The sequence below is a fragment of the Theropithecus gelada genome, chromosome 3 (genome assembly GCF_003255815.1).
Source record: "Theropithecus gelada isolate Dixy chromosome 3, Tgel_1.0, whole genome shotgun sequence".
Taxonomy (NCBI): Eukaryota; Metazoa; Chordata; class Mammalia; order Primates; family Cercopithecidae; genus Theropithecus; species Theropithecus gelada.
This window is the reverse complement of record NC_037670.1, coordinates 110,585,460-110,860,481: the sequence shown is the minus strand read 5'-3', so window position 1 is coordinate 110,860,481 and position 275,022 is coordinate 110,585,460. Positions and strand designations below refer to the sequence as shown.

Below are 275,022 nucleotides of genomic sequence, written 5' to 3'. Positions count from 1 at the left end.
CTGAATTTCCAGGAAAATAATTCAGAAGGTTGATTATTAAGCTAATCAAAAAGGCACTAGAGAAAGGTGAATTCCAACTTAAAGAAACAACAAACATGATACAGGATGTGAAAGGAAAATTCCTCAGTGAAATAGATAGCATACATAAAAAACAATCACAACTTCTGGAAATGAAGGACACAATTAGAGAAATAAAAAATGCACTGGAGGTGGTTGGCAAGATGGCTAAATAGGAACAGCTCCAATCTGCACCTCCCAGTGGGATCAATGCAAAAGGCAGGTGATTTCTGCATTTCCAACTGAGGTACCCAGCTCATCTCATTGGGACTGGTTAGACAGTGGGTGCAGCCCACGGAGGGTGAGGTGAAGCAGGGTGGGGCATCTCCTCACCCAGGAAGTGCAAGAGGTTGGGGAACTCCCTCCTGTAGCCAAGAGAAGTTGTGAGGGACTGTGCCACAAGGAATGGTACGTTCTGGCCCAGATACTACACATTTCCCATGGTCTTCACAAGCTGCAGACCAGGAGATTCCCTTGGAGGCCTATACCACAAAAGCCCAGGGTTTCAAGCACAAAACTGGGTGGCCATTTGGGCAGACACCGAGCTAGCTACAGGAGTTTTTTTTTATACCCCAGTGGTGCCTAGAACACCAGCAAGACAGAACCGTTCACTCCCATGAAAAGGAGGCTGAAGCCAGGGAGCCAAGTGGTCTAACTCAGCGGATCCCACCCCCACATGCCAGGTCTGTCCTGCAGACCCTGGCCGAGCAATGGATGAAAGAGGTACTCAGACACAGGTATGCAGTGTAAGAGCAGCTAGGGGTCTGCCTGGCTGTAGTGGCCAAAGTGCAGCAGCCCTGAGAAGCTGGAGCTGCTTGCTTTTATTCAATGCAGGCACAATGCCGAAAACCTGGAGCAAACAACCTGTAGGTGATTAACATTTATTGTTCCCCTTTCAGAGAACGTCATACACATGGATAATAAAAGGTCAGTTACTGGTCAATATAAGTAAACAAGCCTCTTTAAGATAAATTCCCCTACACTCACTTGTACCTACTCCTTGCCCTCTGCCTCAGGATTATAGAACAGCTGCCTTCAGCTATTCTCCCCTGGAGCTTTGCAGAGCCTTCTGACCTTTCAGAAGGCCTGCTCCTTTCCCTGTCATTTCTCCCACCACTCTGACGGATCTCCTACACCTGTGGAGTCCAGCAAGCTAAGATCCACTGGCTTGAAATTCTTGCTGCAAGCACAGTAGTCTGAAGTCGATCTGTGATGCTAGTGCGTGGTGGGGAGAGGGGTGTCCACCATTACTGAGGCTTGAGTAAGCTGTTTTCCCCTCATGTTGTAAACAAAGCCGCCAAGAAATTCAAATTGGATGGAGTCCACCACAGCTCGACAAAGCCACTGTAGCCACACTGCCTCTCTAGATTTCTCCTTTCTGGGCAGGGCATCTCTGAAAGAAAGATAGCAGCCCCAGCCAGGGTCTTATAGATAAAACTCCCATCTCCCTGGGACAGAGCACCTGTGGGAATGAGTGGCTGGGGGCACAGCTTCAGCAGACTTAAGCGTTCCTGCCTGCCGTCTCTGAAGAGAGCAGCGGATCTCTCAGAACAGCACTAGAGCTCTGTTAAGGGACAGATTGCAGACTGCCTCTTCAAGTGGGTCCCTGACTCCTGTGCTTCTTGACTGGGAGACACCTCCCAGCAGTGGCTGACAGATACCTCATACAGGAGAGCTCCAGCTGGCATCTGGCAGGTGCCCCTCTGGGGCAAAGCTTCCAGAGGAAGGAACAGCCAACAGTCTTTGCTGTTCTGTAGCCTCCACTGGTGATATCCAGGCAAACATAGTCTGGAGTGGATCTTCAGCAAACTCCAGCAGACCTACAGCAGAGGGGCCTGACTGTCAGTAGGAAAACTAACAAGCAGATAGGAATAGCATCAACATCAACAAAAAGGACTTCCACACAAAAACCCTATCCAAAAGTCACCAACGTCAAAGATCAAAGGTAGATAAATGCATGAAGATGGGGAGAAACCAGCACAAAAATGCTGAAAATTACAAAAACCAGAATGCCTCTTCTCTGCCAAAGGATCACAAGTCCTTAACAGCAAGGGAAGAAAATGGGAGGGAGAATGAGTTTGATGAATTGACAGAAGTAGGTTTCAGAAGGTGAATAATAACAAACTCCTCTGAGCTAAAGGAACATGTTCTAATCCAATGCAAGGAAGCTAAGAACCTTGAAAAAAGGTTAGAGGAATTGCTAACTAGAATAAGCAGTGTAGAGAAGAACACAAGTGACCTGATGGAGCTGAAAAAGACACCATGAGAGCTTTGTGAAGCACACACAAGTATTAATAGCTGAATCAACCAAGTGGAAGAAAGGATATCAGAGATTGAAGATCAACTTAATGAAATAAAGCATGAAGACAAGATTAGAGAAAAAAGAATGAAAAGGAAGGAACAAAGCCTCCAAGAAATATGGGATTATGTGAAAGCACCAAACCTACATTTTATTGGTGTACCTAAAAGTCACAGGGAGAATGGAACCAAGTTGGAAAACACTCTTCAGGCTATTATCCAAACTTCCCCAAACTAGCAAGACAAGCCAACATTCAAATTCAGGAAATACAGAGAACATCACAAAGATACTCCTTGAGAAGAGCAACCCCAAGACACATACATCAAATTCACCAGGTTGAAATGAAGGAAAAAATGTTAAGGGCAGCCAGAGAGAAAGGTCAGGTTACCCACAAAGGGAAGCCAATCAGATTAAAAGCAGAACTCTCTGCAGAATCCCTACAAGCCAGAAAAGAGTAGGGGCCAATATTCAACATTCTTAAAGAAAAGAATTTTCAACCCAGAATTTCATATCCAGCCAAACTAAGCTTCATAAGCGAAGGAGAAATACAATCCTTTACATACAAGCAAATGCTGAGAGATTTTATCAACACCAGGCCTGCCTTACAATAGCTCCTGAAGGAAACACTAAATATAGAAAGGAAAAACCAGTACCAGTCACTGCAAAAACATACCAAATTGTAAAGACCATCGACAGTAAGAAGAAACTGTATCAACTAAAAGGCAAAATAACCATCTAGCATCATAATTACAGTATCAAATTCCCACATAATGATATTAGCCTTAAATGTAAATGGACTAAAAGCCCCAATTAGAAGACACAGATGGGCAAATTGGATAAAGAGTCAAGATATATAGGTGTGCTGCATTGAGGAGACCCATCTCACATGCAAAGACACACATGGGCCCAAAATAAAGGATTGGAGGAATATTTACCAAGCATATAGATAGAAAAAAAAGTGGGGGTTGCAATCCCAGTCTCTGATAAAACAGACTTTAAACTAACAAAGATCAAAAAAGACAAAGAAGGGCATTACATAATGGGAAAGGGATCAATGCAACAAGAAGAGCTAACTATCCTAACTATATATGCACCCAGTGCAGGAGTACCCAGATTCATAAAGCAAGTTCTTAGAGACCTACAAATAGACTAAGACTCCCACACAATAATAATGGGAGACTTTAACACCACTCTCAGTATTAGATAGATAAATGAGACAGAAAATTAATAAGGATATTCAGGGCTTGAACTCAGCTCTGGGCCAAGTAGACCTAATAGACATCTATAGAACTCTCCAACCCAAATCAACAGCCATTCTTCTCAGCACCACATCACACTTATTCTAAAATTGACCACATAATCGGAAGTAAAACACTCCTCAGCAAATGCAAAAGAACAGAGATCATAACAAACACTCTGTCAGACCAGAGTGTAATTAAATTAGAACTCAAGATTAAGAAACTGACTCAAAACCACACAACTACATGGAAATTAACCAACCTGCTTCTCAATGACTACTGGGTAAACAACAAAATAGAGGCCAAAATAAATAACTTCTCTGAAACCAATGAGAACAAAGACACAACACACCAGAAACTCTGAGACACAGCTAAAGCAGTGTTTAAAAGGAAATTTATAGCACTAAATGTCCACAGGGGAAAGTGGGAAAATCTAAAATTGACACCCAACATCACAATTAAAGAACTAGAGAAGCAAGAGCAACAAATTCAAGAGCTAGCAGAAGACAAGAAATAATTAAGATGAGAGCAGAACTGAAGGAGATAGAGACATAAAAACCCTTTAAAGAATCAATGAATCCAGGAGCTGGTTTTTTGAAAAGTTTAACAAAATAGACCACTAGCCAGACTAAAGAGAATAAAAGAGAGAATAATCAAATAGACACAATAAAAAAGAGATAAAGGGGATACCACCACTGATCCCACAGAAATGCAAACTACCATCAGAGAATACTATAAACACCTCTATGCAAATAAACTAGAAAATCTAGAAGAAATGGATAAATTCCTGGACACATACACCCTCCCAAGACTAAACCAGGAAGAAGTTGAATCCCTGAATAGACCAATAACAATTTCTGAAATTGAGGCAGTAATTAATAGCCTACAAACCAAAAAAAAGCCCAGGACTAGACAGATTCACAGCCAAATTCTATCAGAGGTACAAAGAAGAGCTGGTACCATTCCTTCTGAAACTATTCCAATCAATAGAAAAAGAGGGACTCCTCCCTAATTCATTTTATGAGGTCAGCATCATCCTGATACCAAAACCTGGCAGAGACAGAACAAAAAAAGAAAACTTCAGGCCAATATCCCTGATGAACATTGATGGGAAAATCCTCAATAAAATGCAAACCAAATCCAGCAGCACATCAAAAAGCTTATCCACCACGATCGAGTTAGCTTCATCCCTGGGATGCAAGGCTAGTTCAATATATGCAAATAAATAAGTGTAATCCATCACATAAACAGAAGCAATGACAAAAACCACGTGATTATCTCAATAGATACAGAAAAGGCCTTTGATAAAATTCAACATCCCTTCATGCTAAAAACTTCCAATAAGCTAGGTATTGATGGAATGTATCTGAAAATAATAAGAGCTATTTGTGACAAACCCACAGCCAGTATTATACTGAATAGGCCAAAGCTGGAAGCATTTGCTTTGAAAACTAGCATAAGACAAGGATGCCCTCTCTCACCACTCCTATTCAACGTAGTATTGGAAGTTCTGGTCAGGGCAATCAGGCAAGAGAAAGAAATAAAGGGTATTCAGTTAGGAAAAGAGGAAGTCGAATTGTCTTTGTTTGCAGATGACATGATTGTATATTTAGACAACCCCATCATTTCAGCCCCAAATCTCCTTAAACTGATAAGCAACTTCAGCAAAGTCTCAGTATACAAAATTAATGTGCAAAAATCACAAGCATTCCTATACACCAGTAACAGAGAGCCAAATCATGAGTGAACTCCCATTCACAATTGCTACAAAAAGAATAAAATACCTGGAATACAACTTATAAGGGATGTGAAGGACCTCTTCAAGGAGAACTACAAACCACTGCTCAAGGAAATAAGAGAGGACACAAACAAATGGAAAAAACATTCCATGCTCATGGATAGGATGGATAGGAAGAGTCAGTATTGTGAATATGGCCATACTGCCCAAAGTAATGTATAGATTCAATGATATCCCCATCAAGCTACTGTTGACTTTCTTCACAGAATTACTAAAAACTACATTAAATTTCATATGAAACCAAAAAAGGGCCCATATAGCCAAGAGAATCCTGAGCAAAAAGGACAAACCTGGAGGCATCACACTACCTGACTTCAAACTATACTACAGTATAGGCTATAGTAACCAAAACAGCATGGTACTGGTACCAGAACAGATATATAGATCAATGGAACAGAACAGAGGACTCAGAAATAACACCACACATCTACAACCATCTGATCTTTGACAAACCTGACACAAACAAAAACAAGCAATGAGGAAAGGATTCCCTATGTAATAAATGGTGTTGGGAAAACTTGCCAGCCATATGCAGAAAACTGAAACTGGATCCCTTCCTTACACCTTATACAAAAATTAACTGAAGATGGACTAAAGACTTAAACATAAGACCTAAAATCATAAAAACCCTAGAAGACAACCTAGGGAATACCATTCAGGACATAGGCATGGGCAAAGATTTCATGTCTTAAACAGCAAAAGCAATGGCAACAAAAGCCAAAATTGACAAATGGGATCTAATTAAAGAGTTTCTGCACAGAAAAAGAAACTATCATCAGAGTGAACAGGCAACCTATAGAATGGGAGAAAAGTTTTGCAATCTATCCATCTGACAAAGGGCTAATATCCAGAATCTACAAGGAACTTAAACAAATTTACAAGAAAAAAAAAAAAAACCAGCCCAGTCAAAAAGTGGGTGAAATATATGAACAGACATTTCTCAAAAGAAGACATTTATGTGGCCAACGAACATGAATAAAAGCTCATCATCAGTGATCATCAAAGAAATGCAAATCAAAACCACAATGAGATACCATCTCACAGGAGTTAGAATGGCAATCATTAAAAAGACAGGAAACAACAGATGCTGGAGAGGATGTGGATAAATAGGAACACTTTTACAATATTGGTGGAGTGTAAATTAGTTTGACCATTGTGGAAGACAGTGTGGTGATTCCTCAAGGATCTAGAACCAGAAATACAATTTGACCCCGCAATCCTATTACTGGGTATATACCCAAAGGATTATAAATCATTCTACTATAAAGACACATGCACACATACGTTTATTGCAGCACTGTTCACAATTACAAAGACTTGGAATCAACCCAAATGCCCATCAATGATAGACTGGAGTAAAAAATGTGGCACATATACACCATGGAATACTATGGAGTCATAAAAAGGATGAGTTCATGTCCTTTGCAGGGACATGGATGAAGCTGGAAACCATCATTCTCAGCAAACTAACACAGGAACAGAAGACCAAATACTGCATATTCTCACTCATAAGTAGGAGCCAAACAATAAGAACTTATGGACACAGGGAAGGAAACACCACACATCAGGGCCTGTTGAGGTATGGAGGGCTAGGGGAGGTATAGCATGGGAGAAATACCTAATGTAGATGACGGGTTGATGAGTGCAGCAAACCATCATGGCATGTGTATACCTATACAACAAACCTGCACATTCTACACATGTATCCAGAACTTAAAGTATTATAAAGAAAAAAAGAAAAAATTTTAAAGATGTTGCTGATCCTTTGTTTTGTTTTTCAGAGGCAAGAAAACTTTTTCTTTTGAGCTATTGACAGCTTTTTACAAATAAGTATACTCCCATGAACAAAATTTGGAGCCTATTTGTTTCTCTCTAACTTATTTCTCCAGAATTTGGAAACTATTTGTGAGTATTCTTAATTTATGGAAATACAGTTATTTATATAAGTGCAATAAGAATTTGTTTTCATTTGTAACAGGACACAATCGGAGAAACTGGTTATTTTACCAAGGCTTTGACTGGAATGACGTGCTTTGCTTTAAAGAATCAAACTTGCCCTATAGAGCCAGTAAAAGATTTTTGGGAAAACTGGCCTTATACCTTGTCTACACAGTCCCTGTACAGGGTTCCTGAACTGTGGTAAATAAAGAATGTCACTTTATGACAGGCCCAGGGCCCCAAGTTATCTTGGGACTGCAAGGGGAGAAGAATTCACCCAACTCATAGGTATTTGATGGTACAAAACATGGCTGGGTAGCTTGAGGCAGGAGAATCACTTGAATCTAGAAGGCAGAGGTTGCAGTGAGCCGAGACTGCACCACTTGACTCCAGCCTGGGTGACAGAGTGAGACTGTCTCAAAACACACCCAAAAAACAAAAAACAAAGGCTGGTCTGAGATGCCTTCTATGGAATATAGTTCCATCAAAGTCAATTTAAAAAGCCTATGTGAAAAATAATTGTTCTTGCTGCACTTTATATAAATAATCTGGCTAAGTACAATAAAGCAAATCAGTTCTACCATGATGTGTCTGTAGCAAAAACGGGAAACTGGAGAGAGAAAAATTATGTTTCAAAAACTATTGTTGGATTCTAGTCTTGCCTAACGTTTTTCAATTTTTATTATTTTCTACAATTTGGACTGCATTATAATGTTTTTTGGCTAAAAGTCTTCAAAATAATGTTTTCATTTTTTTCCCCTTCTTTTTCTCTCATTTTTCCTCATTTGGAGTCACTGAAAACTAAGCTGTGTTTTTGTAAAGCCCTGTGAACTGATGCTAGATAACTTAAACTTCAGAAGAAAATAACAGCAACCTGTTTACATAAGTAAGTCACTTTCAAACCTGCCTACTGATGTATGGGCTTCAGAGTAATGTGGACTATATCGATTTACCAGGATTGTTCTTTTATTTCTTGCTGTTTTTCTCTCCCCCCCTGTTTTCTCTGCATAGGATGTGAGACTTCCCAACTTGCTAAAAATGAGCTTTCCTAATAACTTGGGACCTAACTGTCTAGGAATAAACCATATTAGCCATGAGAGGCCAGATGAAACCTGAGACCAGAGACTCATTTTCTTCTAAAATGCTTTCTCCAAAGATTTTAAAAAAGAAAAGGGGGGAAATGTGAAAGGAAAGTAAATCTTGAAAATCTTGGGGCCCCCAAAATCACTAACCCAAAAGGAAAAGTCAAGCTGGGAACTGCTTAGGGCAAACCTGCTTTCCATTCTATTCAAAGTCATCCCTCTGCTCACTGAGGAAAATGCATATCTGATTGCCTTCTTTGGAAAGGTTAATCAGAAACTGAAAAGAATGCAACTGTTTGTCTCTCACCTACCTGTGACCTGGAAGCCCCCTCCCTTCTTGAGTTGTCCCTCCTTTCTGGATGGAACCAATGTACCTCTTACATATATTGATTGATGTCTCATGTCTCCCTAAAATATATAAAAACCAAGCTGTGTGCCTTGGGAAAATGTTATCAGGACCTTCTGAGGCTGTGTAACAGGTGCACATCCTCCACCTTGGCAAAATAAACTTTCTAAATTAACTGAGACCTGTCTCAGATTTTTGAGGTTCATAAACTTCTCTGCAGAGTAATGTAAGACCTTCTCCTCATTGAGGGTAGGGTGACATTCTGCATATTACATTACATTTCTTTTCAGGAAGAATGAATTTTTTTCTGGGGGTGTCAAAGGGTTTGCATCCTACTCTCTGAGTCAAGCATTCACGTTTAGGGATTGTTTCATTCAAGAGAATGAGAAAAGATCACTCTATAGCATGGATGTTGAAATGGGGGCTAAGGAGAAAGAAGCTCTCTAAGATACCTCACCGTGGGGCCAGAATTATTAACTGTAAAGATAGTTATGGTTAGCAGGAATATTTAGTAGTTTTTTCTCCTTTCATTATAACTTTTTTCTCTACATCAAGCCTTTAGTTATGTCTTACTAAATGTTATAGTACAGTAGGGAAGTTTAAAAGAAATAAGGGTCAGGCCTATGTTCACAGGCCGATGAACACCTTGGGGAGTATAGCCACTTGGGAGATCCTGTTACTGTATGGACTGGTGGACTGCAGAAGAAGGAGGCAACTGTTTGGAGCAGGACCAGCAGCAGACACAGCTTTCAGAAAGAGGGACATGTTCTGGACCGTGTGAGCATTGCCCAGATTCATAGAAATATAGGCCAGAAGAACCCTGATGGAGCATAGACTTCTTGATGATAAGAAGAATTGGGTTTGGAGTCCAGAATATCTAAGTTACATTACAAAGAGTACAAATATGTGGATAAGTAAACATATTTGTTATTTCAATATTCAATTTAATCTATATTAGCCTATGTTTCACTTTATAGGCAATGTATAGCTCTTAAATTCCAAGCTATTGAATGCTGCTTGAGACTCTTCTGGCTATTGTGCATCTGAGAATGAGTGTCTGGAATGGCATTCCTTGACACTGAAAACTTGAGAACACATATTACCATGAGGAAGCCCTCTAATCAGTCAGGAATGATGGTGGTCTTGGAAGACTTCCTGGTGGACATGACTCTTGAACTCAGTTGTGAATGACAAATCAGAATAGCAGGAGAGAGAATGTTAAATGGAAATAAGGCAATCTCAACAGAGATAACAGCACGTGTATAGCACAGGTTGAGAAGTAAAGGGAACAAAGAGGGTAATGAATGGAAAAAAGAAGCCAGGAGAGATGGGATCTAAGGAAGAGGTGGAGATAAGGCGGTATTCACAGGAGACAAAAATGGCTTAAAGGAAGAGATTCTCCTGTAAATGGAAAGAAGAGAATGGAGAGAGTTCAAGTTTATGATTGCTTTATTTTTTGAACTCTTCTCTCTCCTGAAGCCATGAGCTAGGAGAAGGGCAAGGGGTACAAGGAGTGTGTGTGTGTGTGTGTTGGAGAAAGTGTTATATGGAGGATGGGGAGCAACATATTTACCTTCCACATGAGTTTTTATTGATACCAAGATGAGGTAAGTGGAACTCTGGTGTCCATCTGTGGGTTTGAGTCCAATAAGCTTTCTCTTTTACATTCATCTTATTTAAATCTTTGCTGTCACAGTGAAGAAATAATTCAGAAAACGTATAAAGGCAATTGAATTTAACACATATTTTATTGCCCTATAACCAGTTATGATGTGACCAGTGGATACCAATGAAACTTCTTCATTATTTGAGTCTGAAAATGCATATTTAAAACATTAAACGATTGACTGTGTGCCAAGCTCTGTGTGCAGGCATATTTCATATCTCAAAAAGGCTTACAATTCTTTCAGGGAAGCAAAAGCAAAATCTATGATTAGAGGTTAGCCAATAATGTCATGAAAATGCCATGAGAATAGAGAGAGGGAATAAAATAATAAAGATATAAATAAACGTATTTGAACTACAGTTGATGTATTTTCTTAAATTACTTCTATATCATATGCCAGAGGGCCTTCAATGGAAAATCCTAGGTAGAAAGACACTCTTTCTATGTTCCTACCACTTCTGAGTGGACCTGAATAAACAGATATTACTGGTATTTTAATTTTTTCCTCTGTTCCGTATTCTATAGAGATTAGCTTGCCTTCAGCCTGACCATTTAGACGACACAGGAGGTGTTTGACTTCATTTTTTTTCCACACATCCCCACTGTGCCAGAGGGAATTTGTATTTTGTACTTTATCAAAGTACTGCTCTATTTCGGCCTTGTGAACAATACTGTTGAGACCCCTCCTTTCGCCCAGATAGAAAAGTGTGCTTGCCTGCTTGGACCTGCACATGCGCTTGTACTGTCCCCTGAAGGATCTATTTAAGGATGAAACATACTTTTCTATTAGTTTGGAATCTTGATCTAGCTCTTGATTTTGTGGCCAGAACAGGAGGCAGGCCAAGAAATAAGGGTCTGGATATTGATGACTTAGTCCTACAAATTGCAAGACCTCTCGGAGTTGCTTTTTTAGTATGGTAAGTGGTTGAATGAATCTGGAGCTGGGCTTTAGACAATTGAGAATAATGTTGGCCAAAATGGAATTTTGTTTCTCATTTGTCATGCGCTTATTTGAGTTTTGCTTCAGTAGGAAGGCATATTCATCCACTATAATTTCCATGGTGGTTGCAGCATTTTTGAAATTTGGATTAAGATATTCCAAGAGTCCAGCAAACCTATCTGCTCTCAGAGCTTCTAGCTTTTTCCTGCAATTCTCCTCCTGGAGTAATTGACTCTCTTTACTTTGTAATAGACATGGATCCAAATGACAGAAAAGTTCTGTGTATTTCCTGAAACAACGACTGACTTTCTTGCTTAACGTGATTTCTACGATTTCTTTTTGGGTATACCTCATTTTCAGAAGAACCATATAATCAATAAAAAAGTCAAAGCACCTTTTCAGATCTGATTGTAAAGTTTTTAGGTGGGATGTGAACTTGCTAAGAGCCAAATAATATTCGTTTCTGGGATCAGGAGGAATGGTCCATTTTCCTGATAAAAATTGCACCATAGTTTTTATGGATAATTCATTTTCTTTGTGGAAAAAGGGAGTGAGCTGAAGAATCTGGATAGTGTAAAGACCAACTTCTATTTCACCCAAGAAACAAGCTGTATTATACATGTCATATCGTCTCTGGGACTTCTGTGGTGACCATTCCTCGGTTTCATAGTTTTTACTATCAGTTTGCCTTTGGGATTCTTTGAAAGCTCTTGAGGCTTTTTCGGCAGCTTCTAGGAGATGTGTTAGGTCATTAACAGTAATGCTCCTACAGTTTTTGTTCCCATCCAACCACCATTTGATTTCGCTTTTGTAGACTTGACCAAGGGTATCTGAAATATAGGAATTTTTAGGTGCTTTCATTTTGGCCTGACGTGCCCAGTCCAGAGCCGTGTTAAAGTCCTTCTCTTTGATGTAGAAATGTCTTGCTAAGGCTTGACAAATGAATGCATTTTGTGGGAATCGTCTGCTTCCTGCACTCAAGACCTTTTCAATGTCTTTATTCTGTAAAGCTTCCATTAATGGGGAAAACAGAGTGTCTGTTTCATCTCCATACTCCTTGCGCTGTCTTACAAGCAGAAGAGTTTGAACATCATGTTGAAATTTGTCTCTTCCTATTCCAGAATCATAGAATAAATTCTCGTCTAATATATTCAATGCAATTTGACATTTATCCAAGTGATAGCTTCTTTCCAGTTCTTTTAGACAGTACAGGGCAATCAGAGGGTGAATGACACGCACACCTGTGTATCTCCCATATTCTGCAACTTCTGTTTTTATTAGAAGTGTAGAATAAGTTCCCATCTTGTCTTCTAAGCTCTCAGGTTCCCAGGGTGTACTAGTGTATATGATTCCCAAAAATATTTCACACTGTGAAACTGAAATTGTAGAATCAGTGACATAAGAATTGAGTAAAGCCAGGAAGGAAATGAGTTGTGCTTCCTTGCTGTCAACATCCTGTCCTTTTAGGATATTCCTGACTACATTTTCTATATATGTTTCATCAAAATTGCTTTTCATGATCATGAAGGAATAAAAGTTTTCACAGTTCTTGTGCTGCTTTTCAATTTCCTTCAGTTTGGCCCCAAAAGCTCTTTGTTCCTTGGAAGAAAGTTGGTAATTTAGTGCAATACTGTCTGCCAATTTTGCACTTTCATCTGGATTCTGGGATCTCATGCAGTTTAAGATGATTACCAATGTTTTTTCATATCGCAAATCCTTCTCTGCTAAAACAGAATGGATGGCATTTTGTAGAAAGTAGACATTTTCTTGTTCTTCAAAATCATCCACAAGGAGGAGCACAGGAATGTAATCCTGATGGCTCTTTGCCTCATAGGTGACCAGATCGATCACTTGCTCTCCAATTTCTGCAAAACCAGTTGTTTTGTTTTTTAACACAGCACATCTGAAGTTTTTCTTTAAGTCCCAGAGAACATGCATAGCCAGTGTGGTACCCCCACAGCCTGGATGATGATAAAGATTGATGATTTTTGCAAATATTGGTTTAGGAGACTCTGCCCAGCACTGTATTAAATCTTTAAGCTTTTCATAACTGTCCCTTTTAACAAAATCTGAAGAATAGTTTTCAGAAGAAAAATAGAAGTTCCACCAGGATACTTTGCCACCTCGATAAAAGTGTTCTTCTTTTGATTTCTTAAACTCCAGGAATTTAGATTCGTCTTTCTCGATGTCTGTGTCTCCACACTCATTTTCACAGAGGATTTCTAGTGCAGTCAAGACATCCTCTTTCTTTTTCTCTAGGATAACTGAAGAAGATCCACGGGCGGGCAAAAACCTTCTTGATGACTGAGTCACCGATTTTAGTTTAAGGATAGTGCTGTTTACCAGTTCTATATTTAATGTGGAAATACTGTGGTTTGTTAATTCATCTTCCATCTTCATTCTTGTTTGTAGTAGATCTTTCCATCGTTGATAAATATGTGAATTCACAGAGATACACAACATATTTTCCATTCCTTTGAGAGCTTGATAGAAAGCCCAGAAAGTTTCAATGAGTGGATCTCCTGGGCTTTCCACTGAAGAGAGTAATAGAAACACTACCAAAAATTTTCCTCTTGTCATTATATTTTCATCTGTGAGAAATAAAATTAGTTTCCTGACTTCTGAAGCTCTTTCTCTCTGCCATAAATGTGGTTCTAGAGGTTTATATATCTCGCTTTTCAGGTCTGATCTGCCATTGCAGAAAATCCAGCTGGGCTGTTGGTAAAGATTAAGAGCAGAAATCTTCTCCCTCATGTTAGTTGTCTTGTCTTCATACTGATTTGGAAAGTGAAGGTTTGCCACTCGGCTTTCTTTGTAAGCTTTGACCACTCCATTGGTCGCAGATTCAGGATCAAACTCCAACACAGCAAACCATTTAATTTCCTTTAAAAAATCTAAGTGCTTTATTTGGTTCGGATGGCATTTATTTGTTACAAGAATGTACCAGTCATAGTATGAATTATCCAGTGAGTCTCGGTTTCCTATGAGAAGTTTAACCAGCTTTAGTCCTTCACTCTCCTTCTTCATTGCCTTCATTCCATACTCTTCTTCAGCCTCTTTTCTAGATGCCACCAGTGACTTTAAATTTTGTAAAAATTCTTTGAAATCTATATCCCGTTGCCTGGAATTGGCCAGGATATCCCTAGAGCTAGCCCCTTCTCTTACAAACAGTGAAGGATTTTGATTTTGTTTCCATATTTTATCTTTACAAATTTGCATCTGAATGTAGAAATACTTATCTTTACATATAGAGTGTTTTGGAATAATATCGACTTCAATGACAAATCTGTCAGATGGCATATTGTTCTGCAGAAGGACTTCCACAAACCTTGGCTCCCGAATACACTTCTTGGCTTGATTGATCTCACTTTCTTCAAAATACTTTTTGATCATTAGATTGAAGTGGTCAATGAAGGCATCCTTACTGGTGATTTTCACACCAACAATTTCTCCATGGGGTTTGTCCTTGACTCCAAAATGGATGGTGCCATTGGTGCGTGAATTCATACAAGCTGATGCAAATCGGAAGACTTCATTGCTGAATTTCATCTTAATGTCCGCTTCTGTGGCTGTTTCTGTGTTTGTGAGAGCTTTGAACTCATGTATTGGATCAATGAGATTGAGTGCTCCTGTTTCAGGTTGTAGAGTATAATGTTCTATGTAGCGATGGCTGTCATGGAACTGATCAAAAGGATATGGCATACAAGTCAATTGTTCAGGTTTTAGCTCACCCTTTTTCTTGTCTTTAGCATTTGCTACTTCTTCTAACACATTTTCTTTCACAAGAATTGATTCTCGTTCTTTGATATCTCTGACCTCTCTGGGATCATAATCAATATTGGATGACGTTGAATTTTCTTCTTCCTTTTTGGTCTGTTTTGGATCTTTTTGGTGTTCTCTTTTGGACGGTTTTGAATGATCTAATTGTCCAGGATCATGATTGTCACTTTCAGGGGACTTACTATTCAATTTGTTATATGAACGTTTTATCAAAAGTGCTGGACCCCGTGGTAGCCCCATTTCTATAAGGTCCTTCTCAGTTAATTCCTGCAGGACTAATCCTGTCACTTCTTCACTGAGCAGAATTTGTCCATATTGCTCATTAATCTTAAGGTCATCAGTTACCCATTTTTTCACATGCTCTTTGGTCCAGTCTTTAATAATTTCAGGTAGAGATACTTGTTTACTCATATCAAAGCTTCAACTTCTTCCTGAGAAAAAGCAATATAATAGTATTTTAGAATTATACTGTATTAAGATCATACAGTCAATTATGTATACATTATCATATAGAAGATACATATGTATATGTATAATATTGCTCAAGGCTGACTCTTAAAACTGCTTGATACTTACTTTAGCTGTTTTACCACCCTAATTCATACCCTTGTTTCTTAGGTGACTCTAATTGTAATTATGAAATAAGCTGTAGCTGCTAACTAGGTGACACGCCTTTTAGCCTTATAATAATTCTCCCTTTTAGCTTAACTTGGTGAAAGTTGGGTTTTTGTAACTTAAAACCAGAATCTTAAGTAACATAGAAATTGGTTCCCATAGCATATAGGAATATTGCAAATATACTTTAAAATAATGAAACTGGATAGGTAGAGGTGGGTTAAGGAACAGAAACCCACAGCTGACTATCTTTGTTACATAGTAACGGAGCAGTTGGTAAAATAATCATCTGTTTTCTTTTGGAACTCAAGCTATTAGGCCACAAGGTTAGGGTTTGGAGGAACTTGGTAGCAAAATGTCAGGATAATTGATTTGATTGGCTAATTCTTGTGCTCTGGGGAGGTACCAGAAGAGACTAGCTGTAATTCAAGCTGGGCTCCCTGAAACTAAATACGGAACATAGTATGAATTTTTAATTTTGTTAGAGCCATTTTCTCCCAAAATATTGATAGGAGGCTAATGAAGGTCCTATAATTATGTACTTTGATGAATGGCAAGACCTGCCTATTTTGGACTCCTAGAACAGGGGTTCTCAACCTCAGTTAAACATTAGAATCACTTGGCGTTCCACACCTCAGACTGCATTAGTTGGTTGAGGGAGTGAGGGTGGTGTTTTCAGGCATTAGTACTTTTAAAAATTTGCCTTGGTGCATCTATTGTGCAGATAAGACCAACAGCAGTGGTTCTCAAGGTGTGGTCTCCAGACCAGCAGCATCAGCATCACTTAGAAGCTGGCTAGAAATGTAAATTCTCAGGCCCCTACTTAGACCTACTGAATCAGAATTTAAAAGGTAAATCAATTAATTAGTTTAAGTAAACAGAAAACCCAGAAAGTGAGACTATTTTAAGGATAGACAAAACAACATTAAAAGATCAAATGAAACAAAAGTACTAGACTAAACTATAAAAAGAGAAAATACAAGCATTTTAAACCAGGGGTCCCCAAATCTGGTGACCTGGACCAGTATCAGTCTCTAACCTGTTAGAAACTGGGCTGCACAGCAAGAGGTGACTGGCTGGCGGGTGAGCTGGCAAAGCTTCATCTGTATTTACAGCTTCTCCCCATAGCTTGCATTACTGCCTGAGCTCCACATCCCATCAGATCAGTGGTGGCATTAGTTTCTTATAGGAGTGAAAACCCTGTTGTGAACTGTGCATGTGAGGGATCCAGGCTGCACCCTCCTTATGAGAATCTAGTGCCTGATGATCAGTCACTCTCTCCCATCACCCCAGATGGGACCATCTAGTTGCAGGAAAACAAGCTCAGGGCTCCCACTGAGTCTACATTATGGTGAGTTGTATAATAATTTCATTATGTGTTACAGTGTAATAATAATAGAAATAAAATGCACACAAAATGTAATGCCCTTGAATCAACTCAAAACCATTCCTCACTACCCCGTGGAAAAATTGTCTCCCATGAAGCCAGTTCCTGGTTCCGAAAAGGTTGGGGACTGCTGTTTTAAACGCTTTGTAAGTTTTAGGTTCCTTAGCTTTAAGGAACCTAAGTTTTTTTAAAAAATTTAATGTACAGCCAGTGACAAAGTCTAGCCAAACTGCAAATTTGAACCATCTGTACTTGGAGCTTCTTAGAAAAGTTCACCAGAAAGTCCCCTTGAAATTATGCATGGAGAATAAGCTAAACTGGGGCTTCAACTTGCAGCCCTGTGATTGGCCACAGAGGAAACTTGCACTACACATTTGTGGTGTGAATACTGTATTTGCACCAGGATGATTTACCCCAACTACAGGCATGCAACCACTGAGCCTAGCAGCTTCCACTTGCCTTGATAAAACTGTTCCTGGTTGTCTTAGTGCCTTGAATTCTCTTGCTTACTCTGGCTTCAGTCTGTGGATCACAACTAGTCCTGGGCCAATTAGCAGAACCATGAGCAACTGGCACAATGAACACTATAAACATATTTTAGGTAATCAATTCAGTTCATCTGCAGTGTAGACAGAAGTCACTTGTGGGTCTTAGGAGGTCCCACAAAAATTAGCCCATATATTGTAACTAGACATAAGTGTTATTTATCTTAAATAGTGTAATCCGTTCATTCATTCAACACATATTTAATGAGCACCTATTATGTACCAGGCATCATGCTCAGTAAAAACAGTGATAATCAAAACAGATGTGAAGCTCTTTCATGATATTTATTGTCCATTGGAGAAGATAAAAAAATGAAATAAGTCACACACATACACACACACGCACTCACACTCAAAAGTTTATACTGACAGTGTGGTAGTGCTTTTTGTCAGACACAAGAAGGAGTCTAGCCCTGGGATATGTGAGGAGGAAGAAGGTGGGAACACTGGGCAGGTGAAGTTAAGGGAACTGCTGGAGTCATGTGAGAGGCAAGTGAGGGAGAAAGCCTGGAGGACAGAGTTAGGAAATAAGAAATATCTACCTGGTGGACCTGCCAAAGGCTCCTTTACTGGGTCTAAGGGCTATGACATAGTGCTGTTCCAGCAGTGGGCAGTTCCTACTCCTGTACCCAGAGCCAGAGCACTGGGCCTGCCATAGAGTACTCCTGGGCAGATGGAGCCTGGGAGCCTGGTAAGCTCATCCCTGATCTTCCCATCTGCCCTGCAGAGGCCCTAAGTGTCATCTCAGGTAAGACTGACAGAGGGGCCCTGCCTCACCTGTTTACAAGCATTATATAAAACCAATAGTATAAGCAGTTATTAATAAACATCCTTAATGAAAATTTTTTTGAAGTCATTACATATGAGATAACTACCATAGTATTCTAAACCTTAGTCTTAAGATATTTCATACTTTGAAAATTTGCTGAATACTTACTTTTTATGTATTTTATACATTTTTAGACATTTTAATACATTTTGTATTAAAATGTAGGAAGCTGAAGGGAAGAGGACACTTGTGTCCTCAGATACCATTTCTGTCATAATTATTGGTGGCTCAATAGACATGTCACTGATTCTTCCAATACAGTGGCCTCTCACCCGATTGACTTTTATCTTGACATCAACTCACCTCTATTCCCATGGTCATATCCTTGACCTTACCATTACTATTATGGATTGAATTATATCATGCCAAAATTCGTGCGCTGAAGTCCTAACCTCCAGCACCTTAGAATGTGACTTTATTTGGAGACAGGATTGTTGTAAATGTAATTAACTGACATGAAGTTATTATAGTGGACCCTAATCCAATATGACTGAGGTTTTTGTAAAAAGGGGAAACTTGGGCACAGAGGCTTGCTTACACACAGGGAGAACAGTATATGAAGACGAAGGCAGAGGTCAGTGTGATGTTTCTACAAGCCAAGAATCACCAAAGATTGCCAGCATGCTACTGTGAGAGGCATGGAAGAAATTCTCCCTGGTAGCCCTCAGAAGGAACCCACCCTGCCAATACCTTGATCTTGGACTTCTAGTCGCAAGGATTCTGAGATAATACATCTCTGTTGTTGAAGTGACTCTGTGCTACTTTGTTATGGCAGCTCTAGCCAACAAATACAGTTACTGAGAACTACAAGCCCTCCATCCTCTCTGTTTCAAACACTTCCCTGTCCCTACCGTCTCTTGCCCCTCAGGCCCACTGCCTTTAGTGCTCAAACACTAGTAAGTATTTCTTTAACACCAACACCTTTGATCTATGGATTCTACTACCATCTCACTTTTCCTCACTCCGTTCATGCTTCACTTTTCCTCTTTTACTGGCTTAATATTTTTTGATTATTCATCATCATCACTTATTTTTCTCCTCTCTGGTACACTCTCACAGTTAAACTACAATGCTAGTTACATCCACCACTCAGTCGCCAACAGCTTGTCAGAGCATGGCTGGAGGTGGCCCTCCATACCCTGACTGGAACATGGCTGGACAATGGCCCTCCACACCCTGACTGGAACATGGCTGGACAATGGGCCTCCACACTGACTGGAGCATGCTGAACTGTGGCCCTCCACACCCTGACTGGAACATGGCTGGACAATGGCCCTCCACACCCTGACTGGAACATGACTGGACAATGGCCCTCCACACCCTGACTGGAGCATGGTTGGACAATGGGCCTCCACACTGACTGTAGCATGTTGAACAGTGGCCCTTCACACTCTGACTTGAGCATGCTGGAGAGTGGTCCTTCACACCCTAACTGGAGCATGCTGGAAAATGGCCCTCCACACCCTGACTGGAATATGGCTGTACAATGGCCCTCCATACCATGACTGGTCTCACCTTAATGCTCTCAGCTACCACGCTTTATTTTTTTCTCTGCTTTAGTCAACCTCTCCACTTGCAGTAGTCACTCTCTTATTCTCTTAAATGATCATTTCATCGTTTCTCCTCTCTCATGAAACCTACAACACCTCCTCACCACGGTCACCTTGCTTCCTGTTTAAACTGGCAGAATTGAAGGAATCCAAAGAGAGCTTCTCCAAACTCCTGAAACCACATCTATCCATCAACCTGCTTCTTCACTTTTCTTCTGTTACTACATCATATGTTAGTTTCTGTTCTCTGCCTAGTGAGAGAATGTATGCCTAGTGAGGTCAAGCTCTCCACTTGCAGTAGCCCTTGTATCCCTCTCACCTATTCAGGAAGTTGCTCCAGAAAGTATCCCCTCTCTATTTGGCTTCTTCAGTCTTTCCTCATCTACTAGATCTCCTTCAGCAATCAAGCATGTTTATGTTTTTCATGTTAAGCAAGACTCTTTGGAAACTACTCTTACCCACATTTCTGCTTTTCATCACAGTAGATCTGTCTACGCTTTCCGTTTCCTGTTTCTCTTCTCCCACTCACTTTAGAAGTCACTCCAATCAGGCTTTGCCCTCACTCCTCCACTGAAATTGCACTTGGCATTGCTACAGACAGTTCTTGACAGAGCAACAGCACTTGAAACAAGTGATTGCTCTCTTTTCCTTGGATCACTCTCCTTGCAGGCTTTTGGGACACTACCTTTCCTGATTTTTCCTCCTCCTTTTCTGGCTAGTCCTTCTCAGTTTCCTCTGCTGGTTCTTCCTTAACTCTCTACCTCTAAATGTTGAAGTGCCTCTCAGACCTAGCCTCTTTTCTATCTAGAGTTCTATCTAGAGTTTCTCCTTATAAATCTCATCTATCTTGCATTTAAATGCAATCTATATGCCTGTGACTTCCAAATTAACATGATCAGGCCTGGCTTCTGCCATGATGTCCATGTATCTGCTTTCTCTATGTTCACCTAGATATATGACAGTCCTTCTAAAACTAACATAACCAAAATCGGTCTCCTGATATCTGCCCCTCCCACTCCAAACTTGCTCCTCCCACAGTCTGATAAGTTAATGGGACTTGTCAGTTGTTCAAGGCAAAAACCTTGGCAGCATTTTTGACTGCTTTTTTTTTTTTCACTCATTGTATTAGCAAATACTTTCAACCACACCTTCACAGTATATCCAGAATTCCACCCTTTCCCACTATCCCTACTGCTACCACTCTGTTCTAGGCCATTATCTCTTTCCTGGATTGTTTTTGTTACCTGGTCTGACTCTGGCTTTGCCCCACCCCCATGCCATTCACTCTATTTTCAACACAACAGCCAACCTGATCCTGTTCAAACATGCAAGTGTGATCATGTCACTGACTCTTAGTGTCCTCTGCTCAAAACTTTTATCTGACTTCTCATCTCACAGGGAGTAAAAGCCAAAGTCCTTAAATAAAGTCTGACATGATATGTCCACCCCTCTGTCTTTTTGACCTCATTACTTCTGCTCACTTCCCTCCAGCTGCCCAGTTGTCTTGCTGTTCCTCAAACATGCCAGCCATGCAGCTGCACGAGGCCTTTACACTACCTGTTCCCTCTGCTTGGAATGCTGTTCCTCCAGATGCCAACATAGCTCACACCCTCACCTTTTTAGCTCTTTACTCAAATTCAATAAGTCCTTTCTTGCTCATCTTTCTTAAAATTTCAGTCCTTACTCTAGCACTTTCCATTGCTCTTCCCTGCTTCAAGTTTTCACTTTAGATTTATGTACTATACATTTTACTTAATTATATTTCTCATTCTGTGTCAGCAACTGGAATATAACCTCCATGAGAAGAGGCATTTTTGCCTGTCATTCATGCATGAATCACCAGGGCCTGACATAAAATAAGCACTCAATAAATATTTGTTGAATGAGGAAATTAACGTTTTTAGATTAGTGAAACAATTGAATTGCATTTGGGAAATATCTTCATGTTGTCATCGATGAGACCAAAACCAACTCCAGCATCTGGGTTAGCTGGTCATAATTAGTAAGAAAAGAGTTTACTTTTCAAAAAGAAAAGTCAGTAAGCATTTTATTCTTCATCTAACGGGCAAATTAGAGAGACTTGATGTCCTATTATAAGCTCCAGTTTCCTAACACTTCTCCTCAGGTTTTGATGTCTCACTTATAGTCCCTGAGTGAGCATTTTTCTCAGATAGGGTTTTCCCCGGAGGAGATCTCTTTCTACCCTAGGTCCTCAGTGAGCCGGAATCCCAGGGCTTCAGGGTCACCCTCCACTGTTTTAACTGCTGTTGCTGCTCTGGGCAACAAACCCTCCTCTGGAGATGCTCTTACCATGCACCATAGACTGGCTCTGTTTAGGTGTGAGGCAGTATCTTCTCCTAGCCAGTGTCCTCTCTCAGTAATTCAAGCTACCCATCCTTTCTTTGGGTCACCCCAAATACTGTAAGGAAGAACTTTAGATTTTTCTCTTCTGTGACTACAGCAATTCTGATAGACCCCAGCACTCTACAAGAAGCAGCATTTTAAGAATTTCCTGCTTAGCAACCATTACATGCCCAGAGACACTGTGTGTGCCCGGTGGTGGCATGGGGGATAGCAGAGGGCTTGTCTTTGTGTCTTTGTGTTACCTGATAGTATGACAGCTTCCCCTCACTTTCTTCTTTATTGATTGACTTCTGTCAGGAACTACCAGGGAGATAGAAACACCCTTCTTAAACAGGGTGACTGGCATCTGTGCTTCTTAAGCCTTGAGTCTTTTTGTCTTTACCTTGTCTTAGAGGTTTCCCAGTGGTTCAAAGATAAAAACTCCACACCCTGACTGGAACACGGCTGGACAATGGCCCTTCACACACTGACTGGAGCATGACTGGATAATGGCCTCCATACCATAACTGGTCTCACCTTAAATGCTCTCATTTACCATACTCTATTTCTCTGCCTTAGTCGCTCTCTTATTCTCCTAAATGATCATTTCATTGTTTCTCCTCTCTCATCAAACCTACAACACCTCCTCACCGTGGTCACCTTGCTTCCTGTTTAAACCAGCAGAATTGAAGGAATCCAAAGAGAGCTTCTCCAAACTCCTGAAACCACACCTACCCATCAACCTGCTTCTTCACTTTTCTTCTGTTACTACATCATATGTTAGTATGATAACATATAACATAAAAATATTTCTCAGCCAGAATTCCACAATTTCCCACCCCTATGTTGGTAGCTGAGAAGATATATAATAACTTGAAGATATTATGTATTCAATATTACTTTCATGTGAATTTTGCCCTCTGTCAATTATAAGCATCTTATATGGTCTATAATCCATATGTAGTTGGAGCTGTTATTTAATTCAGGTGAAGATGATTTGGGCAACAGATTTTCATAATGCTTTGACATAACTCTTTGGCTCTTTCTGTGACTTCAACCTTACACCCTAGACTGCAGGCATAGTTTTAAACATGACGGCTTTCATGTTTAGCAAAAAGCTACATAGTATGTAGAAAGGTGGAGGAGTTGTGATCAGAAAAATGATATCATGATTAAATTATGTCTCCTCTCAGTGAGCCTGTTTTCCCACTTATAATATATGAAAATCGGACCAGAACTAATGTTGTCTTAGTTGTTGCTTGTTTTTGTTCTGCTTCTTCGAAAGAAATGCACCTGAAAACGCTGTATCTAACATGGGTAAAGGTGTAGCTGCTCTGGTTGGAGCTGGGGAGAAGACCTTCACTTTAAATCTATTCTGTTCTGGGATAATTTTGAAACACAGAGTTCTCTTTATTTGTACACTGGGCCCTCCCTATCAGTGGGTACCACATCGTGGATTCAACCAACCACAGATTGAAAATATTTGAAAAAAAAATTGCATCTGTACTGAAAATGTACAGACTTGTTTTTGTTGTCACTATTCCCTAAATAATACAGTATAACAACCATATAATATGACATTGTACTAGGTATTATAAATAATCTAGAGATGACTCAAAGTACACAGGAGGATGTATAGGTTATACGCAAACACCTTGCTATTTTACATTAGGGATTTGAGCATGTATAGGTTTTGGTATCTGCACAGGTCCTGGAATGGATCCCCTACAGACAATAAATTTCAGGATCTACTGCCTAAGGACTATTATTTTTCTCTCTTTAGAGACTAAGCAGGAAGGATCAAACTGGCCTGCCCTTGGCAAGCTCTGGTGCTCACCCTCATGTTTAGGAGGCTGGGCCTCACTGGGCTCACTCACCTCACTGGACTCACTCACTCACTCACTCACTTTCCGTACCTCCAGGAAAGGATGCTCAGAATCCCAGCTGCAGCCCAGCAGGCCCACCTCTGCTCTGATGCTCTGTATAACTGAAACTGCAAAGTAAAAGTTAGTTTTATTTTCTTGAAGTGCATGTTCAAATTACGTATTTCTTCCCATAGTCTCTATACAAGCTATTGTGCATAAAAGTCTAAACCTTGGAGGGTTTTATTCTTTAATTAAATGTAATTTATAGGACAGAGTATGGCATAGCTGCACATGGCTACAATTTTCGACACGGTTTTGCATGCTCGGATTCCTGATCTTCTGGTCTACGTTTTACTCAGGTTTTTTAGCCTCACCCCCAGAGCTTTCCACCTGTAGAAATATGCTGCACCCTCGCCATGCTTGCTGGAAAGTTTCTTTTTTAAAAATTCTGCAATCAGCACAAGTTACATCTATTGATTCTTATATAAAAGTAGTGATATTTCTCATTCCTTTTATAAGAAATAGCTTATGCTCACTTGCAAATATGTTCATTTTCAAAGTTCTGTTTTAGTTTTTAGAATTAGTTTTAAAAGACAGCTTTTAAGGAGAGTTGATTAAACAAACCTTTAATGATTAGAAACTTAGCAGGGCTTTTCTGAAAACTTCTCTCTTTATATTAGAAACATGAAATAAGTCTTCATGAGGCTGTTTGATCCGGATTCCTTAGATTAGTTCCCCTTTCTTGATGATTTGCCAAAGTCACGTTCTGGAAAGCAGCTATGAGGAAGCAGAGCTGTAGGCAGAACAGACTTGGTCTCTGTTCAGTTTGCCGGAGGATATACTTGTTGAGAACGTATTGCATAAAACAATGATATCACAACCAATTAAAATGCAATAGACTGGACTGCTGCTTAGGAAATGTTTGTGAAACAGATTCCCCCCCCCCAACTTTCTACTATGAAAATGTTCAAACACACAGAAAATTTGAAAGAATAGTGAAAAGAATACCCTTCTAGGTAGCATCTCTTTGTATACTTAAATACTTCTAAGAAAACAAATAAACCTCAAAAAGTATGTGGCAGGCACACTTTATCTCTCTTCCAGCATTCCACATTCAATGTAGAGCAAACCCTATGGGGTGTATCTTCAAAATATACCCAGAATTTGACTACCTATCACCACTACCACCTGGTCCAAACTCTCCTCTTCTCTCTCTTGGATTACAGGAATAGCTTCCTTGCCATGTTCCCTCTTGCTGTTATTGATCCCTTCAGGGACTTCTCAAAAAAGCAGCCAGAGTGACCTTGTTAAAATGTAAATAACATCATATCAATGTTGTGTCCAACCCTGTCTGTGGCTTTCCATCTGACAAGGCCTCACACAGCCTGGTACCCTGTTAACCCTTTGATATTAGGTCTTTTATTTTTCCCTCTAAATCTGGCCCAGTCACCTGACTTCATTGTTGCTTCCTGAAGGAAGCACCTGCCCCTGTTTCCAGCCACTACAATTGTTTTCCCTTCCTGGAATGTCCTTGGATACCAGCAGGGTTCACTCTCTCACTTTGTTGCCATCTTTTGTCAAATGTCACCTTGTCAGCAAGGCACTATTTGGCCAGCCTACTGAAAACTTTATCCCATCTCCCAACATTTCCTATCCCTTTTCTGGCTTCATTTTTTTATCTACTTAAGACTTACAAGCAGCAAATATTTTATATATTTTAACCTATTTACTTTGTTTCTTTTCTGTCCCACCCATTATTCTATGCACTCCGTAAGGACAAATTTCTTTATATTTTGTTCATTATCTGGCATTGCCTAGCACATAATAGCTTCTTAACAAAAATCTGTTAAATGAGTAACACATTTTCTTAAAGTAGTTAAAAGTAATGAATATTTGAAAGGCCTTGAGCTACCAATGTCTGTGGGTCGAAGGACTTCCTCATTTTCCTAGGGAAATTATTTCACTTCGCTGAAACTCCAGATAGAAATCTGGGGAAATCGCTTTACTGTGCTACCCGTTAGGCCAGAACTAACTCCAGCTTCTATCATCTGGTCACAAAGAATGAAAAGGAAGTTTTTTCCAAAAGGAAAGCAAAATGAATGAATATATCTTCTCCTGCAGTTTTTGTAGATACCCTAGTTACTGAATATACCTTACCAACTTTCTGCTGTCACTTACAGTCACCGAATGAGGCCATTTCTCACACTGCGTTTTACCTGGAGGAGGTCCCTTTTGACTCCAGGTCCCCAGTGTCTTAAGACCTCTGCTGTTTTCACCCGCTGCCTTTGCTGGGAAGCTGCTCTTCTGGCAAGGGGCTTACGTTTTCCACAGACACAATCCGCTCGGGTGAGATGCAATACCTTCTTTTAGCCAGTGTCCTCTTTCAGAAATTTAACCGGTCTCTCTCTCTCTCTGGAAATCCTAAAGATGGAAAAAACAGACTCCAGAATTTTTCTTTTGTTTTAGCTAGGACAATTTTAAGAGCATCTGGATATATGCTGTTGGAACTAAGTAACAATCAAAATTACCATGATTAGTGTGGACAAATTTTGTGATTGCCTTGACATAAGTCTTGGCTTTCTAGGGGCCCTCAGTGTCTGTTTTGAAACAATTGTGAGCACAAATCTTATCTTTTGCAACGTTGGTTATTGACAAAGGAGTTGCAGGTTGCCATCCTCAACACTCCAGTTTTGTCTCTTTGATGTTCAGCAAGAAGTACCAAGTCAGCAAATTCTCAGGAACGAGCACAGCTGCCCACCCCACCTTTGAGAGACCCTCATGCCCTGGGGAGGTGTTCTGCTCTGTAGGATTCTTAGAACTGATATAGGGAAAAACACTTCAGAATCTGGCTGTAGCCCAGGGGGCTACCCACACCCTCCTCGCATAGTCTGGCAGTCAGAAGCCACACAAGCAAGTTAGTTTCATTTTCCTGAAGAACACTTTGCATTTTTTTTTTCTTAGTTTTCAACCAGATTGCTGTATAAGACATATGTGAATGAAGTACTTTAACAGAATAATATTTAGCCTCTGCAGAATATTACCTTTGATAAAATGTAAAATTTTTAACGTCTTACATTATGAAGACGGAATTTTGTGTAATTACACAAGATCACAGGTTTTCCTTTAGAATCTTCAGTGCTTAAATTCCTGACCCTGTTTGCTTCGTTTCTGTGTCCTCTTTTCCAAAGCCTGCCTGCCACAATCAGAAACCCTCCCACCGTCCTAATTACACTTAATGGTACATTTCTTTTTAGAAGAGCACTTATAAAGTTATTATCAGTTAAATATACTGACATGTATTTAATCCATTGATTTTTCTAATTACTTTAGTATTTTTATAAGTAATGGTTTATGGACGAACATATAGCTATATAAAAAGTACAGCTGAAGTTTAAAAAAATAGCTGTCTCCTCAAAGGCATAACAAATAAAGGTTTAATGATTCAGTTTACTTACCAGGATTTTCTGAAAAAGTCATTGTTTTATATCAGAAACTTGAAACAGGCCATTTGAACTTTTGCTGTCTCATTCCTCATCTGATGGCTAGGAGAGATGAGTGTAAGGATTCTTTTTTAAAAATCAAGGCATTAAATTGTGAGGTCTTCTGTTCTCCCAGTGCTCTTTCTGAGGGTGTGTCAGAGTGCCAGTACAGAAGCAGGAGGAAGTTGAAGTACAGAGAGTTTCAGTTTCGCTTTAGAATGTTCTTTTTTCTTGGGTTTAGAAGGATCTAAAATATTTTTTAATCAATAACATTACCAAAAATATCAATAAATTTGCACCACTGCTTAGAAACTATTTACCAGGCAGGTTTTTAAGTCATAAGAGTTAAGAAATAAGGAAACAATAAACAAACAAACAAAAAAACCTAACTATTCAAAAAACTACCTACAGGACAAAGAGAATGGAAATACCAGGGAGAAAATCAATATGTCAATGCAATCTAAGTTCCTGTTACTGGTTGAATTGTGTCCCCCAAACATTCATATGTTAAAGTCCTAATCCTCAGTACCTCTGAATGTTACTGTATTTGGAGATAAGGTCTTTCAGGAAGTAATTAAATTAAAATGAGGTCATTAGAGTGACTGTAATTGTATCTGACTGTGTCCTTATAAGAAGAGGAGATTGGGACACAGACACATATAGAGGGAAGATCATGTGAAGACACAAAGAAAAGATGGCCATCTACAAACCAAGGAGAGAGATATCAGAAGAAACCAACCCTGATGGTGTCAGAGATGTTCTAACCAGAGCAACTCCATTTTGAATGAGGGCTACGAAAATGAGGCTGAGACTTGTTGGGCTGCATTCTCAGAAAGGTAGGCATTCCTAGCCTCTAGATGTTTATTATTAAGGGCACAAATTAATAATATTTACTAAACAGACCCTGACTTGGGAGTGTCCAGATATCCTGATATCTGGAGAACAAAGGCATTCCTAATTTTGCTTTAAAGAAAATAATATCGATTCTTGCAAAATATATTAATTAAGAAAATTAATTCTTTATCAGAAACCCTTGTAGCAAAACACATCTCTCCATATATATAAGCATTGTATGGGTGGATGTGTTCCTCCTCTTACTTTTGGGAATGTCCTACTCTGTAGCCAGACAACTAGCTATTATCTCTGGAGAAGCCTTGGGTAACCCTTGACATGGCAGGTAAGAACATTAATTCCTTCTGGATTGCTTATTCTGTTCTGACCCATTATGATGGGTCTCTGTCACCCCAGAACTGTATGGTCATGGGGATAGATGGACAAGCCCATAGATGCCATTTTACCTATCCTTTAAGCTGCTCTTCAGGGACCTTGATTTTCTCCTGAATGCCCCACCCCTTGTTGGGGAGGGATTTGTTGACTCAGCTTTGAAGAGTAGTAGCTTTAGGAAATCACAAGGCAGACTAAAATTGCTCCTTCTTCTTTCCCGTGAATAACTATCAGGCTTTGTTGCTAAACATCCTGATATAACACTTAAAGTACGCCATATGTTGAATCCAACTACCTATTTGCCTGAAGCCACAGGCATCCTACGTTATTCTTTTACCACTGTACTTTCTTAATAAACTTGCTTTTACTTTGCACTGTGGACTCGCCTTGAATTCTTTCTTGGGCAAGATCCAAGAACCCTCTCTAGGGGTCTGAATTGGGACCCCGGTCCTGTAACATTTCTGGCAACCATGAGGGACCGATACTGAAGAACCTCCCCACCAAACCAAAGGAAATAGACTACAGCACTGATTGGATGACTTTGGGTAAGTGGTGTCGTACCTGGGTAAAGAATGGGATTGGGTTAGAGGCTTAACTTAAGGGAATTAGAGTCTCTCTGAAGACAGGGTGGGTTAGAGGCCCCTCTTAATAGAAAGCAAAGACGCTTGACTGACCTCGGGTTAGAGGACCAATTTAAAAGGATTAGAGTTCCTTCTAAGATTTAGGGGGTTAGAGGCCTCTCTCAGTAAAGTCCCTCTCTGCTAAAAACGGGTTTGGCACCGCAGGCTATGCTCTTTGTATTAATCTGCCTTGTCCTCCTTGCTGCATAAATCAATTTCTTGGTTGCTGTCTGTGTTTCACTGTCTTTTTCAGAAGACTTTATCTAAATGGTCTTAGGGATCTTAACTTACTCTTTTCCTAGGTGCTTCCTGATTTCCATGTGTCTGCTCGCGAAACATTGGGAACAAAAAGCATTGAAGGCTCCATCTTTAAAATTGCTGATTGAGATTTGGTATTCACCAGCTATGAGCAATAAAATTAGGCAGATGTGGTTATGTTTTGTTGCTGCTATGCTGACTAGGTGTGATCGAGAAGCACTAGGATGGAAATCAGGGGACTCTTCTCCTTGCTGTTTTGTTTCATTTTGCACACTAAAAACACTTCTTTCCTTTCTTGCATTCAGGCAAACTGGCTTTGCTTGTTCATTCCACACTGTCACTATTGCCCAGGACCTGCTTGCTCTGGTCATTCTCATCTAAATCCACTTCATTTCCTTTGCCTTATTCAACATTTTTGTCAAAGTCCATGTTGTGTTTTATCTGAGATTCATGACTCAGCTCACTTACGTTATCTGGATAATGTGAATCATGTTTGATGAGAGGAAAAGAGGAAAAAGAGCTAGACATACTAGATGATCCTTTAATGCAAGCAGCCTTGGTTTAGCAGGCAGTTTTGCATGGAGCAGAACCTCTTTCTGTCAGCTCTGAAGGTTCAGATGTGTCTGTCCTTTCTCCCTCTAATCCCCCTTGAGAACCCTTCCTCCCCTCCTCCTTACCCGTCTAGCCCCACTCTATACCCACCACTCCCTGAGGAACTTAGCCTGGTGAGTACTACCCCTAGTGGAGCCTCCTGTCAACCTCTAAAGGGAAACCTTTGTCCACTTAGAGAGGTGGTAAATAGGGAAGGAGGCACTGTGAGAGTACATGTTCCCTTTTTTATGTCTGATTTGGCTCTGTGTAAAGAGAAGTTTGGTGATTTCTCTGAAGACCCAGGAAGATTCATAGATGAGTTTGAGAAATTAATTCTGACCTATAGTTAACTTGGCAGGATCTGCATGTTTTGTTGTCTCTGTGTTGTACAGTGGAAGAGAAACAATGCATTTTGGGGACAGCTAGGGCCCATGCAGATGAGGCATTGGCTCACAACCCAAACCATAATACATATCAGGCAGGCGGTAGAGCAGTTCCAGATCAAGATCCAGAGTGGAACTATCAAAGGGGCAGTGACAACTTGGGGAGAAGAGATCATATGGTCATTTGTTTGTTGGAAGGGATGAAGAAATGTATGAAAAAGCCTCTTAACTATGAAAAGGTTAAGGAAGTTTCCAGAACAAAGACAAGAATCCAGCTTTGTTTCAAGGGCATTTAGTTGAGGCACTTAGGAAATATACTAACACTGATCCTGCATCAAGGGACAGACAAACCCTTTTGGGAGTGCATTTTATAAGCCAGTTTGCCCCTGATATCCATAGGAAACTAGAAAAAGCAGCTATGGGTCCCCAGACTCCCATATGGGACAGCTTTTGTATATGGTATTTTTAGTTTTTAATAACAGGGACAAAGCAGAGGAAGCAGAAAGAGTAGGAAGGACCTCCCACAAGGTGCAGCTCTTGGCTGCAGCCTTAAGCTTACCTCCCACATGGGGTTGCCCTCCTGGTTCTTGGCCTGAACAAGGGAAGCTGAAAGGTGAGAAGTCAGAGGCACTGTGCCTTGGGCATGAATCAGTGTGCACACTGTAAGAAAGCTGGCCTTTGGAAGAGGGATTGCCAGCACGCTGAAGGGAGCCATTGGCACCCGAACCAGTGATGGCCAAAATAGCCAGGCAAGCCCAAGAGTGACTGGGTCTGAGACCTCCCAGCACAGCTCCCATCAGACAACTAGCTATTATCTCTGGAGAAGCCTTGGGTAGCCCTTGACATGGCAGGTAAGAACATCAATTCCTTCTGGATTGCTTATTCTGTTCTGACCCATTATGATGGGCCTCTGTCACTCCAGAACTGTATGGTCATGGGGATAGATGGACAAGCCCATAGAAGCCATTTTACCTATCCTTTAAGCTGCTCTTCAAGGACCTTGATTTTCTCCTGAATGCCCCACCCCTTGTTGGGGAGGGATTTGTTAACTCAACGGCGAAGAGTAGTATCTTTTGGAAATCACAAGGCAGACTAAAATTGCTCCTTCTTCTTTACTGTGAATAACTATCAGGCTTTGTTGCTAAATATCCTGATATAACACTTAAAGTACGCCATATGTTGAATCCAACTACCTATTTGCCTGAAGCCACAGGCATCCTACATTATTCTTATATACAAGTTACAGGGCAAGTTTATTCCAGCTGTCCAGATTTAAAGGATGAGCCTTTAGATAATCTTGAGGTAGAATGGCTTACAGATGGAAGTAGCTTTGTGCACCATGGAAATGGAAAGCTGAGTATGCCGTTGTCAGTCAACAGGAGGTAATTGAATCTCAGGCCTTTCCAGCTTCTACCTCAGCTCAAAAGGCAGAATTAATAGCTCTTATTAGAGCCCTGCAATTGGGAACGGACTTAAGAATTAACATTTACACTGATTCTGAGTATGCCTTTCTGATACTTCATGCTCATGCTGCTAACTGGAAGGAATAGGGACTCCTAACTGCTAAGGGTTCCCCTATAAAACATCACTTAGAAATTCTGGGTCAGGCACGGTGGCTCATGCCTGTAATCCCAGCACTTTGGGAGGCTTAGGGGGGTCGATCACCTGAGGTCAGGAGTTCAAGACCAGCCTAGCCAACATGGTGAAATCCTGTCTCTACTAAAAAATACAAAAAAATTAGCCGGGCATGGTGGCAGGCGCCTGTAATCCCAGCTCCTCAGGAGGCTGAGGCAGAAGAATTGCTTAAGCTTGGGAGGTGGAGGTTGCAGCGAGCTGCAAAAAGAGGCTCTTCCCTTACTGTGACTAAGAGAAACTCCTTTGCAGATACAGCTGCTAAGGCCGCAGCATTAAAGGAGCCCCCAGCCATGATAATAATAGAACCAAGATATACTAAAGAGGAACAAGAATGGACTGAAGGTCCATTGAAGGTCAGAGTCTAATTGAAGATCCTTCTGGCTGGCTTATCAATGACAACAAACTGTTGATACCAGGTGCTAATCACTGGAAAAGAAGCATTTGCATGACTCTACTCATTTGGGAGGAGATTCCCTGTTTCAATCAATGTTGCAGCTTTTTGTAGGAAAAGACTTACTGAAAACAGCAAAGCAGGTAACTCAGGCCTGTGAACTATGTGCCCAGAATAACCCAAATAACCAATCTTTACCTCCTCCTCTAGTAAGGCCTGTTCAGCATACGGGAATGTACCTTGGTAAAGATTGGCAACTAGACTGTACTCAGATACTCACATGTAAAGGGTTTAAATATTTATTAATATTCGTTGACACCTTTACTGGTTGGATTGAGGCTTTTTCTACCTGGTCTGAAAAGGCAATTGAGGTTTCTAAGTTCCTACTAAAGGAAATAATTCCCAGATTTGTGCTGCCTGAGAGCTTACAGAGTGATAATGGCCCATCTTTCACAGCAACAATTACCCAAAACATATCTTCAGCTCTATGAATTCCTTAGTACCCCAACTACAGCTAAACTCCTGGGAATAAACAGCTGGGTCCACTTACCTCCAATTAAACCTGTCTCTTACGAAGTCCCACAGACCTACGGAACACAAGAGACTGATCCTGTTTCTTCCTGTGAGTGAATCAGTGACCTCTGACTCCTGTTTGGAAGAAATGAAAGGGATGGGTTACATAAAAATATAGATTGACAATCTGCTTTTGGGTATAAGTTGGAATCATGCAGAAAGTAACTTATTTACTCAGTGGGCACAGACTTTAGCCTCTACATAATCAGACAAACTGTTGGGTATGTGGAGAATTGCCACTTTCCTTCACTTCTGGGTTGTTCTGACATATTCAATCTGCCAACTTAAGTCTGTGGGGGACTTTATTGTGTTTCAGACTATTACCTAGACTATGAAAGCTTTAGACACTTATATCTCTGCTACTGATGTACTATCAGTCGACCCTATATCGACTTGGTTCCAACAACTTCCCAGTTCTTGGAAAGCCTTTCTGTTTAGTTTGCTTGGAATGATTTTACTTATGTTGCTTTGCTGTTGTGGAATATATTGCAGTTGTACTTTCTGTATAGGAATGCAAGACAAGCTCACTCAGTGCTTTTTTGAATTGAACACTTCCTAATCGCCACTTAATCTTCTGTGGCTTAAGCTACTCAGTCTGTGGTACTTTTTTATGGGAGCCTTGGCAAATTAATACAGTGCCATTAAATTTCTGCTTGCTTATTCACCACTGATTTCATTTTCTTTGGAAAACTAAAACTTTTTTTTTTTTTTTGGAGGTTTTAGGGTTTTTTTTTTTTTTTTTTTTTGGGAGGTTATTATCACCTTTTGTCAGAACTCGGAGTTATGAACGACCTTCACCATACCAACACTCTCTGACTGAGTTTCTCTCTACCCTGAATGTGAGAGACCCTAATAGTCAGGAATATCATTGCTCCATTCAGGCTGAAGAAGTTACAGAAGATGGATTTTCATCCCTCTGCAACCCTTAGGATTAAGGGTCCTCTTGTAAAGAGAGCCGGGAGATATGTCAGAAATGTTTGAACCAAAGCAACTCCATTTTGAATGAGGGCTAGGAAAATGAGGCTGGGACTTGCTAGGCTGCATCCTCAGAAAGGTAGGCATTCCTAGCCTTTAGATGTTTACAGTTAAGGGAACAAATTAATAATGTTTACTAAGCAGACCCAGACTTGGGAGTGTCCAGATATCCCAATATCTGGAGAACAAAGTCATTCCTAATTTTGCTTTAAAGATAATAATATCAATCCTTGCAAAATAAACTAATTAAGAAAATTAATTCTTTATCAGAAACCTTTGTAGCAAAACACATCTTCCCATATATACAAGCCTTGTACTCATGGTGGATGAGTTTCTCTTATTTTTGAGAACGTCCTACATTTGTCTATGGAGTAGCTATCCTTTTACCACTGTACTTTCTTAATAAACTTGCTTTTACTTTGCACTGTAGACTCACCCCGAATTCTTTCTTGCACAAGATCCAAGAACTCTCTCTTGGGGTCTAGATCCGGATCCGTGTCCTGTAACAATGACACTTTGATCTTTGATTTCTAGCATCCAGAATTGTGAGAAAACAAATTTCTGTGGCTTAAGCTACTCAATCTGTGGTACTTTGTTATGGCAGTCCTGGCAAACTAATACAGTGCCATCGAATTTCTGCTTGCTGATTCACCATTGATTTCATTTTCTTTTGAAAACTGAAACTTTTTTTTTGGAGGTTATAGATATCAGGGTTATAGATATCAGGGTGTATATATTAAATGTGTACAATGTTTTTCTGAATCAATTATACCTCAGTAAAGCTAAAAATCAGTAAAGCTAAAAATCAGTAAAGCTAAAAAGTAAAGAAAAGAATTTTCTTCAATTGTGAAGAAATAATTTTCTTCTTTACAATTGTGAAGAAATAATTTTCTTTCTTTACTAAAAAGTAAAGAAATAATTTTCTTCAATTGTGACTATAATACAAGTTTATTTTCAAACTTAAAAAATACAGAATATACAAAGAAGGGAGAAAACCTATGTTATCCAAATACAATATCTATTTCCCATTGTTTACTGCCTTTCTTTTTTTCTATATGTATTTTAGAATATGTAAATTTAATATCTAAGAAACTTTACCAGGCCCGAAAGCATATAACTTCAAATAGGCAATGTACAATGCCCAGTAATCTAGGTTTTATTTAGCTTTGTCTTTCTCTCTCAATAAGCATATTTTGGAGATTCTCAACTGTGCATCCCCTGTCAGTTTTGACCTCCATCACTCTCAATGTGATGACATGTCTTCCTATGTAATGGACAAAATTGAAGCCATCAGATGGGTTTTCTCACATGCTCCAGTCTCAGGATCCTCAAACTCATTTTTTCCCACAATAGAGCAGTGATTCTTAAACCACATTGCACATTGACCCCTGGGGAGCTCTCAAAAAAGCAGGTGCTCAGGAACTCTATTGGACAATCAATTATCTCTAGGGATAGGGGCAAGCATCAATAATCTTTAAAAGCTCCTCGAGTAGTTCTAGTGTACAACCAGGGCAAGAATGTCTGGAATAAAATGAATGACTTTTTCTCTTTCTTTTCCAAACTTCTCTTCCATTTTCACACAATTCAGTCCTAAAAGCCAAGAACCAATTCAGAAAACTTATCCTTAAAATTCTATTCCTCTAGAACTGTTCTCAGTACCAAAATCTTTATTACTTCAGGTTCTCCAGAGAAACAGAACCAATAGGATGTATCTATATCTGTATCTCTATCTCTATCTAGCTATATTGTATATATCTATATATGAAATCTTATATATATATTTTTTCTCTTATCTCTCTCTCTATCTATAAGGAGATTTATTATATTGGCTCATGTGATTATGAAGGCTGAGAAATCCCACAGTCTGCTGTCTGTAAGCTGGAGACCCAGGAAAGCTAGTGGTGTAATTCAGTGCAAGTCTGAAGGCCTGAGAACCAGAGACCCACAGTGAGGAAGGAAAAAAGGTGTGAATTCCTCTTTCTGCTCCTTTTAGTTCTATTCATTATCTCAACAGGCTGGATGATATCCAGCCCTTTTGGGGAGGGCAATCAACTTTACTTAGTCCACCAATTCTGGATGCTAAAATACCATCACAGATACATCTAGAAATAAAGTTTAATGTGGACACTGTATGGCCCACTCAAATGGACACAAAAAATTTAAGAATCACACAGTTACATATATAGCAGTGCAGCTAAATATTTTATGACTATATATCGTAGGAGAACAGAAACTGGGAGACAATTAGCCATTTCTTCTACAGATGTCTATTTGCAATTCGAAGACTCCTAAAAAGCATAGGTTCTCTTAAGTGAAATTGGAATCTGTGAAAATTAACTTCTTAATGTCTTAAAGTTTTCTGGCTCAATACACTTTTCTGGCATAGTAAAAACAAGAAGAGAAAGGAGGAAAAAGTGACACTGAAGAAATTGATGCTTATACAATGAAACTTCTTAAAATATGGGAAAATGTAGGAAAGTAAATATGCTGATGACTTCTGGGGAAAGGGAAGTTTAGACAGAATATCTTTAAGTCTGATATTATCATGGACCAAACTCGCACCAAATAATACAGTAACACTAGGAAATTGTATTATTTTATTTTATTTTTTGAGGCAGAGTCTTGTTCTCTTGCCCAGGCTGGAGTGCAATGGCACGATCTGGGCTCACTGCAACCTCTGCTTCCTGGGTTCAAGCAATTCTCTTGTCTCAGCCTTCTGAGTAGCTGGGATTGCAGGTGCATGCCACCATGCCCTGCTAATTTTTGTATTTTTAGTAGAGATGGAGTTTTACCATGTTGGTCAGGCTGGTATGGTGCTGACCTCAGGTGATCTGCCCACCTCGGCCTCCCAAAGTGCTGGGATTACAGGTGTGAGCCACAGTGCCTGGCCAGAAATTTTAAAAATATGTCATTAGCTAGCTGAATAAGCAAAAGTATAGATTTTCTAGAGCTTCCAATGCAACCGTCCAATTTATTGTCTTGGGACCATGTTAGAAATATGGGTTGTGTGTGGTAGAAATCAGCGATTATAATATAAACCACAGTCAGAAAGATATTGAATATTCAGATGAAGGACCAGGTATGGAAAAACTTTTCTCAATATTCACACTATATGTATCAGAGACATTTCATGCCCCACTTTACCTTCGTTTGGTCTATCTTTTATCATAAACATTGCTGTGACATCCAGTTTTGTGCAAATGTGACCTGACAGTACCTTACTTTAGTGACCGTGTACATCTCACTTTATGTTCCAGGCTTCTCGGGCACCGGGAATGATAGGTGACAACTGCTGGAACCCTGTGGTATTCATGTATGAGCATTTGGGAAATATGAGGAGCATAAAAAGTCACAGGGGTAACCAACAGTTGACTAATAGAGGACAGAAGCTGGTGGAAAATTTTTCTCCTTTTCAGAGCTCAGAAAAATTCTTAGTTGCATTCTGTCCACCTCCTGAGTAGGTCCTGGCAAGATTGAGCCCAGAGCAATAACACATTTCTTGTATTGGTTTTCCAACCTTCCCTGTTTCACTTTCCCCAGGGCCCTACTACTTTTCCTTGGGCTCAAATCCAGAATAAACTATCTGCATACAAGCTCTGTTTCCTGGAGTATAGGGAGGGGATGGGGAGGAAACTGAGGCTAATACAGTTGGCACCAAAATGGGCCCAGAAAGTAGATTCACAGCATGGGATTCTGGAACTGGTCAGGAAGTGATAAGGACTCTATTAGTGATGGTAGGTTTGTTGGTGAAAATTCCTGACATGCAATCAGGATGAGGCACAGAAAGAAAGTGAAACATTGGCTTATGCTGTAGTTTCAGCACTTAGATGGTGTTGAGAAAGCAGTGTAAGAATTCTAAATTGGACTGGATTATAGCAGCCTTGAAAAAGCAAATGACAGGTTTATATTAGCTAACTATAAACTCAAGACTGTCTCTGAAATCAGAAGGCCTACATGGTAGTATTAAAAAAAAAAAAAAATCTGAAGCTCCTGGACAAGACTGTACTGAAAATCAGGCACAGAATCTAATTTTAATGGTAGAAGGGCTACATAGTCAACTTTATATGAGTGTACTACCTCTATAAGTATTTGATGTCAATCAGGGCTCTGACAGGAAAACAGTGGAACCCTAGAACCTGGGTGGAGATATATGAGTAGAAAGGTCTGAATCTGGAATACCTGTACTCCCCTGAATCCTATGGACTGGTAGAATAAGCTTCTTCCCATATCAGAAGATGGCGGCCTCTCCTTGCAAAGAGAACTGGTACAGATTTCACTTGGAACAAGACAATACTTATTTTTTGTGAGATTTGCCTCAATCTTCTCTCGTTGCCTTCAGACCAATAAGACTGGGGCCAGCTTTCAGTATAGATTCAGCAGGAAAATAGAGTTTGAGAAAACATACCCCACAAAGTGCAAGACCTGTCTTATATTTACCATCAGAAACCAGGGTAAAAAATGTGATATTGGATAGTGATGTAAAAATGGGCAGAATATATGAATAGGGAAATTTATTGCTAAGTGGAGACTTTTTCATGACTCTGGATTTAATATCCTGGCCCTGATATAATATCTTAAAATAAAATAAATGCTTGAACTGCCTTGGAAGAATGTCACAGAGTTCAGGAAAGAGAGTAATTTAGAATAAATTTATTACATGATCCCAGATAACCCACTATTTCCATATTTTTCCCAGAAATAAGACCCTCCTTATTTTAAGGATCAGAGGGCAATCCTTTCTTTAAGGCTGTATGGAATGTACTGATGCAGAGGGTCCTGGACTCTTTGACAAGCTCAGTGCTGGCTATCTGCTAAAGGCCAAGCTTGAGAGTAGGAAGTATGGCTGGATGCAGTAGCTCATGCCTGTAATCCCAGCATTTTGGGAGGCTGAGGCAGGAGGATTGCTTTAGGCCAAGAGTTTGAGATAAGCCTGGACAACATAGCAAGACCACATCTCTAAAAAAGTTAGAAATAATAAAATAAAAAAGAGAGTAGGAGATACACCCAAGAACTGTGCTCCATACAAATGGATATTTGCATTAGAGAATGCATTCTGGAAATGCAATGTCCCAAGGGAAGCATTTAAATAAAGAAGCAAGATGGAAACAATAATAGTGAGCAGCAAGACCAGAATGGTGACCAGGGGTCTGTGGTTATGTTTAAGAGGTCACAGTTCATTTCTAGGAATACGATGCATAGGCAGCCAAAACAGTATGACAAGTAGAGCCAAACTGGCATAATCAAAAAGACAAAGAGCTGGAGAGCAGACTTCAGCCAACATATTAGAAAATTATGATACTGCAGTCAGTTTGAAGATCTCAGCCAGTTTATAGATCTAGAGTCCATTGGTTGAAGAGAGCTTTCTCTTGAGGAAGGCCTCTGCAATGTCACAGCAAGTAAATATAATAAATAATTTCCCAATCTTTCCCCACAGGGACATGCACTCTGCCTCAGTGTGCAAAAGTATAGGATTACCTATACCTTTTGAGGGCTGTTATATATAGGTCACAAGCTGACTCTGATGCCTAAGATCTAAAACACCACTGCAGTCCTCTGGTTAGAGTAGTAGGGTAGTAGGTAGTAGTAGTAGTAGGAGGAAGATAAATAGAATTCTAACACAAGTCTATCTCACAAGTGGGTCCAACGCATTTGCAAACTCACAATGGTTATTTCTGTAGTCCTCGAGTACATAATTGTGAAATTCTTATCAGCTTGCCAACTCTCACATTGATTCCACAATGTATAGAATGAGAGCCATTACACTAGAAAGGGCCAAGTAGAGGTTCCTGAATTGCCCCCATATCCTCCTGTCAAGACAGTAAATCAGATGCAATGCTTCATCCTGAGAATTTCAGAAATGAGAATTACTATCAAAAAGTTAAAGAAGGAAAAAGTCCTTGTAATAAATCTCCATTCAAATCATCTGTATTCCCCCACCAAAACTAGATGAATCAAGCATATTGACAGTGGGCTACCATATACTTAACCAAGTGGTAGTCCCAATCATAGATGCTCTGCTAGATTCGGTGTCTTCACTGCAAAAGATCAACACAATCACTTAATTATGTAGCTATTGATGTAGTTAATGGACTTATTTTAATCTCTATGAGTAATGACAATCAAAAACAGTTTGCATCTACATTGGAAGGAGAGCAGTCTACATTCATACAGACACTCCATGGCTACATTAAGTCTGTTAATATAGTCTTCAAGGACCTTGATCATGTTGATATTCCACTGAACATCCTATCTGTCCTCTATGTTGATGACATCATGCTAATTAGACTAGAGGACAGGAAGTGGCAAGTACTTGGAATTCTTTAGTAAAATAAACACATGAGAAGGGGTTAGAAGATATACCAAACAAGTCTGGGAATTTATCACAGCAATGAAGTTTTTAGGGATCTTATGGTCTGTGGAGTCCAGAAAAATAAAGAGGTTTGTAGAAGATTCAAATTGTGATGTAAGCTGCTCTGCTATTCAGACCATGTGGCCCAGCAGATCCCATGATGCTCAAAGTATTTATTGTGGATTAAAATGCTGTTCAGAGTCCCTAGGAAGGCCTAATATGAGAAATACATTGCAGATTCTCCAGGATTCTCTGGAGCAATAGCAGGGTTTTTGTGCAGAAAACAAGTTGGTGTTTGAAAAAGAGCTGTAAAAGAGACTGAGTACCTGACCATGAGATAACAAGTGATATGGTTTGGCTGTGTCCCCATCCAAATCTCAGCTTGGATTGTAGTTCTCATAATCCCCATGTGTTGTGCGAGGGACCCAGTGGAAGGTAATTTAATCATGGGGCCAGTTACCCTCATGCTGTTCTTGTGATAGTGAATGAGTTCTCATGAGAGCTGATGGTTTTATGAGGGGCTTTTTCCCCTTTTGTTCAGCACTTCACCTTCCTGCCACCATGAGAAGAAGGACATGTTTGCTCCCCCTCCCACCATGATTGTAAGTTTTCTGATTGTGAGTTTCTCAGCCATGCTGAACTTTGAGTCAATTAAACCTCTTTCCTTTATAAATTACCCGGTCTCTGGTATGTCTTTATTAGCAGTGTGAGAACAAACTAACACAAATAATTATGTGACTAGAGTTTTCCAACATGAGTTGGATATTATCAGATCTTAGGAGCCATGATGTCAAGCAAATGCAACAGCCATCTGTCAAATGGTGGAATGACACATTCAGATCATATCTGAGCAGGTCCAGGGGCCACAAGTAATACAAAAAGATGTGACACAGAACTCCACATCACCCATCTCAGTTGTACTATTGCCTCTCCTTCAAATTATATTTATGGTGTAATAGAAATTCCTCATGACTAACTGAGAGAAGTAGAAATTAAAGGCTTGGTTCACAGATAGGTCAGTTTGATATGTTGGTGCTAACAAAAAATGAACAGTTGTCACGTCACAATCACACTCATTAGATACCCTGACAACAAATGGTGAGGGGCAATCCTTCCAGCAGGCAGAGCTACAAGCAGTGTAGCTGGTCATTGATTTTTATGGAAGGGAAAATAATCTGAAGTATGGATATAAATAAAACCTTGAGCAGAGGAGACATGGAGGGAGTAAATGTAATATTGGAAACAAATAAGTCTGGGGAAGAGGCATATGAATGGACCTCTGGAAGTGACTGCACACTTTGTGTATCCTTTTGCCTTATGTTATGTGCATCAGAGAGCATCTACTGAAGAGAAGACACTAGACGACCACAGAGAGAAACTCATCACACAGATGTTAACAGCTTCTCTCTTTAGCTACTGCAGTGTCTGCACAATGAGCCTTGGAATGGATGGCCATGGTAATAGATTTGGAGGTTATTTATGTGACCAATATCAGCGACTCTCTCTCACAAAATTGGCTTATTGGCCCTGCCACTGTCACTGTTAATTGGCCCACCTGCATAGCACAGACCGGAGCTGAGCCTCCACATGACACCATCCTTTAGGGATAATAGCCAGGCACTTAATGGTAGGTTGATTATATCAGACCTCTTCCACCCTGGACTAATTTATCTTTACTAGAACTGACACTCTCTCTGCATATGTGTTTGTCTTCCCTGCCTTGAATACCTCCAGAGCTCATACCATCTGAGTGATTATAGAATGTGTGATTTACTGATATGGCATTGCACACAAAAATGCATCAGATCCATTTCAAGATAAAGGAAGATTTATTATCCTGGAAGTGAAGCAAGATATCTCACTGATTCCTTTGCTGGCAGGAATGAGAGTACACAGGCACTGTCGAGGGCAAACTCCACTCACTAGCTGCTTCACCCCTTGTGGGAGGGGGAGAGCAGGTGAGCAGGTCCTGGAGCCGGGGAGAGCAGGTGAGCAGGTGCTGGATCCAGCAAGAGCAAACTCCATACTGGCCCCAAAGCAGCATCTAGGGCAGGGTGTCCAAAACCCCCGAAGCCACAGAGGAAATGTTACAGTGCCCTTTTAGCTTTGCCATTCACAGATGGCTCAGGTGTTAACAGCTCGGTGGAAAGTCAGTGTGACAGCCTTTTGCATCCACATTCGAGTCCTTGTCCAGCATCCAAGAGGAATGAGGTGGCACAAATGACTTGAAGATAGTAAATGCAGGGGATTTTATTGCCAATGAAAGTGGCTTTCAGAGGGAAAGGAAGCTGAAAAGTGAACAGAGCGGGAAGGTAATCTTTCCCTGAAGTCTAACCATCCCCAGTCAGAATCCTCTCTGAAGCTATGCCATCAAGCTGTCCTTCTGAAGTCAAGCTGCTTCTCTCTGACATCCCATCATAGTTTCTGATGTCCAACTGCATCTCTTCCTCCTGCTGACTGAGCCTGGGGTTTTTATGGGCACTGGATGGGGGCAGAGAAGGCCATGGGTAGTTTTAGAAAAGGCAACATTTGAGTGGGAAAACAGGAATGCAAGTTCTCACTTTGGGCCACAGTTCCAGGCTTGAGGGTGGGGCCCTTGCTGGGGACTCATCCTCTTCTGCCCAAAATTTCTCTACCTCCTTTCCCAATGAGAAGGACTGGAAAGTCCTGAGTCATCAGTATAAATCCTAGTCTTGTGATCTTGGCCAAGTCATTTAACTACTCTTTTACTCAGTTTCTCCATCTACTCAGATGAGGATGACAGGGGTCCTATTAAGATCATATAAGACAAGGCTATGTGTAAAAAAGTCCTTTAAAAACCACCAGGCATAATGTTAGGGATGCATTTGGTATGTAGAGCTGTGGTTTTTAGGCATATCTTGTGAGAGAAGAGGTATTACATGTCACAGGATTTCACATCAGGTAAGGGAGGGGAATACACCTATCACAGCTCCTATAACCCCGAGACCTGTGGTTTACTCTCAGTGTCTGGGAGCAGATTTTAGCTAGAAGAAGCTTTTTGCTTTCATTTATCAGGTAACTAATATATGTAGTAATCATTCCAAGTTGGTGTGCCCCTTTTGTGTTCTCTGAGTATCTGGATTGTGTCCAGTTTTCCATAAAATAACTTTCTTGGAAATGATTTCTCTTTCTGTTATAGATACAAACTTCCTCAGGAAATCAAAGCATTTTGGAACTTGAAGTTGATTGACTAAGTCAGGAGCCTGTAATCCATGTTCATATTGAAGCTCTGCCTCATTCAGGGTACACTGCTCAGTGGGACCCCTGGGAGATCTGACCCATGTGTTCCAAAGAACAGAGTCTGTGAGCACCAGAGGCTCCTGAAGAGCCACACCCTTTAGTTCTTCAGCTCTTTAAGTATTCATACTTTGCCTCATTCTTCTTGAACTATCCTGAACATGTTGAGCAGAAAAGTGCTTGGTTAGGCATATATTAAACTTTTTTTCTCATGTGGGCATCTGTGCATATTTTATTTATATGGGAGAGAACAGATATACAGAAATAAATGACTAGAAAATAAAATGGTCTGTTTTATTTTTCTTCCTTGCATCATCCCAGCCAAATCATCATCTGTGGAGTAAAGGAAACCCATGGTCATCATTTTTCCCTGGCTGTATGTTGGGGATCAGTGTGGTTATCAGGACCCAGCAATAAAAATGTGTAGTTTACTTTAGCTTCAATATTCAAAGAGGCTTAATTTTCCTGTGCCAGACCTTGAAGGATAGTGCAGACCACTGAGAAATTTGCAATGAGATGGGATCAGGTCAAACCACTTAAAAAGTTACTATGCCCTGGGATCAAGGATGCCTAGGAGCTGGGTGGGAGAAGATAGCAAAAGAGTGAGAGGAAAGAGCCTGAGATACTCAGAAGAGAGAGTGAGGGGCAGTGGGAAGCTCTCTCCCATTCTCTGGGTTAATAGAAATGGAACACAGACTTGGGGGCTGATAGCCAGGCAGGGATTGGCCCTGGCCCCCAATGAATAATGATTTCAACAGTCATGGAAGTGAGTTGGCCAAGAGTTCCACCATGCCAGTACCAAGAGGTGACTTTGTAAACAAGAAATGGTACTGGGTGATGGGCTTATACTACCCACTGAGAGCAAGGAAGGTATTGCTGTTACACTTCAGGACCATGCTCATCAGGGAGCTTGGAAGGATTGCAAAGGCAACATAGAGATTTATCCGCACAGAGACAACAGGCCACAAGGTAATTGCCGGGCAGCCACAGCACAGTAGGTAGGGATAGCATCAGTCTTTATGTGAAGTTGGGAGTCTTCAGGAAGTCGGGAGAACACAGACATCATTCCACAATCAGGAATCAACCAGGAACTGAACCAACACACCAGAGACTCCATCAGTGATGACTTCAGTATCACCACAATGGACATCTTGGATGCCAGGTAGAGGCAACTGCAAATCTACCAAATTGGGACTGGTAAACTGGCCAAGAAAGAAAGAGAGATTGAAAAAAAAAAAAAAGAGTTCACAAACAAAATTCAAAAACACACAAAGCAACTAAGATCAAAAAGGATAGACAAAATTAACTATCAATGCATTCCAAATAAAAATAAATTTACATTTTAATAAACATGTTTAGGATTGTCAAAGAAATATATGTAGGGATATTAATAAAAATAGAATAAAATTATTTTAAAAAGTTGAAATTAAATAAAGAGAAGAAAAAGTTAATTGAAAATCTGGGAAATTATATGTATAAATTGTGTATCTACATTACACATGTATTATATATAATATATGCATAATGTTGTATATGTACTTTATGATATACACATTCATACCTCATATATGTAGTTTATGCATATGTGTGTATATTCAATACGTTTGATAAATTCCAGTTATAGTAAAAAAAATAAAATTTGTGTATTGAAAGATGCTTCTGAGGAATTTACCCAAATGAAGCACACAGAAAAAAAGAAATAAAAATATGTGAAAGGACGATTAAAATATATGGTGAAGAGTTTGAGAGACTTCAACAAACGTCTGGTTGTCGTTTCAGAAAAAGTGAAGAAGGAAAATAATGGCAAAGTAACATACGTTACTTCTGATATTTCCCAGAATTGAAGAGAGACATGAACTTTTAGGCTGGAGATTTTAAAAATTAGAAATAAAATAAAAATAAATAGAAAAATCCATAGCTTGACATTGCATAACGCAACTGAAAAACATTTAGTATAAAAATGAAAAATTTTAAACTCTCAAAGGAAAAATTTCCCAAATAATCTATGCAAGACGGACTACAGAACTTTCATCAGAAACAACTGATGAAAAAAGACAATGAAGTAATACATTCAATATTTTGAGAGAAAATATTCATCAGCCTGGAAACCTAAACTCAGGTAAACCACAATCCCAAGGTCAAAATTAAGACATTTCAGACATACACATTTCTTTAGAATTTACCACTAATTGATTTTCAATGGGAACTGATTACTTGATATACTTTAATAGGAAGAGAAGTAGACTTAGAGGGATGACATATGACTTGAAAAATTGGAGTCACACACAACATTAAGAAAAATAGAGACACACAAGTTAATTAAACGGTTGAATGTGTGTGCTTTGATAAAGGGATGTTAAAGCATTATAGTGTTCAAGGAGGACTATAAAGATATGGATTAATTCCAGATTTTAAAATAAAACCATATATGTATTAAGAATATAGGATGCTAACTAAGGGGAGAAAAATATAATCTAGAGTTTCCATGAGAGTAGGAGATAAAAAAAAAAGTAGAAAACTTTATTAATCTACCAGAAGGGAGGAACAGAAATAAAAAAGAAATAGGGAAGAAAGATGGTAAACAGAAAACAAGAAGTACGAAGGAAAAAGAATATAAATATATAGTTATTGCAGTGAATGTAAATAAGTTAAATTCACTTACTGAAGTACAGTCTATCATGTTGACTATATGTTGCTTATAAAAGGTATGTTGTTTATAAAAGATCCAACTAAAACAAAAACTACACAGAGATTTGAAAGAAAGTATTGAAAAATACACTAGGCAAATAATAACCAGACAAAGGATATATCAATATTAAGATAAAATAAAATGTAAGATTTAAACTTTGATAGGGATAAAAAACTTCTACCAAGAGAATATAATAGTAATGAATTTGTGAGTGTGTAACAACATAGCCTTGAAATACATGAAGTGAAAACTGTATTACATGGTGAAATTGACAAAACAAAATTTAGTTGAATTAAAAACCTAAATATGAAATGAAAAAATTTCAGAAGAAAACATTTAAAACATGAGAATTGAAAAATAATTTTGCCACAAGACACAAAAATACAAACCATAAAGGAAAATACCAATACATTTTTATACATTAAAAACACTTTTTGTATCAGAAGATACCATATAAGGGAGAAAAAGTAAGTCACATAATCAACACAGGATTATAAAATCAACAAAGAATTAATAGTTAGCATAGAAAGAATTCCTACAAATCAATACAAAATGACAGCCTGATAGAAAAATGGTCAAAATATATAAAAAATCAATTTATAGAGGAGAGAAACTGAATGGCCAATAAATATAAGAAAATATCTCAGCCTCGCTAGTAATCAGGGGGATACTTGTCAAAATTACAAAAAGGTAATATTTCACATTCATTATGTAGGAAAAAGTAGATAAAACAGAACTCTCAGATTCTTGTTGGAAATTCAAGTTGTTAAAGTAGAGTAATTAGTATTTAGAGAAATTGATATTCCTGTCTCTAATCTAGATTTTCGGTTTCTACGTTTATGCCACAAAGAAACTCACACAAGTTCATAGAAAAGAATATTTATTGTTCTAATGAAGAACAAGAAAAAGGTCAAATCCAACAGTTGAAGGAAAGATAAATATGTATGTACATATATACATATAATATGTACATATGTGTAACATAGATATTTTGAATTTAAAAACTTGCGTTAGAAAATTAATGAGAGGCCATTCGGCTGAGAAGGCTTTAGACCTTAGGTCCTACATAAGCAAACTGAAACCCAACTCATTGTAAATAATGAAATGAAACTTTTAGCTTAACCAATCAGAAACTTCCAACTATATGAGCAAACTGAAACCCAACTCATTGTAAATAATGAAATGAAACTTTTAGCTTAACTGATCAGATACTGCCAATTAATCCCTAACTAGGAACTTCCCACTTTAATGAATCAAATATTTTCTTTATTTTGCTTTCAAGAGCACCTTACAAAAGTTTGCCCTGACACCCTCTTTCTAAAGTGCTAAACTGCTTGCAATTCATGAATTGTTAAATGTTCAAAAAACTCATTAAAATTTTAATATGTCTAAGTTTTGGTTACAATTACATAAACATATGGCATAGAAAGAATTTTAGATGCTAAGTTGTGTTTTTAAAAAAATTCTCCTGGTAGTATGGGAGCAGAAAAGAAAATAAATAATAAAATAAAAAAATAAATTTGACTTCTGCTTTCAGCTCTGACACATAGAGGGCTTGGAAATAGTCACTCCCATCTTTACAAGAAAAATCTTGAACAATGAAAATCAATTACTTTGCTTCAACCCTTCAGAAAATTGAGGTCAGAAAATAAACTGTCATCCTGAAATCTGGAGACACCGGCAAATACAGAGAATCATAGCTGAGATCAGCTTACCTGGACCAGAAGCCATATGAACAATAAACTGATAATGACACTTAAATGGTAATTTTGACATGCTGACCCAAAGGAAGAAGCTGAGGAACAAAGTACAATTTTAAAGAGTTTACTTAAGCCAAGATGAGGACAGCTGCCCAGAAAACTCAGACCTCAGTAAATTTGGATATGAGCTCCCCATTTGGCCTTTGTTACAAGCAGGTTTTTAAAGGCAAAAACAGGGAGAGGAATGGGATTATACAAAGTTACTCATCAGGAATTCTCATTGGTTTACAGAAAAAAAACATTGATGATTAGTGGTTGGCTGTACATTGTTCTTTGTATCACAAATTCCAGGACCATGAAGATAATGGGTGAAGGTCACATTGTGCAACTTGTGGTAACTTATTTTGAGATATGTTTCATCAGTTTATTGAGAGTTTTTAGCATGAAGGCTATTGAATTTGTTAAAGGCCTTTTCTGCATCTATTGAGATAATCATGTGGTTTTTGTCATTGTTTCTGTTTATGTGATGGATTTTCTTTATTGATTTGCATATATATATATTTTTTAATCATACTTTAAGTTCTAGGGTACATGTGCATAATGTGGAGGTTTGTTACATATGTATACTTGTGCCATGTTGCTGTGCTGCACCCATCAACTCGTCAGCACCCATCAACTGGTCATTTACATCAGGTATAACTCCCAATGCAATCCCTCCCTCCTCCCCCATCCCCGTGATAGGCCCCGGTGTGTGATGTTCCCCTTCCCGAGTCCAGGTGATCTCATTGTTCAGTTCCCACCTATGAGTGAGAACATGCGGTGTTTGGTTTTCTGTTCTTGTGATAGTTTGCTGAGAATGATGGTTTCCAGCTGCATCCATGTCCCTACAAAGGACACAAACTCATCCTTTTTTATGGCTGCATAGTATTCCATGGTGTATATGTGCCACATTTTCTGAATCCAGTCTGTCACTGATGGACATTTGGGTTGATTCCAAGTCTTTGCTATTGTGAATAGTGCCGCCATAAACATACGTGTGCATGTGTCTTTATAGTAGCATGATTTATAATCCTTTGGGTATATACCCAGTAATGGGATGGCTGGGTCATATGGTATTTCTAGTTCTAGATCCTGGAGGAATCGCCATACTGTTTTCCATAATGGTTGAACTAGTTTACAATCCCACCAACAGTGTAAAAGTGTTCCTATTTCTCCACATCCTCTCCAGCACCTGTTGTTTCCTGACTTTTTAACGATTGCCATTCTAATTGGTGTGAGATGGTATCTCATTGTGGTTTTGATTTGCATTTCTCTGATGGCCAGTGATGACGAGCATTTTTTCATGTGTCTGTTGGCTGTATAAATGTCTTCTTTTGAGAACTGTCTGTTCATATCCTTTGTCCACTTTCGGATGGGGTTGTTTGTTTTTTTCTTGTAAATTTTTTGTTTGACTTCTTTGTAGGTTCTGGATATTAGCCCTTTGTCAGATGAGTAGATTGCAAAAATTTTCTCCCATTCTGTAGGTTGCCTGTTCACTCTGATGGTAGTTTCTTTTGCTGTGCAGAAGCTCTTTAGTTTAATGAGATCCCATTTGTCAATTTTGGCTTTTGTTGCCATTGCTTTTGGTGTTTTAGACATGAAGTCCTTGCCCATGCCTATGTCCTGAATGGTATTACCTAGGTTTTCTTCTAGGGTTTTTATGGTATTAGGTCTAACATTTAAGTCTCTAATGCATCTTGAATTAATTTTTGTATAAGGAGTAGGAAAGGATCCAGTTTTAGCTTTCTACTTATGGCTAGCCAATTTTCCCAGCACCATTTATTAAATAGGGAATCCTTTCCCCATTTCTTGTTTTTCTCAGGTTTATCAAAGGTCAGATGGCTGTAGATGTGTGGTGTTATTTCTGAGGACTCTGTTCTGTTCCATTGGTCTATATCTCTGTTTTGGTACCAGTACCGTGCTGTTTTGGTTACTGTAGCCTTGTAGTATAGTTTGAAGTCAGGTAGCGTAATGCCTCCGGCTTTGTTCTTTTGACTTAGGATTGTCTTGGAGATGCGGGCTCTTTTTTGGTTCCATATGAACTTTAAAGCAGTTTTTTCCAATTCTGTGAAGAAACTCATTGGTAGCTTGATGGGGATGGCACTGAATCTATAAATTACCTTGGGCAGTATGGCCATTTTCACAATATTGATTCTTCCTATCCATGAGCATGGTATGTTCTTCCATTTGTTCATGTCCTGTTTTATTTCACTGAGCAGTGGTTTGTAGTTCTCCTTGAAGAGGTCCTTTACATCCCTTGTAAGTTGGATTCCTAGGTATTTTATTCTCTTTGAAGCAATTGTGAATGGAAGTTCATTCATGATTTGGCTCTCTGTTTGTCTGTTACTGGTGTATAAGAATGCTTGTGATTTTTGCACATTAATTTTGTATCCTGAGACTTTGCTGAAGTTTCTTATCAGCTTAAGGAGATTTTGGGTTGAGACAATGGGGTTTTCTAAATATACAATCATGTCATCTGCAAACAGGGACAATTTGACTTCTTCTTTTCCTAACTGAATACCCTTGATTTCTTTCTCTTGCCTGATTGCCCTAGCCAGAACTTCCAACACTATGTTGAATAGGAGTAGTGAGAGAGGGCATCCCTGTCTTGTGCCAGTTTTCAAAGGGAATTTTTCCAGTTTTTGCCCATTCTGTATGATATTGGCTGTGGGTTTGTCATAAATAGCTCTTATTATTTTGAGATACGTTCCATCAATACCGAATTTATTGAGAGTTTTTAGCATGAAGGGCTGTTGACTTTTGTCAAAGGCCTTTTCTGCATCTATTGAGATAATCATGTGGTTTTTGTCTTTGGTTCTGTTTATATGCTGGATTACGTTTATTGATTTGCATATGTTGAACCAGCTTTGCATCCCAGGGATGAAGCCCACTTGATCATGGTGGATAAGCTTTTTGATGTGCTGCTGGATCCGGTTTGCCAGTATTTTATTGAGGATTTTTGCATCGATGTTCATCAGGGATATTGGTCTAAAATTCTCTTTTTTTGTTGTGTCTCTGCCAGGCTTTGGTATTAGGATGATGTTGGCCTCATAGAATGAGTTAGGGAGGATTCCCTCTTTTTCTATTGATTGGAATAATTTCAGAAGGAATGGTACCAGCTCCTCTTTGTACCTCTGGTAGAATTCAGCTGTGAATCCATCTGGTCCTGGACTTTTTTTGGTTGGTAGGCTATTAATTAGTGCCTCAATATCAGAGCCTGCTATTGGTCTATTCAGGGATTTAGCTTCTTCCTGGTTTAGTCTTGGGAGAGGGTAAGTGTCCAGGAAATTATCCATATCTTCTAGATTTTCTAGTTTATTTGCGTAGAGGTGTTTATAGTATTCTCTGATGGTAGTTTGTATTTCTGTGGGGTCGGTGGTGATATCTCCTTTATCATTTTTTATTGCGTCTATTTGATTCTTCTCTCTTTTCTTCTTTATTAGTCTTGCTAGCAGTCTATCAATTTTGTTGATCTCTTCAAAAAACCAACTCCTGGATTCATTGATTTTTTGGAGGTTTTTTTGTGTCTCTATCTCCTTCAGTTCTGCTCTGATCTTAGTTATTTCTTGCCTTCTGCTAGCTTTTGAATGTGTTTGTTCTTGTTTCTCTAGTTCTTTTAACTGTGATGTTAGAGTGTCAATTTTACATCTTTCCAGCTTTCTCTTGTGGGCATTTAGTGCTATAAATTTCCCTCTACACACTGCTTTAAATGTGTCCCAAAGATTCTGGTATGTTGTATCTTTGTTCTCATTGGTTTCAAAGAACATCTTTATTTCTGCCTTCATTTCGTTGTGTACCCAATAGTCATTCCAGAGCAGGTTATTCAGTTTCCATGTAGTTGAGCAGTTTTGATTGAGTTTCTTAGTCCTGAGTTCTAGTTTGATTGCACTGTGGTCTGAGAGACAGTTTGTTATAATTTCTGTTCTTTTACATTTGCTGAGGAGTGCTTTACTTCCAATTATGTGGTCAATTTTAGAGTAATTGCCATGAGGTACTGAGAAGAATGTGTATTCTATTGATTTTGGACGGAGAGTTCTGTAGATGTCTATTAGGTCTGCTTGCTGCAGAGATGAGTTCAATTCCTGGATATCCTTGTTAACTTTCTGTCTCGTTGATCTGTCTAATGTTGACAGTGGGGTGTTGAAGTCTCCCATTATTATTGTATGGGAGTCTAAGTCTCTTTGTAGGTCTCTAAGGACTTGCTTTATGAATCTGGGTGCTCCTGTGTTGGGTGCATATATACTCAGGATAGTTAGCTCTTCCTGTTGAATTGATCCCTTTACCATTATGTAATGGCCTTCTTTGTCTCTTTTGATCTTTGATGGTTTAAAGTCTGTTTTATCAGAGACTAATATTGCAACCTCTGCTTTTTTTTGTTCTCCATTTGCTTGGTAGATCTTCCTCCATCCCTTTATTTTGAGCCTATGTATGTCTCTGCATGTGAGATGGGTCTCCTGAATACAGCAGACTGATGGGTCTTGACTCTTTATCCAGTTTGTCAGTCTGTGTCTTTTAATTGGAGCATTTAGTCCATTTACATTTAAGTTTAATATTGTTATGTGTGAACTTGATCCTTCCATTATGATATTAACTGGTTATTTTGCTTGTTAGTTGACGCAGTTTCTTCCTAGCCTCGATGGTCTTTACATTTTGGCATGTTTTTGCAATGGCTGGTACCGGTTGTTCCTTTCCATGTTTAGTGCTTCCTTCAGGGTCTCTTGTAAGGCAGGGCTGGTGGTGACAAAATCTGTAAGCATTTGCTTATCTGTAAAGGATTTTATTTCTCCTTCACTTATGAATCTTAGTTTGGCCGGATATGAAATTCTGGGTTGAAAATTCTTTTCTTTAAGAATGTTGAATATTGGCTCCCACTCTCTTCTGGCTTGTAGAGTTTCTGCTGAGAGATCTGCTGTTAGTCTGATGGGCTTCCCTTTGTGGGTAACCCAACCTTTCTCTCTGGCTGCCCTTAAGATTTTTTCCTTCATTTCAACTTTGGTGAATCTGGCAATTATGTGTCTTGGAGTTGCTCTTCTCGAGGAGTATGTTTGTGGCGTTCTCTGTATTTCCTGAATTTGAATGTTGGCCTGCCCTACTAGGTTGGGGAAGTTCTCCTGGATGATATCCTGAAGAGTGTTTTCCAACTTGGTTCCATTTTCCCCCTCACTTTCAGGCACCCCAATCAGACGTAGATTTGGTCTTTTTACATAATCCCATACTTCTTGCAGGCTTTGTTCATTTCTTTTTCTTCTTTTTTCTTTAGATTTCTCTTCTCACTTCATTTCATTCATTTGATCCTCAATCGCTGATACTCTTTCTTCCAGTTGATCGAGTCGGTTACTGAAGCTTGTGCATTTGTCACGTATTTCTCGTGTCATGGTTTTCAGCTCTGTCCGTTCGTTTATGGCCTTCTCTGCATTAATTATTCTGGTTATCAATTCTTCCACTCTTTTTTCAAGATTTTTAGTTTCCTTGCACTGGGTACGTAATTCCTCCTTTAGCTCTGAGAAGTTTGATGGACTGAAGCCTTCTTCTCTCATCTCGTCAAAATCATTCTCCGTCCAGCTTTGATCCGTTGCTGGCAATGAGCTGCGTTCCTGTCTTCTGTGTCGCTTGCGCTGGGAGCTGGAGACTGGAGCTGTTCCTATTCGGCCATCTTGCTCCACTCCCCCCGATTTGCATATGTTAAACCAGCATTGAATCCCAGGTATGAAGCCGGCTTGATAGTGGTGGATAAGCTTTTTGATGCACTGCTGGATTTGGTTTGCCAGTATTTTATTGAGGATTTTGGCATGGATGTTCATCAGGGATATTGGCCTGAAATTTTCTTTTTCTGTTGTGTTTTGATATCAGGATGATGCTGGCCTCATAAAATAAGTTAGGGAGGATTCCCTCTTTTTCTAATGTTTGGAATAGTTTCAGAAAGAATGGTACCAGCTCCTCTTTGTACCTCTGGTAGAATTCGGCAGTGAATTCATCTGGTCTTGGACTTTTTTTTGGTTGGTAGGCTACTAATTACTGCCTCAATTCCAGAAATTGTTATTGGTCTATTCAGGGTTTCGACTTCTTCCTGGTTTAGTCTTGGGAGGATTTATGTGTCCAGGAATTTATCCATTTCTTCTTGATTTTTTAGTTTATTTGCGTAGAGGTGTTTATAGTATTCTCTGATGGTAGTTTGTATTTCTGTGTGATCAGTGGTGATATCCCTTTTATCATTTTTTATTGCATCTGTTTGATTCTTCTCTCTTTTCTTATTTATTAGTCTGGCCAGCGGTCTGTCTATTTTATTGATCTTTTTTAGAAAGCTAGCTACTGGATTCATTGATTTTTTGAAGAGTTTTTCGTGTCTCCATCTCCTTCAGTTTTGCTCTGATCTTAGTTATTTCTTGTCTTCTGCTAGCTTTTTGAATTTGTTTGCTATTGCTTCTCTAGTTCTTTTCATTTTGATGTTAGGGTGTCGATTTTAGATCTTCCTTGCTTTCTTTTGTGGGCATTTAGTACTATAAATTTCCCTCTATACTCTGCTTTAAATGTGTCCCAGAGATTCTGGTACACTGTGTCTTTGTTCTCATTGGTTTCAGAGAACATCTTTATTTCTGCCTTAATTTTGTCATTTACCCAGTAGTCTTTCAGGAGCAGATTGTTTAGTTTCCATGTAGTTGAGCGGTTTTGAGTGAGTTTCTTAATCCTGAGTTCTAATTTGAATGCACTGTGGTCTGAGAGACTGTTTGCTATGATTTTGCATTTTCTGAGGAGTGCTTTACTTCCAATTATGTGGTAAATTTTAGAGTAATTGCCATGAGGTACTGAGAAGAATGTGTATTCTGTTGATTTTGGACGGAGAGTTCTGTAGATGTCTATTAGGTCTGCTTGCTGCAGAGCTGAGTTCAAGTCCTGGATATCCTTGCTAACTTTCTGTCTCGTTGATCTGTCTGATGTTGACAGTGGGGTGTTAAAGTCTCCCATTATTACCGTGTGGGAGTCTAAGTCTCTTTGTAGGTCTCTAAGGACTTACTTTATGAATCTGGGGGCGCTCCTGTATTGGGTGCATATATTATTAGAATAGTAGCTCTTCTTGTTGAATTGATCCCTTTACAGTTATGTAATGGCCTTCTTTGTCTCTTTTGACCTTTGTTGGTTTATTTTTATTTTGTGTGTGTGTGTGTGTGAGCAATAAAGCTTTTTAATCACCTGGGTGCAGGTGGGCTGAGTCTGAAAAGAGAGTCAGCGAAGGGAGATACGTGTGGGGCCGTTTTATAGGATTTGGGTAGGTAAAGGAAAATTCCAGTCAAAGGTGGGTTGTTCTCTGGCAGCCTGCCTTCTTATATTAATAAGAAAAATAAAACAAAATAGTGTTGAAGTGTTGGGGCAGCAAAAATTTTTGGGGGGCGGTATGGAGAGAGAATGGGCGATGTTTCTCAGGGCTGCTTCAAGTGGGATTAGGGGCAATGTGGGAACCTAGAGTGGGAGAGATTAAGCTGAAGGGAGATCTTGTGGTAAGAGGCGATATTATGGGGTTGTTAGAAGGAGCATTTGTCACATAGAATAACTGGTAATGGCCCGGATGCAGTTTTGTATGAATTGAAAAACTAAATGGAAGATACAAGGTCTGAATAAGAGAAAGAGAGAAGACAGGTATTAAAGGACTAAGAATTGGGAGGACCTAGGACATCTATTTAGAGAGTGCTTAAGGAGGCTCAGCATAGCCTTGCTAGCAAAGATTATTTATTTACTTTAAGAGGGAATTTAGAGTGGTGGTTTGGGGTAGCACTAGGAGATATCAGCTGTGATGGCTTGGAGAAACAGTGTAAACCGGCAGTGTAAACACGAGCAGGGCATTTATGAGTAGTTGAGAACGGTGAATAGGAGTATGACTAGACAGAAGATAGTAGGGATGACAAGTTTTTTGGGGTGCAGTCCAAGTTGTTCTGGTGTCTGGAATGAGACTGGGACTTAATAAAAAGGAGTGTCCACACAGGAGCTCAAATGGGCTGGAACCTGTAGCATTCCGAGTACAGGCCTGAATTCTGAGAAGGTAAAGTGGTAAAAGTATTGTCTAGTCCTTTTTAAGTTGGTGACTGAGCTTGGTGAGATGTGTTTTTAAAAAGACCATTAGTCCGTCTACCTTTCCTGAAGTTTGAGGACGGTAAAGGATATAAAGGTTTCACTGAATACCGAGAGCCTGAGAAACTGCTTGGGTGACTTGACTAATAAAGGCTGGTACGTTATCAGACTGTATGGAGTTAGGAAGTCCAAACCGAGGAATTATGTCTGACAGAAGGGAAGAAATGACCACGGTGGCCTTCACAGAGCCTGTGGGAAAGGCCTCTACCCATCCAGTGAAAGTGTCTACCTAGACCAAGAGGTATTTTAGTTTTCTGACATGTGAGTAAAGTCAATTTGCCCGTCCTGGGCAGGGGCAAATCCCCAAGCTTGATGTGTAGGGAAGGGAGGGGGCCTGCACAATCCCTGAGGGGTAGGAGAATAGTAGATGGAACACTGAGAAGTGATCTCCTTGAGGATAGATTTCTAGGATGGGAAGGAAATGAGAGGTTCTAAGAGATAGGCCAGTGGTTTGTAACCTACATGGAAGAGGTTATGAAATGACAACAGAATAGAATGGGCCTGTGAGGCTGGAAGGAGATATTTTCCTTGGTCTAAGAACCATTTGCCTTGTGTGGGAAGAGATTGATAGGTAGAAGTTTCAGCAGGGGAGGTGGGAGTGGCCGATGTGAAGGAGGAAAACTGCGGTGAGGGATAGAAGTTGGAACACTAGCTGCTTTTTTAGCTAACTTATCAGCATAAGCATTGTCCTGAGCGACGGAAGAAAATAGATTTTGGAAGTTATGAGAACTGTAGAGAGTTGGGCATAGTTTGTGATTTTTAGGGCCTTTAACAGTATTAAAGCAGTGGCAGCTGCTGCATGCAGATATGAGGGCTAGGCTAAAATAGTAAGGTCATTTGGACAGAAAGGCTACAGGACCCAGTCCTGGCTCTTGTCTAAAAATTCTGTCTGCACTATCCATGCCTAGGAAGGAAAGGAGTTGTTGTTTTGTAGAAGGGATTGGGGTTTGGGAGATTAGCCAGACACAGTCAGCAGGGAGAGTAAGTGTGTATTTATGAGAATTATGCCGAGATAGGTAATAGATGAGGAAGAAATTTGGGCTTGACTGAAGTAATGGGGGCTGTCCGTGAGGCCTTGCAGCAGTACAGCCTACGTAATTTGCTGAGCCTGATGGGTGTCAGGGTCAGTCCAAGTGAAAGTGAAGAGAGGCTGGGATGAAGGGTGTAAAGGAATAGTAAAGAAAGTATATTTGAGATCCAGAACAGAATAATGGGTTGTGGGGGGAGATATTGAGAATAGGAGAGTATATGGATTTGGCACTACGGGGTGGATAGGCAAGACAATTTGGTTAATAAGGTGTGGATCTTGAATTAACCTGTAAGCCTTGTCTGGTTTCAGGACAGGTAAAATGGGGGAATTGTAAGGGGAGTTTACAGGCTTTAAAAGGCCACGCTGTAGCAGGCGAGTGATAACAGGCTTTAATCCTTTTAAAGTGTGCTGTGGGATAGGATATTGGCATTGAGTGGGGTAAGGGTGATCAGGTTTAATGAGATGGTAAGGGGTACATGATGTGGGTTAAGGTTGGGGGATACTAGGGGAGGATGTGAAGGAGATTTTGAACTGGAGGAAAAGGCAGCAATGAGGTGTGGCTGTAGCCTAGGAATAGTCAGGGAAGCAGATAATTTAGTTAAAATGTCTTGGCCTAATAAGGGAACTGGGCAGGTGGGGATAACTAAAAAGGAATGCATAAAAGACTGTTGTCCAAGTTGGCACCAGAGTTGGGGAGTTTTCAGAGGTTTAGAAGCCTGGCCGTCCATACCCACAACAGTTATGGAGGCAAGGGAAACAGGCCCTTGAAAAGAAGGTAATGTGGAGTGGGTAGCCTCCATATTGATTAAGAAGTTACCCTCCACTGTAAGAGTTACTCAAAGCGTCTGTGATGGTCCAGGAGGCTTCTGAGGCGATGGGGCAGTGTCAATCTTCAGCTGCTAAGCCGAGAAGGTGTGGGAAGAAGTCAGTCTGAAATGAAGGTGAATCAAGGTTGGTCCCTTGTGTAAAGGAGACTGTTGGGAATCATCTGACAGATTCCTCTTTCCCACTGCACAGATACAACCAGTTCACTGAGACAGTGGTATTCCAGTAAAGAAATTGTTTAATTAATTTGGGGTAGTCAAATTAAAGACAATAATTTATTACTCAAATCAGCCTCCCTGAGAACTCAGAGGCTAGGGTTTTTATGGATAAATTGGCAGGCAGGGGACTAGGGAATGGGTGCTGTTAATTGGTTGGGGATATACAATTACAGGGGTGAGAAAAATTAGCGTAATGCTGAGTCAGCCTCTGGGTGGGGCCACAGGACTGGTTGAGTCATCAGTCATGGGTCTGGGTAGAGTCAGTCAATTGCCAGAATGCAAAAGGCTGAAAATCATCTCAAAAGACCAATCTTAGGTATGTTATCTATAGGAACAATTGGGGAAGCCACAAATCTTGTGATCTGGCCACATGACTCCAGAGCAGTAAGAAAAAAGCTAGGAAAAAATAGCTGGTTGTTTTTTAACTATGCCTACATCTTAGCAGAATTCAGGCTCTTCTCATAATCCTAATCTTATGGTCTTTCATTAGTCTTACAAAGGGGGTTTCAGTCTCTGAACAAGGAGGGGGTCAGTTTAAGGGAGGAACTGTCACCATCCTTGCTTCAAAGTTAAGATATAAACAAAATTACTCCCATGGTTAGCTTGGCCAATGTTCAGGAATGAGTGAGGACAGCCAGCCTGGGAGGCTAGAAGCAAGATGGAGTCAGCCATGCTAGTCTTCTCTTGTTGTTATATCTTTGCAAAGGCAGTTTCATGTTCCTTGCCTCCCACCTAGCTTCTGGTAGCATTCTTTGACTTGTACATGGTGTTTGTCTGGTATTTTCACTTCACTGTACGTGTCTCTGTCTCCTAGTCACGTTGGATTGGGGCCCACCCTATGCTAGTATGGCTTTAATTTAACTTAACTAATTTTATCTGCAATGACTCTATTTCCAAATAAGGTAACTTTCTTAGTTACTGTGGGTTAGTACTTCAACATATGAGTTTGGTAGGGGAGACACACAATTCAACATACAACACATAATAACAAAAACAAAAAAGAAGATACAAACTGATAAAATCAGTAATGAAAGCAAAATCATCACTACTGTTCCCACTGACACTAAAAATAAATAAATAAATAAATAAATACCATGAACAGCTCTATGTCCACAAATTTGAGCTCTTAGATGAAATTAATCAATTTCTTCAAAACCACAAACTACCCAAGTAGAAATAGATGATCTGAATACACCTATGTCTATTAAAGATATTAAATAAATAGTTAATAACCTTTCAAAAAATAAAGCACCAGGCTCAGTTGGTTATACTACTGAATTCTACCAAACATTTAAAGCAAAAAAAACCCCAAAAAAACCAAAACCGATTACATATAATCTCCTACCAAAAATAGAAGCTGAAGGAACACATTCTGACCTAGTCTATGAGGGCAATGTCACCCTAATACCAAAACAAGAAAAATGTTTAATAAAAAAAGGAAAACTGTAGACTAATATCTCTCATGAATATAGATGGAAAAATCCCAACAAGGTATTGGTAAATGGAATACAAAAATATTTAAGAAGAGTTATATATCATGACTGGTATGGTTAGGTTTGTGTCCCCACCCAAATCTCACTTTGAATTGTAATCCTCAGGTGTTTAGGAAGAGACCTGGTGGGAAGTGACTGGATTATGGAAGTAGTTTCCTTCATTCTATTCTCATGATAGAGAGTTAATTTTCATGAGATCTGATGGTTTTATAAGCAGTTTTCCCTGCTCTTGCTAGAACTTCTCTCTCCTGCCACCATGTGAAGAAGGTCCTTGCTTCCCCTTTGCCTTCTGTCATGATTGCAAGTTTCCTGAAGCTTCCTCAGCCATACGAAACTGTGAGTCAATTAAGCATCTTTCATTTATAAATTACCCAGTCTTGGGTATTTCCTTAGAGCAGTGTGAGAATGGACTAATATAGTGAATTGGTATTGGGAATGGGGCACTGTTATGAAGATACCCCAAAATGTGGAAGCAACTTTGGAACTGGGTAATGGACAGAGGTTGGAGCAGTGTGGAGGGCTCAGAAGAAGACAGGAAGATGTGGGAACATATGAAGCTTCCTAGAGACTTGTTGAATGGTTTCGACCAAAATGCTGAGTGTGATGTGAGCAATTAAGTCCAGGTTGAGGTGCTCTCAGATAGACATGAGGAACAAAGTGTACTCTTGCTATGCTTTAGCAAAGAGACTGGCAGCATTTTATCCCTGCCCTAGAGATTTGTGAAACTTTGAACTTGAGAGAGATGATCTGAAATTGGAACTTATACTTAAAAGGGAAGCAGAGCATAACAATTTGGACAATTTTTCTGTGCATGGTGGCTTACTCCTGTGATTCCAGCACTTTGGGAGGCAGAAGCAGGCGGATTACCTGAGGTCGGGAGTTCGAGACCAACCTGACCAATATAGAGAAACCCTATCTCTACTAAAAATACAAAATTAGCCAGACGTGGTGGTGCATGCCTATAATCCCAACTACTTGGGAGGCTGAGGCATGAGAATCGCTTGAACCTGGGAGGCGGAGGTTGTGGTGAGCCGAGATGGCACCATTGCACTCCAGCCTGGCAATGAGAGTAAAACTCTGTCTTAAAAAAGAAAAAAAAAGTTTGGATAATTTGCAGCCTGATGATGTAATAGAAAAGAAAAACCCACTTGGTGCGGTGGTTCGTGCCTATAATCCCAGCACTTTGGGAGACCGCAGTGGATGGATCACTTAAGGTCAGGAGTTTGAGACCAGCCTGGCCAACAAGGTGAAACCCTATCTCTACTAAAAATACAAAAATTAGCCTGGAGTGGTGGCAGGCACCTGTAGTCTCAGCTACTTAGGAGGCTGAGGCAGGAGAATTGCTTGAATCCAGGAGGCAGAGGTTGCAGTGAGCCGAGATCATGCCATTGCACTCCAGCCTGGGTGACAGAGACTCCATCTCAAAAAAAAAAAAAAAAAAAAGAAAAGAAAAGAAAAGAAAAGAAAAACTCGTTTCCTCAGGAGACATTCAAGCTTGCTGCAGAAATTTGCATAAGTAATGAGGAGTTAATCACCAAGACAATGGAGAAAATGTCTCCAGGGCATGTCAAAGATTTTCATGGCAACCTCTCCCATCATAGACCTGGAGGTCTAGGAGAGAAAAATAGTTCCCTAGGTTGGGCCCAGGGCCCTGCTGCTGCTCTGGGCAGCCTCAGGATATGGTATCCTGCATCCCAACCATGGCTAAAAGGGACCAATGTACAGCCCAGGCCATTGTTTCAGGGGGTGCAAGCCCCACGCCTTGGCAGCTTCCATGTGGTGTTGGACCCATGGGGGTGCAGAACACAAGAATTAAGGTTTGAGAACCACTGCTTAGATGTCAGAGAATGTATGGAAACATCTGGATGTATAAGCAGAAATCTTCTGCAGGGGTGGGGACCTCATGGGGAACCTCTGCTAAGGCAGTGTGGGGGAGAAATGTGCGGTTGGAGCTCCCATGCAGAGTTCCCACTGGGGCACTGCCTAGTGGAGCTGTAGGAAGAGGGCCACTGCCATCCAGACCCTAGAATGGTAGGTCCACCAACAATTTGCACCACGTGCCTGAAAAAGCAACCAGGAGGGATGCTATACCATGCAAAACCACAAGGGTAGAGCTGCCCAAGGTTGTGGGATCCTACCTCTTGTATCAACATGACCTGGATATGAGATATGAAGTCAAAGGAGATCATTTTGGAGCTTTAAGATTTAATGACTGCCTTGTTGGATTTCTGACTTACATGGGACCTGTAACCCCTTTGTTTTGGTCCGTTTCTTCCATTTGGAATGACAGCATTTATCCAATGCCTGTACCTTCATTGTATCTTGGAAGTAACTAACTTGCTTTTGATTTTACAGGATCCCAGGCAGAAGGGATTTGCTTTGTCTCAGATGAGACTTTGGTCTTGGACTTTTGAGTTAATGCTGAAATGAGTTAAGACTTTAGGGGACTGCTAGGAAGGCATGACTGGTTTTGAAATGTAAGGACATAAGATTTGGGAGGAGCTGGAGGTGGAATTATATGGTTAGGTTTTGTGTCCCCACCCAAATCTCACCTTGAATTGTAATCCCCAGGTGTTTAGGGAGAGACCTGGTGGCAAGTGATTGGATCATGGGGGTGATTTCCCTTGTGCTATTCTTATGATAGTGAGTGAATTCTCATGAGATCTGATGGTTTTATAAAGCAGTTTTCCCTGCTCTTGTTAGCACTTCTCTCTCCTGCCACCAAGTGAAGAAGGTCCTTGCTTCCTCTTTGCCTTCTGCCATGATTGTAAGTTGCTTGAGGCCTCCTCAGCCATGTGGAACTGTGAGTTAATTAAACCTCTTCCCTTTATAAATTATCCAGTCTTCGGTATTTCTTTATAGCAGTGTGAGAACAGACTAACACAATAACCAACTGGGATTTATTCTAAATATGAAAGGCAGTTTCAGCATTTGAAAATTAATTATTGCAATCCATTCCATCAACAGGCTAAAGAAGAAACATTATATAATCCTATTGATTGATACAGTAAAAGCATTTGGCAGACTCCTACACCCATTTATAATAAAAAGCTTTTAGCAAACTAGGAAAAGAGGAGAAATTTCTCTGTTTGATGAAGAGCACCTACAAAAAAAACTACAGCTAACATCATATTTAATGGTGAGAAAATGAAGCTTTCACCTTAAGATAAAGAACAAGTCAAAGATGTTCTCTTTCTTCACTCCTACTCAAAATTGTACTAGAAGTTCTAGGTAGTATATTTAGAAAAGAAAGCAAATAAATAAGATTGGGGAAGAAGAAATAAAAGCATTAACACTATTAAAACTAATAAGACTGTTGCACCAGACAAGAGATAATGGTGACCTGGATCAATATAGTGGTGGGGATGGAGAGAAGATGGATTGAAGAGGTAAGAAATAAAATCCACAGAGCCTGGGAATGGATTACATATGCATGGTAGAGAGGGGGGTACCCAGGATGACTTTTGGTATTTGATTTGCATAACTAGAAAGGTTGTAGGGCCATTTATAGAACTTAAAGAGAGCACTGCAAGAGAGTAAATTTGGAAGAAAAAACTATAAATTATGCTTTGGTCAAGTAGAGATTGAGATGCCTTAGAGAAGTGATGTCACTCGGCCACTTTATGCTTGTGTGCGTGCGTGTGTGCGTGTGTGTGCGTGTGTGCGTGTGTGTGTGTGTGTGTTCCTGGAATTCAGAGAAAAGCATAGGGCTAGAAATTAGTTTGTAAATTATTGGCATGTAAGTGGTGATTGAAACCATAACTATGAAGAAATTGCCTAAGGGGAGATTATGGAGTGAGAAGGATGCCAAAAACTGTGCTGTGGCATTTAATGGCCAAGAAGAGGAGAATGAGCAACAAAGGAGACTGAGAAGTAGCTGAAGAAAAGGGGAAGACCAAGGGTAGTGAGTGCTTCAGGAAGGAGGCATTGGTCAAGAATGTTGACTACTGCTGAGACAGTATAATGACTACTGAAAAAAAATCCATGAATTTAGCAACAGAGAAGTCATTAGTGACTTTACAGAGGGCTAATTTCACTAGAGTGATGCGGTCATAGGCCAGGCTGAAGTGGGTTTAGGATTGAGCAGGAGGTGTGAACATTGTAATAGCACAAAAAGAAAATTAAGAATGACTGTGAAGTAAGTGATAGAAACAGTACTACAGTTGCTAGAAGTGAGGAGGTGGAGGACATGGATTTGAGTGAGAAATTCTTTTCATTTTTTGTTTTAAATTACATTCGCTTGAGTGTGTTTTAAAGTTGGTGTAAAACATTCAATTGAGAGAAAAGGTTGGATAAACATGGAGAAGAAAAGAGATGATGAATGGTGTAAAGTTCTTGAAGTGAGTAATGGGGTAAAATCCAGAGCAGAGGTGGAGAGATTGTTCCCCTCTCTGGTAGTCAGAGAGATGCAGACCGGGATAGAAGCACAGGGAGGCAAGTATGTTTTATTTCAAAATGATGAGGGAGTTTCAATCAGGTAACTTCTGTTTTCTCCGCAAAGTAAAGATTTTATATCATTTATCTTGAACGGTGTATATGTAAAATTTAACACTCTCTTCTAGCATATTTGTGAATTCTATTTGCTAGCCACATAGCTGTTTAGTTTTGTGGGTTATGGATTGTATTTTGGTGTGATGTTGCATGCTGTAGCATTATAGATCTCTTCAGATTTTTGATAGTTTATGAAAGACTTGAAATCTTTCTACAGGGAGAAAAATTACAGAGATTGCAACTGAAGGTGATTTTTTTTCTTTTGACACATTTTGAAAAATGGATGCATCATATTCCATCATATAGATGTATTATAACCATTTGCACATTGAGTTTTTTAAACAATACTGTAATGAATATACTTATACCTGTATGTTTCTCCCTTGATATTTCCTAGACATGGAGTCATGGAGTTAAGGAGTTTAAACATTTTTAAATCTCATAATACATATTGCCAAATTGCCCTTCAGAAAGATACCAGTTCATTTAGTCAAACCCAAAAAGGCAAAATATAATTGAGAGATAAATATGCTAATTTTAAACTAGAATTTGTTTTAAACTGACACTTTCTAAATTTGGACCATAGATGGCACTAAAGGATTAAGGAATGTAACCATGTTTGTAATTCTCTGTTGGAAGGGATCTTGAATGGACATCCCAGCCACCGTCTTTCATAGCAGATAAACTATAAACAGTTCTAGAAAAACAGTCCTTTCTGTCTTTAACATATATAAATCATCTTGGTCACCCATTCTAAACTTATACTTTTAGTTTTAATGGACTGTTGTACTCGTAATTCTGTAACAATGTAAGCTTATTGGAATTTATCTCGTCTTCTATGCCAGTGGTCCCCAACCTTTATGGCACCAGGGACCAGTTTCATGGAAGACAATTTTTCCACTAACCAGGGAGTGGGATGCGGGGTTGGGTGGCGGGGGTAATTTCAGAATGATTCAAGCTCATTACATTTATTGTGCATTTTATTTCTATTATTATTATGTTGTAACATATAATGAAATTATTATACAAGCCATAATGTAGAATCAGTCGGAGCCCCGAGCTTGCTTTCCTGCAACTACACGGTCCCATCTGTGAGTGATGAGAGACAGTGATAGGTAATCAGGCATTAGATTCTCATAAGGCACGTGCAACCTAGATCCCTTGCATGTGCAGTTCACAATAGGGTTCCTGCTCCTATGAGAAGCTAATGCTGCCACTGATCTGACAGGAGGGAGAGCTCAGGTGGTAATGCCAGTGATGGGGAGCAGCCGTAAATACAGATGAAGCTTTACTCACTGGCCTGCTGCTCACCTCCCGCTGTGCAGCCCAGTTCCTAACACACTGGTCCGTGGCCCAGGGTTTGGGAACCCCTGTTCTAGGCTGTGGAGTATACTTCACTAAGTCATTTGAAATTTCCTTACAATACCAGTTGTCTTACACTAAACCTTGCCACATTTCATTCTTCTGCTTCTAAAACTTTCTCTTTTTAAAGAAGGAAACATATAGGTCATAAGTCAGAAAGGCAAAGAACTCTCATGATCTGATTATAATAAACTTAGCACTGTAAAACTCTGGATATGAATTTACGTGACATACTTAACTTGCTAAGTTGTACAGTGACTTTCTAGCTTTGCAGTGTGAAAATTGCATTTTAAACAAACTATATAGATATCAGGCTGATGTGTCCTGGTAGTCATGGTTTTGAATGTCACCACTGTCCACTGTTTTTACCATCAGTCCTTAGGAGTTGCTTTGGTGACTTCTTACCCAACATTTCTAGATTTCAATAGTCTAACGACTGAGAAGTAAACAGGCTGGCAGGGAGTCAACTTTTCTTGGAAGACCAAATGGCCCCTGCTGGTGTAGATGTAACTAGATTAAGAACTACCTGTCTTAACTTAGCTTTCCCTCTGTAACCTCCTTCAGAGATGACAGTAGAACATGTGTTCACTTATTATCTATTTATGGCTGAGAGACAGGAAAGGGAGGGAAGAAATGGGAGCATTCATGTTTGTGTCTTTTCAAAGATAGATTTAAAATGCTAATGTTTACAGCTTGCCACTTACAATAAAAATGCATTAGATGCAGAGGACATGAGAATTGAATCTACCTGTTAAAACCGGTTTACTGGCCGGGCACGGTGGCTCAAGCCTGTAATCCCAGCACTTCGGGAGGCCGAGGTGGGCGGATCACGAGGTCAGGAGATTGAGACCATCCTGGCTAACACGATGAAACCCCGTCTCTACTAAAAGTACAAAAAATTAGCCGGGCGTGATGGCGGGCACCTGTAGTCCCAGCTACTCGGGAGGCTGAGGCAGGAGAATGGCATAAACCCGGGGGGCGGAGCTTGAAGTAAGCCGAGATCGCCCCACTGCACTCCAGCCTGGGCGACAGAGCAAGACTCTGTCTCAAAAAAAAAAAAAAAAAAAAAGAAACCAAAAAACAAAACAAAACAAAAAACGGTTTACTTTAGTTAAAACAAGTAGCCATTGCTTCAGAAACCTTTCAGAACCACAACACACACACACACACGCGCGCACACACACCCCTCCTTGATCTAGGCCTTTTTGTTTCTGTATAAATAAAGGTCTCACTTCTGTGGAGCAGCATGGTATTAGAGATAGGAAGTGAAATTATAGGTACCCCGTTCTAGAAATGTAAAGAATACCACCTCATCTTTCTCTCTCTGCAGATAAAAGAAGTTTGCAGTCGACCTTACTGCAATGGAAACATTGCCTGATAATATATAAATATGTATGTAGATGTTTCTACATATAAATAAATATATATATGAATATACATTAAATAAGTATTAAGAGAGACATACTCATTTTGATTCTAGCTTATTAATTCTGAAAAAAATGGAATTGTTTTCCTAGCATTCTTATGCAAAGTGGAAGCCACCTGAACACTGAACAAATGAAATAGCTGATGTTCTGCAACGTTTAACTCCAGAGAGCTTGGAAGCTTTAGCTGGGAACTTTATATGTAAACACACAGCTTCATGAAGCCTCCAGTGTGATTCCACAAAGCAGCCCTTGCTGAAGTTGTCTGGGAGAGAGCAGAGAGTGATACAGACATTTACTCATTAGTTGATGACATTGGAGGGGATTCCTAATGTCTCTCAACATCAGTTTCTTCATCTACAAAGTAGGGATAATGCATCATAGCATTATTCTGAAAGCTAAGGTAGAATATATTTTAGGCATCTGGCAGAGTTTGACATATATTGCACACCAAATTACAACAATAAATTAATTAAGTGCATCCTTGAAAAACCTCTGCCTCAGGTTAGTCTTTTGCTTTCCAATTTAATGTGTTTCAATTTCAATTCAATCCAATCACATAGACTTTTAGCCATAAGAAGCAAGACCCACCAAATACTTCATATCTTTCACCAACCGTTCTGATTAACCTGGCAGTTGCCATGGTAACATTAGCCCAGTCCTCTCTTTGTTATGGAGGCTCCTTTATTCTAGGATTCACTCTTTTTCCTGCTGGACTGCAGGTGAAATAGCCACAACATTAAAGCCAAATCATTATACATTTTCATGAAAAAGTAAATTCTGGATTTTAGTGATAGAATTTTGTTTTAAATCTCTACAGTCGGTCTCTGAATCTTGATGTCCTTCCGTCTTGGCCACAGTTCCTCTCAGGTGGTCAGACCACACAGTTCAGATTCCTGTATTTGGAGAGCCGTGGGCCATGATCAGAGTCACTACCCAACATGAAAATCACCTATTTACACTTCCAGATTTTCACCTTTCAGGGATTCAGTTTAGGGGAAAGGAGAAAGGAAATTAAAGGCAGGAAAATATGGAATACAACAAGGAGAAATGAAATCAGAACAAAAAAAGGAAAATCAGGAAGAAAGGGCCAAGAAAAATTGAAAGAAAGAAAATGAGAGTAAATGAAAGGGAAGAGATAAGTGGTCTACATACTTGAGTAATTACAGAACAGTTTTACACAAATGGAATTTCAATTAAGATGTGTGATTTAGAATGTTAAGTTCTCCTTAAGCAGCTTTTTGTGCTTTATTATTGTAAAAAAATCTATGAAGCAGTACAAATATCTGTAAAGCAAAAAAGAAAAAAATATTAAGCCTCTGCACCCACTATTCCTTTCTTCTTCTCAGAGATTGCTACTAAATATTTTCTCTATATACACAAATACATAGAATTAGTATTGATTCATATGATTATATCACATGTGAATCATACCAAAAAATGGACTGTGACATATTGTTTTTCAATTAATAAGATATGCAGAACTTTTCTCCGTGTTATTATATTTAGATTTATCTCATTCTTTTTAATGCTACAATGTCCTGTTAGTTTTACTAGTATTTAACTCACCCCCTGCTGATAGGTACTTAGATTTCTTGTTCCTTTTCTTTAAACAGATCATTTGAAAACAAGAAAACCTGAAAACACTACTGGAAAAAGTTTGGACATTTTATTGACATTGTAGGTATTTGCAACTATTACACTGTGTGTAATTACTTGATAGTGCCTACACTAAGTGGTGCTGCATAAAGATGATAAGAGTACACAAGTGAGATGCCATGCTGAGTACTCAAATGAGGAAACAAATTTTCTTTTATGTCTACTTATTAGTTCAGTTATTTAAGCAAAGGCAACAGCTTGGTGAAAAGATTTGGACTTTATAATATCTGTCTGCCAAGGAGTTATAGATATTTATGGTAAATTAATAAAAGCATGGGCCATAAAACTGAAAGGAATCCTAGAGTTTATTTGGTCCTTCTCTCTCACATTACAGATTAGACAACTGGGACTGGGCACAAATAGTGTTTGGTTTTACCTCAACACAACTGCATCAGCACTACATACACAGTACTAGTTTGCTAATATCATTTCTATTTGTGTAACCTAGTTACTAAATGGTATCTCATTTATTTTAAATTGTTTGATCTTTCCCATCTAATAGGGGAAAGTAGATGTGTGTCCAGGGCTCCAGCTGGGTTTTGTAGGCAGCATTATAGGATCATGAAAGAATCTTGGGCACTTCTGGGGAGGCTGCACAGTAGATATGACATCAGCACGGTTAGCCTTGAAGAGCAAACAAGAATATTCCAGATGGACAAGGAGGCAAATGAGAGCTTTCCATGTATGGTCCTGATATAATCTATTGGGACGCTTTTGAAAGCAGAAGGTTTGAAATAGATGTATTTTAAGTGTGTGTGTTGGAACAGTGGGGATTTTCCTTGATGGCATGAGAAACGAGGTCAAGGTCAGAAGTTGTTAGACACAAATGAAATCAACAAATGTATGTATCTATTAACATCTAATTATGACTGCCTGGCCTCTAAGACTAAGGGCTTGTTTGAAAGTAAGAATCAGGATTTGCAGTTGGTAGATTTCTTAATGTGCAAAATCATATAGTTAAAAATTAAATTTCATTGAAATATTTCAGTAAATATATGTTAATTAACCTAATACAATTTCACTAAAATAGAACTGTCTAAGAAAATGGTTTTAGGTGGTCATTGTAGACATGAGAATCTTCCTGATCTGAAACCAGAATATATAGGGTCACCCACCCTTCTTAAAAGATATTTATGGACATACAACAATAAAATTCATATTCAATTTTTCTCTTTAAAGTTTATTTCCAAGTTCACCTTTTGCTTCTTTAACTGCTGTTTCTTAACCTTCCCTGGCATCTCCATAATGGTGATGGCATCTCCTGAAGTTGGTGTTTCCAAGGGCATTTCCCCCTTTATTTGCTTTCTATCTCACTTCTGACGTCCACTTCCACCTGTTCCTCATTCCATACAAAATTCAATTTTAATCAGATATTCATTGTTTTTCCAACTACTCACATGCTTCAGAAGGTGTTGTCTTCCCTACCATATCCAGGGAAGTAAATTCTGAGTATTGTTTCAATCAAGGTAATCCCACTCCTCTTGCCAATAATTCCTTTAGGGAAGGGCATGTAGCATGTATGGTCAAGGAAACACTACTGGAATTCTAGTAGAGGCTTCTGGGAAAGTTTTCCTCACACCCAAGGAAGTAGCACACGAAGTGGCTTTTTCCATTTTCTGGATGGTGCGGCATGTTTATATCACTTCTGGAATTGCTACATCCATCCTGTAACCATGAGAGAAGAGTAGAAGATGAAAAAGAACTTGGGTTCTTGATGACATTGTTGAGTCATTAAATTAACCAATCCTGGGAATTTACCTGACCTTTGAACTTCTGTCATTTGAGACAATAAATTATTCATTCAGTCCTTTTAATCTGAGTTTTTTGTTATTCTCTGTCAAAGGCATTGTGATATGTGGTCCAAATTTATTTGTTAAACCCAAACCTCTCCCTGAATGTCCCTCTTGGATATACAACTGTCTATCGGACATTTCTATTTGTAATCCTAAACTAATCCTAACCTTACCTAGTTCTGAACCCATCACTTCCCCCCTTTTAAACCTATTGTTTCACAAGCACTTCCCATCTTGTGTGATGGCATCATCAAGCTCTCAAGACAGAAACACAAGTGTTCTTTATGACTCTTACCTGTGTTTGATGTCCCATATCCAATAACTGGGTCTCTACAAGTTTTATCTCTAAGACTTCCACCCTATAGTCCATCCAGCGCTACATCCTCATCTTGATGATAGTAATATCTTCCCTAATTATTTATCTAGTCTCAGCTTCATCCTATAAAATCCATTTCCAAGTTTATGTAGAGTGATCTATTCGAAACAGAAATCTGGTATGATTGCTCACCTGCTCTGATGTCTCATTACTTAGAGAATAAATCCAAGTTTCTTAACTGAACACTCAGGTTCATGCATGATCTGACCTTTGTCCATGTACTCTTATTCATTCATTTTATCCTCAAATATTTCTTGATTGCTGAGATATGATAATCATTGGGAATATAGGCAGATGTTATTCCCTGCCTTCCCTGACTTTGGGAGCTTACAGTCTAGCGAGGAAGATAGACACTAGGCAAATGATCACCCTCGTGATGAGTGTAATGGGGAAGTACAGTATACTAGCTTCTTCTCTAATCAGTACTTGCCTTGACCATTCCCTGTCTTATTCTCTCATTATTACTGCACTGCTTACAGTTCTTCACATAGACCAGGCTGTTTCTTGCCTCTATGCCTTTGCCCAAGCAGTTATCTCTGCCTGAAATGCTTTCCTCACATTTCTTCACTTGGCTAACTCCTTCTCGTCCTTTGAGATTCAGCTCAGCTTCTTCCGGGAAGCCTTCTTTGAATACCCTAGACTCAATTTGATGCCCTCATCTAAGCTTCCATAGTATGCTTTTTGTTCTTCTTTCTTAATGGTGTATCATGTTGCATTTAGTATCTACTAGTATTATTATTAAATTTATTGTATCTCCTTCTTTGACAAGACTGCAAGCTCTTAGAAGATAAAGACTGAGTTATATTTATTTATTCTCTATCTTATGGCACATGAAATATAGTTAACAAGAGTTTATTAAACATAACAGAAATTTCTAATGAGATTTCAACTTCTCAAGGACTGGGCATGTTTTATAATTTTACTAAGTATACCCTCTTGGGTCATTCACGTTTTTTGTTTTGCATGACTATACTTGTCATACTCATTCCTCATATATTACAAATCTTACTCAATGTTAGCTCCTGGAATGCCCTTTCCTCTAAAGTTGGTGTGTTCCTTTCACCCACCAAAACCCAATATGCTGTAAGAATGCTTATTGGATGCTGCCAAAAGGAATTAATCACTCCTTCTTCTGTGGTGTCTCTGCATTTTTACACACTTCTACTATTGCATTTAGAACACAGTATTATAATTAGCTCTTTACATGCTTAGTTCACAGTATAATTATAGTAGCATGGTAAGGGTTTCAATACAGGTGTAATGAGAGAATTGCAGAGGACCTGACCTGCTTGGAGAATGTCACTTTTGGGAAAATCAAAGCAGGGTGGAGGTTGCCTATTTCAGCCTCTTCATGTTTTGATGGGGAAACCGAGGGCCTGAAAGTCTGAGTCAGTTTCCTCCTCTGTAAAATGTCTAGTTATCTGTGAACTGTGAATCAGAAAATATGAATTATTTTACATATAATGAGAATCAAATTTTATATAATCCCACTCTGTGACTCTCTGGTTTCTGAAGGACAAACATTTTGGTAGAGTCTCAGTGAACTGCAAGGAAAAATAGCTCCCAAAGTTAAATTTAAGTTTCTCTGGGAGGCAAATTCAAAGAAACTTGGTTATTGAAAATACAGTAATGTATTTGCCTTCTATAGATGGTGTCTTTATTAAATACAAAGAGGGCAGGCAATTCAGCTCAGTACAATTTAAAAAACTGTGCATTGTCTGTGTTCTAAAGTGTGTGTGCTGGGATGAATGTGATGAGACTCATTGATTGATCTCCAAAGACTCAGAGGCTCAGAGAGCTTCTGTCATAAACCTAAGGTGGGATTCTGCTGGGGATTTTCACAAGTGTGAAAACATTCTCCCAGTTTATGCCCTATTGATGGCAAGCAATTGAGCTGTCATCTTCCCTAGGAGCATATACAAATGAGAAAATTCTTGGCCAAGAATCAACAAACAAGTAAATAAACTCTGCTGGGAGCTCAATAATACTTGAAACTAATGAAGTTCCCAAGGTAAGGCTGACAAGACACATTTGTGTTTGCTCCATTCCAGGGTGCCATGCCCAGAGAAATCACTGGTGCATTGGAATAGACCTTGGACTTGGAGCCAGAGATGTAGTTCGGAAATCAGCTCTGCCATTCATTGGTTTAGTGACTTTAGGAAAGTCGTTCAACTCCCAGAGTTTTGGTTTCTCCATCTGTAAAGTGGCTATACTGGTTCTAGCTCACAGGGTTCTTGTGAAGATCAAAATAAGTCATGGATGTGAAAGTTGAATAAACTTCAAGCTTAATACGGTAATCACAGTAAACAGTGTATCTAGGAGATGAGAAAGAAGGAAAGTAACACTGTTAAATCCAAATGCTGTGTCTGATTTCTGTGTCAATGAGGAAGATAGTTTTGCTTTCCTATTTCTTTGTGAAACTAAAACATCTATATTAATGTATATTTGAACACGAACTTTAGCGGACTATGTAGGAATGATATAGGAATATACATGGTTATATATAGCAAGGAAGAAGCAGAAAATAACTTTTAAAAAATAAATTTTAAGTAAAATATAGGGAAATAGCCACCTATATGCTAAGTAATGTGTTATCACTCAATTTTTATTATTTTAAGAACACTTTTTCATGTACGTGCTCTAGTGGAACTGAAGGATCATATGAACCTTGATGTCTGAGACTATATTGCAGTTTAACTGAAATTGTTTTATTAACATGGAAGGACACGTCAGAAAACCAAGGAAAACTATATTTTAGTAGTAGGTATTTTAATTTTTTGTATAAAAGTCTATCAGTAGGATATACTCTTTAAAAATAATAAGCATCAGGAATTTGATTCTATTCCAAGTTAGAAGTGGTAATATAAAGTTAAAAACTAACACTAGCTACGATTCTGTTTAGTAATGAGGAAAGAACTTTAGGCTGGCTTTTAAAGATTAATTTGTTAATTAGGTGAACATCTGGGTTTTGGTTCATCACTTCCCTTGGAACCCTTGATTAATTTATGAAACTTTCATCCTCATTTACTAAAAAAGCAGTGAGTCATCCGGTGTTACACACCAATGACAGCAAAAGTTAATTGGATTCTAGATCCTTTCACATTTCTGCTTTCAGCAATTCCTTGCCACTTTGAGTGGAACCATGCGCTAAGGGAGTCCGTGTATTTTTGTGTGTGAGAGAGAGATAGAGAAATGAGAGGAATTACAAGTAATTGAAAAGTGAGTTTGAAAAAATGAGAATATATGTTTGTATTTTCCTTGGTTTGTGGCGAGAAACTCTGGAGGTATACACAAAATAGCCAAACCAAACCCCAAAACTAACAAACACAGTTACCTCAGTGCATGGTTTTGTTTTGTTTTTTTCTAAATAGAGTTTTGATTTGTGAATCGTGTGAATGTACTATTATCTTTTCAGAAAGGGCTGTTGAAGATTGTCTGTGGATTAAAGTGTTTCAGAATTGGGTTTAGGAAGGGGAAGACAGAGACATAGCTGCAGTTCATTGTAGTTAGTGTCTGGCCTCCAAATAAGAGATGCATCAGCAAAGAGAACACCCCCAAGGAAGGAGCAGGGGCACAAGACTGAGAAAGAAAGGGAGAGATGGAGGGAGCTGTGGCGGATGGCTGACTTACTTTCTTCTGGCCCTGCAATAGGATTGCAACCTTTTTTTTGGCTCTGCTACTTACAAATTGCATTCAGCTTAGAAATCCCTCTTTAGATATATACCTGTATATGGCACATGATCTTGGTTGTGGGAAACAATACTCACAGATGAAGGGGACCTCATCACACTGGTTCTTAATCTCTTACTGCTTTTGCTTTGCCTCTCGTTGTTCCTTCATCCTGTTTTCCTTATCAACTTTACTTTTTGGGCATATTTTATCTTGTGATTTTATGCATTTATATGAGCTACCATGAATCTTTTCTGGAAATGGAAGGAGCATGAATGAATATGTACATAACTAATCTGGGGGAAATGCTAACAGAGGAGTAAGAATACAAGTGATTTTAATTGTTTTATGGTGAGTCTTCTGCATTTCCAAGTATACATATATTTTTACAAGGGGCATGAATTTCTTTTCTAATCAGATATAGTAGTTTTTTTTTGTTTTTTTTTGTTTTTTGTTTTTTTTTTTTACTAAATGTAGACAATAGTTGTGGTAGACCTGATGGACTTTTCCAACAGAACAATATATAAGGGTAGTAGAGAGAGAGGACCAGAAAGGAGTCGTGGGACTAAAGTCTTAATTTTCTTTTCAGCATGTGCTTCTATGAAAATGCAGGAGGGGTAATGTACCCACAGTGGCTTGCTTAAAACTTTTAAAAAACAAATTCTATTTTTAGGACTTCTTTTCTTCTATTTAAAATGATAGGCCATTAGAGAGCAAGATGTTTATTTTTATAATTCCCTATAATCTAGACTTGATTGCACATTGGGAAGTAAGGATTAAAAAAACCAATATCTACAATTCAATTTTTGTGTAATATTTTTACTCTATAAGACAAAGAATTAAGACCACATAAAAGCAAAAACAGAATAATTTATTTGAATCCATCTTTCCTTGAAAAAAATAAAAATAAGACTTTAATAGTCATTTCCTTAAGTGTGTACAAATCTTCTCAAAAATACTACTGGTGATTGAAAAAAAAGAGAAAGCATAGTTTTGTTTTTGTGACAACCATCCTTATTACTTTGTTGTACAAATAACAAGATAGAAATTTGGAAATAAAATTGAAACATAAATTTAGGATTCCTAACACTAATAAAAATTTAATAAAACAAAGTCTGCTGAAAAATCTAACAATGTAAAGTTTCCACATTTGTAGGTGAGACAGGATAGTCTCAGTGTTGATGACAGTGGAAGTATAGAGTGGAACTAATTGAGCTTTGCAGAGATATTTCGTACAAAACGAAAGAGGAAACCCCTGTCATTTTCATTCTCCTCATCGGCATGAGAAAGACTGCCCACTGAGGAATATTTCCCCAACATGTTTTTCTGTTGCACAAGACAATGTGTATATGCTGAAAAACCTGCAGTTCAATTTGCATAAATGCCTCTATTCTGCATGTAAAGGAGTAATGAGTAAGATGTGTTGGTCTCGGTTTCTTCACTGATTCCAGATTAATATACTTTTCCACTGTTTTTCCTTAAAATATTTCTTCAGAATTTCACTCTAATGTGCTGTTTAGCCCATGAGAGTTCACCTAGTGAAGAGATATACAAAATATGTAAACAGTTCTATAGATTTTTCAGGTCTGCAGGTAAAAGAACCTTAAATTCTTTTATTCCTTTCCAAGGCTACAAGTTAGATCAATATTTTGAGCTAGCTCAAGAAAATTACATTTATCAACAAATAAATATAAGAGAAGGCAATTACTAAATTTTGTAGGTAATTTACTTTTGAAACTAAAGGTTTACTTAACTTGAATGTCCTGTTTTCAATATACTAACATTAGTCTTGGGTTCAATATAAACCCTACCAAGAGCATTTAATGAGGTCAATAGACAATATTGAAATACATCCAGCCGTAAGTTCAATAAATAAATAATTGGGCTGAGTACTAGAATATGAACACAAACCGGTTTACCAATTTGTTAAACAGCAGTCCAATTAGTTAATAGACACATGAAGTGAAGAAAATAACATTGTTAGAACAGTCTAAGAGCCAAAGAATAAAATTGTTTGGCTATCTTTCCTGTTCAGAAGTGACTGCCAAATAAAAGAAAGCAGTGAAGTTAAGATTCTTTCCCCAGAGCTGGCACATTCACATTGGGAATAAGAGATGGGAGAGTTTCACCAACCACCTATAATAATGCATTTCTCATGAAGTTGATCTTTGAATTTAATTGGACCTAGAGGAGAATAAACCATAGGTAATCAGGAAAGAAAAATGCTCTCTGCATCTATAGGTGGCATTTATGCTACTGAGAATTATTTATTTTACTAAGAATCACTCATCTTTAGTTAAAATAAGTAAACAGCAGCCCACTAAACTATGAAATCTTTAAAAAATTGTCTTATTTAATGTCTTGCTCTAGCACATAGTAAACGTCCTGGAAATGTTTGTGAATTGATTATAAGTAAAATAAGTACAAACTAGTTTCTGATAAGGAAAAAGGAAGCATTTCGTTTATTTATTTAAAAAATTAGAGTAAGTAACACAAATCTGAATTCGAATAAAATAACACTTTAAAAAATATTGGCTCCCCATTTAGATAAAGTTAGAAGACAGAGTAGGAAAATTTTAAGAAGGATATTACGGATAAGGGAGACAGTTATGGAGAAAGAGAAGAAAAGAGAAGGGTAGACTCAGAAAAGGAGGGATTCAAAGGATGAAGGTAAAGGAAGAGAGAGCCACTGGAAGACAAAGACGTACGCAGATAAACTAACAAACACACAAAAAAAGACTGAGAAGACAAGAAGAAGGTGAGACGAGAGAGTCTGTGGGAGGCGGAGATGTCACTCAGATTGGGCTGGTAGCATGAACTGGGGTCTTGAGGGTGACTGCCTTTTGGAGGAGCATGTCCTAATAGCAGTTTTGAATACCTTTTGAATAGCAGTTTTGAATGCCTGAAAAAGAACATTTCTGCTTTGTTTTCAGTTCTCAAATCTTATTTATGAAATAAACTTTTATGTTCTTAAGAAAGTCAAAAGATTTTGCTAGTGTCTAAAAGTCATCTAATTTCAAAGGGTGTTTTTTTTTTGAGAATCAGTTTTTTTGACATGGAAAACAACCCAATCACTATTTTGTGTTCTGAAATTGTAGCTGCCATGTTCACAATTTTGACTTCAAATTTATTTCGTTCTTGAGAACCTTAAAAGATAAACCCCAAGTTGTCATTTGGTTTGTTTACATTCTAATGTGAAAAACTGATGGTTAGAAGAAAGGATATATAGAAAAACAAATGAATTTAAATAGGATACAAATTTTAATTAGATTAAATCTTAGAAAGGAGACATAATCTCAAAATTCTTTCAATGCCTTATATTTAACAGCAAACAAACTTCCCCTAGTTTTCTATTATAGACAGTAAAGAGAATTAGGTATCATTTTAGAGAGTTTTTATTCTTAAAATATCATGTAATAATATCCTACTCTTGTGTCCTACTAGATTAATAATGCAATGCTTTACAACATTTTTTTCAAACTAGAAGTTTCTAGCTCCATCAGAGTCTGTTCCTTATTCATGTGACTCTAGGTAAATTTTCTCTGATGAGGTTCTCTGAAGTATGTTGTCACTTATTTAGACCTTAAATGATGCACAGTCCCCCCAGGACTAGGTTTCCTCCCCATAAGATAATTTCCCATGGATTTGTTCACTCCTAGCTGCTATTTTTGGTATTTACCCAGAAGTGTGCATGAATTACTTTGCTGGAACTGTTTCTTTTGCCAGAGGGGAAGTTTCTGTATGTGGTTATTGATGTTCTTTTCAAAGTCAATAAATGACAAAGAAATGATGGAAGATGATCTGTGGCAGTTATGCCTGCAGGCAGCTACAGCCCACAAAAAAAGAGTTCATCTTATTATTTCAAAAGGTTGTAGGCTTTATTTCTCCATGGCAGGGAGGAAAGAGAAACTTCTTAGTGACAGCCTTGAGCTTAACTGGATAAATAGGTTCCCAGCTTTGTCCTCAGCACAGGTTTTGTCCTCTATGGGTGAGAGGCCAGTCCTCAATGGGGTTCCACTCACTTGGGAATAGGCTACTTTGAATAAGAGGATGGGCATTGGTGCTGACTGTGCTGTGGATCCTCTGTAGGCTTTTATTTTACTGGTCCTATTTTTAGTGACAAATCATCATGGCTCTAAAACTACCATAGCCACTGGAAAATCATTAAGTAATCATTAAGATGGCTACAGAATTGGCATGAATATTCCTTTCATACCCAGATGTGGATTCCTTGGGGAAATATTGTGAGAAAGAAATGTACACAAGAAAAAGTTGATTCTAGAGTTTTGTATCTAGTCCACTGGCCCAAGTGCATGGCCCTAGAAGATACTTGTGTGCTTGCCTGTTTTGTTTCTCAAAATTATGTTCAGGTGGGGAAGTATGCTTAAATGTACAGATGCTGTAATTTCTTGTTTTGGTATTTTTCTTCTGTGCCTTTTAATCAATTCTGGGGAAAGCAAAAGCTAAATGCTTAGCCTCTCCGTAGCACCATCAAATGCAGATTCATACTTACTCCGGCTGGTCTTGCTGCTGGGCAGGGATGTGCTGAATAACTTCATATATTGTACTGTGCAAATCTTGTCCCGATATACCATCAGAGACTGGAACAGATCTGCTTGGGATCTAGAAAATGTGGCACATTAAAAATAAAATATCTCAATACTAGTAAATAGTTTTTCCACTATGCTGCATAGTTGAAAACAACTGGCAGTAGTGATGATTAGAGAATTAGAACTATTTATCTTCCCTAGAAGGCTGACATCCTCCTTGCTACACTTTACTGCACTTACCCTATGGCAGTTTATGCAGCAGCATAGCTATAAGGTCAGAAGAAGGATAGCTTGACAAAGCTATGGCTTTTTTCTTCATTTAAGAAGAAAGGTGGCAGTGCTGGAAAGGAAATATTATAGAAAGAAAAGAAATAGCAAAAGAGAAGATGTCAGGACATCTTAGAATCAGCACATATTATTATCTTTTCTATACCGCAGTTACCCTTTTGACACTATTTGCCAATTATGTGCACAAGGGTGGCTTAAAAGCAAGAACAATATACAGCCCAATTGAGGTTCTCCCAGTAAAACTCCAAAATTGAGTAGTGATTAATCACATGGTAAGACTTAAAATTTCTTATATAAATCTCACTCCTTTCCAGTGAATTCCTAGGAATAAAAAGTGTGTATTATTTTACATAAAAAAACTGAAACTCCTTATTCAAAAATTCAATTATAAATTTTAGCTGTTCAGTTTCCTGCTTTCCAATTCGAAGCCACACCTCAGAGTGGTGCTTTCTGCCATCGTGAGAAGCTGTTTGAAATAACTGATCCATCAAATATTTGTTTTTGTCTTTCGGTTGTGGAAGTGAAGGTGAGCCAATCCTGCCTGAGATTGAATAGGGTATTGCAAAGCCTTTGCAGGGCAGTTCTTCCCTTCATCTGTGACTGTTACCGACTCACCCTTAGGGAGGATGAAATCCAATCAGTCCCTCTCCATTACTCACATGACATTTCTCAAATAAAGTCTGTGGTCAGGAGGCTTACTGGATGAACCTTATACATTGACAGAATCCTCTGAACAAGAGAAGTCACCATTCCCTAATGGCAAATAGTCCTTTTAACAAACGGAAATGAGAATGACTGGAAGCAAGTAATCTGTTTTTATGGTGCCCTTCCTTAAATGGACTCTCATAGCAGAATAAGGAAGCAGAGGAAAATTTGGTTCTATACAAATCTGTAAAAGTGTTAATAATCTGATTTGCTCAGAGAAACATTCTGCATGTCTTAAGCAAAACTGATTGCTTTAAAAAACTTTTTTTTTTTTTCCCCCCGGACTGAAATGACTTCAACTATAAGAAAGCTCCCTTGCCATCTCATGCACCTTTAGGGCAATAATAAAGATGTATACTTATATACTTTGGGCCTATATGGTAACTTCCTTCTGAAGCATGAGGTATCTTTAAGAGTGTGATCAACTGTCTTTCAAAGTTGTCAAAAGATATGAGGGGGCAATAAAGGGAAAACTGAGGAACAGAGATAGTTCAGTAAAGTGATGGGTTACAGTCACCCAAGTGATGCAGAATGACTTAAATCAGGGTCTCCTGATCCTCTGTTTATTCAGTATTTATTTATTTGAGACAGGGTCTCACTCTGTTGTCCAGGCTAGAGTGTGGTAGTGTGATCACAGCTCACTGTAGCCTTGAACTCCTGGGCTCAGTGATCCTCCTGCTTTGGTCTCCCGAGAAGCTGGGATCAGAGGCATGTGCAACCATGCTTGGCTAATTTTAAAGTATTTGTTGGGATGGGGTCTCTGCCCAGGCCAATGTCAAACTCCTGGGCTCAAGTGATCCTTCCATCTCGGCCTCCCAAAGCCCTAGGATTACAGATGTGAGCCACCGTGCCCAGCCTATTTATTCAGTTCTCCTGACTTTCAACCTAGTTAGTTCTCTCTTCACTGAGATTACCAGGTAAAGACTATTTATGAATTAGCATAACTTCCTTATTTGTGTTAGCTTTACTTATAAAGGTGAAGTAAGATGCTTTAGCTCCCCAAATCTGGCAATGCCATTCATTATGGAGTAAGTCAACACTGCTTAATGCAGTAATGGGTAACGCAGCCATTTGACCACACTGCCCAGTGCTTAAACGAATGCTGCTTACACCTCTGGTGAAGCAGAATTCTACTTCTTGGTTAATCAGCCACTAGGAAAACCAACCCGGGAAACACCAGAAGCATCTGGAAAAGCAACAAATTCATATATTCCGAAGTCATCCAGAGCATCTTCATGGCCTGAAATGTAAAACAAATACTACTTACAAACCAAATGCCTTAATTTGCTGTTGTTTTTGTAAAACTTTGTAAAACTTATCGTTATTGTCTGCTTTAAATGGTATAGGTACAAAATGAATTTAACATTTCCTAATCCCTATAGTTGTATTGCCATTAAGCAGTGTTGGAAATCACTCTTTCTGAAGCTGAGAATCGAAACTGAATTGGAACAATTATTCTTAAGGCCAGATGTGAGAATAGCCTGTTGTATCTTTAAATACACATAGGTGGGCAAGCTTGGCCTTTGTAACTCTCAGTTACCAGAGACTCATGGTCACCAGGACTTTAGCCTGAAGGTCACAGCAGCTCTTGATCCACCCATAGTATCTACTGCACCCCGTTAGATCTAACAGAGACCATCAGAACTAAACAGAGCAAATAACTAACTGAAGCTTCCCATACATAAAAGGCAAAATACATTACAATATCAATCCACATAAACTATCGTCTACAGAATGATGGGGGTAGCGGTGGTTAGGAGGAACGAGACAGCCTCTGGGGCCCTTGTCAGCTCTGACATTCTGTCATTTATAAGTCAGGAAGGGCTAGAAAAGAGGAAGAAGGCCCACATTTATTACACATCCAGGCATCATATCAGGCACTCCACCTCATTTTATTTAATTCTCATAGCAACTTTAAGGGGGAAGTTTTTATCCCTATTATTTAGAAGAGGAAGTTGTGGTCAAGAAAAATAATTTTCCTAAGGTGATATGAGGGGAAAGTGGCACATATAAAACTGCAAATTGGCTCCCTGTGACTCTGTGGCCTGAGCAAAAACTCCATTGTTAACTTATAATAACTCAGTACAGTCAATATTGATGGTAATGAGGGTTACAATGGGGACAAAGAAGCAACCCTGGCCCCTGCCAAACCTTCTTTTCCTCTTCCCTTTGGGATGGAGCTGCCAGCATGAAACCTACCTTAGGAATGAACAAAGTGATAGAACGCTTTGGCATTTTCAAAATAATGATAATAGAATCAATGAAGTAGCAGAACTAACTTCATTGATCCTACTGACTGTGGGCAAGTGACTTAATCCCCTTCATGAGTAGTTCTCTTGACTGTAAAATGGAGTTAAGAGTGCCTTCCAGGCTGATAATACAGACTTGTGTGACTTATATAAAACCAAAACAGAAGACAGCACTTTGTAAAGTGAAGGCACTAACTCAAAGGTAAGAGACTGTTATGTTAATTTTAGCTCATATTAATTATATTACATTAATAATATATAATAATATTAACACAACTAATTAACATACATTAAAACTGATAATAGCCCTTTTCAGCCTGGCCATTACCTGAAAATGTTTGAGCTTTCCTGTATTCTGTTTCTGGCCTGAAAAGACAAAATAGGTATTTTTGTCAGGGATAATAATTGAGGAAAAAGCATCTAAGGAAAGAACTATTTTCATAGAAACAGATGCATTACCTGCCTTCTAGTTTCTGTTTTATAACTAAAATCAAGAGAGAAGAAAAATGGTAAGGTTCCTTTTAGTACACATATACAGCTTCAATTTTTTTTTTTTTTTGTAATTTTAACCTACCTTTGTAGGGTTGATATTTTTTCCATAGGAAGAGAAGACACATGGATATAATCAAAAATAGTGATATTCCAGTTATACTTGCTAAAGGTGACAATGATTTTCCTTTTTGTGCAAGCTTCTCCAGTCCTAAATAAAAAGATAAATATATTTTTAGCAATAAATTGCTACAGTTTATAACTTGACTTTTTAAATGCCTTATTTTAAATGAGACGCTATTTTAAAAAACCATACAAACATGTATATTAGAGACACAGAGAGGGAGAGACCAGATGGAAGGAATATACTTATTTTACAACACACACTAAACTCCTTAGGGATACCTGTGATTGGAAATGTGGTGCACTGCCCAAGTTAAAGCTGATTGTGTTGTATTAGATGTAGCAAATATCTCATGTCGTACTTCTCAGTTATGTTTGCCACCTTAACTTAGATCTGTTTCATCTCATCATCTCTACAACCCTAAATGCTAAGTTGTTCTCTCATTTTCCTTCCATTTTGCTTTTTTAGCATAATTCAAGTATGTGAATTTTCTAGGGAGATGGCATGTGAATAAAGGTGCGAGAGGGGAGGTGTTCATTTCAAACACACTTTAGTAATTTTTGGCCAATAAAGAAATGTCTCTTACCATAAATGATGAAAAAAATTAAAAAGAAAAAAAAGAAACATCAATTCTTAAAATAGGATGTATGTGATTTTTAAAAAAATATTTAAAGTCCCACCTTTTGACTAGAATTCACTTTGTTTCATAAGTCATTCCCTTTATTAATATCACTATATAAAATATGGTGCTAATAGCATCTGCTGGGTGCTTACAATATGTCAGGCTCTGTTCTAAGGGTGGATGATACATATTAACTCACTGAATCTTTACAACAATCCTATAAAGGAGAGATTATTTTATCATCCCTTCCAATAGATGAGGAAGCTGAGTCTTGCCCAAAGTCAATTGGGTTATAAGTGGTAGAGTCCAGAAGTTACCCCAGACTCTTAACACTAAATGATGCCTCCCTTTAATATAATTTCAACACAACTTATTAACTGTGGCTATGTTAACACCAGCTTCAGGCTATAATATGTTTAGTTAATCTATCTATCTATCTATCTATATAATCTATATATATAGTTAATCTATATAACAAGAAGTAGTTTTAACCGCCAACAAATGAAAGTAACAGATGTCTTCCATATTAGCATGTGACTCAGATATGGGTGTGGAAATAAATCATGGCAGTTGCCTGTCTCTGTCTAGATTAATATGGCAGTGAAAGTCATGTGATGCCCTTTCTTTGGAGAACAGCCTGGAAAATCTGGGTGTGGTGAAGACCATGGTGGCTACACAGCTCTGCAATAAATATCCAACCTGCACTGTGTCATCTTTCACCATAAAATCTCTGCTGAGATCTCCAACAGCCAAAATAAGGGGGGAAGCCTTAATCTTTTCTTTCTCTCAGTATAAACCTACATTAACTCTCTTGGCTTTTCCACCTAGAATACTTCCATTTCTTAATTTTACGGGAATCTTTTAATAATGTAGTATAGATCATATGTGCAAAAATCTAGTAAACACATCATGGAAATCGGTTATCTCTTCTAATTTCCCCATACAACACCATTCCCATATTCCCCTTAAGTCCTAAAAGAGTTTGACAAGGTTGTTTTTCATTATCAAAAATCTTCACAATTTCTGATGGGGAGTTTATAAATTTCTGACATGCATTCAGAGAATTGCATTCTTAAAATGGTCTTCTATGGGATTATAATAGCTGTGTCCTGCTTATTGCCTTTAAACAGATTTTAAATTAAACTCTTTCAAACCTTAGCTAGAAGAAATAAATGAAAGGCAGCTTCAAATGAACTAGAATAGCAATTTATTGATCCTAGATATAGACTAGGACATCATGAAGCTTATTAGATTACTTTTGCCTCATAATAAGTTGTAGAATAATTTATATTCTCCCACTGTTAGGTTGACCTTTAGATTGGAACCACTTTGCACTTGGGTAGTCTCTTTGTGAGATCTTAGTCTTTTCTCAGATATTATTCTCTTGTGGGATTGTTCTCTCTAAAGAGCTGTGTAACTTTGGGTGAGCCCCTTGACTCTCAGGGTTTTGATTTTCACATTAGTATAATGAGGAGGCAAGAGTGACTGGCATTTAAGTTTTCTTCTTGCTCTGATACTCTATGACTTGGAGGAGCCAGAGAAGTTTACATAAAGTTATGTAAATAGGACTCTATATCCGTGGCGTGCTAGTAACAAAGTCTTCAAAAAATTGCACATATATATGTTATTTTAACACGACATATAAACACACACAATAGACTTTTAACTTTAATTTCCATTATTTTCCCCTCATTTCCTGAAGTGTAGGCAATGTAATTACAGAGCAACATTTTTCTGAGTTTTAAAACATAGTAATTTCATTATCATTAAGTCCAAAATATTTTTTAATTTTCACTGCAATTTCCTATTTGACTTATGGGTTATTTAGAAGTCTGTTGCTTAATTTTCTTAAGTTTGAGAATTTTCTAGTGTTGTTTCTATTATCGATTTTTAGTTTAATTTCATTCTTGTTAGAGGGCAATCTTTTGAAGTTTGTTAATTTTTTTAAATGACTATACAAATAGTCATATGAAGAGGGTGTATTCTGCAGTTGTTGCATGTAGTATTTATATTATTTCAACTAGGTGAGGCAGGTTTTCTCTATTCCTACTGAGTTTTTGTCTGTTTCATTAGTTACTGAAATAAATATGTTAAAATCTCTCACTTTGTGATGTTTTGGGTCAATTTTTGCTATTTATTAGGTATACTTCCTAATGCTTCTTGTCTTAAAGAATTTATCTAATTCATCTAATTTTTATATACTTTATCTTATACCTGTACAATAAGTCCTCACTTAACATCAGCTGATTCTTAGAAACTGTGACTGAGTAAAACAACATATAATGAAACCAATTTTACCGTTGGCTAATTGATACAAACAAGAGCTAAGTCTCTACAACATATTTCTGGTCAGAAAAATATCAGAGGTCTACATAAAGATGCCAAACATTTCTAATATCAAACACTGAAATAAATGTGAGCTATACATACATTTAATAAAGATTAATAAAAACAAGTAAGATCATTATTTACTCCATTTTTGGTGAATCCGTGAATGATGGCAGTGGTAGTGGTAATAGGTTAAATCAAGGAATAAATGTTTACAAAGTGAAAATTGTAAAAAGCACCTCCTAGCATCATGCAGTTCAAAAACTAACATCACAAATCTGGTAGTCTTGTGGAGCACTTTCATATCACATCATTTATTGTCATGCATTGATATAATTATCCTAGATTTTATAAATTTTTATTTGACAATCATTCGTATTCATTCATTCATTCTCCAACCTGCTTATTCTAGTTCAGGCTTGCAGGTGGCTAGAAGCCTATCCCGGAAACCCAGGGCACAAGGCCGGAACTAGCCCCAGACAGGGTACCATCCCATTTCAGGGCACACTCACACACATACCCACACTAACTCAGTGACCATGTAGATATGACAGTTCATTGAATGTGCACATCTTTGGGATGTGGGAGGAAGCTGGAATACCTGGAGAAAACCCGTGTAGGTATGGGAAGAATGTGCAGACTGCACACACACAGTGGCCCCAGTGGGAATTGATATTTTTTCTCATCAATATTATAAGGAAATGATGTTGAAATGAAATAACATTATTAGAAGACCTGCTATATAGCTACGCTGGCTTTCTTTTTTGTATGATTTATCTGTTCATTTACTTAATTTCAACCTTTCAGTATCTTCATACATAAGGTGTGTATCCAGTTTGACATGTTTTTTAGTTGGAATATTTAGCGCACTAAGACCTAGTATGATTAGTAATATATTTCAGTGTAGATCTACAATCTTATTATTTTTTTCTATATTTCCTACCTTTTTATTTCTTTTTTCTCTCCTTTCTTGTCCTAATTTAAATTAATCAGAATTTTATTTATCTTTTCTTCTCTATTTCCTTGTTAGTTATACATTTTTATTTGTCTTTTAGACTTTAGGGATTAAGAATTCTAATCAAAATTAATAGTTTTACCACTTACTGCTTCTACAATACAATAATTAGTTTCATATTACAGTTGGGAAATCTAAGACTCCAGTACTCAAATTTGAATTTAGCAAGGTCTAACAATAATTCCATGCTCTTTCCACCACTCTTGCCTAATCATTATGGAAGAAACAGAAATCCTTCCCCCAAATGAAGCCCAAATCTACTCAGTTCTACTAATTGAAGCAACAACAAATAAATCAAATCCTCTCTGTATATGAGGTCATCTTAATTGTTTGATGAAACTCTCACATCTCCCCCGAGAATCCTCTTCTTCAGATTCAACATCCCCAGATCATTTTGTTGTTCTTTACATAATAGAATTCCAGATTCTCTACCACCCTAGAGGTGCACTTTTGGAAGCCCAACAAAATTTAGTCAATTTCATTTCTAAGATACACATTTAGAAGGACCCATACTTCACTGTGGTTGTCAATAAGATAAAGGCAAATAGAATGCTCTCTGAGACAGTGACCGTGATAAAAAAGCAAAAAAAAAAAAAAAAAAAAAAACCCAGAAAAATTGATAAGAAATAATAAAAAAGAAAGAATTCATAAAAAATACCAAATAATAGAGTGGCAAGATTTAACATATATCATATGATTTGGGCACCACTTTTAGCAAGTGAATTCTCTATTTCATCATTTTAGATCTGACAATAAAGTCAAAACTAGCTAAGGGAATTTTCAGATAATGCACAATTAAATATATATTAAATATTTTATATATATAATCAAATGTACATTTGTTTTCCATTTACAAAAGAAAATTCATAACACCATTTACAGTTACAGATAAAGAAAGAGTCTCAGAGAAGCTAAAATATTTGCCATAGTCAGTAAGTCCTAGAATTGAGAGTAGACAGGTTTTTTTCTGACTTCAAGTTCAACTTTTTCTGTTAATCTGTGGTCAAAGATTGGTTTTTCCATTTAGTAGGTAGGCTCTTGTATATCAGTTTTTCCTCTAACTTTTTCTGACATCAGACTTCATGTGCTTGAAATCTTTCACTTCTTAAATAGCCAGACTGCCATCACCAAAATTCTATAAGCCCTGAAGACTCCTCAAAAAAGAATTCAATGCTAATTTATTCTATTCAAGTTTTTGTAATGTGCTTTACCATGAGCAAAACTGCACAAAAACACTTGAGTAGTCTCGGCTGTTTTTCTCTCTTAGAACATATCCTAATAATTGCTATTTCCAAGCAGTTCTCATTTTAATAGTGAAGCTTCACTCTGGCTGGCATCCGCTCTCTGCCAGACACTTCTGTGATTCTGCAGTCGGGCAGAAGGCTTAATATACAATGATCGCATGTCTTAGACTAGATAAGATACATATGCTCCCTTCTCCTTCGTTTTTAACTTTTTGTCCCTTTTAATATGTATTTAGTAAAATGACTTAATTTGCACACATTCTGTCCTACAGAGGATCCCACTCTTTCCCTCCTCCATTACTTCCTTATTTCTTTAGGCTCCTTCCTTATTGCCCTCTTGCCTCTTGCCTTGGCCTGTGTTTGCCTTACATCAGAGAGCTTTCCTGTAATGACCAGTGCCTGTCAGCCCAAAACCACGGCTGGGGCAAAGGCCAAGAGTCTTCCCCATGGAGAATGAGGGATAGGGACAATCCTTTTGTCAGAAGAAATGATCTTTCCTGTTAGGCCTCTTCTCTAGAGCATCCTGGCTCTCTGCTCTCAACACTGCTCCTCTATCCGGGAACACACAAGATTTACTAGGTCCAGCATTTGAAATTTGTTGCCTTTCACGCACACAAAAAGCGCCAAATATGTCAAGGATCAAATCAAAGGGCACAGTTGTTGTGGTCTCAGCCATAGGCAAGTGTTTTTGCAAAGATGAACTTCCAGAACCTGAACTTGAAAATAAGACAGCAGGAAATTCTGACCCTATTGCCATAGAGAATGTATAGGGATCGCTTCTGCAGTTCTAGACACTTGCAGGAGCTTCCTTCTTTCTCCTTTCAGAGAGTTTATACTATTCTTTAGCACACAGCATGCCATTCTCCCCATTATTTAAACATGATGGACTCATGTGCCAAAACCATAGTGCAAATGCTATTTGCCTCCTCCTTAGGCAAACAAATAAAATGGAATAACATGTTAAGTGCAAATATGGGCAAGAGGTGTGGTATCCATGGTATTGCAACCCTGCTGTTTGAGACTGCACTCAATGCAGGACAGCCATATGCTACCAGTCTGTGTATCTATTTCTAGATCAAAATGAAGTCTTGAGATCTCTCTCATCCAATCTGTTCACTGATTATGGTAGCTGACTCATGTCCCTCTGGAGATGAGGGTGCCACGTTGAGGAGTGTGCCATTTCCACACTCCATCATAAGCCCACCTGACAGATAAAGTTGTTCAATGCTGGATGCTCATGGAGACATCACCTTAGGTCTCAGGGTCTGAATGTCAGATTTGTAGTTCCATCTTAATTGTCATTTCCAAAGGCCCAAAGTAAAATACATTTCCTAGAGGCCTTGACTTGAGAAATTTCCAGATAGAAAAAATCAGTAAATTCATTTTCCTGCCTTGAGTCTTTTTCCTGTTCTCTTCTTTAAGAAAAGATGGGGAATATAAATAAATGTAAAAAATGGTAGCTTTCTCAGGATCACGTACAAATTGAAAACATTTCCATTATGGCTAAATCTCAAACTACACCCACATGGCCTTAGGGAATTCTATTTATACAACTGAATGCCTTCATTAAATGTGAACATTTGAATTCTGATCAGATGGTTGCATTTCCATAAACATTCTCTATCTATCATCTATCATCCATCCATCTATCTATCTATCTATCTATCTATCTATCTATCCATCCATCTGTCTGTCTATACATTGCATGTCACAATAGCAATTTAAGCTCAGTTAAAACTTTAAAGTAGGGACATCTGCATTCAAGGAAGTCCTTAATTAAGGTAATAAAATATTGTTTTTCAAAACACAAAGTTAATTTATTATTTTAATAATTATTCTTTTCTTGAAACATATCATAGACATTATTTTCAGTTACATGTATTTCCTAACTTTGCATTAATATGAAATTATACACATTGTAGACAAACCAGAATATCTCTACATACATAGCATTAAATTAGATAGGTGATGAGAAAGTACACACTATACTTTATGTGTGACCCTATACCTATCTTTTAGAAAGACCATATGGTTTCATCAACATTCTCAGTTATATCAAAGGAGACAGTTTTTATAGTGGTTAAAAACAAGGGCTTTGGGCCAGGTACAGTGGCTCATGCCTGTAATCCCTGCACTTTGGGAGGCCAAGATGGGTGGATCACCTGAGGTCAGGAGTTTGAGACTAGCCTGGCCAACATGGTGAAACCCCGTCTTTTCTAAAAATACAAAAATTAGCCAGGCATGGTGGCACGTGCCTTTAATACCAGCTACTTGGGGGACTGAGGCAAGAGGATCGCTTGAACCCAGGAGGCAGAGGCTGCAGTGAGCCGAGATCATGCCACTGCACTTTGACCTGAGCAACCAGAGTGAAACTCCATCTCAAAAACAAAAACAAAAACAAAAATAAAAAACAAGGGCTTTGAATTAGGATATTATTTTATCACTAGCAGTGTGAACTTGCCTATTGTCTCTGTTTTCTTTAGGATATTTCCATGAAGATATGAAAAGGTCAATTAATATCTCAAATTAGATGTGAATCATAGTCCAAAGAGGTAAAAGTCACCGTTTGCTGCAGTCTTAGAAAGGCAGAAAAACACAGAACTAATTGTTCTCTCCAGCCTTCCTCTCCCCACTGAAAATCCCTAATAAAACTTGATTATTTCCTGACTTTGTTATTTTCTTTCCACATCTGTGACCTTGGAGTCATCTCTGACTCCTTTTTCCTTTGGCTTCCACATTCTATTGCTAAAACTTTTTGGTCAGCCAAATGTTTTGCCTTATTAAGAAGTAAGAGGTTAATCTATTTCTTACAACTTCACTGGCTATACCAAACACCAGTTCGGTTCTGGAAACATCTCAAAAGCAGGTACTTTGACCTTTTAAATGATTTCAAATTCTTCACAGATCTCAAGAGTTTATTCATTAGAGTAGATGGTCAGTAGGCTCAATTGATAGTTGCAAGTGATGGTCATTTATAACTGTAGGTTGGTGTATGCTTATTGTACACTGCAGAGGTTCACTGACTTTGAAATTTAGAAAAAACAAATATTTAACAAAACACATCAATACTATTCATTTTCTTTGCCATTTTGTTGCTGTTTGAGTTAAAGCTCTGTGGACATTTGGGGGTTAGAAAATAACTCTAAAAGCCACAAAGAGGTCACTAATATTGACAGCTCTGAATCCCTCTGAAAAATAAGCACCTGCTCTTCTTATTTACTGTAATAACAAATGCTTGGTCTTTGTACAGGTCAAACAGGTTTTTTAGATTTTGCAAAAGGTAATTATCTGACGTTAAGACTATAGCTGTCTTTAGACCTTGGTAATAAGATCTTAATCAAATATTGGGGGCTTCTGATATTATGAGAATACCTTGGCTAAATATTAATGTAGAAAGTTTAGGCCGTGGGAAAGCCTTACTGTAGTACACTTTTATACATTACAGCCATGTTTTCACTTGCAGTGAGCATGAGAAACAAGCTGAAGATGACACCTGGATTGCTACTATTTTACATGCTTAATTATGGCTTGCTGTACAATTATGTCTTGGTTTGCTACTGGGGTGAAAAGCTGGTTAAGCCTATAAAAAATTTAGTAAAACAGAAAGCAAAGGATGTACCTCAGCTGTTTATGTGTTTGCCGCTCATATTAGATTGTGAGCAGGAATTCTTGTTAGAAGGAATTACCTTTCTCATATGGTATTCTTAGTGCCTACTCTGATATTTGGCCCATAATGGGTGCTAACAAATGAATGCATGGGTGCATGGTGCTTATAACACCCTAAAACACATATGCTTTTTGGCTCTACAAGAAATATATATTATTATCTACTGCCCAAATGAAGCAACTCCGGTAAAAATTCTAGAGCTGCATTGTCTGACATGGTAAACACTAAACACGTAGTTATTTACATGCAAATTAAAATTAATAAAAATGAAATAAAATTAAAAATTCAGTTTCTCAGTTGCATAGCAATGTGTTAAGTGCTCAAAAGCCAAATAAGGTTAGCGGCTATCATAACAAACAGTGCATTGTATTCAGATTCAAAAAACCCCACCATGACAGTATATACATTCCAATATACCTAGGTGATTTTTCCTCCTGGTACCTTAAGGAGTCCCTAGGAGGAACCTATCCACTAAACATTTCTTCATCGACCTGTAGGTTTGCAATAGTCTTATAATTCTTCATGGCTCTTCAGGCACTTTTTAATAAATTCAAAACTCTCCGGAGATAAAATGTACTAAACAAGTGGTTGTCACACTTGTGAGTCCTGAATATTCAGATTCTCAGGTGCTACCTAAAAGATCCTGATCCAATAGGTCTGAGGTGTCTTAATGAAGCTACATTTTTAGCAACTTCCCTAGGTGATCTTGATGCAGAGGGCCCAAGGGCAACATACTGAAAAATTGAGCCTATGGATTACAAAAAATTATATTGTTGCATCACTTATTCAACAAAATATATTGAGTTTCTCTGTGTTATGGGTCTTTTTCTAGGTACTAGTGCTATAAAGGTGAAGAAAGAGAAGGCATCAATAGAAAAGATATCAATGAGTAGTAGCTTTTATAAACTTGTTCTTCCACCAGTCATAGGTACCTTAACCACCATGTCCTGTCCAAACCTGCACCCAGATTTTGCCCAAGTGGCATTTGACGTGTGTGCAAAGGAGAGTCTGAGAGGGACTTAGTAGTAGTAGAAGTAGTCATAGAAGAGGAAGAAGAAAAAGGAAAAGGAAGAGGAGGAGTAGGGAGGGAAAAGGCAGGAGAGAGGGAGAAGGAGAAGAGAATACAAAGAAATAAGTAAAGAAAGACAAAAGAAGGAAGAAGGAGAGAAGAAAATGTATCTGAGAAATAGGAAGGAAGGAAATGGACACAACTTGGTGACTGAATGTGGGACCAGGCAATAGGCAAGAGGAATGAGTCTGAGACGACATTTAGCTTTCTGTCTTAGGTTGGTAGTAGGGCCATTCACTTAAATAGGCAATACAGGCAGAATAGCAATTTAGGGGAAAAGAAGATGGTTCAGTTTTGATATGTTGGACCTGTATGGTGCTTCTGGCACTTCCAAGCAGAGACATCCAGAGGAAGCTGGGTGTACGGTTTTAAAGCTTTAAAGATATAGATTTGGGATGTACCAGTGTTACATGAAGCCTTGGAAATGAATGAAATCATACAGAAAATCATACAGGAGAATAAAACCATTATGTAGAGAGAGAGAAAAGAAGGTGTAGAAGGATGAGAATTTGGTGGGCATCAATATTTTGGGCAGTAATTCTTAACCTTTGCAGGTTGATGATATTTCTGATAATCAGAGGATTTCTAGAGAAAGCCAAATTTCACAGACTTACAGAATTTTGTAATTTCCAAGGTGTTGAGACTCCCCTTGTGAACTTCCATAGCTTTCAGGTGTTTAAATGGTGAAAGAGGAAGGGGAGCCCATGAAAGACAGTGAGAAGGGGAATCAAATAGAAGTGGGAAAACCAGATTCCCAACTCATGGAGATTTATTCATCTGACCTAATGCAATGGTAGATACAAACTCTCTAAATGAGCAGGCTGTTTCTCTTATATTTTTGTTCATAAAACTAGGAAAGCAAGAGTGCACATTTAGAAGTAATTTATGGAATTCACTTTTTCTTCATAGCCCTTCACAATTGAATTGAATTTCTCCCCTATTTCATTTTGAGTTTTCTTTCTTTGAGTCCTAGAAACCACAGCTTTGTTAACTTTGGAAAGAGAGATTTTTAGAGTATATGAATAATCCCACAATGATTTTCTTTTCCACATAGGTATAAGATAGGGGAAGGGCAAGGCCAGCATGCATTCGTGTTTTATTAGGATCCCTTCCTTGTATGTCACACATACCTACAGAAGTGATGATAACTGTGAAATGAGTTTCATCTTGCCTGCCGGTTATGTTGTTGTAAGCACAGCACACATAGTCAGTTGTCTTCTGCGCTACGTTCTCAGATGCAACTTCTAAGCGAGGCCCATGCTTAATGATATATGTTGTATTGTCAGTCCTCCTAATCCAGGAGTAGGTGTTGGGGGGATAAGAATCAGCAGAACAGTCAAATAGGATGGCCTCTCCAAGGTCAACAGTAAACACTTCCCCTACTTTTAGCCCTTTATCAGAATTCACTTGAAGTCCATAAGGTCCATCTGCATCAATATAAAAAAAGAAATAGATAAGTAGCATAAGTAATCACAACATAGGTCTTGAGTTTGGGAGAGCTTAGTAGCATTTTACTGTTTTTGAAAGTCTTCATCTTAGAATTGGATGAGCAGGTCCTTGCTTAGACTCCCAATAAATGATGAGGACCTAAATATATTTTATTTTGATATCCATGAAAGTGAAAATTATTTGAGATTTGATTTGAAATAGTGATTTGAACTAATCTGAAATAGTAAAAGCCTGACATTTCACATTTAATTTTACAAATACTGTCATCATAATTGTGATGCTAAGGTTTTGAGTAATGTATTGATAAATTTGCAATCTTGTAGACAAACTCAATCTTTCTGTTCTATGACTAGCTTATTTTTATATGCTGATTTATTTTGTTTTATTATTATTTTTAATTGAGACATGATAATTGTACATATTTATGAGGTACAGTGTGATGTTTTGATCGCATGTTTTGATACACATATACAATGTGTAATGATTAAATCAGTCTAATTAGTACCTCCATCACCTCAAACATTTATTATTTCCTTTTGTCAGGAACATTCAAAGTCTACTGTTGTTGCTGTTTGAAAATACACCATAAATTGCCATTAATTATAGTCACCCTATAGTGCTATAGAACACAAGAACTTATTCCTCGTATCTAGCTATCCATTAACTATTTTTGTGTCTATTAACCAACTTTTGGCTACCCTCTACCACTCCACCCTTCCCGATCTCTAGTAACTACTATTCTACTCTCTATGTCTATTAGATTAACTTTTTAGCTTCTACACATTAATATTTCTGAAATAGTCATTGTACTTGAAAATATTTTTACAACAGATTATGGCCACTATTTTCTCTTTAACAACCATATTTTCGGTACTATCTATTTTTCTTCTCAGTGCTAGGGTAGGCCATATAAATATTTATAGAAGACATTGTTTCACATGGAACACTGTGCAAATAGACATAGGGGTGTTTGGTATTTTTACAACATTTTAACAGCTAAAGAATTTTTTAAATCCTCCCACCCACGCCCCAGCTAAGCTTAGGATTCCATTTGAAAAAAAAATTACATCTTCCTTATCGTTAACTAATATGCATTGATTATCAATAAACTACTTAATCCCCTGGTGTTTTTTTCCACATTGCAGTACTCCTGTAGCATTTTACCATTTCTATGGTGTTAGGTTGCCAGTAGGTGAAGACACATTTCCCATTGCTTTCTTCAGAGAATAAGGAAAATTTTAAAAATAATCTTCACCTAGATAGGTTTTCTCATTCATTCTAAATCCTGGCTTATAGTCTAAAAATCTTTGAGTTTTAGGTATGCTTATGTACACCTTTCAGCTGCTCATTACCAACATTTATTGGATATCTGCCATGAGAAGACACTTTAAGTGCTTATGCAGATAATAATATTTAATATTTAAAGCAACCACCAGGAGGTAGATGTCATTATTCTAATTTTAAGATGAGGAAAGTAATATTTAAACAATTTATTTGCCCATGGTCATATAGCTATTAAATAGCAGAGCTGGGACTCTAAAATATATGCACTTAATCATTCATATTACTTCTCTAGAAAGAAATAAAGTGGTATAACTTTCTATATCATAATAGTTTATTGTTGTCTAACTATAGTACTAGTTCTACAATCAATTACTAATTATATATTAATATTAATTCTGTAATCATCCAATCAAGTAATGAATCAAATATTTATTTGAGAGCTGCTAAGTATGAGATAATATATTTAGAATATGGGAGATGGAAGTATAAGACATTCATATTCTCAGGGAATTTACAAACTGGATATGGCTATGGATGGTTTGCTCAGTGATGACCTCATCTTAAAGGCCCTGATTTTTCTTAAAGTATGAGCTATTTATCTCTCCACATGCAGAATAATAGAATGTAGTAACTAAACATTAGGGTAACTGATTTTTTTCAATCATTAGCTAGGCATTCTTCAGAAGTCATTTGAATTTTTTCGGTCTCATTTTCCTCACCTTTTAATATGAAAAGATTGGTTAGAGGACTGATTGCCAAGATTCTTTCTAACCCCTTTGAAACACCAGGATTCTTGCCATGCCATTAAAAGTATGGCCAAAACTGCAATTACTTTTGCACCAACCTAGTAAAACCATTTCGGATATTGGCAAACCAATCTCAAGTTCGCAGATTCCCAGAGTGGTTCTCTATCAGCATTTTCTGAACAATCTGCCACTGAGGAGACAAATTTTCTAAGCTATAACAGAAAACGAATATACAAAACAATAGATTATCTTTAGCTAGAAAGCATAGACTAATCTATGTTTTCTTTCTAGAGTAAAAGGCATATGGAGAAATGTGAAGGAACCCTACAGGTTTTTATTAATATACCTGCATGAGGTAAGCCTGCTTTCAGAAAGCAAACAGAAGTTAGTACTTTCAATTTAAAGTAATCAGGAACTGAAGGTACAGGATTAAAATAAGGAGAGATTTCTGCCCCTTTCCTGTCACTGTATAAGAAGCCTGTTCCCTCATTTCAGGCTGTGACACAGTCTCAGGTGAAACCACTGTGATAAAAGCTTTAGAACAGTGTGCTGTAAAATGGAACTCTTTTATTCTGAATTCCACTAAACAGTAAGTAGGGTAATGGGAACAAAAATTTGTTTTTGCTCACTCAACCAAAATCAATATTGAGATTACTTTGCACATGGTATGATTCTAGGCATAGTGAGGACATCTGAGATGTTGATCACATGCTGTGTATGGCTATTATCTCAGGCCTTGTGGTTCAGAAGGAATCCTTCATGTTGTCAGCATTGATAGAACATTAGGAAAGGAAAGATCACCAAGCAATGGGCACGGTTATGGTTCACATCGAAGGAAACCAGCAGGAGGAATTTACTATAGTTTGGAAGAGCAAGAGACCTGAGTCTATGTACAAAAACTAAAGTCTGAGGGTCTAAGAGTAGAGCGAGGCAGACTTGATAAAGAAGAAAAATGTGGTCACAAAAACACAGCCATTCAATTTAGGTCTTCATCTTCCCCCTGGTTTTTGGGGTATAGAGAATGGGGCTATGAAAACAAATTGTCTAGTAATTTAATACACACAAAAATGAGTGTTACTCCTTTTCAAGCATGCTGATATTACTCAAAACTTTTTGGGGAACTCCTCATTTGGAGTTGCCTTAGGACCCTGCCACACAATGGAGTATTCTCACAAGCAGTAATTCTTCAATTTCAATTTCAGAGGGTGGGTTTAATTTGTAGAGGAAGCCCATACTCATTTAGAGCTAAGGCTGGTAAATAAGGTCAATTATCTAATTTAATAAGATCATTCTGGTTTAAAATAAAAATACCTTTAAAGAAAGTAATCTGATTATCTTAGCTTATCTTCCTTAATCATGTTTATTTTGATTTTGTTACTTCCTCATTTATTGAGTTTCATGATTGGCGTAATTTTTTCTCTTCTGTCTGTTTTATTTATATGCTATATCTGACTCTTCAGAAGCAGCCTCAAATCCCTCAAACTTCCTTGCCCCCACCTCAACACCTCTTCCAACTCTTGAACCTAACACTTTGAAGCATTTCAGTTCCTTGCTTCTGATATGTTTCTTAAAAGGTAACATAGTTTATCTATTTACTTAAGAAATGCAAGGTGTTTTTTTTGTTTTTTGTTTTTTGTTTTTTTTGGTGCAGAAAATCCTAAAATTCAGAGAAGCATAAAGATGAAAAGAAAGTCATTTGTAATTTTATTGCTCAGAGAACGAATATCCACATTTCATGGATGATTTTCAAGTCCTTCTTTAATGCATCTTTTTCTCTCTCTCTTTATCACACATGCACACAAATCTAACTACATCTCATACTCTACATGTTGCTTACAATCTACTTTCTTCTGACTCTACTATGATGTTATTTCCTTTATCATTAGAACTCCAGGCTGACTATCCCTCTACTTGGAGGGGCAGCCTAGTACCTCATTCAAGTGAATGGACCATCCGATTGGAGATATTTGGAGTGATTCAACTAGAGTGACCTCTGATACTGAAGATGAAAGCAGAAGGATAATTCCATTTTGACTTTGGATTATGGTTTACTTTCTTGCCTTTGGCAGAGAGCTCCCAATAGAAATGAACCCTTTGCCTTGGGGATGGCTGTTTACTAAATGACTTGTAAAATCACATATCATCTGTTCTCTTTAACAATTTATGACTGTGTGGGAACAGTACCTAAATTTACATCATGATGCTGTTTGCCGCCCTGTTTGGGAACAGATGGTAAGTATTTACTGTGAATGACCTTTTATTTTCCCTTTAATTTTTATCACTTAGAGCTCTCCACTGCAGCATTGCCATATGTTGCACACAAAATGCAGTGGTTACTGGGTTATTATTTACAACTGGAGCTTGAAGGCGTATCATGAACTGCAAGTAGATACTTGTCTGAGTTATTGGTTTGACATTGTAGTCCACCAAGGCCAATACCAGATTATAACATCACAACCTCATAAGTATATAGTCGTCTTAATAGATTTTGTTAAACTTTTTCTGCCAAAATAAAAATTAGTTCCTACTTTCATGAAAAAACCCTTCATGGAAACAGTGCCTTTAGAAAACAGAACAGTTGATTTTGCTAAAGGTCAGGGAAAAAAAGTGCCAAAGCACTATAATGAAGAAGCTGTCATCTTATAATGGGAATTTAGCCTTTTTACAGCATCGTCAAGTAACACTGGAATCTAAAAGGGATATGAAGAAAGATAATCTGTTCCATTTTAGTCCAGTTCAAGAAACTTTATTGATTTCTTAATCTCTGTCAGCTATTGCCCTATGGATACAAAGATGAGGAATGCAGAACTCTGGTTTGGGTTTGTGGTGTTCATGAGAGTCAGGGAAAATAGAATGCAGAGAGGACCAGGAATGAGAGTGCCTAGGATGCTGAAGGAGCACAATGAACCTATTAGTGACACTGAGGTGGTGAGACAAGTGGAGGCAGGCAAACCTTTCTGGAAAGGATAATGTCGTGAAGGAAGAAGAAGGTAACCAGATGAAGAAAGGGAAGTGTGAATAACACCAACCAAGGCACATATTCCCAGCTTGCAGGGAATGATAAAGATTGTAAACATCTGGATGCCACATCAACAGATAGGATATACAACCAATCTTCAGATTACAGTATACATTTTATTTAATTTTTGTTACTCAAAAGCAACAAAACCAACCAACCAAAACAAAAACAGGGCCAAAATAGTGACAGCAAGAAAAATTATTAAATTAATGGGTCTGGGTTGTGTTTGTACATATTGTATGGTAGGTAGTAACTGTTTAGCACAAATAAGAACCTGATGTTTGATTTTTAAAATCAAATAATCTATAAAGGAATGAGTCCATAAATGAATAAATAAGTGAATGAATGAGTATCAATAAGATAAGATGTTGACCAAGTGAAGGATTCTGCATTTGAATGTAAAAATAGTGAAGACAAAAATTAGTAATGCAATGTTCACAATTAGCAATTAATAAGAGTCAAAATCTTTCTTAAGGCATGTAGATAATTCATCTTTACAATGTGTAAATTGAACCCACATTTGTAAATTTTCTAAATGTTCTATTATCTGTCATTACTCTTTGCATGTGATAGATGTTTCTCTGTGAGATTTTTCATACATAATGTTTAAAATAATGTAAAGAAGAGAGTTCAATCTGTCAGCAAATGACAGATTCTGTGAAGTGTGAACGTACTCAAATTGGGGTATTCTCATTCTTTTAACTAACATCGTGAAGGAAAGAAGTCTTAGGAGCCTAAAGCATAATGTTTAACATTTGCAGGTTTGATTATGGTTTTCCTTCCCGTTTTTATATTTTCCACACTATGTATCACAGCATATTCTGTGATAATAATGAAATTGGTGCATAGACTTGCACATGTTGAAAGAAAGATCTTATTTTCATTTTTCCAGATTAATATGAACTGTATAGCAAAACAAAAGTATATTTCAAAAATGATATTTGCATGTGCCTGAAATTGCTTAAGCAATTTTCCACAGGACTTTTTCATTTAAATCTATGGCTAGAGTTTAAAGATAGGCAGGTAGGGATGGAAAGACATACAGATAAAGAGCTAGAAGAAATGATTGATGTAAAGAAAATATTTTACTAGAGAAAAATAAAGTATGTTAAATTCAGGAATGGTAATATTTGGAGAGGAAAAAAGTTCTTCTCAAGGTATTTTTCAGTTTCTTCATTGCAGCCTCTGCATTGTTCTGGGTACTTGAAATTGAGATTCTTGCATTCCACTGGGAATGAGGTCACACAATGGACTGAATCACGAAATACAACCTGAATGGCCCCTGGCCAGTATTTCAACTTGATCTTTAAGAAATAGGGTTGTGCTAGTAGACATGTTTCATACAAGACAGTGCCTAGGAGGTATGATTAGAACTACTGGACTACAATAAAGGTAAAAGCCAAATGACATCTGGTACTTATATTCTCTGTGACTATCCTGGGAGATATTCTCAGAAAACAACAACAACAAAAAACTCATGAGTTAAAAAAAAATAAACTTACAATATATGATGGGCATAATGATATCACTTTCCATTTCACTGACAGGGTTCCTCACCAGGCAGCTGTAATTCCCAATGTCTTCCTTGGTCACTGGAGCAATATGAAGGGTATTGTTTTGGGGAGAAAAGGAGTAGGTAGAGCTGGTGTGGGCAGGTCTCCCATTTTTTAGCCATTGGTAAACTAGCCGAGTGCCCCCTTCCACCTGGCATGTCAGGGTCATGTTCCCCACATACTCCACGGACCCAGAGGGAGGATGAATCTGCACCACTGGCTTTGTGACAGGATCTGCAATATTAAGAGAGATAGCAATGATTTTTTCTTCTCATTGAATTATAATAAAACCTTATGAGGTCTTTCCAATATGAAGTCCTGGAGAAATTATTCTAGCATTTTACACTGTAAATGTAGACAGCTCAGGTAATAACTAAAGAAGAGAAGAGGATAAAAAGCCAGGGAAAATGCAAAATGTCAAAATACGAGAATATCCTTTATAGTCAGAGATAATCAAATTCCAGAACTTACTTTTCAAGGATGATCTAATGAAGCCCTTTACTTTATAGGTGGCTGAGAATGGAATGCCAGCTTTCTTATTCCTGTTCATTGTGCTTTCACCAACACCATAAAGGTACACTTTCCCAGGCAAAATTTATATGGCTATTTCCCTCTATTGACTTGTCCTAATGTCCCAATAGCAGCTGGTTGGGATAGATGTGGTGAACTCAAATTTCTATCATCTGCAAAATATACAGCTAATATATACTATACTTTTGGGAAACTGAGGGATAGTTTTAGCGAATCACATATGTACAATTATTCTTTCTATGTATGTCATGAAGCAATTATAAACTTTAATTGCTTTGCATTTGTGTTGTAACATTACGTTAGTCACTTTAACAAATTAGAGCCTGCATTTCAACACTGACTCAGTCTGAAAATAGGATAAAATATATTCTTGGGCTTTTATCAAATTAGAGAAAAAAATACAAATCCAATAGAAATTCCTGTTGGAAAGTCAAGTCATAGGAAAATAGTCTTAGTTCATCATCTGCCACACAGTAGGCTCTTAATATTTGTCAAAGTAAATTTCCAAAAATGAGTAAATATTTTCTCTCTGAATTTTAACTGTAAAGTTGATGGATTATATAATCATGGTAGAATTATATAAGAATCTGCAACCATTTTTGGCAATTTTCTTTAATCATTGAAGTTCTTGACTTAATTGATAAAAACACTGGCTTGCCCAGAGTTACACAGCAGTCAGTGGCAAAATGAAGAGGGCTTCACATCTGGTAATGTTTCTCTTCTGCATTTTGGAGTGGGGTGTATTTAGTAATCCCCTTCTATGTATGACTACAGGACACAGAGAGAGTAGGATGATACATAAGTGAGAGATGATTGTGTCCAATGTTTAGACTTCAATTTCCTGTCAAGCTTTTAATTAGGGTCGATGCATCTTCCTCAGGTAGATTTATTTTGACTTGCGCTTATATTTTTGTACACTAGAAAATGTGCATTAGAGAACAAACTGACCAATTCTCCATCCCAGAGAAGATAGAATAAAGTGAAAGGGAAAGGAGGTCGAAAGGTAACTTATAGGGGAACTGAGTAGTTCTGAAGCCTCTAGCACTTTTCAAGGAGGGTGTAATCAACTGGCTCACCTATTTAATTTAATCCTTCATCTTCCCTGGCAAGAACAAAAGATTGGGAAAAGCTTTATGTTCATGATATTATGATTTAAAAAGAAAAACAAATTGTGTACATTTAATATGCAGAAAAATCTTTTATTTCAAATGCACCTGTGTGTGGAACTGTAAGTGGTATGAGATAAATAGGTAACATATCAACAGTCTTGTATGAGAAGAACCAATCATTAGAATAGTCACTGGTATTGTGATCATACCTTTGCTTAAAACAGTATAACTCAGATGAAGAAGTTTTTCTTCTGAGAACAATTTTGGCACAGGCCCTAAAACCCTATTGAAGCTTTACTAAGTTTTTGGTTGCATTTTCCTAAGCAGATTTAACTTTACTACTAATTAACAAGAAAGGATATTGTATTAGGAGGGAGACAGGACACCATATAGGAAATCTTCATGGAAATTCCCTTTAGATCTCTCTTGTCTTTTTCCCCACAATTGCTCTATAGGCATTTGCTTTTACCTTCTGCGTCTTTACTCCCCTGAAGTCTCCCCGGTCTCCTCTGTGGCCACTCATTTACTCCACAGATAGTTGCTGAATCTACTAGCGATCAGCAAAGGTTTTACGCACTGAGGACAAAGCAGCAAATAATACAAAGTCCCTGCTCCCAGGGACCTCATATTCTAGGTGGGGAAGAGAAACAATAAACAAATAAAAATCTATAATATGCCCGGGTAGTAATAAATGCTATGAAAGAGAGAGAAGCAGAATTGGAGAAAGAGAGTGACTCTCTCTCTCTCTCTCTTTCTCTCTGTCTCTCTCTCTCTTTTCTCGGAGTGTGTGTGTGTGTGTGTGTGTTTGGGGAAGTGCGATTATGTTTTATATAGCGTGGTCAGTAAAGAATTCACAGACAAAGTGACATTTGAGCTGAGACCTAAAGGAAATGAGGGGAGCATGCTAGTATCTTGGAGAAAAGCTGTCTAGGTAGAGCAAACAGCAAGTACAAAGGCCCTGAGGAATGAGTGTGTTTTGGCCTGTTCCAGAAAGAGCATGGAGGCCAGCATGACCAGAACCAAGTGAGTGAGGGGGATACAGATAGGAAAATGGGGTCAGATAGGCACTGGGTATGTGGGGAATTGCAAATTGTTAATACTTTGACTTATACTCTGAGTGAGATAGAAGCAATGGGAGGATTTTAAGCTGAAGGAGGCAGGAATAGAAGCAGGGAGAGTAGGTGGCAAAGCTATTAGGATAGTTCAGGCCATGGCTGATTGTGGTATTGAGTGGGGCAGTACTGGGGGGTGGTAAGTGGTTGGATTTTGTCTATATTTTCAAGGTAAAGCCAATAGGCTTTCCTGTGGACTGGATGTGGGATGTGAGAAAAAGAGGTCAACAGTGACTGCAAGGTTTTGGCTGGAGTAATTGATAGAATGGAATTCGTATTTATTAAAATGGGGAATACTGTTATAAATAAACAGGTGTAGAGAGAAAAAGTCAGAAGTTGGGCTTTGGGCACAATATATTTTGCGTATGTCACTTACTTCAATAAGGAAAACAAGTGTCTGAAAGTTAGCTGACCCCACTGCCCCTCAGAGGACATTTTCAGGCATGTCCATTGTCCCTAAGTATCATTCCTGCACAAGTCTCATCCTCTTCCAAACAGTGTACTGAAACAAAAATCTTCATGACAAAAATAGGGCTCTTCCCAGGGTATAGTCTATTGTTGAGAAAATAAGATTTTTCTCCATCTCATCAAATTAGCAACACTATACTTGATAGTTCCCAGGCAAACAAACAATAAGTTATATGTAGTGCTTGATTACCTATTGGTAGGCACTAGGTATATCTCTTACATGCATGTCTTATTTAATCTTCAGAAAGCCTTGTGAGGTAGATAATGTCATTAGTGCCATGAGACATTGAGGCTTTGAGGATTAATTGATTTGTGCAAAGTTGTGAAGCCAGGATCTAAAGCCGAGGTATTTTAGTCTCCTGAGCCTTTGCTAACTACCATACTAGACTGCTACCCACATACACTCACAGGGGACTCACCATCAACCGTGACTTGTATCTTCTGACTGGAGGATAGAGTTCCATTTCCCTGAATGTTGACCTTCACGATGTAATTGCCTTCATCAGAGAACTGCAGTGGGTTGATAAGCAGAGAGGCATTGGGTGGCATCATGGTGAACTTGTGTTGGTATTCCAAGTCAGGAACCACAGACTTATTCACAGAGCCCAGTAAGTATTTGGGCATCGTGTGGGGTCTCTCAAATAGCCATATGATCTGGATGTCTGATGCTGGAGTGTGGAAGCCATAGTGGACGGGTAGGTAGAGGGCCTGACCTCTGATGCCATGGACAGTGTGTGATGGCACTGTCACCTTCAGCCCCGAGCAAGCACCTGTTGCAAAGGAAAGGAAAGTTGTGAAGAACTTGAGCCACATTTCACACTCTAAAGGGGCAACTGCAGAGAGAACCTGATCAGGCGATAATCCTTTTCAAAGAAGAGTGGCTTCTAGGTACTGACTATTCTAGTACGGGTTACATATAGAGGTAAATATTTGTCTCTGAAACTTTCTGCACTTTAAAAACTCCACCCAAAGACTGTGCTGATTGCACAAGATAAAAAGGAAAAGCAGAAGTTATTTTCTATGATTGCTACAGAATAATGGGAAAAGGAGAACTAAGAAAGTTTACTACTTCTAAAGTCCAATGAAACCATTACAACATTTGGAATTATGACTATATTAATGTCTGCCATAGCATATCATAATCTAACCATGTGATTTGAGAAATACTAGGGGCTATTTCCTCCTAACATTTTCCCTCAAAGCCGTCTGAAATGACTGAATATTCCATTATTGGAAGTTCTTCCCTTTAGCCAAATGCTTGCCAAACACAAATATCCCAAGGAGAGTGGTATTAAACCATTGTCAGTCATGACCAGTTATTTCCACCCAGAACAGGCATCTGGTTGGTGTATTTGAGAAACAGCAAGAGGCAGGTACAGATGGAGCACAGTGGAGGAGGAGGAGCATGATAAGATATGAGGTCAGTGAGGTGGCTGTGACAGACTGGCAGGACCTTAGGATCATGGGAAAAACTCTGGCAATTTTACTCTAAGATGGGGATGCAATAGGAGTTTCATGAACAGAAAAGGGCTATGATTTTTCTTATGTTTTATTAGACCTAGTTTAGCTGCTGTGAGAATACACTGGAATAGAGCTAGAGCAGGAACAGGGAGAACACTTAGGAGATGACTGCAATGTAATAGGCCAGAGACAACTGTGCTGGAGACTAGGGTGTTAATAAAAGATGTCTTGGAAAAAGACTGATTGTGACAGAAGGATTTGCTGACACTTTGAGGGTGTCAGAAACAAAGAGGATGCCAAGCTTCTTGACTTAGACCAACTGGAAGAAAGGAATTGCAGTAAATAAATTAATCATGGGGAAGACTGTGGGGAGAATAGTTTTTTGTGGGGAAGACGAGGATTCAGTTTTGGGCATGTTCATTTTGAGATGCCCATTAGACATCCAAGAGGCAAAGTTGTGAAATCCTGGTTAATGAGAATTTAAGAGAGAATAAGGGACCTGGAGGGCCCTGGGGCATGGAGCTCTGCCCAGTGGAGAGCTCTGGGCAGTGCTGGGGATTTTGGGGCCTATGCATTCACCGCTGTATCTTCAGGTTTCTTCCCAGTTTCTGGCAACTGGAGATTTCCTCATCTTACCTTAAGCCATGATATATTATTTTATGTTATTTAGCATTTCTATGTATTTGCGGGGGGAAGAGAGTCTTCCTTAGCTCGGGTTACCATGTTGCTGGAAGCTCTTTGCTTCAAAATCCTCATATTAAAAGGGGCAATATGATACCCACAACATAGGAACATTTGACATAGTAGAGAGTGAGAGAAATTTAAATGTGGAATATTTTGAATAATGAGAGAAAAAATAGACAACAGAAAAGAAACTATAGACAATGAGTATAGACAACAGTTTTTGGGGAGTTTTGCTGTGAAGAGGAGCAGAGAGATGGGGCAGAGGCTGGAGAAAGATCAAAAATGAAATCAAGAGAGTTTTCTGCTACTGGGAATGTTCCACTGGAAAGAGAAATGTTGATGAGTCAGAATAGAGAAGGGTGAAAGTGGAATAAAATCCTTAAGCGGGTGAGAAGAGATGGAAATTAGATATAAATATAAGTACTTTACAATTTTAAATTTCTCAAATGCAAAATGTTTATCCTCTTTGATCGCTTCCCCTTTTTCTTTTTTCTACATTTTTTTCATTTCATTCTAGTAGAAAGGGAGTGTTTAAGCTTCATCCAAGTCATGTCATGAAAGGTCATCAATATTAAAAAGGGAAAGGTATTAAAATAAATATTAAAAATATTAAATAAAATATTTAAAAGGTCTGTTTGCCTTTTGTGATTTTTTTTCTTGGAAAAACTCAAAGACGTAGGCCTGCTCCTATGAGGAATCCAGTTCTACCAACAGTAAATTTATCTCATTCCTTCCCAGAGTGGAGGTAGGAGCAAAGATTCCCACAGTTTGGGCCTTTGGCTAGCTATTAGTAGAGAGTGAAACTCGGGGGTTGGCGCGAAGTTAGAGCAAAGAATCCAAGAGGAGAAAACACCAAAGAGGAAGATAGTTGGTTAGAGGGAGAAGAGACTCCTAGACTCTCAACTGAAACTTACCGTATGGACTGAAAAGCAGATAACTGTAAGAGAAACATAAAGACATGTCTTATTGTCTCCTTTGCCTCTGTGTGTTTTTGTGATTAACTTCTAAGATTTTTTTTTCTTCTGATAATGGACCTACTTGCACACTTTGGTGATTAGTCCAGAACAAAGGAGTTACAAAGATGAGAATTCCCTTCTGTATTCTTTTCTGCCAAGTGTAATACTATTAAATCTGGAATTTTTCCTAATTTAAGTGATTAGAAGAAGAGAAAACTGGGTGCTGGGAATTCTAAAGAGGAGATAAAGTGGATTGCAGAAAGGAAGCAGTGGTTTTCGCAACAAAACAGTAGGAGAGAGAAAGAAGGATGGGAGAGTAAATCTATGTCTCAAAATTACTAATGTCTATGATATGTGAAGTAGAGGCTGACAGTGGTGGTGAAACTCTTAAAGTCATAGATTTAGTAAGACATTTGGCATTTGGATGGGAGATCAGCACGGGAAAAGATTCCTCTTTGTCTATCTGTTTTCTGCACAAAACAAAATGCATTTATATGCCTTTCATTGAAGTTGAAGATAGGCGGTTCCTGACAAGTTCCTGGTAAGCAACAGTTGAAAAAAATAGGTTTAGTACCTGTTATTACTAACTTAAGATATGTAAATTGGAACTTTCACTGATTGTGTTGTTCCCTCCTTTTTTTATTTTTTATTTTTTTTACACTTGGGTAAATATGAAAATATTTACAAGGGTTTCATGGCTCACTACTGATCTTGGACTCCCATGTTCTATGTCCGCCACTTGCAAATAGCCCTAAAATAATGATTTTCAAGCACCTATTTTCTTAACTTGAAGATTACTGTGTTTGTTTTTTAATAACGTTAAAGATCTACTGAAATATGAAGTCCTAGTAAAGGACACATACTTGGGGTAAAATGGTGATTGGTCAGTTATGTGACCTTAAATAAGTCATTTTAATTCTCAGACTCAGTTTTCTCATATGTGCATAGGAGGTAATACTGGATAAGGTGTAAGGCCTTTCTCAACTCTCTTAATTTTATGTTCTTGACATCCTGAGGTGCTTTTCCAAGGGTAGCAGCTACCTATATTTGAAGGTGAAGGGCCCAGAGGGTTTTGACAGGATCCAAATTGAGAGAGGGCCTAACGAATTTTGAAGAATTGAGTCTCAGTTTTTGGTCCATTTACTAAGTCGTCAATACTTGGAAATCCTTTAATAAAACAGCAATTCTGTGTTTTTTTACAAAGAAATCAAGGGGAATGATGGAAGTCCATATAATTGCCTTGGGAATGCACTGGAAAAAGCTGTACCACTGCTAATAGGGAGCAGTTTTGTCATGGATATACTGGTTCACTTAGGACATTTCACAACACAGCCTAGAAACCACCACTAGGCTGAGAAGGTCTGAATGGACTCTGACCAATTTGTGCTTGTCATTTGGGAAAGCCATTGCCAAAGTCCTTCTCTGCTTTTTTTGTAATCAACTTCCTTTGTAGTTATATTTGAAAAGATTGACTGAGATGTATTTAATACTCTGGAAATGGTTGGGAGGCACTATATGACTATGGGGTGACAATATCGCTAGAATAGAAATGTTGATGACTTTTGGATCTTGACCCAGAATGTTGAATCTTACATATGAAAAGACTGGTTAGAGAGTCCATGACTAAAATTATGGGAGGAAAATTTTATTTAATGAAATATTAAATACAATAGAAATATTGAAGCTCTGAGAAAAATAAAACTACATTAGTAGAAGACATTTTATATAGCATTTATGATCATTATTTAGGGGGAAAAATTAGTTTTGGGGGCTATTTTAGACTGCATCATGTAACAATACCTTAAATAATATATTGCCATCAGTATCTCTGAATAGGTTCAGTGCTTTCTTATTAAATGAAACGTTTTTTTTCAAATATGTATGCTTTTTCAAATGTTTGTATGACAGTGAGAAATAGCACAGCTGTTACAGTAACTATTTGCTTAGAGATTGCCTATACAATTTTTTATCAGATAAATTATAGGTAGCAAGTTATAAGAATGTCAGCAGGGAATGAAATTTTCTTTATACAGTATCTTATCTCAGTTACGTAAAATCTCTTCATTTTGCAGGAAAGACATGAACCTATCAATATGATACAATCTTTGCTTGTAGTGAAATTTGGGAATAAATAGATAATTGAATGCTTCCTCCACATTCTAGGAACACATACTCTCTTGCCATCGTTGTGTTACCCGCTACAGATGTGATGAATTCATGCTGTCAAACACAGTAGTTTACTAATGTTAGAAAACTTAGCTTCATTTTGAGAAATTTTCAAGTGCTCTTTTCTAGTTGTATGAGAAAACCCAAAGGACTAAAACTATTGATTTTAGAAAATCAACCTCTGCATGAACAGATAAACTTCAAGAAAATAAATAATATAAAAAGGCCGATTGTGGTGGCTCATGTCTGTAATCCGAGCACTTTGGGAGACTGAGGTGGCAGATTGCTTGAGCCCAGGAGTTTAAGACCAGCTTGGGCAACACGGCCAGACCCCATCTCTATTTTATTTGAAAAAATACAAAAACAAAAATAATAAACAACATAAAAATTGATGAAATTTAAATTTATTTTTAATATTCCAAATACTTGGACTTAAATGGAAATTTAGAGTCAATTTTATTATTACATTCACTATTACTTTCAGGGTATAAGAAACAAAAACTCTTATAAATTATAGCTCTGTTTAAAAAATCTTGACTTTTTGCATATAAGGCATTACACAAATCTGGAGAAACATTTATAATACTAACCATAATCTGACATACAAAATTGCAGCAATAATCCCTCCTTTTACGGACCCTCTTACATTGTATAACAATAGCACTATAAAAAAGTGTCCAGTGTTAAGGTACACTTGAAGTCCTACTGTAGAATTTATCTATATTCCAGCAACAAAGGACTCCCTAGACCGGTTTCATTGTATTGAATATAAACATCAGATTTCACAAAGTGAACTCTGCTGTAGCTCAAAATAGCTGGCATTTACTTCCCTGTTATCATGCGTGGTATTAACAAGCATAACACAAGTATTGTTGACTGAAAATAAAATCTTGCATCTTTAGAGAAAATAGAAATTATGATGTATTTTGAATAAACTGCACAAACTGTATATTTTAGGCTTCAAATTTTTAAAAATTTTTTAAAAAGAAGAAACAAACAAAAATTCAATATTCCTAAGAGCAAAAAGATTGCCAAATCACCTGTGGTCTTTACAACACACTACCTATGGAGAAAAGCAAATTTGCAGGAGAGAGAAGGTCCTAAGGTATAAAAACTGCTTTAGCTATTTATGAACATGCTATTTTCCTAATGTACATTTGTTTTATTTTAGTTGAATTCCTTAACTAAATTGTCTCGAAGTTCTTCTCAACGCCAGCTTCAAAAACAACACTTATAAAATGATAGCAGTCCTACTGTTTTAAAAATAAAAATAAGTGGGACGATGACCCAGGATACCTTCAAAGGCAAGAAAAATGCACAAAGATAGAGACAGTTATAGTAATTATTTACTTTTTCAAAAATTTTAGCAAACAAAATTCTATTATAGGCTTAAATTTGATAACATAAATACTGTAATAACTGGAACAATCACAACTCTGGGAAACTCAAAGGCTTAAAAAAATTTACAAACTGTACATTTCAAATGTGTGAGATAGGTACAACATTAGGTATGAATTTGAATAATAACATTTACAATGCAAACTTTAACAAAATATAGGAGTGAAAGTAAGGCTCTAAATAACTGAAGAAGCCTAAAAGTTAAATTGCTTAGTTTGCTAAGCTGTTCTTAAATTTTTTTAAATGTAGCCTTTTTTGAACTCCTATCTGTTGAATATAAACAAAACAAGAAATTGATTTGACTTTTAAAACTGATAAATAGGAAGAATGGAAAAGAGAACATCTGGTGAAAACAATGTTGACAGACAAGCATTCAGAATGTTGGAAAGAGACTCCTTTAAACTTTAAGGATAAAGAGGAGAATGAGGGAAAATATTAAGGTACAGAAAAAAATTTTTAATAGGACTAGCCATTGGGCAAAGAGAAAAGCTAAAGGCATTTTGGAGTAACAGTCTTTTCAAACACGTTCTCCCTTTTGTGTAGGAAATTTTCTTGTTAGTTTGGAATCTGATCTTCTTCCATATTTCATAAGATGAAACAGATAAAATGAAGCAGTAAACAGTTTGCAACAATATCTTTAATTAAAAAGAAAACAATTTTCATAAATTATTTGGAGTTTCACTCTAAGTGGTCACAATTTCATGGCCTATTAGAATATTTGCTGAAACAAATACATCAGACTATTGAACCGATATGTATACTCTAAAAAGAAAAAAATCATTACATTTTAAAAATATCTTAATTCTCTTAATGGGTGCTATGACAATAGTTGTTGTTCCAAGAAAACAATAACAATCTATTTATTGAAACTCTTTTATCTTAAATGCTACTGCTTCTTTGCTGAAAACAGTGTATTATTGTTAAAAGGTTCTGACCTGCTCTTCAATTATCTGAATGCATCTACAGCCTAAAGCAAATATTTACCTTATGTCCACACTTAAAAAAAAAAAAAAACAAAACAACAACAACCTAAGAAACAGCTAAAACAATTCACGCAGGGCCTTACCGAAAAGGAGGAGGTATAGTTTGCACTGAAAGACCCCAAGTGTGTCACCGAAGGGCTCCATGAAAGCATCCTGTCCCATGCATGCAGTGACCTGTTCTCAGTGGTAACTTGGACCAGCAGCTGCTGGTTTATTTGCTAGGGAAATTAGCAATGAGGTAACAGACCCTATCTTGCCTCTTGCTTCTGTGATTTGAATACAGAATGAATGTGTATACAAAGGACACAGGGAGTGGGAACACCTGTTATGTGCTTTGCAAGAATACAGGCTTATGGCTTTCAGAAGAGTTTCTTAGCAACTACCAGTAATTGTCTATATATTTCATAAATTATACTTAGTTATTAAAAATCACATGAAGGAAAACATCCTTTTAAGTGACTTTACTGAAAAATGGCATGTTTTCATAATGAAAGAATATTGTGAGATTTCCTTAAAAACAAAAGCTGGTTTTCTATCATGCAAAACTATGCCATTATTATTTAAAAATTAAAAAAAATAAGAAAATAGAAGTAGCTCATGTATCTGCTAAACAGTCACAAATCTTTGTGAAGTCACCAACATGTAAAAATTCTACCGACGAATCAAAAGAGAGCTCCACCATATATTCAAAACATATTTTTTCTATGCAGTGTTTCCTATTACAGTGACTGATTTCACTGAATCTTTGAATTCATCTTAGTTTTAAAAGCAAATCACAGGTGTGTTTCCGAGTGGGGCTGAGGCATGGACCATGCATAATTATAATGAAAAGCTCACGTCAAGAGATAGTGTCTGAGGCAACATTCTCACAGCAGATACATAGAGGAAGTGAACCAATGATCTAGAAAAGATCTTACCTCTACTGTAATGTCCACGTTACAGTTTCTCAACCTGGTCTCTTCATTGTCATGGCAGCAGATAGTCTGAGCATGTCTGCTTAATTTACGAAGTTATTAGTTAACCCCTATTTGTAAGAAGGCTCTGGTTCTAGCTTTGCTATATAAAATGTTAATTATATATCCAAATCTGCATCAAATCATCAAATCAAGTAAAATTCCTTGCATACATCAGTTTTAACAGTAAAGGCCCACTGAAGAAGTTCAATGACAAGAGGGGAAGGAAGAATATATCTCAAGCATAATTAAAGTGAAAAAGGAATGATAGTAATTTTGGAATGCAAGTTTGGAAACCCTCTTTGCATTAAGGCTCTGAACTCTTCTAGAAGGACTTCTATAAGCCAAGAAAATAAGTGACTATTGGGAAAACTAAGTCCTCTTCAGAGATCAGTCACTTTCAGATCCCTCCATGCTTCAGAAAAATGGCAAGAGCTCCTCACACTTCCACCACCTCCCTGCAAAATAACAACAATGCCACAACTTGCTCTGTGCTATCTCTAAATCTGGTACATACATCTATTGCAGCACTTATCTCCTTAATCTTAATTTATTTTATTGGATGTTTATTTTCCCTCTGAGCTCTAGAATACAGAGAATAATCTTATTCATTCATGGATCTTGGGCTTAACCAGTAGCATAATGCTTAACTAGTATTTTTGTTAAGTTGCTCCTCCAGAAAACAAAACTCTAAGTGCTCCTTGGTCCCTGTCTTATGATTCTCAGTTGATGCGTAAGATATACAAATAAATTTGAATATTGGATTGCACAAAATACAATCTGGAAAGTAATAGGGAAGTTCTACAGATATCACGTAGGCTCCCCCAACATCTTTTAGATTGATGTTAATCACCAATTGCCTTTATTAAATTACCTCTTTCCAGTGTTTTTAAATCTAGTGCTGGATTATAACAAAGTTTGTTGGGTCCTTGGCAAAAAGAGAAATAAAGACAAGGTACTGTGTTTTTTCCTTAGTGTTAAACATACTCATTATAAAGGAGTTTTTTATTCTGGGATTTTCTTTGTTGTATTTGAAAATATTCTCTCTTTCATGACATAAGGTGATAGTAGATGCTACATTAACAAATAAATGCCAATATGAAGCTTACTTGTAATCTTTTTATTTCATGGCACACATTGAAATATACGGCACATCTAGGGAAAGGGCTACTGGGATAATCATGGCAAAGCGCCCTCTAGTGGTAAACTGTAGATATAAACTCATACCTGCTGGAGTCGCTTCTGATTTCAACATGTTTATACAGGAAGTGAGAAAAAGAGTGCTCAAGCTTAACTTCAACTGTTGTTAATTTTTACATGAGTCTTAAAAATAGTTTGAAGTGTTTTATAATTATAAGATTTTCCTACCATCCATATCTCACATCACACATGTAACCCACTGGGAAGTTCTGCTGTATCATTCCAGTCAGGAAAAAAGGTCTTGTAGTGTTACTGTTTACCAATCTTAGTTACATTTGCATTTAAAATGAGAAGGCTGATTAACCTAAAGCAATCTATATTCATGGTGATTAAACTGCAAGCAATGCTAGGAGCCACTGGGATAGAGTGTGCGTGTGTGTGTGTTTGTGTGTGCGCGCACACATGCATTTGCAATGGGATATGGACACATATACACCTGTGCAGGGGTGTGTGTGTGTGTGTGTGTGTGTGTGTGTGTGTGTTGGAGGCAGGGCTTTTTATTACCTCTCAAATCACAGTACACAGTTTACAGTCTAGTTTATTTAAATTGTAGACTGGTAATACTTCATACAGTAAATGTCTGCTGCATAAATTTCAAACATCCACATTTTTAATCACAAGTAGCAAGCATGTGCATGTTTGGCAGTGGCAGAAACAATTAAGAAGGAGAGGTGGTGAAATGCCAAGGTCAATGTAGATGTAGAACAGTGGGGAATAAGAACTGGGGAGAGAAAATGTTTCTTATTGTTGTAATTAGTAGATTCTCTCCAGTTTACAGGGAGAGTTAGCTGCCAGAGGAGGCTATCACATATGCCTATGCCTGTGCTAGTGTTCACTTCTGTAAAGTCCACAAAGCTACCTCACGGAAGCCTTTATCTATCTTATATGGCTGCTAAATACTATGCAGTACTGTCTTTCTTCCTGGGCACCTCTTTAGGTCACTACTTTACCTTTGACAAGTGATCTGTTTTCTGTTATGGCCTGCTCAAGAAATGTAGTCATATCGTCTTGGAGGGGCTGCATCTCTCCACTGCTTTGGTATTTGTGCAGTGGTAAGTAACTTTATCTTTCTAATCAAACCAGGATCTCAGCTTTTATTTAAGCTTCCAGATATTCCTCCTGTTTGGGCCATTAGAAATATGCCCTTATCCTACTTTACTACTAATCCTATTGCCCTGAATCAGATCAATTTACTTAACTCTCGGCTCTGATGTTCCAGTATGCAAAAATGGGGTTAGCACTTCTCTACCAAGGAATTGGTATCCAGCAAACCTTCCCTCAAGATTTGTTGGCAGATCATCTAAACTTTCCATTACTTTGCACTCGCCTATCACTAACAACAGCTCTCAGGTAAATATGAAAATCCTGAATAAATCTTACAAATAAATACCTTTTTGAAAATTGGAAAGGAAATAGCATGCCAAACCTTTTACAAAGTGCTTTTTAGGATGCCAAGTTTTTTGTTTTTTGAGCGTAGACAGGTAGAAATGAATAATGTAAGGTTCAATTATTTCATATAGTGTTAAGGTATGCTGAATTTGGAAATATAGTTTACTTAGACACCAGTGCTGACTTACTTTACAAACTTTCAATATTATAGTTACAGCCTTCAAACTTTTAGAAGACTGTAACCATCTTTATCCATTTCTTCAGTTTATAGGAAATAAAACAAAATGTAGAGTTTTGGAGTAAAACAAAGTTTTAATACTTTCTTGCTTTTTCGGTGTCAAATAGATAGGGATAACACTCATTTTTTTCTGAATTTGGCCAATAGAAATACACACATTAGATTAAAAAAAAAACTTTTTTGGGGGATCATCTTTAACTTTGTGTATCTGAGTGTGTGAGGGAGAAAATTCTGGGGTTGAATCTGGGTTCTAGTCCTAGATCAAGCTCTCATGAAATATGTGGCCTTGAACCCTTATATAGATATGTTTTCTCATCTTTACAGCATGGATTTGACATGCTAGAGCTGGACTGCTTTTAAGAATCACAGAAGATTTTAAACACACAAACATCCCCAAATAAAATAACAATAATAACAGCACACACCTCAGGTGAATCTGAACAGTCAGGTTTGAGAACTACTGAACTCGGATCACCCCTCAGATACGCTTTTAAACTAAATTGTGAACTCCCTGTGACCACAATCATACATTATCAATCTAAAGTGCTTACTATAGTGTTGCCTTGAGCTCAATAATCAAGAAATGTTTATTGACTTGGGTTTTATTTTTATATGCTAATATGGCTGGCAGTTTTTGTTTCTTTTGATGCTCTCAGGGACTTCTAAATATTGAAGATTTTCACATACAAATAACAGTCTGACAACTAAGATTAGAGAAGGTAAAGAATAAACTAAACTAGACTTGCCCTAAATGTGACCAGAATTTCTTTAAGGGGTTAGAAATAACAAAGTCAGAGAAGCATATAGGCAAACATAATTTCAAAGAAATTGCTGAATGCAGTGATGCAAGAATGCACAAGGTGGGGCCTATCATGGGGAGGGGGGAGGAGGGAGGGATTGCATTGGGAGTTATACCTGATGTAAATGACGAGTTGATGGGTGCTGACAAGTTGATGGGTGCAGCACAGCAACATGGCACAAGTATACATATGTAACAAACCTGCACGTTATGCACATGTACCCTAGAACTTAAAGTATAAGAATAACAATAAAAGAAAGAAAGAAAAAAAAAAAGAATGCACAAGGTGTTTCTGTTGGAGTGGAGAACCGGGCAGAATCAAACTATACCTCATAATTGTATAGTGCTTTACAATTTATACATTTCATTCACCTACATCATCTCATTTATCTTTACAAAGCCCTATATAAAATATTGCAACCTCATTTGTAAAAATTAACAAAACGAGGCTCTAAGGGGTGAGAAAATAGAATTTCAGAATCAGAAATAACCTCTGTTAGTGTCCCCCAAACTTCGGTCATTTGCAAATCACCTTTATTAGTTTTGCCATATCTGACTACCACCCATACTATTGTTTACCCAGTATTTTTTATTAGGTTGACATACTAATTTTTTTTATTCTAAGAAATATTTTTGAAATTATAGGTTTATAAAAGTTTATGTTAACTTTTAAAAAGTTAGCATTACAATAAAATAAACTTAAAAAAATTGGTGCCATGCTTTAGAACTTTCTTCAGCACAATACATGAAAATCTTAACACACCTGATGACCAATCCTTCAGTTTCTGCTTGCACATCTTTAGTAATCCTAGGCAAGTTCCTTAATTTCGCCATACCTGCTTCGTCATCTTTAAAATGGGAACCCACAGGATTCTTGTGTGGATAAATAAAGCCATATATTTAAAGCTATTAGCAGTTTCTGACAGGTACTCAGCTTTCGATAAGTGTTAGCTATTATTGTTAGCTTTAGGGCCGCTTTCTTTTTCTTCTTCTAATATTCTCATAATTGTAAAGTCCTTTTAAAACTGTGTCCCCAAAGACACCCCTGTTCCTTTCCCCAATTTAACTAAACTGCCAAAAGTTGAAAAGAGGACTTTAAAGTGACACCTATACTCATTATTGTTGTCGTATTTCCCGTCATCACTTGCCTTAGAGTACAGAGGTAAAATAATAGGCGGGCGTCAAAATCCCTCGATTTTAGAGCTTTTGCAGGGGATGCCAAGACTGAGGTAGAACAGCCCTAACCCTGGCGGGCCGCCCATTGGGCAATCTAGAGCACACCTTTCCTCAGGCCAAACCCAGCGCGCCCGGGGTAGTCTCGAGTTCTCAGGTCACCTCTCAGTGACAGCCCTTTCTTGAGTTCCTTCTCCTTTGCGTCAGTCTCTCGTTCCCTCACCCCGCCCCTCTATACCAGGTGAGGTTTCCTCCCTCACACTCCTAGGGGGCATCGCGTCAGTCTGGCTTATATATTGTCTCCTCTGAGTTTGATCTTTCGCTCAACTCCTAGTCACCTATGACTTAGGTTTCCGTCTCCCCAAAGAGTAGCTACCACCTAGTGCAAGCACTTTCCGTAAGACCGGCGATCGCAGTGGTCTCTCTGAGCAGTAAGATTTACCCGCTTAACTGGCGCACCCGCTCCTTTGTTTGCTGGGAGATGTAGTCCCTGGACTGGCCGCTTTAGTTCATTGTTACTACCGCCGGCGGCCAGAAGACTACAGTTCCCAGAATACCCAGGGCAAGACAGGATGACCTGGGTCGGCGCCTCCACGTGACCATCCACTATGGCTTCCCTGTGTCAGGGCCAGCTGTGTAGTGGCTCGGTGTGATTTGTTAGCTATTCGAGGCAGGGTACCCTCCTCAGGACTGAGACATGCAAAAAATTAAATCTCTCATGACCCGACAGGTAAGTCGCGGTGGCTGAAGCAAAGGCTTCCTTCATCTCGGAAGTGAGAGGAGCCGAGATGTTCTGTCCCTAACCAGTGGCGGGCGGAGACCTAAGTTATGGGTGGTGGCAGGTGTCAGGGGGACTGGGAAGCCGGGGCACACCCTGGAAAACTCACCTGGGCCGCCTGGATTGGAGCCCTGCTCCAGCAGGTACCCGCCTCCCAGAATCATTCGCATAAAAAGAAATCATTGAAGGAATCAGGATATCTTTGTCTCCCTTCCTCCTCTTTTTGCCATCTTTCCAGAACAGCCCTAGCTTCCTTGCAAGGTCTTCCGCATCCAGGTTGTCTGTCATATGTGAGCTGATAGCCTGGGTAGGGTGGTGTGGTCTGTGCAGTAGAGGTGACCTGGAAAGAGTGGAAACGGATGATTTGAAGACAGCATTTGTAGCTTTTGGATTTTGGGCAAGTCCCCAAACTTTGTAGCTTACTTGTCTGGATGTGAAAATAATTATTTTTGTTCATTTTATTTCACAGTTCTGTTATGAGGGTCATCAATAAGCTAATATATGTGAAAACTCTTTGTGAAATTCCACTTTAAAAAATTTATTTTTGTCATGGCAAAATACTGATCTTTTCTTTTTTTCCCAGAATGAAAATTCATGAATAAGAGCCTTGGCTATTTTGTAATCTGTCTCATAAATGTTAGGGACCTTGTAATAATGCCTCAGCTTCGTTTAAGGAGTGCAGAAATTTTCTTTTATGTACTTATTGATTATGACTTTATTTTAGCTACCTTTATTTACTTCAACTTTAATATTTCACTAGAATTGGTCATTTTATTATTTTAATATATTTAATATAAAAGATAATTAAGATTAGAGTTTTAAATCAACATGGCTTTTACAAATTGTATATTTCTCTTGCATAATACACAAATGACCCTTACATGATTATTTTAGTAATGTCAGATTATTTTGTTAATGGTATGAAAATATATATCAAAATGTTCTGTGAATCATAAAAATATTTAAATAAGTGGCTAGTAACATTTATCAGTTCCTCACGTGTGGAGTACTGGTATTATGCATCCTGCTACGTCTTACTTGACAGTGAGTTTGGGTCCTGCTGTAGCCTGTGGTAGCTGTGTGACTTTCGGCAAGTTACAAAACGTTTTTAAGCATCTGTTTCCACATCTTTAAAATAGGAATAATGTGTACCTTACATCTTTAAAATAGGAATAATGTGTACCTTATGGAGTTAGCCTGATAGTGGTATTTATATGATACAATGAAGTTAAAGAGATTAAGGTGTTAACAGAGTTCCTGGGCATTATCAAGGAAGTGCTTGAACATGGAGACCATTAGTTACATTGGCTACATTGATGGTGGGAAAGCAGGAAAACTGGAAGCAGGCTGTTGCAGTAATTCAAGCAATGGATAAGTTCATGCTGACTTTGGTACCTGTTTGATTTTTAAATCAATATATACTTTTGTATATTATACCACTAATACCTCTGAACTGCCTTTGGGAGGCTGAATTTGGACTTTTGTGTACCAGCTAAGTTTGATGCTCTCAAGTTTGTTGCCTGCTATACAGTTCAATGTGGTTAACGTTGTCGTAATTGTATGGTAGCTGTGGTTGGTTTAGGTTTTTTGACCTCATTTTGTAAAACTGAGGAGAGAAAAAAATTTCAGATAGGAGTGATAAGTGTATGTCTCCTAAATGTAATGCAATTTGCTGAAAAAGGTAACACTTAAGCCTTAGTTGTTTATTGAATTTCAGCACGTCAAACCTGTGTTTAATTGGAATGGAAAAAAATACATTAAAGAACACATACAAAAAGCTGGAACCATACTGTGTACAAAGTGAGGTAAAATTAGCAGTTTTGCACACATATTTAAAGTTTACCCTAATTATATATGTTATGGCTTGACTTTCACATATTTGATACTGATGCACAGTTCCTGAATCCATGAGGTATGAAATTAGTGTGCCTCCTATTTACATCGAGGGTTTGAATTAGTACAGTTTGTTATTGGGTTAAATTTAATAGGATTACAAATAAATATACATGGAAGTATTTCTTTTTTTGAACCTGTAGAATGTGCTAATAATATATATTGAGTTAATGTGGAGAGATGGAAATTAAGGTCTGTGAAATTTAAGTTTTTGGGCATTTCAGCTGTCCTGGGAACTTTGTTTGCAAAATAATGGGAGGAAGGGAGGCTTTGTTAGCCCTCTTTATTTAAATGAGATCTGTTCTTCATCTTTCTCCATTATGCCAGCCTCTGTTCTTTCAGTCCATTCAACAAATGTTTATTGAGCACTTTGTGCCAGGCACTATTGTAAGTAAAAAAAATAGACAAGTGTTAAGGCAGACATGGTGATAAACACTGTAGAGGAAAAGAGGATAGAAAGTCCTGGGAATTGTTGGCGATTTGAGGTCACTTATAATTTTAGATAGGATGGTCATGGAAGGCCTCGCAGAGAAGGTAATATAAAAAGACCCGAAGGGAGTGAGGAAGTGAACTCTATGATGTGGATATTTGGGAAGGAGCATTTCCGATGGAAGGAAAGGCAAATGCAGAGGCCCTGAGGCAGGAGCTTGTTTGAGAAATTGCAAGTGGCCAGTGTGGGTGAAGTGAGTGAGGAGAAGAGTAGTGGGAGATGAGGTCAGGATAAGGTTAGATGACTGAGGGCAGGAAGCTAGATCATATAGTACCTTATAGGTACCTTATAGGTAATAGCAAGATCATGGCTTTCATTCTGAGTGAAATGGCAAATAGAGGAATGATATAATCAGACATAACACTTCAGACAGACTGTTCTGACCCATGTTTTAAGAATAGATTGAAGAGGGGAAAAGAGCAAAACCAGGGAGACCAATGATGAGCTACTATGGTAATCCAGGTGAGAGGGTGGGTGTAGGCCTTCTACCCTAGTGGTAGAAGTGTTCAAAGAGGTCAGATTGTGAATATGCTGTAAATGTAGAGGTGACAGAATTTCCTGACAGATGGGGTTTGTGCTGTGATGGAAAGAGAAGCATTAAGGATGACTCAAAATAGTTTGGCCCCAGCAATTGGAAGAATGTAATTGTGATTTCTTCGTATGGATAAAACTGAGGGAGGAACAGATTGAGGGAAGGGACATGGTTCTTGTACTTGTTAATTTGACAGCCTCTTAAATATTCAACTGGAGAGATACAGTAGGCAGTTGGCCAGATGAATCTGAATTTATGGCGCGAATCCAGGGTATAGCTAAAACTCTGGGAGTTACAAACATGTAGATTGCATATAAACTGGTTAAGATCACAGTGGAATGGTGTAGATATACAAAGAATCTAAGGTTGGAGCTTTTGAGAATCCAGTGTTAAAAATTCAGGGGGAAGCAGTGGATCCAGGAAAGCAGAATGAGAACATGTAGCTCGTGAAGTAAGAAGTCTTTAGCTTCCTGAATGGCACCTGGAATATAGCAGATGCTCAATAAATATTTGTTGCATGAATGTGGGATAAAGAGAACAACCAAGAAGAGTGCCTTGAAGCCAAGTAAAGAATTGAAAAGAGTAAGGAGTGATTAGCTGTGTTAAATGCTGAAGATTGGTCAAGTAAGGTGAGAGTGAGAATGAGAAATGTGCTTTTGGATTGAGCAGCATAGAGGTCCTTGGTGCCCCAACTACAGCAGTTTTCATCAAGTTGTGGGGAGGAAAGCCTGATGAGAATGGGTTCAGGAGAAAATAGGGGGAGAGAAATTAGGGACTGGGTGTAAACACTCTTGAGTTTTGCTGAAAGAGAAGGAAACACAAATCATCACAGATGCTTCTTTGGATGGATAAGACATAGTTGCTGGTTTCATAAATGGAAAATGAGGATTAATGTAGACATAACTGAAGTAGTCTGAAATGTTAATCTGATTTGGGTAAACGAAATACAGAGGTAAGTGTTAATTTATGATGAATTTTCTATATGTCTGAACTGGGGAATTATCAACACAAAAATCAAATACAAAAGAAAATCAAATAGTGGTAAATGATTAGCATCAAAGTTTTAACTTAATAAAGGCAGAGAACTGCAGTTAAAACCATGACTTCATGCTTTAGAGAGATGAAGATAAAATAAGAATGACTTCACTTGTTAGTAGAAATTTATAAAATTGATAAAGTTAAAGATCTAAAGTACAGTTGAATGTCAGATGTGCTTTGAAACATTTATGTAATTCTTCATTTCTGTTTTGATAAAAGGAAAACATTTCTGTCATAAAATATTAAGAATTAGGGTTAATCATCACAGAATGCTTGAGATATATGAGACAGTATTTTTGGCTTCTCATATACATTACCTCTTTTACTTCTTATAATAGCCTATGAATGATAGTAGAATATAATACACAAAAAGGATAGATAAGTTGTTCAAAACCGCAGCAAGAAAGTCAGGATACAAACTCAAGTGGTTTGCTTCGGAGCCCATTACAATAATCACTTCACTCTACATCCTCCTAACATGTACACGGATTTTCAATTTGTATTACTTTTATTTTGTACATGTGGCAGAAATTTGCCATGTATTGGTATTGAATTGTTACGTGGTGACTACTTTTTCTAGATATTGGTATATATCACATTTACATTGCATTGGTTTCTTTACAGAGTAGCGCTGGGGAAAGAGAAATTAAATATGATATATTTCTTCAGGGATTTCTGTTAGATTAGTTAAGCAAATCTGTACAGATGGTCCCCGATTTACTATGGTTTCACTTAATGAATTTTTGAGTTTATGATGATTTTATTGAGATTATTAAATGTATTTTCCACATATGATGCGTTTAAAAAATTTTTTTATTTTAAGTTCAAGGGTACCTATGCAAGTTTGTTATATGGGTAAACTCGTGTCACAGGGGTTTGTTGTACAGATTATTTTTTCACCCAAGTATTAAGCCTAGTACCCATTAGTTATTTTCCTGATCGTCTCTCTCCCCCACCCTCCACCCTCAGGCAGTCTCAGTGTCTGTTTTCTTCTGTATATTTCCATATGTTCTTGTATGATGGGTTTTTTGGAACATAACCCAATTTGTAAGTCGAGGAGCATGTGTACTTTGAAAAATGTTCGTTTAAAAGACATGTCAATTACATTTTAAAAATATATTTTAGGGGTGGTCATGATTTGGAATCAAATTGGGGAGTTTTACTTTCATATGTGTATATATAATGTATATAGAAGTATAGTTTGGTAGCTCAGCCTTGCCTTCTTTACCACTTTTGATGCTATTCTCTCATGACTGTTGGTAAGAATTCAAGACAGGGAAGAACAAACTGCCCAAGACTAGTAACATACTTTTTCTCCTTCACTCATTGAAAGGCATATTAAATCTCATTAGGCCTTTCTTTTTCCAGCAAGTATTCCTAGCAATTTTTTTTGTAATCAATTACGTGTTCCCATGGGAACAATGTGCTAATTTGTTGGAGATTGAAACCTGACCAATGACTTCTACCTAATAATTTACTCATTTCTTTGTTGTTTACTCTGTTTCTGGAACTTCACTAGCCACTGGGCTACAGAGGCAAATAGGACTTTGTCTCTCCCTTTCCTTAGGGCTTAAAGTTTGGAAGAGAAAGATACATTTAAAATTTAAAACTTTACTACTTTGGCTGAGGTATTGTCTTGGAAGATGTCTTGCTGAGGTATTGTTTTGGAAAATGCACATTCCTGGTCCAAATCCAGAGAAACCTATTCATTAGGTTTATTTTAGGGCCTATGAATCTTACTGTTAATGAGTTCCCTGGGTGATGTTGATGGTCATGATCCAAGGGTTATACTGAGAAATACTGTGTTCTTTGAAGCTTAGGGATTTAGGAAGACTTTGTGGAGGAGATAATTCTGAAAGTGGTGTATTGCTTTCTCATTTCTTGGAGTGGTAAGTGTGTCTGAGAGAGGGAGAAGGGGAGAGAAGAGTGGGTGGGCTAGATATTCTGGGGGTAATGAAAGACTTGGGGTTGAGGCAGAGCACTTTGTAATAAAAAATTGTAGATATGACTAGTGGTATTTTACAACAGGGAAGAGAAAATACACATCTCTATAGTTTAAAGATAAGCAAGCTCTGCTCTAAGTCTCAAGTAGTCAACATAAGCATAGCATGTATTTTGGTTACTAAGGACCCTCAATATAGGGCACCTAAAGGACAATTTGTATCATAAATCTCTCCTCAAATTAATAATAGCTAATTTTGCCTAAAAACTAATATTGCAGGGACGTTAAATGTCTGCTTTGAATAGTCTATTTTTAAAAAGAGGATTTTAAAGAAAATGCAAATTGCTGATTTCTTTCTATTTTAATAATTTCCCCAGTACAGATAAAGCTTTCAGAATCCCTCAGTTGATGTGAATATAGAAAGTACAGGGCACCAAAGAACTAAAGGACAGGTAGAAGACAGTGAGATATGAGACTTCAATCTTAATTTATGCAGCATGAATTAGATATATTGGTGGGAAATACTCAAGTAAAATGAAGGGATTACTTATATGTTAGCTTAGTTGGTTAGTATATTGTATCTGTAAATCATAATACTATTGCTTGGACTTTTTTCCTGATTGATTTAGTAATTATTATTGTATATACAAGCGCTTATATAGAATGCTTTTTGTTATGTAAGTTTCTTTACTTTTGGCTGTTTTTAAATCATAGATGACTTAGACTTCCACCATTAGTTGTAAAGTTGTATAATACTCTTTTATTTTAAAATACCAGAAGTACATCATTCTCTGATTTAATTATAGTACTATATGTATTAAATGATGATTGCTTTTAGAATGTGTGTTCTATATTTTGAAGCAGGAAAATTTCTATTTTTAAAGTGGTCATTTCTGTTTCAGTAGGTGTATTCTATCCTTTTATAATTCTTCAGCACTATTAAAATTTTCCTTATCTTATCTTTTTTTAAGGGTCTGAAAAGCCCTCAAGAAAGCCTCAGTGATCTTGGTGCCATAGAGAGTCTCCGGGTCCCTGGAAAGGTATTGATCTACACGCGTGAGCGTGACTTTTTATTTCCTTAAGAAAATATGGTTGCCTCTGGATAATGATAATTGATTCACAGAAGCTTTTCTTTCCCACAGGCAGATGGTTGTTAAGATAAGCTAGGTAAATTTTTATTGTACAGTAGGTGTAGGGCTTGTTTCATTACACATTGGGATGCAGTATGTATGATTCATTATAGCAAAGCAAAAAATGCAAACTTGACAAATTTGGAATTTATTATATTAAATTCTTAGCCTGAAAGCAGTTATATATGTGTGTATACACACACACCCAGACACATGCACACACACACTCTTATTGATTTATCTGCTGTAATTTGTAGAAATAAAATGAAATAATTGACTACTGACTTTTTATACTCTTAACACTGTGCCAAAAATCATGATTATATTTTTGTTGTGGAGCAGAGGTTTTTCAATAAACATCTAAACCATAGTGTTTATACTGAATTGTATAACTTATCTCCTAGATTGTAGGAATTTTAGATTTTAATTGTCTGATATTCATGTGAATTTCTCAGTTTACAAATTTTATATAGGTTATTTGAAAGCTAGCTGGATTCCCCTCAGAATTATTAAGTATTGTTAAATCCCTGCTGTTTTTCTGGAGTGTTGCTGCTCGGAGCTGCCCATGTGAATAGCTGCTCCATCACAGATTAAGTTGGCATTTCTGAATGTCTGTTTTTGTATTTTTTTTAATTTGAGAGGGACACGTGAAAATACTGTTTGTTTTCTGCATCAGGCATTTGAATACACCGGGCGTGCTTCTCTTGATCAGCAGTTTAAGGCCTCTCTTTACACCTCAGTGTCAGCTCCTTAGGAGGATGATTTCTCATCTCTTTCAGGTGCCTTGCCTGCTAAAGTGAATTTTGTACTTACTGTATTGCTTTTATTTTGGGTTAGACCCAAACATATTCTCCAAATGCAGTAAAATTATAACCAACTCTTTTGCATGAAATGGTTCAGACAAAAACTTAAAAAAAGCATTCCATATAGTTTTATATAATGTTATTAAAAATTATTGACTATGAAAAGGTTGGGAAATAAGAGATAGCTATAAATCCTAATTGACAATAATTCTCTTTATTTCTTTGACTTAAGAAAAAGATGATCGTGCATTATGAACATACCTTGAATTCGATTGTATTACATATTGCAGAATCAATGTTAAATTGATGAGTGAGCCTCTTTAAAAAAATACGTGACTGTCTTAATAAGAACTTTCTGTTGCGTTTCCACCATGAGCCATGATGTTTTCCCAGTAGTGGTTGGTAGTGAATTTATGGTGATCTCATTACACAGTTTTCTTATTGACTCTATACCCCCAGCTCCATCAGTGACCAGTGCTGTCTCTACTTTTAGGATAACTGGCCTTGGGTAGAGTGGCTAGTCTGGGATCACAAGGTCAGCAAATATAAATCATTCAGGTGAAGAGTAAGCCTAAAGCACTGGTCTCTTTAGCACATACTAAGAAGCTAAGTTAGTTAAATAATAAAACAGTTAATAGTAAAAAAGGTATTGATGCTGTAAGCTTACATTTAACCTTACACTAAGAAATCCCTACAAGCTTCATCTGCCTGTTTGTTTTTTTCTTTGTTCTCCTATAGCATAACAAATGATGGAGGGTGAACAGAGCTGCTGCCTTCTTTCTGGGTAGTTCTGAGAACATAAGAGTGCTGGGTCCAGAGAGTGGCAAAGCTCCAGTCAGTAAACTGAGTCTTTGGATAAGGTTTGAAGTCAGTACTGACATCAAGAGTTAAGAAGACTCATATTCAGAAATTCCCTATACAGCATAGCTTGATGTAACTTTAATGTTGAGTATTTTTCACAGTTTAGATATGACTTTGTACTTAGATCATACACATATATTTTAATGATTTATTTTTATGTAATTGCTTTAAAATTAATGTTGCTGCTAGTTCTTGATGTCATTGAAAAAGATCTTTACTTAAGATCTTTTAAAATTAAGATTAAAAGCATTTTAACAAAATGGAAAATGTTAATTCAAATGATTATTTTAAAATAACCTTTGCTTTAAATATAAAATTAATGTATACTCTAAACAGAAAACATAAACAGAAAAAGGTATCTAAACAACAAAAAAAAAATCACAAAAATCACCAACACTGTCAAGGTTAACGTTGCCTACTGGTCTTTTCCCTATGCATATTCAACAAATTTATTGAGTTTCTATGTGCTAGAGATACTTCTTAGGGATTAGCAGTATAGCAGTGAAAAGACAAGAGTTCTCTCCAAAAGCCAAAACTTCCCTGTTGTCAGAGAGCTTACTTACATTCAAGCCAGGGGTAAGATTACAAATTAGAATACTGTGAAGGAAACAGGGCGATGAGATAAACTCTTTGAAATTGGCAGTTATTTTACAGGAAGTAGTCAGTATAGCTTTTCCACCCTCCCTCCCCAACCTTTTTAAAATGGTATTATACTCTAGAAATTATTTGGAAGCTTGGGTTTTTAATTTAGTTATATATATATGTTACATAGAAAATTCTCACAGTATATTCTAGGTTTAAAAAGCAAGGTACCCATTAGTTTTGCTTAGGGGAGTACTCTTTGAACTTAACAATGTGTGCTATTTAAGTAGTCACTATAAATTTTTATATGGAAAACTTATAAACATTAACTTCATTTAATAGGTCTGCCTCACTCATAAGTGTAAGTACAACTTTTAAAAAACATTTCCCTGGTCTTCAGGAATGGTCTCCTTTCTTTTCATAATGTCATTCTAAGTTGGGACAGAGGATTGATATTTCAGTGGCATTTTCGAGAAAGAAATAGGTTAGTTTGAGTTCTGTTACATGAAAAGGTTCTAGTATAAAGGATAAGTAGGAGAAAAATATTAGGATAAATCATGGCTGTTTAAGTTTAAAATGGTGAAGTATTGGCAAATTTTATGTGCTCCAACTTGCTAGAAAAAGGAGGGTAGTGAAGGAGAATTGAAGGTCACTAGCTGTGCTTGATAAGCCAGATGGTATTATTTATTTATTTATTTTAGAACTATATAAATTCAAAGTGGGAAGAAACTATAGAAACTATCTGGTACAATTTCTGCATTTTATAGACAATCTGATCCTGTGCCCCATTTTTAAGAGCAGATGCAAGTCAAATAGTAATCTGTATACTGGAAATTTGGAATTTGGGTGGATAAAATGGTATAGAAAAGTAGAAAATATTTAAGGTTCTTTTCCGAACTTGCTAGAGGAAGGGAAACTTTTAGACAGATTTCAGGAATTTTAGCTTAAATAGCTCAGTGCCAAGATCAGTGGTGCCTAAACTTTGCTGTACATTTAGAATCAACAGTCCCCAGGCCATGGCCAATTCCAATTAAATTACCATTTTTGGGTGGAGGCAAGTGTCAGTAATATTTAGAGATTCCCTGGTAATTCCAGTGTGGAGCCAGGTTTGTGAACCATTGGCCAAGATGAGAATATTATCTTAACAATGGAGCAATAGGAAATAGAGGAACTGTTCTAAAAAATAGTTTGAAAGTTTTACTGAGAACTTTTGTAGGATAAGATAGAATGACCTATAATTTCATTCTTCGAAATAGATTCTGTTATATTTCAAATTAGTGGGATTTTCATGCAGAGGTAAAGATAAAAGAAATTAGGTAGCATTTTCTAAGCTTGTTATCCATTTAAACATGAAATGGGCCGGGCGCGGTGGCTCAAGCCTGTAATCCCAGCACTTTGGGAGGCCGAGACGGGCGGATCACGAGGTCAGGAGATCGAGACCATCCTGGCTAACAGGGTGAAACCCCGTCTCTATTAAGAAATACAAAAAACTAGCCGGGCGAGGTGGCGGGCGCCTGTAGTCCCAGCTACTCGGGAGGCTGAGGCCGGAGAATGGCGTGAACCCGGGAGGCGGAGCTTGCAGTGAGCTGAGATCCGGCCACTGCACTCCAGCCTGGGCGACAGAGCGAGACTCCGTCTCAAAAAAAAAAAAAAAAAAAAACATGAAATGTATTTTACTTAATTGGTTACAAGAATTAAGAATAAAACTAGTATTTATTATAATATATGATAGTAGTCAGAGCCAAAATGTTCTTAGTTATAGAACTTAGTAGGACTGTGTTTGAGAGTATTTGTTGAACCCAGATTAAAAAGTAAAAATACCAGTATTCAGAACCTTATAAATCTACATCCAGCCTTTATTAGTAAACACTTTCTATAGTACTTTCACAGTGGCACAATATGAACCTGAAAAAGAGTATTGATACTAATATTGTTTTATGAATTTTTACTGAAACATTGCCTCCTCATAGTATTCTTTAATGATAAGACTTTTCTTGTCCTCAATTTAATTAACTCATAAATAGTAATGAGATTCAACTGTCTTTACTATTACATGATTGGTTTACCTTTGATTTTTTTCATGAAAGAAAAATATAGGATGAAGTGACAAAATAAATGTCTGTTGCAGTCAACATTTGAGAATATATTTGTTTAAATATTTTATACTTCTTCCATTCAACAAGTATTTATTGAGTACCCGCCTACTCTGAAGCATTTCTGCTTGTATACATTCTAGGAATTTGAGCAGAATGTTTTCTAGAGTTTCTAGTACTTCTGTGAAATCAGATAAACCGATTTGACTTGACTTCTTAAAATACATTAAAAGAATCCTAAAACCACATGCTAACTGCAGAGCTTGGTTTACAGTTTTACCAAAATTCGTGGAAAGTGTGCTTGAATCACAGTCAAGAGACATAGGTTCAAGTATTGACTTAAACAGTCAGCTTGTTGAAAGGAAGTCATTTTAATGCTTTGTGCCTCAGTTTCTTCATTTGTGAAAAGATGCTATTGAACTAGATGACTTTTTTAGAGTACTTGTAGCTCGAATGTTTTATAGTTTCTATATTGTAATTTTTGTAGGGGAAATATGATAGGAGAAATATACATTCTAAAGAATTTTTTGAGCAGTTTTTGTTAGAAGATTTGCATATTGGTGTCTATATCAGAGAGGATTAGTATTGAGGTTTATGACTAGGAGACTTTATTTAGAGATTGTGATAAAGACTATGTATCATTTAGGACAGGTGTCTTCTGCAGGTGGTACTAAGGGAGGCTGTAACTATGGATCTGCAAAATCATATAAGAGTTTTTCTTAGGTGCTCATGGCCAACGATATTTAGTTGTGTTCCCTTGAACCATTAATGAAATTATGTTTCTCATAGCTTCAGATGCTTTGAGATTCTTAACCCTTCTTTCATAGCAATCATATAAGTTCATTCATACAGTCCATTTGGCAAACACTTATGGTACCAGGCAGTTACTAATCATTGAAGATACAAAGAGATACAAGACTGTTCCTAACTCAACCTGAGTGGGGGAGACAAGCAAAAATAGATAATTGCAGAGGAGTAGAGGCACAATAGAGTTCAGCTAGGAGAGGGTGTGAAATAGGTAGAAGTATATTCAGGATCTTTTAGAGTTGGTGATTAATTTTTTAAAGAAATATTACAGTTTTATGGGGTGAGTTGTTGAGTAGAGGTTGGGGACAAGGATACTGATTAAGAAGAAAAAAGGAACATAAGGTATAGGAAATGGAGAAGGGTTACATTGGAAGGACATTTAAAAAGCAGAATTTGAGATTGATGATTTTATTGGATTTGGAAGGTGGAAGAACCTATAAAAGGCACTGGGATTGAAGGTGCTGTGATGTTGTCTTTTCTCAGAATAGACAGTATTATTATCTTTTAGAGAAAGTGTCTGATGAGATGTTTGAAAACAAAAGAAAAACAAAATTAAGATGTACACACTGGGTTTTTCTCCATATATCTTGATTTATGATGTATCTTTTCTTCAGTGTTAGCACCAGAAAGGACAGGCATTGGCACACATTAAAATACATCATCTTAATCACTTGATTGTGTTATAAAGCTGGATTAAAATGTGATCCAATAACCTTTTATTAAAATGTACTATAAATCATTTTGCCCCAAACCACTTTTTAAATTGTAACTTCAATAGTATTCCACAAGATGGCACTAAAAGCCTGAAGAAAAACAGGGTAGGCTTTAAAAGATAAGTTTATTTAAAACACACACAGAAACTGATGAACTAGGAATCTTTGATGGATTATTATTGTTGTTCTAGTGGGATATTAGGAGAATGTGCCGTTTCCTCACGTAATCAGACATCTGACAATTCGTTATAAACTTATGTGGCATATGGTTTTAGGGTATCTGTGATCTTGAAATAAGTTCTGAATCCTGTTTCATTTGGAAAGAGATAAAATTTATTTCTGTTCAGTGATTTATGACTTTTGTAATACTGATTGAATATTGAAAACTTCATGTTTTGTTCTTGCTTTTAGCTCTGTTTTAGATTTTGGTGACTAGACACTTTTTTTTTTTTTTCTTTCAGTTAGAACCCTAACGTGATGTTAACTTTGGTAAGATTATAGCGTCTGTTTTCCCTATAACAGAATAGATTTTTTTTTGTTGACAAATGAAGAAATGCAAACAGTAAAAAAAAGTCTTTGATAAGGGATTTGCTGTGGCAAACTCCAAATCATGCTTGCAAAATTTCTCTTTCCTTCCCAACATACACATGTACATACACTGCATTCTGCCATTGAGTTATATAATCAGCTATATAGGCACTAACTTCTGCCACTGAGTTATATAATCAGGTGTATAATATGAACTGTGATCTAATGAGCTACGTACAGAAAGAGGAGTTGGTGTGCATTTCATTTTTCTATATATTTTTAGCGGAGTTTTGAAATCTGACCTATGAAGTAAAGATTTGCATTCATATTTTTGTTTGAATAAAAACCTAGTATTGAAGATAATGAGATTCCAAGCTGTTATGTGGGTTTAGAAATTAGGTTAAATTACTTTTCAAAATTGCAGAAAATATTGAATTTAGTAATGGTAAGGAAAACTGTTAAGCTGTCATAACTAACTTTTTAAAAAAGTGAATAGAATTAAGAGCCCTGAATTTGGATTAGCAGTTTTAATTAGTGTGATATTTTAGATAATTTAAAAGTAGTGGTTAAATACAAAATTAGTAGTCTCTCTTTTTTTCCTCCTAAACTTGAAAACCATCCCTTGAGTGATGAACTCTTAAGTGGAAAATTTCTTGGTAAAGTTATAGTCTAGTTCCTTAGAAACCATAAACATACTGGGAATGTATTATAATGCCTTACATTTGAGGGCTCAAATTGTTTTACAGAGCTGAATCCCCAATTCCCATAAAATCTTTTTTGTTGTATTGTGAGGAAAAGTAGCCTGGCTAAATCAAAGATGTTGACTTAAATCTCTAATATGATTGTTTTTCTTCAGTTTTCATAAAGTTACATTTCTGATGTGCATTTATGTGCATGGTCATGTAGCTTTATCTCAGACATGATCAAAATAGAAAAATAGACTGGGTGGTATTATATGCAACCTTATTGCGTGTTGTGACTGCCGGAAAAACACAGCCTCTAACACATTGAATTCTGCTTGGTTTATTACATTAAGAAAATATTGAATATTTATGCCTGTTTTTGATATAGCACCTGAGGCAGTGATATGTGTTAAGATGTTTTATTTTTAGTGAAGAAAATATGGTTCTAATATATAAAAAATATATTGAATTTAAACAAATCTCAGTTGTTGCATTTGTCTCTTGGCGTACATGCAGGCTCTCCCTTGTGACAGTTTTCTATCCTGCGGAAGCCACCCTTTATTGCTTTAACCTGTTGTGCACTTTCCCGATGCAATATTTTTACTTTTGCTTTGCTTTATATTTGTAACCCTATTCCCCCAATGTCTAAATCTGAAATTCTACCTATTCTCTCATATTTTCCAAATGCCACCTCTTCCATCAGATGTGAACCCACCGTCTGATGCCTTCCTTCTGTTTGCATCACCCTTATGTTCTGCCGTGCTTTGTCATTTCTTACTTATTCATCTGATCCTTCCTATTACTTAACTGTTTGAGGGAAGAGCTATATTTTACTCATTTGTGTTCCTGTATGACCTAGTATGGGAAATTTTTACATAGTGAGAATTTAAAAAATTGTTAAATGGATTTTTTTTTTTTTTTGGGGGAAAGATAAGGTTATAGAGCTTTGAAAGTAGGCAGGTTAGTTTCTGATGATAGTATGGGAGAGAGATTTGATTTATTCATTTTTTACCTTTTATGCTTTTGTTTTCTCCTCTTTGTTATTCCAATTCATTACTTTAATTGTAGTTTTTTCTCCAGCTTTAATTCTCGGTGACGCTGATATACTTTTTGCTTAGTTGATTACCGTTGACAGCAAGTTGTGTGGCAGCACATTTGGTAGCCTGTAGTTGTTAACAAATTATTTTTGGATTTTCAAGTTTTAGAGAGCATTTATATCACTATTAATGTGACTATGTATTTATTAATTACTATGTGACATAAAATTTATTATAAAAATGTTTTAAACATTTTTAAGGCTGAAATATTTTATCCCAGACTTAGTTTGAATATCTAAGATTATTCTAATTTTTTTCTTAAATCACATGTTTAAATATGGTATAAGAAGTTTCATTTGGTATTCATTTTCCCCAATTTTGCCTTGTAATTTTTAAATAGGAAACCTTTTGTTTGTTTTGTTTATGTAAAATTTGGCCTCACACCTATGTATTGGTTCTATTTTAGGTGAAGAATTGTGTATTTTTGTACATCTCCCACCCTAGGAAATCAGTTTCTATTAAATTATGGAGTAATTGTGTTAAGAATATGCAATCTGGATGCTTCTGTTTATTTTTCTAATTTACATGTATAAAATATTCCTAAATCAGTTCATATTGTTATCTCTAATTAAAATAAAGAAATGTTTTACTAAGAGTTTGTGGAAAATTTTGACTATTGAAACAAGAACATATTGTCTTTTCCTTTCCTTTTGTCTTATATTTATTTTTTGGCAATTAACTGTAAATTAATTTTAGTTTGATCAGTGATTACTATCTACGGTGTGCCTTGGCACTGTGGAGCAGCATGATGCAGAACGAAGAGAAATCTCAGTTCTCAAGAAGCATACAGTCTGATTGAGCAGGCATCCCTAACAGCGATGAAACGTTTAGACAATGATTAGGTAGAAGCAGAGCTTTACAGACTGCTAGTTCAGTGGGACTAAAAAGAACATGGTGATCGGGATTCTAGTCAGAAGGGGGTTTGAATAAGTTCCAGTTCAGATGTATATTTTCACATAGAAGCTATGAAATTGTTTTAAAGGAGAGGATATTTTATAGGCAAATAATGTTACATGGGGGCATTTGTTTTAGATTTAATTCTATTTTGTATGCTACATTTCTTTTTCTGATTTTCTAGGTTTTATTCCTTTCCTTAGTCCAGGTTTCTTATACTTCAGAGTGTCAGGTGTTCCATGTCAGTTCTTTGAAATTATATGGGGTTGTATGCTTTCTGTGATACTAATTGCTTAGTTCTTCAGGAAACAATAGCATTTGACATACATATACAGATTGTACTCCTTTTACAGAGTCATCATGTTTTTGAAATGTACACTTGTGAGATACTTATAAATTATGTTTTTTCTTTGGCTTTCTTAATAAATTTGGATATTTGTTTCACTGTCATTTTGAGAGAGACCGAGACAGAGAGAGACACACACACAAAGAGAGAGAAAGAATACATGTTTGCCCTTTACAGGTGAAAAAAAAAAACACACACAAAAAAACTAGGCATGAAGAGACTAAGTTGCTGAGGGTTAATAATGGAATTGCAGCTAAAAATCCAAGTATCTTTACCTTCTTATTAATCAATTAGGCACTATATGGAGAACCTCAGCATGGTGTTATATGTCATTGACATTTATGCTTTTAAAATGAAAGTAATCATTGCAGTCTATTTTAATTTCTAGCTTGGCTCCATTTCTGATTAAAAAAATCATAACAGTTTTTGTAATCTTCAAATATTTTGTCTTGAATGATATCAACTGCATTTATTTGCTCATATTACTGCAGACTGCAGAATTCCTAGGGAGGCAGTGTTGCCATGTCCTCACTTGGGCCTTATTTCCTCCCCTCTCTTAGCTTACAGTATTTGAAGCTGGTATTTCAAATGTCTGTGGACTTTTAGGGAAAGAGATTGCCAGGAAGTTCAGACCTCCTCTTCCATTTCATGTCTTACTTTCATTTCATATTTCCATTGGATGCACGGAGGCTGCCTGTTGATAGGCTAGTTGGCAACCTTCCCTTCCACACGTGTGAGTTTTAACCAAGTCTGTGTGCAGCACCACTGTCCAGGGTGCTAAATGGATTCATGTGTTGTAGATAAACCCCTTTGGGAATATAGCTCCCACTGTTAGGACCCCGGATTTCTTACTGCACTCATAGTAGCTGATCGCAGGCTGACTCAGTGATAGCTATATCATTGACCTTTTTTTCTCAGTGTATTTTATGAGTTAGTACAGAAGAGGGATTTTTCCTTTCCAAGCATTTTTTATTATGCAGGTTTGATATTTATGAGTTTGCCTTCTCTTTTAAGTTTATTGGAATTTACATTTAAACAGTCAACTATTTTCTTGAGTTTTAGATTTGTTCTATTTTTTTAGCTTGAAAGTACTAATAGGGAATAATTTTATAGTTAATTTTACAAATACAACATGTAAGTTAAACTCTAAAAGATATCTGAGCAGGGCTCTTTTTACAAATAAAAAATATGCCCCACAATAAAATAATCTAGAATGTCTCTATTTGAAAAATATACTGTTCTTTGATCTCTGACAAAAACAAGCAATGGGGAAAGGATTCCCTATTTAATAAATGGTGCTGGGAAAACTGGCCAGCCATATGCAGAAAGCTGGATCCCTTCTTTACACCTTATACAAAAATTAACCCAAGATGGATTAAAGACTTAAACGTAAGACTTAAAACCATGAAAACCCTAGAAGAAAAGCTAGGCAATACCATTCAGGACATAGGCCTGGGCAGAACTTCATGATTAAGACACCAAAAGCAATGGCAACAAAAACCAAAATAGACAGATGGGGTCTGATTAAACTAAAGAGCTTCTGCACAGCAAAAGAAACTATCATCAGAGTGAAAAGGCAACCTACAGAATGGGAGAAAATTTTTGCAATCTATCCATCTGGCAAAGAGCTGATATCCAGATTCTACAAAGAAATTAAAGAAATTTACAAGAAAAGAAAAAAAACCACCCCATCAAAAAGTGGGCAAAGGATATGAACAGACACTTCTCAAAAGAAAACATTTATGCAGCCAACAGACATATGAAAAAAAGCTCATCATCACTGGTCATTAGAGAAATGCAAATCAAAACCACAGTGAGATACCATCTCACACCAGTTAGGATGGCGATCATTAAAAAGTCAGGAAACAACAGATGCTGGAGAGGTTATGGAGAAATAGGAACACTTTTACACTGTTGGTGGGAGTGTAAATTAGTTCAACCATTATGGAAGACAGTGTGGTAATTCCTCAAGGATCTAGAGCTAGAAATACCATTTGACCCAGCAATCCCATTACTGGGTATATACCCAAAGGATTGTAAATCATTCTATACAGACACATGCACACGTATGTTTATTGCGGCGCTATTCACAATAGCAAAGACTTGGAAGCAATCCAAATGCACATCAAGTATAGACTGTATAAAGAAAATGTGGCACATATACACCATGGAATACTATGCAGCCATAAAAAAGGATGAGTTCATGTCCTTCTCAGGTACATGGATGAAGCTGGCAACCATCATTCACAGCAAACTAACACAAGAACAGAAAACCAAACACTGCATGTTCTCACTTACAAGTGGGAGTTGAACAATGAGAACACATGGAGGGGACCATCATACACTGGGGCTTATTGAGGGGTGGGGGCTAGGGGAGGGATAGCATTAGGAAAAATACCTAATGTAGATGACGGGTTGATGGGTACAGCAAACCACCATGGCACGTATATACCTAGTAACAAACCTGCGCATTCTGCACATGTACCCCAGAGCTCTAATAAAAAATAAAAAGAAAAAAAAGAAAAATATACTGTTCTTTAATCGACCAGATAATTTTTGTGTATTTCCTTAGTATTTTTGTGTTGTTTTAATTACTGTAAAATGACTTAAAACAGTATTTCCTTTTTGTGTATATAAATGTATTTGAGGTTAATTTGAATTAAAAATCAAATGGCTAACTTGTTATGTGTCTATAATAATGTCTTGATTAACTAGTGTGGCAGGGGAGTGGGTATCTGAATTGTAAAAATTTACTAGTTAACTGAAGCTTTATCTGATTGTGCAGTGAAGTTGCATAGGATATGGATGCTGACATTGGGTTTAGGGATTTGTCTGTTAGGCTCTTCTTCAAATCCACATAACCTCCATTCTGTATCGTTAGAAAGAAAGCATTTTATCATATACAGAAATTTAGATTCATAATCAGATCATTAATTGTAACAGCAATCCACTTTGAAGGAAGCTTCTTAGAATTACAGAACTAAATTTGTGAACCTTTTCTGGAGCCACTGTTTCTTAGTTGAGTGCTGAGATTTTTTTAGCAGAGTTGATGTCTTCTGCTCAGGGCTCCAAAGTTGATTGTGACCCAGAAGTTGTTGAGGTGTTCTTCCCTTATTATCTGTTGTGAGACAGATTTTAGAATGTTATTAAATATTCCAAATGTAAAATGTATATATCTGTGATATGTATGTATGATAGGTTTAGGTAGTCACTTTTTTTTCTTTTGTTGAACATTAGCATTGTTTTCAACCTTCTTGACATGCAAGGAATTGAGGATAAAATCTGAATATTCAAACTAGCTAGTTTTCTTCCCTAGTTGTTAGTCTTAATGGTTGGCTATTTCCTAATTTCCTGTGAACTTTTCTGGTTTCTGTTGGTTTGTTTCCTTGGTCAGAATTGTACCAGGTAGATGTGACTGTTAAGACAAATGATCATTTATTTCCATGCAGGTAGAATTTTAACAGCTACAATTACTATAATTATGATTTTTTTTTCTTAAAGGAAGAATTCAGGGAACTTCGAGAACAGCCAAGTGACCCTCAAGCTGAACAAGAGCTTATTAATAGTATTGAACAAGTATATTTTTCTGCGGATTCATTTGATGTTGTTAAATATGAGCTGGAGGTAAACAGAATTTCATTAAAACATAACTAAGGCGTATTTTGTTCAGTGATTGGATTTGTGTGATTTGGATGCTTTTTTGAGGCATTTATATATTTTTGGTACCAGAATAGGTCTGTGATTACCACATTGTGATTAAATCAACTGTCAACATTGTTTGGCGATGAAATTATTATTTTTTAGATGTAACTTTAAATACAGCCGTTCAGGGAAACATTTCTGTATTTTTGATTTTCAATTGTTAGCATTTAATGTGTTAGTATGCTGTTTCTATTCTATTTTATATTGTCTATGTTTAGAGAAGCTCAGACTTTTAATTATGAAATATGTATTTACATAATTGTTTAGTGATGATAAAAATTCTTATACCATAGTGTTTATAATACTGACATTTTAAATTTGTAGAACTTTAACAAAAGCCAGAATAGTGAAATTTAGTTTTAGATACAACCAAATGCCGTATGCATATATACTTTATATGCATTATTCACAGTCAGTCCCCAACTCAGTTTGAAGTTTCATCAATCAGTTGACTGAGAGTGTTTCCCTGTATACACAATGGTATGCATTTTTTGGTTAGTTTCCCATACTGTCCTCTGAAAGTTGAGGTAATCTAGAATGTAGTCCAACAATGGTCACACAGTAGTATTTATGGTTTGTAATATTCCAGAGGAGAACTCTGTTTTGAGTTCTGTCATAAACAAATAGAGATATATCTGTGGATAGTAGAGTTGGGGTTAGGTTAGTTACTTTCTCACATTCTCCTGACATAGGCTGTGGCAGCAGTGTCTGTTGGCCTAGGGTCCGGAGTCCCAAGTGGTAGTGGGGTTTCTCAGAAGGCAGAGCAGCAGCAGTGGAGGTAACAAGGCTGAATGAGGGATGGAACCAGAGGGCTAAAGATGTATAGGTTTTTGTGGTTGGAGCCTAGGAGGGAGGTTGGGAGAACAGGCAGCATGGAGGGCAGTGGGATGTGACATGTTTTGTATGCAGAGTTTGTAGTTCACTAGTCAGAAGGGTCCAGGTAAATGAAACCAAATTCAACAATTTATTTTTTCCTTTTCATTCATGAATTTTTTTTCTGCAGAAGCTTCCACCTGTTCTCAATTTGCAAGAATTAGAGGCGTACAGAGACAAATTGAAACAACAGCAAGCTGCAGTAAGTAAAAAAAAAACACATTTCTTTCTGACAAAACTCTAGATGAAACACAACAGAGAGGTATAATGTTGGCAGATTTATGGTTTTAACTAATAATTAACATAGAAACAAATCTTGTTATTTAATATGACTGATTCAAATGATGCATTTATATTAAAAATTTAATGCATATGGTTTTCCTTATGTTACCTTGATAGATTTGCTTCTAGAGCTTAGAATTTTCTCTCTGGGCCGGGCGCGGTGGCTCAAGCCTGTAATCCCAGCACTTTGGGAGGCCGAGACGGGCGGATCACAAGGTCAGGAGATCAAGACCATCCTGGCTAACACGGCGAAACCCCGTCTCTACTAAAAACACAAAAAATTAGCCGGGCGAGGTGGCGGCGCCTGTGGTCCCAGCTACTCGGGAGGCTGAGGCAGGAGAATGGCGGGAACCCGGGAGGCGGAGCTTGCAGTGAGCTGAGATCTGGCCACTGCACTCCAGCCTGGGCGACAGAGCGAGACTCCGTCTCAAAAAAAAAAAAAAAAAAAAAAAAAAAAAAAAAAAGAATTTTCTCTCTGGAATCCTAAATGTGATCAAAGAACTTTGAACTTTGTTTTAGATTAGTAAGTACCTTTAGGCTCCTAGGCTCCTTGTCATACACATATGATTTCCCTATCCATAGTTTTGTAACTGAGTATTCCCTTTTGTTTTTTGAGACAGGGTCTTGCTCTGTTGCCCAGTCTAGAGTGCGGTTGCGTGATCATGGCTCACTGCAGCCTATCCCTCTTGGACTCAAATAATCCTCCCACCTCAGCCTCCTGAGTAGTTGGGATTAGAGGCATGTGCCACTAGTCTGGCTATTTTTTTAATGTTTTGTAGAGATGACATCTCACTATGTTGCCCAGGGTGTTCTCAAACTCGGGCTTAAGCGATTCTCCTGTCTCAGCCTCCCAAAGCACTGGGATTACAGCTGCAAGCCACTATGCCTGGCCCTGTAATGGAGTATTCTCTCGGAATAAAAGTCCCCCTGAGATTCAGAAAGTCTGAGTTGTAGTCACTATTTATTTATGATGTTGAGTAAATCATTTAACCTCAGTGGCTCCCTTTTATTTATCAGTAAAGTGATAGGTTACTTTACTAAGTAACCTAATAAAGAAAATGCAAGAATTTTCTTTAATGCTGTAAAATTCTCTGATTCTATAATTTCTTCATGTTAGGCTAAACCCACTTTATGAAATTTAAACTCTACTGTAGGTATTAATTAATGGTAGCATGTGGTCTTTTAATTTTTTTCAACAAAAGGACCAGTAGTAATAAATGTATCTGTTTGAATTTAAGATATGATTTTTAATAATACAACTGGCAAACAAAGGAAGGTATACTTTTCTGGTACACTCAGAAGTCGCAGTGGGTGCTAGGGTCTGCTTGGAGGTAGCAGTGTTGGTGTAGGGCAGTCTTGGGCAGGAGAAGGGATTTGAGCTCTAGAGCAGTGGTTGCCAATTCTTTTGGCACCAGGGACCAGTTTTGTGGAAGACAATTTTTCCATGGACTGGCAGGGGTGGAGTGGGGATGGTTTCAGAATGATTCGAGTGCATTTCATTTATTGTGTATTTTATTTCTATTATTATTACATCATAATGTATAATGAAATAATTATACAACTCAGCATAATGTAGAATCAGTGGAATCCCTAAGCTTGTTTTCCTGCAGTTAGACGGTCCCATTTGATGGGAGACAGTGACAGGTCATCAGGTGTTAGAGTCTCAAAAGGAGCACACAACCTAGATTCCTCGCATGTGCAGTTTACAGTAGGGATGGAGGTAGTGCTCTTATGAGAATCTAATGGCACCGCTGATCTGATGGGAGGTGGAGCTCAGGCAGTAATGCAAGTGATGGGGAGCGGCCATAAATACAGATGAAGCTTCGCTTGCTCACCTGCCACTCACTTCCTGCTGTGTAGCCTGGTTCCTCACAGGCCACGAACCAGTACTCTCTATTACTAGACAATCCTGTGGAACCTTTGGAATTCTTAAAATGATGTTTAAGATAACGTTGATATTTCTTCATTAATTGAAGTCTAAAACTCATTTACAATTTGATTTTCTTAACCTTAATGGAATCCCTCTTTCTAGACAAAAACAATGAATGTATCTAAAAATTGATTTACATAATTTCAAAGATGCTTGAAGCAGATTAAGAAAATGTGAAAGGATTAATGCAGTAGTGTAGTAGGTGTGCAATGTTTTATTCTCAGTTGGCCTGGGGAAGGGGAGCCAGTTGTGTTTCTGGAGCAAACATTCCCTAAATACTTTCTGTATGTCCTGCTTCATGCTACATGTGCTATCTCTGTTAGTGAAGTTGGCAGGGGCCCTGAAATGGTGGAAGTAGAGCCTCATGTTCAAAATCATTATACTTCTAACCTGCATACATTAATATTATTCATGGAACAATACACACAACCTTAGATATCTTCATAGCGTTCCAAAAAACATGTTTTCAACTTTTCAGAAGTGGAGAACCAAACTACTTGCTTGTCTTCTTAGGCAGCATAAAGGATCTAAAGGATATAAGCAAGTTCTTTTTCCCAGATATTGTCTCCATAAATTCATTTGATTAAAAATCTGCTTAACAATTTCATCTTTTTCAATCAAATCCTGTTCCCTTAAAGATGGTTACACTTTTTGGTTAATGTTAGGTAAATCAGATAATGATATTCATATTATTAACAAAAATAATGACTATTTATTGAGTTTCTGTTAAGGACCAGGACCTGTGCTATGTGCTTTATTATATTACCTCTTTTGCTGATTTCATAACCCAGGGAAATGTGTATGGCCATAGTATGCCAATATCTGCTCTAGAAGTTATTGGAGAGATCTATGGAATATTCTTTTAAAAATTCAAATATAAAATATCCTAGAAAGCATGAAGCTTATTCTTTTGCTTCCTTTGTTTGATTACATCTTCTTATAGGTATCTAAAAAAGTGGCAGATTTAATCCTTGAAAAACAGCCTGCTTACGTAAAGGTAGGATAACATTTGTTATTTTTTGTAGTAGAATTTTTAAATGTTTGAGTGATTTACACTTGAAACTGTCAAAATATTGTATTTTTTGTCAATAATTCTGTAGCAACATATTGACTGTCTTTGGGAGTGTTTTGTGTGTGTATGTATGTACGTATGTATGTATATTTTTCTTTTCCATTTGGGGTAATTTACCAGACGGAAGCAGCAAAGGGTTTTTATATATGATTCTAAAGTGATCTCGGGTTTTTCAAACTTAAGAGCCAGTGAAAATTTGCTCCCATTAACATTTAAACAAATAGATTCACCAATATTGACCACTCAATGGTGATACAACAATCTGGCTTTAAAATATGATAAAATTGGAACTAACTGAATCTGTGTTTTCATCAGAAAATCAGAGCCTTCAAAATCCATTGAAATGTCTACCAATGTTCAAATGAAGACTTTCATTGTCAAAGCATCTTAGTAAACAGAAATCATGTTTGTCATATCCTTTAATTACCTTGTGAAGTTCTCTTGGGTAGAAATTTAAACAGATATATCACTGGTATTTGTTTATTCCTGTCTACAACAAGTTGGTCTAGATTTCCTTACAAGCAATACTGACTAAATATTTTGTCATCTGTCATTGTGAAAATCAGTTACAAGTAGTCATTTTAAGTAATTTTGTGAAAAATATACTAACATTTTTCAAGTTCAGGTATTTTTGTTGCTACTTTGTTTTTCAAGCAGATTTTCTTTGAATCTGACTAGAGTTTTTGTTAGAGTACTATATAAATAAGATAGAAAAATAAAATTCCTCCAACAGTAACCCGTACCTAATCTTTCCGTAGGAACTTGAAAGAGTTACCTCATTGCAGACAGGTCTTCAATTAGCTGCTGTTATCTGTACAAATGGCAGAAGGTATTGCTTTTGATGATATTTTGTTCTTTACGCTGGACAATATTTCAAGAATAACTATGGAATCTATAATTTATAATTTTTTTTTATTATGGCTGTGGTTTCTAGAATATCATTCCGTAAGCGAACATATATTATGATCTAAAGACTACACTAAGAGGGTTTGTGGGAAATATCTCTAAATGTACTTATGGGTTTTTAAAAAATTACTATTTTTGTATTATTTAGACTAGTACTTCACAAACTGTTTGCCATGAAGGACCTATTTTTTTCTTTCTAAAATTTCCAATCTATTATAGGCTGTGATTTTTAAAAAATGCAATAAAAACAAATTACTAGGCAAATGAAATAAAGAAGGAAAGACCTGTAATACAGTCTTAATTTTTTAAATTATTTGAGTCACAAAGAATAATTATTCTGTTAGCTTTTGCAGTAAGTACCTATTTTGCAGTAAGTGCCTATTCTCAGTTTCTGTAATTTTTTGTTACAGACCACTAGCAGGTTGTGAATTGGCACCAGTCTTCTCGTGGTATTCTGAGTAATGCTAGTTTAGACTGGCCATTGAGTACATTTGTCAAATAGTAGTTTAGATCCTTGGTTTTAAAAGTAATCCATTTCGTTGCTTTATTACTTACCTAATTGTTCTCTGTGGATAGTATTCTTATTATAATAAAAAACTTTTAATTATTTATTGTTCACTTTTGCAGACACTTGAATATTGCAAAGGAAGGTTTTACTCAAGCTAGTTTAGGCCTTCTTGCAAATCAAAGGAAACGTCAGTTGCTGATTGGACTTCTGAAATCTCTGAGAACTATAAAAACATTGGTATATATGGGTCATTTTAAAAAAGTTAAAACTGAATTTTGTGGTTGAAACAGATTTTACCTTTGATATTTGTTTTTTCAGCAAAGAACAGATGTACGGTTAAGTGAAATGCTGGAGGTAAGTTAACAAGTTTTGGAAATTTAGGGTCCTACTGATACTATATAGAAACATTAAAGCAGGCAAAATTCAGAAGTGCATTTTTCTCAAATTGGTTTATGATATAAAGAATATTTTTAGGCATGTAAAGATACTTGTTCTGGAGCCTTTTTCTATTGACATGATATATACTTTATTTAGAAAAGCAAATGTATTTGGGGAAACATTTGTCTTCTGATAACATTGGAATGTTAACTTGTTTGGTTGTATTACATCCAAATAGCAATAAAAATTAACATCTTTTTCACCTAACATATAGTAGTAATTTAAGGACTGTGTGATACTTTAGTTTTGTTCAGTATCGTGTATTAATTGCTTTTCTGAGTGAGCCATCTGTTTTTTCTTTGATGCATTCTTAGCATTTTCTGTCTACTTCTGTCATAAGGGTCTCCAAAGCGTAATGTAATATGTGTGTTTCCTCATAATACTTGAGCTCCTTGGGGTAGGTACTTTGTCGTTATCAGCATCACCAGTGGTTTGAACTGCATCTGTTGAATTTAGAATTGAGCGTAGGGACAAGTTTTTGTGGTTTTCTGTATAATTGCTTTATTACTTCTCAACTATTACTGCTAACTAGGGTTTCAGAAACCCATATGAAAAATTCATTTGGCATTAAATTACTGTTAGGTGATAAAAATACTCTGAGTTTATTAATTAGTATATTGTTTTTTTCTAAATCTATTTCTTTAGAACTATTTATTGATTTCTTGGTGGTAAATTGTTGAATATCAATTACAAATAGAATGCATACTATTTTGAAACATTTTATGTAGGCATTACTGAAAGAGGATATGTTAACAGTTAAAGAAAACCTTCCCTGTGAAGCAGCTAATGATTTAATGTAGGATTTATCCATAAGTCATGGTCTTCAGGGGGCTGTTACTTTGAAGGAATAGAATATTTTAAATATTTCTTCTATGTATATATCTTAGGCCTGGAACTAGTTGCTTCTTATATTTTGTCACTTACCTATCATTGATATTCTAAGAGGAATTAACATTTTTTGATTCTGCAATTTTTGGTTAGAATATGAACAGAGGTGTTTTTTTTATCAGGAGCTTTAAGAAAAAAATGTTTGTATTCTAATGACTCCTGTTGTTGTTATCTTAAGGAGGAAGATTATCCAGGAGCTATTCAGTTGTGCCTTGAATGTCAGAAAGCTGCCAGCACTTTTAAACATTACAGTTGTATAAGGTAAGGTCATGTAAAAGGTTTAAAGCAGATTCTCTTGTCAGCTTTTTATGTAGCAGTTGTGTAAAAATGTTAATAGACGTTGAAAGTTAGTATAAAGTGTTGTGTTCTAGTTTAACATTCATATTTATATATGGGCAGTACAATAAAATTATAAATAATAGATTTTAAGGTGTGAAAGAGCAGATAGTTTTCATTCCTGCTTTTTCTTGTCACCTCATTGAAACTCATTTTTCATATTCTTTCCAATCCAACGGATTCTATTTTTATAGAGTTGTAGACAAGAAGAAATTATCTGTTCATGTCTCCAATGCACCTCTTGGGAATTCTTCCTTAACTTTGCCCAGCTTATAAATATTGAGGATATTATTGCAGCTTGTTTTTAAGATCCAGATGGTTCTAGTGTTCGGCTCATCATGATAAAAAGTCTTTTGGAAAATTTAAGTATAATTTTAATGTATACAATAATCATGTTTGTAATAGTTAAGTGATTATGTATTCTATGTGTTATGTCTTTTATTATTAAATGTACAACAGAAAAATAGCCACTGCATATTTTGCTATTATCTCTAACTTTATTAATAGCGTTTTGGTTTGCTTAAAATGAGGAATTTGCATTACTTGTGACAGTCTTGGAGAAGCTCTAATCTCTAGGTGTAATTTCCAACATTCCTCTAAAGCCATCACAAATAAATGTACAATCTAAGTAAAATATTGTGTTTGCCAAACAAATCCAATATCAAATTAAATTCATACCCATCCCAGATTGCATCCCCTTTGTCTCTCTTGTATGGAAATTCTGGCATTCAGTGAGCATGACTCACTGTTGTTGTAGATGTTGATTGCTCGTACCTGAAAACTGAAAGCATTATAGTAGAGCAAAACATTAATATAGATTTGAATTAATTTAAAAAAAAAATTATCTCATATTATAAGGGTTTGCTGGTTATAGGCTAAGGGCTAGATATTTTCCTTCCAGAAATGCTGTTTAAGTCTCTATGGTATTTTTTTTTCTTTAAAATGTGCAGATTGAAGTTACACTTTTTTTTTTTTTTTTTTTTTTAGATAGAGTCTCACTCTGTCACCCAGGCTGGAGTGCAGTAGTGTGATCTTGACTCACTGCAACCTCTGCCTCCTGGGTTTAAGTGATTCTCCTGCCTCAGTCTCCTGAATAACTGGGATTACAGGTGCCTGCCACCATGCCCAGCTAATTTTTGTATTTTTAGTAGAGATGAGGTTTTGCCATGTCAGCCAGGCTGGTCTCTAACTCCACCATGCCAAGCTTGAAGTTACACATTTTTTATTCCATTAGGATATAAATTGAGTAGTACCAGTGACACTTTCATTTTGCCCATTTTGAGAGTCATTAACTGTCATTATTAGAAACCTGATGATGTCATTTACACTTATTAGGTTAAGTAAATAGAGAATTAGTTTTAGTATGTTGAGTGTATTTAGAAATTTCTAACAAGCCATTCTGGGTCCTGAAAAAGCAAATCCATTTGAACCAAAGCATCCGTTTAGTTCATTTTGTAGTGACAAATCTGTTATATAGTAACAGCTTGTTTATTGGGTGAAAGTAATTCAGGCAGTTTACAAAGTGTTTATGCCAGGTACTTTGCTTTAAAATTGTCGGTATGGTGATAAACCACATACAGTGTAATCAATATAATCCCTGGTTTCATAAAGAACATAATTTGTCAAGAAGGACTTATATTAAAGTAGGCGCCCATAGAATTAGGCTGTAGAGAGAAGGAAGTTGTGCATACAGTGGAAGCTTTCGGATCTAACTCTCCTTCCGGGGTCAAGACTAAGGAGGACCTGAAGGAAGAACAGGAAAACTTAAGGTAGGCCAGGATATGAGGGTGTGAATAGGAAACTGTCTACACCAGAAATGAAATCTTTGTTGTGGAGATACCAAGCAAAATGAAGACTGAAAATATGTATCTATTGGATTTATAGCAACAAAGAGGTCATAGTTGACCTTTTGGGGACAGATTTGGTGGGAGTTGGTTGAACTATCAAGTGTAAGGTGAGGAAATTTTGTGACGAGGACGGATATAGAATTAAGAAGGAGAAACCTCAATATTTGAAAATTGGTGGGAGAGAGTGAGAAGCTGAAAATAAAATAGCATAATAATATACTAAGGCTTTGCAGGGATTATTGCAGAGATTGACTTTGAAAAGGTCACTGTCTATTATAATAGGGAAGAATGAGCGTGGAATTGGTTGGCAGGAAATTGAGGGAGCAGGTGATGTGTTGAAACTTTTATATAATTAAAAATCTATTTTAGCTATGCTAAAGTAAATGTCTTACATGATGAGTGTTAACTGTAAAAAATGTCTTTGAAAGAAATTCTTATTTGGGCTTTTAAAAATTGATATCAAGTGGCTTCTGAGCACTTTTTAAATTAATGGATATACTGATATGTGGAGGAGGTGTGGCTACAGTTATCAAATGAGGTTAAAAGGTTGAAATGAAAAGATTTAAATTAATAGTTATTTTAGGTAATACAGTGTATAAGAAGCATGCTATGTTTAGATATGTGAGTCATGCATGTGATAATAAGAAAAATTGGTCTTATTCTCTGCAAATAGGTAAAAATACATCACACATACATTCACATATCCCAAGGAATTCTTTGTAATGGGGTTTTACTTTAGATATCTTACGAAAACTTAGATAAAGTTTTTAAGTTGGTGATTTAGTGACAGTGTCAGGGTCACTTAGAGAGTGGGGCTATCAGTTGGAGCTGTCTGGTGGTGACAATAGCCCCTCTGCTAGCATCTCTTCTCCACCCCATACCAGCACAGTGTCCTTTGCCAGCCATCATTCACCTGCCTAACACCATTCCCTCTTTCCCTTCACCTGTTGTTTAACTATTTTGTTTATATGGGAGAACATAATACGTTTGTTCACTTCTTTTGTAGATGATATAATGTGGGATATAAGGATAGAGTTAATTGACACGTAGGTCATGTTGAGTCCACAAAGATAAAATACATTGTTATTCTAACGTTCTTTTATTTTTGTCTTTATAAATTTGATACACCTCTTTTTTTTTTTTTTTTTCTGTGCGTTTTTGCTCTTTTTTCTCTGGTCTTCCCAGTACAGTGTTGCACCTGTTCTTGAGCTCTCTAGTTGGGCCTACTCATACAGGATTCATCCACACTTTTAAAATGTATTTAATTGACTTGGGGCTTGTGGAATTTAGCCAAAGGCAAGATTTAATCTTTGCTTGGACTTGAGTGAATTAGAGTGAATAAGCATTTTGCCTTCTAGTAGTCTTAGGAACACTAATTAACTTCCAACTGAATTTATATATTCTCAATTTTAAAAACATTTATATCTATGCTAATTCTTGTTCATGACTAGAGAATCATAAATATTTTCCTTTTAGAAATGATTTTTAAGAGGATCACCCCATGATGTAGAACATTTCTGAATTCTGGTGTGATTTTTTAAAAAATATTTTAAGCAAGTTTATATGCAAATGTACCTACTTGTCTACTTGTTAGTTTTTTCTTGGCAGATTGAGTGTTCCTCTTTTCTTTCCTAGTCACATCATTCCTTTATTGGAAATAAGTTTTTTGTTTTGGGTAGAGAGCAAACTCTCCAAGGAGAGTTACTTGGAGTAGCTGAGATGGAAAAACTTTGGGCTGACTCTTATGATTCTGAAAATAGGAAAAACAGAATTTACATATTTGCTTCTGCATAAAGAGAATCTGCCTCTGTATCTTGTAAGTCTCAGATTATATAACTAGGTAGTTTAACACATGAAATACCAAGTGTAATCGGCTCTCTGTATCCATGTGTTTTGTATCTCTGGATTCAACCAGCTGGAAGTGGAAAATATTTGGAAAGAAAAAACAAGAACAAAAATAACAATACAACCCAAAAAATCACAATGCAATCGTAAAAATAATAAAAATAATACAACATAACTGTTTCATATGTTTGCATTGTATTAGACATTATAAGTAATCAAGATGATTTAAAGTATAAAGGAGGATGCGGATAGGTTATATGCAAGTACCGTGCTATTTTACTTAAAGGACTTGAGCATCCATGGATTTTGATGCCTATGGAGGGTCTCAGAATAATCCCCCACAGAGACTGAGGAATGACTGTCATATAATGATGCACCCAGTTGATTGAAAAATGAAAGAGAACTGACACTTCCTCTGCACCTTGTGTCTTCCTTGAGATGTGCCATGTTTCAGCATCTTTAATAAAATATACAGTAATCTGAGTTTTGTTCACTTTTATAACTGACAGAGAACATTTTAACATTGTCTGACATTTCCTGAGTTGATTGACAGAGAGTCATATAGTTGGGATTTATTGAGAATAAGAATCAGAATGTGTTTATGCTAAAGTGCATCTGTAAATGAAGTACTTAATTTCTTTTTCACTTGAAATTTGTCTCAATTTGTTTCAAGGAAAGTTATTTTTAAAAGTCAAAATTGCTTTATTATTGTATTTCATTTGAAAGAAACTACTTGAGGGAGCCTGATAGCATTTTGTGTTATGCACTGTAAAGTTTGCATACTACTTAACTGGTTTGTTGAGTACTGTACTTTAACATAAACAGATGTATTAAATGTCTCATAATCTTTCAAGAATTCCTTCATTTTTTCTCAGAATATGATCCTGGTAGTTTAGTGAAAATTGTAGGTTGTGGAATGTCTTTACGTCATATGGCAAATGAACAAAGCTTACAAATATAGCAATACTAGGAACTTTTCTTCCCCTGTTGCGTTTAATTTCTTTACAGCAAGATGTGTCTGCTTTCTTCCTGTAAGATCAGGGACATAAGGAGCCCTGCCTTGAGTAATGTTTGAACATTGATTGTTTCTGTTAGGTTTCCAGGCCTTCTAGCTTGATCCATTGTTTAGATCCTGAGTCCTTGTTGCTTGGTCAGCTTGGACCAAGTTTTGATAACACCTGCACTCTTATCTTCTATTTTAACTTGTTTTTCTCTGCCTCTCAGCACAGTCTGCCGTGCTGTGCTGTTTTAAATAATGTAAAATAACAGTTTCACATGGCAAAAATCCTAACAAACAAGATTTTAAATAAAAAGCAAATGGTTTTCTTTATGCCCCATTCACCCTTCCCTTTCCTAATCCCTGGAGTAAACCAGGGATTTTACAGCTTACTAATTTTTTAAAAATAATTTTAAAAAGTCTATACATTATATATATATATATACACACACACACACACAGACCCATATACACACATATATCTCTTTCCTATTTTAACTTTTATCAGTTCACCAACTAAAAGTTCTTCTGCTGAACTCTAGCATGACTTGGCAAAGTGTCTTTAAAGGGCCCGATAGTAAATATTTTAGGTTTTACATGTTGTGATGTCTCTGTTGCAACTATTCAACTCTGCCTTTGTAGTCTGAAAGTAGCTGTAGACGAATAGTAAACAAAGGGGTGTGGCTATGTTCTAGTAAAACTTTATTTAGAAACATAGACTGCCAGCTGGATTTGGCCTGTGGGTTCTGATCGCTGATCTAGAATTATAGTTAAGAAAGTTGGAGACGTTTTGAACTTATTAGTGTTGGACTCTGAGCTTTGTGGTGATAGATTAGGTCAGGGATTTCTTTTCTTTTCTTTTCTTTTTTGAGACAGAGTCTCATTCTGTCACCCAGGCTGGGGTGCAGTGGTGCAATCGGCTCACTGCAACCTCTGCCTCCCTGGTTCAAGCGATTCTCCTGCCTCAGCCTCCTGAGTAGCTGGGACTACAGGCGTGCGCCACTACACCTGGCTAATTTTTTTCTATTTTAAGTAGAGATGGGGTTTCATCATGTTAGCCAGGCTGGTCTTGAACTCCTGACCTCAGGCAATCCACCTGCCTCAGCCTCCCAAAGTGCTGGGAGTATAAGCATGAGTCACTGCACCTGGCCAAGGTCAGGGATTTATTAACAGAGTTAAGTGAAGTTAAGTGAAGACAGAGATCCAATTAGATCCAAAGTGATCTTAGACTTTCTGTTATAGCCTGGTTATATATGGTTTGAAGGATCATATAGACACTTCATGGTACTTAAGAGTTGTTGGTTTAGCTTCAGAATGTTGAAAAATCAGTTTCTCTGAGGTCTGCTGATAAATTCTCTACTTACTATAAGTAGATTGAAAACCACTGGAATAGGCTCTGATTTAAACAGACTGGAACATCAACATCTTCGGGCCATGGATATACAGTATAAACTTGGAAGTACTTTTACTTAAGCTCATTCTAAAAGTTTTAGAGCTTTACTGAACCATGTACAAATTGGGCAATTGAGTAACTTGTCTTCAGCATATAATAGAATCATGAAACATTAGAGCTGGAAGCAACCCTTGCTATCTAGCCCACCTTTATATAGGAAACTAATGCCCAGAGATATTAAAGGACTTGACTTAAATCATATGGTTCATTAACAACAGACCAGGGAAAGATCATTAAGATATTATCGCTGTGCCATCCTGTCTTTTTGTATAGTCAGATTTGTTCAAAATCTTGATTTATATGCAACCTTTCTAGGATTCATGCTTGTGAGTGTATGTGTGTCCTAGATCAGTTGTTTAAAGAACACTATTAATTAGTTCTTTATGGATAAATTATTCTTAATATTTCCTGTAGTGATGGTAAAAATGCTTTGTAGAATTGTTTGATTCATTCCATTCAGCTTGCAGATAGCTTTTAAAGGCTTTTAGCCTTCCATCTTAGAACTGGTAATTTTTTGACCATAATGTAGCATTTATTTATCAAAATGTTTATGAATAGATCCTTTTAACATACTTTGATTAATTGATCAAAATGGATTGAATTCATGTTTCTAAATGATGGGTAAGAGCTTCTTTAAAAGCTGTACAGTTAATGTCCACTATTTAATCACATAACTTTTATACATGTATTTTTAATTAGTAGCAAATTGTTGTCAAATTGCAGTTGTACATTTTGAAAGCATTTTTATTGAAACCAAATTTTTGATTTATAGATTTTTATGTTTATAATCTTCCGCATGCTGTTTACCTTACCACATTTGCATTAAATCTTAATAAATAGGATGTAGAATCATTTACCTTTAATAACAGCCATAAAAACATCTAGGTTTATTATAATTTCATAAACTAACACTAAAGCCCATTTGTTTTGATAGAGAAGTTGAAGAAATCATTGCTGTCACCTGTGAATGAATTCAGATATATTTGTTTTTCCTCCAAACTCAAAATATTCCCTAAAGGAATATGTTTACCAGTTCTGAATTACTCATTATTCCACTTGTCCTTGGCTCTCTGTTTCTGTTACTCTAGGATCAGCCTTGGGTGAAATTTTGAACTTCATATGATAGTGGAACTGTCTTTAACTCTTACTCATCTCTCTTCTCTTGCTAAGGCACCTGCAGACCCAGAGTTCAGTGTGGTTCTTTTTCTTCTAAAACATTCTTTTCCCTTTCCTTCTATCTCTGTAATTTTATTTATTAAGGTAGAGAATAGGGGCTAATGGAATGATGGCAAAATTTTGCCATTTTTCTTTGAATTACAAATTTGACTTAGAATATTTGTTACCTATCTTAGTTAGGTAGTAAATTTAGTTCTGGGAAGTCACTAGTGAATAAGCCACAGTGCCTTAAATGCTTGTGCCTTGGAGACACAGCCACCGGTATTCCTTACTGTAATACAGGATGCTGTAAACAGAGTATTATGAAGATTGTGGGGGTAGTTACTTAGCAGGGAAAGACTTCCCAGATAATATGGCATTTGAATTAAGCCTGGAAAGATAGATGGATGCTTGTGAGTGAGAAAGGAAGAAGGGATATTCAAGTTTTTGTGACCACTATGTACAAGAACTGAGGGTGTGAAAGTCTGGAGTTTGGTTCAGGTGCTGTGCACAGTACATATGTCTAAAATATAGGCAATGAGAAGTCAATGTGAAGTTATTTTTTTCATGTCAGATTGTTAAAAGTCTTATATGCCATACTAATTTGGGGCTTTTCTCCTTAGTTTAATAGGGAGCCGCCAAAAGATTGAAAGCAGGAGATTAATGTGGTTTTATTCTTGCTTTACTTAAGAACTGCACTCAGATGTCTTTAGGGACCAGGCAGATAACATAAATGTGAGGCTGCCAGATGTAAGACCACAGGAAATGGTAGAGCCCACGGGACTAGAGAGCACTTGCCTTGCCTACAGCCGTTCACATACAAGCCATTTGACAACACTGTGTCTGCCAAATCATGTAGAATATTGACCAAATCCAATGTAAAGTTAGACCCCTGCTCAGAACTATTTCTGACAGCTTTTTGAAGGATGTTGTACAATGTTTGGTTGATGGTGTTTGTCAAATAAATGGATGGGTTGATTAAAGTATGTGTGCTGCATGTGCAGATTTGTTAGGAGGCTACTTTTTTTTTTTTTCATTATTTTAAGTTCCGGGTACGTGTGCAGGATGTGCAGGTCTGTTACATAGGCAAATGTGTGCCATGGTGGTTTGCTGCACCTATCAACCCATCACCTAGGTATTAAATCTGGCATGCATTAGTTATTTTTCCTGATGCTCTTCTCCCCACCCGTCCCCTGAGGTCCCACCGTGTGTTGTTTCCCTCCCTGTGTCCATGTGTTCTCATTGTTCAGCTCCCACTTATAAGTTAGAAAATGTGGTGTTTGGTTTTCTATTCCTGTGTTAGTTTGCTGGGGATAATGACTTCCAGCTTCATCTATGTCCCTGGAAAGGACATGATCTGATTCCTTTTTATGACTGCATAGTATCCCATGGTGTATATGTGCCACATTTTCTTTATCCAGTCTATCATTGATGGGCATTTGGATTGACTCCATTTCTTTGCTATTCACATGTCTTTGCTATTCACGTGTCTTTGTTATCGTGAATAGTGCTGCAGTGAACATACACGTGCATGTATCTTTATAACAAAATGATTTATATTCCCTAAGCAAAAGGTAATAATGATTGAATTAGGACATAGAATTGAGAAAAGATAAGCACAGGTGGATATGGGAAATCTGAAATGAAATGGTAGAATCATCAGGATTTGATTACCAATTACATATAGAGAGGGAAGAATGCAAGATGACTGAGATTTTCAGCTTTGTTTGAGTAGGTGGTGATGCTGTGAATCGAGACAGAGAACATGGGAGACAGAACAGCTCTGAGGGAGAGAAGATACTGATTTGTTTTGTTTTGCTTTTCTTGGGGTTGGATGAAGATTTATTTAATTCTTTGAAAGTGTTAAGGCACTATCATAGCTATTCTTTTGGGGGAATTATTTTGGGGGCAGTAGTTTTCATTCTTCATTCACTCATTTATCCATTCTTTTTTTTTTTTTTTTTGGCAGGAATTGTCCTAGAATCATTTTTTTAACAAAATTTCAGTCCTACCTACAAGTATTCCCTTAATCTGCGTCTGAGGATTTGGCTGTATTTCAGGCACAAATCCTGGTTAGAGATCTTACTTTTTCTAATAAGGTATCAGACCTACACTGTTAATTGTCAAAGGATATAGTTTTGCTCACTTCCAGTTTTTGCCGGAAAATATACTCTCCAGTCCTCAACTTCAATTCAAAGTATGCTTATGATAAATACTATTTGCAGAAAATGATCTAATTTCTCTAGATGTTTGGACATTTATCATTGAGAGCATCCAAAACTGTGTACTTGTATTACATTGGTTTTACTTTTCTGACAGATTGCTATCTATATCTATCTATATCTCACTCTGGTATTATCTCTTTAGCTTGCATTGAAAGGCTCTATAAGAAGCAAATGCAAAGAACCCATTATTGTATGTATTGTAAGGATATTGTCAAGGGTGTTGTGCCTTTGGAGATCAAGACACTGGCAAAATTTTCTCTCAGAACTTAATGCCAACAAAAGTGATTTTTTATATTTTTGTTTTCATTTATTTTTCCCCCTTGAGCTACTGGTATGTTCTACTGTTTTAGACTCTGAATTATGTACTGTGGCCCTCTCTATTTGCTTTGGCTGCTAGGAATTTGAGAGTCAAGTTTATTATCAGTAGATAGCAATTTTAAAAACCTTTGATTTTGGTGTGCTAAATGTCTTTCACTTGTACTATTTTAAGAACAATTAGGTTTTATTCTTTCTTGTTAAAATATGTTCTCTGTGATTGCATTTATTTTGTTAGATATCACATCATTTTTAGTAGTGAGATGTAATTCAAATAATGTTAGTTCTATTGATTTTTTTACTGACCTTGTAAGAATTAAAGGGGGAAAAAAATCTAGATTCAATAACATGTCCTAAGTGTATGAGTATAACTCAGTAAACTTTCATAATGTAAACATAGTTATGTAATTACCACCCAGAAGTAGAAACAGAGTATTTCTGACACCCCACAAACTTCTCTCATGTCTCATCCCAGTCATTCTTCTAAGGTAAGCACTGTTCTGGCTTCTGTCACCAAAATTAGTTTTGCTTGTTTAAACTTTAAATAAATGGAAGCATACAGTATATACTATTTTTACTGACTTCTTTTGCCAAACGTGTTTTTGGGGTTCACATAAATTTTAATTGCTATAAGATTTTATTGTATGAATATATCATATTTTACTTATCTAATTATTCTAGACAATTGTGTTGCCTCAGGTTTTTGCCTATTAAAAATAATGCTGCAAGGATTCTGTGTGCTTTTCTGTTCGGTATGTATCCAGGACTAGACCTGCTGGGAGATATAGTGTGTGTTGTTTCAGTAGATATTAGGGTTTTCCAAGAGGTTATATCAGTTTCCCCTTCCTCTGGCATCAAATGAGTGGTTCTGTTTGTTCAACATCCTTGCCAACATTTGGTGGTGTCATTTTTAATTTTAAAAAAATATTTTTAGCCATTCTTTTCATTTGCTACAGTTACAGTGTTTTTATAGTATTAATTTGCATTTCCTGAATGACCAATACACTTGAGACAGACAGAATAAAAATACAGGGTAAAGGTCTTCAGATCACTGAGAAAGAGGATATTCAGTTGACTGTTAAATATACAAACATTGTTTTATGTAAAAGTTATCTATTTTAATTCTTCAGTTTTTTTAGTTTTATCTGTAGATTCTTTCTTTCTACTCACACAATCCTGTTGCTGCTGGTAGTGACTCTTATTTATTCCCTTCTAGTACTTTTTCTTATTGCACTGTCTATATGTAGAATTCAGCAGCATGCCTTACTGTCTATACCCTTAATCTTTGAATTTACTGATTAATTATTCAGTTAGTATGTATTTATTTAGCACTTAGTTTGTCTCTTTTAGAAATAGAAAAAAAACTGTGTGTGTTTTTTTTTTTAATAGTGAACTGAATTCAAAGCTGCAAGATACTTTGGAACAGATTGAGGTAAGAAGGATTATATTGTAACCTTAATGACTTTTTCTTTTCAGAAGTTTTTGAATAACATAGGTGCAACATTTTGTTTTGGCTTTTATGTTATTACCAATGTCTCTAAATCACTGTATTTCTTGATTTTCATTTGGGATATCTATTTATGGTCAAGTTTGTGTAAAAATTTACTTGTAAATTATGGGATGTCAAAACAGTATTTGAAAATGTTACCATTTCCAAGAAAAATTTCCAAACTGTTAGTAATAGGTATGTTCTCATAAAATTATATAATAGCCATAATACATTCTATGTATTAATTATATTTTAATTATCAGTTACTTTGTTGTTTAGTATAGTGCTAGTGAGTTAATTTACTTATAAGTAATTATTGGCTGATGAAAACCCTCCAAAATTCCTAAACCTCATAATGATACTCATATAGTTCTTCAAAAATGTAGAAACTAGAAAGCAAGAGATATGTAATTGTGGGCATGAAGCATGTTTTGCCTGTTACATGTATTCAAAATTCATCTCTTTCCTTGACAATCTTTGCAAAGGAGGGTATTCATTTTAATAAATAAGAATTATTTGTTTTCTTCTAGTCTTTTATTGTTTTCCTGATAAGAGTATTTATAAAAGTTGAGATTGGACTTTCAAATTACCTTTTGAGAAAGTAATTTTTGACCATAAATGCAATTATTTGCTATTAAATAATTATGAGAATAACAGTTTATTTGATAGTCACAAAAACAACTGCTTTGAGTGGCTTAAGTTAACAATTCTCTGAATATTTTAATGAAGTCTTTCTTTTGATAGCTCAGTATTTCTTCACTCTTAATAGATATTATTCTGTACTTATATTAAAAGCTCTTATTTCAAAGTAAAATCACTGAAATGGAAATCCATAAAGCATAGTAATTTAGATATAAGAGCTTAAATCTTGAGGAATATACTTTTAATTTCAATGTAGTTTTGTTGAGAATTCCTCTTCATTGATTAGAGAAAGATTGTTTTATTGTTTTCCAGTAATTCCAGTAATACTACAAATTCAGTTTATATAAGATTTTAGCAGATGCTTGAGGAAATGTTAAGTAGTAGTAAGAGTAAGATTCATTACAAAACTATTATTTTGTTTCCTGTAAAACACTAGGCATGGGTTTTAAGACATAGAAATTCATATGTTAATATCTTGGTAAACTTGATTATAGTTGCTAATAAATTTACAATTGCAATTTATAACTTTATTTAATTTTGTTTTTGACTTCTAAATCTGGTATGATAGTAAATGTTAACTAAAAGTGAGAGATTAGTCTTAATATTTTCCTCTCATTGCCTTGAAAACATAATTCCTTAACCATTTCTTGCTTCTTTTAATTACATAGGAACAGCTGGACGTAGCTCTTTCCAAAATCTGCAAGAATTTTGACATTAACCATTATACCAAGGTTCAACAAGCTTATCGACTTCTTGGAAAAACACAGGTTTGTTTCAAAAGCATGTTTGGATTTTTCCTTAATCAGGAATTTGTTGCCCTTCATGATTAAGTCTGAATATTATAAATCTCATGTCCTTAAAAAGTTTTATTTAACAAAGTACATTTTTATTCTGAATTAACAGTGATAAAATGGTTATTGTCATAGACTCAGAGGGTATATACTGTGATTAAAACATTACAGGAGTTTGTTTTGAACTATGAAATACTTGTCAGTTTTAATATTTTCACAATTTTATGTAGATTTTCCAAAAAGTATATTATAAGATAATTCAGTGGGAGACAATATGTAGTCTCTTTTAACTCAGCTCTTGGTCTGAAACAGGACTTCCTAATTTGCAGCTTCATGTGTGGTTAGATAGGCCAGCATGACTCCCTCAAAATGATATGTCAGCATTGTACATTTTGTACATTTATCTGTAAAACAGGTCCATTTTATTTATCAGATATTTCAGAGGGCCCTTTTATCCCCAAAATGTCATAATTTCTCTCATAATGTATGGTTTTTCATACCCTTATTGTTCAAGGGCTTCCTTGAAAGACTTGAAACAGGTGCCATGGTTTTGCAAGTTAATTGTATCTTTTGTTTGTATAGGATTATATGTTTACCTAGACAACATTTAATGTGATAGATGTAAATGTTTTCTTCCCTTAAATGCTCCCCTCTTTTAGAAGGAAGTTTAAATTTAAACTCTACATTTTGAAATATGAATAAAGAAATTTTACTGTTTATTGTAATTTAGTTTTCATGTCTTAAGCTATACCCAAGAAGAAATCTAAGAAGAAAGAACTTAGCAATTTTGAGGGATATGTTTAACCACCTTTGAAAATAGGATTATAATTTCTCATTTCCCCCATAAGATTAAGTCTTAAATTCCATTAATATTTTTGGTACCTCCTACGCGCATTGTTTCAAGTGTCTGGATGTAGGCTTTTATGTATCTTACCTTTTAGTGAGGGATACTGGCATACCTCTTTTTATTACACTTCACTTTATTGTACTTTTCAGATACTGTGTTTACAAATTAAAGGTTTGTGACCAACCTGTGTCAAGCAAGTCTGTCAGTGCCATTTTTCCAACAGCATGAGTGTGCTTACTTCATGTCTGTGTGTCAGGTTTTCATGATTCTTGCAGTATTTCCAACTTTTTCATCATTATTATATCTGGGACAGTGATTTATGTTTAGGGAGCTTCATATTAGTATTGTAATTGTTTTGTGGTCCCTGGACTGTACCCATATAAAATGGTGAACTTAATTCACAAATGTGTGTGTTCTGACCACTGCACCAACTGACCATTCCCCCTTCTCTCTCCCTCTTTTTTGACCCTTCTATTCTCTGAGACACAACAGTATTGAAATTAGGCCAATTAATAAACCTACAGTGGCTTCATGTCTCTCACTTTAAATAAAAAGCTAGAAAGGATTAAGCTTAGTGAAGATGGCTATGCTAAAGGACAGATTTTCAGTGTACACGAAATGGCCTTCTATTGGAAGAAGATGCCACCTAGGATTTTCAGAGGTACAGAGAATAAGTCAATGCCTGGCTTCAAAGCATCAAAGGACAGGTTGACTCTCTTTTTAGGGACTAAGGCATGTGGAGGCTTTAAGTTGAAGCCAATGCTCATTTATGATTCTGAAAATCCTAGGGCACTTAAGAATTATGCTAAATCTACTCTGCCTGTGCTCTATAAGTGGAGTAACGAAGCCTGGATGATAGTACATCGATTACAGCATGGCTTACTGAATGTGTTAAGCCCACCGTTGAGACCTCCTGCTCAGAAAAAAATTTCTCTTTCAAAATATTACTGTCCATTGACAATGTACCTAGTCCCCTATGACTTGGATGGAGATGTACAAGAAGATGAGTGTTGTTTTCATGCCTGATAATATAACAGTCATTCTGCATCACACGGATCGAGGAGTAATTTTGACTTTCAAGTCTTACTACTTAAATACATTTTATAAGGCTATAGGTACCATAGATAGTTATTATTCTGATGGATCTTGGGAGAGTAAATTGAATACCTTCTGGATTTACCATATGCCATTAAGAACATTTGTGATTCCTCTGCTGGATCTCAGGAAAGTCAATTGAAAAGCTCCCATAAAGGATTCACCATTCTAGATGCCATTAAGAACATTCGTGATTCATGAGAGGGTCAAAATAGCAACATTAGCAGGAGTTTGGAAGAAGTTGATTCCAACCTTCATGATGACTTTGAGGAGTTCAAAACTTCAGTGGAAGAAATCACTGCAGATGTGGTAGAAACAGCAACAGAAGTAGAATTAGAAGTGGAGCCTGAAGATGTGACTGAATTGCTACAATCTTATGATAAAATTGAATGGATGTAAGAGTTGCTTCAAAGACAGTGGTTTCTTGAGATGGAATCTACCAGTGAAGATGCCATGAACGTTGTTGAAATAACAAGAAATAATTTGGGATATTACATAAACTTAGTTGGTAATGCAGCAGCAGGGTCTGAGAGCATTGACTCTAGTTTTGAAAGAAGTTCTACTGTGGATAAAATGCCATCAAACAGCATCGCATGCTACAGAGAAATCTTTTGTGAAAAGAAGAGTCAACTAATGCAGCAAACTTCACTGTTGTCTTTTCAGAAATTGCCATAGCCACTTCAGCCTTTAGCAGCCAGCACCCTGATCAGTCAGCAGCCATCAACATTGAGGCAAGACCCTCGACCAGAAAAAAGATTGACTCGCTGAAGGCCCAGATGATTATTAGCATTTTTAGCAATTTTTTTTAAAATTAAGGTTTATATGTTGTTTTTTTAAGACATAATGCTATTACACACTTTAAATAGACTATAGTACAGTGTAAACGTAACTTTTATATGCACTGGGAAACCAAAAAATTTCCTTTGTGATTTATGCCTGTAAATGAATATGATATCAGGTAGTAACAGATGCTACAAAGAAATATAAATCAGGGTATGTGGATGCAGAGATAGAAAGTACTGATTCATATTGGCTGGTCATGGGAGGTTCCCTGAGAAGATTACCATTGAGAAATGCACTGAATGATATAAAAGAATGAATGCATGCAGAATGATGCAGAGGGTAATTAGAGATATGGTTATGTACAACATATTTAAGAAAGAGCAAGATGAGTACCAGTTATAAATAAAGAACAACAGAGCAGTGTTCACGAGTCACATTTATTTTGAGTGCTCTGATAATCTGGTTATGTGAAGGGTTATTTGCAAATAATATACCCTACAGTTATAATTCTGGGGAAAATATTATCTTTGTGTTCTAACTATTATTTGAAAACATGTTTCCCTGGGTTTTTTCAATCTGTTGAAATTTATTTATTTTAATAATGTGAAATTATGTTGTGCATTTTTTCTTTCCACAGACAGCAATGGATCAACTTCATATGCACTTCACCCAAGCCATTCACAACACCGTGTTTCAAGTTGTTCTTGGTTATGTGGAACTATGTGCAGGAAACACAGACACAAAATTCCAAAAGCTGCAATATAAGGATCTCTGTACAGTATGTAGTGACTTAATTACTATTCATATATCTCTGCTTTAGATTTTAAATTTATATTTCCTTTATCTTGGCACCTACCTATTTGAAGATGCTACTAAAATAAAAATAAATCTTTGCCAAAATTTTTTTTTCTCCCAAGTTGTTCTTTTCCTCATAGAGAAATTGGAGGACTCAGTCACACAAATGGTAAAGGTTACTGAGATTGGAGCATGATTGCTTCTCAATCGACTCTGCCATTTCATAGCTTCTTTTATCCATCTCTCTCCGGCTCCAAATTATCTCCTATGATTGCATCCAGTAGGCTTCTAAGCAACCATCATTGCTGGTTTTCTGTACAGATTTTCAACCAGTTTTTTCATGTGTATGAATGCTGCCTTTGTCAGCATCTGTAACTTTTTTTTCTTTTTCTTTTTAAAGAAACATAGGTTTTTAAGTAATATAACCCAACAGGTGAGAAGTGTACTGACTTGGGTTCTGTTTTAGAAGTAGGTCCTGCTGATGAGTTGATGTAGAGTGTGAGGAAAAGAGAGTGATGAATAATTGGGAGAATGGTAGTGCTATTTGCTTTTATAGGGAAGACTGGGAAGGAACAGGACTTAGGTGAAAAATCGTGAGGAATTAGTGTAAAATTAAGTAATCTTCATCCTTCAGTGAATTGTCATGACAATGAGTTGTCAAACCTGCTGGTTATATGTCTGTTGGGTACTAGAGAAATTTTCTTACCTGAGTTACAATAAGTATCCTGGAAGGGTGTATTATATATGATGTATTAAAGATTAAGTTAATAACGACAGTGGATGTATGTTAACATATGTGGCTAAAAATATCTTTTTAAACTAATTGTAGAAACCATGAGGACTGTTTTACAGATTTTATGATTACTAACTTTAAGTGTGATGTAGTTGCATAATTTTGTCTTTAAATGTTCAGTTTTAAGTACAGTTATCATTTGGTAAATATTAATAATTTTGAAATGTGTTGTTTATTGTTATTTTTCTTATGTTCTTACTTTGATAGTATATATTATAAAATTACTCAATCACCTTTTTTATTCTAGTAAGTTTTATTAATTTTTTTATTCTAATATTGCTCTCACTAATAGATGGTAAACCAATTTATTATGTTGGCAATTTTTTTCTGTTAAAGCAGAAAAGAACTCTTAAAAATTAGACCTGGCCGGGCGCGGTGGCTCAAGCCTGTAATCCCAGCACTTTGGGAGGCCGAGACGGGCGGATCACGAGGTCAGGAGATCGAGACCATCCTGGCTAACACGGTGAAACCCCGTCTCTACTAAAAAAAATACAAAAAACTAGCCGGGCGAGGTGGCGGGCACCTGTAGTCCCAGCTACTCGGGAGGCTGAGGCAGGAGAATGGCGTAAACCCAGGAGGCGGAGCTTGCAGTGAGCTGAGATCCGGCCACTGCACTCCAGCCTGGGCCACAGAGCGAGACTCCATCTCAAAAAAAACAACAACAACAAAAAAAAAAAAAAAAAAAAAATTAGACCAAACATTTTAAGCAAATTAGATTTTTGTCTTTTCATCTTTTTAAATTTGGTTAAATCTGTTGAGTATGTTTGTGTGTGTGTATTTTGCTTTCTTTTATTGACCACTTTTATATGCTTTTAAAACAATCAAGGACATATATTGTGCTCATGCTTCTTGAGAAAGCCCCTCTGTGCATTTATATAATAAAAAGCTGAACAAAATTTTTTATGAACAAAACTTTGTGCTCAAGGTGTTTATCATTATGTTTCTCCTGAGTTTCTTTCACTTTTTAAAAAAGCTGACTGTAGGCCGGGTGTGGTGGCTCATGCTGTAATCCCAGCACTTTGGGAGGCCAAGGAGGCCAGGGGTTCAAGACCAGCCTGGGCAACATGGCAAAACCCTACTTCTGCTAAAAATACAAAAAAAAAAAAAAATTAGCCGAGTGTAGTGGTGCATGCCTTTAATCCCTGCTCCTGGGGAGGCTGAGGTGTCCAGCCGGGGCGATAGAGTGAGACTCTTGTCTCAAAAAAAAAAAAAAAAAAAAAAGCTGACTATAAAATAATCTTTTGAAGTAGCTGTGTATATATTTAAATTATCAGATAACAAATAGATTATCCTTGATTTCATCTTTAGTAAATACTTGTTAAAATTATCCCCAAGAAACTTCTGGTACTTTATTATAAAATTATACATGTATGTGTGATAGTAGGTGATATATGTATATACATATGTATATAAAATATAGTGGTTAGCTAAGGAGAGGAAAGACAGAACCCTTAGGAGCTGAATAAAAAGCTGATGAAAGAAAATCTAAATACATTTTCCTGGTAAGAAAAAATATCAAGGTTCTGGCATAACTCAGGTAAGAGAGATAATTCATGAAGGAACCTCGTAGTAGAATGTAAGCTTCTTATTTTTCAATATGTGGCAGTGGGGGATCATTTTAGCCTCTGACTAAGAATAACTGATAATAATTATTGAAGATATACTTGTGTGAGAGCAAATGTGGCAGTGGAGCGTCAGGTGAGCAAGAAGCAGGAGAGTCCTCAAAAGATGTGCAGGGTGTTGCCTGACATGAAATGAGAAGAAAGAGTCTAGGCATTTTGGCAGTTTATATCCTCTGCACAGTAGCAATGTTTTGAAGGAAGTGTTTAATTATACCTAGAGCTTAAAAATAACATTGAAAATTAAGATGAATGGTACAGAGTTAAGAGGGAGATTGAGTTCCTGTGAACAGGGAATAATTGTGCTTCCTTTAAATGGAAAGAGTGGAAATGAAAAGAGATAATCATCTGCTTGCTTTATTCATAGTATCATTTTAAACCATTCTTAGATATCAGCCTAAATGAGCTACAGTGAAATTGAGCTAATTAAAAAAACAAAAAACAAAAAACAAAAAAAAAACAAAACCCTCTTGGATATCTGGGATGAAATTAGTGTTCCATTTTTATTTACTCTGGTATGCAGAACCTCAAGTTCTTAAGGCCAGCAGCATCCTTTCCCAGTCAATTTTCTGTCATTTGTTTCCATTCACCATTGCTCTGAGTTTAAAAGTTTAGTTGGTTTTGAGCTTTTTGAAATTATTTTGCAGTTGAATGTACTTTTTTTTCTTTATTAAACCATATTTTTTGAGTGGTTTAATTAGATGCATAGTTTTTATTGGTTGTCTTTTAGTCTGTTTTCCCTGCTTTTCTTGAATGTATTGGTTTACTGCTTTTACACCAGCTGTTTAGGTACTTTTCTAAAAAAAGCAGGTACGTTATTTTGAAACCCAAATAAATTGGTAATACTTAGCAGCAAGATTTCCAAATGAAAATTCATCATACTTCATTTCTGGAAAGGGACAATATAAAGGGCTCATAGTAGTACTTTTATTTACTTAAAATGTTAAGCCTTATTTGTGATTGCATTTACATTTTGATGTACCCTACATATTTACACCAATTTGCGGAGATTTATAGACAACATTTGGAAGCTTTTAATTTAGCACCTTTGTAGATAAACACTTTGTGGTTTATTTGAAAGTTTATGAAGTATTCATAAGGATTTTTTTTTCCTTTTTAAAGATAACTTTACTTTGGCAGACTGATGGGTTTTCCTGGGGAGCTTATTTCAAGATGCTAATTAGGATGTTATTGATTAATTTTAGGATAATAGAGTTGGCTAGGCTGCCTGAAGTTTTCTCAACTATTTTTGAAATTGTTCATTTCCAAATGATCTTAATGAGCTTTGAGTTCTGTTTTTATGATGAGTTTCATAATGTACTAAAAATATGTGCTATGTAAAAATATACTCTCTCTCTATATATATATACACATATACATACACACTCATATATATTATTTGGGAGAAAATAAAATGTTTCTGTTAGAAACAGCTTTTGAAATTATTTCATTATGTGTTTTCATAGTGCCTGGCACATTGGAGGTGTTTCCTTAGTAATTGGATTGCCATATTTGTCTCCAATTGGTGTGGTGTTGACACAATTAGTCTGTTTAGGTTAAGTGAGAGGGAAAGAAAACCAACACTGAGCACCTTCTCTGAGCTGTGTACTTTTTACAGGTGCTTTATATTAGTACATTATAGACAAACTGTAATATTGATCTAATGTTCCATTCTTATAGGCTTTTAAAGTTGCATTATTAAAAATAATATTTTTTGTTACTGAATTATAATCCTGTCAGTTTTTTGAGAGTGAAACAATATCTTTAGTAAGGTGCCTATAGAAGATACAGTTTATTTTGTTATTAGTATAAAACCCCAAAGACAGATTCTTTTGCATGAAAACATGTTTCTGTTCCTAAATTCTCAGGATTTTTGTGAAGAATTAATATTTTCTGTCATCCAATACTGTGAGAGTGTATTGACTCTCTTTACTATGGATGATAAGCTGCAGGAAGTTAATGCTAAAGTTAATGTTCATGTTTAGTACCCATTTTGTTTTGCGTTCTCTATAGAATTAACTGCTACCTCCTTATCCCTTTTCTGTTTTCCGATTTCTTAAACTGGTATGTTATTTATATGTCTTTATGTTATTCTCAGTCTTTGTAGGGTTAGAGATGATGTGAGTTATATAAATAGTGACTCAAATTAAGCAGTCATTAATATACATTCTCAAAAATGTGCATATTTTAAATTAGAAAACTAAAACATTAATTGTAGGAAAAGCACAAGCAAAAAGAAGAAAGTAAAAATTGCATATGTCTGCATGCAAAGCTGGTTCTTTCAATGTGTATAAGCTGATAGCTTTTAAAAGTAGTTGCACAAACTGTCATTATAAACAATTTTTCCATTTCAGTATAATTTTTAATGACCAAATGGTATTTCACTGTAAGAGATCCTGTGGATTAATTAACTGGTTTCCTGTTCTTGGATATTTATGTTATTTCCAGCTTTTGTCATTATGAACAGCACTGTAGTAAATATTCTTAAAAGCTAAATCTTTGTGTACATCTTTAATTGTTTCTTTAGGATAAATCACAAGAAATGAAATTGCATTGTTTGTCAAAGCTTTACATTTTAAAGGCTTTTGGTTTGTCTTTCCTAAATTGCGCTATAAAAAATTATATTTCAATTTACACTCCTGAGCAGCAGAGTGTGCGTTTCTCCCTTTCCCTGAGCACGTGAATGCTGATTATCTTTTATTTAATACCATAATTGTCAGATGCCAGAGGTAGCATATCAAAAATAATTTGTGTTGCATACCACTCAGGCATATTTGGGATGGTAGGGAGGATGGTAGGGAAATGACATTTCATTGATTGTTGAGGTTAATTTGCTTGATGTGGTTGGATAGCTGAGTAGACCTTTCTTGCTGAATGTTACAAATTTGAATATTTGGTTGAAGAGAGAAACCTTTTCACTTCAGAGAATATTATCATTTACTTGGTTTGCTCAGGTCGGTTTCAGAATGAACTAAAAATTCAGTTGTCAGATTTATTCTTATCATATATATGGACTACCTAGCTAATTTTGTAGTATATGATTTTATGTAATGATTTCTAGGTTAAGTAGGTTTTGATAATTTTTAAAATTAAAACTTAATGACCAAAAGGTAGGCAAAGAAAGTTTATTCGTTTCTTCCTTTTTTTCCTGCCATTTTCTCTCTGGATCATCAAAAATTGTGAAGAGTCTGAAATTTTATTCTACTTGCAAATTAATAAGCTAGGCTGTTACTATTTCATAGATGCTGGTAGAAGACACAGACTTCATATTCTTAGCACTATAACTTGTTAAGTTCCCTTGTCATTACTGAGCTTTTCTTTTTTCTTTTTTCTTTTTTTTTGAGGTGGAGTCACCTTCTATTGCCTGGGCTGGAGTGCAATGGTGTGATCTTGGCTCAGTGCAACCTCCGCCTCCCGGGTTCAGCAGGTTCAAGTGATCCTCCTGCCTCAGCCTCCTGAGTAGTTGGGATTACAGACTCCCACTACCACACCCAGCTAATTTTTGTATTTTGAGTAGAGATGGGGTTTCACCATGTTGGTCAGGCTGGTCTCGAACTTCGGACCTCAGGTGATCCGCCCACCTTGGCCTCCCAAAGTGCTGGGAGCCACCGTGCCTGGCCTACTGAGCTTTTCTTACACAGGTGTGAGCCACCGTGCCTGGCCTACTGAGCTTTTCTTACACAGTCATCAGTTTTCTTACTTAGTCATCAGTTCAGATCAGCAAGGACACATAAGACTTTAAAGTAATCATCTAGTTAAGGTCACATTAATTATGATCAGAGGTAGAGTAAGAAAAGGTCAAATGGCATAAAGTATCCAAGGGGTCAAAATACCTCTTTAAGGTTGGCAAGGGAGGAAAAAATTGGGTCTTAGATTTCAACAGGCACAACGGGACAGTGTGTGTCCAGGAATGGAAAGGAAATATCATGAGCAATGCCATGAGAGTAGGAAAGCACAGGGTGGGTGAAAGGAACAGTAGATTATCTGGCTTGGTTTAACCGGATTTTTCAGTATGGTGGTTTGTTTGTTTCTAATGCACCCAGGGAATAATGAGTGCCTATGGAGCACATGCTTTGGGTAACCATTTGTCTGGGTAACCAGTGTTACTCTCTTGGCTGGAAGTGGAGGGGTGTTCTCTTCATTTGAAACTGGCCCAGGTCTGGCAAGGCCTCTATATTGTTCATGTCTAAGAACCCTTAACATTATCAGTGTAGTTTAGACTGCTGGGTGATTTTTTCCGGGAGGGGGATTGGATTGGAAGTAAAAAAGAGCCAACCTATGGTGGCACACAGCTTCCAGCAGAAAGGAAAAATAATATACTAGTAGGAAACCATTTTTGGGCCACCTTGCCCAACAGGAAACTATTTTTGAAACCTGCCAAACACCTGATTATTTGATAGTGTCTTTATATTTAAATACTACCTTTTTTGTGTGATCTCAGGCAGCATGGGGGTTTATAGCATCTTATCACTTGAAACTTTGAAAGATAATTATATATTCTGATTATACATGCTTTGCTTGTTTTATAATATTGAGCTATCTATTTGATTAAGGCCATTTAACAGCAATTAGAATAACCTGCCAACTAAAGAAGAACTTTTTATTTCGCAATTTAACGAGTGCTAGTTACTTCATTCCAAGTTGGGATTATTTATATCATACATATTACATGTCTTATGTGTATATACATATTTAGCATTAATGATAAAATGCCTGGTAGATGAGAATGAGTGTTTTTCTCCCTGTTTATAGTTGTTTTTAAATAATGAATGAAACCAGTGAGTTACAAGGAAAGTTTTGCTAAAAGCATATGCATAGTTTTGTCTATGGAGACTCATAGCTTTTAAAGCTTCAGAGGGACTCTAGGAGATTTGCTTTAGTATTTGGAGTTTAGATACAGGAATTGCTATGCAGGAGTCATGATCAAGTAAGTTGCGAAGTTGGGCTCCAAGCCCAAAAATGTTTCATCTAGTTCAGTGCTCTTTCCACTATGCAGTACTACCTCTCTGGTTTCCAATGGTTGGAAACTTCTTAAGATAATCATATTTCATATAGGTAGGCCCTCACAGAAGTAATTAGATATTGGAGTAATTAAATTTTAGATACTGGCCCAGACGCTTCTGTAGGTCCAGAGTTACCGCGAGCTGTTTTCAACTCCCTGGGCCTAGTGCTGTTTTGACCAGCAGCATATTTTCAGAAGCCACTCAGATAAGCAGGATTCTCCCCAGCAGCTTCTGATGATGTGAGCTTATAGTGCCAACAGCATTCATCTAAAGATACTGATAACTCTTTGTTGTTTTTTGAAATCAGTCTATCACTGTGTGTGTGTTTTGGGGGCTGGAAGCACTGGGAATTTTGGATCTCTGTGAGGATGCCAAAACATCTGTTCCCTTTATGTTTGTTAGGATGTGATTAGAGTGCTAAATCAAAACGTGGAACAAGAACAAAATAATTCATTACAACCATCCCTAAGATTTTTCATTTTGACGCTCTAATATAAAAAGCATTACTTTGAAATTTTTGTAGGGATTTAGTTATAGAGATTTCTTATGAGTATTAAAGTAAATTATAGAATAAAAAGCAAAAGACTAGCAGCTTTTCCCCCTGTATTTACTGCTTTACTTTGCATTTAAATAACTTTCAGAAGACAACATTCTCTTATTGTGTGCTTCAAACTTATAAAGGGTGCTTATCTTAATTTCTGGATTTATACTGTTCTTTGAAAATGGCCTCAACTTATATTTTATAATCAAGACTCAGATGTTGCTGGTTTTGATAAGCTAGTTTATCATTTTTATTTTAACCAGGTGGGTTGGTTGAGATGGTTAATAGTAGAAATGGAAGGTGCCAAGTGTTACTGTGAACTGACAGTGATAAGAGATGGGAAATCAGATTTGTGGATTTTGTGAAAGTGTTAATCAAAATTGGATTAAGGAGTGAACTGTGGTGTTTGAATGTGAAGCATAGTGGAAATGCTGTGAGCTTCTTGCATAGAACATCCAGTTTGTTCGTATTCTCCAAATCCTTCCTCCTAGGATATTTGTTTACCTTTTATGATCACCACATGTATTAGACATGTATGTTGTCTCTGTTATAGAGTTTATGGATTTTTTAAAAATTAGGATGCTTAAAATTTCCTTTTTTTTTCTGTGTATTTCTTGGGATATTTTCCAAAGATTATATGCCTATTTTATCTTTTCCCCTCACTTTATAATCTTTGCTAAATAAATTGATGCTACTAGCTTTCAGTTGTAGTGTAGCAGTGGAAAATAGCTTTAGAACACAGAGAAATATTTGGTAATTAAATTGCGATTTCTTATCTATTCTTAAAAAAATTTCAAGATGTGTTATTTAGCTCTTGGGGTGTCTTACTATGTGAATATTTTGTAAATTGATTCAATCAAGACTTTCATTGCTATTTTCCATATGTGATGTGAACATAGAACTGGGTTATAGTATGGTGCTCCTCTGCTATGGTATTCTTAGTATTATGCCAGATGAGTCTCCCCTTAGCCTGAACTGAGTTTCAACGTAGGTATTTAGTAATCAATGAATGACTTCAACCAGTGATGAAACAGGAAGATACAGGTATCTTTAACACGTTTATGAAAGGCGAAACTGAGAACCAGAGTAGTTTATTATCTAAGGCATGTGACTGGTAAGTTGTGGAACTAGTGCCAGCTGGAATCCAGGGATTCCAATTCTTAATTTAGGTCTCTTTCCATTATGCCCTGCAGATGTGAAGAATTGATGTTTGGGTGGAACACTTAGGTTCCTCTTCTTAGCCTGCCTTTTATTTTTTGATTACTTGTGTAATTATTTGCTTATTCTCTGGCTTCATTGAATCTCTTTGGTTATGATTCATTTATGTCTTTGCAATAAAATTCTCTATTTGAAATTTGGAGGTGATTTTTATAAAGTAGAAAATACTGGGCGGCAGTCTTGATTCTCTTTTGGCCAGCAGTTTTTAGGTCCGTCAGTACTGCACTGCAAGAATGGCAGATTTTGGGATCTCTGCTGGCCAGTTTGTGGCAGTGGTCTGGGATAAGTCATCCCCAGTGGAGGCTCTGAAAGGTCTGGTGGATAAGCTTCAAGTGTTAACTGGCAATGAGGGCCGCAGGTCTGTGGAAAACATCAACCAGCTGTTGCAGTCTGCCCACAAAGAATCCAGCTTTGACATTATTTTGTCGGGTTTAGTCCTGGGAAGCACCACTCTGCACAGTGCTGAGATTTTGACTGAAATCGCCCGGATCCTTCGGCCTGGTGAATGTCTTTTTCTGAAAGAGCCAGTAGAGACAGCTGTAGATAACAATAGCAAAGTGAAGACAGCATCTAAGCTATGTTCAGCCCTGACTCTTTCTGGTCTTATGGAAGTGAAAGAGCTGCAGTGGGAGCCCCTAACCCCTGAGGAAGTACTGTCTGTTTGAGAATATCTTGGTCATGAAAGTGACCGCCTGCTGTTTGTTCAGATCACAGGCAAAAAACTAAACTTTGAAATGGGTTCTTCTAGTCAGCTTAAGCTTTCCATCACCAAGAAGTCTTCTCCTTCAGTGAAGCCTGCTGTGGACCCTGCTGCTGCCAAGCTGTGGACCCTCTCAGCCAACGATATGGAAGACGACAGCATGGATCTCATTGACTCAGATGAGCTGCTGGATCCAAAAGATTTGAAGAAGCCAGATCTGGCTTCCCTGTGGGCTGCTTCTTGTGGAGAAGGGAAAAAGAGAGAAGGCCTGCAAGAACTGCACCTGGGGCCTTGCTGAAGAACTGGAAAAAGAGAAGGCGAGGGAACAGATAAGCTCCCAACCCAAGTCGGCTTGTTGAAACTGCTACCTGGACGATGCCTTCCGCTGTGCCAGCTGCCCCTACCTTGGGATGCCAGGCTTCAAACCTGGGGAAAAGGTGCTTCTGAGTGATAGCAATCTTCACGATGCCGAGGAGGGACCTGACATGGGACCCATCTGCTCCTCCAGCCAACTCCTGTCCCTCACATCCCACCATGGTGGCTCCTCCTACTTCCTCTGGATTTGTTCACTCTGAGATCCATTTGCAGAGTGGGTACTTAGCAGACAGAGTGAAGCTGGCTGCGGGGGGCGCAGTGGTGTGTAGTGCTGCTGTGTATGAAAAGACCAAGGTATTATGGGGCCCAGTTACTCAGAATGGGATGGATTTCTTCACCTCATGTTAAGAGAAGGAAGTGTGTCCTGAAGAAGCCCTTCTTCTGATTTAAAATGCTGGCCAGAACACTCTTGAGCCCAGGCATCCTTGAGCATTTACGCTCTGTGACAGAGCTCTAGACCCCTGCCCCGAGTCTCATCTCAGCAATGCTGCCACCTGCTTGTCTTTCAGAGTTGTTAGTTTATTCCATTCTTTGTGACACAAGCCAAGTGTCTCACCACCTCCTCAGGGCACCAGAGGACTCACTCACTGGTTGCTGTGATGGTATCCAGTGTCCCTCTGCCCCCTTCCACCCCCAACCACATTTTACTGTAGCATTGCATCTGTGTCCTGTTGTCATTTCTGTTAACCTTCAGGTATTAAACTTGCTGCATATCTTAAAAAAAAAAAAAAGAAAATGCTAGTTGCAAATGATTTTAGTTATATGATGTTAAAAGGATGAGAAGAATTTGTCACTGTGAGAATTGACACCAGTTGGTTGTCACTGTGAGAATTGACACCAGTTGGTTGCATGGCATAATGGAAAGGGGCTCAATTTTAAAATGAAATAACTCTTTTAACTTATTGCCAGTATAACCATCAGAGATTAACATAGCTGTGCTTAAATTTATTGAAAACATTGTTTTTTGTTTGTTTTTTTTTTAATCTACCCCACTTACCTTTTTTCCTTAAACTGTTTATTGTATATGTATTTAATAAAATGGTCCTTACATTTGTTCCTATTTTACAATATAAACAGGCAAGAATCATCTTGTTTGCTGGTGCTGTATATATCATAGTCTTATGTTTGTACACGTGAATATATTTGAAGATAATAAATTTGGGTTCTTTTGGGAGACGTTTAGGTACGTGCAGTGGTTTAGTTAGATCTCTGGATTATTTACACTTGAATCAGTTCAGTGAGAAGAAAGCCTTGCTATAGCTTCACTATGTAACTTTAACTTTTTTTGAAAAAAAGATTCACATAAACATCTGTGTGCATATATCTCATCCAAACCCATTAAATTTCAGCAAATCTTCAAGAGATAACATAATGAAGGACCTCCTTTTTTTCAAATAAATAGGCAGATAATGAGCTGGACAGTGGTTGGGTGGAGAATAGAAGATAGTAGGTCTAAGTTTTAATTTTCTGGTTTGTTAAACTGTGACAAGTATAATAGAAATTAATTATAGGACTATAACACAATTATTTGTACAGTCATAATTTTTCTTTGGGAAAAAATATGACTAACACTGCCTTTCTCTTATCTACCAGAAAGAATGTTGGGCTATACTTAGATTAAATTTGTTTGCATAATATATAAATTTATGCAAAGTTGGGCTAATAAAAGTTAGAAATACTGACTTGTACAGGAGTACCTTTATGTGGGTGTATGATTGCTGAGTTGCAGCCCAGAACTTTTTGGGACTTTTGTTTTGCCTTGTTCTCGGAAAAGGTTTTTAGTCTTTTCCTGATCCTGTGCATTAGTATTGGCTTTCGTCATATGTGTATGGTATAAGAGGTATGTCAGGTATAATTATGTGCTAAAACTAAACCAAGCGTATTAGTCTGTTCTCACGCTGCTAATAAAGGCACACCCAAGACTGGGTCATTTATAAATGAAAGAGGTTTAATTGACTCACAGTTCCACATGGCGGGGGAGGCGTTATAATCATGGCGGAAGGCAAACGAGGAGCAAAGTCTTATCTTACCTGGTGCTGGCAAGAGGGCTTGTGCAGGGGAACTCTCACTTATAAAACCATCAGATCTCATGAGACTTATTCACTATTACGAGAACAGTATGGGGGAAACCGCCCCGCCCTTGACACATGGGGATTATTACAATGCAAGGTGAGATTTGAGTGGGGACAGTCACAGCCAAACCATATCATCAAGGGAAAACATTAAGACTGGCTCATTGTAAGGGTAGCGATTATAAAAGTAAATGTGAGAAATTACCCAAAATTGTTTTTCACAGCTGCAAAGTACTCTTTTGTATGTATGAATAATGTTATACCAATCTCCTGTCTTTGGACATTTAAATATATTTCAGTGTTTTGCAATTACAAATAATCCTTTAATAAATAACATGGTGCATATGTATTTTCACATTGTTTGAGGTGTATCTTCAGTATAAATTCCCAAAAGTAGAATTGCTGGGTTGAAGAAAAAATACACATGTAGATCGTGACAAATTTCCCTCCTTGGGATTGTACTATTTTGCATCAGTAAGGTATGCGAGTGCCTGTTTCATCACAGCCTTGCCAACAGAGCGTATGTGATGTCAAAGATAAAGCCAGGTACTAGTTAAAGTGTTGAGGACAGATTTTAATCAGAAGATATTATTGTAATAGGGAAAATAGTCCAGTGTGAACTGACTCAACTTTGATTTATACAATGGTGACTGGGCATTTTTTAAAGGGAAAATGAGGGAAGGGGTTGAGCAGGGCTTAGTGGAGTCAGAAAAGTGAACATTTACAAAAAGTGAGAAGGGGGTTAGTCCATGTGAAACCCATTTGTATTTGCTAACTGATGTTTATGGAAGTTAGGCTCCTACCCTCTCACAGAGACTGGGGAACAGGGGCCCTATCTTCAGATGTTGGAACAAACAGTACATTTTTTTTTTTCAAGTACATTGGCAACCTTGAGTTTTTTTCAGCCTGGCACTTTAAGGGGGGGCTGAAGTCATCCTAGGGGTGTGACTTGAGTCATTAGAGACTCTGTTAGGTGTTTCGTCCGAGTTTTTTTAGGCCATGGTTAAGAAGATAGCTGAGAGGAGCCTCACTAGCGTTTAGTTAAGGAGAGAATGTCAGTGCTCAGCTTTAAGATTGAGATTGGTGAGAATCTTTGAGATTGGTGAGAATTTGCATCTTATTGTAGTTTTAATTTATATTTGTCCTATTACAAGTAAAGTGGAACATGCTTTTCTGAGTTGAAGGGCCATTTTTATATCTCTGTTTATGAAGTATGTTCATGTGCATTTTTTCTCATTTTTTTTGATAGGAGTTTTAGTCTTTTTTTTTTTTCCCAAACTTTTAATAATTCTATATAAATGTGAAATATCAGCTCTTTATTGTGAATATATATTGTGAATATTTTACAGATTTGTCATTTGTCTTTTGACCTCACATATGGTTTTTTTTTGCTATATAAATTGTTTATTTTTTATATAGTAAAATCAAATGTTACTTTTATTGCTTGTAAATTTTGTGTTGTAATTAGAAAGTCTTTTTCTATATCACTGTTAGAGAGACATTGATTCATGTTTTCTTCTAGTATAGTTTTATTTTTGACATTTAAATATCTTATTCATTTGGAGTTTATTCTTACGTATTCTTGAGGAATATGTCTAATTTTATTTTTTTCCAGCTAACTATACAGTTTTCCCAACACGATTTGTGAAGAAAAGACTATCTTCATCTAAGTGATGTGAGATGCCATCTTTATCATATACCAGATTTTTATATAAGACCAGATCTTTTTCTGTACTTTTTTATTGGTATCTCAGTAAATTTATAAATTTACTCGGGAAGAATTGACATCTTGATGATGTTGAGACATCCTAACCAAGAATAAGGGATTTCTTTCCATTTGTTCAAGTCTGTTTTTATGTCTCTTGGGGGTGTTTCATGGTTTTCTTCTTGGTTTTCAATCATTTCTTATTAAATTCCTAAAAATTCTCTCTTTTGTTATTATAAATGAGGGTTTCTCATTCAGTATCTCTTCTAAATGTTTATTTGTATACAAATGCCATTGGTTTGGGCATGTACATTTTATAACTTGCTTCCTTGCTGAATTCTTTTATGGTTTGAATTAGTTTTATTATTGGTTCACTAGGAATTTCCGGGCATATTTTTATGTCATTAGCAGATGTAGTTTTATTTTTTCTTGTCCTATTCTTTTGCCTCTGTTTTCTGTAATCTGATTACATTGGCTTGTACTTCTGAATCGTTGTTAAATACCAGCCCATCTGCTGTGAATCAAACAAATTATTGAATTAGCAAGTGTTCTCATAAATAGCAGTGTAAACAGTTAAATAGTAATGGAGATAATGGGCATCATTTGTGTGTGTGTGTGTGAGACCACAGTGGTTGTGCCTTAGAGTTTTCTCATATTAAGGAAATACTTATTCATTCTTATTTCCTCATGTGTTTTTGTTAGGAGTGGGTTTTGAATTTTCTTAAAGCCCACTGTGAGAAATTTTTTTAAAATCAGCATCTATTGAGATAATCACTTGATTTTTCTCCTGAGACCTATTAATAGAGCAAATTATATTAATAGATTTTGTAAGATTAAGCCATTCTATCATTCTTGGCATAAACCCCACAGTCTGTTTCCAGAGCTTAACTTCTTTATTTTAGTACTTCCTAGTTTAGTTTCAAAGATTTGATATACTTAACGTGGAAGTGTAGTAAATCATGTAAGTTAGTATTTTTATTGCTTGCCAAAACAATGTTTTGGTGAATGAGTTTAGAGGGAGAGATCATTACGGGAAGAAAAAGCCTTTTGAAAGAGCAAGGACCACTACTAACTGTGACATCATGAGCATCAACCATACCATGGCAATACTTGCCATAGCCTATTTCTACTAGCTGTTTATCTTGGGGAGTTTACTTACACCAGAGTCTTCATCTTTCAATATTTCATCAGCATAAGTTGTAGTCAATTGATCACAAACCAAAGAAATGCTAGAAAATCTCAAATGATGGAGCAATTGCTGCATTATGACAAATGGGAAGCCTACAAAATAAAATAAAATAAAATAAAAGGGCAGAATGGCAAGTTGGTTGTTTTTACAAAGGGAAACAAAATTCATGTACTTCCATTAGGGAGAGGATTTGAGTTCATATATTGTTTCATAACCTTGTTTATGTTAGAAGTTATTTTAAAATGTTATTGTCAGACATAGAGTATCTATTCCATATGATTTAAAAATCTTAGAGATTGTCAAAGATATTTACTTAATTTACACAAATGAAATGATGGAGTTGTAAATCCAACTTCCTTTTTGCAAGTTGTGACTGAGGTCCAGGCTATGTAAAGCTGTATTTGCATGTTTAGGATCATGTCTTTCAAAAAATGCATTTGGGGATGTTTACACTGCTATTTATGGGACCAAGTGCTATTTCAGTAATTTCTTTATGGTTCTATAACTACAGATTGATTCACAGCTTATGGGCTGATATTCTTAATGTGGACAAAAAAGCCATGTTGAGATGGGAAGTATTTAAAATATTTTTTTCTCACCATTGAGTTTTCTCTTTAGATAAGTCAGTTGAAGACATTTTCTTAGTTATTTCTAATTTTTGAATGTATTTGATTAATAACATATTTTATTATAACTGTGTTAGAGTAAACATAATAATTTGAAAGTTGTCTCTTCTCATTTTCTTTAGCATGTTACACCAGACAGCTATATTCCATGCCTTGCAGACCTATGCAAAGCACTGTGGGAAGTTATGCTCAGCTATTATAGGACTATGGAATGGCATGAAAAGCATGACAACGAGGATACTGCTTCAGCTTCTGGTAGGAAAATATTTTTATTTTATTTTAAAAATTGAACTATAAATATCCCACATTACTGGAGTAAGAAGAAAGGAAAGGGGCAGGAATACCTTTGGGATTTCGAGGATTACAGTGACCATAGGCTAAATATTGAGCAAATAAAGTGATTCAGCTACTTCAAATGTTCTATTACCTTTAGAGAGTAACTGGGTCAAAGGACTTTTTAAGTGGCACATAGTACCAGTTTACAGAAGTGTGTGCTGATGGCTTTAGGACTGAATTTATAAATTTTTGTTGTTGTTAATATTATTAGTTGCAAACTAGATAAGACATTGGTCTGTCTAAATTTACTGTGAAATTAATGCTAGATGGTCAATATTAATCTATTTGGCCCATTTTCAAGTTGCAGTAATAAAGCTAGGTTCTAAGAATCAATAATTATATTGATACTTTCCTTCCTGAAAACGAAGCTAGAATTTCATTTTAAAAATGATGTCTTAAAATATTAATCTTTGAATGGAAAATATAACTTTAAATGACTATGGTATAGTCAGCTAAATAATAAAGAACAAGTCTTTGAAAAATTATTGTATTTATTAATCATTCTATTTAAATTGCTTCATTTGTATAATTATTTATCTTAAGTGATTATCCTTGAACAGTAGCTGAGATTAAATATTCAGAATACTTATAAAAACAGTAAATGATTTTATCAGCGTTTTGTTTAATACGGACAAAATAAATTATACTGCACATCTTTTTTTTTTTTTTGTATTACATACAATTTATTGTAGCTATTCAATCAAATTACTTTAGTAACTTCCAGTTTCTTAGGTGCTTATTTTCTGTTGTTGGGTGAGTGGACAACACACCCAAATCTCACTGTTTGATTAAACGTTTTGGTAGTTTAGAAGGCATTAGTTTAATCTTTGTCTTGACTTACAAGAAGCTTGTAAATATAGAAAACAAAATAAGAGGAAAATTATATGAATGGATTTTTATCTATTTAGAAGTATTATTGGGGAGAGTAAAGGAAGGGAGAGAAAAAGGAGAAGGCAGAGAGAAGGATGGACACACAGCCAGGATTCCAGGTCAGACTATTTTTACCCAAAACTTGTACTCTTACCCTGTACTACCTCTGGGACCATGGGCTCTGCAATCTGAGAGGTCTGGCTTCAAGTTTTCACTTACGTTTACCAAAGGTGAGAACCTGAAGACACTGCTTATTTTTTCCACTCTTCAGTTTGCTCCTAAAAGTGATCAGTTAAAAAGCAAAGCAAAACCAAACCAAACACTTAAAGAGTAGTAACACATGTACCCTACAGGGTCGTTGTAGAGTTTGGACAGCATGTAAGGTACTTACATTGGTGGCGGTTAATATGATGAAAGGAAATGGATCAAGAGATAATATAATAATAGTGAAATACCTGGAGACTGTTAAGACATATTTGCTTTTCTAGTACATTATTCAAGGAGAAACCAAAGAAAAAGTTTGGAATAGAATTAACACATATTTTAGATATCAGAATTTAGGTGACTGTTATCTATTTATTCATCATGGTAAAGCTTGCTTTTCGCTTTAGGCCAATAGTTTACATTCATTGGAGTACTGAGTCAAACTTAAAACTCTATTTGATCCTTATTACTCAACCCTCTTTGCTAAAATTTCTTCACCCTAATATGTATGTTTTATGGATATCAAGTGCTCAAGTAGTCAGCTGGTAGTATCTAGGACTGTAAAAAGTTATTTGTTCACCTGAAATTAATCATATTATATTCAGGACTAAAATTGTAGAAATTAGTAAATTGAAAATTACTCTTCATGGAACTTCATAAAACTGAAGAGGACTCTAGACTTTATCTGCTGTATCTCTTTAATGATAATATTTGATATTGTTTGATAACCTAATACTTTAATGTTCTAAGATAAAGCTCTAAAGCTGTAGTTCAGATGCACTGCTTTAGGCTGCTGGATCCCTAACAGCCATACCATGCATGTAATAATAAGGCTTATGTTTTAGGAGTGCTCAGAGGCAAACTAGTCATGTATCTATGTATCTGAGGCCTGGCATTTCCAAGGACCTTTTACTAGTTATCAGTGGACACCTTCCCAACCTGAGACAAGATGATGACATACTTGCTTAGGTGTTCTACACAGGATATTCACACAAAAGCTTCATCTTTTTAATATGAATGTGTATGTGTATTTTTCAGTTGTCTTTAGGGGGAGATTGGTGGCAGATCACTGATCTTACCTATTAAACTAGACATTGTTAAATTATCTGGAGTGGATAAAACTATTATTCGTCATGAAAAATATAAAATATATGCATTATCACCTCACTGCCTGAGCTGTTAATGTAGACTGCCCTCTTAGCATGCATGCTAATTGATAATTTGGTTAATTGGTCCTGCAATGCCCTTCTCACAGCCTTTTACATGGTCTTGCAGTAGGCAGTATTAAGAACCTGGTCTTTGGGCCCACACTGACTCAGGTAGATTCCCAGCCTCAGTCACATATGATCTCAGTGGTCTTAGGTATAGTTAGCATTTCATAGTCTAAGTTTGTTTATCTTACCAAATGGGTTTACTTCTAATACCTATTGTTTGACATTGTTTTGATTGTATAAATATCAAACATATTTTCTGTATCTTACATAGACTTATAATGTATGAGAGGCCAAATAGAAAATATTTGGAAAACAAACACAAATTGGATTAAATCTAAAAATATTTATGTCTTTTATTTTTAGAAGGGAATAATATGATAGGTACTGAAGAAACTAATTTTGATCGTGGCTACATAAAAAAGAAATTAGAACATGGACTTACACGAATATGGCAGGTTTGGTTTTTTTAATATTATTTTTTTCACAGAAGCAATATAATTGTCATGTCAAAGTTGTTTTAGAAATTCAGTTTTAAGTTTTCTATATGTGTATTCTTTGCAGATTTAATCATATGTTTCTGTTTGGAATTAGGCTATCATTTAATTTCTGTAATGTATTTGGTGATTGTATTTGCACTATGAATGGCAGGAAGAAAAAAGACTTAATTTGAAAATCTCCATTGGAAATATTCATATATGCCTTGAGTACATTTTTTGTTTTAGAGGCCCAGAGAATTTCCACTATCATAAAGAAATGTATGTTTTCTCAGTGAGATGTTCTGTTTATTTTTATTTCATTTATCTGTGTTTCCTTAATTTTTTTTTTCTGTTAATTTTAGAAAAGGAGTAACTAAGTAGGTAGCATACTTAGGTCAGATTATAGCTCAGAATGAACAATCTGTTTTTTTTTCTCAGTCAGTGATCTTTGTGCCTTGAGGGAATCTTACATGCTAATTGGCTGAATATATCTGGTTTTAGCCCATTTGGGCTCCTATAACAAAATATTCTAGACTGGTTAGTTTATAAACACAGAAGTTTATTTCTCAGAATTCTAAAGGCTGGAAGTCAGAGAACCGGGTGCCAGCGTTGTTGGAAGGGCCTGCTTCCTGGTTCATAGACATTGTCTTGCTGTATCCTCAAATAGTGGAAGGGATGAGGGAGCCCTCTGGGGTCCCTTCTATAGGGGAACTAATGCCATTAATGATGACGCTACCTTCTTGATTTAATCACCTCACAAAGTCCCCACTTTCTAATATATTATCACCTTGGAGGTTAGAATTTCAGTATAGGAATTTTGGGTAGACACAAACATTCAGTCCGTAGCAGTATCTTATTAAGTTTTTCTTTGCAATTTAGTAGCTCAGTTGTTATAATCAGATAATTTGTTACTTCTTAGATCACAGTGTAATTTCTTTGAAGATAACTTACTCTTTTTGGACTTCTTTGAACCCTGGAAGACTATAGACCCTTTGGCCGTGTTATGGTCTTTTAAAATGTATTTTTGATTTTTCTAATGAGGCTGATCTTTATTTTGACCATCTTTTTTTTTTTTTTTTCTTTATATTTATTTATTTACTATTTTTTGAGGCAAGGTCTCATGTTGTCACCCAGGCTGGAGTGTGGTGGCAGGATCATGGCCTAGTGCAGCCTCGACCTCTTGGGCTCAGGTGATCTTTCTGCCTCAGCCTCCTGAGTAGCTGGGACCACAGACATGTACCACCATGCCTAATTTTCTTAAATTATTATTTGTGGACATGGGGTCTTGTTATGTTGCCCAGATTGGTCTTGAACTCCTGGGCCCAAGTGATATTCCCGCCTTGGCCTCCCAAAGTGTTGGGATTGTAGGCGTGAGCCACAATGCCCAGCTTGACCATCTTTTATAGGATGTGTTTTGAAAAAAATTGTTTAGGAAAACTTATTTTGAGAACGTAAATTTCTTCATGAATCAGTATTTATAATTTAGTGCTCTTCTATTTTTGATAATTTTGTATTGGATATGCTATTTGATTTTATACTTTAGTATTTGAAATTTATTTATGTAGTGGTTGTAAGAGGTTTGACATATATTTTCTCATTTGACTGTATTAAACTCATATAACCATATTAAACATTTATTAAAATTAAATAAATAATGTATCATTGTGGATTTAGGCTGACTTTTTTCTGAATATTAATGCATAAAAAGAAAGGAAAATCTTATAGTTATTGAATATACACCCAGGGTCAGATATGATTTGTTTCTGACTTAGGCTCCCAGTAGGCCTTAATTGTACTTAGTTAAAATTTTACAATCTATGATAGAATTTCTGGTAATTCAATGTACTTGGAAATACTGACTTGGCACTTTATGTAGCTAGTTTTCATTCAGTTTGGCAACCTGATGGCATTCCTGATATAGGAAATGGGATTGTCTCTATTATGTCTCCCTTAAGGATGTTGGCTATTGGCCTAAATAGATACTCATTAACAAATTAGGAATATATTCCTGTCTCATTTTAATCTGGAACTATAGAGTAAATGGTTCTGATAACTTATTTTCTGTATTTTGGGTTTGCTTGATTTTTTTTTTTTTCTTTGTCTTACAGGATGTTCAGCTAAAAGTAAAAACCTACTTGCTTGGAACCGATTTGTCTATATTCAAATATGATGATTTCATCTTTGTTTTGGACATAATCAGCAGGTAGTGTTTAAGATCTTGTCTTATTCTTTAGTTTGAGTCATTCAACCATGATAATCAAAGAAATCATGAACCTAGTGAACTCTCATCTATAACTTCTTTATGGAAATGAAGATAATTTTTGCTGCTAAGTTTGTGAGTGTATTTAAATATTTCTGCCCTTTGGATGTTTGTAAACCTTTACGAATTTGTGGTCTTTAGAATTTTTTCACATATCCAAATTTTAGCGATTTTGTTTAGTCTTTGAAGAAAGAGAACCCGCACTTCTTTTTCTCTATAAGTATGTTGCTGAAATTTACTGAAACCTTTTTATCCAACTAGGTTGATGCAAGTTGGAGAAGAATTTTGTGGTAGCAAGTCTGAAGTTTTACAGGAATCTATTAGAAAACAAAGTGTCAATTATTTCAAAAATTACCATAGGTAAGAACTCTAATAAAATATGAATGGACTTATTTAGGCAATGAGAATACTTTTGTCTAATACTTAATCTTATAGCATTAATTGATTTTAAACGATTACTTTTGAATTTGAATGTGTTGCAGCTTTTTTAAGATGGCTAAGGATTTTTTTAACCAAAATATGATGAAATGTTCTCATTACATATTCATTGTACATTTTAAAATATTCTTTGTCTTGAGGGGCTTAAAATATTGAACTGATTTCTTTATGAGTAAAACATGATTATTAGATCAAGGTTCACAGAAAGAATTTGGCTGCTGTTCCATTACCTGCATACATATGCGTGTGCTTATAAGGAAGTTAAATCAGTGCTCAGTGAGGGGGTGCTTGAGAGTATCTATCTTTTAGAAGTAAGAAGGCTTCTACAGGAGAGGATGTGATATTCAGAATTTCGCTATAAAGCCAAATTTGTATACTTCATTGCTTTGCAAAACAATCACTGCTAATATTTAAAAGAGTGACTAGGAATGATTTGGGTAGAGGAGGAAGGTGGGAAAGAATGTTCATAATAGCGGTGTGATTATATGCTTACAGCAGCAGTAAATTGAAGGAAGGGAGAGCTAACATTAGATTTTTCTTCATATAAGCTAGACCCCAAGTTGTATCCCTTACATGTATTTTGTCCTTTGAGTTGAGTTTCATGTTACTTTTTATTCTGAACTTTTACTTTTTACAATTGAATTTAAGTTTTGATTTCCTTATTTGGTGCCAGAGAGAGTCATGATTTGAAATTCTGCTTTTGCTCCTTGTTCATAGTCAGTACCTGCTCACAGTGATATATGCCGTGTCAAAAGAGAGATGACTGAACACCAAACCGTTGATTATTATTAAATATATTTGAATACAAGTTGTCTGTGTTAATTGTAAACAAGTAAATTGTTTGAAAAAGATTTAAGTTGAACTATACCAAAGCAAAGCCCTTGAGTTTCACAACTGAGAGTGTTTAAAAATTTTTTAGAAACTTAATTGAATAAACCTCAGGGAAACGGTGGGAAGGGACCAACAGGAAACCCTAACACTGCGTTTATTTATAACTTCCTTGTCTGCTAAAACTTAAGCCCTGACTAAATGAAAAGGCTGGCCCTATTAACATTCCTGTATAGAAGGGGGAGGGGCCTGTTAATCATGGATAGGGAAATAAAATGGAAACACAAAGGAGCCAGAAGCCTCACTTTCCTTGCAGTATGAAGGCACACCAAATGTCTCTCTTCCCAGAGATTGCTTCATATCCAACATGACAACTGGGATCACTTTTGGTGTTCCCAGTGTCTAGGATGTGTGTACAATATAAAAACACTGATTTATTTAGTGGCTTCCATTCTGCATTCTGTTTTACTTATTATCAAAAGGTGTCTGTCATCTGTAGCAACTAGCTAGGGGCATTTTGACCATAATGGAAATTCCTCACAGAGTTCACATTAATGAAATTAGAGAATACAGAAACAAATCACTTAAATCTTCCCCAAACACTCAACATTTTAAAGAACTTCTCTTAGAAACATTTGTGAAACTTATTTCTCATTGAAGTGGCTGTGCTATATTATTAGAAGTAAAGCTGGGTTGAGTAATGGTAGACTTGGGTTATTGTCCCATTTTTTGCTGCTTACCAACTGTCTGATATTGGCAAATCACTTAACCTCTCTGGCCTGTGATTCTATGAATTGTAAAATGAAGTGGCCAGATTAAAAGGTCTCCATAAGTGTTGCCTAGACATCTTGACCCGTTTTCTTGCAGTATTGTATATTGTAAAAATTGGGGCAGGTTAAACAGCAAAGATTTAATTATTACTTAGTATTCTTCTTTTTCCCTAGTATTTAAACAGAAGTTTAAGGTAGTCTAGTTTCTGTCCTGTCTGTAGTCATTTTTGCTCTGACAGTTGCATCGGGAAAATTACGGTGGAAGTCATTTCGTAAAGTTGGTGCAAACCATCAGTGTGTTCTAAGGTACATTTATTTCTTTACAAAACAAGGTAAACTTGACACGAACTTTAGAAATGATGCTAGTGTCCATACATTGAATTGACTAAAGTCATTACATTAGCCAGTGATAAATCTAAATCTGCAAAATCCCAATTTAATATTCCCTTTGCCAATCATACTAAATAAATACTGAAAAACTATATGGAACATGGTGAAATATAGATGAAGTGTGTTCTTACTTTGCTAATAGAAGTGTTTAAATGTGCATACAGTTTGTTTCATGGTCCTCTGCTGCCAAATAGAGCTCTTGAGGATGAAGAAATTCTTGAACCAAATTATTCTGACTTTGAGTCCATTTAAGCTATTGGTTTGAAGTTACAGGGATAATAAAAAGATAAAAATAGGAGCAGTTTCTTTTTGGTGGAGCATCTACTTATGAAATGTATTAATGTTAGTTGTGGTAGTCGTATAAAAGTTTGCATTCCACTATCTTTTTCTAGGATAAAACTGTATGAACATATGAGGGAACACAGCCCCTATTATTGTTTCTACTTCTCAAAAGTATAAGTTTCATTTCCGCCCATTTTTTAAAATATTCAGATACTAAGTTTATGTACACCCAAAGAACACTATTCTGTCAGATGTTGGAGAATTTCTAAAAGCATAAATATTCTAATTTAAACATTAATGACATAAAAATTATAGAGCAATGTATAGTTGTCAAAATATTCTATTTAATAAGTACATTTTATTTTGTAATTACTCTAGTAATCAAAGCTTATAAAATGTTTTCAAGGATCCTAAAATTGCATTGACTGGTGTTAGAAGAGAGAAGTCACCTATCTTTTTAGAAGAAAATACAACAAAGTAGATGAAATAAACAAATTCCTTATAAAGCCAAACTTAATGAGCTCACAAAACAAAATATAGAAAATATGAATAGTCCGATGTCTTTTGAAGAAATTATATCTGGGCTTCAAAACATTTCCATAAAGAAATCTCCAGGACTGCTGATGTCACTGGTAAATTCTACCAAACTTTAAAGGAGAAAACAATACTAACACAACTCTTTCATAAAATAGAGAAAGAGGGAATGTTTTATAACTTATTTTATGAGGCCAGCATAGCATTGATACCAAAGCATAACAAGAGGACATTAAAAAAGGAAAATGACAGACTAGTATCTCATAAGAACATAGATGCAACATCCTAAACAAAATATTGGCAGATTTAATTCAGTGATACCTAAAAAGGTTAATATGCTGTGAACAGGTAGGATTTATTATAGGAGAGCGTGAGTTGGCTAAACGTTAAATTAAGAAATTTAATTTACCAATTGACAGAATACAGGAAAATATCATAGTTATTATTTTAATAGACGGAGAAAATAATTTTGATAAAAATTCTACCCCAGTTCATGATTTTGAGAAATTGTGTTTTTGTGTAATTTTAACTTTCCTTCTAATTATGTTCTCATATTTAAAGTGTGCCCTTTGTTAACAGCTTATCAAGTTTGGTCTCGTTTTGTTGTTGTTGATGTTGTTTTACCAACTGAGAAAAATATATATAATATAAAAAGTAAAAATATATATGATTGATCCAAAAAATGCAGAAAGAGAAAATTTCTTTAAAATATTTAACATTTTTAAATATCAAACAGCAATATGATGGGTTTAAACCTATTAATAATTATGTCAATAAATACATTAAATGTAAATGGAAAAACGGTTATATGAAAACATAACAGTTGTCAGACAAGATTTTAAAACAACATTAGGGGCCAGGCGCAGTGGCTCACGCCTGTAATCCCAGCACTTTGGGAGGCCAAGGCAAATGGATCACGAGGTCAAGAGTTCAAGACCAGCCTGGCCAAGATGGTGAAACTCGGTCTGTACTAGAAATACAAAAAAATAAGCTGGGCATGGTGGCAGGTGCCTGTAATCCCAGCTACTCTGGAGGCCGAGGCAGGAGAATCGTGTGAATCTGTGCGGCAGAGGTTGCAGTGAGCCAAGATCACGCTACTGCACTCCAGCCTGGGCGACAGAGTGAGACTGTCTCGGAAAAAAAAAAAATACATTCTTGTAATGGTTACCGCCAACATTTCAATATGCACTTATGTTCTACTGTAGTCTACCTTAGGTGGTATACTTCCAGAATAATGCAGGAACCAACTTTGTAACTGCGTTTACCTTCTCTTACCTTTTTGGTGTTTTGTCATATACTTTTACTTCATATATTATTTTGTATACATTTTTTATGCCTAGGGTTGACTACGCTTCTTCAATCTGGGTTGTACCTTTTATCACTGTATTAGTTTTAAATTGCTGTGTAATAAATACCACAAACCTGTCTGGAAGAGACAGGAAGCAGATTATCCCCTGGGGCCTCCAGAGAGTGGAGCTCTGCTAACACCTTGATTTCAACCCACTGATACTGATTTTCAGGCTCTGGCCTCTAGAACTGTGAGAGAATAAATTTCTGCTTGTTTAAGTCACCTAGTTTGTGGTAATTTGTTACAGCAGCCACAGGAAACTAATACAGAGTAGAACTACTGGGTCCTGTGGTAACTCTCTCTGTTTAACATTTTGAGGAACTGAATCACACTTTTTTCCAAAGTCATGATACATTTTACGTTCCTACTAATACTGTATGAGGGTTCCAATTTCTCCAAAACCTTGTCACCACCTGTTGTTTTCTGTCTCTGATTATGGCTGTCCTAGTAGGCATGAAGTGGTATCTTATTATGTTTTGGGTTTGCATTTCCCTGATAACTAATGATGTTTAGCAGCTTTTAAGGTGCTCATTGGCCTTTTGTATATCTTCTTTACAGAAATGTTTGTTCAAAGCTTTCATCCATTTTGAATTGGGTTATTTGTTTTTTATTATTGAGTTGTCAAATTTTGTACATTTAGTTCTTACCTTAGGACTGTGATCCACTTGAGGTAATTTTTGTATGTGGTATGAGCTATGAGCACAATCACTTTTGGGAATTCTTGGCCATTATGTCTTCAAATATTGCTTTTGCTTATTCTCTGTCCTTTCCATCCAATTGCCTGCATAATAAATGTTTTGACTATCTCACATATCTCTTATGATCTTTTGTTTCTTCCTTTTTTTTTTCGAATTTTTGCTTCAGTTTAGATATTTTCTATTGATCTTTGAGTTCATGAATGCCATCTTCAGCCACCCCTCGACTGCTGTTTTACTTATCCAATCAGTTTTTAATTGGAAGTGTATTTTTCAGTTCTTGAATGTCTATTTGATTCTTTTATTGTTTGTTTTTCTTATTGCAGTTATTTGAAATTCTCTTTTCTATGCATTTTATACATTTTTTCTATTTTATTTAACTTATAATAATTATCTTAAAGTCCTTGTCTGTTAACTCTAGTATTTGGAGCAATTCCTGATTTTTACAGATTCATGTATTTATTGTCTCTTTATTTTGAACCTGTGGATTTAAAAAAATCTAGATTTCATTTTTAGCGTGGTACTAACAACTTGTGGTAGAAAGAGGAAGAACAGGGCAGGCACTGGCCCTTTTGTCAACTGAAAATAAGGTTTGTTTTTCTGGGACTGCCTATATCATGTGCTGATTACTCAGGATAGACAGTAAGAACAATAGCATTAAAGAAAGAAGAGATCAGTATGGCATAAGTGATTAGTGGAATGTCAAATATATATGTGTCTTACCTGCTCACGTAATTTGTAAATGCTTTGTAGAGACAGGCACTGAGCTAAATGTTTTCAGAAAGTGATAATTATCTTGCTATTGTAGCTTTACTAGGTATGATTCAGATCTGTGCTGTTTAACGTAACGTGTTAGTATTTATGATCTCATATAATCTGTAGATTTTTCTTTATGTTTTAGCATCGATATATGTATCAGCTAAGGATATTTATGTGAGTTAGAGACAAGCTTTTAATTTAGTCCCCTAATAAAACTGTCATTTCCTATGCATTACTTTTGCAATATAGTAAAAACATTTAGTTTAGTAACATTTGAGAGAGTTTTTCTGTCAAGGATGATAAGATACTAACTAACAAAAGTAAACATTTCTGTCTACTGTATTAATCCCAATGGGTTCTCAGAGTTGATTATGATCATGACATTAATCCTATAATTATTTGTATTGTACATTATTTCCTCAATTCTTGTGTGCAGTGCACTTTTCTCACTTTTTGGAGTGTTCATTTTCTTTTTTTAAGAACACGGCTCGATGAACTGAGAATGTTCTTAGAGAATGAGACTTGGGAACTTTGTCCTGTTAAGTCAAATTTCAGCATCTTGCAACTTCATGTAAGTGTTTCTTAAGAACAAAGAAATCTGTCGTTTAGTCATCTTTTTTACCCTTTTTCTTTGAAAAAAAAGTCTGCAAATATATGGAAACATTTATAAAATAAATTAAGGAGCAGTCTCTTATCTTCCTTCCTTGAAAGTCATTAGTTTTACAGGAATGACCCTTTTATGGTTGTGAAAAATCAGTCTTCTTTTATAAAATTCAGTTTACATACTTCAGGAAATCTCTTTTGCCTAAAAAGAGTTACAGTTAAAGTGATATTTTTTGTTTGTTTTGAATTCCAAAAAGGGCTGACTGCTGTATTTAAATTTTGCAAATAATTAATTAGCTATATTTTGGCATAGTTTAATACATATGCAAATATAATACAAATAATTATATTTATAGAATTTTTTTATTCCTTAAAGGGGCTAGTAAGTTCCTAATTTGTGCTGCAATTCTTTGCCTGTAATGAAAAAATGCCTCAGATATAAAAGAGGCACTTATAAAAAATACTGTTAACTAATTTGTATTAGTTAATCAGTTCCTCAAATACTTACAGAATAAGCAATCTGCGAAAAAGTCTTTAATTAGTTTGATTTTTCCCTTGGTTGAAACACATTGTAGATAAATATTCCTGTGTGAAAGATTGTGTTCTGCAAATACCAAGTGTCAAAATGCAGTGCATATAGTTAGATTCTCGTTCAGAAAGTACGGGGTCTTTAGTTTTTGCCTTTGGAAGGAATAGCTTTCTAGAAAGCAACTTTCTTACTCTGGATAAATGTACAGAATACATAATTAGAAGTTTTTTTTTGATAGGGATTGATTGTCTTTATGCTCATATTGTACAATAGCTTCTTATCCAGTTTTTTTATATTGTTTTCCTATTATAGAAATATTAAAAACACTGGAACATAGTGATTATTAAATGCTTTAAAGACAGCAAAATTGATGTTAATGTTAATTAGTATTAACATAACAATTAACATTAAATTAACATAGGATTTACGAGTTCTCAAAGATTTAAGGTAATTCCTTAACATTATTTAGAATTCTAAGTTTAACATTCATTTTAGAATATCTATTAAATAATTTTATTTGAACTCCTTTTTAACCATCAGATTGTGTGTGTGTGTTGCGACATTGTCACACTTAGTATAATTGTAAGACATGTTTTTTAAAAAAGGCATGTTGAAGCATTCCCATCTAGGTGAACATTATCTCCTTTAAAGTAGTTACCTTGAAAACTATTCACAACTTAGTGTTCACCTGACATGCATTCCTGTGGATTGGATTTTCTAAAAATTAGTCTCGTTGATGTATATTCACTCCTTGTTTAGAATTATAAAAATAATGGCATGATTCTTAGGCATTATTAATGTATATGATTAAATGTATAGTTGAAATGTAAAAGGAAAATAAACACATATCATTTAATACAACAAGTCAATGTACCTTTCAAGAATTTTAAGAATACCTTTCAAGAATATCATTGAAATTTATATTTGGGATTTAAATATTGGGATTATTCCATTTAGTGAAAAGAAAAATGTTTGTTAAATTTTGTGATAAATCATTAAATCAAGATTTTGGTAATTCAAAGGAACTTTAGAGATTATTCCCGCTTTTCCTCTAATTAGCTGTGTGAGGTTGAACTTTGCACTGAATCCCTTCAAACTGCCTCAGTTTCCTCATGTGATTAATGCATAATTTAGACTAGGTCTTACAACTCTTTAGCTTTGCTAGGAGTAGAGGACACATCATATGACTTTGGCATATATGTTCATGTTGTCTGTTTCTTGGTATATAGAGAAAAGTAAATGAAAGTTTGTAGGCATCAATGTAACACATATACACTTCATACTTTGTTTCTGATGTATTTGTATAGAATATCTTAAGTGGTGCCAACATATGAAAAAGCATAGTGTTTTACTTTAACAATTAGTTTTCGTAAATGACTTTATTGATTAGGATTTTTGCTGTTCTGTTAAAATTTTTAGAAGACATCATTCAGATTTCTTAAGCTATTTTAAAAGATGATCTCCGCAGTTTCTTAAAGGAAGCCAAAAGTAGTTTGATGCAGATGATACTGTTTTAAGTGATATCATTCGCTGAGTTGTCTTTAGGAAAGCCTTTAGACATGTATTTCTAAGTGTGTACTTTTAGATAACTTGAAAGATTTAAAAGTCAATAACTTGAAGATCAAGATGTTGTTTTTCTGCTAAGTCTACATTTATATTGAGGGATTCAGTTTATGTGTTAGAATTTTATTGTTGCTAAAAGGTATCTGGCTCCTTTTTTAACATCTAGGAATTTAAATTCATGGAACAGTCTCGCTCCCCATCAGTTTCACCTAGTAAGCAGCCAGTCTCAACTTCTTCAAAAACAGTGACCTTGTTTGAGCAGTACTGTAGTGGTGGGAATCCATTTGAAATTCAGGCCAACCACAAAGATGAAGAAACAGAAGATGTCTTAGCTTCTAATGGGGTATGTGGTGTATGTGAAACATAAGTGAGATTTTTTTTAGTTTAAAACTGTTCTACTCAATGAGCAAGGCAATTTACTACATTGGCTATGAATTATTATTTAAAAAGATATCCATTTACTACCCATTTATGTATCCATTTACTACCACCCTGCCCACCTATATACTTAATGTATCTATGATATTACATTTATAGATAATGACTTTACAATATGCTTTGTTGACCTTGTCCTCTTGAATAGTAAATTTTCCCTTTATGTTTGCTTTATGTTCTTATTACATGATGTTCTTATCAGGTTGCTAATCAAATAGTAGTATAATTTCTTCACTGAATATTTATGTGATATATTATGTGAATATGATGTGATATATTGTGAGATGAGTGAGGGCATGGATATCATCTACCCTTTTTCTCGACACCCTTTATGGGTCACAGATTGCTTTTGTTCCATGTCCCTTTGTCTAAGAGAAAGTGGTAATGTCTTGCTTAATTGCTTGGCAGGGATATTTTTTTGAGATTTAGAAGTACAATGTTTTAACAACACTTTTTAGGACCTCAAAAACAATATTAACTGGATGTAGTGTGAATTCATGTAAAGGATTTGAAGGCAGATAATGAATATCATCTTTATTATTTATCCGCTGTGTGGCCCTTGGCAAATTATTTTAACTTTGTGACCCTCAGTTTCTCCATATTTACAGTGAGAGGAATGCTTGCTTCACAGCTACTTGCATGGTATTTTCACAGTATTTTACTTGATTTAATAAGTTGTTTGATGGTTTCTTCTGATCTTCATAATTTCCATAATGACTCAATATAATTTTTATTTTTGATTGATGAAGCTAAAGTGAAAACCATTCAGATGTGACAAAAATATGTTGAAGGATTTGTCTTTATATTTTATGTTAGTTTTAGAATTTATTTTTCATTTGGTGAAGATGAAATTCATGAAGTTTAAATTGTTTCATAGTAAGCCATATTTAAAATTATGATTCAGTGATTCTTTGTGACATTTTGCCTCTGTGAAATTGACTAAACTGAGAGTAATTTAAAGTCATTCCAATTATTTTGGAATGACATATCTCTCTATAAAAGTGATTCACTAACTAAAACTTACATAACCTTTGATTCCCATTATTTGCAGCAGTGTGTTCTATACAGTTGCTGTGAATATTGATTCAACAAATACTCAACCATTACTCCCAGAGCAAATATAGGATTAGGTTCCTATAAACCTCTGGTTACAACATATTTATCAGCCCATCAGTACATAATCTGAATTCATAGTCAACAACACCATAACTCTTGCCTAAATGAAGCTTATCAGACACACATATTTTATTTCTAAGGCACATCACAGCCTTCTTGTGCTTAGAAACACTAGACAGCACTTCAGGGCTACCCTTGTGGTGGCATTCTAAACAGTTAAATCACCAACAAAAAGCACAAAAATACAAAGCACTTGGCACTAAATAGGTCATGAAAAGGAAACTTGTTTATAGTATGAGAGCCTAAGCAAGAAGACAGAGCATGCTTTGTATTCAGCTGGGAACATGCATGTTGGATGACTCAAACTTTTCACTGTTCTGCACATTTATGAATGACTCCAGAAATATCATAAGTGTTGACTTTAGGGTTACAAATAAATTTCAGTGAGCAGGCAAATTTGCAAACATTGAATCCTCAAATAATGGGTATCTGTGATACGATGTGGTCACAAAACTCTGTTGTTGTAATCAGGACATCCTAGTTTGTGTAGAATACCTTTCTGCATAGCATCAGGATCACATTGTGTATAAGTATAAAGGAGTACCTGTAAGGCTTGTTTGCAGTTATTAATGTGTGATCTCATCTTCCCAGGTGCAACTTATGTCCTTGAGAATCAGGGTCCACATCTAAATACGACCTTTTTATTAACAGACTCTCAAAAAATAGTTGTTGAATTAGGGGACTAAATTATTTCCATGTTGTTATCATACTGGTTTTCTCAACTGTCATGTGGAGATAAAACTTCCTCAGAGAAGTGTCTGTACAATTAAATGAGATAATTCATGAAAGAACTTAGCATAATACTTGGTTAAAAACTCAATGTTAGCTATTATTTAATCATACTAATATTAGCCATTATTTAATCATATTAATCTATAACATTAATAGATGATGATGATGAAAGTGCTGTCACTGCTTCCTTTACTGTGCATGAATTCCACTGTCCTTTCCCGTGCTGGCATTGGGCCATGGTGCCATAAAGATGATGAAAATGTTAGGAAGACATCTTTCCTCTCAGGAGTAAATCCACCATTTTTGTCCTCATTCTCAGCAGGTCACTGTGTTCTAAGCTTAATTTTCTAAGCTGCCCTTGAAATTAACTCTTATAGTGAATTAAAACATCAGCATGTGTGTTGTGCATGTTTATTAAGCTGAAGTAATACTTCCAGAGTGCCAGAATTGGATATTGAACCTCTTTTTAATGAATTTTATTAGCAAATTGGAAATAAGTATGGTGAAACTTCTGAGAGACTTTAAGTAAAAAAAAAAAAAAAAAAAAAAAAAAAAAAAAAAAAAAAAACGTGCTTATGTGTACTCTTCTTCTCTTTTTAGGCCTAGTGGAATGTTTGTTAGGTTTTCATTTATGGTGATTTTATTTTGTTGCACATTTTCAAGCTTTTATAGGTGTAATATTTTTCTTTTGTGCTGATTAAGGTAGAATGATGAAGACAATGGAAGAATAATCAGATTCTTGGTGACAACATTAAAACTAAACTACGGATTTTCTTGTATTTAGCGGTTTCTTGTAAAATTGAGTACTTTCGCTGTGTTGAGACACCCCACGAAACGAGGCCCTTTATACTCATTTTTTAATATCCTGTGTTTTCTTCAGTATGAATCTGATGAACAAGAAAAGAGTGCCTATCAAGAGTATGACAGTGACAGTGATGTTCCTGAGGAACTCAAACGAGACTATGTGGATGAGCAGACAGGAGATGTTCCTGTGAAAAGGTGATTGTTCTTAAATTGTGTGGTATTTAGCATTTTATCTTGTGCTCTTAACATATAGGATTTCCTTTAAGGTTAAGAAGAAACAAAAATTATGTTTTTTGGTACTTATTATGTCACCTGACAGAAGTTAGTATGTTTTAAATGATTCCTGGAAGGCTAAAAATGTGTTTTTCCTCCTAACATTTCATAACTGGATTTCATGAAAAATAAAAGAGTTATATGAAAAGTTCTGCCTAGCAAAACCTTTGCCAGCATCTCACAAATCAGTTCATTTAACTATGAACTGGATTGTTAATGTGTCAAAAAAGAAATTGATTTAGCCATTTAAAAGTTCTTAAATGGCTAGTTTTAATGTAGCTTTCCTTTGAGTTATGTAGTGTGTTTGACATTGCTTTTTGTAGCAAGATTCTAATTCCTTTTTTATGGCATCACGAAGTTAGTCATTTTTAAAAATCTGTTAAAATTATTGTCGAAAATATTGGGCATAATCAAAGAGATTAGTTTTTGCAGAGGAAAAAGCCTTTAGATTTATAAAATCAATCCTGCCTTTGGTGGCCCTTTATGCGATTTACATAGATAAATAAAAAACCTCAAGGAGAAAATGATCATTTGTTTTGTATGTGGAGTTCTTGCTTCAATCTTGTAAACACAGAAAATCACCACTTATTTCCCCTGTGTCATTTTTGTTCACTATTTGAACTTTCTACCAAGGTGTCCTATTAGTGGTTGAGTTTTGTTTTATGATAAACTGACCTCTTCAAAACTATGATAATTCTAACAGAATTTTTTCTTACCTTTTGCCAGTTAAATGGGCCTGTTTCTGGAATGTTGAAATGACTTGATTTCATGACTATCATACGTTTAGTGACTATAAATGTACTTTTTTTTCTTAATGGTAGTAACGATAAGTATACTCTTACCGTTTAACGCCAGGCTACCTATTTAATACTGTTTAACTTGAAATCCCGACTGAAATAATACTGTTTTCAAAAGTGAGCAATTCACCAAATTGTAGCTATTTTAATTGAAAAAATTTGTTCTATTGGTTTTTGCATATGTATGATATTAAGTGTCAGTATGATCTACTGTGAACTAAATAGAACTATTTTGTTGGAATTCTTTATTAGATGTTTTGGGCATATTTTGGCCAAAAGGAAAGGTCTATTTGAATTGAAATATACAAGTAAGATAGTGTCTGCCATGTGTATATACCTCCATTTTTGGTAGGGTTACTGCAGCCCCCTAAACTTACCCCTAAGAAGTTTGAATTGAACGAATTAGTGCCTGAAGCCAATACATTAAGAGTTATTATCAATTCTAACTTGTGTCTCTTGAGTTGACCACTTTTTCTGGCATTTCACCACTACCATTCTAGTTTATCCCAAAATTATCTCTGTGCCAGATTATTAAATCAACTCCTTTACCTTGGATTCTTGTCTCTAGGCTTGCCCCATTCCAAACAACTCTTAGATTTAAATTTAGGGTTTTTTTTTTCATAGTTACAAATTTAATCTTGCTGTTTTTCTGGTTAGCTTTTAGTGACTCACCACTGTATTCAAGATAAGGTTCATATCCCTCAGGTTTGATTGCTTTCAGGGATATCTGGCCTTTACTTGCCTCCTTTCTTATTACTTTCCCCTCTGTTCATTTCTTCTACTTGCGAATGTGGTGAACTCCTTGTACTTTTCTGAGCACACTCTGTTCTCTCTTATCTCTAACCCTGTTTTATGCTGGCCCTTTTTTCTGTGCTGACCATATAACTTTTACTTTTCTTTTGAACCTAACCTAATGCTGCCCCTTAACCCCAAATACTGTCACCAATATTCTCTACTTAATTCAGATTCTTAGGAGGGTATTTTTTCATGTTTATAAATTTCTGAAATCAAGAAACATAGTACATCTGCACCTAGATATGTAATTATCTTGGAAAATTTGTTTTTTAAAGTGGTTAGTTTTTTTAGTGGTTGATAATGTTTTATAATCGAACAAATGCATTATGGTACTTTATTTTTTTGCTTACTTATTTCCCTTACTTATGGATTGTAAATTTTATAAGGATAAGAAGTTAATCTCTGTATCTTTACCTAATGCATAGTACGATTTTCATTAAATAATTAGTTAATAAAGGCTATGGACTAATCTGAGTAACTTATTGGTTTATTACTTGACAACTCTAGCAACTCTGTTTTGTTTTTTCATATAAAGTGTTTCTCGGGAAACTCTAAAAAGCAGGAAGAAATCAGATTACAGTCTAAATAAAGTGAATGCCCCTATCTTAACAAATACAACGTTGAATGTAATAAGACTTGTTGGTAAGTAGCTACACATTTAAAAACAAAGAAAAAGAAACATTATAACAGTTAAATTAGTTTGTTACTGAATGACTTTTACTTGTGGTTTTCGTTGTCTGGTATACTGCAGTGCTCTCTGCAATAAGGGATTTAAGGTTATCATATGTCTATGCTTCTCATTTTATTTTATTTTATTTTATTTTTATTTATTTTTTTTTTTTTGAGACGGAGTCTCGCTCTGCCGCCCAGGCTGGAGTGCAGTGGCCAGATCTCGGCTCACTGCAAGCTCCGCCTCCCGGGTTTACGCCATTCTCCTGCCTCAGCCTCCTGAGTAGCTGGGACTACAGGCGCCCGCCACCTCGCCTGGCTAGTTTTTTGTATTTTTTAGTAGAGACGGGGTTTCACCGTGTCAGCCAGGATGGTCTCGATCTCCTGACCTCGTGATCCGCCTGTCTCGGCCTCCCAAAGTGCTGGGATTACAGGCTTGAGCCACCGCGCCCGGCCTTATGCTTCTCATTTTAAATGTTCCAAATACTATAATACTAATAGTGATGCCAGTTTCTCTTTTTAAGTTACCTGTTTATTAAGTCTTTGTATCTTCCAATTTTTCTAAAATATTTCAGTTAATTGAAATGTGATGAAAAATTCTCTAGGTAGGTTAGAGGTACATGTAAGATAAGATAGTACCAGTTTCACATTTATACAATATTTTTCTACTTTGTTGTTTCATAGATCTTTACAGTATTCTGTCAGGCAGAGTGAATAGTGACTTTCTGACATTTTCAGACTTAAGGGATTTACAAGCTAAATGTTCAGATTATAGGAAATGTTGTTCTTATTACAGATAAGACATTTATTGATGATTTTGTAGAAGGGAAACAATATGAAGAAATGACATTTTAAATATTCGGGTTTGAGGATGATGTGCATTTTTTTTTAATGTCAGTATTTCAACATCTTGTATGTTTTTAGCCTTTCTATCTCACTAATAAGTCTATCTATTTGACAAATAAGTTATGGAGATGTCTTCTCATATTAACCTTCATTATTCCAATCAGGAATTTTAGTGGTTTTCTATAAAAATCTCTATCTATGGAGATGGTATTTACCTATTGCCTTAGCTCTGTTGAAATAGTCCATGTTCTTTAAGATAATTATTAAATGTAATTAATGAATAGGATAAAATGTATAGAATGCTTTTTAGGAGTCACGGTTTCTCTAGAAAGAGCAAAAAATGTTACTGAACTGAGAAGAAAAGAAAGGTATACATTTTCATGATGCTCAGAAAAAAGGATAGATTCTAAAAAGCTATTCTGTGACTAATTATTGCCAGGAAACTAAGCTTTTCTTCTTCTTCCAAGAGAACTGACTGAACATAGTGTCAGAAATAACTCTCTAGAATTTGTAGAATCAGAATTGGAAGAGTGCTGAGAGGTCATTGGTGTAAGTTCCCATGAAGTCGGTTGTCTTTCTGTAATGTCTCTAATATGTGGTGGCTGTCTAGCTTCTGTTTCGTGATTCCCAGTCATTGGAAACTTAGTGGTTTGCAAGACTACTCATTCTATCATTAGACTGATCTCATTAGTAGAAGTCTCTTCCCCAAGGTAAACCAAAACCTGTCTCTCTGTGTTTCTAGATTTTGGTCTGTCCTTTTGGTCTAAGAGTTCTGCCCTTAGAAGCAAGAAGAATAAGTTCGTGCTTTAAAAAATTTTTTTTTTCTATTTCTATTTATTCTGTTCTATTTCTTTTATCTTCTCTTTCTTCTATTCTTCCATGTGATCACTTTTCAGATATGTGGTGGTAGTTGTCCTGTCCTTCCTTTTCTCATACCAACCACCCCACGATCCATTTTTCAGGCTTCATGGGCTCAGTTCCTTTATCTTGTCCTCACTGATAGAAATTCAGACATTTCAGAATAATTGTCATCCTCCTTAGCCTTCTAGACTCAGCACTTTTCAGTGTCTGAACACATCACTTGAGATGTAGTCAGCTTTTGCTAGATTATGTTGAAGTAACAAGCAGCTCTTGGTGCATCAATGACTTTCAACCACAAAGTTTTATTTTTCACTCGTGATACGCATTGTCTCCTGATTATATGTAGCTGTGCTCCGTGTGTCTCTTCATTCTAAGATGTAGGTTGAAAGAATAGTACCAACCAATCTGGAACATGGGAAGAAGAGCAAGAGCAAACTCTGTTATGACTCCTGAAGCTTCTGCTTCCATGTGTCACCCTTGACTTCCTCTGACATGTCATGGCCAAAGCAAGTCAGGCTTGGCAAAGGGAGGGAGAAGTATGCTTCTGCCACAGGAAGCACTGCAAGTCAAGGAAAGTGGGCAGGACTGTATCATGCTCTTATGGGAAATTGGGAAAAATAATATAATTAAACACATCTAAACAGTTGTTTATATTTTTTACCTTACCTAGTTCAAAAGGGGCTGGAGGTAGTCATGTTGCTGTTTACTCTGAAGGCATATTTTCATAATAATCAAATAAAATAAAATACAAGGATAAGGCAGAGTTGAGGAATGGGCACATCATGCTTTATCATATCATATTTAATGCAGACATCAAATACAGTGCTTAACTTCTTGGTAGGCATAAGGGAATTCACAAAACAATGTATTCCACTATCCTTATTATCTGTGAAAAAGATACAGGCCTTTATAATAATGGTAGAAATATGCTCCTGGTGCTGAATTCAGACGATAGTAACAACAAATTCTTATATGAAGATTGCTGATCAACATAGTGGGCCTTGCTTTTGAACAGTGGGTTTATAGGAACTGAGAAAAGCCACATTCAAGAGCCTTTAAAGTATGGCACAGTCCTGAATAAAATCTTACTCTGTGAAGAGAATTTGACTATTGCAATTTCAGCTTTCTACACTACCATATCTTTTACTGGACTTGCAATTAGGAAACAATGCCAAGAATGACAATTTAACTTTTATATCTTTTCATTTAGGACTGGGATTAGGTGCTGCCATTGTCACCTCAGTTGGGATCCCCAGTAGACTTTTATTCTTATCATTTTCTCTCTCCCTGGGATGTTTTTATCTTCAGTTTTTAGATATATACAAAACAGAACTTTAAGGAAGCCACTGTCTCAGAGGTCTCTGATTAGTAAATGCACTATTCCATCCACTGTTGTTATTGCATAGAAGTGCCTGAAGATTATAAACTGGCAAAAGTCATGCCTCTTCCTACAAAGGGAAAAGTATGGTTATGTAAATAAGACAGATTAATTTTTGATACTTAAGAAGATGAAGAAACTAATTATTGAGTATTTCGGAAACACATATTAGAACATTAAAGGCATATTTAAAATGTCCCTTTCAAGTAGTATTTACTTGGCAGATAATTAGCAGAGAGTAAACAAAAGAGTGTTAATGGGGCTCCCTTACCCCAGGTGGTAACTAAATTTATTAGAAAGGCTCAGGGAGGCTTTGCACTAGTGGAGAGAACTGATCAGAAGACTTGCTTGTATTATATAAAGAGAAAATTCTGTCAGCCTGATGGTTTCTTGCAGACAGAGAAAAGAAATTTTAGGAAATGTGTCTCATCAGTGAAATAGCCTTGGTATTCATGGTTCTCTCTCCTGGAGACAGCTCTCACTTGAGCAGGTATGATAGGTCTGAGGAGCAGGAGCTAGATTACCGAAGTCCATGCTTATAACAACTGCCGACAACAACAAAATTACCACTTTAGTAGCTAGAAAAAAATATACCCTAGCACGTGCATCAGTATTTAAAATGAAAATAGGATATGTGCATCTAAGGGATATTTAGGTGTAATATATATTCTTTTAGGTATAATATACATTCTTTTCCTTGGGGGAAGGTAAAATACTAGATGACAGACTGTTGAAGTTTCCCAGCACTTTAGTTTGCTGGCATAGTCTTTATCATTGAGCATTTTAAATTGAAAGGTAATGCATGAAAGTGGTTAAAAATTAAAATACCGCAAGGTATAAGCAGAGCCCCTGAGCTGCAAATCTCCTTCCCCAGATAAAACGACTCAGTTTCTCCTGTTTTCTTCTGGAAATATTAGTGTTAGTACAAATATATTTAATATGTGTATCTCCTCTCTCCTATTTTTTTGTTGTTGTTTTGTTTGTTTCGAAAATTGGATTACACTATACTGTTTTTATGTTTTTATCTGGCTTTTTTACTTAAAATATCTTAAGGTTACACTTAAAATAACTTAATGTATTACTTAGTATGTGTGGATTTCATTCTTTTTTCCTATTGTATAGATGTAATATTATAAGTGCCACAATTTATACGTCTTCTACTTTTCAACATATAGGTTACGTCATTTCATACTACAAACTGCGACAGCAAGTATCCTTGAAGAAATATCTTTGTGCATATACCGATAGAGCTATAGAACAAATTCCTATAAATGCTTCCTCTAGCTGGATGAAAGAGTATATACATTTCCAGTTTTGATGGACATTCTCAATTTACCAATGAGGTTACTAACGAGCTTACTAACAGAGTTCTGTTAGTTTACTCATTCATCAACAGTATTTGAGGGTAGCTCTTTTCTTAGTCTCAGCAACACTGTATATCCTCCAGCTTTGGGTCCTTGCTAGTCTGATAGGTTAAAAATGCCATCTCATTCAAAAATGTGTTTAATTATGAGTGAATTGAAGCATCTTTTCATATGCTTAAAAGACATTTCTATTTACTTGCGAACTACTTATATCCACTGCTCATTTTTGTGTAATAAGGAAATTATAGGTTTTAATTTCAACATTAAGGAAATCAGTTCCTTTTTTGCCATGTATATTGCATCCATCAGTTTTAGTCCAACAGATTTTTTGTTTTTTTGAGTCACTACTTTGTTTCCAGCTAGCTGTTGGAGATACAGTCATGAAGAAACCATAGTCTTTCTACTTAAGGAACCCAACAAGGGAAATAGCATACAAATAAAAAAATTTACAGTGTGTTGTTATAAGCATAAATAAACAGAAAAGAGGCGAGAGAAAGAATGATGATTAATTTTCCTTTTTGGGTGGGAAGTGAAAGGACTGATTCACTGTGGGGACTGACACCCTAATTGAGTTTGAAAGATGAATAAGTTCTCATAGATGAAGAAGTTGGTAAAGGCATTTTGGACAGAAAGAACATGTGCAAGACATGATGTATTCAGAGACCCCAGTAGTCTAGTATGCTGGAATGTAAGAAACATGATGGAGGCTGGAGGCAGAAGCAGGGGAGACGTGACGAGAAAGATGGGCAAGAACCGATTATCAGAAGGCCTCATAGACTGTCCTATGCAGCTTGGACATAAGCGCCTTCAGGGATTTCTAACAGGGGAGATACCCCAGCAGATTTGTTGTTTTTAAAAAAGTGTAAATAAGGGATTGACTTTGGCTAAGGGGAAACTGGAGAAGGTCAAAGACTGGATGGCAGACTGTTGAAGTCTCCCAGGCAAGGGATGATGAGGACATAAGCCTGGATATGGATGGCAGTGGCCATTGTAATAGAGAGAAGGGCAGATTAGAGAGATTTTAGAAATACAACAGACAGAATCGGTGAATCAGTGATGAGCGATCACTCAAATTTTAGGATTGTGCGATTAACTAGTGATAATGTCAGAAATGAAAAAGGAAAGATGAGAGGAAGACCAAGTTTGCAGAGCTGATGATAGGGTAGACTTTGGACGTATAGAGGTACCTCTGGGACGTTTAAGTAGAAATAGTCTATAGGTAGTTACATAGATGGATGTGGAGGTCAGGAGAAAAAAGATGATCAGGATACATAATTTGAGTCATTGTTATAAAATAGTTAAAACCGTGATAGTGGATGAGTTTATCTTGGCAGAGGCTCTTAACCTTTTGAGTTCATAAAAAATCAGACAGAAGTTCTACTACCCTTCCTACACACAAAAATGTATAACACAAGATAGCTGAGTGTGGAAACCTAGGAAACAGTAGTGGATATGGATATATTAGAAGGGCAAACACAAGATCAGACAGTGAAGGAGGTCATGAATGAACAGCAGAAAGGCAGGAGAAAAATTAGGAGGTGAAGTAGAAGTCTTGAAAACCAAGGCGTGAGAGCCTGTGAAGAAGAAAGAAGAACTGTGCTTTATTGTTTTATTCATCTTTTATGGTGATCTAGCCTTTGATTTTTAAATTTTGGCACGCACCAGAATCACCTAGAGGGCTTGTTAAAACACAGATTGCTGGCTGGGTTTGGTGGCTCACACCTGTAATCCCAGTACTTTGGGAGGCCAAGGCAGATGGATCACTTAAGGTCAGGAGTTTGAGAGCAGCCTGGCCAACATGGCAAAACCCTGTCTTTCCTAAAAATACAAAAATTAGCCAGATGTGGTAGGGCACTCCTGTAATCCCACATACTTGGGAGGCTGAGGCATGAGAATGGCTTGAACCCAGGAGGCAGAGGTTGCAGTGAGCCAGGGTTGCAGCAAGCTGAGATTGCACCACTGTACTCCAGCCTGGGTGACAGGGCAAGACTCTGTCTCAAATAAACAAACAAAACACAGATTGCTGTCCCCCACTCCCAGAGTATCTGATTCAGTAGCTCTAGGGTATAATCTGAGAATGAGCATCTTTAACAAGTTTCCAAGTAATGTTGATGCAGCTGGTCTAGGGACCACACTTTGAGAACCTTTGGTTCCTTTCTGTTATTTTCCTAATTGAAATGTAAAACAATGTGTATTTAACGGGAAAATTCTTGACTGCATAATTAAAATGGTAGCTTCTTTTGTTTTTTTTTGAATATAAGTTGTTTTTAAAGTATCCTTGTTTCAGATATTTGGATAAAATTAGAGTTCAATGAAGTCATAGTGTAGTCTTACAGAAGTATCACAATACTTTTTTATGTGTTTTAAAATTTTAAAACCATGTTTTATGATTAAGTTATCTTTTAAGCAAACAATACTTTCATATGTAATGTTTAAGAAAAAAGTTTCTCATTCTCTTTAAACTACATGCTAGTATTTCTGTTTATAATCATATTATAATAATGATATAATTATATCATTAATATACTATAATTAATATACATTATATAGTATATATAATATATACATTAATATAATAGTATGTAGATAATATATACACTATACTATATATTATATATATGCTACTATATATACTATATGTAGTATAATATATATACTATACTAATATATATACTATATATTATCTACATACTAATACTATAAGATAATACTATGAGATAACATATATTTAGATGTTATTTACATGAATTTATATTTTTAACATTTAAAAATATTTTCTGAATTGCTACCTGTATGTACAGCCTTATCTTTTGAGAGCATAATCCTAAAAGCACCATCCCTCAGTACGTGTCACAAGAAAATGACATTGGAGATTTGGGGGACTAAGATATAATATTTAAAAAATAAAACTGGTAGCCAGGCACTTAGGTAATGGACTTGTTAATTTTTTACTCTGGTCTTCACTTCATTATTCAGTACCTTTTTCTGAATTGTCCAAGCTGAACCAACTTTCCTTTCCTTTATGCCTCCTTTATAGCTTTTCCAGTTTGTCTTATGTGCTATTATGGCTTTATATGCCATTTATATTCATTGATGGTTTCTTAAATTAGTGTACTGAAATAAGAATAATGACTATTCTTCCGACTCAGAATCTGTTCCTGCTTGTGTCCCATCAGGTTATAAACTCCAATAGATGAGAGCCTTAAATCATTTTTGTAGCATCTATATGTGGCACCTGGCCAAGTGCTTTTTACTTTTGTAGGAACCCAATAGATGTTGGACTGATAAACCTTAATTTTTAAAATCTTCAATATAGGAGAAACCCATTTTCTCTCTTGTCATATCCACAATGGGAAAAATTTCTCCCCCGTATTTCCAGCATTGTTATGGAACTCCTACACTCTTTTACAAATGACACTATACAAACAACATCAGTTCTCTTTTCCAGGAGTTTCCATTTAAAATAATTTCTTTGAAAATGTGTAAGTTTAATAGAGTAAAATACAATATATTTAAGAAAATATTTATTTTTATAAGTTTATATATATATATAGCAAAAGTAGAAAAGCAAGAGAAAAAATGATACACACAAGGTACTGCCCATTTCCCTGAATCCTAGCCCTGTGAAATCTTGGGTCAGAGGCCAAGAACATTTCTTTATCACTATATATCATTCAAGAGCACAATATCCACCAGGTGCAAAGAACATATCTTTCTCATTCCTTTTTTTGGAAGATGCCAATATCGTATTCCTTTTCCTCTAAATATATAATCAGATATAGTCACAGAAAAAAAAAAAAACAATAAATTAAACTTCTGCATTTACATACTTGCTAATGTATTTGAAGCATTCAAGTGTGGTAACCATACTTCTCTCTGTGTCTCCCACTGATGAGTTGGCTAAGGCAGGCCCACTATTCATTCTCTTGTTTCTAGTTCTTGTACATGCTGCTACTTGGTTGGTTTCTTTGCCAGTCCCTCTGTGTATCTCTTCCTCATGGTTTAGTTATTTCCCAGAAAAGACTGATAAGAAGTAAATGTTTGAATTCGTGTCAGTCTGAAAAATGTCTTTTTTTTTTTCTCTTTCACTTGAATGACAATTTAGCTATGAATAGACTTGTAGATTAAAAATTATTTTCTTCTGAACTGGAACTTCTAGCATTCTATTGTGTTGCAGATGAATTTCTCTCTCTGTCTGAAAGGTTTTAATGTTTTTTTCCTTGATGCAGAATTTTATGTTGATGTGTCTAGGTATGATTTCTTTTTCAGTAAGTGTGTTTGATAGTTTGTGGACTCTTGATCTGAAGACTCCTGTGTTCCTCAGCTATTACTGACACTAGTATGTCTTTGATAATTTCCACCTTTGTATTTTCTTTGTTCTCTCTTTTTAAAACAATTTCCTCCATTACTAAAATTGGTCCTTTATATCTGTTTTCTCAAATGTTTCCCACAGTATTGTCTTTTACTATACCTTTTAGGAGACTTAATTTAACTTTTTATTTTAAACATTATATTTTTACCTTTAAGAAGTCTTTTATATTCTCTTTTTTTGATAATCTTTTATTATTGAGTTCTACATAATTATTATATTTCTGTTTTTAGCTTGAATTATTCTGTTTTGTTTGGGATCAACTTTTCTTTTTATTTTCACACTCTGAGTTTTCTTTGTGTGCCTGGTGATTTTTGATTATCTATTTAGATTTAAAATGGAAGGCTTACATAGCCATTGTGGGTTTCTTGTGAGTAATTAGAACTATGTTCGAGCTGGCTCTTTCTCTTCAGTAGAAATTCTGACTGGGAACTTCGTGTGAAATAGGAGAGGGCTTGGGTAGATTTACTGGCAGTCTTTATGGGGACGGATCCTCTAAATCCCAGAATTAGGTAGAAGCCTTAGCTTTTCAGTTGTTTTTTTTTTTTTTTTTTTTTTTAAGTTTGTTTGCCCCCCCGTCTTTTTTTTTTTCCTCTCGGTTTGTTTATCATTTCTTTCTTTTTCTTTTCTTTTTTTTTTTTTTTTGAGACGGAGTCTTGCTCTGTCGCCCAGGCTGGAGTGCAGTGGTGCATCTCCGCTCAATGCAAGCTCCGCCTCCAGGGTTCATGCCATTCTCCTGCCTCAGCCTCCCGCATAGCTGGGACTACAGGCGCCCGCCACCACGCCCGGCTAATTTTTTGTATTTTTTTTTTTTTTTTAGTTGAGACGGGGTTTCACTGTGTTAGCCAGGATGGTCTCGATCTCCTGACCTTGTGATCCGCCCATCTCAGCCTCCCAAACTTCTGGGATTACAGGCGTGAGCCACCGCGCCTGGCCTATCGTTTCTTTTAGAGAGGAACCCTAAGGGTTTCTATTTTGTTTTGTGGGTAAATTCTAGCAGCCTACACCTCTAACTGCTGGAGAGGAGAGGGGAATAGTGGTGGTGCTGGGGAATGTAGACTGATAACAGCTTGTCCCATGTGAACCTGTAGCTTGATCCTTTTTCAGCCCCGTTTCTCACTCCTACCATTCCAGCTTGATTCTAAGTAGTTACTGTCCTAGTGAATAGCTTCCACCTCCTTTGTGGCCCTCTTATGGTTTTATTGGCTTCTTATGTTTTTCCATCAACCTGTTCCTATCTACTGTCTGTCATCTAGAACAGACGTTTTGAGATGTCAAATGTTTTGAGCTGCTGGCTACTTGTTTTTGTAAATAAAGTTTTATTGGCACACCCATGCTCATTTGTTTGCATATTGTCTTTCTGGAGCTGCTTTTGTGCTACATTGGCATAGTTGAGCAGTTGAAACAGAAGACAGCAGAGCTAAATAGTTACCACAGAGACTGTGTGATATGCAAAGCCTAAACTATCTACTCTTGGGTCCTTTACAGGAAAAATTTGCCAATCTCTGGTCTAGAAATGTTTTGACATTTTTCATTTTCTTGTGCTCAAACCTACCAGCCTCACCTTCTCACCCTCTTCATAGATAAGTAATTAATTCATTGTAATGTTCTCTTTTAATTCAGTAAGATCTGAGGAGGCATATAAGCCTCCTCAAGCCTCCAAATGTCTACTGTCTGCCTGTTCTGTCCTCTTGAACTGGAAAGACAGAGTCCTCATTCTTATACTCTGTAATATACTGATGGTCTGCTTATTGATTATTGTCTTCCATGTATGACCTTTTGAGGTGCAACAGCCAGGACTGTGTGTAATTCCTTGTTCCTTAATACAAGGCCAAGTATACAGTAAGCCTTCACAACATGTTTGTTGAATGAATAAATTAATATTCTTATGTTTGAATTTTCTTTTCAAGGTGGTGAGGAACAGCTATTTTTTTTTCTTCTGAATACACATGTAAAATTCCTTTACCTATTAATAATTCATTTTTATATCCTTTTTCAAGATTAGGTGTATAAACAATGGTTAATCTTATCGGGAATGGAGAGGACCTCGTGTTCGAGAGGCATGCCAGCCTACTTATTTGCATTCTACCTCTTTCTACTTTTTCATGTTTGTTTTTTTTTTAACTGAGTAATGCAATATATTATTTTTTCTTCACAACGTTGCATTATTTTATATGTTAACAAGTTGTGGCTTAAGTAACCATATGTTTTGTAGCTGAGGAACTACCTGCATAATGATCCAGAGTGTTTTAGGAACAGTATATTTCAAATATTTTTCAAATGTGATTTTTCAAGAAAATGTCTGACTGTGTGAAATGATTGCAAAGGATGATTGTGAAACAGAAGAATTTTAAAATAGGAATAAGAATAAAATCTTAGTTGAGTAGTTTTTACTGTGTTTTGATGTATATTTTTGTTTGTGTTTCTCTTCTCGACCATCTGACTATTATTTAAAATCATTTCCCACATAAATTAAGAACGACGTACTAAGTTCTTAAAGAAATGATTTTGATAGTAGACATTTCCATTGGAGTACATTTGTCATTTCTTGTACTGCAGTGAATGTGTTTTCTCTTGAGTCATGGTGTCTTTAATAGTACCAATTTAAAATGATAGCAGTACGTGAAGTAGAGTCAGCACCTGAATTACTGGCTTATTTGGAAATTAAGTAAATGGCCTCTTTTAAGATCTTCTGCAGAAGAAAGTATAGAGCATTTTTAGTAGATATGTTTCTTTTCCTATTATTTCCCATAAAAAAGAAACAGAATTGGGGACTTGTAGTTATTTGTTATTTGATTCATCCCATCTCTCTTGAACTCTTCCAATACATTAGCAAGTTTGTAAATGCAGAAGTTTAATTTATTGTGTTTTTTTTTCTGTGACTATATCTGATTATATATTTAGAGGAAATGGAATGAGATATTGGCATCTTCCAAAAGAAGGAATGAGAAAGATATGTTCTTTTCACCTTGTGGATATTGAGCTCTTGAATGATACAGTGATAAAGAAATGTTCTTGGCCTCTGACCCAAGATTTCACAGGGCTAGGATTCGGGAGAATGGGCAGTACCTTGTGTGTATCATTTTTCCTCTTGCTTTTCTACTTTTGCTATATATGTATAAGCTTATGAAAAATAAATATTTTATTAAATATATTGTATTTTACTCTATTAAGCTTACACATTTTCAAAGAAATTATTTTAAATTGAAACTCCTAGAAAAGAGAATCAATGTTGTTTGTACAGTATCATTTGTAGAAGAGTGTAGGAGTTCCATAAAAATCTGGGAAACAGTAAAATGTAGTCAGTGGAAAATATCATTGTAGTATTTACATTAGTATTCTTCAGTATAATTTTCCAAGATGATGGAACTATTCGTAATCTGTGCTGTCCCATACAATAGCCATTAGCCACATGAAACTACTGAGTACTTGAGACATGGCTACTGTGAAGGAGTGCAATGTTTCTTTATATTTAAATATTTTAGTACAGTAATTTTATTGTCCTTTTGTAATTATAGACTAACATTTTAATTTTGTTCTACTTAATTTTTGATTCTTTTTTCTTTCCAGGAAAATATATGCAGATGATGAACATTCTTAAGCCAATTGCCTTTGATGTTATTCATTTCATGTCTCAACTATTTGATTATTACTTGTATGCAATATATACCTTTTTTGGTCGGAATGATTCAGTAAGTCCACCTTTAGAGGGAAAAAATTTTTCTTCTAAAATTTATTTTATAAATGTCAAAGTTTTTTGTTCTCTTTGTAGAAGATACACAAATAACATTATTTTGGGAAATGCATAAAAAACAAAATTATTGATACCAGCTTTCTGTCTGCCTTATTGCCTTACTTTTATATTAATTTTAAGCTTTCGTATGCTAAACACATTCAACTTTTTGGAAGAAAAAGTGCAATGTCTGTTTCTAACTTTGACATGTTTTGGCAATGAAAAATGTACAGATTGCTTTATTTAAATCTGGCTCCATGTAAAATACAAAACAGTAAATGAGACATTTTAAATATTGGCTAACAACCTTAGCAGTCACTAGTACATCTAAAAGATAATGAAAAATATTTATTAAAATAATTGAAAATCTGAACTGAGCCATCTACCTGCCATAGAATTAATGTTTTTCTGCACCTCCTTTTTGCGTTTCCAAAACTGTTATTGAGTATATCTTTTTCTACTACTCACAGAAAATAACACAATATTAGGCAAGTAACTAATTTGATACTTTAAAATTAATTATGTGATTTGCATAGATGTTTGACAGTTTTCTGTGTAAAAACATTCCATTGAGTCCTATGAATATAATACTAGTTATATTTCACATCTTTTTAAAAATGTAAATTTCAATGTATAACTACATTCATTATATAAATATTTATAACCTTGCTGTGATCACAAGTATGTCAAAGACATAATCATTTTATATAGGACCCGAATTTCTGGGGTTCTTAATTCTGAAAAATATTTCTTAGAAAGAATGCTAATATGACCAGTGACAAAATGTTGCTGCAGAATTTATGTACTATAAAGTATGTATTAATTCATCACCCTGAATTTGGAAACTCACTAAATATTAATCAAGGAAGACCTTGTAGAGTTTTAGCTAATTGTCAGAATGTTTTAGTCTTGTAGGTGAGCCTTACTTTGTCTTTTGGGCCATGCCTCTAGACCAGTCCTGTCTAAGAAATTTCATAATAGTAGAAACATTCTGTATTAGCAATGTCCGGTATGGTAACCACTAGCCACACATGGCTGTTGAGCACTTGAAATATGTATGACTAGTGACTTAGGAACTGAATTCTTAATTGTGTCTAATTTTAGTTAATTTACCTTTAAATATAAATAGCCACATGTGACTACTATCATATGGGACAGAACAGTTCCAGAACACATTATTGATAAGGTGTGTTAAAATAAGATCTTTCTGAAACTTTTGGGAACCAAATGGTTTTGGTTGTGATTTCCCAGCTGATTATATACTGACACAGAATTTTTTCAGAATGGCATTCTCTAGTACCCCAGAAATTTAGCAAAGTATAGTTACTTATTGTAAAATATATTGCATATTTGATTTAAGATTTGTTATGAACACAGTATTCTGATATTTTACATTTAAACCATTTTTAATTCTGTAAGACTCAGTAAGAGCTATTTAATTACACTGAAACAAAGAAAATCTATACATAAATAGAACAAATAAGCACATGCATGTGTATAATATTGAAGTGGTAGTTTTTAATTTCCTAAGAGAATAAGCTTTTCAGGCCCATTAGAAATCATAGAAGTTTTCATACTCATAAAAATAAACAAATACTCCAAATTTACCCTATTAAGTGTTGAATCTTAGTGGTACCAGGGGAGGGGGAATCAGGTAACGTGTAGAATGGGAAGAACAGGTTATATGGTTGTATCTGCTTCTCTGTCAAAAGAAAGGGACTTGTGTGAGAGAATTTAGATGGATGCTTCTTGTGGAAAAATAAGCATCTTTTTCTCAGGGGTTCTGGCTTCTAGAAATCATTGGTTGGGGACACAGTATATACATTAGTCCAAAGGATTCCTCCTATTAATACTATTTCCTCCAGAAACTCCTGCTATTAACTGAACTGGTTATTACCTACTTCCTCATGCTCTATTTTATATCTGATCCATTGGATTCTATTATAATAATGTTATTCATAGTATTGCTTTATCTTGCCTTGTCCCCAGCTTTCCATTGTTCACCTCTTAAGTTATGTTTTCTTTGGTCTTTCTGGTTCACATTTTTTTGTGAAGACCATCTGTAACTTACTTAAAACAGTAGTAAACACATAGTAGACACTCATGGTGTATGGATTGATCTTCTAATTATTTGCCATTCCAGTAAATCTTATGAACATTCTTATTTGACAACAGTTTGTGAGCCTCGTTTAAGGTTACCTTTCATTAGTAAAACTGTTTCTTTGTAGAGAGCCTATAAATAGGTATCTGTATATTTAAGAAATGAATTAACTTCCAATTCCAGGTATGACAGACTAAAACCTTTCTAGATAATATTTCCTGCAGAAAACAACTATAAAATCTGAATGTTATAGAAAAGGCAACTATTTGAAGACACTGGAGAGTAAACAGAAGCAGCAAATAGACTCTGGTGAGGGGTCCATGCTAGTCTGCAGATGGGAGAAAGGGGAGCTATGAAAATAAATTTTATCCCCGTGGCTTTTTAGCTCAGGGCTAAGTGCAGTCCATGTGGCCCACGGGTAGAGACAAGCACAGGAAGACCTGAAGTTTTTATGGACTGGAGAATCGGAAAAGTGGAGCCAGAAAACTGGAAACACTAAAAATAGTAGAGGAGGCTCAAAAGAAAAAAATCCTGAGAGGGGATTTCCAAATTCAGTCCACCTATATCTCAGACTGTGAAATATGTGATTCCATGATCCATGATTACATGGAACAAACTGACTGCAGCTCAGTGAAAGAAAAAAATATAAACAGAGACCAAAGCTGCTGCACAAGAGACAGTTTATAGTTAAAGCCCAGCCAAGAAACTTATGTACTGAAAACAAAGGAAATGATGTTTATGGGAGAAAAATGACAGTATCCAGAATCTCCAGAATGAAATCGGTGATGTAATCTAACTTTATGTAACAGACACAGCACCAAATCAATCTAGTTTAACTCTAAGATACTGGAACCAAGGGATAAGGATTTTAAATGGGCTTTTATCACTGTCTTCAATGAATTAAAACAAAATATATTTTATATGCTTGAACATCTCAGCAGAGAAATAGTAAATTCTGGTAGTGACAATAATAATAAAAAAAAAGGAAATCCTAGAAATGAAAAATATAATTTCAAAAACAACAAAAAAGTTTACTCTATATACTTAATAGCCAAATGGACATGACAGAAGAAAGAATATGTGAACATAAAGATAATCAAAATTATTCAAAGTGAAAAGCGTAAAAAAGGATTGAAAGGAAAAAAATCTCACAGACGTTTGATTATATCACATGGTAAAACATACATGTGATTGGAATACTAGATGGAGAAGAAGAGAGAGAGAATGAGTCAGAAAAAATATTTGAAAAAACATTGGCCAAAATTTTGCAGCTACAAGGTGCTAAATGAACAGCGAGAAGAGGAAGCATAAAGAAATGTACAGCGGAGTACCTATGATGAAAATTTTTCTTGAAAAACATAGTAGATATATTATATAAAAGGGACCAATAATCTGATTAACAGCTGACTTCCCATTAAAAGGCTATGGGGGCTTTTTGTACCTTGAAGGTACAAAAGAAAAAGAAATACTGTCTATTCAGAATTTTATATCCAGTAAAAACATCATTTGAGAAATGAAAGTGAAATTAAGATACTTTTAGATTAAAAGAACAAAAAACTAAGAGAATTTGTCACAAGGGACATATAAAAATTCCTAAGGGAAGTTAATGAGACTGAAGGGGAATGATAACACATGAAAACCTAGATCCTCAGAAACGAGTGAAGAGCATTGGTAATGGAATCTACCTGTGGAAATTCAAAGATAATTTTTTCTTTTTCCACTTACTTTCTTTATAAACCACAGGGCTGTTTAACAGTGAAATCATAGCATAGTCTTCCTGGAGTTCATAATACATGTAGATGTATTACATTTAAAAACTATAACAAAGTATGTGGGGAGGGTGTGGACGTATAAGATTGCAAGATTTCTGTATATTAGTAGAGCAGTGATGAATATCATAATCCATAGGACAACCATGAAACATAATACAAATAACTTTAACTCTTTAGCTAACAGGAATATTAAAGTAGAAATCTAAAAATATATTTATATAATTACAAAAGGCAGGAAAGGAAGAACCAAGGAGGGAAAATAGAGATAAAATATAACAGTAGGTGCAAACTCAACTAATCATTGCATTAGATGATAATGGACTAAACTCTCAAATGGCAGAGATTGTCAGAATGGATTAAAAACAAAGTCCACACTAAAAAACAAAAAGACGTACTTTAAATATAAAAAAGAGGCTGGACAGGGTGGTTCAGACTTGTAATCCCAGCACTTTGGGAGGCTGAGGTGGGAGGATTGCTTGAGCCCAGAAGTTCGAGACCAGACTGGAAAATTTGGTGAAACCCAGTCTCTACTAAAAAGACAAAAATTAGCCAAATGTGATGGCTTGCACGTGTAGTCCCAGTTACTCAGGATGCTGAGGCAGGAGGATTGCTTGAGCTCTGGAGGTCGAGGCTGCAGTGAGCTGTGATCACACCACTGCACTCCAGCCTGGGGACAGAGCGAGACCCTGTCTCCAGAAAAAAAAAAAAACAACCAACCAAACAAAAAAAAAACCCAAACAATTGTGCTGAAGATCCTAACCTTTGTCATAAGATAAGAAATATAAGGCATATGGATTGGAAAAGAAGTTAAGTTGTCCTTAATTGCAGATGGCATGGCAAACCCTAAGGAATCCACAAATAAGCTTCTAGAACTAATAAATAATTTAGCAAACTGCTAGAATATAAAGTCAGTATACAGAAATCAATAATCCAGTTTGAAAATGAAAAAAATTTTTAAAAAGCTTTACTTACAGTAACATCAAAATTTTTTAAGAAATTTAACAGATAACTTGATAGGTTTGTACACTGAAAATATTAAATCATTAGAAAGGGAATTAAAGGCTATGTAAATAAATAATGAGATACACCATGTGCATATATTAGAAAACTCAGTGTTGTAAAGGTGGCAGTCTTCCCCAAATCTGTAGGTTCAGTACAATCCCAATCAAAACTATAACAAGTTTTTTTTTTTTCAAGAAATTTAGAAGTTTATTTTAAAATTGATACAAAAAGCCAAAGATTCATAATGGCCAAAACATTTTTGAAGAACAGAGTTAGAGGATTTTTATACCTGACTTCACAAAGACTTAATCCAGAGCTACAGTTGTTGATAAAGTATGGTACTGGCCTAACAGTAGATCAGTGCAACAGAAATAGACACACTTACATGGTCAATTGATTTTTAAAAATGGCACTAAGGTAGTTCATTAGAGAAAATAGTTTTTTTAGCAAATGGTGTGGGTACACTTGGATATAAGTACGAAAAGAAAAACAAAGCCTCAATCCCCCTTCTTCATACCATACACAAGAATATAAACATTGTTTATAAGACCTAAAGAAGTTCCAAAACTATGAAACGTCTAGAAAAAACTAGGAGAAAATCTTTGTGACATTTGGGTTAGGCATATGCTGCTTTGAAAAGACACAAAAAGCATGAAGCATAAAAGAAAATATTGATAAAATGGGCTTCCTCATGGTTAACAACGTTTGCTAAAGAGGCAGAAATACGAAAAGTCAAGTGAGACCAGGAGAAAATTTTGCAAACCATATGGAGAAAGGCCGTGTTCACACAAAGTATAAACAACTCTTATAGCTCAAAAAGAAAACAACTCACTTAAAAAATGGGAAGAGATTTTATCGAGTATCTGCACTGCAAAAGAAGATATGAGAATGGCTAATTAGCACACGAGAAGATGTTTGACATCCTGTCATCAGAGAAGTGCATGTTAAAAGCAATTGCAATACGTCTGTGCAACCACTAGAATGGCTAGTTTAAAAGCACTGACAGTATTAAGAATTGGCAAGTTTGTGGAGTCTTTTAGTCTGCTCCAACTTCCGTAGCAAAATAGTGTAGACTTGGCTGCTAAAGAACGGAAATTTATTTCTCAGAGTTCTGGAGGCTGGAAGTCCAAGATCAAGGTGGTGGCCAATTCTTTTTCTGGTGGGGGGCACCCTTTCTGGCTAGCAGATGGTTGCTTTCTGCCTGTGTCTTCACATGGCCTTTCCTTTGATCACGTGGAAGGAGATAGTAAACTCTCTAGTGTCTCTTCTTAAAATGTCATGAATCCCATCATACCAGGGACCCACCCTCATGACCTAATCTAAAACTGATTTTATCTCCCAAAAGCCCCATCTCCAAATGCTATCACATTAGGGGTTAGGGCATCAACGTGCATTTTGAGGGAAAACACATTTAGTCCGTGACATGGAACAACTAGAATTCACATACATTGTGTGTGGAAATGAAAACAGTATAGCTACTTTAGAAAACAATGTGGAAGTACCACATTGTTAAAAACATATTTAGTATATTAATTAGAAAGTCCATTTCTAGTTATTTACCCAAGAGAAGGGAAAATAATATGTGTCCAGAAAAGGACACACACATGAATGTTCATAGTGACATTATTCAAATAGCCTAAACCTGGAACCCAAACGTTAGTTGACCGAATAAGTAAACTGAACAAGAGATTGTACTGTATCCATACTACTAAATACAATGAAGCAATAAAACACTACAAAATACCACCAGACCCAACACAGATGAATCTCAAAAGCATTCTAAGTAAAACACATCAAACACAGAAGATTATATACTATGTGAATCCATTTATATGAAATTTTAGAAAAGGCAAAAACTACAGTGAGAGAAAGCAGGTCAGTGGTTAAGGGTGAGGGAAGGGGATAAGGGCAAAGGGTATGAGGACATTTTTAAGGGTGAGAAAACTCTATCTTTTTATGGTGCTGGTTGCAAGATTGTATGCAATTACCAAATTCATCAAACTATACTTAAAAAGATTGAATGTAATTTATATATAAATAATACCTTAATGAAAAGAGAAGAAAAATGGATTAATGAAGTTTATAAAACCTAGAGAAAATAAAAGGTATTACATATCATAAAATTAGCATATAAAATCAGTTCATGTTTTGTTGCACAGTGTTATGGCACAACTATTTTCACTTAAGACTCTCTGACACATGTAAATAATTTCTCATTCTTGTGTCTCAAATGGGAGAAGAAGAGGAATAATAAATGTTCATGTATGCTTGTGTGTGTGTATATAGTCACATAGTCATACATACATAATTTCTGACTATGTTAATGACATACATTTTATAGCTTACTCTTAATAATGTTTTAAATTTATTGGCTCATAGAGAACATTGTAACATTTTTCCAAATGCCTTTAACTATGTATGATTACCTCTAAATTACCTTTATTTTCATCAATGGAATCATCACACAGGGAGCTGACTAACTGGCTTTTCATGTCTTATTCTTACTCTTCTCAGTTATGCTCTTGTGAAGGTTTTTATAAATGCTTTGGCTTTGTTGTAGTGAATAGATTTCTATCTATACTGTGAAATGTTTACCAAGCCTAATAGAAAATTGTATTGATTTTTGAATGAGGATTTAAGCTATCACTAATTTGTATAAGAAAAATAAATGAGCAAAAAATATAAATAACTTTATGTTGTTATGCTGCTACATGAACACAGCACAGCATATCTTACATACAACAGAGTATAATATCTTTATCTAAAATCTCAAGTTTTACAACTAAACATAATGACTCTTGAGAAAGAAATTCTGGAGAACTCTCTTGATAATTCTTAAGATTGATACTTGTTAGTGTGTCCTGTGAATGCACACAGGTAAATGTTTCTTTGGTTCCCTTGAGATTTGACTCCTTTGCTTGATGTATTAGAATTTGTAAATGCAATTTGGAAACCCTCTGAAGGCTAAGTATCTGAGTGAAAACTCATCAAATACCTTGGTTAATTTGAAGATGTAACATTTGCAAGATGATCTCTAGAATGATGTAACAAGCCTTTTTCTTTTTCAGTTGGAATCCACAGGACTCGGCCTTAGTAGTAGTAGACTAAGAACAACTCTAAACAGAATACAAGAAAGCCTTATTGATCTAGTAAGTAATGGATTGGAATATATTCTTTTGGATTATATAAAATGCAAATTAGCTATTCAATCAGTTTTGTATAAATGTGTCTATATGTATATTGAGTAGCGGAGTCCTCAGAATTAAATGAGTACATATAGGAAGTAAAACAGATTGCTTATAGTCTGATCAGAGAAAAACTAGTATACATAAAAGAATATGATATTGGTCATATGTCTAGCACAAGTTCAAAGAAAAGAAAGTTTATGTGAAAAACTAATATCAGAGGAGGACTAAAGGAAGAAGTGACACTTGTGCTAGACTTCGAAGACCAGGCTTAGGATTAATGGGAAAGGGAAAAGTCTTTAAATTAAGGTACACAGGGTGAGCAAGGGCCTTGAGGTGGGTGCAGTACGAAGTTTGACAGATCTTAGGATTGGGACACTGGTATATGCTGCAAAGTTAGGTTGCATTGAGTGTTTGGGACACTTTATAAATGGCTTTGAAATTCAAGGAGAAAGTTTGGGTTTAGTTGCTGTGTAGTAGGGAGCCCGGTTTTTGACTATCATCATAGGATGAAGTGCATGTTTTAAGAAGACAGGTTAGAGAGCAGCACAGGGTTGACCTCCTGTAGTGTTCCAGCTAACATAAGCATTTAAAATGAGAAAAACTTTCTCATGGTTGGTCACTGTAGCCCGAAGTTTATGTTGTTTAGATGTTTCTCCACATCTATTTTAACCCCAGGCTTCTCTGAATTTTCCTTTATTCCTTCAACCTAACACAAACAAGCGATCATTTTCCTCATTTTTCATAAGCTCTACATTATGTGCATACTTCTGTTATTGAAGCTTTTTATAAAGCCATGATTATTCTTTTAAGGAATACTTATTGTAACAATTGGTATATGCCAGGCATTGTTATAGAGCTGGGAATTCATCAGTGCACAGAAGAGATATTTCCTGTCTTGGAACTTGTATTTTATTGGAGCAGAGAGACAAACAAATGTATAACATAGTGTCAGATACTCATTGAATACTAAGACAAAACTGAAGCAGTGATAGGATGGGGATCTTGAGCAGAGCTGCGAATAAAGTGAGTGAGGCATGTGCTGATATCTCAGGTGAGCGCTGTTTGGGCAGAAGAAATAACTGGTATCCTTCTCTCTTAACATTTGGAGATCCTTTTACCCAACATATTTTTAAAAATATAGTCATATCACTTACCTTGGCACATAGCATTGCTTCAGTAAATGTTCATAGAGTAGATGAATATACTCCAGTCCCTCAGTTTCTTGTTTCTTGGCATAACTTGGCTTGTTTCCTTGGTTATGATATTTGTTTAATCCTTGATCTTCAATTTCAGAGTCAAGGCTCCTTATTTGACCCAGCCTTTTTGTTTCTCTTTTTTCTTTTCTTTTTTGTTTTTAGTCTTTGTTTTGTAAAATCCACTGGTCTCAGCCCCACTTGCAGTTTTCTGTGTTTCAATTTTGATTCTTCTTATTCGATACTTAAGTATAACCTTGAGCATCAAATCTTATTCTCCAGATCTTATTCCACAGCTAAAGTTTTTCTTGTTTCTGACTGAAAGGCCCAAGATTAATGGGCCAAATTTTACCACTAGAGCCATTCACCCTGGCATTTCTGTGTCATTCCTGCTAGCTACTGTCTTGTGATCATCAAACTCCAGTTCTAGATTTGACCCTTAAGATGTGGATTTCTGCTTCAGAAATTGCCACATAGTGTATAATGATTACTCATACTGATAAACATTGGTTTGTTATTTTAGAAAATGTATTTGTCATTTATTAGAACTTGCTTGATCTCAGGATTTTTTTTTTTTTTTTGGAGACGGAGTCTCGCTCTGTCGCCCAGGCTGGAGTGCAGTGGCCGGATCTCAGCTCACTGCAAGCTCCGCCTCCCGGGTTTACACTATTCTCCTGCCTCAGCCTCCCGAGTAGCTGGGACTACAGGCGCCCGCCACCTCACCCGGCTAGTTTTTTGTATTTTTTAGTAGAGACGGGGTTTCACCGTGTTAGCCAGGATGGTCTCGATCTCCTGACCTCATGATCCACTCGTCTCGGCCTCCCAAATCTCAGGATTTTTAAAGCTGGTATGTATTAATTTTCTTCACTTCATTAATTTGCATTTACATTGGCAGAATGCATTAATTGATTTCTTGCTACTCAATGCATTCTTTGGCTACTGAAATAATTTATAGCTTAGTCAATCTGAAACCAACTAGATGGAAGTAATATTTTTCCTTGTATTTCTCTTGCATGTCACTTAAAATCTTAATGAATACTTTTTTGGTAATTTTATTTTCTCCATATAGATATTCTAAGTTTTACTTCTCTTTAAGCTGTAAAAGGCAAAATAGAATCATTGTGGTCTTAAAAATGCTGCCTGAAATAATTTATCATATAAATTCAGTGTAAACTAAGAAAATTTGTTTGTCACATCAAATAAAAGTTTAAGAAAAGTTGTCTAATAGGAAAAGTAAGAAAGGAAGCTGGTATAGGTGATAGTGACAGCAGGAAGGTGAATTTTTAGTAACCCATTTGGTTATGCTAACTAAATTGTTTGCTTTAAGACCTTTAGCCAACTTATTTATTCATTTATTATTTATTTACTTATGAGACAGAGCCTTACTCTGTCACCCAGGCTGGAGTGCAGTGGCAAGATCTCGGCTCACTGCAACCTCCACCTCCCAGGTTCAAGAGATTCTCCGGCCTCAGCCTTCCCGAGTAGCTGTAATTACAGGCTGTCACCACCACGCCTGGCTAGTTTTTATATTTTTAGTAGAGATGGGTTCGCCATGTTGGCTGGGCTGGTCTTGAACTTCTGACCTCAGGTGATCCTCCTGCCTCGGCCTCCCAAAGTGCTGGGATTACAGGCGTGAGCCACTGCACCGGGGCCTTTAGCCAACTTTAAATTTTTGATAATAATAAATTTGTCCAGAAAAATTCATAAATATGAATTCTCTTTGTAGTAGCACATTGGTGGTAGGAAAGGTTAAAAAATGTGACTCTCACAGTGAGAATAAAGGTGGTTAAGGTTTCATTTTTCAGTCTTTAAAGGGTTATAGCCTTTACTTACTGCACTCTTGTAAACTGAAAAAGCCAGTTTAGCAGCTTTTTATTTAAGTGTGCAGTAAGCACATACCATTTATTTATGTCAGCTTGACATTTTCGTAACTCTCTTGTTCTCTTCAAGCGTATTTTCCTAAATATAAACACAGAACTTTAGTCTTTAAGCAAATAATTATCATAAATTTTATGCCTCAAATGCCAGGCATACAACTGGGAACAAAGGAAGGTATTTTAATGAAAGCCTTTTGAAGTGGGGGCAACAATTCCAGTGATCTTCTAAAGAATGCTTTTGTGAAAGAGCTCCCTGAGTAGAAGGGAACTCAATGCATTTGTGTTGGAGGCATTAAGGAGGTAGTTAGGTAAATGCTTTTGGCTCCTTTTGTCATATGAAAGATAACTGTATTCTCTCAGACTATAGATATACCCTCTCCTTGCCTTCCATTATTTTCTAGAGCCACCTCCCTGTTCTATCCCTAATTAACTAGTTAGTACCTAAATTCAAAGAAACTTTTAGTTTTATAGATATATTGTGTATATGATATCTAATCCGAAAGAGTGAAATTTAAAATTAACTGCTATTATAAGTGTTTGGTATTCATGGAGATCCTTGAGCTATTTTGAGTTTGAGATTATACAATATTGTCAGAAAATTCATATTAGATTTAGCTTAATTATACACTATTTTAAAAGCAGAAGTGTTTGATGCTTAGAAGGAGTTTTGTTATACTGTTGGAGTATAATCTTCCAAGATTTTACTCATAGAAGGAAACTTATCTGTGCTCATTTAACCTGTACAGCATTCATACATACCTAGTAACCATAAGCTTCTGCTTGAACATCTCAAGTGATGTTTTTTTGAGAACTAATAACCACCCAAAGCAGCCCTGCTTGCCTTACATCTGCCTGGTAGAATGTGCTTTGTTATAATGTAACCAAATATGCTTATCTCTTGAACTATTTTCTCTTATTTCTATCTCTACTTCTTTTGGATCACTTTAAGTAGCCTAGCCATTTTGCCCAAGTGAGTCCTTTCTTCTCCCAGTTCCTTTATTCGTTTTTCATGTTTCAGAGTTTTACATCTCCTCATCATTCTTTGACTTGTTCTGAAATAGTTATTTACAACTCTGAACTAAGAAGAAAATTGAGAACACTATAAGAGGTATTGGAAGCAGACAGAAAACGAGCTATGTGATGAGGGTGCAGGATGAGATACAAGATAGTTGGATAGCTATCTTTATTACTAATTCATTCAACAATACATATTGCATGCCTAGGTACTTTGTGGTAGACTGATGGCCCCCAGAGTGGAGGAGGTAGTTAAGGAATAAATGAAGATCTAATTTAACGTTAGATTGTGTTGAGAGCAATGAAGAAGTTAGGTGAAAAGTACAGAGAGAGAAAGGGTGTAATGTTATTTGGGCAGTTAAGAGAAGATCCCTCTAGGAAGGACCACTGAAGCAGATCCCTAAAGGAAATAGGAGCGTGAGCCACCCTTATTCAACAAATGTTTATTTAGTGTCTGTTTGTTGAACACTCTATATGGTGCCAAGCACTATTCCAGGAATTAAGGATACAATTGTAGGGGAAGGTGGGGAAGCCAGACAAAACTCCCTACCCATGTAGAGTTTATTTTCTAGTAGGGGGAAGATAATTTGGGAAACAGTGTTTTAGGCTAGAGTTAGTTGTAAACAGGTAATATCATGGTAACATGTTTAGACTTTTTCCTGGAAGGAATGGATTAAGGCTTTAAAACCAGGGAGTGTTATGATCACATCTCTATTTGAGAAAGTTCACATCAGTATTGTTGAAAAATCAGTCAGTTAACTGTATGGAAACTGGCATAGAAATAGGAGAAGCTAGAGACAGAGCTCTCTATTCATGGGCTTTTAGAATAGTCCAGTCAAGACTGCTAAGGAACCTGTGACCTGTTTAAATAGTAATATCAGGAAGGAACAAATGAGAGGTGTCTGTTTAGGCATGTTTTAGTGATTAGTGATTGATTGGATGTGGAAGGTGAAGAAGAAGGGGAGTCGTGAATGACTTTAAGGTTCCTTACTTGTTTCTTATCAATAACTACCAGAATTAAATAGGATAGACAACCAATTGGTGCCAAACAGTATTTAATTTTGTAAAAATTTTTTCTCCTTTTTTTTTTTTTTTCTGCTGGAGTAGGGTTATTTCCTTTTTAGAGGGAAATGAATGATGGAGATATGACATTAATTAACTTGCATGGATCCATGATCCTGCTTCTCCCTAGAGGAAGCACAGTTATTCTCAAACTAACTTTTAAATGCTAATTGAGTAATTAGAGATTGAAAAGAGACACTGTCTTTAGGAGAAGATAGGAAATGAAAAAAAAGATAAAGAATTAAACCATTTTCTAACTTGAAAGGTTTTATAAATTTTATTTGCATTTTGCTAAATTTATAGGAGTAAATTATATGTATGCATTTGATGTCTCATTTATTCATATGGAAAATAATTGGAGATTCGTTACTATAAAGTTGCTTTAAAAAGTAATCTGGCTTTATATATTGTACACTATTAGATGTGTTTACATCCAGTTTTGTGCTAAATTTTCTTTGAGGTTCTTTTAAAGCTATTTTGCATTTAAACATTTAGTTTTGCTATCTGCCTACTCATATGTTCTCACCTTTAAACTCCATAATAGAGATAACCATGGAGTGTTTTCCACACTGAAAGTAGTACATAAACTGCAGGGGTTGTATTATATAATGTTTAGCATCTCTTCTAACTCTGTCATTCTATGGTTCAATCAACATTTTAAAACTTTGAGTGGGGGCAGGGGTTAACTTGTATTCAGGTTAACTTTAAAAAACATAGCTGCACTTTTGTACTATGAGCTATTGCTTAACTTACATAGCTTTTATTCTACTTTTTTTCTTTTTGTAAATTTCTCTCATGAAATTTTTTTTCAAAATGTAATGAATGGAGTTTGTTGCCATGTCAGTACTGCAAAACTCTATACTTAAACTAAAAGTATAATGAACATTTGTAATTCAAGCTCATTGTTATTAGAAATATATTTGGTTATAAAAGTTCTTAATGACCTTCACAGTGAAGTGACTCTGGATTATACTGTCATCAGTAACATTAAGATTCCTACAGTCTCACTGCCTTGACCTCTCTCCTTTGTGCCCCAGAAAACAATAATTAAAAGTCTCTTTCTCTGACGTGTAATGCGGCAACTATTCAAATAACTATTATGATGATGTCAGTATTCTAAACAGCCTTCTTTCATGTTCTCTGTACAAAGGGAAACTTATTCACTGAAATAAGTTTATATTAAGTTAAATATTGAAATATTTGGAGTGATTGGTAACTCTTGAGCTGGCAGTCTTCTGGTACTCTGTCAGCTCCTCCAGGTAGCCAGCCTTGTGCATCTTTACCCATGATCTCAAGATATTCCCACCCTCTTGGCAAAAAAAGATGGCCAGTGTGCCTGTGAGTTGAAGTGTGTTTTTGTTTTTTTAACTGTTTGCTAAGAGCTTAGTAAAAAATGAGTCCCTTGCTATGTATTGAGGTGAAGTTGAGTAAGTGTATCTTTGAAACTCTTCCTTTGCCAACCTGTTTGTTTACAATATAGGGTATGTTTATATGAAGTCAAAGAATGTACATAACTCATATCCAAGGCACTCTTTGCCTGGCATCAGAATACCTAGAAAGGTAAATTAGTAATGAGAAGATTTCTAGTGAGTATATCATCAGACGAAAGTAAAACTGAGAAATTTGAAGTCTGATGAGTTTTCCTGACCACAAATTAGACTGTATCACTCCTATTGACTACATGGCTGTATACCTGAATCAGTGGTTCTCTCCTGGACAGTGCTGAAGGGCCTGGCACATCCTGCTTCCTGGGTATCCCTTTCCTTTGTTCACATTGACCATCTTCCTTCTTATCAGTAGTCTGTCCCCAGATATATACAATACATTTGGCTCTGTTCCAGTTTATAACTTCATTCTAGTCCTGCCTCCTTGAGATTATATACCAAGGTAAACTTCATTAAAATTTAGGTGCGAGATGGTTAATCAAACCATAATTTTGGATTTTATCAGTGTGGTTCTCAAGGAGTAATCATATTTCTCTCATTTACAAGTTCTTGAGGGCCATCTCACTATTGTTGCTATGAAACATCTGTCAATTCATAAAGAGTCCTTGTGTTGACAGACTTTAGGTCATGCACAGATGGTAGCATTTAGATTTGGATGATATTATATAGGCTCATTGTCAATTAGGATTAAAAAGAAGGTTCCAATAGTTACAAAACATGACAGCAGGATAAAAAGAACGGAATCTAAATGTAATTAACGTATGCCCCAAGAGTATTTTAATTTTAATTCTAGTTATGTCAAAATCACGTGATTTATTACTGTTAGATTTGTTATTCCAGGTTATATATGTATTGTATTTTCAGGAAGTTTCTGCTGATCCTACTGCCACACTCACAGCAGCAGAAGAAAGAAAGGAGAAGGTGCCAAGTCCACACCTCAGTCACCTGGTGGTTTTGACATCTGGGGATACATTGTATGGGTTGGCAGAAAGAGTTGTAGCCACGGAATCCTTGTAAGTTGTTCAAAACAGTTGCATTGCCATTAAATATTTAAGAAAGTTTATAAAAGTAAGCATTGTTTAATTAGACTTCTAGTTAGCTGCATACATCTACCACTTCTAAATGTCACTTATATGTTTCTGACAAGTATATTCTAACACAGATTACCAATTGATTTTTTAAACTGCATGGTTGGTTTTTCAGTTATAGAAATGGAAAGAAGGAAATCTTTTAATTTTCAGTCTTTAACAACATGATCCATGCTTTAAGTATAGCTTTAGGAAGCGTTATACTATGCTTCATATTTTCCTATTGATGACTCATGATCCTAGGAGAAGCTGTAATTGCATTGTCAATTTAGTGCTAAGTATAATTGACCCTTGACATCAATAAGAATGCTTCCTGACCTTTATAAATCCCCAGAGTTATTAATACAATTAACGCATATAACTTCTGCATTTCTATAAAATGTAGTCCAATATAACGTAAGAGTTTTTGCATTAATAACAAAAAGCAGAAAAAGACAGTGCCTGGATGCAGTGCATCTGCAGGCAGTAGTCCAGGCTCCTTCACCAGCCCACTGACTCCCATTCCTGTATCCAGCCTCTGGCACCTGTCGTTCATTTGTGATACTCAGCCAAGTTACAGTTTGCTGCCTATTAGAAATGTTGGGGTTACTTCTGAAAAGTGGCAGATATTAAAAGTGTCAGATATTAAATCTGAGATTTCAAGAGTCTGTTGTATATAACTGAATGAGATCTTTAAAAGAAATCCTTTAAAAAATACCCTTGTGTTCTTTTTTCAACCTGCTACTCTGGGCTCACATCTTACATTTGAAGCACATGACCCTACACCTCATCGTAAGCTGCTTGGCTCCTTTGAAGTTGCTTTTCTTTCTCTTAAACTTCCATTCAGTCATAAACTCAGCATTATTTATTGTGTAGATTATAAATGAACATGTCAAGTGGTATTACAGGGTCATCCACTAAAGTGGAAAGTAATTTTTATTGTTAAAGTTTTGCTCAGAAATGTTAAAAAAAATACTTATATGAAAACATGACAGGCTCTAAATCCTACACAATTTGTTTACACAGTGGGTTATTTATTCCCTTTAGGGTATTCTTGGCTGAACAGTTTGAGTTCCTTCAGCCGCATCTGGATGCTGTGATGCCTGCAGTCAAAAAGCCCTTTCTTCAGCAGTTCTATTCTCAGGTCAGATATCGTCTTGTATGTCATTTCAACTGTGAGCAAGATAGGACACAGATTATTTAGATTTGTTTGTTTGTTTGTTTAACTAGAAGTCAGTCTTGAAAACCCAGGAGAGCCAGATAGAGTGTTCATTTATTCACTCATGAATTCCTGTGTTAAATACATACTATTGAGCACCTCATGTAACTTTTAGACTAGTGAGAGAGAAAGCACCAGTTAAAACTATTAAAATAAAGCATGATAAGTACTGTGGTAAGGGGAAAGTGCCATGAGGGTATTTAACCCAGAGTGGAGGACAGGAGAGGTTCTGGGTGGGAGAAGGTTATCCAGAAAGGCTATCTAGAGGAAGTGATGTTTAAACTGGACCAGCAAGGTAGAGAGGGTGAATGAGGGATGGGTTCTAGACAAAGGGAATGGCATATGTGAAGACCCGTGAGAAAGAACATGGTGCATGCGAACAGCTGAGGAAAGCTCGTTGGAGTAGGGAGGAGGTCTGGGAATGAGAAAGATGGCTGGGGCAATCAGCAGGAGCCACTGGCATATAAAGCACCCTGCTTCAGGAGTTGGACTTCATTTGGAGGGCATGGAAGCTCCTGGAGGGTTTGAAACAGGTGAGTGGCATGGCTGGATTTGTGTTTTAGAAAGAGTTTTCTGGGGGCATTGTGAAGAAAGAACTGTAGACAGCAGTCCTAGAGACAGGAAAACTGATTTGAAGGCTGCTACAGCATTGCAGGGGAGAGATGGTGGAATCCTGACATCATGTAATGGCAGTGGAAATGGAGAGAAGTAGAAGAATTTGAGAAGTAATTGCTAGGCTCCATGAAGAGCTCTAGTTCTTTTACAGTTGCAGTGTCAATGGCTTCAAGTTTATTGAATGTCTCAAAATTATGTTTTGAGTAAGGCCTTTGCCCTCACTCAAATATTTAAAATATTTTTGTAATTTAAATCTCCAAATATATAGTGTTTTATTTTCAGATATGATATATACTGGAAACAGGGGCAAGTATTCTTTATCAATATGATACTTTTAGAAAATAATTGTTTCCATTTCTGTGAAATTTATTTCAGACAGTCTCAACTGCCAGTGAACTACGCAAACCAATTTACTGGATTGTGGCTGGTAAAGCCCTTGATTATGAACAGATGCTGCTCCTCATGGCTAATGTGAAATGGGATGTAAAAGAAATTATGTCACAGCACAACATATATGTAGATGCACTATTAAAGGCAAGTGTTCTGGGAAACACCTTTGCTAAAGATCAATCTACTAAGAGAAGTGTTCCTTTATTGCAGTTGCTCTAAAATAGTTAGATTATAGTTATTACCACATTTCTAGCATTGTGGTATTAAAGACCCTGAATTGAAATAGGCTTATTTTCTGAATTTGTCTTCTATTAGATCTAAGAATACATCATAGACTTTTTTAGCTTTGTTCACTAGTTTCCCATTTTGAATTGTTGTATGTCGTGGCTGACTTTCATATTATGTAATCTCAGTAGCCATCACTATAATGACAAGAAGATATTTCAGTTTAATTAGAAATTATTTCTGTAGTTTAGCATAATATTCATTAGCAAGAGACCATGCTTCTGATTATTCCGAGTAGAAAATCACACTACTTTTGCAGTGTGTCATACAAACACCTCTTTGGAGTCAGTGACCTGTGTGTATACGTTTCCTGGAAAGAATTGTGGTTTTTTTTTTCACTTATGCATGAATAGATACCTGTAGATCACCTGGCATGTGCCACACACTGATAGAAGTGCTGGCAGTATAGCTGTGAATTCGGGAACTTATGTGCCCTCAAGGAATTTACATGCCAGGGCAGAGATAGCAGTAAAGAGATAAATTGAGATATAATGTCAGATGATGAATAATGCTGTGAAAAAAACCAAAATCATCTGAAGAGAGACAAAGAATGACAGGATGTGGGTGGAAGAGGAAGACCATGTATTTGTCATGCTCGGAGAAGGACCCTGATAAGGTGAGACTGGAGATGAGGCCTGCGGGAAGTAAGGAAATAAGGTGTGGAAAGAGCATCTGAGAAAATGAAAGTAACTTTCAGAAAAAATTTTTTCATTTTTGTAACTGAAAAGAAAAATGTCCCTTCTTAACCTCCTCACTTTAATCTCATTTACACAATCATTCTTACCTGCTTAGACCAAGTCAACAAATAAGAGCCTAGGACATCTGAGAACCAATGAACAGAACCATAGATTTAAAATGGAGATGGTAATGGAGTTTCTTCAGTCACCAACTCCCAGCAATTTATGGTCCCCTTCGGAGGCCTAGGTTGAAGACCGTGAGGCTGTCTCCAGACTCCGGGACTAATCATGCCAACATCAGTAAGCAATTGCTAGGAGTTTCCATAGAGATCTTAGCGGGGAGTGATACCAAGGGTGCTCTATATTTTCCACTCTGGAATTCAGAGATTATTGACCTTGAAAGATAATCAAAGCAATAACTTGGTTTCTAGAGCACCCAGGAGATTTCAATTGCAAATTTTCATTTGGAATGTAAAAGACAAATGTGATTTATAAATAATGATACCCCCTTTTTTTTTTTTTTTAACAATTCTGTTTTTGAAAAAGTGGTTCTATTTTTTGTGACATGCTGTCTTAGTCCTTTAGGATACTACAACAAAGTTCCACAGACTAGGTGGCTTATAAGCAGAGCAGTTATTTCTCACAGTTCTGGAGGCTGGGAAGTTCAAGATCAAGATTACGGCTCAGGCAGATTTGGTATATTGTGAAGGTCCGATTTCTCATAGATGTCACCTTGCTGTACCCTCACATGATAAAAAAGGCAAGGCAACTCTCTGGGGCTCTTTTATAAGGGTGTTAATTCCCTTGGTGAGAGCTTGGCCCTCATGACCTAATCACTTTTAAAAAGCCTCAACTCCCAATACTGTCACCCTGGGATTAGGATTTCAACATATGAATTTAGGGAGGACACAACATTCAGACCATAGAACATACTAACCATGGACCTTATAGAGGTGCAAGAGAAAAAGACTTCTGTGCTCAACAAATACACATACTATGAGGAGGCTGCTTTTTTCAGTTATTTGTTATTCCAGTTATAAGAAAGAACTCGTGTTATTCAGATTATTAACCTAGCCCAATTTTTAGCAGCTTAAGGCCTTCTTTAAGCATAAAGATTAATTATCTGTGATAACGTTTGTTCTTTCTGTTACTTTTCTAAGTCTCAGCATCTAAGTCTGGACAGTTTGCTTATGTTGCCCCAAAAGAATCATAAGAAAAATGAAATGTTTGTATGATTCATTTTATGACAAGCATTTTTGAACATTGAATTCAGCAATAAGTAGAATGTTATTTTGTACAGAAAGCATTTTATACATATAGCTTTCTTTTAAATATTGATGAAAAATATTGAATTATGACTCTTGAAATCCAAAGCAGTTTAAGGAATGCATAAATAAATACAGTAACAAATACTACTACTCTCCTAGATCCATGAAATGAAACAACAAAGAGCAATTATTTATACAGTTTTGATTTTTCGAAGATAAATTTCATGAATTGACAATCCACTTCTTTTTAATGATTAAAAGCAATTAATTGTTAAAAATAAATTAGCAAGAAAAATTGTGATTTAGGAAGAAGAAGCAGAAGAGCAGAGGATAACACAGTTATCATTATGTGATTGCCTGAGTGGTGATCAGATTAGATTTTTTTTCTCCTATGTATTGTTAGAAAAGTTGAACACATGTCAGTCATGTTAAACATTGTGTAGCTTCTCTATTCAGGTAACTAAAGAAAAATGTCATTTTAAGATTTCTTTTTTTTTTTTTTTTGAGACGGAGTCTCGCTCTGTCACCCAGGCTGCAGTGGCAGGATCTCCACTCATTGCAAGCTACGCCTCCCAGGTTCACGCCATTCTCCTGCCTCAGCCTCCCGAGTAGCTGGGACTACAGGCGCCCGCCACCACGCCTAGCTAATTTTTTGTATTTTTAGTAGAGACGGGGTTTCACCGTGTTAGCCAGGATGGTCTCGATCTCCTGACCTCATGATCTGCCCGCCTTGGCCTCCCAAAGTGCTGTGATTACAGGCGTGAGCCACCGCCCCCGGCGCAAGCCTTCTTATATTTGAAATATATTGCCAGGGAAGAGTCAACAGCATTTACTTCATTAAATATTAAATGAGTATATTTAAATAGTAATAGTCCAAAGAGACCAAAAACACATTCATTGAAGGCTAAACCTTCTGCTGTTTCCATCTAATTATTGGACTTGTCTAAATCAGGTATATGTATTTATATTTTTAGTATGATCATGCCATAAAAGACAATAAAAATATTCAGTTTTTCTGTAGGTAATAGAAACTGTGTTTTATTGTTTCCATTGTACTAAAAATTTGTGGATAGAGTATGATTTTTTAACCATTTGGTATACAGTTGAGCATCCCAAATTCGAAAATCTAATATTTGAAATAATCCAGAATCTAAAACTTCTTGAGTGCCAGCATGACACTCAAAGGAATTGGTCACTGGAGCATTTCAGAATTCTGGTTTGGGATTTTCAGATTTGGGATTCCCAACCAGTAGGTATAATGCAAATATTCCAAAACTGGAAAAAGTCCAGAGTCCAGAAATGCTTCTGGCCCCAAGCATTTTAGATATGACATCCTCAACCCAAATAATTATTTACTTTTAAAAAATGTTTAGGAAAAATGATAATGTATTAGATTGCACTCTGAGGAGTATAGCTACAAATCACAAATAGTTCTGAACTGAACACATATCAAACCATGTTTTTAAACCTGGGTTTCTTGAAGATATTTTTGAAGCCAAATTAGGTCATTCAGCTGTATTAATCTGTACTGACAACCATAGAAAATTTTGAGACATTTGGACATTGTTAACATGGTTTAATCAGTTAATGACACTTACTCCTTTTGCAATAAAATGTAGTATACTCTGTATTATAACATCATCTATTCAAACTAGTGCATATATATTTTTAAGACCTTCATACTAAGTCCAAATTATCTTTGGCATTATCTTTTTTTATTTTACTTGGTTTGATTATGAGTCTTTTAAAATCTTTTTTATTTAAACCATTTTTATGGGAGAGCATTGTGGCATTTTAATGATATTCACAAATGGCTACTATTTGTCTTCTTAGGAATTTGAGCAGTTTAACAGGAGGCTAAATGAAGTTTCTAAGAGAGTTCGAATACCCTTGCCTGTGTCTAATATACTTTGGGAACATTGTATACGATTGGCTAATCGAACTATCGTAGAAGGGTAAGTTTTTCATGAAAGCATTATTTGTTTCTTTAATGACAAATTGTAATATATGAATAACATATGGTATTAATGGTTGGAGAGAATAAGTAGAAATAATGATAACTAGCAGACAAGTTTGGGATATAATTAGAGAAAAAAACCTTAGACCCCACTGTGTCTGTCTTTGTCTCTGCTTTCTTTTCTTGCTAGTGGCATAGACCCAGCTAGTAGATGAGTGAGGAATGCAGAATCTAATGGTTATCTGAAAGTTAAAACTAACAGTTATTATTACCTAATAATAAAATTATGATGATGATGATTGTTATACCTAACATTTTTTGAGCATTAACTATGTGTTATTTGCTGAACCAAACATTTCACAGGATTATATCACCAAACCTGAAATAAACTCTCTTTGTAAGGTACTATGATTCTGTTTCATCAATGAGAGAACCTAGTCTCAGAAAACCGAGGCTTAAAGAGGTTAGGTAACAAGTTCACACAGTTTTTAAAGGCATATGTACCCCTGATTTCTTTTTTTCTTTTCTTTCTTTTTTTTTTTTTTTTTTTTGAGACAATCTTGCTTTGTTGCCCAGGCTGGAGTGCAGTGGTGCAATCTGGGCTCACTGCATCCTCCGCCTCTCGGGCTCAAGCAATTCTTGTGCCTCAGCCTCCTGAGTGGCTAAGACTACTGGTGTGTGCCACCATGCCTGCTAATTTTTTGTATTTTTAGTAGAGACAGGGTTTCACCATGTCGGCCAAGCTGTTCTAGATCTCCTGGCCTCAAGTTGATCTGCCCACCTCAGCCTCCCAAAGTGCTGGGATTACACGTGAGCCACTGCACCTGGTTGTACTCCTGATTTCTGATGGCAAAATCAGCCCTCAAAACCCTTATATCATCATTAATAATAATCACCATCATATCATTGTAAGCTGTATAAATCTTTCATGTGTTGAAGTTATAGATATATTAATAGTAATTTTCCCATTTACTCAGAGACCATGCTTACTCTGCCCATAACATCTAGGATACAAATAAGGATCAGTAATACATTTGAAATATCCCTGAGAAGCAAAGAGCTATTTCAAAGACCCTGTACAGTGCTCTAGAATTGCACATCAGTTGAATTTTCACACTATCATTTGTCTGATTTTCCTTTTGTTCTCATTTGTTATACAAAAGAATGTATTAGAAAGTGGGAAGGTGACAGTGACAAGCTGACAACAGTCTTGGCACTCTGTATTGAAACCAAGGGTGCTATAAATTATAAAACAGCTGTGTTAACAATCATGAAGAGTATTTTAAATAAATTTGTTTAATTAAGTAGAAATGTGAATAAATATTTCTGTATAAAATACTCTTTATTTTTTTAAAAAAAAAGCTTGGTCATTTTAAATAAAATAAGCTTTTATTTTCTTGTAACTTTCTTTAGGGTAAGTACCTCATTCCCACAGTTGAATTTTCCATGTTTTGTATGATTGATTGAAGAAATGAAACACTGACTTAATGAATAATAAAGTGTTGTATTGTTAGGGTTAGTATATTTGTCTTTATTACTAGGCCACCTTAAAACACACTGTTTCAGTAGTGTAGAATGTCAGAATAAGTCTATAAACTTTTTATCACGAAAAATATGTATATACTTTCTATGCTTACATGCTTACACATTTCTTTATGTTTTCAGAGTATTCATGGGAGAATTATTTCATTTGTTTCTTTTGCATTGAATACTTACAATATTGAACAGTTTCATAAAACTAAGATTACTTTGAAGTATTTAAAGCTTAGTTTTATAATAACTCTTGGCAGCCAGATTAACTGGAATACCAGTTTAACTTTCTTACAGACGATTATGTTAATTGAATACAGAGAACTATGGTCTGTAGCACAACAAAGTGCCTTGAACTCACTGGATCTCTTTGCAAATGAGAAAATTGAGGCCCCCATAGGTAAAATGACAGGGCACAAACACAACCCAGTCTTTCTGACTCAAGACTTATGTTCTGTATTTCCTATAACCCTCTCATTTCTGGGGAATCTGTCCAAATATAGGTTAGAGAAAACTTCAAATACCCGACAGTTTTTGCTTCTAATTATCCTATAATGTATTTTTTTATTGTTTTGCATCTTAGATATGCCAATGTCAAGAAGTGCAGTAATGAGGGTCGCGCCCTGATGCAATTGGATTTTCAACAGTTTTTAATGAAACTTGAAAAACTAACAGATATTAGACCCATTCCTGATAAAGAATTTGTGGAAACTTATATTAAAGCCTATTACTTAACTGAGAATGACATGGAACGCTGGATCAAAGAGCACAGGGTGAGAGCTGGAAAACAGTTAATTAAGTTTTTATTCCTTTTTCTTCGTGCTGTTCTTGTTGCGTGTGTTATTTAATCCAAAATCATGAGAGTGAAATATAAAGAAACATTTACTTTTTTAATACAAACTACTTAGGTCAGTTCTTTACCATTTTCAGACTAAGGGCACTGTATCTAAGCAGTACCCTTTGACTCATCAAATCTTTTTCAGCCCTTTGTGAACTGTTACTGTAATTATCTAGAAATACAGCCAAAGTCAAGACATTAGCTAAATTTTTCCTGCAACTATATTATAGGAAAAGGCTGAAGTTGATAAATGCTGAGACAGATTGAATACAGAAACAATGAAATGATTCATAAGCCATAATCGATTATGTAACTTAAACCTCACACAAACCTTCTCGTACTCCTCAACAATGAAATGGTAACATCGTACACACTGACATGTATTAGTGATGATTGAAGACATTAATATTTAAATGGCTAAACTTAACTTGCATCTTACATTAGATTTTACCTTTAATACAGATTTGATTATTTTTCTTTTGTATGATAAAGAAAAATACTATTGTTACGTAGGATGCCGAATTTTTGACACAGTTCAACTCAGTGTGCTTGGTATGGGAAGCTTTTCTGTATATGGTATGTGTTAAAATCATCACCAAATCCTCGTTACTTTGATAACTCAAGGGTTCACATTTTCTTAACCTATGAATGTCATACGTAAAAGCTAAGTCAAGTTTTATTTCATTTGGGTAAGGAAATGAATTATTTGTATATACCTGCTCAGACTCATCCTTTCTGGCCTTAACGCTGTAAAGAGATAAAATGAACATTAGCCTAGAATGTTCACATTGGCCTGAATCTTATGTGAATGTCCCCACTCTTAGTTGGTTTTGGATCTTTAGAAGCAAAGTAGGAATGTATGTGTTATTTTTAATGAGTTTGGCCAGTAAGCCAGAATGAGAAAAACTTCACCACGTTTAGCCCCACTGACATTTGAGAACCAAAATGTTAAACCTAGATGCAGATGGACTGCTGAATGTTGCTAGAATCCATTTAGTAAAGTAAGCTGTAAACACTTCTGGGTTGGTACTGAGGAAAGGGTTTTGGGAAAGAGTACAAAGTAGCTGAGGAGAAAAGGCGCAGCTCTAAATACACATTATTTGATGCAAGAATGATGCCCATTTTTTGGATTTACCCTTTTAATATAGTGGACTGATTTTTTCTTTTCAGCTTAGTACTTTGAAAGAGCTTTAACTGATTGATATTTGTAATTCAGTGACATTTCCCCAGCAGCAGCAGGGACACTCTTTTCTGTCTTTGAAGGAAACTCCCCAAAATGTTGAGTCCAGTGATTACTGACGATGGATCCTCACTGAGTGCTGAGTGGTTAAATGAGATTACTTACCAAGTGGGGACAGGTGCTCTCAGAGATCAGATACACAAGCTGAGCAGTTTGCTAAGTTTTTAAATCAATTCTTTCTCCTGTTTTGAAACTGCACTATATTTAGTGGTTACCTTCAATAAAGACACATTTTCTTATTAGATAATAGTACACAGCTATCTTTCCCTATCTGAACTCTTGCTATTCAACCTCCAGTACCAAATCAATCTGCAGAAATTTCTGATGAATCCCTGTTTATTCTCATCCTGGCAATTCAATATCTGAAATTCAGGAACCAGATGGATTTGGATTGCAAAAGATACTTGTAGTCTTAATTTTATTTGCAGCTCCCCTGACTTTGTGTTCTTTGTTACCTTATTCATTCGTTGTATCTTAGAAGAGTTGTTGTTCTCTTGTTGGAGATTTTTTTTTTTTAACTGAAGTGTTTACAGAATGTAGAGGACCAGAAAAATACTTCATCAGTAGCATTTAAAAAATTTGAAATGTCAATGTATTTTGATGACTCAATAACAAAGACTATCACAGAAACAAGTGTAAAGTGTGTGATCATCAAAGTAGTAAGAAGCATATGCATGTCAGATTACTTTGCCATGTTAAAACAGATTCTAGTGCTTACTATTTGAAATGTGTACTATAGTATTCTTCTTTCCTCCTATTACAGCTCAGTAAACAATTTGCCTTTCATTTGCCAACTGTAATTTCCACTGTTTTTCACTGGTTTATAATGCTCAGTAACTATCCACTGCACCTGAATATCCGCCTATTCTTTTGTTGCACCAATCAGATACATTCCTTTTAGGGTACTAAATTTGGATCTTTCTTCTTTGAGCAGGAATATTCAACGAAGCAGTTGACAAATCTGGTGAATGTTTGCCTGGGATCCCATATCAATAAGAAAGCAAGACAAAAACTTCTAGCAGCTATAGATGATATAGACAGACCTAAAAGATAATGAACACTGCTCTTTTTCCTCAATGGCATTGATCCTCACTCAACATACATGACCTGAAAGCCAGTTTTTTAATGCACTTCTGACAACTATCTGCTAAAAAATCTTTGTGCATGTTTTTTTCGACTGGAAAGTGAAAAACATTGAAACGTGTGTGGTGTTCTCATGACTTTTATATGCTGTGGTCTCTTCAACTTTTGGTCTCATTTGTTGTAATCTGAAATGATATTGTTGCCTTGTCATAACAATGGTTATGTGACTACAGTTATACATTTTACAGAAGAATGTACCATAAGTATATAATTAGAAGAACAGTGGCTTAATATATGTATGGGAAGTTTATGGAGAATGAAGTTGGCATTTTTCTACCCTCTGAGCTTGGTTCTTACTAAGCATAATGTGAGGGTGAATGTGTAGTATCTCGTAATTATGAGCACTGCATGAGAATTAAAAAACACGTGTAAGTAACATAGATGAAAAATCAGTATGTTCTCTGTTTTTAAAATGTCAAAGTTTATGTCAGGGTTAATTTAGTTATAACAAAGTGATCATAAATGATGAAATGTAATAAATATACTCGAGTATGATCAGCCTATGTGAGACTACATTTTGATTTTTTGTGTGGCATGCAGATGTCATGAACTATAGTGCAGCTTTTAGCGTGTTCTAATTTTAATTGTTTTGTATCCTGAAACCAATGGTGAAAAGTAATTTCATTGAGTGTGCCTTTTCAATGCCTGAGTAGCATACAGAATCATGATTATGAGATTTTCTTTTATCTTTCTTTATAAACATATGGGTTTTTTTTGTTGAAAGTTTTGGTCTCTTTAAATTCACATTTTGTCCTAGGACAGTAAAACCCAGGTCAACTGACTCAGGAAGCAGTTGTCTGCTAGTCACGCATATATGTATGGTCATATGTTCACTCTTCTTAAATATCTGCCTTTTGTAACACAAATGTAAAATAATATCAGTCTAGCCAATGATGAACTCTGGAATCCACTTAGTCTTCAGTAAGTATGTGTTGTTCCTCTAAACTTTGCCCTGAAGCCAGGGATCTTCTCCTAATATATGTGACATGAAAATCCATTTTCCATGTACTCTTACCAACTATCTGATAAGGAATTTTGCGTGTGTTCTTTCTGACTGGGGAGTGGAAGACATCTAAACTTGTGTGGCGTTGGTCCAATGATTGCCATGCATGACCTGTAACATCAACAGCTGACGGAATCCTAGGGAATCATGTGAGAAACAGGCCTTGGGTCTTGTGAGTCTCTGGGACCTAAGGTGATGAAATGGATGGCACAGGATGGCATGTGATCAAGCATGGAGGTGATAAGGAAACAATTGCTACTCTGTGTCCATCAGCCCCTGCGAGGTCTGTAAGTGCACAGTGTAATGTGAAGCACTTTCAGAATATGCTTGTGTGTGTCTGTATGCTGAGTGTTTTCATCCTCTCACTTCACAGTTCATTTACTGTCAGTTTAAAACTTTCCTCTTGTAAAAAGGTATGAGTTTGGCGCCACTGTGATTTGCTTGTGGCTAGATTATGCACTCGTGAAGTAGATTCTGCCTGTAGCCATTATTTATATGCAGCCACTTGAAGAAAACAAACATGAGATAAGCTGGGTCCTTGAGTTTAAATGGCATATTCAGCTGGGCACATAAAGAGCTAATCAATCTTTTTAAATTTTCAATTGATGAGGAGCTGCTTATTTGTCTTTTCTACGTGGATTTTATAGTTGCTTCCTTTAATTTCTACTTTAGTTGGCCCTAGATAATATGAACAGTAATTACCTGCCTGGTAGAGCCCAGTGTTTTCCAAGGTAATAGGAATTGATACAAAAGAATTACTTATCTTGTTAGAGACTCAGCCATGCAATCTGACAGACATTTTAACCTACCCTTACTTTGCTCTCTCCATCTTCAAATGAAATGGTGGATATTTTTAATGCTTTTGAAAAAAGTTTCTTTGGTTTCTGGTTTTGTTTTTTGTTTTTTTTTTGCATTAAAAGGTGGCTTAATAAGTGCTAGCTAGCATCAAAACAGTAACAGGAGATTTGAGTCATGAAATTACCTAATCACAAGAGAGTTACCAGGCATTTCTCAAATACTTTATACAGTAATATTGAATTATAACCATGTAACATTTTGTGAAACTAATTTTAAGATAAATAGAATTGAAAAGCTGAGAACGTAAATAGAATTATACATGTTCCAAAAACTACTATCATTACCAAAAATGTATTCTTTTTGAGTCTAAACTTTCCTTAACTTTGATATTTTCCATGAAAGTGTCCTGTAGAATTTACCATGGGAGCATGGTAAATTAGCATTCCCTGAGAAAGAATGATTCTTTCTACAAATACATTGTCTTGCATTTAAAAATGCTAGGGGGACACATAGCAATTCAAATGAACTAGTTAGCTTTGGTTTATAAAACCAACAGAGATCTTGTAAGTTCACTTTAACTAATAAACTCATTTACACAACTTATGAAATGAATTTCTCTTGAAACCAGGGCCATATGGTATTTTACCATATCTTTAAATAAAATTTCGTTTCAAAATTTCTATTTGGCTGAGTGCTAAAGTGAAACTTTGTTATATTAAATACCTTTTTCTTTACTCACGGAAAAGTAGTAAAATTCACCTTGTAAGCATAGTTGTCTTTTGTAATAAAAAATCAGATCTGAAGATGAATTGATGAATATAAGTTGTGCTCAAAGCATACAGAAGTACAGGGTGGGGGGGATTTCCATATATATATATATATATATATATATATATATATATATACACACACACACACACACACACCCCACACACACACAAACACACACACACACACATATATATTTCTCTTTTGGAATAATTTTGATTCAGATAAGTGGTTAACAAAATGATACTTGGCTTCTGACAATGATTAATGACAAGAGAATTATTAATACTCTGGTGTAATCTTTGTAAATGTTAAGTCTGGTGCAGCTTTCTACAGATTTTTTCTTATTGTGGAAAATATTTGCTCAATTCCTATCATCCACAGATTTACAAAGGCCATGAAAAAGTTTAAGCAGTACAGCTCTCACAAGGACAAAACTGTGTCAGATTTATATAAGAGAACTGTTAGATGTTTCAAAATGAATGGAGAAAAATAATCCATTTGCTTTGATATGCTTTTCTTGATTGTCATATCCTTTTTGAATATTGCTAAGTATACCTAGATCATTTTTTTCAATATGAAAACAAAACCACAGCTAAATATTCTCCTTCACTTAGAAGTATCCCTCTGGAATTTTAGTCCTTTATTGATACGATTAATATAGAACTCTTTTTGGTCTGTTTTTGATAAAGAACCATTTTTATAAGTTAATTTAGACATCACTTTTTGATCCCAAGACTGAGAAGACTTGGCCCTGCTGAGGATTTCCAAATTTGCCCTGTAGGTATTTTTTCTCACTGAGCTGAGCCTTTCCATCCAGGGAAGGGATTTTCTTCATCAGTAGTTTTTGTTTTACTCTGTTCCTTCCCAATCCTAGGTCCCAAAAGGATTTCTGCTTTAAAGAAAAGGCATTTCCACAATGTGGGCATTTTAATCCAGCTACACCAAATAACAAGCATGCTAATCTTCACCCAAAAAGAAAGGACTTTGTAGTCAGGGTTTCCATTTTGACACCGCTCAGTACTACAGCCTATGCTAAAGTGTAGTGACACCATCAGGTAACCACTGGGAGACTATTTTTGCTGGCTTCCTGCTACCTGCCTTACCTTACTTCTGTTATCCCTGCTTTCCTAATCACAATCCCACCTTTAAGCACCCAAGCAAAATGCTATCCTTTCTGTGAAACTTATCCTTCCCAAGGAGAGATGCTGTGGAGAAAAACTGATAGGGAGTTGTGATGGTCACGATGATAGCACGACTTTAACAAGGATCGTGGCAGAAGGCCTCCCTTGGGAGGAAGGAAAGAGTCTTGCCATGCAGATGTCTGAGCGAGCGTTGCAGGCTGAGGGAATGACAAGTGCAAAGGCCCCAGGGTGGAGGCTGCTGTTCAGAGAACAGCAAGGAGGGCAGTGTGGATGGCATAGTAAGCAGAAGAAAGAAAGAGCAGAGAGAATGTGGCAGGAGGGGACACATACAGGGAAGGACTTTGGATTTCACCTTCAGATGGAAGCATTTGAAGGGCTGTGAACCAAGTGATGACCTGATCTGTGACTTAGGGTTTACCAAAACCACTCTGTATATTTGAGAAAGGGCTAGAGAGGGACAAAAAGCAAAGCAAGGAAACAAGGTAGGAAGCTAATTTGGTAAACCATGGGAGGCTAGGATTGCAGTAGCATTGCAGGATATGATGAGGGATGGGCAGACGCTGGACATATTTCGAAGGTAGAAACAAAATGATTGATATTTGAGAAAAGTGTGCTTAAAGACTTTCTGGAGGAAGTAGAAGTCTTTGGGGAAGACTGGGTTTGTGAACAAGATCAAGAAAACAGTTTTGGACAGAGAAGTTTGAGATACTTGGTGATAAATTGTTGGAGGTGTAGGAGAGGGTACCTGCATGCAAGTCTGGAGTTCAGAGAAGAGGTCAGAGCTGTAGATGTAAATGTGGGAGTCATCAGAATATAACGTAAAACCAAGATTTATTTAGGAGGCAGAAAACTTGCAAGCATAGGACAGTAAAAAATTTTTAAAAGGCACTTCTCCCCATCCGCTTGCCATTGTTTCTATGAGAGATGAGACAGGACCAGGGTACTGTGCTGGAGGGGCAGTTTTCTGGAGCAAATATGAGAACATCTTGCCACCCAGGGACCTACTGGGTGGACATTTGTAACTCCTTTAACTGGGAAGCCGTCACTCCTGCCGGAAGATGCACTCTGGTGCAGCTTGTCATCTGGGCGACTGAGTGAGTTTCAGGACCATGTGGTCCCAGAGTGTCTTCCTCCATGACACTGGCTGGGCATTAAGAATGCTCTAGTAGATAAGACGAATGACGTGTGCCCTCAAGGAGCTAAAATCTAGCAGGATAAATAGATGTAAAACAAACATTTCATTACATGTTGGTGAGTATTCCAAAGGAAAATGCTGGGGGTTAGTGTTCAGGAAAGACTCCCGTGAGGAAGACATTCAAGTGGAAACAGGATGAGTAGGAGTTGAATGAGGAGGCTGAGGGAAGAGCATGTTTGAGGATCAGAAAGGGCAGTGTGTTTGGCCTATAAAAGGGAGGCGGAAAGAGGCACAAGAGGCGGAGGAGGAGCTGCAAACATAGACGTCTTCAAGCAGGAAACATGCAAGTAAAGCAGCAAATGTAATTCAATAATGAGTGATTAGCATTTTGAAAAGTGGACAGTGTGGGCCAGGCTGTACCTACAGGCACTTGAATTATAATTTTAAACTGCATCCAAATGAACTAATCACTCCTGCTGGCCCATTACTTGAGGGGAAGAAGGGAGTCTGTAGAGAAGAGAGACTCAGAACTTCATCTGTGGGTTCTGCTGTGCATCCTCGACAGCATCTGGCACAGAATCTCAGCTAAGATGAATGAAACCCTCTACTCAGGCCCTTTGAACTAGAATTTTTGCCTAAACTGAACTAAAGAGTTGGTGAGTTCCTTTGGGGCAGCACTGGCACATATATACTCCTTACACTCCAAAGCTGTCTGTCCTGGATCAAACATGTAATACTGATTTTTCAATATTGTTGAAAGAAGACTAATTACTAAGTAATTGTTGAAGAGAGATGTGCATTGGCATTTGAAGCTAAAATATTAGTGGTTTATAAAGAAGCAAAACTTACCTCAATTCCTTTTTTTTTTTTTTTTTTTTTTTAACATTTGCATGCTGTGTAAGTTGAAACTTGTCTTGTTGTATTAGACTGCCCCAGACCCCTGGTTCTAAAAATGTGGTTCCCAGTAGCTTCAGCATTTATTACCTGGGAACTTGTCAGACAGGCAGATTCTCGGGTCCCCCTACACTGCCCCTAGACATGCAGAATCAGAAACTTGGGAGGAAGCTCAGTGATGGGCATTTCAACAAGCAATGATGCACACTAAAGTTTGGGAACCATTGCCTTGCACTTACTTGTATACACACACACACACACACACACACACACACACACACACAGAATGAAAGCGATCCAGAGAAGTTCACCTGTAACTTTCCCCTAATTAAAAAAAACTACTGTATAGCTATTCCAAACAGACGGAGGAGAAGGCCTTGTTTTAGTTTTTAGAAAATTATTTATCTTTTATCCACTTAATAATTGTTACTATTCTTCAAGATAAATCTTAGACACAGAATATTATTACCTTTCCTGAAGGAGCCTCTAAGTGACTGGTGTTTGAACAGGCCAGCAAGCATGTTGCATGTCCTTCACACTGACTTGAGTTGATTAACCAAGATTCTCCCAGGAGATTTTTAATTGGTGCATGAGTCATGAGCAGTGAGACAGGTGGAACTATAAGAATAATGTAATGTATCTTACAGTGATTTGGTCTTTGATTTTCTTAGCAGTTAATTGAATCAGGTGGAGAGAGAAGCCAGGTCATGATCTGGTAAGGGAAGCTAGCCATCCAGATGGTTATTGTATGTGAATCAGCTTATAAAATTTCACTTTGCTGAGAGTCCCCCAAATCTAAGAAGTGCTAAAACATCTGACAGAATTGGTTAATGTGCAACTTTGTATTTGCAAATACAGAAGGATTTGTAGAGGCACCTGTTTCTATTACAAAGCCACAGCTGGACTCTGTAAAGGTGGTGTTCAAGAACATCTCTTTTAGCTTTTAAAATGAAAAAGTGGAGTTATTAAGCTGAAGTTATTCTGAAATTTCCACAAAGCTCAACACACAAAAAAAGGACTATTATAATTCTTTTCCTAATAGAATACATCAGGATGATTGAATTCATCAGTCAGAATTACTGGGGGAGGGGATGGTTGGAAAAGTGACTTAAAATCAGGCACAAGGCACAACATTTTTTTTTTGTATGTTCCTTATAAAGCAAATTCTAAGAACTACACTTTCTGAGAACTTTCAAAGATCTATCCTTTCTCAAAAGAATATGTGTCCAACTTACTTTTGTCTTGCAGACAACCTACAAAGCAAGCCTCCTCCCATGACCTGTCTCCTCTGTATGGACGCCATCTGCCAGCTCCTCCCAGTAGTCCTTTGCTGTCACTACCTCTTTAATGGCCTCTGTTTCTATATCCACATTCACCCAGGAAGCCTCTCAGTGACGGCTTCCTGCCAGCAGCATCAATTCCCCAGCCTACCACTTACACCACATTCCAAGCTCTTCATGCTATGTTATCTTGGATATATTACCTTGGCTTGTCTCCTGTGCAAGGGGCTATCCACCACATTTATGTGTCTCCCACAACACTCGAGCCAGCACTGAACAATTAGTCACAATAAACTTAGTGTATAACATTCACCAAGCATGCCTTAAATGATTTACCTTTATACATTTAATTCTAACAAATCTGTGTGGCAGCTAGCATTATTATTACTCCTACTCTCTACAAATGAGGAAATTATATAATCCATTTAATTTCTGTGTAACTCAGTAAGTGAAGGAGGTGGGTTTGACTCAGCCAACAATCTACCATGATTCCACAGCCTGTGCATTTATCTATTACCCTAGAAGTCATCTGAAGCAAATAATTTTTGTTTGATTAATTTAGGAAAGACATGTCTCATTCTAGATAGAGTTAATGTAGCATTCCTCTCCTGTTTGTTTCCATGTCAGACTCACCACCAGCCTGACATGAGTTAATGGTTGGGGCTCTATTGAGTTCATTTGTTTCCTTGCCTAGTCTCCAGTTACCCTTCTGTGCCATTTCCTTTTCTCCAAGATGGGAATAATAATAGTATCTACTTCCTAGGGCTATTGTAAGAATAAAAGAATGAAAAAATTCTCAGAACAGTGTTTTGTATATAGTTCAGTGAATGGTAGTCATTATTATTAACCTTGTTTTGTGGAGGAGGTGACTGGGGCTCAAGAGTATTAGACAATTTTCCCAAAACCACAGTGCAAGGGGTCGAACCAGATCTTGAATCCACCACTCTTTCCGTCACTGCTTCCAGCAGCCATGTGATCCAGGTATGGCCACTGATGGACCTCATCACATTTCTTCAGGTCACTAGTCTGCCAGATTGCATCCCAGTATCAATTCCATGGCTGTGTATTTCACTCCTTCCCAAAGGGTTAGTTAGCATACTCAGAACGTATGCTGGTCCTAAGTGGAACTCCTTCAATTTTTAGTGCCTGCAGATTTCACAGCATCATATTGCTAGTAGTGAGTAATGTGACCCAAAGCAGGGGAAGTAAGAATCAATGGTTATTCCATATACAGGTGAATGCTTTAAAGCCTCTTCCTTCATGCATTCTTTTGATAAGCCACCTAAGAGACACTATCCTGACTGCTAAGAAATTCATGTGCCCATGGCACTGTTTGTGCTACCACACAAGCTCCTAAGGAAATTCCAACTGTTATGTTCACTTCTACTTCAATTGTGGGGAATGTTTTCCCTTTATCCTTCTCCCCATACAAGGTATACAGCTCTCCCATCCTATATTCAGGGGGCTTAAGTTTGGAGTTGCTGGAAGGTAGGGAGCACAGGTATTAGAAACATCCACACTTAGGGCAGCCCAGCATTGAGTCCCTTTTACTCCATTGCTTTACCCACACAGGAAGTGATCTGCAAGTGGGCACTTTTTAGTTCACGCTTAGATCAGCAATTCCTTAGACTCCTTTTCAGCTTGTTTGAGGGTTGAAGGAGGGAAAATGACACTTGGATGCTAATGAGATGCAAAGAAAACAGAAATACACAGAAAACCAACAGAGGCATTAATAGGGAAATAACCCTGCCATTGATCAATATCTTATTAATAAGATTATTGGGAGAGTACTCTCATTTCTTTTAGAAGAATTCTTTGTAGTTTGTATATTTATAAATACAAAAACCTAATATTTTCATCTCCAAGCTCACAAGCTCATATGTACACACACACACACACACACTTCCTCCTGCCCTAACATCACTGACTAAACAAATCTACTGCCTGGTATGTGTTTCTTTAGATAATGGGATGGTTATTTTAAAATCTATTTGAGCTGAGGTCCATCAGTTACCACTGCTGAGTCATTAATCTTTGAGACAAGGCTTGCTGCAAGCAAACTAATTGCAGTTTTGTCCCTGAGAGTTAAGTGTGTGTCAATAATAAAATTCTAAGTGAGATTGTAATTAGTGCACATCCAGGGACTGAGATTTGTCAGTGCTTGATAACTTGTAAGTACTTTGTCTTTAAAAGCTCACTTGTTGGAAGCTGGTTCAAATACTTTTTAAACCATCTTGGAGAGATGAGCCACTTGATCACTTTCAGCATATTAGTGGAATTTTCAATATATTGGCAATTTGAAATCTTGTTTGGCTGGAGTTAACCATGATGATAGGAACTTGGCTTTTGTGAAGATAGTTAAACCATTCTGATGCTTTTTTGTTTGGTTTGGTTTTTAGCTAAAATAAACTTGGTCTTTTCTTGTAAGCGGTCAAATATCCTCTTTTCCTTTGGCTATTTTTTTTTCCTCTTTCGGCTCTTAGATTTCATCTTCAAGAGAATATGAACTTTGGGAAGAGATTATGATTTGATTAAACTAATGGTGGCATAGAAGACTTTGTGCCAGGATAGGGTGGCAGGGATTGACCAGGTGGTGCTATGAGCTGTGACTCTTCAAGCTTCAGGGACAATGTATAAATGATATAATTGTGGCATTTGAAACAGGAAGATTTAGCAATGACAGTATCACACTAGAATTGTCCACCTGGCAAGATAGTATAGGAAGGCAAAAAAATTTTTTAGTAAAAACATACACTGATCGTGCAGAAGAAAGACACGAAATTATCTCTGCCATGATTTAGGAGGTCCACAGTGGAATGGCAGGGAAGTGAGGAGTGGTGATTTGGCAGGTGGTGTCAGCAGTCTTTTGTGAGCCTGAAGTCCAGGAACATAATGCTTACCTAGGATCCAGTAAATCTGTGTGGGAGTCAGCACATGGGCCTGGCAGCAGGGATCTCAGAACATGTAGCTGCAGGGGATAACACGACTGAGAAGCTTTCAGAGTAAAATATAATAGTTTTGAAGCTAGTAGGAAGCTTAGACATCACCTAGTACCATCTTCCACTAGGAAGGTTATGGATATTTATTATCCACAGGTCTGTATTCTACAGCACTCTTAGCTACTTCCTAAGAATTTCCAGTGATAGGAATTTTGTTTCCTTCTGAAGATAGCTTTGATCATCAGAGATCTTCGTAGATCTGATATTGCACTTCACAGAGTCTACAGTCATTGTCTCGTGTTCTGCCCCTCTGACCAGGGAGAATACAGAAACCTGTGTATCTCCCTTCCATTAATGCTGTCTGCAGCTGCATTAACTGACAACAGCCAAATCATATACAGAATGTTAATTCATTTTGGGCATGTTGTCAACTGAAATTCTTGTTCATTCAGTGCTATTAAAGTCTATCCCCATCAACATGCATATGATGGGTTGTTTGAAATGTAAATAAATGTAAATTCAAGATTTTGATAAATTTTCTTCTAAATATTATTTTATTACTTCTGGCTTTGTTGCAGCCTGTCTGGAATGTTTTGGTTCCATATTCTCTCCTTCAGAATATCCAGCATGTTCCACTTTGCTACTCACGTGATAAAGTATTTCTTACAGGTCATCATCCAAGTGGATACAAACGTGAGTGGGATAGAACCAAGGGCAGAGCTCTTGGGCCCAGCACAAGGCAACTCCAGTAATCAGACCTCTTTGAACAGATGTATTCAAGCCACGATGCACTACCTTTTATCATTTTTTTCATGCTTTTCCAGTTTGACCACAAAGGTAATATGAAATTTTGTGAAATTCTTTGCTAAAAATAAAATACCAACAACACCCTCAAAATGAAAAGTGGAAATATTTTGATATTCTTGTCCTCACTTGAAACTACAATGGCTTTTAGTGATGATCTTTTATTTTTCTAAGTACTCATAACCTATTTTTTAATATTCCATTTTTGAAGTCTGGCAAATATTCCATAGTAAGCTCACCGGATAATTGTGAGAGCTAATTCCTCTCAAATTAGAATGTTATTCACTTAATTCCAGATTTCAGACACTTCTCCACTCATATAACTGTGCAGAAATTTTTTCTAGTTCTCACTTCTAGTTCCTTTATAACCACAAAAAAGGCTTGAATTCATGTAAAATTTCTAGTTGTTTCTTTACCCAATGAGGTATCATTGATATCTGGCTCTCATTTATATTAACTGTGTTTGTTCTTTTCTTTCTAATTATAAATAACTTCTTTTTTTCCTTTAAACCTAATACATATTATTCTATATGCTTCAAGCAGTAACATGTTTTCATCCTTCTTCCCTCTTAGAACACATATGTAAAAACCCTTAGAGTTGTCCTAAGTCACCTTATATTGCAGGCCATGCTACACGTTAACCTCCTGGAAGGTCTCTGCCACTCTTTGGTGTGTGATTCTGGTTTTGCACCGCTCTTCTTATCTTTTGTACTATTTACAGTGGGGTGAGCAGAATATGCTTCACTCAGGCACCCTGGCTTCTTTAGATGACTTTTTCCTTCCTCAGAATGATTGTTTTGGACTCCATAGTTACAATTTCTTTGTTTTTAGTCTTTTTTTTATTTCTAAAGTGTTCTTCCCCTAGAGCTAAATTCCCTTCCAGTTTCTGCACACAATACTATGATACCTTTTCCTGATCATTTTTTAAAAATCTGCTTCATTTTGGAAGAGACAGTGTAAAGCATAGTGCTTAAGCAACTCAGTTCCAGATTCTAACATGCTAAGAGAACTTGGGCAACTTACTTAACCTCCATGTGCCTTAGTTTCTCATCTGTAAAATTGGAATAATAGAATAACATGTCATGGGATTAAATTAGCTAAAATGTGTAAAATACAGAGTAAAGTAAAGCACATACAATATAGGCATACCTCCTTTTATTGCATTTTGCTTTATTGTGCTTCACAGATTTGCATTTTTTACAAATTGAAAGTTTGTGTTAACCCTGCATCAAGCAAGTCTATACATTTTTCCAGCAACAAGTGCTCACTTCATGTCTCGGTCACAGTTTGGTAATTCTCATATTAAACATTTCCATTATTATTACATTTATTATGGTGAACTGTGATCAGTGATCTTTGATGTTACTATTGTAGCTGTCCTGGGGTGCCACAAACTCCACCCATATAAGACAACAAATTTAATGGATAAATGTTGTATGTTCTGACTGCTCCACAAACCAGCCGTTCCCCCAACTCTCTCCCTCTCTTTGGGCCATTCTATTCCCCGAGATACAAAAATGTTGAAATTAGGCCAATTAATAATCCTCTAAGTATTCAGTTGAAAGGAAGAGTCCCATGTCTGTCACCTTAAATCAAAAGTTACAGACTATTAAGCTCAGTGAGGAAGGCATGCCAACAGCAGAGACAGGCCAAGAGCTAGGCCTTTTGTACTAAGCAGCCAAATTGTGAATGCAAAGGAAAAGTTCTACTAGGAAGTTAAAAATGTTAATCTAATAAACACACAAATGATAAGAAAGTAAAATAACTTTATTGCTGATATGGGGAAAGTTTGAGTGATTTGGACAGATGATCAAATCAGTCACAACATTCCCTTAAGCCGAATCCTCATCCAGAGGAAGACCCTAATTCTCTTCAATTTTATGAAGGCTGAGAGAGATGAAAAGCTACAGAAGAAAACTCTAAAGTTAGTAAAGTTTCATTAATTGAGGTTCAAGTAAAGAAGCTGTCCCCATAATATAAAAGTGCATGGTGAAGCAGCAAGTGCTGATGTAGAAGCTACAGCAAGTAAACTAGAAGACCTGGCTAAGGGAATTGATGAAGCTGGCTACACCAAGCAGATGTTCAATGTAGACAAAATAGCTTTATAGTGAAAGAAGATGTCATCCAGGACTTTCATATCTAAAGAGAAGTCAATGCTTGGCTTCAAAGCATCAAAGGACAAGCTGACTCTCCTTTTAGGGGCTGATATTAGGTGACGTTGAGTTAAAGCCAATGCTCATTTACCATTTCAAAAAAGTAGAGCCCTTAAGAAATTATGCTAATTCTGCTTGTGTTCTGTAAGTGGAAACACAAAGCCTGGATGATAGCACATTTGTTTACAGCCTGAATATCTTAAGCCCACTGTTGAGACCTACTGCTCAGAAAAACAGATTCTTTTCAAAATATTACTGCACATTGACAATGCACCTAGTCATCCAAGAGCTCTGATGGAGATGTACAAGGAAAAGAATGTCATTTTCATGCCTGCAGCCCATTGAATCAAGGAGTAATTCTAACTTTCAAGTCTTTTTCTTTAAGAAATAATTTCATCCTCTTACTTCCTCTCTTGCCATGTGATACGCCTGCATCCTCTTTGCCTTCTGCCACAAGAGGAAGCTTCCTGATGCCATTACCAGAAGTGGATTCTGACATTACATTTCTTGTACAGTCTGCAGAACCATGAGCCAAGTAAACCTTTTTTGTTTATAAATTACCCAGCCTCGGGTATTCCTTTATAGCAATGCTAACAGGCTGACACTGAAAACTTGTACCAAGGAATGAGGCATTGTTATAAAGATACCAAAGATGTGGAAGCAGTTTTAGAACTGGGTAATGGGGAGAGGTTGGAAGAGTTTGGAGGTCTCAGAAGAAGACAGGAAGATGAGGGAAAGTTTGGAATTTGTTAGAGACTGGTTAAATTGCTGTGACCAAAATGCAGATAGAGATACGGACAGTGAAGGGAAGGCTGATGACATCTCAGATGATAATGAGAAATTTGGGTGGAACTGGAGCAACGGTCACCCTTGTTATGCTTTAGCAAAGAACTGGACGGCATTGTGTCCATTCCCTGGGGCTTTGTGGAGGGTCAAACCTAAGAGTGGTGACCTGGGGTATCTGGCAGAAGAAATTTCTAAGCAGTAAAGTGGTCAAGATATGCCATGGCTGCTTCTAACAACCTATGATCAGATACAGAAGCAAAGAAATAAAATTATAGTTGCAACTTGTATTTAAAAGAGAAGCAAAGTGTAAAAGTTTGGACAATTTGCAGCCCATCCATGTGGTAGAGAAGGAAAGCATTTTCGGGAGAGGAATATAAGAGGGCTGGGGAGCAACCACGTGCTAGAGAGATTTGCATGACTAAAAGGGAGCCAAGTGTTCATATCCAATACAAGGTAGGGGAAGGCCACAAAAGCTATTCAGAAGTCTTTCAGGCCACCCTTCCCATCACAAGGCCAGACACCTACAGAAAGAATAGTTTTGGAGACCAGGCCCAGGGTGCCACTGCTGTGCAACACCTTAGGAGACTGCTTTCCTGCATCCCAGCAGCTCTAGCTCCAGCCTCAGTTCAAAGGGCCCAGATACTGGTCAGGCCACCACTTCAGTGGGCTCAAGCCATGAGCTTTGATGATTTCCATGTGGTGTTAAGCCTGCAAGCACTACAGAATGCAAGAGTGAAGAAAGTGATAGCTTCCATCTAGATTCCCAGAGGATATATAGGAAAGCCTGGGTACCCAGACAAAAGCCTGCTGCGGGGGAAAAGGCCCTGTAGAGAGACTGTACTAGCAGTGCCAAGGGGAAATGTGGAGTTGGAGACCTTACACAGAGTCGCCACCAGGCACTGCCTAGTGGAGCCGTGGGAATGCGGCCACTGCCCTCCAGACTGCAGAATAGTAGAACCACCAGCACCCTGCACCTGGAAAAGCTGTGAGCACTCAACTCCAACCCGTGAGAGAAGCCACAGGAGCAAAGGTGCCCAAGGCCTTGGGAGCCCACTTCTTGTACCAGTGTGCCCTGGTTGCAGGACATGGAGTCAAATGAAATTATTCTGGAGCTTTAAATTTTAATGCCTGCCTTGCTGGGTTTCAGACTTGCATGGGGCATGTTGCCACAGTGCAGTGCAAACATAACTTTTATATGCACTGGGAAACCAAAACATTTTTGTGACTTACTTTATTGCAAATATTGCATGTTTCACATAAACATGATCAAAGTCATGTTTTTGATTTTACAGGCTCATAGGTGAAAGAAACTTACCTTGAGTATCAAACGAGACTTTGGACTTTTTAGTTAATCCTGGGAGACTATTGGGAAGGTACAATTGTATTTTGCAATGTGAGAAGAGCATGAATTTTGGGGATCCAGGAGTGGAATAATATAGTTTGGATGTTTGTTCCCTCAAAAGCTTATGTTGAAATGTAATCCTCAATGTTGGACGTGGGGCCTGGTGAGAAGTTTCGGGTCATGGGGGCAGATCCCCCATGAATGGCTTGGTGCCCTTCCCATGGTAATGAGTTCACATGCGATTTGGTTTTTTTTATGAGGCTGGCATTGTCACCTCTCTCTCTTGCCCCCTTTCTCACCATGTGATACACCTGCTCCCCCTTTGTCTTCTGCTGTGAATGGAAGCTTATTGAGGCCCTCACCAGAAACAGATGCTGGCACCATGTTTTTTTTACAGTCTGTAGAACTCTCAGCCAAATAGACCTATTTTCTTTATAAATGAAAAAAAATTTCATAAGGCTATAACTGCCACAGATAATGATTTCTCTTATGACTGAGCAAAGTAAATGAAAACCTTCTAAAAAGGATTCTACCATTTCTAGATGCCATTAAAACATTCATGAATCATGAGAGAAGTTTAAAATATAATTGACAGGAGTATAGAAGAAGTTGGTTTCAACCATAAGGGATGACTTTCAGGTGTTCAAAACTTCAGTAGAGGAAGTCACTGCAGAGATGGTGAATATAGCAAGATAACTAGAATTAGAAGTGAAGCCTAAAAATGTGACTGAGTTGCTGCAATCTCACAATAAAACTTGAACAGATGAGGAGTTGCTTCTCATGGATGAGCGAACAAAATGATTTATTGAGGTGGAATCTAATGCTGGGGAAGATGCTTTGAACATTGTTAAAATGACAGCAAAGAACTAACTTGATAAAGTGGCATCAGCATTTGAGAAGATTGACTGCAGTCTTGAAAGAAATTCTACTGTGGTAAAATGCTACCAAACAGCATCACATTTCTACAGAGAAATCTTTCGTGAAAGAGTAATTTGATGTGGCACACTTTTATTGTTGTCTTATTTTAATAAATTGTATATAAAAATGTACATGCTATAAAAGCCACCCCAACCTTCAGCAATCACTATTCTGATTAGTCAGCAGCCATCAACATCAAGCCAAGACCCTTCACCAGCAAAAAGATTATAACTTGCTTAAGGCTTGGATGATCACTAGTATTTTCCAGCAATAAAGTATTTTAAATTAAGGCATGTACATTTTTTCAGACATAATGCTATTACACATTTAATAGACTACAGTGCAGTGTAAATATAACTTTTATATGCACTGGGAAACCAAAACATTTTTGTGACTCACTTAATTGCAATATTTGCTTTATTATGGTGGTCTGAAATTATACCCACGATATCTCTGAGGTATGCCTGTATTTATCCAAAGACCACAAAATCAGTATGTTGAAGAGATATTTGCACTCCCATTAATATTGCAGCACTATTCACAATAGCCAGCATAGAGAATCAAACTAAGTGCCCATCAACAGATGAATGAGTGAATAAAATGTGGTTTATATACACAATGGAATATTATTCAGCCATTTAAAAAGAATGAAATCCTATCATTTGTGGCAACATAGATGACCTAGAGGACATTATGTTAGGTTGAACAAACGAGGCCCAGAAAGAGAAATATTACATGATGTATTAGTCCATTTTCATGCTCCTGTTAAAGACATGTCTGAGATGGGGCAATTTACAAAAGAAAGAGGTTTATAATGGACTTACCATTCCACATGACTGGGGAAGCCTCACAGTCATGGCGGAAGGCAAGGAGGAGCAAGTCACATCTTACATGGATGGCAGCAAGCAAAAAGAGAATGAGGAAGACACAAAAGTGGAAACCCCTAAAAAAACCTTCAGATCTTGTGAGACTTATCCACTATTATTAGAACTTATGGGGGAAACCACTTCCATGATTCAAATATCTCCCATTGGGTCCCTCTCAGGACATGTGGAAATTATGGGAGTAAAATTCAAGATGAGATCTGGATGGGGGCACAGCCAAACCATATCGTTTCACCCCTGGCTCCCGCCAAATCTCACGTTTTCACATTTCGAAACCAATCATGCAGTTCCCCCAAAAGTCTTAACTCATTTCAGCATTAACTCAAAAGTCCACAGTCCAAAGTCTCATCTAAGACAAGGCAAGTCCTTTCCGCCTATCAGCCTATAAAATCAAAAACAAGCTAATTATTTCCTAGATACAATGGGGATACAGACATTGGGTAGATACAACCATTCCAAATGGGAGAAATTGAACAAAACAAATGGGCCACAGGGCCCATGCAAGTCCAAAATCCAGTGCAGTGGTCAAATCTTAAAACTCCAGGATGATGTCCTTTGACTCCATGTCTCACATACAGGTCATGCTGATGCAAGAGGTAGGTTCCCACAGTCTTGGGCAGCTCTGCTCCTGTGGCTCTACAGGGTACAGGCTCCCTCCTGGCTGCTTTCATGGGCTGGTGTTGAGTGTCTGCAGCTTTTCCAGGTGCATGATGTGAGCTGTTGGTGGATCTACCATTCTGTAGTCTGGGGGATGTGACCCTCTTCTCACAGCTCCGCTAGGTGGTGCCCCAGTAGGGACTCTGTGTAGGGACTCTGACCCCACATTTCCCTTCTGCATTGCCCTAGCAGAGGTTCTCCATGAGAGTCCTGCTGCTGCAGCAAACTTCTGCCTGGGCATCCAGGTATTTCCATATATCTTCTAAAATCTACGTGGAGTTTCCCAAACCTCAGTTTTTGACTTCTGTGCACCTACAGGCTCAACACTATGTGGAAGCTGCCAAGGCTTGGGGCTTGCACCATCTGAAGCCACCATCTGAGGTCTATGTTGACTCCTTTCAACCATGGCTAGAGAGGTTGGGACACAAAGCACCAAGTCCCTAGGCTGCACACAGCTCGGACACCCTGGGCCCGGCCCATGAAACCACTTTTTCCTCGTAAGCCACCAGGCCTGTGATGGGAGGGGCTGCCATGAAGATCTCTGACATGCCCTGGAGACATTTTCCCCATTGTTTTGGGGATTAACATTCAGCACCTCATTATTTATGCAAATCTCTACAGCCAGCTTGAATTTCTTCTCAGAAAATGGGATTTTCTTTTCTATCGCATTATCAGGCTGCAAATTTTTCCAAATTTTATGCACTGTTTTCCTTTTAAAACTGAATGCCTTTAACAGTACTTGAATCACCTCCTGAATGTTTTGCTGCTTAGAAATGTCTTCTACCAGATACCCTAAATAATCTCTCTCAAGTTCAAAGTTCCACGAATCTCTAGGTCAGGGGCAAAATGCTACCAGTCTCTTTGCTAAAACATAACAAGATTCACCTTTGCTCCAGTTCCCAGTAAGTTCCCCATCTCCATCTGAGACCACCTCAGCCTGGGTTTCATTGTCCATATCATTATTAGCATTTTGGGCAAAGCCATTCAGCAAGTCTCTAGGGAGTTCCACACTTTCCCACATTTTCCTGTATTCCTCCGAACCCTCCAAACTGTTGCAATCTCTGCCTGTTACCCAGTTCCAAAGTCGCTTCCACATTTTCAGGTATTTTTTCAGCAACAATCCACTCTACTGGTACCAATTTACTGTATTAGTCCATTTTCATACTGCTGATAAAGACATACCTGAGACTGGGCAATTTACAAAAGAAAAAGGTTTATAATGGACTTTACAGTTCCACATGGCTGGGGAAGCCTCACAATAATGGTGGAAATCAAGGAGGAGAAAGTCACATCTTACATGGTTGGCAGCAAGCAAAAAGAATGAAGAAGATGCAAAAGTGGAAACCCCTGATAAAACCATCAGATCTAGTGAGACTTATTCATTACCGTGCGAAGAGTATGGTGGAAAATGCCCCCATGATTCAATTATCTCCCACTGGGTCCCTCCCACAATAGATGGGAATTATGAGAGTACAATTCAAGATGAGATTTGGATGGGAACACAGAGCCAAACCATATGACATGATGTCATTCATTTGTGGAATCTTAAAAAGATATTACAGAAGTAGAATAGTAGTTACCAGAGGCTGAGGAGGGTAATGGGAAGGCGGATAGGGAGAGATTATGCAATAGGTACAAAATTACAGTTAGATAGGAGAAATAATTTCTGCTGTTCTGTGGCACAGTAGGGTTGACAATACTGTTAAAACTAGAACAAATAACTAGAAGAGAGGATTCTGAAAGTTCTCATCACAAAGAGATGATAAATGATGTGATGGATATGCTAAATAACCTTATTTGGTCATTATACAATGGATACATGTATGGAAACAACATATTGTACCTCAAAATTATGTACAATAATTGTGTCAATTAAAAAGAAAATAAACTTACAAAAATAAAATAAAAAGGGAGGTGCAATGTCAAAACTTACAAAGATAAGTATATAAACTCAGATTGAGTTTTACTGAATCCTAAGTATTTACAAAGTTGTCAAATGATTCAGCCTTTTAAAAATCTGGAATAGTTTTTCTTCTTCACTAGTAAGAATCTAAAAGGAAGGAAAGTCACATTTATATTTTATCTTATTCTTTGAATCACTATTTACCACCAACAAGAGAAAAAAGCAACATAATAAAGTAGGACTATGAACCATGAAAAAAGAAATCAGATGTTTGAAAATTGTTCTTCCAGAACAATGGTACAACTAAAAGCAATTTCTGATTTCACGAACATTTGCAACTTTAGTTACGTTAATTACTAGTTGACAGGATTTTAAGGAATGCATTTAACTTAATAATACCCTCTAACAGAAAAACAGTTTGCAAACGGTAATTTCAGTCTGTTAGGTGTTTACCACAAGTCTTACCCATCTTGGTAAATATTTGAGTGCCTGCTAATGGTTCAAAAGTGGTACTGCACCATAAAGCCTCATCTGTTCTAAAGCTGCGGAAATTGAAGGGTCCTGTGTAGTTGATTGAGAGTCTACAATAACCAACCAACTCTGTTTTCTGTTTTTAAAAAACTGAATCACTTGGGGAAAATAGGAAAATAAAATTTAGTAGATGTTATTTTAAAAAATACAACCTACAAATACCATTTCCATTTTCTTGAAAACAAAGCTTCCTTTCTGCAAGAAACAATGACAGGTAAATGTGAAGTGAGCTGGAGTATGCTGAAAGGACCGTGGATATGGAGACCAAACACCAGTGTTCTCAGCCTAATACTGTCACATTCTATGTGTTGGTTTCCACATCTAAAATGAGGCTTTTTCTGGCTTTACAATTATGACCATAGAAAAATTTCCTCAGTAAAGATTAAACTTCCAAAAATATAAATAAAGTGGTTGTTTTCATTTTACAGCATTTTATAACTGAAATTATAGCTAACAAAAGTTAACAGAGGTTACCCTCATTGATGGACTCAATTATTTTTATTTTCTTCTTTAAATTCTTGGTTTTGTTCTGAATTTTCGTAGTTAGCATAGATTACTCTTACATTCATAAAATGGGTTTCTTTTTCAAATTTGAAAAAGAAATAAGTGAACAGTAGTTCTTTCAGTAGTATAAGTTACATGGCATCCATGAAAATTTTCCTCCCCATTCAATCCCAGCAATAAAGAACATATACTAGTAATAGTCATTTAGGCCATCACAGAGCTATGTTGCATTTTTAATGTGGCTGATGGGTGTTTCTTTTAATAAGAATAAATTAAAAATGGAACTTTTTTTTTTCATTTCGAAGCATCTTGATATAATAGGAAGAGAATGGGTTTTTCCATCCCCGTATGTCTAGCCAAGAATCCCATCCCTTCTGCTTCCCAGCTGTGACTTTGGGCAAGTTGGCCAACATTTCTGAAGATGAGTAGGATTTCTGTATGGGATTACTGACAAACTGTCTCTTGAACATAGTGCTAACACTCTCTTCTGTATTCCATTCTGGGGTGGTAAGTCTGAGGCTCTGGAAACTTCATATCCTAGGTTTCCTTGCCAGCTGGATTCCAGTATGGTTTCATCAATGTGAGCCATTGGCTGGTGATTGACAGATTTCTAGATTCTCTCAGCATCTGCCTAGTTGCAGATGACAACTCCAGCGCCAGCTCCAGTTTCCAGTTTCTCTAAGTGCTCTCAGTCCTAGCTGCACTAAGTTCAGAATAGCAGCTAGCTATTCTGCATCAATTGGTCCAAGCACTCCACAGTGTGGGCCCGAGAGGTATCAGCATCAGCCACACTGCACATCTCCTGCTCTATGTTCTCCCTCAAAAAACCAAGCACCATGGGGCTGGGCCCTCACCTCAGGGGTTCAAGCATCAGCTCTGGAAATGGAGGAGGGGGGTCTCTCCTTTGATCCCCTGGGTTCTAACAATTTAATTGTGCCCTTCTTTTACCCAATGTGAATGCCTACTAGTCTAACCATATAACTAAGAAACCCCTTTCTTCATTTGTCCTTGCAGTGGTTTTGTATCAAATTTGTGCCGCAGCAAAACACATATTTTCGACCCTTTGGGTTGCTTATGAGTTGTCCAAATGGTGTTTTTTAAAGTCGACCATGTCATAGATCTATTGTACTTCTTAAAACTGTTAATAAAAGATCAGTCAATAAACCTGACTACATCTGCACATCTGCAAAGAGTATTTCAAAGTCTGAAAATTCCTTTATCCTCTGTAAAGGCAATTTAGCCCCAGGAAGTTCCACGTCTTAAGCAGGTAAGTTTCCAGTTGATCAAATAACTGATTTCCCCAAATAAAATTTTAGTCTTTCCCCCGAATCACTCACTTTTGACTCCTTACACCTTCATTCCATTTTTTTCTTTTGGGTGGAGGTAGGGAAGCAAATAAACTATAGTAATACAAATTGTTATTTTAAAAAAGACCTCTACTTTAAAGTTCCCTAGAGTCCCTTAAAATTTTTTCAGTCAGTAGGTACTCGCTCCAAGATAATGCTCAAAGTACTAAGTCTTTTTATTCATACATTCAACTTTTAGTTGTGACAAGACATTATCACTGATGTGATATATACATGACATATACAACTTCTCTCTCTAGGTAAGAAAAAGAATACAACATATTTCTAACATTTCCTGACAGATTCAATAATCAACAAGTAAAAGAAATCCCATCAGCCCATAAGTTTATTAGTCAATATAGGCTTTTGATGGATGAAGTCATTTTGTGAAATTTCCTAAATTCTAAGGTGTATAGAAGGAGGATAACTGGATCTAGATTGTCCTCTGAGTCCTGTGCTTCTCTGGATCAATTTTAGAGAACATGAAGTTTTAGTCTCTTTTTCCACTTTGATCACTTTAAATCAGAAGGAGTACCTGGATGAAACAAAAATGAGTTTTCCCAACTTCCATATTGACTACATGTGATCCAGCAGTTTCACAAGTGTTGAGTTTCTTTGTCACACGGAAGTTTCAGGATTGCCTTGTCATGCTCATTTAAATGTATGATGGATTGATTTGTCTCGCTTTACTTTTCTCTCCTACTGCTTGAGGAGGTTCCTGGGAGGAGTTGTTTGGAGTGAAGGGAGAAGGGGATGGTCTGAAAAGCTTTGAGGTCTGTCTGGAAACAACTTTAGATGTGTAAATTCTGCAGAGCTTAAGGCTTCTCCTTCCTTTGTGATACAGACAGTTCTCTCAACACAGCGTGAGTGGTCCTGGCGGGCCCTAAAGGAAATGCAGTCCTTTCGAGGTGTGTAGGATGAGGTGCTATTGCTGGGGCAACACAACAGAGTCTAATTGCAGGAGTTAATTTACTACCTGGAAACCAGAGGAGGGCTGTGAAAAGAAATTGTGGTGGCATCTGATCCTGGACCAGCTAAGTTTTGAGTCGTTAAGAGGAGGTAGTTTTCAAGCAGAAAGTGAAAAAAACATTTTCACAAGAGACTTGGTGAGACTCAGAGCACAAGAGGTAATGCTCATGTCCAGGTACAAAGTTATGCTCAGTGTGGGAAGACAATCACCTTGACACAAACCACAGAGTAGCTCAGGTACAGTAAGGATTGAAGGCATAAAGCACTGTTTCGTGGCAAAACCTTAGGGTTTTGCCATTTTAGCAATTGAAGGTGATTATACTTTGGGCTGCTTCTTAGGACAATATCCAGGAGGATCCACCATGGGGATGTGACCAAACACAGGGAATGACTACATAGCTTGGCGAATGACCGGAGGACAAGGCAGCATGGCCCAAGCTGAAAGAGGAGCAGCACCCTGCTTAGGGGTGTGAGTCACTCCTGGGGGACAAGTGTGCTGGGAGCTGGTCCTTTCCAGTTAGACACACGAAGGTTACCAAATATATACCCACAGACTGACTGAAAGTGGACAATTTCAGATTACACCTTACTTATATATTTAACTTTATATTACCATCATATGTTAAACCTCACATGTGTCTAAAATGAAGTTATCAAATGTTTGACTTGCAAAATATTTTCCAATCTAAAAGCCATAGTTTTCATTGTTTCATCAAGACCATTTTTCTTGAGATATCTAGTTAAGTGTCTTTAATTCAGTCTTCTTATCTTCGTGGTTTTCCAATGCCACCAAACTAAGACTCCAGTTAAAAACCATTTTCCTTTGCAATGACTAAAATCAAACATCTTCGATTTTTCTATCCAAATCATTACCCTATTTACCATTACATTTCAGTTCTGGACATGTCTGAAAGTAAAAATAAAAATGTTTTCTATATCACAAGAAAGCATATTTGAATAGGAACTTCTGGTTAATCACAGTTTCTATTCTACCTCTATTAAAAGAAATAAGCAAATGCAGGAAGAAAGACCTCTAAAGAAACATTTTAGATCTCCTCTGGCACTTTGTGTCTTGATGAATTGTGCATTTACTCCAGTTGGGCTTTTCTGCTTTTCTGCTGGGTTTTGCTGTGTGCATTTTGATGGTGAAATCTAAAAATGTGTCACTGCTGCACTAACGTGGTTTACTGCCAAGCACCTGGACCATTATAATGGAAACTCTGAGCTTGTGAGACACAACCACTTTTTAAAAAAATTTAATTTACCTTTAGAATCATGTCTTATTTTTCAGCAAGAACTTGTCTTTATATTTCCCACTAATTTCAGAGGAAAGCCTGACAAGTTAAATGTTAACAATTTTAATTAATCAATCAAAACAAAAAAGGTGATTGCATAGTTGGTTCTATTTGGCTTTCAGCTGTCCATAGAGATGATTAAATGTTTTGGCAAAAGTACAAAGGCTCAGCAGAATTTGATAGACCAACTCTTTCTCCACTAACGGAAGTGGCTGATACGTAGTCTGGGAAAGGAGAAAGAGAAACTGTTTTTGATAGTGGATTAGAGGCTGACCTCTGCCATGACCTAGAAAAGAAAGTGCTAAGATGAACTTTCCCTTAAGTTCTTGAAGGGAACTTAATCCTACCTCTTTCCAGAATGACTATTGTATCTTCTTTATTGCTGCCTGGCTGGGCTTGGGGTTCCACTGACCTTACTCTTCCTGTTGATGTGCAGAACTTCCTCCAGCATTCAGAAAAGTGGGGATGTGGCTCTGGGAGAACGTGTGGGTGACACTATGGTATAGTAAGCAACGCAGGCCCAAGAACAGGTAATTTAAATGCAATCCTCTATTAAAATTACTCCAGATGACAGAATGTGTCCCTGGGGTCTGCAAGGAAATTTGTTAAACCTCAGGGACAGAAGGACTATATACTTAACCCAAAGAGGATGTTATCTGAGCCATCTCAGTAAGAAAAACCCCACATCTTTCATTAGAAGACCGCCAGAGAAGGCAAGCCATGTCTACCTCATTCTAGTACCCTGGAAATACACCACTCTGTCAGCTAGGATGGTGTTCCTGAGTACTTTCTCTGGTTTTCTAGCCAAACCACTCTTAAGCTCACCAAATCTCATCCTCACTTTACTACTGTTGACATTTCTAGTGCCTAGCAAACAGTAGAATATTTCAAGTTACAGAATGTTCTTTGCCAAGAGCAAGCAAGAATTGTGAACTGCTCATATATCAGCAGTCAGCACTTTCCAAAATTGAAACAACTGTTTTGTTTTATTTTGGATTGATAAAGGGCTACACTTTTCCCTCAAAAAATAGAAAATAAAATACATATCATAAAATGACTGTATTTGCCTGTAACTTTTCATTTTTAATTCAAACATTATCTCAGCTCGAAGATCCTCCCTCTTACCTACCATCATTTGGATTGGTAACTTCAATTTATAGTTACACTCTTACTTTATAGAACATCACAGTTAGAGATGTTATTTTAGGAAATAATTTCACAGCACTGTTTCTCACATTCTACAAGTGTTAGTCAACAGTGGCATTATACTCTCTACAGCTACAGAGAAAAAAATTAATCCTTAAGGAGCTGACAAATTTTCATTCCAAGCTAATTGAGTCCCTCATTTCAGGCACCTAAAAGACCCTTACAGGCTAGCCCAACTCTAGCTCCCCATAAACGGAATCTTATGCTCTATGCTCTACTTGCTTTTGATTACAGCATTTTAATGACAATCTTCTATGAATGTGAAAACACTTCTCTGAATGTATACATGTCCCAGGGTTCAGATGACCTGTTCTGAAATCCCACCTTCTTATTTTCGGAGAAACTGAAAAAGTACAAAATAACTGAACATGAAAAAAATAACTCTTCAGAACATGTTGCTAAATCCCTTGTAATTGATGATGTAGACAAGGACAATGGCTTGAGATTATCTCCTTCCAACATCCTATTCAGATGTACACATTTACACTCCAGCAAGCACCCGGAGTAATTTCTAAATAATTTTATCATAGCTTAAATCAACTTTGTATTTAATCTAAATATGGTTATTATTTTGAAGGTTTGCCAGTGCTAAACACTATAGAAATAAACACATAGAGACTAAAGTTAAACAGAATTATTTTACCAGCGCTGAAGAGGAATGCTTAGGTAGACTAACATTATCCTTCCAAAGAAGATGTTAGTATGTAAAGAATGAATACACTACTGACCTGTCTTTGCATCATTGCTAATTTATGAAAAGAAAAAAAATAAACTGTCATAATTTGTAGCCCCATTTCCATTCTCACAAGGTTCTAGCTTCCACCACATGATTTACAGCCCTTTATCCACAGTGTGATCAATCAAGTACTACCGAGACCAAATTTCATATCCCAGATATCTATTTAGCCATTTCTCTGGCTCTTACTCTAATTAACATGTTTCTAGATTGACTTTTCAGTGGCTCACAACTTGCCACTTAATATTTATGGGCTATGGCTTCTCATTTTAGAAAAATATATTCCCTCTTTAACCATTCCCTCTAAACAAGTAACAAGTTTACTGGTGTGAGCAATCACCTGCCCTTGTAGGATGGGGCCTTTCCATGATCCACAGGCTTTACCATTGCCAGTTTACTTTTTTCTGGGTTCTGCATATGTTTTACAGCATAAGACTCTGGTGCTAATTCTGAAGAGCTGAGAACCTTATTCATCTCTCCAGTTCTATGATCTAAATTCTTCCATTTCCGTTTAGAGGCCAGTCCACAACCTCTTCTCAATGAGGACTGCATCTGTCTCCTGTCTCCCAGCAGGGCTCCAGTCTGAACCATGCTGTGTAGAAAGCATGAAACAGCAGCCTGTGGAGCTACTGAGAGCTGTCTGTCTTCTCCTTACATTTGCCATTACAGAGCACATGAGTAGTAGCTGCATTATAGTAGTGGGAAAATCCCTGACCCACTTTCCACCTTTCCCTTACTTCTACTTCACATGTCAGAAAGAAAGTTTGGGCAGAAGAGAGCATGAGGAATGTACTTCAAAAGCATGTCCACATGACACTTGCACAGCTTCTCTCCACATCTGTGCTTCTTCTGCTCTATTTTTTTGATATGACAAGGAATGTACCATCAGCAGAAAAAGGAAGGTGGTTTTAAATCTATCATCACCTTTTCACATAGGAGAGAACCAAGGTGCAAATGGCATTAAACGCATTGCCCCTAAGTTTGGGAAACTGGTGAGCAATACAGTTGGATTAAATAAATGAATGATTGGTCTGGGTCAACACCAAGCCCATGATTCTACTGTTCCTCAAGGAATGCTTCAGACCCTAGGTTCACTCAAAAGTGGCATGTGTATTGAGGTTTAGCTTTTCTCCTTTTCTTCAGCTCCCAACTAGACCCTTCCAATCAGCCCTGCCCCAGGTCAGGATATAGGACATGCAGGGGCATTTAGAGGGTATTAGAAAAAATAATAATGATACTGGAAGTATGGGGAGGCTGATGAAGGGAAAAAGAGTATAACATGTTTCTAGTACATTCTTCCTTCTCTTTTACCATATACTCTTTCCTGCCACATAGTTCAGAAGGGTAGGAATTGCATGGAAACTGTCAAAAGTTGCTTCTGATTTGAGCCTCAGCGTTAAGGTCTATTTTGCCATTTCTAGCATAAACCAAACAGAGGTTTAAAAATGGCATGCTTGGGAAACCGTGGGCTGCCATGGTAGTATTGAAGGATCAATACAAGAGACTCGAATGCAATGCAAAGAATTTCACAGCATTAAAGAAGGACAATGGCACAATGGATGAAAAGTGGTAAATATCAGAAACATGTACTCAAGATAGAGAGTATTTTATTAATTCAAGCAGGACATACTAAGAACTTGGAATCAGCCAATGGTAGTGCCAATGAAAAGGAAATAGCAAGTATGAGAGGAACTTTGTAGGCAGAACCAACTAGAATTAGTATTCCATAGGTTGTGGGAGATGAAGGAAAATGAGGAGTTGGAAATGGCTTCAAGATTTCCAGTCAGGAGACTAGAAGGATGTTTACGGCATTAACTAAGAGAGGAGCTTGGTGAGAAGGAAAAGATGTGAAGAAAGAATATTGTAGGTGGAGAAAATGTTGGGTTGGATTTATAATATGTTTCAAATATAAATAAAAGCATGAACAAATGAACAATATCGTCCAAGTTTGTCAAGAAACTTAAAGATTGACATTTTATTCTTTTTCTTGCTGAAATTTATAGTCTTACCCAAACCCAGTTCTTATTGGGAGATTAATGACTAAATATATATTAAACTTTCTTTCTCTAAAACTCTGTTCCTCTCTGTGGGAGATAACAACTAACAAATTATGACCATGAATCAAGAAACCTGTAATCAAATAGTTCATAACTATGAGTAGTTCATAAACAAATCACTGCTTCTTTGAAGCAGGCTATAGATTCACACTTCTCTAGCAGCCTCTAATTTTAAGCAAATAAGTGAGTATGTATAATTTTCCATGTTATTAAATAAACTTATAATGATAAGCCATTAGAATAATTATGTTCACCATTTTCATAACAATAAAATGTCCAAAAGATTAGGGCAGACACAGTTGGAGAAGGAAGAATATTCCTTATATCATGCTCAATTTAAATTTCCTTTACAAACTTAGTAGTTATACTCAAAATATATAACTTTACAAGATTGTATAATCTTTAAAAGTATAATCCAGCATATTTCAGTGATCTGAAGCCATAGTCAATTTCAGACTTTTGCAGCAATGATTGTTCTGCTTTTGGATAAAGCCAGCAAGTATTTTCCTAATAAACTAAAGTGACAGTTTGAGTGCTCCTCTTTAAACTTCACGTTTAATTCCCACGAAAGGTTTATGGAAGGTTCTTCCCTATAAAACTAGCATGTTATATTTAAATTTCAGTTATATGACAAGTTACACTCATTTAACCTTTCATGCACGATTTCTGCTCTCTAAGTTATAGTGTTTCTGCTTCTTCCAAGTGATAATATTTTTTTGTGAGCTTAAAGGCAAAAATCACCATTCACCCAAAGCCAAAAAAGAGAAAGGTAAAAGACAGGTAAAAGGCCTTTTTATTTAATAACCTAGATCAATCCATCATTCATTTATTCATTTATGTATTCGTGTAACAAGTATTATTGAGTATCTCCATGTACAATTACTGTGATAGATAATTGCAGTTACAAAGTTGACCAACATAGGCCCTCTCTTAAAGTTTAGTAAGAGATGTAGACACGTAAACTAACAATTACAAATACTGAATGATCACAGCAATGATGGAATGACTTACCAGGTGATGTGGAAACACAGAGGATGGAAGACGATCTATACCACAATGGAGGAAGTCAGAGAAAACTTTCAAAAAGGCTAAGCCTCAGGTGAGTCTTGAAGGATGAATACAGCCCCTGTCTCTTTAACAACTATGCTTGAATAAAATACAAAGATGCCAAATGCTATGACTGAAAAGACCCTAAATGTCCTTCCTTATAAACATAATCCCTACTAACATGCCACCTTGTAAGTCATTTTAGATTAAGACTCTGCCTGAGGAAGACCATTGTCAGATGAAAATTTAACTAGAAAGGTTAACACAGGAGTAAACAACCATGCATATATTTACAGATATACTTCATCTATTTCTCAGCCATGGGCTGGATGAAGAAATGGGATTCCAAATAGAGATATTTGGCAGCAGGGAGCAAGAAGAGTCAAAATCCCACAGAATTCTATGAAGGGCAGATCCCAGTGGGGGTACAGCTATAGGGGCTCAACAGATGCTAGATTCTTGGCAAGGTTGTGGCTACAGGTGGATGAGGAATAGAGCAGCCCTCAAGAGAAGAAAAGGGAGAAGTGGACCAACTCATAATTTCTCCTCATGTTAAATCTTCCACTTCCCAGGGAGGGAGCAGAAAACGCTTGATAGTTTTGATCTCCTCAAATTAGAAGGAAGCCATTCCAGTGAGCAAAAGCCAAAAGGCAAAGCTTGGGCTTCAGTTTTTGTTTGTAATTGAAAAGGCACCAAACATAGCCACTGAGCTGTCAAAAAGAATATGAAGGTCAGAATCATGTATAATTGCAAACACAAATCAAATGTGCAGCGTTCACTCCAAGCTGGCTGAGAAGATAGGAAACTGACATCTCTTCAGCCCACATACATTGAAAAGCAAGCAGCAGGTAGCCTTGCCTACAACAAAGATATTGTAAGGATTCTGGTATTTTATTTTTTATTTTATTTTATTTTATTTTATTTTTTTTTTGAGACGGAGTCTCGCTCTGTCGCCCGGGCTGGAGTGCAGTGGCCGGATCTCAGCTCACTGCAAGCTCCGCCTCCCGGGTTTACGCCATTCTCCTGCCTCAGCCTCCCAAGTAACTGGGACTACAGGCGCCCGCCATCTCGCCCGGCTAGTTTTTTGTATTTTTTAGTAGAGACGGGGTTTCACCGTGTTCGCCAGGATGGTCTCGATCTTCTGACCTCGTGATCCACCCGTCTCGGCCTCCCAAAGTGCTGGGATTACAGGCTTGAGCCACCGCGCCCGGCCTTTATTTTTTATTTGATTATTATTTTATTTTTTAAAAACCATGCTGAGAACTTGCACTCCCAGGAAAATGAAGTATATGTAAATTTCTCTATTCCTCCCTGGAATAAAACCCTGGAGGTGATACACGGACAGATAATAGATAGATAAGAACTCTGAAAGATGCGAGGAAGAAGACAGACAAGCTAGAGACCTCAGGACTCCCTGGCAAAAAAAAAAAACGGTGGTAAATCCCTTTAGTTTTCTTTTTGCCTCATATATCCCAGAGTAGAAGTTGAAGAAGCCAGCAACACAGGAAAACCAATGGGCACAGATCAGAATGAGCCCCAAGAAAAGCCTACTCTCTCTAAGCAAAGGACCAGGAAAGAAGCTGTGATGGTTAACACTGAGTGTCAACTTGATTAGATTGAAGGATGCAATATTGATCCTGGGTGTGTCTGTGAGGGTGTTGCCAAAGGAGATTAACACTTGAGTCAGTGGGCTGGGAAAGGCAGATCCACCCTTAATCAGGTGGGCACATCTAATCAGCCACCAGTGAATACAAAGCAGGCAGAAAAACGTGAAGTGACGATAAAATCCTAGCCTCCCAGTCCGTATGTTTCTCCCGTGGTGGATGCTTCCTGCTCTCGAACATTGGACTCCAAGTTCTTCAGTTTTGGGTCTTGGACTGGCTCTCCTTGCTCCTTGTTTTGCAGACAGCCTATTGTGGGACCTTGTGATCATGTAAGTTCATACTTAATGAATGCTTAATAAATATGTGTGTGTGTATGTGTGTGTGTGTATACATACATATATATATGTGTGTGTGTGTATATATACTGACTAATACAGAAGACTAGCAAAAAGAAAATATTTTAGAAAAAATTACCCCACTGTTCAAACACCCCAAATAAAATGGTGGACCCACCCTCATCTAGGCTAGCAAAGGCTAAATGAGGAGCCTAGGCTTCCACCACAACCAAGCTATAAGGAAGCATCCCAGTCTACCCTGACTTTCATCAGGGTGTTGTCAGGGAGAGCTGAATAAAGAGGCAGAACTTTTATCCCCACAAGGCAGTGCCAAGGTTCACTCCCCATCATCACACCTGCTCACTCCCCACCTCACCCTACTCTCTGTACTTTCCTCCTGATGAGGGGCAGCAACCAGCAGAGAGACCTAAATGTCCACCTCTTCTCAGCAGCATTACAAAGAATAAAGAGAGCAGACACAAATTACCAATATCATGAATGAAACAGAGGATGTCACTATAGACTATACAGGCAACAAAAGGGTTAGAAAGGGCATACTACAGATGACTCCACACATACATTTGAAAGCTTAGATAAAATGAACAATTCCTCAAAAAACAGAAACTACTACATCTCACCTAGCATGAAACAGATAATTTGAGTAGTTCTATAGTTATTAAATAATTTAAATTTGTAAGTTAAAATTTTCCAGAGGGGCCGAGAGCAGTGGCTCACACCTGTAATCCCAGCACTTTGGGAGGCCAAGGCAGGTGGATCACTTGAGACCAGGAGTTCGCGACTAGCCTGGCCACCATGGTGAAACCCTATCTCTACTAAAAATACAAAAATCAGCTGGGTGTAGTATCAGGCGTCTGTAATCCCAGCTACTCGGGAGACTGAGGCAGTAGACTAGCTGGGAGGCAGATGTTGCAGTGAGCAGAGATCGCACCATTGAACTTCAGCCTGGGCAACAGAATGAGACTTCATCTCAATAAATAAATAAATAAATAAATAAATAATTCCAAAAGAAAAAATAAAACCAAATCTGTGTAATCTCTCCCAGAAAAGGGAAGAAAAGAATATGCTTCCTAATTCATTTTATGAAGCTGGTATTACCCTGATACCAAAATCAGACAAAAACATTAAAAAAGAGAGAAAACTACTGACCAATATTCTTCATAAATATTGATGCAAAAATTATTAGGAAAATATTACCAAATGCATTTTGGCCATATATGGTAAGAATTATATACCATGACCAGGGGGTTTATTCCAGGAATGCAAAGTTGGCTCACTAGTTGAAAATCAAAGTAATCACTATCTTAACAGGTTAAAGGAAATCACATGTTTGTGTCAAGAAATACAAAAAAATTATTTAACAAATTTCAGCACACATTCATGAGAAAAAACCAGAAAAACTGTAGTAGAGGAGAACTTTCTAAACTTGATAAAGAGTATCTTCAAACAACCTACAGCTAACATTATACTGACTGCTTTCATTCTAAAATCAGGAACAAAGCTAAGATGTCCACTCTCTTCTTATTCAGTATAGCACTGGAAGTTCTAGCAATTAAAGAAAGAACAAATAAAAGGAATAGAAGGCCGGGCGCGGTGGCTCAAGCCTGTAATCCCAGCACTTTGGGAGGCCGAGGCGGGTGGATCACGAGGTCAGGAGATCGAGACTATCCTGGCTAACATGGTGAAACCCCGTCTCTACTAAAAAAAAAAATACAAAAAATTAGCCGGGCACGGTGGCAGGCGCCTGTAGTCCCAGCTACTTGGGAGGCTGAGGCGGGAGAATGGCGTGAACCCGGGAGGCGGAGCTTGCAGTGAGCCGAGATCACGCCACTGCACTCCAGCCTGGGAGACACAGTGAGACTCCGTCTCAAAAAAAAAAAAAAAAAAGGAATAGAAATAAAAGTCATACAGATAGGAAAGGAAGAAGTTCACCTGCCCCTATTTGCAGGTGACATGAATATTTGCATGAAAATTCCAAGGAATGTATAAAAATACTTTTAGAACTAATAAAGTGAGTTCAGCAGAGGCCCAGGATACAAGATAAGAATATAAAAATCAGACTTAATACAAAAAAAACCCCAAAAAACCAAAAAAACAAAAACACACACACACAATGAATCACAGATAAATGTAAAACTATAAAAATGTTAGAAAAACACAGGAGAAAATCTTTGAGATCTAGGGCTAGGCAAAGAATATTTAGATTTAACACCAAAACATGGTCCATTAAAAAAAAACTGATAAACTGTACTTCATCAAAATGAAAAACTTTTTTGCAAAAAACTTTCTTAAGATGATTAAAAAACAAGCTTCAAGCTGAAAGAAAAATTGCAAACACATATCTAGCAAAATACTAATATCTAGAATAGATAAAGATTTCTCAAATCTCAATAGTAAAAAAAAAAAAAAATCCATTAAAAATTGGGCAAAAGACACAAGAGATTTGACCAGAAAGGATACACAGATACAAATAAGCACATGAAAAGATGTCAAACCATTAGCCTTTAAGGAAATTAAAATTGCACTGAAATATCATTACATAACTATCAGAATGGCTAAAATAAAAAATAGTGACAACACAAAATTCTGGAAAAGATAGAGAAATTGAATGACTCATTGCTGGCAGGAATGTGAAGCGGTACAATCACCTAGAAAACGGTTTTGTAGTTTCTAAAACCTAAAAATGTAATTTTCATATGATCCAGTAATTTCACTCCTAAGCATTTATTCCAGATAAATAAAAATTTATGTTCACGTGAAAACACACACATGAACATTCATAACAGCTGTATCCATGATAGCCCAAACTGGAAGCTATCCAGATGTCCTTCAAGAAAAGAATGGTTGAAAAACTGTGGTATACTCATACCAAGGAAAACTATTCAGATACATGCAACAACCTGAATAAATTTCTATATAATTATGCTGAATGAAAAAGCCAATTCTAAGGTTATAATCAGTATAATTTCATTTATATAGGATTTTGACAGGATAAAATTAGAGACATGAGAACAAATTAGTGATTGCCAGGAGGTAAGGAGGAGGTGAGAGTGAGAGGGAAGTAAGCATGTCTTTAAAAGAGCAACAGGAGGGATCCTTCTGGTGATGAAGACATCCTATATCTTGACTATATCAATGTCAACTTCATGCCTGTGGAACTATAGTTTTGCAAGATGTTGCCATTGGGGAAAATTGGGTAAAGACTAAAGATGATCTCTCTGTATTATTTCCTACAACTTCGTGCTAATATACAATTATCTCAAAATAGAAAATTTAATTAAAAAGTCAAAACAAAAAGTGTGCTGTTTCTCTACCTAAGGAGACTGGAGAAACTACATGGGGGCCCAGAAAATAAGAAAGCAAGAGCCCACTCAATCCTGGCTAAGGAATTAGAAACAAAGAAGAAACTAGGAAGTAAGACGAGATTTCCTTCTTATGACTCGGTAAAGCTGACAGTTGAGCCTGACATGGAAGGTTAGGTGGTTGGGTTATGGTCAATTGCCATTTGCTATATGCTCAGTGTATTAGTCAGGGTTTCCCACAAAACCAGCAGGATGTGTACATAGACAGAGAGAGATTTATTTTAAGGAGTTGTGTGTGGTGTGTGTGTGTGTGTGTGTGCATGCATTCAAGCAAGTCAAGTTTTAAAAACTAGGAAAAAAACCATGACTCACCTGGTGGGAAAAGATAGTTATAACCATCAGACAAGGCATCCTATACTTCCATGCTTCTTTAACACTAGCAGAAAAAGTAACTCAATAACTCTGCTGCAAGATGACTGGCTGTTTTCTAAACTATCTGAAGTTCTCTCAAGCCATCCATGGGATAACTCCATTTTATTTTCTCTTCTATAAATATTTTAGGTGTATTCTCGCATGCCACAATTTGTCACATAGGTCACCTGGGTATGATGGTTTGATTCATAAATTTCTCTTATTCTCTGCTAATTTTCCTCTCTCTGGTTCACCCCCAAAGCCCAAACTTCTCTTTTAACTCATAAGACATTTTAAAGATCCATGATCTAAGCCAGAGAGGCCAGTCTAATTGAACAGCATTGTCAAAAAAGGGGTTAATATTATATCTCCAAAAAATTGTGTAGTTTTTATTATTAGAATGCTTTTCTCTATACTGTGCTTTAAAATCAGAGTTGTTTACATTTTCTTATATCTTTATATATTTTAACACTTCAAGACTTTAAAAAGTTTGAGCTTAGAATGGACTCACTTTAAATGCTTTTGTAAATTAAACACAGTACGAAATAAATACACCCTGAAAGGTCATAATGGCTTTGTTCACCTTTGCGTTTGGTTGAAGAGATTGAACAGAAAAATCTGAAGCACAGCATGGTTTTGGGAACATAGCTTACTTGGTCCAAATTGCCAGGAGTGCATCAACACATACAAGACTCTTAATGCAAACTAGAAACATACAGATGGCCTATCTTGACAGAAAAATTACACACACAGAGGCCCCTTCCTCTGCACGGCCTCTTGAAGCTGGAAGTAACTTGTAGGGGTTGGTCCTGGAGGAAAGGAAGATTTTCCATTTTTGAGGGCTGAGTGCATAGTAGGATACAGCAACTCTATCACTACTTCTTGTGAAAAAAGTCACATATGCTAGACCCTTAAAGATTCTGGTCCAGTACACTTTGAAGTTGCTCACCCAGCATCACATATCAGCATCCTGAAAAATGTCCTTGTTGGTTTCTCTATCCAGTTTTACGTGCTCATTTTGGTCCTTTCCACCACACCCCCCTTCCAAAATAGTTCTACCACACTTACGGTAGTTCTACTACATCTACCATGGTGCTACTTCTTCATGTGATGTTATCCCCTCACTGTGTGCTCAGCTTGGCCAGTATTTCTAGGTGGACTATTGGACTTTTCTGTATCTTTCCCTGTGGGTTAGATTTTCAAGGCTATTGGTCATGTCTGCTACTTATCTCTGAACTCCTTCCATTTTGCCTACACTTCTCAGGTAGTGAGCTGCTCACCACAGTATAACCGAAGGAACACACAGCCTCCCAAGATTATGATGGAATTCCTTGGGGTATGCTATTTGGTAATTTTAAAAAATTAATGTCCCATTTAAGATTTGAACATAATTTTATGTCTACTAATAACTTTAGTTATATTTCTTCTCCTTGGATTTATCTTTTTAGTTCAAAAGTTATTTGTGAAAGTATTTCTCCAAATGGATTAGTTTTGGTTTTTAGAAAGTGTCATATTATTTGTATCATTTACTTTTTTTTTTTTTTTTTTTAGGCAGAGTCTCACTCTGTCACCCAGGCTGGAGTGCAGTGATGCAATCTTGGCTTATTGCAACCTCCATCTCTTAGGCTCCAGCCATCCTCCCCACTCAGCCTCCCGAGTGGCTGGGAATACAGGTGCATGCCATCACACCTGGCTAATTTTTGTATTTTTGGTGGAGATGAAGTTTTGCCATGTTGCCCAGGCTGGTCCCGAATTCCTGAGCTCAAGTGGTCCGCTTGCCTGGGTGTCCCAAAGTGCTAGGATTACAGGCATGAGCCACCGTGCCTGTAAAATTAAAATTTTTAAAAATTATCTTTTAAAGGTAATTTTTGTCCTTATTCAAGGTTGATAAATGTCATGTTCAATATCCTAAAATGAACAATTTACAATTTTTTTTTGTAAAAACATGTAAAGATGTAAAAATACATCTTTAAAAAGATGTATTTTTCAACCTGAATCTGACCAAAAATTTTGCATAAATGAAAATTAAAAAGTACTCTTTAAAATGCAAAATCTTTCAAGTACCCTATTAGAAATCTGTTTAGAGAGTGCCAAGCTAAATCTATTTACATAACAAATTCCTACAAATTGCTTTTTAAAAGCAGGATTAAGGTGCATTATAATTAACCTTCTGCTTTAACACAGCATCAAAATAACAAAGTACTTTGCAAATTATGTAATTTTCTAGTTTGTCAGGGGAAAAATGTTCTCAAGTGTGTCTTATATAAGAATGATCATTCCTGACTATTTGAATTATAGAAATACAAATAATTTTAGAATTTTTAGGAAATGTGAAGTAAGCAATAAAAAGAATCTTCAAATAATATTAATTCAAATGTATATATTCATAGCGATTTTTTTTAAGAATAAGACACCACTCTGTGGGGTAGTAAATACCAAAACAAACAAAATTTACTGCTTTTGTCAAAGAAGAAAATAAAACCAATCAAAACAAAACTCTTCTTGTCCATCCAGGCAGCTGAGGAAGGCAGGAAGGCAGGTAAGGTCAGTTCACTGAAAATCAAATGCTTTACCAAAAGTAAAGAACCATGTATTAAAAAAAAGTCTTGTGACCACCAAAAGAACTACCACAAAGAAGAAGCTCTCATGGCCACGTATGCCTGTAATCCTAGCATTTTGGGAGGCCAACGTGGGCAGATAACTAGAGCTGAGGAGTTCAAGGGCAGCCTGGGCAACGTGGTGAGGATTATGCCATGTTGTGTGTATGTAGGGGGTGTGTGTGTGTGTGCATGTGTGTGTGTGCGTGTGTGTGTCTGGAGCAGATTCTGGCTGCCCCAGACTCACTAATG

At 36.7% G+C, this 275,022-nt stretch overlaps 3 protein-coding genes and 1 pseudogene across 7 annotated transcripts; 2 read left to right on the top strand and 2 right to left on the bottom strand.

Moving 5' to 3' along the window:
* Positions 1-10,487: 10,487 nt before the first annotated feature.
* SAMD9L (sterile alpha motif domain containing 9 like) lies at positions 10,488-15,721 on the bottom strand. The gene has a single exon (XM_025381230.1). It carries the CDS (start codon positions 15,553-15,555, stop codon positions 10,798-10,800), a length of 4,758 nt encoding a protein of 1,585 aa, XP_025237015.1. The 5' UTR covers positions 15,556-15,721; the 3' UTR covers positions 10,488-10,797.
* Positions 15,722-75,753: 60,032 nt separating this feature from the next.
* On the bottom strand, positions 75,754-118,352 carry HEPACAM2 (HEPACAM family member 2). Of its 3 annotated transcripts, none has more exons than XM_025378815.1 (10): positions 118,263-118,352; positions 104,944-105,294; positions 101,254-101,538; positions 94,384-94,680; positions 83,270-83,395; positions 83,155-83,179; positions 83,024-83,061; positions 81,613-81,686; positions 79,417-79,526; positions 75,754-76,438 (listed from the first exon to the last, which is right to left on the bottom strand). In XM_025378815.1, exons 2-10 carry the CDS (start codon positions 105,146-105,148, stop codon positions 76,435-76,437), a joined length of 1,164 nt encoding a protein of 387 aa, XP_025234600.1. In that variant the 5' UTR covers positions 105,149-105,294; positions 118,263-118,352; the 3' UTR covers positions 75,754-76,434. The 3 variants fall into 3 exon arrangements, with proteins under 3 accessions (XP_025234600.1, XP_025234597.1, XP_025234599.1); XM_025378812.1 differs by lacking the exon at positions 118,263-118,352 and adding an exon at positions 112,256-112,412; XM_025378814.1 differs by lacking the exons at positions 83,155-83,179; positions 118,263-118,352 and having other exon boundaries at positions 104,944-105,438.
* Positions 118,353-118,493: 141 nt separating this feature from the next.
* Positions 118,494-238,411, top strand: VPS50 (VPS50, EARP/GARPII complex subunit). Of its 2 annotated transcripts, XM_025378811.1 has the most exons (29): positions 118,494-118,654; positions 125,569-125,637; positions 132,048-132,075; positions 138,636-138,758; positions 139,840-139,911; positions 142,865-142,918; positions 143,752-143,822; positions 144,527-144,644; positions 144,726-144,761; positions 145,912-145,994; positions 157,296-157,338; positions 158,706-158,804; positions 162,191-162,331; positions 178,312-178,444; positions 181,177-181,268; positions 183,398-183,492; positions 183,811-183,909; positions 190,074-190,164; positions 192,455-192,631; positions 195,512-195,630; positions 197,836-197,942; positions 210,358-210,479; positions 218,464-218,544; positions 226,039-226,187; positions 227,289-227,385; positions 228,451-228,609; positions 232,529-232,650; positions 234,766-234,955; positions 237,195-238,411. In XM_025378811.1, the coding sequence occupies exons 3-29, from the start codon at positions 132,064-132,066 to the stop codon at positions 237,312-237,314; spliced, it is 2,805 nt and encodes a 934-aa protein (XP_025234596.1). In that variant the 5' UTR covers positions 118,494-118,654; positions 125,569-125,637; positions 132,048-132,063; the 3' UTR covers positions 237,315-238,411. The 2 variants fall into 2 exon arrangements, with proteins under 2 accessions (XP_025234596.1, XP_025234595.1); XM_025378810.1 differs by lacking the exon at positions 132,048-132,075 and having other exon boundaries at positions 237,195-237,906.
* Positions 171,699-172,673, top strand: LOC112620363 (annotated as a pseudogene). The gene is made up of 2 exons (XR_003118518.1): positions 171,699-172,380; positions 172,498-172,673. The product of XR_003118518.1 is annotated as an anamorsin-like (transcript).
* Positions 238,412-275,022: the final 36,611 nt, after the last annotated feature.

Coding starts and splice junctions, on each gene's coding strand:
- SAMD9L (XM_025381230.1), bottom strand. CDS start 15,555: ATGAGTAAACAAGTATCTCTACCTGAAATTATTAAAGACTGGACCAAA.
- HEPACAM2 (XM_025378812.1), bottom strand. CDS start 112,334: ATGGGACAGGATGCTTTCATGGAGCCCTTCGGTGACACACTTGGGGTC. Junction 83,062..83,154: donor AAACAGAAACTAGAAGGCAG/GTAATGCATCTG, acceptor TTGTCTTTTCAG/GCCAGAAACAGAATACAGGA. Junction 81,687..83,023: donor GAAAGCTCAAACATTTTCAG/GTAATGGCCAGG, acceptor TTTACATTTCAG/GCCATGAAGATGCTCTGGAT.
- VPS50 (XM_025378810.1), top strand. CDS start 118,622: ATGCAAAAAATTAAATCTCTCATGACCCGACAG. Junction 139,912..142,864: donor TGAAACAACAGCAAGCTGCA/GTAAGTAAAAAA, acceptor ATCTTCTTATAG/GTATCTAAAAAAGTGGCAGA. Junction 190,165..192,454: donor TCAGCATCTTGCAACTTCAT/GTAAGTGTTTCT, acceptor TTTAACATCTAG/GAATTTAAATTCATGGAACA.